Source organism: Gadus morhua, chromosome 19, assembly GCF_902167405.1.
Source record: "Gadus morhua chromosome 19, gadMor3.0, whole genome shotgun sequence".
NCBI classification, from domain to species: domain Eukaryota; kingdom Metazoa; phylum Chordata; class Actinopteri; order Gadiformes; family Gadidae; genus Gadus; species Gadus morhua.
In genome coordinates, this window is record NC_044066.1 from 20999699 (window position 1) to 21288056 (window position 288358).

General features: G+C 43.7%; 14 protein-coding genes and 1 long non-coding RNA gene across 27 annotated transcripts; 4 read left to right on the forward strand and 11 right to left on the reverse strand.

The window, feature by feature from the left end:
* Window positions 1-39548: 39548 nt before the first annotated feature.
* gpr37b (G protein-coupled receptor 37b) lies at window positions 39549-57261 on the forward strand. The gene is made up of 2 exons (XM_030342213.1): window positions 39549-41177; window positions 56397-57261. Exons 1-2 carry the CDS (start codon window positions 40074-40076, stop codon window positions 57249-57251), a joined length of 1959 nt encoding a protein of 652 aa, XP_030198073.1. The 5' UTR covers window positions 39549-40073; the 3' UTR covers window positions 57252-57261.
* A 10046-nt stretch (window positions 57262-67307) lies between these two features.
* On the forward strand, window positions 67308-110278 carry LOC115532536 (uncharacterized). The gene is made up of 3 exons (XR_003974061.1): window positions 67308-67661; window positions 68145-68228; window positions 110124-110278. It is a non-coding gene; the product is annotated as an uncharacterized LOC115532536 (long non-coding RNA).
* LOC115532534 (uncharacterized) lies at window positions 96358-99339 on the reverse strand. The gene is made up of 2 exons (XM_030342375.1): window positions 99235-99339; window positions 96358-98211 (listed from the first exon to the last, which is right to left on the reverse strand). Exon 2 carries the CDS (start codon window positions 98202-98204, stop codon window positions 97302-97304), a length of 903 nt encoding a protein of 300 aa, XP_030198235.1. The 5' UTR covers window positions 98205-98211; window positions 99235-99339; the 3' UTR covers window positions 96358-97301.
* LOC115532531 (uncharacterized) lies at window positions 107357-175560 on the reverse strand. 2 transcript variants are annotated; one of them, XM_030342372.1, is made up of 2 exons: window positions 175498-175560; window positions 107357-109349 (listed from the first exon to the last, which is right to left on the reverse strand). In XM_030342372.1, the coding sequence occupies exon 2, from the start codon at window positions 109340-109342 to the stop codon at window positions 108296-108298; it is 1047 nt and encodes a 348-aa protein (XP_030198232.1). In that variant the 5' UTR covers window positions 109343-109349; window positions 175498-175560; the 3' UTR covers window positions 107357-108295. The 2 variants fall into 2 exon arrangements, with proteins under 2 accessions (XP_030198232.1, XP_030198231.1); XM_030342371.1 differs by lacking the exon at window positions 175498-175560 and adding an exon at window positions 109813-109939.
* LOC115532528 (uncharacterized) lies at window positions 112413-114210 on the reverse strand. The gene is made up of 2 exons (XM_030342366.1): window positions 114085-114210; window positions 112413-113626 (listed from the first exon to the last, which is right to left on the reverse strand). Exon 2 carries the CDS (start codon window positions 113617-113619, stop codon window positions 112471-112473), a length of 1149 nt encoding a protein of 382 aa, XP_030198226.1. The 5' UTR covers window positions 113620-113626; window positions 114085-114210; the 3' UTR covers window positions 112413-112470.
* Window positions 115339-189665, reverse strand: LOC115532530 (uncharacterized). The gene is made up of 2 exons (XM_030342369.1): window positions 189642-189665; window positions 115339-117520 (listed from the first exon to the last, which is right to left on the reverse strand). Exon 2 carries the CDS (start codon window positions 117511-117513, stop codon window positions 116464-116466), a length of 1050 nt encoding a protein of 349 aa, XP_030198229.1. The 5' UTR covers window positions 117514-117520; window positions 189642-189665; the 3' UTR covers window positions 115339-116463.
* LOC115532535 (uncharacterized) lies at window positions 121138-125944 on the reverse strand. Its single transcript, XM_030342376.1, has 2 exons — window positions 125824-125944; window positions 121138-122370 (listed from the first exon to the last, which is right to left on the reverse strand). Exon 2 carries the CDS (start codon window positions 122361-122363, stop codon window positions 121479-121481), a length of 885 nt encoding a protein of 294 aa, XP_030198236.1. The 5' UTR covers window positions 122364-122370; window positions 125824-125944; the 3' UTR covers window positions 121138-121478.
* On the reverse strand, window positions 131772-133970 carry LOC115532532 (uncharacterized). Its single transcript, XM_030342373.1, has 2 exons — window positions 133775-133970; window positions 131772-133348 (listed from the first exon to the last, which is right to left on the reverse strand). Exon 2 carries the CDS (start codon window positions 133339-133341, stop codon window positions 132373-132375), a length of 969 nt encoding a protein of 322 aa, XP_030198233.1. The 5' UTR covers window positions 133342-133348; window positions 133775-133970; the 3' UTR covers window positions 131772-132372.
* LOC115532525 (uncharacterized) lies at window positions 156891-161432 on the reverse strand. 7 transcript variants are annotated; one of them, XM_030342360.1, is made up of 4 exons: window positions 161180-161432; window positions 160578-160652; window positions 160210-160316; window positions 156891-159984 (listed from the first exon to the last, which is right to left on the reverse strand). In XM_030342360.1, exons 3-4 carry the CDS (start codon window positions 160242-160244, stop codon window positions 158856-158858), a joined length of 1164 nt encoding a protein of 387 aa, XP_030198220.1. In that variant the 5' UTR covers window positions 160245-160316; window positions 160578-160652; window positions 161180-161432; the 3' UTR covers window positions 156891-158855. The 7 variants fall into 7 exon arrangements, with proteins under 7 accessions (XP_030198220.1, XP_030198219.1, XP_030198218.1 ...); XM_030342359.1 differs by having other exon boundaries at window positions 160578-160697; XM_030342358.1 differs by having other exon boundaries at window positions 160578-160723.
* Window positions 161854-165362, reverse strand: LOC115532529 (uncharacterized). 2 transcript variants are annotated; one of them, XM_030342368.1, is made up of 3 exons: window positions 165202-165244; window positions 164020-164126; window positions 161854-163918 (listed from the first exon to the last, which is right to left on the reverse strand). In XM_030342368.1, the coding sequence occupies exons 2-3, from the start codon at window positions 164052-164054 to the stop codon at window positions 162982-162984; spliced, it is 972 nt and encodes a 323-aa protein (XP_030198228.1). In that variant the 5' UTR covers window positions 164055-164126; window positions 165202-165244; the 3' UTR covers window positions 161854-162981. The 2 variants fall into 2 exon arrangements, with proteins under 2 accessions (XP_030198228.1, XP_030198227.1); XM_030342367.1 differs by lacking the exon at window positions 164020-164126 and having other exon boundaries at window positions 165202-165362.
* Window positions 168731-171916, reverse strand: LOC115532533 (uncharacterized). Its single transcript, XM_030342374.1, has 3 exons — window positions 171670-171916; window positions 170194-170909; window positions 168731-170109 (listed from the first exon to the last, which is right to left on the reverse strand). The coding sequence occupies exons 2-3, from the start codon at window positions 170900-170902 to the stop codon at window positions 169895-169897; spliced, it is 924 nt and encodes a 307-aa protein (XP_030198234.1). The 5' UTR covers window positions 170903-170909; window positions 171670-171916; the 3' UTR covers window positions 168731-169894.
* Window positions 189666-193638: 3973 nt separating the features above from the next.
* LOC115532526 (uncharacterized) lies at window positions 193639-198038 on the reverse strand. Of its 3 annotated transcripts, XM_030342364.1 has the most exons (3): window positions 197764-198038; window positions 197158-197232; window positions 193639-196696 (listed from the first exon to the last, which is right to left on the reverse strand). In XM_030342364.1, exon 3 carries the CDS (start codon window positions 196687-196689, stop codon window positions 195520-195522), a length of 1170 nt encoding a protein of 389 aa, XP_030198224.1. In that variant the 5' UTR covers window positions 196690-196696; window positions 197158-197232; window positions 197764-198038; the 3' UTR covers window positions 193639-195519. The 3 variants fall into 3 exon arrangements, with proteins under 3 accessions (XP_030198224.1, XP_030198225.1, XP_030198223.1); XM_030342365.1 differs by lacking the exon at window positions 197158-197232; XM_030342363.1 differs by lacking the exons at window positions 197158-197232; window positions 197764-198038 and adding an exon at window positions 196798-196878.
* An 18803-nt stretch (window positions 198039-216841) lies between these two features.
* On the forward strand, window positions 216842-219562 carry tmem229a (transmembrane protein 229A). The gene has a single exon (XM_030341898.1). It carries the CDS (start codon window positions 217147-217149, stop codon window positions 218269-218271), a length of 1125 nt encoding a protein of 374 aa, XP_030197758.1. The 5' UTR covers window positions 216842-217146; the 3' UTR covers window positions 218272-219562.
* A 9810-nt stretch (window positions 219563-229372) lies between these two features.
* On the forward strand, window positions 229373-259013 carry LOC115532085 (neural Wiskott-Aldrich syndrome protein). Of its 3 annotated transcripts, XM_030341581.1 has the most exons (11): window positions 229374-229853; window positions 239675-239809; window positions 241261-241347; window positions 243061-243157; window positions 244594-244617; window positions 249793-249991; window positions 251403-251445; window positions 253437-253590; window positions 254933-255474; window positions 256631-256739; window positions 257339-259013. In XM_030341581.1, exons 1-11 carry the CDS (start codon window positions 229749-229751, stop codon window positions 257398-257400), a joined length of 1557 nt encoding a protein of 518 aa, XP_030197441.1. In that variant the 5' UTR covers window positions 229374-229748; the 3' UTR covers window positions 257401-259013. The 3 variants fall into 3 exon arrangements, with proteins under 3 accessions (XP_030197442.1, XP_030197441.1, XP_030197443.1); XM_030341582.1 differs by lacking the exon at window positions 244594-244617 and having other exon boundaries at window positions 229373-229853; XM_030341583.1 differs by lacking the exons at window positions 229374-229853; window positions 239675-239809; window positions 241261-241347; window positions 243061-243157; window positions 244594-244617 and adding an exon at window positions 244642-248037.
* Window positions 259014-260528: 1515 nt separating this feature from the next.
* Window positions 260529-263165, reverse strand: LOC115532084 (E3 ubiquitin-protein ligase TRIM39-like). The gene is made up of 2 exons (XM_030341580.1): window positions 262535-263165; window positions 260529-262429 (listed from the first exon to the last, which is right to left on the reverse strand). The coding sequence occupies exon 2, from the start codon at window positions 262425-262427 to the stop codon at window positions 260853-260855; it is 1575 nt and encodes a 524-aa protein (XP_030197440.1). The 5' UTR covers window positions 262428-262429; window positions 262535-263165; the 3' UTR covers window positions 260529-260852.
* Between the last annotated feature and the right edge of the window lie 25193 nt (window positions 263166-288358).

The window sequence follows — 288358 nt, forward strand, 5'->3', positions numbered from 1 at the left end:
GACCTTTGCTTGCTCTTAGTGATAGCGGTGCCAGGCGTCCAGCTGAGGTAGTTGAGCGGAGTGCTCCAGCTGGGGTGTGTGTTCTGACTAACGCTTGGAGGTAGGCAGGGCCTTGTCAGCCAGTGCCATTGCCAGCATTTGATGCAAGATACTACAGGGAGCCAGTGGAGGTCACGGAAGTGGGGGGTCTCATTGAAAAATGTTGGTAGGGCAAGGCAAGGCAACTTTATTTATCTCGCACTTTTCACACACGAGGTAGACTCAAAGTGCGCCACATAGAAACATCGTCATGCAATGAAATAATACAATTGATAAGTCAAAGAAAACAAAGGCAAGGTAAAAAAATCTTTGTAGAAAGTGCAATGCATAAAGATTTAGCAGAAAGCTAAAGCAAACATAAGTCTTCAGTCTTGTTTTGAAAGCTGTCAGAGTTGGGGTCTTAAATCCTCAGGAAGTTTATTCCAGCTATTTGTTGCATAGTAACTAAATCCTGCTTTCCCATGTTTCGTGTTTCTCTGGGGATAATCAACAGATCGGTCTCAGCAGAACTTAGTGGTCTAGAAGGCTCATGTAGTGGAAGCATATCAGTTATATACTTTGGCCCTTAACCACCACCAGCGTTCTGGATACACTGCAAAGGTTTCAACACGGAAGCAGGGAGTCCAGCCAGGAGCGAGTAGCCTTAGTCTAGGAAGGACATGACAAGTTCTTGGACCAGGAGCTGAGCGGCTTCCCCGGTGAGGAAGGGCCAGATCCTGCAGGTGTTATTGAGAGCAAATCTCGAGGATCAGGCCAACGCAGTGCAGCATTACTGAGTGTCCAGTTCCACACTGAGGTTACTCACCTCTCTCTCTCTCTCTCTCTCTCTCTCTCTCTCTCTCTCTCTCTCTCTCTCTCTCTCTCTCTCTCTCTCTCTCTCTCTCTCTCTCTCTCTCTCTCTCTCTCTCTCTCTCTCTCTCTCTCTCTCTCTCTCTCTCTCATCCTCCCCCCCCCCGGGTCGCCCTGGCTAATGCTGTGTAATTGTGGCTGAAGATTATGCATGGCGTTCCGCTTCATGCTGAATTATGAATATACCAAGACGTTTCACATCGGGCCTCCAATCAAACGTCCCATCTCTCTCACATATCTCCACTCTGAAAAACCAAAGACGTGTCCAAAGGCAAGCCTCCAAATGCCTCCAAATGTCATCTGGCCAAGAGATGGTAATCAGTGAAATGTGTCAATTGAAGCTTGACGGACACAGATTTAACCGGCGAGATGTGTCTCGGGTCTGAAAGGACGGGGTTTGGTATTGTTATCCCACACAAGGCGATGTGATGGTGGATGTGCATGGTTTTTTACACCACCTAAATATACTGTGTGTGTGTGGATGGGGACTGGTTTAAGCAGCCTCACCTGGCCCGAGTCCGACAGATTGAACTCTGGGCTTGGGGGAGGCTGCACACCTGTTGCTCATTGAGCAATCAGTGAGCACCAGGTTAAAACAGCCATCACCACAGACACACTCACTCAAGAGAGGTCTTCTGCATGGCAACATGGAGCACAAGGCCATGTATCACTATCTGCAACCCTTACAATAAACCACTCTATGTCCTTGTCTGGAGGAGCAGGGTAAAAAAAGTCCCCTAGTGTGGCAGCCACTTCATTGGTGTGAAGCTATTGGACATTGTTACGGATGGGAAGCGCTGATATGTTGTACGTGACATTTCCCACCCACTCTCCTTTTTTTAACCTGTGTGAAAAAGAAGTAGCTAATGTGCCAGCCATTACAGTTTTTCATGTGTGTGGCTGTGTAGGGTTGTACGTGTCTGAATTTGCAAGCGCAGTGATGTGTTTGATGGGCAAAGACAGGATGATTTATGTTCTGGCTTTCTGCATTTTCACACATTACTTACAAGGGCCTACTTTTCTCATATCTTTTAGGTTTTGGAATTATTGATGTTCCTTCACGCACCTACATCACGAATATATGATGTAGCGTCAAACCCAAAGACGATGAAGATAGACAGGGTAGTCTCTGGTATTGGTTCTGGTAGTGGGACTCACGGCTCAAAGGTTCTGGGTTCGATCCCAAATGTCTGCACTAGGCGTCTGTGAGAAAATTGCCCTAATACTGTTTGGATAAAAGTGTCAGTGGTTAAATGTCTTCAGAGTAAACGGAAGGAAAGAGAGGAAAGGCAAGTGTTTTCGTGTAACAGCCTTTGAAACAGAAAGCCGGGGGAAGAGTGCCTTAGTGGCAGGAACCAAATTTAAGGCTTGTTCCACGAGATTGCCTTTGTCCACAGTTCGCTTTCACAACCATTTGATTAAAACAAATCAGGCCATTGTTATTCAAGGGTCGGCAGTGCTGGGTAAAAATCCACACGGGAACCCTCCATTCTTGTGTCCAATTGTCCTCCCAAATTGATATTTGCATTGTTCCTATTGAAAAAAAAAAAAATTAAGGACTTGAAAATGGCATCAGTTTTGATTTTTATTGAAGTCAAATGAAATGCTGCCACACACTATATGACTTACATGATATGTGTTACAACTGTTATTGTGATGGTTCATCACAAGCATTCTAAAGAACTTGACACACAAATGTGGCGCAAGGATGTAAAAAGTTCATTCAACAACGTTGAATTTCAGACATCAAAACGCGTGGCTTTTTTAAGAACAAGAGAGGGACCCCAGAAGTTCAGATGAATGAGCACAATCAGCCAAGCGACAAAACATGCAGGGACTAAAGGTCTCCAATTAGTCAGACCTTTGTTACTGCGCCCAGGCGACCTGAGGCGAACAGGGTTGCTCGAACCCAGCGTGGCGCAAGCCCCGTTGAGCCCCCGTTGACCCTATTTTTCGCTAGATGTAGGCTAATTGTGGACGCCTCACGCCCACTCCCTTGCTCATTACACGTCCCGCAATGTTAAAGGTCTGGTATTATGGAACGGTATGTAGCGTAATTGGGGAATATTTTCCAAGAGAAAAAAGGCGATAATCACTCGCTGAACAATAGGGCAACCAACGAGCTAATTGACCCAGCGGATGTCGGTAAGCTAACTCAAGAGGTGTTGCGCATTTGGGTTTGGTCTTCTTTCTTAATCCTATCAGACCAAACCCGTGCATTATGTTTTAGATCTTCAAGTATCATCAACTCATTGTTATCTATATGCCATTTTTAATTATTTTTATTTTTTTATTTTTTTTAACATTTCAGTATCTGTGGATACAGGCTATTTATGTTGAACCTGACATGATGAGCACACAAACATGACATCACAGACACACAATGGGCAAACACAGGTATGGAACGCACAGACAAAAACGCCCACACATACACTTGATGCGTAGCAACCAGACAAAAAACCATGATCCAGGAAAGGCTTGGCTCCCCCATTATGGATAAAGGTTGGTGAATGTTTCACATTGGAGGGTAGGACACACACACACACACACACACACACACACACACACACACACACACACACACACACACACATATTTATAGACACCAGCCTGTTTATCATTTGATGATGTGGGCAACACACACATCCCCAAACACCCAAGTACTTGAAGACGACAGCTTGTGGAGAACGAGAGCCCTACGCATCACACAAACAACCCCCCACCTCCCCCCCACCCCTCCGCCTACACAGGCAGGCAAGGACATGGCCCCCTGCTGGGCTGGTGGCTCGGCATGGAGAAAATGGCTCAGTTTCACTTTGAGACCTCCATGTGCTGGTGTACAACCTGCTCAGTCCCCCCCTCCCCCAAAACCCCCTTTGGAATTGGCAGGTTGTGTGTGTTCATTGGGGAGAAGTTTAACGAGAGGTGTGTTTGTGGGATTAGAACTGGGATCGTTAGTGCCGTGGATATGTTGGCAGTGTTATCCATACTGTTCAATGCCCACACACACACACACACACACACCCCTTGCGGCGCATCTCTTCCTGGGAGTGGCCCCTAAAGGAGTTCAGTAAGAGGTACACCTCAGTCCCGTGTTCCGCTGAATAGAAAAGGACAGGGGAGTTACTATGTTCCAACCAAATGTCAAGTCAATTCACCTGGACACCTTGAACTGTTCTCCCTCTCTGGCTCTCGCCCGCTTGGAGATAGAGAATCGAAAAGTAAGTCTGAGTGTGCAGACCTCCGCAGGGGAGTGCCTGACAGACAGACAGGGCAGAGTGATGTTTAGTGGGGCTGCTCTGGGTCTGAGGAAGTCTCACAAAATCCGATTTTAGATGAGTGTCTAAAGTTTGACGGCAGTTGGGATCAGATCTGGCTGAAAGGCGTTTTTTCTTGCTTTCGCTTCATATTAGTTTGGACCAATCGTGTCGCTGGAGGCCGGGATCTGTAATCGGGTAATTGGTGAACACAAACTAGATCAGCGGTGGTTTGATGTTAAAACGTTTCTTTAAAAGGTTGCAACTGAGCACCATAAAGACAGGCCACTGCAGAACTTACTTTCCCTTCTGAACGTTTCATCCATTTGCACAGTAGTGGGTTTCCGGCCCAGGCACTTTCCCGCCTCCCCCCAGAAGCTCTGCTGTAACCCCGTAGCACCCATGGATCCCAGAGGCCACAGAGGGGGAGATACGATTAAATCTGCACGGCTGGCTTGCGTTTTCAGATACATTTCCACAAAGCAGTCGCCCATTTTGATATTAACAAATTTAATTGAGTGTGTCTTAGGGAAGATTTAGGAGCTAATGAGCTGGCCTGATCAATGAGATTCCTTCTAAAATGTATAGTCTAGAATTGACAAATGACGTTCATTTATGGTATATGTACAGTTGGTAATTTGACACATTACATGATTCAGCTATGCTTTACACACATAATGATACAGTTGAGTAAATATTTCAGAAGGTTAATTAAGGGAATGTGTCGACTCTGGCAAGTTCCGATCAGAAACTGAGCACACTTCATGCTGATGTTGGGGGAATCTAATTATGCCTAGATGGAAAATGATTGAGTCTCACCAAAATTGGCCTGGTCGTGGATCAGCTATTGGTCGGTGTAATATCCACTGAGGACATCTGTGATGAGTGGACTTGCCCACATCGGTATGAGACCATTTAGATTAAAGACAGCCCCCTGCCTCTTTTCAGAAACAATCAAGGCATCTCTTCCCTGATTGGTTCGGGGAATCCATCATAACCGTCAATCACAGGTACATGAAATGATTCATTGCACATTCACCTCCCAACTTCCCTAAAATTACTCGACCATGTGCTGCCTTCATAGTCATGAGCAGTCGCTCCTGCTGGGAAACAACGCTCAACCTTTTTGACTTTTTTCAGGCAGCATGCAACATTCACCAGGAATTTTGAATGGCTTACCCTTTAGGAGAGGTGGGAGAGGGCGGGGAAAACAAATGGCAGCAACAAAGTCGCATTTGTTATTATAATGACACCATACAGAGAGAGCAAGAGAGGCAAGTTAAGAGGGGCACAGAGAATGATAGTGTGTCAGAGTGCGAGAGGCAAAACCAGAGTGAAGGAAAACAGGAGGGTATGTATGCCCTCGAGGCAAAGGGAAATGTTGCAGATGATTGCTATTTAGTCATTTCGCAGACGCTTTCATCCACAATGACTTCGAAGCCAGAACCTTTCCGCTAAGGAGTCAAGCAGCCCTCTTCCAGTCATTGTTTCAACGCCGTCTCTCCTAAAGAAGGAGAGCTCCAGTCGGGCATCTGCTTGGACGACTGCGATGGGGTCCTCGGCTATGTGGCGTGTCCGTTTCTCTGCCCTAGTCTGAGTCTACGCTAGTGGTCTAGAGAAACATATCAAATCAAACTTTATTTATGAATCGCCTTCCGTGCAAAATTGATTACAAGCTGCTTAAAAATACAGTGAAAAGATTTTTATCTATACTATTTGATTAAGAGAATGCTGAACTAAAGGGGTATCTTTTAAGGTTTATTTTAAAGGTGTTCACAGATTGTGATGTCCTCAGCTCCTCCTGCAGGCTGTTCCAGATGCGAGGACCATGGACACTAAATGCCGCCTCCACATAGGTTTCTATCCTCACTCGCGGAACAACTAGAAGGCCGGAAGACCTGAGTCATCTAGAAGGAGCGTACATCGATTCAGAAGCATGTCTAACATGTATTCAGGCACTAATCCATCCAGTGTTTGAGACCAATAAGAGGATTCTAAGTTATATTCTATAACTGACGGGCAACCGATGAATGGACTTTAGGACAGGTAAGATGTGTGCTATCCTTCAGGTCTTGCTCAGTACACGTGCTGCTGAACGAAGCAGTCTGATGGTCTCACACTCCCTTAGCCCCCCTAGGGTTCCGTGCCAATTCCATACACCAGAAGTGGGAGCACATATAAATGACGGTCACATAAAAAGCTTTATTTAGTGACATGAGCATACGGTGATACGAATACTGCCCTGAAACCTTCAATAAAACTGGACAGATGTTCGTGTTGCTTATTTTAGCTTTGATGAGGGCACAGCTTGAATCCTGTTGATGGGGGATATTCAGTGAATTGCTGACCTTACTTCCTGTGTAGTGTGTGCGTAAATCCCATTAACTCAAGTGTGTGTGTGTGTGTGTGTGTGTGTGTGTGTGTGTGTGTGTGTGTGTGTGTGTGTGTGTGTGTGTGTGTGTGTGTGTGTGTGAGATAAGTTTAGCAATAACAATGAAACTCAGGAGGGGTTCAGGAAAGAGTAACAGACGAAACCTAGATAATAAGAATAAAATAAAAAACATTAGCTCAATCATTTGGGGGGGGGGGGGGGGGGGGGGTAGCAGAGTACCGGGTTATCCCTGACAATGGTGAAAGAAGAAGGCAAAGGTTGTGTTTGAGAGGGGGATAAAGATATATAGAGTAAGTGTACAGAGGAGATGTTTTGGAATGAGGATCAAGAGTAGAGATGAGCGAGAGAGGGAAAAAGAGTTTGAAGTCTGAAGCAAAACTGACCAAGTAGTGAGTTCATCAACAAAAGTGAGAAGTTACAACTTTGTTGTCTGATTTTCCTGTCACACACACACACACACACACACACACACACACACACACACACACACACACACACACACACACACACACACACACACACACACACACACACACAGCGTAGAGAGAGGGGTAGCGAGAGGGACTCATATTGGCAGTGGTGCATCCCAGGGATGTCTCGGTTATGTAATCTGACGTCTCGGTTGCGTAAACCCCGTGGTTTGGAGATCTAAGTGGGCTTTTGTCTGTGAATTCAATCATCCGATCGCAACCGAGATCAGGGTTCCCAGTCTATGCTCCACGGCAGCAAATAAAGTGCCACAGCACCATCTGTCGGCAAAAATGAGTAACAACGCCCTGCTAAGGGGGTTGCAGTCATTGACGCAGTTACATAGGCCTGTAGTAGCCACCTCCTCCCAACTGTTGTTGGGTCCCAAACCCGGGTTTGACACTACAGTAGGAGGTTTTTAAATATTGAATGTATTTCTGTGTTTGTTCATAGGGTTTATTTGCTAAGAATCAATAGTTGTTACAAGAGAGAGAACAGAATCAGCAGAAAATAGCAATATTTTGAAATCGAACAACCCCCCAAAAAAGTTACCTCCCACTCAGCTCCCTCGCTGCGTTTATCCGACATTATGAAGTGCTGCGTGATTTACAAGCGAGATGGAGACATCCTGATTGGTCAGGAGAGAGCGGGAGCTGTCTAAAATGCCAATCGGTTTACACAGAAGCGAGTGCAGTCAACTCGAAGCAGTTACTCTCACAGGGCACTTCACTCAGTGATAGCTGAGGAACGGCGGTGGCATTTATAACCAGTTACACTGAAATTAGCTCGTCATTCTCGCCTATGGCAACTTTTACTTGAATCTGCACTTATGTGAACCAGGCCTTTATTGTCAGTCACTAGGCTACAGGCACAGCGAAATTTGGGAGAGCTCCCCCCGGTACTAAAAAAGAGGACAAGGAAAATATCTAAACAATATACAGTATGATAAAAAACGAATATAAATATAACTAAAACTGATTTAAAGTGCAGTTGAATGACTTGTTAACATGATAACCCAATATTGCACAACTCCTTAAAAATTTAGTGAGGTAGAGAGATAAATAGATGGTTCACAGAATTGCACAGCTCCCTATTGCTGCCACGTGCGTGATTGTCCGATAGGTGCTAGCAACGTTCAGCGCCTGTATGGCCCTGGGGTAGAAGCTACATTTTTGTCTGTTTGTCCGTGCAGCCATAGTCCAAAACGCTTCCCTGAGCGCAGCCGCACAAAGTGGCCGTTACCCGGGTGGGATTGATCCATGCAGATCTTGGTAGCCTTCTTGAGGCAGCGGGTGTTGTACAGTTCCTCAAGAGAGGGGAGAGGGCAGCCGGCATTTGGATTTTTATCAAGTCATTTATTTATAAGTTCTAATTTCAATGCAATATGGCATTGTATTCAAATATATGCTGCTCACCCAATATATGTACCATCCTTTAGGAAGTGTTGTTCATTTCTCTGACATTTGAGCCTCCCGTTCTAATCTTCTAATGGGAAAAATCAACTCATCATAATTAATTTACATTTAAATATATTTTTATTTCACATCTACACAATTCCACTCCAATATGATTAAGGGGCAATGCTGAATCATTAACCACATTTATTGTGGCTAATAACTGGGTTTTGGCTCATTTAACTGGAGTTCCCGCTTTGGTAATAGTTTTGTCCTGAAAGAGAAATGCTTTACATTACCACTGCCTGCTTTGTTAGCTAAGTCCACTGAGAATGTGTATAATGTATTTTATTCACTTATCTTAAGCATTGATTTTATGCAATAAAATAACACGCAAAAACGCCAAGAGGAAAACAGGGGGAACTGTTCTTTCGTCTCTCGCTCTCTCTGTAAGCCTCATTGTCTCTCTACCTTGTTGTTTTTTCTGCTTCACTCTTCCCCATTCAGAAGGCTCGTTACGTTCTTATTTCCATGTCATTAGTTGTTCCCCCGAAGAGGTTGGGGAACATTTTCAGTCTCCTCCACACACACACACACACACACACACACACACACACACACACACACACACACACACACACACACACACACACACACACACACACACTTAAACACGGGGTGATTAGAAAGAGACTCCAAGTCACACATTATGCATCTTACTTACCCATAATGCAACACGGTTCATTATGAATGTCAGCTCCTGAGCACTTTTCCCATTGGCTAATAGGCGAGGCGTAGGGAAGACAGCAGGGAAAACCTATTGGATCTGGAAACCAATTAACTGCTTCCTGCTTTGCTTTAAACACATCCGCTCACACACTGCGGTGTAGACACAGCAATGCCCGGAGCTGGATGCGTGCGCGCACGCGGACACACACACACACACACTCTTTTGCAAACATGGACACAGACAGATGCATCTACAACCACACACACGCATCTTCACCCACACACACACACACACACACACACACACACACACACACACACACACACACACACACACACACACACACACACACACACACACACACGGCGTCAGGGAGAATCCCTCTCAACGCCGCTCATGACGATGATTATCTTAATAACCACACAGCCAGGCTGGTGGAATTTGTGATAAACTAGGTTCAAATCTCCACAGGGATGCTATCGATAATGGGAGGGGAGGCTGTCGCTCAAAGGGACGCTTGGGCGCCGACCCCTCAGGGGAAGATGAATCAATCGCCGACACGATATCTTCACCGATTGGACAAATCTCAGCAGAACAGGCTACTCACAGAGGGGTCATCAGAGGACCAAAACACGTGTTGTTTTTCTTGTTTTCAACCAGGCCTCTTCTTGGTGACTGTAGCAAGGACAATGCTAAACTCCACCTAGGTGACTTTAACTGGGCTCCTACAGACAAGTACACAGGGTGGTGGTGTTAGAGGCTGCGGTTTATTGCAAGGTTGGCAGATAATGATGCATGGACTGGTGCTCCAGGTTGCCATGCAGAAGCTCTCTCCCTGAGTGTGTGTGTGTGTGTGTGTGTGTGTGTGTGTGGTTATGGCTGATTTAACCTGTTGCACACTGATTACTCGACGTGCAACAGGTGTGCAGACATCCTCCACACACACTCCTAACGGGACGGTGTAACAAATGAAGGATGGGCGTAGGACTCAAGAGAACGAACAGTTCACTAGTGGAAGAGTTCAAATGATGAATGGTTGGATTTGTTTTTATCTTTGACCACCAGAGCCTTCTCTTCATCATCTTAAAGGTTGTATAGGTGATTTGCTTTTTTGGCCATTTTTGCAAAATTACTTGAAATCCTTATCATAACCCGCTTACAGCCACTGAGTTAGAAGTACCGACATGAAAATTAAACAAGTCAATCATCTGTGGAACGGGCAGGGCTCGAAAAACTCCAGCCAATCATTTCCATTGCCACCGAGTTGCATTGGACAGTAAGTACGTCAATCAAACGGTCGTACTGCACTCCCCCTCCCCCGCGCCCCGCGCGCGACCACTTCGTGCAGTACTCGTGACCCAGAGCTCGTGACCCAGAGCAAGCTCCTGTTTGTTGTTATCCTGCGGTAGCTACTGGAACTAGTTAATCCACATTTGGACCTAGCAGTAGAAGACAATTTCCATGGCAGACAAGACGCCACCATCCCCACCACCACCACCACCACCACCACCACCAGCAAAGAGAAGGAAAACTCTTTTTCAGAGAGTAATTGATAATAAAAACGCTGAAAGAGAAAAACTGAAATCAAGAATAATCCTAGGCGCTGCTTTCGAACGTTGGCGGCAACTGAAGGACGAGAAGGGTCTAAAAACCGATGCTTGTGTGGCGGTTGACCTAGTTTCAAAGTTTATACCGTTTATACTCGGTAATACCGGTGTGGAGACGAGTGTATTACTCGGTGTGAAAATGTCCACACCGCGGCAACCCTAGTGAAAACCAGGACTTCCAATACAATTATATGAAACAAACATACATTTTCTAAAAATAGTAATGATTTATGTGACCGTTTAATGTTTATAACATCTGGTCCAACCATTGCAGCGAGAACGTATTCTCAGCAGGGGGTGCTGGGAAAAAAAAAAACTCAGCCTGCACTAGACTCGCAACTCGTTACATTGATAAAAAAAGATGTATAGCAGCGCAGCTCAATTACACCAGTGCATGCGCGGACAGTTGAAAATCGATCGTTCACATCCAGCTGCTCACAGAACAAGTTTAGCGCACTACCGCTACCCTCACACTTTTTCATATAACCTTTTTTCAGCACTAGGTCATATGAGCATTAAATAAATGCTGCGTCTCAAAATGCCTTGGACAGCTGCGAGGATGACTCGCTTTGCCACGGGCCGAAACAGTTCGGAGCGACCACAGCCAGAGCGAACACAGCTGGGCAGAGGAGTGTCAGGAATAGTCTTTGGTGTACACATCGGTAGGCCTACGGCCTATTTGCACTACTGTTTAGTGGCAATGCAGTGTTTTATTCGATGCCTTTTTATTTTCGTATATTATTTCAATGAATACAATTTATTTATTCATAAAAAACGGATCTGGTCTTCAAATCTTTTTTCCAAATATAGGTCGTCTTACAATGGGGTTTGTGTTTATATTCGGACCAATACGGTACAGCGGGCGCTCACATGACGTTAAGCATTTCCTGGTGCATAATGTGACGCTTCAGAACCTAAAATCCCGTTTCTCCCCGTTGACACGACAACACATAACCGGCGTTTTCAGAAATCTCCACTTTGGTCGGAGTTTTTAGAAATGATCGTTTTCTGTGATAAGACAGGGCCTCGGACAGGGGGTGTTGCAGCACCCCCAGCACTCCTACTTCCCGCGGTACTGGGTGCAATTTACAGCTGAATGTAGTGCCATGTTGTTAAACGAAAACCTACGCTAGCCTGGCTCGCTCTCGCGCATCTCTGTTCGCGCTCGTGCATGATTGCGCGTCCAGGTACTTGGAATGGGTGGAGTCAGAGTCAGCGTTGAAGGAGAGGGGGTAGGACCATTTGAGTTGTGTATTTTCAAAATCTGCTGGCGTTTCGCAAATCACCTACCCAACCTTTAACATACTTAAACCCATATTAGATTTAGAACGCTCAAAATGCCCACTGCTGCTGTTTCTTCCTAGAGCTTTACACTTTAATCTAGTTTTTGTTTTGAGACTTTAGGTTGGAAAAATAAAAAGTATTCTCTCTTTACTACTCCTGGTTTTAATGGATTTACCTGCCGAATAAAAATGTGACGAGCATTTGCAATTCTCTGTTTTGATGCATTTTCTTTTGTTTCATTCATCACTCTGAATTTTCTTTGGGTTTGGGAAAAAATGCCTGCCTTCTCTTCTCATATTCCTGGTGACTGATTGGTTGGTTCAGGTCAGCCTCCATCGGTTCTGCTTCCTGTTTCTCGTCGTCCCTTGGCTTCTCGGTGCGGCAGGTGCAGTGTTGCTTCTTTCATGCAGTACCGAGACAGGTGCAGTCTACCAGAGTGCAATTTTGATTTTTTTTGATTTTTTTTTTTTACATACACCAGCCTTCGGCTCAAGTGACCTGGCTGACATTCAACCAAACAAGTCAACAATAACCAAGCAAACCATCCACCTCAACACATAACAAGATAAAAAGATAAAATAAGATAAAAAATAACTATAATTTGAGATGTTTCCTTTACTTTTTATAGTAGTTTTATCGTAACATCCATAAGAGGGATGTGAATCTTTGGATTAATTTGACTTTAAAGGAGAAACACTCTAAGGCGCTCACTAACTTTGGCTGTTTATCCGTGTTGACACTGGGCACGTCAAGACGTAGTGGGAACAGTACCAAGTATCTAGCCAAAGCCAACATAAAACATTGGTTTCTTGTCAACGTCTCAGTAGAAAGAACTATAACAAGCGGTATTTTGCCTCTCAAGATGTCCCAGGGATAGTAAATTGCATACAGTAGGCCAACATTGCAGGCAAAAATTCCCTAACTCTCCAGGTATATGCAAATTAGTACATGTTGCAATCCATTATGCATTATATTGCACAACTTGATCATCTGCTGCAATAGCTCAATCCCTGTTTTGTTTTTAAAACGCGTCTCATGCATCTGCTGTTTACATATTCAAACATATAGGAACCAGCAGTGATAGTAATCATCATACATCAAACATCGTATATATTTATTGCCATGGCAACCCACTTTTGCCAGACAGCAGTAGAATAGGTTGCGCACAAGGCTTCTCTGTGTTGCAATCACGGTGGCAATCCATAATGCATCAGGCTTTTCAGTGATGGATGGCGGCTTGGAAACTCTGCCATAAACTTTCCTGTTGTGGTCAAAGTTTGAGTGAACTTCCACCTGCGCTGCATAGCGTTCTCGCCAGAAAAGCCATCGCTTCTCGTTCCAACGCTTGGGACCGTTTCGCCGCAGCCGGTGTTTAAAGAATGAGAAAAGACCTTTCAATATACCGAGGGGGTTTCTGTCACACCACTTATTATGTGGAGAATCTGGGCTGCATTCTGTAACGTTTTTCCTATGGCTTCGGTAACTATACCCAGGGGACATTAGGAGTGTCCGTTAGAGGTCGAGCAAGGGGGAAATAGTGTTGAAATGAGAGAGCTTTGTGGGAGTCAGCGTTGTCAAAGGTCGACGTAAGCTGTTGATGTTATCCAATCACAACCTCCATACCTGCTTCATGGGTGTCTAATGATGTAGTCGTAAGACACCCAGAAACCCGAGCCATGCATTGTTCACTGGGATCAGACTTTCAGTTTCAGAATGGCCCCCATCACCTGCTTTGTGAAAAAGGTGCTAGGCTGCACATGGGCTTGGTTTTCAAATTGCATTGAGTGAACTCAATGCATTGAGTCAACTCAGTGTGTGTGTGTGTGTGTGTGTGTGTGTGTGTGTGTGTGTGTGTGTGTGTGTGTGTGTGTGTGTGTGTGTGTGTGTGTGTGTGTGTGTGTGTGTGTGTGTGTGTGTGTGCGCACACACACGCACACGCACACACCTCCGGGCAAGTTCCCTTATTATGACCAGCGATCTGAATCTGCTAAAAATACACAGAACTCGGAAAAAGACAGTGTTGATTTGTTAAACCATCCTGACGTCTGAAATGACAACCCAGTCTCACGGAAATGCGTGACATTATCACGTCATTTAATCCATTCATTCGTGATCTGGGACGAGTAATTTTAATTTTTTTCGTGCCAAAAAGCACAAATTTCTAACAATATGACAGCTTTTGGCCACCCGTTTCTTCGTTCACCTTTTGATTCTGAGAAATTGTGACAATTCACAAATATATTGCGCTGCTCTTGCTCTGTAGGCAAACCGCGACGGAAAAAAGGTAGCTGCTTCATCTCTTCTTTTAGGATGAGTTTGAAATTTGTGCTTTTGGCACGGAAAAATTTAAATTACTTGTCCCAGATCGCGAATAAACAGATTAAATGACTTAACGTGACAGTGTCACGTATTTCCGTGAGACTGGGTTGGAAATAAAGATAGGACAAACTTGAGTTTAATGGTTTCATCGCTTCGGGATGCCTCGATTTTCTTTTTGTTTGCTTGGTGATTAATGATCTTAATTTGGTCTCACGGAGGAAACAGCTACAGAATCTCTTGGGGTATGGTATGAAAATCAATTTCATCTTTCAAATGACATTGCAGATATCAGCAAAGCATTCAAAGGGACATAATATTCGACTTTGTCTGAACATTTTGACATTTGATGTTGAAATAGGTAAAATGTGACTCTGTGTTCAATAGTTTAACAGTTTTCATCTAGATCTATACGAAAAACATTATTACAGCTGCATACCAAATGATGGAACTAAATCTGAATTTTAAATTAACATTAATGTATTCTGAAAAGACATCAAAAGTGATTAATTCCTTTCAACTCCCAATCACTTTTCAAATCCACATTTGGGCAGAGGGAGAGAGAGAACGGGAGGGAAAGAGAGGAGGGAGAACATCTTTCTCTCCCTCTCTTAATGGCTTTGAAGGTTGATCGCTCTATTTGGAGGTCATCCACATAAACTCTCTCCTCTAAAAATGACACACACACACACACACACACACACACACACACACACACACACACACACACACACACACACACACACACACACACACACACACACACACACACACACACACACACACACACGCAGTGCTACTTCATCTCCATTAACTAGTTTAGCTCTGGTATTGAGTGTGTGTGTGTGTGTGTGGGGGGGGGTGTGTGTGTGTGTCAGGACTTGTAGGCACTGTAGTTCTCTGTCAGCCTTCGAGAATTGGTGTTTACCATTCATCTCCTTTATTGCCAATGTGGCGCGTGTGTGTGTGTTTGTGTGTACAAAAGTATGTGTGTCCTTGAGAGGATGTTGCCTCTCTGAAGTGCCTCTAAGCTCTGTTACAATCCATGTTCCCTCGCAAAGCACACACCCACCTAATGTAGCCTCCTAAAGACACTCAAAAAGACATGCAAATACACACACACACACTGCGTTTTAGGACTCTGAAACCACACAGCCAGCACTGCATCACAAACGACAGAACGATAAGACGTGTATGCTTTCTCTTTATTTTCATCGTGCGACCCGATGGTGGGAGGGTCCGTCTTGGTTCAGTCCGCGTGACCCAGGGGTTCTGGGACGGCGTTCTCGGGGGTCCGCCTCCTCTTGCTGCTCAGCATTGTCTGCTCCAGGGTGACCAGCCACTCCTTCAGGTCCTCATCCCCAGCCTCCAGGGCCTCTGGGTCCCCCTCCTCACTGCCTCCCTCGGACCCCCTTTGGGTCTGGAGGACAAAAGTATAATATGCATTAAGTCTTTTAGCTTGTATCCAAAGCAGATTACAATTAAAAAAAAATAGCTGTGCCATAATTAAAATATACTATTGGATAATTAAGTGGCTCATAATTGATTACTATTTGGCTCATAATTGCATAGCTGTTGGCTCACCGACTGAGCCCACCGACTCATCCACGTGAACCCCTGGCGGACCAGGAAGGCCAGCAGGACCACCAAGCCCAGAACCAGACCCCCATAGGCCAGGGCGTCCAGCAGCCCGGTCCTCGGCCCCTCCAGCCCCTCCTGCAGCTCCTCCCTGGTGAGGTCCATGCCTACGGTGGCCCAGGCCGGCGGTCCGCAGGGGGGGGCTCCGTCGACACACTGCATCCCACGGCCCATCCTCCTCACTGCCTTGGGGCTGTCCATGCCCCCTGTGGCCTAGATCGCTGGTCCTGTTGGAGTCTGAGCTTCCCTTCTGTTGCAGGGTTAGCCGCTTAGCTTGAACCTCTGTAGGCTGGTAAGCAGGCTAGCTTGCTCTCTGTTGCTGGGTTAGCCGCTTAGCTTGAACCTCTGTAGGCTGGTAAGCAGGCTAGCTTGCTCTCTGTTGCTGGGTTAGCCGCTTAGCTTGAACCTCTGTAGGCTGGTAAGCAGGCTAGCTTGCTCTCTGTTGCTGGGTTAGCCACTTAGCTTGAACCTCTTTAGGCTGGTAAGCGGGCTAGCTTGCTCTCTGTTGCTGGGTTAGCCGCTTAGCTTGAACCTCTGTAGGCTGGTAAGCGGGCTAGCTTGCTCTTTGTTGCTGGGTTAGCCGCTTAGCTTGCCTTGTGTAGGTCAGTTAGCCTGTTAGCCTGCTCTTTGACGCTCGGTTAGCTTCCCTTCCTTGGCTCTGGGGGCACGTTGCCTTCCCTTCTATAGCTCTCCTAGCCTGCTAGCTAATTTTAAACTATAACCGTTTCAATTAGCTTTTTCCCTTGAGGCAGCGGTCTGGAGACGTGCGTGTGTGTGGGGGCCTGTGCGTCGCGTGCTCAGATGAACACTGGCTCCCGGGTCCTCTGAGGGTTCTTTTTTATTCCCCCCCTGGGGGAGCCTTGTGATGTCATCGCTTTTTGTTGTCACCGAGGGAAACCCCCTGGCCGTATTCTCGGGAGGGGCCTTGTGATGTCATCGCCCTGTGATGTCGTCCCTCTGTGATGTCTCAAAAAGGAACGCCGGCGGAATCCTCTGGAGGAGCCTCGTGATGTCACCGCTTTGTGATGTCATTGTCTCAAATACCATGTCGTAGCCCCCTGATGGCAAAAAGATTTTTTTAGAAAGAAGTGTTTTTATTGTTTTGACTGAGAGATAATGAAAAGGTATAAATCGGACACATATGTAAAGCAACAGTAGAGAGGTCATGTAGGGGTGCTGGTTCTTAAAAGGCCTTACAACACAGGGCCCTGTGTGTGCGTGCGTGCGTGCGTGCGTGCGTGTGTGCGCGCGCGTGTGTACGTGTGTTTGTGTGCGCGCTCATGTGCATGCGTGTGTGTGTGTGCGTGTGTTTTAGTTTAGTTTTATTTATTTGTCACATACACAATTGTACAGGGCAATGCAGAGTGAAATTCTTATGTACCAGTCCGGATGTAATTCAACTATATAAAGTGCAAGATTATAATAATGATATGATGATTGTTATAATTGTGTGTGTGTGTGTGTGTGTGTGTGTGTGTGTGTGTGTGTGTGTGTGTGTGTGTGTGTGTGTGTGTGTGTGTGTGTGTACACATGAGTGTGTGTACATGTGACTTTGCCGGCGATGACTAATAATGTCCGCTGTACCAAATGTCACACGGTCACAAGCCGGCGACGTGATAGGGCAGCACCTTCCCTCCGTCCTTGTCTTGGGCAAGACACACACACACACACACACACACACACACACACACACACACACACACACACAGGCTCAGGTGTTTTAATTTGTCCCCAGCTAAATGCGCATTGATTATGTAATAATCGTAACAAAAACATTGAATTCGATTTTTTCAGGTGGAGGACTTTATGGGGGGACTTTATGATCGAACACAAATGTAAAAGGGATATGTGATGCAGGCATAGTGAGTCTGGTCTCTTGTTAGGTTTTAATAGGGTCTGAATAAATACATTGTGAATGTCTCTGAAAGGCTGCATGTCACTGCTGACATCTGACCCTTCTCCGTCTCTCTATCAGCCACTTCTCTCTCTTTCTGTCTGTCTCTCTGCCTGCCAGTGTGCTGGTAGACTGACATTCCTGTTCAGTATCCTGTTGTCCTCTTCATTCTTTCCCTCATTCTCACTTTCTCTCTTTCCCCTTACGTTTGGTTCCAACAGTTATACTTCTCTCTCTAGAGAGAGAGAGGTTCAGTGGGTGATTAACTTTTACATGTGGTCGTCTGTAAATAGAAAATAGACTTTAGAATTGAATCAGACCTTCTTGTGGTTCGTTTGCTCTGCTGCCATATTGCATTACAATCTCCTCTTATTTAGCTGCTTGTTCTATCTTATCTGTTGGCGAGGGTGTTCGACCTCCAGACAAAAGGTACTGGGTTCGTCCCCGCTCTACGGAGTGTATCCGGACCCCTTGAGCAAGACCCCGCCAACATGCTCCCTGTGATTCTGAATTCACTGGGATTCACTCTGGGTAACCCTCGGGTCAAGTGAATGAATACTTTTTCTTCCTTGGTTATTTTCATTTTGAAGTTATGAAGGAACGTCAATAATTCCCAAGGTAACATTGGGCGACAATAGCCGAATGACTGGACCATTCAAGGTCCAATAATTCACTGCATCTTGTGTGTTATTCTCTGTACCTTGGACTTGGATCAAGCTATTGACGAGATCATGTTGTTAATCATAGCACGAACAAAACTGTATGTTGCCAAGCTAGTCTGTAACGTCACGGTAAACTCCACAGCCACGTTCTGCTCGGTCAAACAAACGCCACAGAACAAGCACCTTGAAGAAGCCGGTCGCTATAACTTCTTAAAAAAAACGTGTTGTTCTTTCCACTCCACAGATTGAAAAATGTGTTTCGACGTTGTCCTCAGGAGCCCTTCCTCGCTACAGTACGCCTAATGTCTGGAGGGGGTGGGGGGGGGGACAACAAGCATGGCCTTTCACCTACTCCGCACATTGCCTTCGAGAAATAACCTTTTTTGTGCTTGTTTTTTAGGACCCTCTCCCCTCCTCCTCAACCATGTTATTTTGTTCATTCTCTCTCTGTCTCTTTCTCTGTTTCTGTCTCTTTCTCTGATTCTGTCTCTCTCTCTCTCTCTGTCTCTCTCTCCAAGGGGGGGGAAAGTGACCCACGTTTGGGGCTTCGATCAAGCCCCCATGTTGGCAGCGAACATTGTTTGATTGACAGATTGATTTATCAGTGCATGGTGTGTGTGTGTGTGAGTGTGCACTTGTGTTTCCATGTGCTTGCTTTGTTTTGTCTCATGTATCTTCTTGTCGTAAACAGATGGTCTCGAATAGTTTAGTGGCAACAAGGAATTCTGGGAGTGGGCTCACAGGGAGGGGTAAACAAAACACAGATTGCTCCCCCCCCAAAAAAAATACAAAATTCTGCCACACACACACACACACACACACACACACACAATCTGTTTGACAATACATTTATTAGTAGGCTACCACATTATCTTTGCAATGTGTCAAATACTACGAAATCAACAGAAAAACACCCAACTGTTCAATCGTCAATTAGCAGACACTCTATCCTGAATCGACCTCAGCAATCCAGAGTGACCTCAGATTCGGGTCATTAAGGCGCAGGTAGGAGTCAGCAGCTAGCAAGGGCGCGGGCATCTCAGCGGAACCACGGTTTTTCGAAACTTGGCACCGAAGAAAAAAACCAAATTGTTTTTGCGAGCTAGACGGGGACAGAACTAAACAGACCCTGCGGTTCCCGACCGCTGATTCCAGGACTAATTGTGAGCGTCCAACGCACATCTGTGCGCCCTGCTCCACGTTCCACTCTGTAATCGAATCAGCCTGTTCACGTCAGCGCTCTGAGTGCTCGGCTACAGTTTGCTGCGGCGGGGCCTTTAAGCCCCATGATGACAATTTAAAATCCAATTTCTTGCGCATGAATCTAAATCAGCACACTTTTCCGTCGCCTCACTGCTGCCACCAGTTTTATTTTCTCTCTTCTCTCTCTCTCTCTCTCTCTTAGATACTCAATACAAACATGATCATTATCACCCCTTCGTTGTGCAGTCCATGTATCTCATCTATATATTGGAAAAGTGAAACACACTAGGCAGCTGTATGTCGTAATGTTGCAGGTTTACTATTGTGAGAGGGAGTGGAAACATGCCAAGGTATCATTCGTTTGAGGCCTGAGGAGACACACACACACACACACACACACACACACACACACACACACACACACAGTGGCTCAAGGAAGGATGATTTGTGCACGTGCGTGTATATTTGTGTCTCAACAACAACTATGAGTACGAAAGCCTGGCGCCAATATTAGCTCATGCATGTGAGCTATAAATGAACACTCGTTCTCATCTGAGTGCTTACTTCAGTACAAAACGTTCCCTCGTCATTCTCTCTATTCATGAATGGTGTTGATTGGTATGTCGTCGTGATGCTCTGCGTCACACACACACACACACACACACACACACACACACACACACACACACACACACACACACACACACACACACACACACACACACACACACACACACACACACACACACACACACACACACACACACACACACACACACACACACACACACACAGTGATTCCGTCATTTTCCCAGTTCTGCGGCTGGGGATTTTCGTTGAGTCATTGCCGTCAACAACTCCTGAGGCAGTGATTGGTCCCCTGGCAGGGCAGGAAGTGCCTGACGAACTGTCAAATGTCCGACAACCAATCGCGTGACGGTGTCATCATGACTTTTCAAGCCAACAGAAAAATAAAATTCAATTTTTACTCCCGAATGCAATCTATATTCCAGCTCAAATGCCAATCATTCGGTGGCCGCTTTGTTTTATAACGCGGTACTGAGTTGGGTATTGATTTTTTACTTGCCTGTCTGAACAAGCGGTGACATTGTTGAAAAGTTCAGTGATGGTTTTGTAAGAGAATAGTTGGGTATGTATATGGAGGATGACTGGTTTAAGCAGCCTCACCTGGCCCGAGTCAGACTGATTGGACTCTGGGGGTTGGGGCAGGCTGCACACCTGTTGCGCTTTGAGTAATCAGTGAGCACTGGGTTAAACCTGCCATCACCACCGAAACACACACTCACTCAAGCGACGTCTCCTGCATGGCAACATGGAGCACAAGGCCATGCATCATTGTCTGCAAACATTTTTACAGTTTTTCTCAGTCGCTTTGGTACATTTCTCAGATCTGAATTGAAATTCTCAAAACCTGTTCAATCTTCACATCAGTGTCGTTTGTGCACATCAAAAAAGCAGTTTCTCATTTCTTTGAACAAGTTGCAAATGCTTTTGTATATTCATGCAAATGATTACGTTCGATTCTCTGTTCTTTCCTACATTATCAATTGCTTATGTCATGTTGATCAAAATGTATTGTAATGGGTCTCTATTGAATAGTCTCACCCCCACAACATTTAGGCATTTGTTCATTGCATAAGTCTTTACATGCAAAATGGTTGAACAAGTTGTCATATGTCAAGCATATTTCTATACATTTCCATTAGACTTTTTTTCTAAATCTGTCCTGAATTGGTAAATTGCTACCAGGTGAATCTTGACTTTTTCTAAAGAAGGGAAATGTGTAAAGTGTTAGATCAACCCACGATCAACCAGTTTACTGGAATAGCTCAAAGGTGCATCTCCTGAACCATGAACTGGCAGTTATATATATATACAACACAATGTTAATTTGTCTGAGAATTTGTGGCCCAACAGACAGGAACGTCAGGAGTTGTAGGATGACTGCACTGTTATTCCTACAGCAATGCATGTACAGTTTACCCTAAGGAGATTTTCCTATGTTCACATTTCTAGCAATGACAAGGTCTGTTAACAAATTACAGTACAAACAGTCAAAGCGTATATGTGAATCTTGTCCAGTCTCTCGCAATCCATCTCCCACATACACTAAGGTGTAACTTACAATTTACAATAATTGTCTTCAAAACTTTAGCGATGGTTTCCATCAGAACATCCCTCCAGAGTACACTGTTATATTGACAACATGACTAAGCAATTTGACTGTCTTATCCGTACACAATGACACAAGGACTTGTCATTTTGATGGCACTGACATGTTCATTGACACAGATATGAACATGTCTGGGGGGGGTCGGGTTGTGGAGTGTGTGTGTTTTTAAGGGAGGGACAGTAGGAAGATAATTGGAACCCCCCCCCCCCCCATTACAGAGTCGCACTCTCATGCACAATGCATCTCTTTCTCTCTCAGTCTCTCTGGATCTCCCTCCATCTCTCTCGACCCTCACTCCGTATCTCTTTCTACCCTCTCGCCGTCACTCTCTGGACCGTCTCTCCGTCTCCCTATGCATCTCTCCTTGTCCCCTCGGTCTGTGTCCTCATCCCTCGTTCCCTTTCTGACCTTATTCTCTCCACTCAACCTCTTACCCCCCCCCCCCCCCCCCCCTCCCGATCTTTTCTTAACCACAGCCCGTCTATGCTCTTATTTTGGAGTTCTAGATTTTAAAATAATAACATGCACAACTAAAGTGAATAACAGCCCCACACACTGGTTGTTAAGCTAAATATATAGAGAGAGAAACAGAGTACGTAATAAAACTGTCTGGGAGTCAGTGAATAGGCCAATCCATCGAGTCTGGGCTCCAACTGATTGGTATCTGTGAGGCGCCAGAGAAGTATTTCTCTTATACATTAAAGATGTGTTCAAGTTCCTGTAGGATTTGAACACATTTTTAGCAAGTCTAGGAAATCTGGAGGTGATTTTACACACACACACACACACACACACACACACACACACACACACACACACACACACACACACACACACACACACACACACACACACACACACACACACACACTTTCGGCAACTAGGGACTTTAATTTTGTTTGTCGAACCTGAGTTGTATAACTGTATTCAAAGCAACAAACTTTTTGTTGAAAAGTAATTTCATTCATTCTGCATTTTGTTTCCCATTACAGACCCAACTAAATTATGTCCATGAGAAATCCCCCCCTTGATTAAGTCTTGGATGGTTGGGTTTTGAATTCTCTAGACACTCGTAATTCCAAATTATTGGACATGTCTGCAGTGAAAAATAGTTCGGAACCATTTACAAAAAGTTACACAGTGAGAGTTTCCAGGCTTTTCTTGTTAACCCTTAATAGACCCATTTAACCATTCATCATAGGAAAAACATGTCTCATCAAACTATGGCTCTGCTCTAGTAAAAAGCAGACACATGTAACTGTTTAGTGCTGTGTTCCCTTTACCTACCGGAGCTAAGAACAAGGAATGGCTTCTCACCTAAGTTGACCACTTTCCAGTACAAGTCGGCAATATCAGTTCTAGCCAGTTGGTAATTAGTCCCATGTATCTGATAGGCTTTGACATGACCTCGCCAGGCGGGGTCTATGTCGCCCTAAACCAGAAGCAGTCCTGTGTCTGACTATAAACAATAGAATATAGAAATATTCAGTATTAGGCTACGTTTACATGATGAGGGTCTGAAACAGAAGACGCAAATGTGGTGTTGCGTCTTCACTTTTTACTCCGCGTTTAGACAAGCGTTTTTGGGAGGAAATCTGCGTGCATACGATGACGCAAAAGTGTGTGGTTTTCGATTGGGTATGCATGTCAGGCGGCTGGGTGGTGCTGTGATACACTATCACACAACACCACCATGTCTAAGCGCATGCCTAGAATCTTTCTTCTTCTCTTATCTGCGCCGCGAAAACCAAAACATAATTACAAAATTCTGTTCAGTAATACTATCTGTACATGTCCTGTACATTTCGTGGAAAGACTCCTGTACGTTTATTAGAGCTGCCAGAGCAGCTTGAAGGTCCGACGCATGGAAATAATACAACATGTTTGTTTATTTCCCTGTACTGGCGCTGTATGTGACGTAAACACGTGCGCAATGTGAGCAGATCTGAACAGAGTTTTGCGTCTTGGCAGTGTAGACGGAAACGCTACGGCAGAGCGTATTAAACTTTTCCACTCTGGAGGGTGGTCTCAGATATTTGCGTTTTTAAGCCCCAAAAACCATCTAAACGAAAAGCACTTACGATAAAATATTTTGTCGTTTTTACCCGCGAGCGTCCTCGTGTAAACGGGGCCTTAGAGTAGCTACGGATTGTTTTGGGCTGGTTAATCAAGGACGGTTCCTCGTTAACTCCTTAATTGACCTTTTAACTGCAGCTGTGTGCCTAAACACAATGCACCATCACATCACGTCCCTTTTGCTGCTCCCCGTCTCTCGCGTTCTCTACCCAGCTGCACTGCCATCCACTATGTATAATTTCCCACAGGTGTTCTTTGGTTAAAAAGTCGAACCAAACACACAAACCCAGAGGTGCATGGAAGACGCTGATAACAGGTGTGTGTGTGTGTGTGTTGGGGTCTATCCCCTCCGCTCTCTCCGCCGTTCTCTTTATTAGCCCCAAGTGTTAGCCTGTGCACTGTTTATTGCAACGTCATGTTTTCTGGCATGAAAAGAGAGAAAATATTCCCCCAGAGTTGTGCATCGTCACTTGGATAACAAATGAGGCTGAATAAGACCATTTCAGTGGAAGCTTTTGGTGCTTCATCATTTTTTGCGCCATCATAGTTATTGCAGAGCTCCCCCCTTACCATTCCCACTCAATGCATGCTGGCTTAAATTATGTGTGTTTTGTTTGCCAATTTCTTACTACCGCGGCGAAAATATGGAACTGCTCTGTGGTTGAGCGATTTTAAATATGAGAGTTATTTCGTATTGTCGTTCCCACACTCAGCGGTTCAATAAACTGATGAGCACTTTGCGCAATCGCTTTTTTCAGGTTTTCTGGAAGAGCATCGAATGAGTCTGCTTTTGAAGCGGGGTAAGTCTGTAATGAGAATTTCACATTTATGAGGCTCTTCCCCAATTTTTCTCTCCGCAGATTCAATTACACAAGTTGCCATGAATCAACAGCCATCGTCTTTTCATAAAAAAATGCTTTTCCCTATTGAAACGTGCCAAATACGCAGTTACCTTGGAAAGCTATCAAGCTAACAAGTAAACTTGAACTGTAACTTAGCTCAATTTAGCTGTACATTAGCCTAAATTACAAATAGATATATCGTTCACAACTGGCCTCACCTTTAACCTTTATGTAAATCTCCGTTCCATTGTCAAACATAATTTTGACAGATGCATAAAATGTGTTAGCAAACCCCCTGTTTCAGTTTAAATTTGAACTCTATACAAAAAGAATAAAAGACTGGGTTGAAGTTCTGGGAAGGAAGGGAAGATGCTGTTAACACTATGGCCGACGGCATCTTTGTGATACCTTTTTTGTTTAGCCGGTACGCATGGCTGAGTGTGAGCACTATAATGAGCTGTCTAAAATGCGCAGCACACACCATGGCGTTATACTTTAAGCGCCCAGGGAGCCGAACAACCTTAAACGGCGGCCCAGACAGCGCCTTAATCCAGACCTTCTAAAGAGATCCAAACCATCCGGGAAAAAGGAAGAGGGGGACCGGTTTGCAGACAAATGCTACAAAGTTTTAGTTGTACTTCTATTACTCAACATCCGGTGACGTCATCGAGCGGTTACGTTGTCGGGAGCTCGTTCTGAAAGGTTCATCCCCCAATGTGCACACAGACTACCGACGCCCTTGGGTAGATGTCCTGACTCATCTCACTTTAGTGTCTCCTCGGATAAAAGCATCTGCTGAAAGACCGGTATGAACGAAGACGAGCCGTTGGCTGTGAAGGTGGCGAGAGCGTTATTCTTTCCCTCCCAGAATAATTCTGTACACAGGTTGTTTCAAAAGCCAGCCTTGGGGGACTTCCGCTGAAAGTCTGGGACAGGACATTTTGTAATGCTGGCGGTAACTAGAGCGTGTAGTAATTACCAGGAGGATCCACTGGTATGGTCCAGCATGGGTCCATCTTGAGAAAAAAACAGATTTATTATATTCCTCATTGAGGCAATCAATCAAGCTTTATTCGTAGCAGCGCTTTCTGGGCAGAAAGCAGCCAAACAAAGTGCTTGCTAAGAGCAATAACAAAACAAGAACAAGACGTGCGTTTGTTCAAATGAAGTTCGAAAGAAGTGGGAGTCATAGAGATACGTTTAAAGAGTAGATTTGAAAAAACAACGATTATACACGACTTGAGTGCAAGAGTACAATACTAAAGAGGCACATTTTAAAATGCTGAGTATGTTTTGAAGACCGGTTCCAGACGCAAATGCCTCCTACACTAAACGTTTCCTCTGTGTAGGTGGGAATGAGAAGTGTTGAGCAGTAGATACAATATATAAATAGTGAGGAATTTATGGAAAATTTTGTGTGTTTTTGTGGATGGTTTAAGCAGCCTCACCTGGCCCGAGTCAGCCTGATTGGATTCTGGGGCTCGGGGAGGCTGCACATTGAGCAATCAACGTGAACAGGTTAAACCGGTAAACACCACACACACTCAGGCCACGTTTATACGTAGCAGGGTATTTCTGGAAACAAATATTTCCCCCCCTCCGTCTTCAAAAATAACATTGTGCACACAACATCGTTTTCAAAAAACTTGTCTTTTACATCAAAACGCATAAATACACCGTCGAGCGCCATTATAACTATGCCAAACCTATGGGCGGCAGTGTAGGGAGAAGGATAAAGCCATGCAAGCCAATCAGAATCCTCACAATCAACAACAACGAATAACACGAGCGTCTTCCTGTAACAAACAAACTGTAAACATAGGGCGCTCATATGACGTTAAGCATTTCCTGGCACATAATGTGACGCTTCAGAACCTAAAACCCTGTTTCTCCCCGTTGACACGCCAACACATAAACGGCGTTTTCAGAAATCTCCACTTTGGCCGGAGTTTTTAGAAATGATAGTTTTCTGTGATAAAAACTGGGTTTTCGTGTCAATGAAATGAGTAAATGAGCGTGGAAATATCTGCGTTTTCCCTTCGTGTAAACGGGGCCTCAGGGAGAGATCTTCTACAGGTCACAGGGTCACACCAGGTCATGTATAAAGATCAGCATACAATAAACTTCGGCTTAAGCTTTGACATCGCCACCATGCGTCCTTGTCTGGAGGAGCTCAGTAAAAGGCATGTTGCTTGAGGCTTTTGCTGCATTTGTTTAAAAGATGCAACATGCCCGTGCGACCATGCACAAAAAATCCCCCAAAAAAACGGAGCTCAGCCAGACGTCTTTGTATGTTCCATCTCTTTTATCTCCTCTCCACCCCCCGGCTCCACTGTCCTCCACACTCCACACTGCTCCCCAGGTTTGATCGTCCATCATGGGAGACAGAGAGTCATCCACTCCGCTGCTTACTCAAGACAGCCTGGTGGACACATGGCTGGAACACGAATTGGGGCATAAACACACCCTGCTCCCTCTGGCTCACACACAGACAATGCTCTCTCTCTCTCTAACTAACTAACGCACGCACGCACGCACACACGCACGCACGCACGCACACACACAACATTTACTCGCTCACACACGTACGTGCATGCACACACACCCATACAGTGGCTCGCTCGCGTTCACATACACACACACACACACATAACGTGGGCTTGTTCACGCACGTACGTGCATGCGCATCCACACCAGAGCACGGTGCTGCCCCATGCAGAGCACACCACCCGCAGGCCCGATGGATGAAGTAAAAAGTAGCACAAATGAAGTTTGCAGGGTCTCTCCCTCCGTCTCTCCCCCTCGGCCCCTCTGCCCCTGTGTCTCCCCCTCCCTCCGTCTCTCTCCCTCCGTCTCTCTCCCTCCGTCTCTCTCCCTCGGCCCCTCTGCCCCTGTGTCTCCCCCTCCCTCCGTCTCTCTCCCTCCGTCTCTCCCCCTCGGCCCCTCTGCCCCTGTGTCTCCCCCTCCCTCAATCTCTCCTCCTCCTTTTGTCTCTCATCTTTTTTGCTTTGTTTCCTCCATCTCTGCCTTCCCCTCTGCCCTCTCTCCTGTCCACACATACTCGCTGTGTGTGTGTGTGTGTGTGTGTGTGTGTGTGTGTGTGTGTGTGTGTGTGTGTGTGTGTGTGTGGTTGGCTTTCGCTTTTTTCAGGTAATTGTATTTCTCGAAACTGAGTCAGTGTTTGACGCGACATTTGTACCCCTCACCGCTCCCGAGCACGCACGCACGCACACACACTGACACACAGACCGACCGGCTTCCATTCACCCCAAGCACTGAAAAAGTTTTGTTTTCACAAAGTTCCACTCCTTAGTTCAAAGCTGCGAATGCCCCCATACCTTTTCCCTAATAGACGGATAGACCGGCTCTCCCCCCAACATAACCTCCATCGCTAATTGTTGATTCATTATAGTCACAGCTTTCTTTCCTCCTCCTCCCACTCCTCCCCTCAGCGTCTCCCTCCTCCTACCCTCCTCCCTCCCCCTCCCTCTCCCTCTCCCTCTCCCTGCTTGTATTGGAGGAGAGAAGCTGTGATACTTCTGACAGCATCACAGAAAGCCATTGTCTGCGTTTTCCGTTAGATGTCATTGATAAAGGCCTTTTCTATGATGGCATGAAAAAGCTTAACTCGTGTGCCCTCAAAACTCTGCATCCGACTCCATTTTGGATTGTCTGATTAAAAAAGAATTACGTTTGTCTCCCACCTCAGAGGATCCTTTCTTGAAAAGGTAGGAAGAGATTTGGAAGATGAACTTGTCGAAGTACTGGATGAAGATGTCTGGGATGGACCATCCCAGACATCTCCATCCCGGATGGTGCATTAACTAGAGTGAACGACAGTGCCTCGTGTTCCAGGCTAACACTGAAAAGATTTAAGGTTGTCTACCGCATTTATTCCAGTGTCACCGAGACTTGTAATAGATGTCCGATCACACCAGAAAACATGACACGCCATTGTTGGGTCTAGATTTATGGTAACTTATGGTAGCGTGCAGCTATTTCGTATACCTGGCTGAGGCTTTAAACATTGTTCTTTTCTTACCTGTGCAGAAATTGAAAATTCTGGACTGATTCCCAGGCAGCAAACAATTAGAAGGAAATTATGTTGTTAAACCTAGGGAAAATTAAGTATAGCTTGAGGGGATAATCTGGAAAGTGTTTAGGGCCCTTTCCAAATGAAAGACCCTACAGGATGAATGAAGCACTCTCTATTATTGCACACTCTCTCAAGACTTTTACAAATAATTTAGGTAGTAACGTAGTTTTACAAAAATAAAACGTGGATATATAGCCTATATACAAAATAAAGTGCGGGCTCACGCTGTACTGCACTGCCCCCTGCTGATCTCTTTTGAGATCTGCATCCGTTTGCAAATAGTTTTTCTTATATTGTTCTCATTTCATCTCCTTCCCTTATTTATTTGTCCGTGGTTACTGTTGCACAAAACCATTAAAACCAACGCACACACGCACACACACACACACACACACACACACACACACACACACACACACACACACACACACACACACACACACACTCTACGGTGTTGTCATAAACAAACGAAAAAGCAATATCCATATAATCTCTTCCAGGACATGAACTATAAACGCTTTTCCATTTTTTTTCACTGGGTGCTCATGCTTATTCTCAACACCCGAGCAAAAGGAAAATGTCTATTTCCAGAGCGAGAGAAAACACTGTAATCCATCTGCTCATTATTGAATCAACACAGAGCAAACATCATCTCGCCTGTCGCCCACTGTATAGTCAGCGATACGAGAACGAGACAAACGAGCGAATGAATGAAATGGAAGCGATAAGAGGAGGGATGGGCGTGGCCCAGCCTACGTCATGTTGTCATCATCAGGGGGAAGCGATGCCCACGCCGCTGGGTCACCGAGGGATTTAACAACTTCAATAAAAACAGGCAGGCACCCAACATCTATTAAGAAAGAAAAGCTGGTGGCTAGAGTCGGTCATTACATTAATCGGATACAATAAGCTAGTGGCCTATACAAAAACATATTTATTCCGAGGACGTGTGTATTAAAGTACCCTTATATGTACTTTGCATGCATACATTCATGCGTGGAGCCCAGTGGGAATAGCAGAATTGGTTACAACAGATAATTGCGGAAAGCTTTCGCAGTGTAGCCTTCACAGCCTCGTTGCCATCCTCCGATTTTAATGATGAGCGCTAATTGGGTTTGGGGGGGGGGGGGGGGGGCATGATCAAACCCTTTCAATAAGTGTGTCCACTCTGTTACTCGGTCAACAACCTCATGCAACCCTTCCCCGTGACAATACAACTTTTAAAAAAAAAAGTTGACCCAACCAATCACAGTAGAAATGCCCAGAAATGATACTGGAACAGTCCAAATTGAAAGTGTCCCTGCAGGCAGGTGCAGTCGACTCGAAACAGACATTCTCACTGAGCCTTCAACTTGCTCATAGCTCACGGGGGACGATGGCATTTCCAACAAATGACACAGAGTACAGCTCTTAAATCTTGCCTACAGCACCTTTAAAGTTCGGCATTGATTAATTGGCTTTTCAGTGTTTAGTTTGTCGTCGTTATACATACACGCAAGTAGGCCTACTTGTAAGAACAGAAGGTCTCCCCCTGCTGACCCTTGAAAACCCATATTTCTACTATCCCCACTCCCTATCAAGCCTTCACCTTTGTGACTTCTGTTGTGTATCTGTGTTTGCATAGTGTCTTGAGGGTTAGTAAGTACCCTACACAACAATAAAGTGACTTTGATTATCATCAGGGCAACTCGCACTCTCCACAAGGCCTCAACCAACATTCAACCTCAGCCACTCCTATATAAAAGCCTGAGGCGTTACCATGGTTACGGAGGCCGACCGGAACAGAATGGTCAGGAAACAATCGAACCGAACTGGACACGGCGGGCGGCCTCCTCACAGCCGGGGAGTGTCCAGCGAACAGCCCCCCCCCCCCCCCCCCCCCCCCCCCCCCCCCCCCCCCCCCCCCCCGCTGGTTCAGCAGACACGGAGGTGTGAACGCAGGCTAATCTGAAGGAGAAGCAGTCGGTACCACTAGCAGGCTCTCTAAGAGCCGATTCAGTGGTAAGCCTCTTTACAATTCAATTATACTGGAGGGGGCGAGGGGGGAACAGGGTAATGTTATTTCAAGTTTGGCTTCTTGTGCATTTGTGGAAGACTTTTGCCTGGGTTTTATACTTTGGAGTAGACTAGAGTGCATTTCTTGATTGCTGAGTAGTCTTATCTGTCAGCTGGATAGAATCTGACAGTTAATATTGGACCCTTTAAAACAAATGCTTACAAATTCTCTCTCTCTCTCTCTCTCTCTCTCTCTCCCTCCCTCCCTCCCTCCCTCCCCCCCCCCCGCCCGCCCAGACTCTTGAAGGTAATCCGGAAGAGAGAGAGCGCTGTTCTCCATATGGCGGCCATTTGTTCCTCATTATTTACTAAGTTAATTTGCTCCTTCGCCTCCCACCTGCTCCGCTCTTCCGCCGTCCTACTCCTCCCCTAGTTACTGTTGAGTCACTGAGCAGACGGGTTCATCCTCAGAGACCTACGGGGAATCCAGGCACCAGCTCATTATGGGATAGGAGGCTTTTTCCACACAGGTTAGGCTGCGTGCTGACACCAGGGAATCAAACCTGTGGGCTGGGAGACAAAACATAGCCAGCACACACGAGACATACTCTGTGTGTGTGTGTGTGTGTGTGTGTGTGTGTGTGTGTGTGTGTGTGTGTGTGTGTGTGTGTGTGTGTGTGTGTGTGTGTGTGTGTGTGTGTGTGTGTGTTTCTGCAGGGTAATTATATGAAAAACAGGAGACTGTCCAGAGCTAGTTAGCTATTGTAGCTCTAACTAAATTAGCCACTGACACGAAAGGCACCCTCCTGTGTGGGAGGAGACAAAGGCAGATTAGCAGAGCACTATGAATAAATAAGGTGACTCAAAACTGTAACACTCCAAGACAAAGTAAACAGAAACACACACTCATGCCCATAGTAAAAAAAATACAGAAGAAATTGCTTTATGAGTATGCATTGAAAAAACTAATATCTTGGCCATTTTCCGTTCAGAGTTATATATTCGCAGCATGACGCTGTATTTATAATTTGTGGCGAAGAAAAAAATAATCTTACGAGGTAATGCAAAAGTATGCATGAAAAATGAGTATACACACAAACACACACGCACAGGCACACAGACATACGCAAACACACGCACACAGTCAATACATTTGCAATAGGCTGTGTTACCAAAAGGGGGTGCTATGCGCCATGTCACAGGTCAACATGTATATTACTGTTTAATATATTCTGTGCAGTATTACTATACAACACAGTGCAGTGGGACGCAATGAAACTTTTACCTAACACTTTGAAATAAATATAGGTCTTAGTCTTTAATAGACTTTAATAGGCCTACAGAAGTAATCATGAACGTCAACGAGCCTCAGTTTGTACTCATAGGCCTACAGAATATTAACTTGAAAACAGATCCAGATACCTATACAATTCGATTATAAGCTGGCGGCAATCTCATTAAAAGTGAACTACACAATATAGGCTCATCTTTCACCGTCCTATAGGATTGAGGAGGAGGTAATTGCTTGAGAATTGCGTGTGCTTGTGCGCGTGTTTGAACTGACGTGACGTGTGTTGGTAATGGGTAAGTAGCATGTAGTAGTATATAATGTAGCATAATATAACCTAGCATATTTTTTTTCGCCACCAGGTATCGCTGTTGAGGTGCACTTCGTTTGAACGGGAATCCCAAGCACTGCCCGACACACCGAGGGCTTCAGGCTGCAAGACTAAAAAAGATAAAAACATTTACAACGGAGTTGAAGTATAAACGTCGTACAATAATTTCGTGCCATTCTGAATCTTTTATTTGAAATTCCATGCTTTAACCACAGTGCGCCCAGTAGGCTACAATATTGAATGTTAGACAATGGATCCGCTTGGTCATTAAATAAGCCCTCAGAGTTAGTACACGGTTTTATGAAATTAATAATATGTATTATTAGTATCTAGGCGTGCCACTTTGTCAGCAGCTTTAGCTTGGATTGCCATTCCCTATTTTTAACACACATTTCAATTGTGTCATCAATTGCACATTTGTGGAATTGATCTCAAGCTTTTTACTAATGAGTGATTATTGAAATTGCTACAGCCTGTGAAGCTATTATGTGCCATCATTCGATTTCGCCACGCGTTCCCAATGGACCAGAATTCTCCATTTATTCTGAAAGCATTTCCCAGAGAAAAGACTTCGATATTTCCAAGACATTAAATATTATTGTATAGCCATAGGAGAAATTAGTTTTCAGTGATATTTGATACCATTCAATATAGTGACGGTAATGATAAATTACTATTTCTAATTCTAGTCCTTTTGAAATGGAAATATCCCTGCTGCATGAGTGTATAACGTTTAGGGTTCTGACTCCCAGCAGGCGAAAGGGACTGGGTTTGAACCTCACCATCCCTTGAGCAAGATGCCCGGACACCACTCTCTGCTCCTTAAATACTTGAGATTGAATTCACTGCAAGGCGTCTTGGATAAACGAGGATACAAAATGCGTCAATCGTAACATAAAACAATAACAGGAAGTCCTGTGCATTTTGATAAACACGAGAGAGAGAGGCTGGCGATCTAGTGGTAGAGACGGTAAACCGAGTGTTCACCTCGATTCCTGCCGCGTAATAACATGTTATTAGACTGAATGCCTCCATCATTCACTTGAACAGGCTGTTGAGTTTGTGCGTGTGTGTGTGTGTGTGTGTGTGTGTGTGTGTGTGTGTGTGTGTGTGTGTGTGTGTGTGTGTGTGTGTGTGTGTGTGTGTGTGTGTGTGTGTGTGTGTGTGTGTGTGTGTGTGTGCATATCCATATGTGTGTATGCATGAAACTATGTGTCTGTGTTTAACTGCATAAGTGTGTGGGTTATTGTGTGTGTGTGTGTGTGTGTGTGTGTGTGTGTGTGCATTGTTGCGAGTGAAAGTGTGTTTTATGTGTGTGTGTATGCATGTGAGTATGCATGTGTGTGTGTCTGTTAGTCAGTCTGCCTCTGGGCGCATGCGTCTGTGGGCGCATGTGTGTGTGTGCGTGTAGGCATACGTGCATGCGTGTGCGCGCGTGTACGTACGTGTGTGCCCGCATAATGACACGTCCCCCCAGGGCGACTGTGATACTTGCAGCAGCACCATCAGCAGCCCGGGCCCAGTACGTCTCCGCCCTCTGCCTTTCAACTCAGCAGCTCAGCCTGAGACTTCCTTCAGTGCTCCAGAGCCCCTCCATCACCCCGTCCCCCCTGTGGAGCAGTGAGTCTCTCCCAGGCCCCGGGGCTCGCTAGCAGCGGCCCCTCAGAGCACCAGCAGCGACGGGCCCCGGAGATGGAGGCCCTCGGCTGGCCCTCCCTCCTCACACCCCGACCCGCTGTGCCTGGAAACACGAGGTACTGTGGCCCTTGTCTCCATACGGGCACCGAAGCTCTGGAATGACTTGCCTGAGGAAATTAGGTTGACTGAGTCACTGCCCATTTTTAAATCGCTCCTCAAAACCCACTTTTACCGGAGAGCTTTTCGAGATTTCATTTCAGCCTGCCTTTGTTTTTATCCTGTCTTCTTTCTGTACATCACATGTATTTAATGCTCTTTGTTTTAATTTTGCTTTTACTATTCAGCACTTAACAGTGTTTTGAAAAGTGCTATAGAAATAAAGTTTATTATTATTTTTAATATTGTGAAGCAAGTGTAACCGAGAATGATGACGGGAAACGCTCTTAATCACTGTGTCGGCTTGTTTTAAAAAAAGAAGTGAGATGAGGATTTTGACTTTTTGAGACAATGGACCCCCTTCACAATGGTTTGATCGTAGGACAATGGCAGGTGTGGTTCGTACCGCTTATCGTGGGTCTGCTTCTGTTATTGGCCTCCGTGGTGCACACTCTGATTGGGAAGATTGATCGGATGAACGGTCTTCAGGAAGGTTGAAGGTCAGGCTTCTAAAGCAGGAAGTTGAGGTTGACGTGTGTGTGTGTGTGTGTGTGTGTGTGTGGGTGTGGGTGTGTGTGTGTGTGTGTGATTGAGTGAGATGGTGTGTATGTCTAAAGCAGGAAGTTGAGGTTGACGTTTGTGTGTGTGTGTGTGTGAGGGATTGAGTGATAGGTGTGTGTGTGTGTGTGTGTGCGTGCGTGTTTGCCATTCCTCACACGGCCTGCCCCTGACTTAGAGTACAAAAAGACAAGCTAAGTACATGTAAACCGCGGTCGTCCAATTGATTATAATCAAACCCAGAGCTCCAACTGGGTATAATTCAAGGTCAGGCTAACGAGCAGAGCAGCTGGTGGTGGTCACGTGGTCCACACCTGCTGATCCTCTCAGGCACAGGTTCTCAATCTGCGGCTCGCGACCCAAAAGTGGGTCACAGGCCAGGGTCGTGGGATTGACACACATAACTTTCTTATGATTTTTTTTTTTTTAAATGCAAATGTCTGTTTCATTTGATCGTCCGTGTGAAGATGTATGTGTACGTACGTACGTACGTACGCACTTAAAAATACTACTTCAAATTGTGTAGCATCTTATCCTAGTTAGCTTTGTGGTATACGGGGAACGGGTTAACCTAACAATTGTTACTGTTTGGCACTTGGTTCTATTAACATCCTTACTTTACCAACAGCAATATGTTGTTTCTCATTTTCTGACAAATGTACATATTACAAGTCGCTTTGGATTAAAGCGTCTGATAAATGCCCGATATGTAAATGTAAGACTGAAAAGGAGAACTCTGTGTTGAGGAAAAAAATATAGCTCATTATCTCACTTTATCTTGATAAGAATGTAAAAATATAATTGGTGGGTCCTGGAAAGAGTTATACCAACCATAAGCAGGCACAGAAAAGTTAGCATTCCCTGCTCTTTGGCCTCAGCCCTCTGACACGTGATCAGCATCCCAAATGCATTCAAGACGAACACGATTTTAATTCTAAACCCCAAATCCCTGATCTAAACCTTCCGCTAAAGTCAATCATTGAGCCCTGGAACAAAATCCCTGACTGAGCATTTCTTCGATGTTCTTTCCAGCACAGCCCTGACCTATAAACCCACTGAGGTTGATTAGCATGGACGTAAAAGTTCTGGGGACACCATTTTAAAAGAGAAAATGCAGGCGAGGACAGTGGTTGTAGGACTCCCAACCTGGGTTTGAAACCTTCTTGTCAGCACTCTTCCTTGAGCAAGCGCCTTAAGCCTCTGAAACAGAGGCTGCTGACAGCTTCTGCCTAAACACCTCTGTGTGAGGTGTGTAGAAGAACTCTCTTTCTAGCCAGAATAACTATTCTGACTCCGTAACTAATAGGGCTGCCATATCCTCTATTACTGAACTCCATTTCCAAACCGGCGGGTGTGAAAATGTAACCCAATTAACCCAAATGCAAAAGGGCGTTAATTATAATTTAAATAACAGTAATGTGCCCGTAATTTGCACACTGTCGAACAATGAAAATCTTTTGTCTTTTGGATTAAAGTTCCATTAAGGTCGGATTTGGGGGAGATTAGTTAATAAACTAATATCCCACAGTAATGCTTGGCGCTGTATGTTGGCATGCTAAGGCTTCCCTGGAAACACTTGGCTGGGCTCCTCCCATTTGAGTATAAGGTCAATCACTAGAGGTTTGCAGCGTCTGCCAATTCTTTCTCTCGCTCGCTCTCTCTATCAGTCTCTCTTTCGTGCTCTCTCACTGTCTGTGTCTCTCTCTCTCTGTCTCTCTGTCTCTGTCTCTCTCTCTCTCTGTGTGTCTCTGTCTCTCTGTGTCTCTCTCTCTCTCTCTCTCTCTCTCTCTCTCTCTCTCTCTCTCTCTCTCTCTCTCTCTCTCTCTCTCTCTCTCTGTGCATCTCTGCTCCCTCCACGCTCTACATAGAACCTACATGTGGTTACTTTCCGGATACACACCAAGCAAACATCCACACACAGAGACATGCACACTCGTCTTACACATGTGCATACTCCTTACTCATATGCACACACACACACACACACACAGACACACACACACACACACACACACACACACACACACACACACACACACACACACACACACACACACACACACACACAAACAAACCACACAAACGTCCATGACTATATGGTCATAATTGTGCCCAGGTTGACTCTTCGGTTTGTCGGACTCCAACTCCCACAATCCCCTAAGGTTTTCCAAACGATATCAGTGGCACGGGGGTGGAAGTCTTCATTGGTTCAAAGGGTTAATTAGTAAATGGGATGTGTGTGCGGACACCTCTTCGAGGCACCGTCTAACTGACGGCACTAATCTAGACGCCTCATTTGCATACTCACACCTCGTCCTCCAATCCTTCACAGGCTGATGTGATTAACCGATGGCGGAGGCGTCGTCTGACATGGGTTAGGCCCGCTAATACGTCCCCCGAGCGGGGGGCTCGGGGCTCGTTGACAGGCTGTCGATGAGTTCCAACCGTCAATCAAGTGTCATTTACATCGGTCGACATATCGAGGATTTCACGGATCGACACGTTGCCCGGGTGAGATGAAGTGCTCTCAGAATAGATTGTGTGTGTGTGTGTGTGTGTGTGTGTGTGTGTGTGTGTGTGTGTGTGTGTGTGTGTGTGTGTGTGTGTGTGTGTGTGTGTGTGTGTGTGTGTGTGTGTGTGTGTGTGTGTGTGTTTGGTTGGTTGTTGGGCGTACAATTTGGCTTGGTGTGTTTGTGTGTGTGTGTGTGTGTGTGTGTGTGTGTGTGTGTGTGTGTGTGTGTGTGTGTGTGTGTGTGTGTGTATGTGTGATTGCGTGTGTGCGTGTGTGTGTAGTCTCACAAAACAGCGTAGTAGGACTGCTGGATCAGAGATCCAAGTGTGCACGGCAGAGTACATGTGTGCGCATGCATACGCACACGCGTGTATGCGTTTGTGTGTGTGCATCAATGTCTGTGTGCGTATTAGTGCATATAAGGTGAGCAGATGTTAACATACATGTGAGTGCGTGCATCTGTGTGTGCCTACCTGTGGCAATCACGAGTGCAGGCCTGTGTGTGCATGTGTGAGTAACTGTGTGTGTGTGTGTGTGTGTGTGTGTGTGTGTGTGTGTGTGTGTGTGTGTGTGTGTGTGTGTGTGTGTGTGTGCATTCCTATTCTTCGTCTCTCCTTTACTGTGTGTGCAGGCGGCCGTGTGTCCGTCAAGTGTGCGTTGTCCTCTGACTCTACTTAAGGCTTAATGGCCTCATTTAATTTATTCTGGCTTTCTTGAATTATTGATCTCCCTGTAATGTATCTATCTTTCTATTCTCCGCCACAAGCCAGTGTGTGTGTGTGTGTGTGTGTGTGTGTGTGTGTGTGTGTGTGTGTGTGTGTGTGTGTGTGTGTGTGTGTGTGTGTGTGTGTGTGTGTGTGTGCATGCTGGGTGCTGTTGCATCGATCGGCATACCCAGTCAGAATGAAACGGACACAGACAGACAGAAAGGTTGTTAGATAGATAGATACAGGTAGTTAGACAGACACACTGACAGACAGACAGACATGTAGTTAGAGGGATAGATAGATAGATGGATAGATGGATACAGATAGTTAGACAGACAGACAAACAGGAAGTTAGATAGACAGGTTGATGAAATATTTCACAATTACTCCTGCATCTGGCCATCCACTTTGTATTCATCAAATAACCACCGTATTGAAAGCACCTGAACCGGCAGTTCCGTAAAGTATCTTAATAGCTTAATCGATCGCATCGCCGAAACGCGTGCAATTACTACCGTCCACGGTGTCATCGTCCATCGTTAACGCGGCTAGTCGGGCGTGGCTGCCGACGGACGGCGCGTTCAGCCAGCGGCTACAGCGTGTAGTCTGCCTCGGGGTAGGCGTGGGTAGAGGGGGGGTCGGGGGGGGGGGGGGGGCGGGGGGCTGATGCTCCTTGATAGATGAGGAGTGACAGATCGGGGTTAGCCGCCAGGGGAGGTCATTTATTTCTTCTTCTTCTTCTTCTTTTTCTTCCACACATTCTACCCCGATGCCCTACCCACCGTGGAGAGGGAACGAGGAGAGAGGAGAGGAGGGGAGAGAAGAGGAGAGGCTGGACGCAGACCAGGAAGCGACAAGAGTGGCCGAAAGCCGCGCCTCGACTCGATACCCCCCACCCCCTTTGCTCTCTCACAGTCTCTCTCTCTCTCGCGCTCGCTCGCTCGCTCGCTCGCTCGCTCGCTCTCTCTCTCTCTCTCCCACACGTTGCGCTCCCAGTCTGTCGGCAGCACCGCAATGCCGCTGATGCCTCGAGAAGACCAAACCCACACAGAACACATGCGGAACCGAGCGTGACGCGCGGCGGATATTATTCAAGCAACGGAGGGTTTATGCGTGCGTGTGTTTGCGCGTATATGTGCGTGTGTTAGTGTGTGTGCTCTGATTGCACGAGCCACGTTGTGCAAGATGCAACACATCTTTTTGCTCGGCGCGATTGGATTAGTTTGAACGCAATGTGTGTCTCTCTCTCTCTCTCTCTCTCTGTTTCTGTATCGCTCTCTTTCTCTTTCTATCTTTCTTTGCTGTAACTCTCATATCACTATCTGTCTCTCACTCTCCTCTATCTGTGTGTGAGTGTGTGTGTGTGTGTGTGTGTGTGTGTGTGTGTGTGTGTGTGTGTGTGTGTGTGTGTGTGTGTGTGTGTGTGTGTGTGTGTGTGTGTGTGTCTTTCTCTCTCTCCTTCTCTCCCTCTCTCCCTTTTCACAAACACACACACACACACACACATCCATCTGTCGTTGGTCCTCGGCGGTGTTGCTTCGGGACTCTCCATCGGCGTCTCCAGTCTTTCCGGCGGGGGACGCTTTGAGAAGCGGCCGGGAAGGAGGCGAGGTCGACGGGGACGGAGGGGACGAGGAGCCCCGCTGTTGGAGCTCTCTCTTTCTCTGGAGGATACAAACCGAACACAGCTGCTGACAAAATATGATGTCCTGAAGTTTATTGGACGTTTCTGGATCCCCCCCCCCAGCCCTACACGCAAACACACAGACGCACACACGCACACGCACACACACACACACGCACACACACACACCCGAGGCGCTTTGTGCTCCTATCTCAGATCGCCCAGTGATGGGTGTCGACTGATCGACTGGGAGCGTATTTTTGCGGTGTGTTTGTTTTGACGTTTAACCGGGATTACTAACCGGTGTGCCGTCATCGTGGACCATGCACTACCTCCCGTTCTTCCTGTTTCTGGCCAACGTGGAGCTGCTGGAGGCTCTGAGGAGCCAGCACGGGCTCGCGCTCGCACCGGGACCGGGTCGCGGCGGCACCGACGATGACGCCGAGAACGGAACGTTTCACCACAGGACGTTTCACGTTCCCCCGCGGGAGGGTCCCGACCATCGCGACCACCGCGCGCCCCTCAAGGCAGCGCCCTCGTCCTCCGCCACAGGTGTGTCCTCCTCCTCTCTGGAGACGCAGGTGCGCCCCGGAGCACCACCCATCACCTCCGTCAACTCCACTCACTCTCGAAGGAGAGCGGCGGCGGTGGTGGGGACCCCCGCCGAGAGGAGTAAAGGGGGGTACAACTTTAAAGACGTCTCGACGGGGATCGTAAACTCATCCAGGGACGCGTCGCCTCACCACAAGAGGAGAAAGTTGCAGGCGAACGGCGACATTCCCGCGCTGGGAAGCGTTGGGATTAGCGCGCGGAGATCCCTTGATAAGTCCCCCTCCACGGGCCGATGGGGGGGTCGGGAACAACAGAATGAGGAGAGCGACAGGCGCAAGAGGGGCACAAAGGACGAGCAGAAGAAAGGCTCCAAAAGGGGCCGAAACCATGCGAACAAAAGCCCCATGGCTCTCCAGGCGTCGCCATGGGAACCGCTGCCCAGACCCGCGGCGCTCTCCTCCACCGACCCGCCCCCGGACTCCTTCACGCGGCGCCCCGTGGAGTTCATGACGTACGGCGAGGAGGAGAGCAACCCGTGGGACGCCACGCCGATGACGCCGCCGAACCCGCAGGACTTCCCGCAGAGCGAGATCCGGAATCCCTTCTACCCGGTGACCGGCGAGACGTACGGGGCGTACGCCATCGTCTGCGTGGCCGGGGTCATCTTCTTGGTGGGCATCGCGGGCAACATCGCCATCCTGTGCATCGTGTGCCAGAACTACTACATGAAGAGCATCTCCAACTCACTGCTGGCAAACCTGGCCGTGTGGGACTTTGTGCTGATCTTCTTCTGCCTGCCCATGGTGGTGTTCCACGAGCTCACAAAGTCCTGGCTGCTGGGTGACTTCACCTGCAAGGTGGTGCCCTATCTGGAGGTAAGGCCGTCCTATGCTACCGTAGTCTACTCTAGTCTATTCTGTCCCTCTATGCTATGATGTTCTCTACTGAGTGTACCCTGTTCTGATCTACTGTAGCCCATCTCTAACCTGTCCCACTCTAGACTGATCTACGCTTTGTCCACCCTATTGTACTTTAGTATTGTACTCTATTGTACTCTGTTCTACTCTATGCTATTCTATTGCCATCTTCTCTGTTGTACTATATTCTGCATGTTATTATATGTGTAGTGTACTCTACTGGAGTCTACTCTGCATGCTCTATTCTATACTGTAGTCTACTGTAGTCTACTATCCATGCTTCTATCCCATACTGAAGTCTACTGTACACTAGATGCTTGGATCCCATGTTGTAGTCTAGCTCTCTGTAGTGAATGTACATGCTTCTATTCCATACTGAAATCTCCTGTAGTTGACTCTACATGCTTCTATTCTAAATCTACTGTAGACTACACTCCATGCTTCTATTCCGTACTGAAGTCTATCTACTGTAGTCTACTCTACATACTCTACTTCACCTTATGCATCTCAAATCCCTTTAAGGCAGACCCTCTTATTTCAACGTAACATGAGACTCTGAACAACAAACTGAAAGCCAGGATGTTGTGTTATGATGTCACTGGATGTGTCAGAAGAGCTGATTTTGTTTGTGTGTGTGTGTGTTTGGATGGGCGTGTGTGGCCTTGTGTGTGTGTGTGTGTGTGTGTGTGTGTGTGTGTGTGTGTGTGTGTGTGTGTGTGTGTGTGTGTGTGTGTGTGTGTGTGTGTGTGTGTGTGTGTGTGTGTGTGTTTGGATGGGCGTGTGTGGCCTTGTGTTTGTGTGTGTGACCTAATAGCATCTGCATGGCTAATGAGTCGTCAATGGAGCATGATAAATGTCACTTACTTGTTTGGCCTGCGGGAATAGACGTGTCCTGGATAAACGCAGGCGTTTCTAATCTAGGAGGATTCTGGGGGAATGGTAATGGTGGAGATTGATTGGGGGAGAGGGATTTCAGAGTATAGTGGTATTATTTATTCAGACTAGACTGGAAGACTGGTCTGTAAACAAGATGCAGTGAAGGGGGAGAGAGAGAGAGAGAGAGAGAGAGAGAGAGAGAGAGAGAGAGAGAGAGAGAGAGAGAGAGAGAGAGAGAGAGAGAGAGAGAGAGAGAGAGAGAGAGAGAGAGAGAGAGAGAGAGAGAGAGAGAGAGAGAGAGACTCTCCCATCCAAACCCCTAAGACATGAGAGACAAATGAAACGATAGAACGACCACACACATGCAGACCTTGAACACACACACACACACACCCACATACTCAGTCCTAGTTTCGGTAGGGATGAATGCAGCAGGTTGTTTACCGATCTTCTCTTGTTCCCTGCCTTTCTGCATAGGAGTCTCTATTGTTGTGTCCCTGGTGTCACATTCAACATCCACTCCCATACCAGCACCTCTATACTGAACCCAGCCCCACTATACTGAACCCAGCCCCACTATACTGAACCCAGCTTCACTATACTGAACCCAGCCCCACTATACTGAACCCAGCCCCTCTATACTGAACCCAGCTCTATACTGAACCCAGCCCCACTATACTGAACCCAGCTCTATACTGAACCCAGCTTCACTATACTGAACCCAGCCCCACTATACTGAACCCAGCTCTATACTGAACCCAGCTTCACTATACTGAACCCAGCCCCACTATACTGAACCCAGCCCCACTATACTGAACCCAGCCCCACTATACTGAACCCAGCCCCACTATACTGAACCCAGCCCCACTATACTGAACCCAGCTCCACTATACTGAACCCAGCCCCACTATACTGAACCCAGCCCCACTATACTGAACCCAGCTCCACTATACTGAACCCAGCTCTATACTGAACCCAGCCCCACTATACTGAACCCAGCCCCACTATACTGAACCCAGCTCCACTATACTGAACCCAGCCCCACTATACTGAACCCAGCTCCACTATACTGAACCCAGCTCCACTATACTGAACCCAGCCCCACTATACTGAACCCAGCCCCACTATACTGAACCCAGCTCTATACTGAACCCAGCACCTCTATACTGAACCCAGCCCTACTATACTGAACCCAGCTCTATACTGAACCCAGCTTCACTATACTGAACCCAGCCCCACTATACTGAACCCAGCCCCACTATACTGAACCCAGCCCCACTATACTGAACCCAGCTTCACTATACTACCAAGGCCTCTCAGCTTATATGGGAGGGGATGCTAAGGGCTCGTAATGAATATGTCTCGATGTCGGTGTGTGTGTGTATGGTCCATGAGTAGATCACAGTGTTCCTTTCTGATTATCTGCACATGAAAACAAAACTTTTTAAATAGCGTTGTCTTTCATTCGCTTTTAAGGATATTATTCACGGGGAAAATAACTACGCAACTATCGTCTAAAAGTACGCTCTTCTGAAGGAGTAGAATAATAGGAATTGTGGAAGATTACATTACCGAGCATCTCTTTGTAAAGCGACATGCATTGTGGGTCCCTGTCCTCTTATATAAATAGAAGCCAAACATGTTGATGTATTCCTCAGTACTGCTAGTAAAGGTCATGCATGTTGCAAATAGGGTTTGCCAGCATGGGAGACATACAGAATAAATAAGCATGCAATATCTATATAGTACTTCTTTAAACGCTAGCAACTACTACAGGATAACGCTAGCCACAAGCTAGCGAGAAGCAAGCTCAACTGGACTGTAAGCTAGCCTTGAAGACTGCACACATGGAGGGATAAGACTTTATGGTTGAAATGTATTTGAGGGGTGTGTGTGTGTGTGTGTGTGTGTGTGTGTGTGTGTGTGTGTGTGTGTGTGTGTGTGTGTGTGTGTGTGTGTGTGTGTGTGTGTGTGTGTGTGTGTGTGTGTGTGTTTTGAGTTGCAGGGAGGAAGGCTATTAGCCCTCTCGCGTGTGTATACTGTGACATGTGTGCCCGGACTGCATATCTCCCCAGTGTGTAGTTTAAAGTGTCTTGTGTGTGTGTGTGTGTGTGTGTGTGTGTGTGTGTGTGTTCGTATGCAAGTGCGCGTGCACGTGTGTCAGATCAGCCCATGCGTAATGTAGCCTAAGGCTTTGTGGAGTGTTCAACCTAGACCCATTCCACTCACACACACCAAGACAGCCCCTCCCTCGCTTCCATCACACGCACACACGCACGCACTCACACGCACACACGTACACACACACTAATACATCCATGGAATCAGTCTGGAGCACCTTAATTCTTCACTTAACCCAAATTCAACCACTAGATAATTCAACATTTGGCTTGGAATGTGGCCACACACACACACGCACACGCACGCACACTTAAAACTCATTCAGCTGCAGACACACACACAAAGGAAGACGCGTAGGAGCGTGCACGCAAGAGGTGACGAGAGTAGAGCCAACAGGCCGGGGGTTTGTCGCTGTAGACCGGAGGAGCTTCTGTAGGAGGCCGGGTACATCGTTTTATATTTCAGTGCCGAACGCTGGAAGCATCCTGTCCTTGCCCTGATTCAAGGACAGAAAGGTGGAGCGCCTACCACTCTGTGGCACGGAAGGAGAAGCAATGTGACAGCCAAACAAACCGTAATGTTGACAAAAATGTCATGCCTTTCCCTCTTTTTGCTCCCTGCCTTTGACCGTCGAGTGAAGAGAGAAACGGCTTAGAGTTGCTAGTCATTTCGCCTGGCAACTAGATATGGGTTAGGACATTTTCTGTCTCATAAATGGCATACACTACACTCAGTGGCCACTTCATTAGGTTCATCTTTCTAAATCTGTCCGGAACAACATGATTGGCTGATTAGATTTTAAAAAAAGGAAGTAAGTCTCAGACAGCACTTTCTTTACTACATTAAGGATCCAGTCTCTGTGATCTCGTCGTGAGTTGAGCTCAGTGTGTCTTAAATTGTCTTAAAGGGGACATATTATGCCACCAAGTGTGAGTGAGATTTGCCTAACAAGCCGTTTCGAAAATCTGCCCCATATGACATCACTATTGGGCGTGTCTGTGCTGGATAGATGCGCAACGTTTACTTCAGTCCACTGGGTAGGCTGGTAGACTTATCTATCCAGCTCAGATCTAGGTGGACACGCCATAGTAATGTCGGTAATGTCATAAAGGGGCAGATTTTCGAAACGACTTGTAAGGCTAATCACACTCACACCTGGTGGTATAATATGTCCCCTTTAACTGATAAAAAAATTGGCATAAACTCGATAAGCTTGTGAACAGGTGCAGCTTATAAGGCTGCCACTGATTGTATACATCGTTTTCTTTGAAGTCTTTGTGTTGGGAGAAATCAACATTTAAGCCGCTTGGGGAAAATACGCTACAGAGCCAGTTTTGGTTCGTAAAATCGGGATACAAGCTGCGGTATTTAGCGACGTTGTTGCAGTCAAAGCGACATAAACACCGTTCACAATAAACCGTTACCGTCTGTCACCTCTACAAGTCATAAGTCTTCTTTTACCGCCACCAGCAGTTATTTACCGCCCTTTCTGCTTTGCGAACATTCAGTCCCTTTTGAATCTGTCAAGTCCCCTTAAAGCGGATATATCTCCATCATGATGATCCATGCTAAGACACCTCTGTAAACGAGTGGCATCGCAGTGTGCACTTATCGAGGTCATCCGTCTCTCCGTCTTGTGGTATCGCTCACACGACAACATAAACGTAATTTTGTGACGTTAAAGTTGATCCTTAATCCATCCGTGTGACACGGAAACAGCGGGAAACCTTGAGCATTAGGAATAACGCACATGGGAACGTGCATCATTCTTCGTTGAATTTAAGAGTAGAATTAGAATGAGAGTAGCTCTGACTCCCAGAGCTACTCTGCAACCGATCCAATTGTTGTCGTTTTTGTTTTGATGACAAAGAATGTTTCCAGGTTGTAGGTTCGATGACAAAGAAATGTATGCCGTTGTAGGTATACATTTATAGGTCATGCATATTTATGATGCAGGAGGTAACAACCCCATAAGTAGTCTATTCCAGTCCCCACCACAGGGGGTCTTTTGGCGAGGTGTTGTGTCCCAGAGAGAGAGAGAAAGAGAGAGAGAGAGAGAGAGAGAGAGAGAGAGAGAGAGAGAGAGAGAGAGAGAGAGAGAGAGAGAGAGCAAGGCCGAACAAGGGAGGCTGTTTAAGAGAGAGAGGGAGAGAGAGTTTGAAATAGAGAAGGAGAGATTTAAATAGAGAGAGAGCTTGAAAGAGAGAGCGGACAGAGGGAGAGCGAGAGGGAGATTAATGGTGGGGTGCACATGGAGCGAAAAGAGATGAAGAGGGAGAGAGGGGTAGAGACACACATTGGGAGCCACAGGTGTCTCAACGTATTGGGTTGAGATTGGGGGTAAAGGCAAGACATACATCAGCCTGGCAGATGTATGTCTGGCAGATGTGTGTGCATGCACACACATGCACACACAAAGTGGATTTGTGTGTGCATGTGTGTACATGCACAAACAAATCCACTCACTCACTCACACACAAGCAATCACAAATACTCTCTTTCTCTCCTTTCTCTTTATTCTCATGTTGGTAAAATGACACAGACAGATTTGATTTGACAAAAAGTATTATGGACACACACGCACACACAGTCACACACAGACACACACAGTTGGGTGTGCTGTTCCCCTAGATTGGTGCGATAGCCATCCTTCCAATCACAAACCTGATCTCTCGCTCTCTTGTTCGCTTTCTCTTTCCCTCTCCCTGTCTCTCTCTGTTTATCTCTCTATCCCTTCATCTCTCTCTCTCTCTCTCTCTCTCTCTCTCTCTCTCTCTCTCTCTCTCTCTCTCTCTCTCTCTCTCTCTCTCTCTCTCTCTCTCTCTCTCTCTCTCTCTCTCTCTCTCTCTCTCTCTCTCTCTCTCTCTCTCTCTCTCTCTTCCCCCCCCCTCCATCTCCATCTCTCTAATATTCTCTTTGTCTTTGTATCTCTCTCCCGGCTCTCTCTATCTTTATCCATCTCTCCCTCCTGCTCCGTTTCTCTGCATCAGTTCTCTGTGATTAGAAACAAGCCACAGGGGGAGGACACACACACACACACACACACACACACACACACACACACACGCGCGCGCACACAAACACATACACACACACACACGCACACACAATGAACCTGAGTAGGGGTATAGACTACTAGTAAATCAAATCAAATGGAGAAGAATAGATGAATGTACTCGAGACGTATCACACACACACACACACACACACACACACACACACACACACACACACACACACACACACATAGTCACCGGCACATGGTTGCAGGTGTAAATCAAAAAACAAAGAATGCATTTATTCCCGAGATAATGCACTAGCAGCAGCCCCCATATTAGCCCCCCCCCCCCCCCATACACACACACACAGACAACCACACCCACACCCACACACACACACACATTAACCCCTCGCTAAAGTCACCCCTTATTTATTACCTTGCCTGTCTAAAAGGCATGACAAAGACGCCTAATTGGAATATTTATATAAATGATCCCGCCTATATAATTGCCGGTGGTGCAGAATGCTTGTTCGTTAGTCCATGTGCTCAACTCTTTGTCTGGAAGCAAATCATGAGGCATGCTAGGCTCCGGGAGACATAGCTGGTCCGCCCAATTAAGCAGATTGATAATTATGCATGCAAATGGGAACTGATAACACAAACAGATGGCCCCCCTTGCTAGGCCCCCCGTACGATAATGTTAGCGAAACACGATACGATCTATGGTGCAGCGCTACAGGTTTTAGCGCTGAGGCTAGCACAGTGCTACAGATTAAAGTAATATCAAAATGAAAGGGTTGGAATGATGTACAGAACCAGTCAAATAAACTGAATTGAACAACGCCTGAAATGGAAGAGCTTCACATATTTCCGTTTTGAAGGAAATATTTTACAAAGCAAGGTAAAAAATTAACCTGATCCAAAACAGAACTCAAGTCAACATAAGGATATACAAAAACAAAAGAGGTTCCTAACCTTAGTACTTTACATAACGTATTGTATAAAACAACAGCGTTCTGACTGTACATCGGTCCCACCAGTGATAGCAGCAGAACTGGAACCTTCAATCCTTTTCAGTCCTATGTAGAGCACAAGTAGAGCAGAACTGAACGGCACAGACGTGATTACAAGTGCAACCAATACGCAGAATAAGATAGACGGAGTGGGAGAGGGAGAGAGGAAGGGAGAGAGGAAGGAAGAGAGAGAGTTGGGGAGAAATAGAATTGGGATCTAAACATTGCGTAAGATTGAGTTATAAATGATGATATTAATAAAGATAGATGTAGCGTTTGTTAAATATGTGGTTGCATATACAGTATATAGCAATGTATATAGTTAGAACTACAGAAGTGAGAAGTATGCTTGTATATAGTTAAAGCTACAGAGAGAGATATAGTACGAGAGTATGAGAGATGTACAAGCAGTTAGAGAAAGAGTGTAGTTAGCGAAAGATGTACCTCTAGTTTGAGAGTATAATTAGAGAGAGATGTACATTTACTTGGAGAGAGTCTAGTAAGAGAGAGATGTACATTTAGTTGGAGAGAGAGAGTATAGATAGAGAGAGATGTACATTTAGTTTGAGATAAGGGTATAGTTAGAGAGAGAGGTACCTTTAGTTGGAGAGACAGAACGAGAGGGATAGAGAGGACTATTCGGAGAGAGGTGTGCATGGATTTAGATAGAGAAAGGGAAAGGTGTAGGTAGAAGTGTACACGTAGAGGAAGGGGGGAGGTGTGCAGAGAGCCAGAGAGCAGACCGTGTGCCCCAGACATAACACCTAGAGACAGCATGCAGTGACCTAGAAGAGAACGCCTACCAGCTGTTCTCTCTGAGGGTGTAGAGGAGAGAATCCACCATCCAGGCCGCCCAGGGAGCACAGAGCACATGTTAGGACTCAACTCAGTAGAATAACATGAACACACCTACTATAGGTTAGGGTTCAACTCACTTCAGGAGGATAATGTAGCCTTCCACATGTTAGGACTCAACTCAGTAGAATAACATGAACACACCTACTATAGGTTAGGGTTCAACTCACTTCAGAAGGATAATGGGAAGCTTCCACATGTTAACTAAACTCAGTAGAATAACATGAATACATCGACAATGTGTTAGGGTCAAATCACTTCAAGAGGATAATGTGAACGTATTTCCTCATGCTAACAATACTAATGCTAACATTCCACATGTTCGTATTGATCACATGATAATGCACACAACACGCATACATAAGATGCGATTGTGTAATTGATATGTACCGAACAAATTCGAACAAGTGTTCGAATTTAACATGTGAACATGAACATGTTACACAGGGTAACACGGGTTACAATTCAACTCAACATAACACAATGTGTAGCCACAACATGTTGGAATTCAACACAGGATAATGTACGTCTAGTACATTTAACAGTTCAACCAAACATTTAAGTTACAGTGTGTAAAATCGAATGGCATCTGCAATGTTTAATATTAAACCCATCAGCGTGGATAAGGGTTTTCTTAAAAAAAGCTATAGTTTAAGAATTTTAGGGACTATTCGGATAAAAGATACAAATTGTGGAAGTGATAAGAGACATTCTCATAAGGGTACATCTTGCGTTGGTGCAAAATGGAGGGACGTTTTGAAACACAAGTTTCTAGCTGATGGTATGTGTAAAACATGAAGCTTTGGCCCCTCCACAACCATTAATAATCCAACATGGCGTGCTTCTTCCTCCGGCCAGATTTAGAGCGTGTGTGTAATGATACATTGTCTTGACACACCTATGGGCTTGTGTTGCATGTACGCTTGCACACACACACGGAGACACACACATCTGCATGCACACCCATACATATATTAGCGCACATACACGTATTCACACACATACGCACACATTCACACACACACACACGCACATGCACATAAACACACATAGAGTTTACACTCACTCAACTAAGCTACACACAGTTGTTGGTACGGCTGAGATAATAGACACACATACATATACACACGCACACACACACGCACACACACACACACACACATACACACACACACACACACACACACACACACACACACACACACACACACACACACACACACACACACACACACACCTATAGTTCACAATCACTCATACATACTGTGGCAGTTTGTTGGTTGATGGTAGAGCTAAGATAAACACAATCTCACACACAGACACACACACACACGCACAAACACAGTTTACACTTACTCATGTAGACACACACACACACAGACACTCATGTACGGACTGCCGAGCGGTTAATAAGTTAAGGGTATATGTGAGTAATGTCCTGGGTCAGACAGCACTGGGTCAAACCAAGTGCACTCTGGGAAAGACTGCAGCTGGAAGCCTCTTCAGTCCCACAGCTCTGTGTGTGTGTGTGTGTGTGTGTGTGTGTGTGTGTGTGTGTGTGTGTGTGTGTGTGTGTGTGTGTGTGTGTGTGTGTGTGTGTGTGTGTGTGTGTGTGTGTGAGAGAAAGAGAGAGAGAGAGTTAAGAGGGAGAGCGAGAGACTGTTTCACTCGCTTCCTGTATTTGAAGTCATATTTGGGAGACTTATTGTCCTTATTGCTTGTATCTTTTTCCTTGGATGTTGCTTTTTTTCGAATGTGTTTTGCCTATGTGTAACGTAAATGGTGTATATTGTGTGTGTGTGTGTGTGTGTGTGTGTGTGTGTGTGTGTGTGTGTGTGTGTGTGTGTGTGTGTGTGTGTGTGTGTGTGTGTGTGTGTGTGTGTGTGTGTGTGTGTGTGAGAGAAAGAGAGAGAGAGAGTTAAGAGGGAGAGCGAGAGACTGTTTCACTCGCTTCCTGTATTTGAAGTCATATTTGGGAGACTTATTGTCCTTATTGCTTGTATCTTTTTCCTTGGATGTTGCTTTTTTTCGAATGTGTTTTGCCTATGTGTAACGTAAATGGTGTATATTGTGTGTGTGTGTGTGTGTGTGTGTGTGTGTGTGTGTGTGTGTGTGTGTGTGTGTGTGTGTGTGTGTGTGTGTCTGTGTGTCTGTGTGTGTGTTTTGTGAATTGTGCGTCCACCGTTGCCCATCCATCACCTGATAACGGCCATTATGGGTGACAGCGGCTCTGGACCCGATAGAGCCATGGTGGCTCCACCAGTCGCTGCCAGACCCCAATGAAAGGCATGGGGTGGCGCTGCGACTGGCTCACCGCGCCATTAATCAGGAAGTTAATGGGCTGTTGTTTAAAAGCACCGTGGCCGGGGGACATGTCTCTCTCACCTGTGGTGCAGGTCGAAGAATCGGCCATGACAGCTGCAGCTAGCTAGCTTTCGTTTATTTGTTTGGTTTGGTGTATTTGTACTAGATATGTTTCCAACTGCTTTTTAGAGATACTGTGATGGCCTCTGGTCATTCTGTTGTGGGTTGGAGTCATATTGGATGAAAATTGTTGTTGGCAATGATAAAGAGATGCCATCATAGTTTTAATTGCTATTATTGCTACTATACTGGAACTACTACTACCAGTACTACCAGTACTGATATCACTAATATCAGGACTTATACTACTACTTCTATTAGTACTACTACTACTATGTCTACTACTACTACTAGTACCACTTCTATCAGTACTTCTATTACTACTACCACTACCACTATTACTACTACTGCTACTACTATTGCTAGTACTGATAATACTACTCATAATTCAACATTTATTTCTATCGTTTTCAGAGAGTGTTAGTAAGATAGCATGGCAAGAACAAGGCTGTCCTAGAGAAAACGCCAACATACTCGCTCTATTATCGGAAGTTACCACCTACCTCATCTCCCTCATCTCCCTCATGTTTCCTTTCATCCCAGAATGTCTCTCGCCCTCTCTCTCTCTCTCCCGGGCTGACTTGTTTGTGAGTGCGCCATTGTTTCGCCTTCATACTGAATGACTTGTTCGGCCGCTTCCAGCTCTGTTCTGCGTTGTCTCTCCGTTGCAGTTGTTTTTGTGGTCGCTGTACTCTCTTTTGTCTGTCGCTCGCTCCTCTTATCCTTGACTACCGCAAGCTCGGAGACCAACCCTACTTGCTCATGCTTGTATACAAACAATTATAGACCCCATACACATTCATACTTTATGGAGCACATACTTATAATAAGGGTTACGGTTGTTTGTGTGTGGTGTGCATGTGTGTTCTTGTGCCCAACTGCACAGAAGGGACACATATGAATTGTGTGTGTGTGTGGTCGTGTGTGTGTGTGTGTGTGTGTGTGTGTGTGTGTGTGTGTGTGTGTGTGTGTGTGTGTGTTTTGTGTGTGCGTGTGTGTGGGTGTCTGCCATGAGTTTGAAACATGAAAGATACGTAGGATGTTTATTATGCGATACACCTAGCTTGTAGTTTGATTGAGATTAAAACCATATATTTTACAAAAAGGTGTAAAATATATTAGTCAGTCAATCTCAAATTGGCTTATCTAAAATGTTGTCATCGAACTATCATAAAACAAGACTTTATCATGATTTAAAACACTGTTTAAAGACGAGGTAGGTTGGATTTTTTGGTGTGTGTGTGTGTGTGTGTGTGTGTGTGTGTGTGTGTGTGTGTGTGTGTGTGTGTGTGTGTGTGTGTGTGTGTGTGTGTGTGTGTGTGTGTGTGTGTGTGTGTGTGTGTGTGTCTGTGTGTTGGTGTGTGTATTTTGTGCAGTGTTAATATGATCAAGTCATTACGACAGATGTCTGGAGCTCAGAGCCTGCTTCCTGTCCCTCTGACCCACTGACCCCCTCTGCTCTCTGGGTACCACTTCCTCTCATTAGCCACAATTATACCTCCATGCGCAGCTGTTGGGGTGTGTGTGTGTGTGTGTGTGTGTGTGTGTGTGTGTGTGTGTGTGTGTGTGTGTGTGTGTGTGTGTGTGTGTGTGTGTGTGTGTGTGTGTGTGTACATACAGATCCAGTATCTGCAGACATATGATTATGGTTGTGTGTGAGTTATGTGTGTGTGAATCAGTAACAAATCGTGTGTTAGTACACATGTGCAGATCCCGTAACTGCCCTGGATGTGTGTGTGTGTGTGTGTGTGTTTGAATGTGCGTTTGTGTGTGCCTGTGTGTGAATGTGTATCTGTGTGAGACGCATGTTTTTGTAAGTGTGTGTGTGTGCGTGCGTAAAGGCATGTTTTTCGTGTGTGAGTGTGCATTTTTATTTGTGCGTGAGAGAGGCATGTTTTTGTGTGTGCGTGTGTATGTTTGTGTGTGTGTGAGAGGCATGTTTGTGTGTGTGTGAGTGAGTGAGTCATGCTTCACTGGGCCATCTGGACACTGGCTGTCATAATGAAGTTATGGGAGGTAAAGGAAGAGAGGGATGAAGAAACTACAAAGAAATGAGAAAGAGAGAGAGAGAAATAGCAGAACACCAAAAGAGAGAGAGAGAGAGAGAGAGATGATAGAAGAACACCAAAAGACAGAGGGAGAGAGAGAGATGATAGCAGAACACCAAAAGACAGAGGGAGAGAGAGAGAGAGAGAGAGAGAGAGAGAGAGAGAGAGAGAGAGAGAGAGAGAGAGAGAGAGAGAGAGAGAGAGAGAGAGAGAGAGAGAGAGAGAGAGAGAGAGAGAGAGAGAGAGAGAGAGAGAGAGAGAGAGAGAGAGAGAGAGAGAGAGACCTCAGAGGTAATTATGATGAAATAAAAAGATCAGAATGGCAGAGGGAGAGAGGGTGGGGGAGAGAATAGTGTGAGAAAGTGAGAGGAGGAAAAATAGGACCCAAGAGAGAGAGAGAGGCAGAGGGAGATAGAGAGAGAGAGAGGGAGAGACTTAGAGGTGAAGTGAGGATGAATAGATGAGGAGAGACAAAGAGGATAGAGCAGTTTAACTTGTCAGAGAGAGAGAGAGAAAGAGGGAGAGAAAGAAAGAGTGCAGAGGGAACAGGAAATGGGTGGAAGGTAGAGACAGAAGCCGAGATAATGAGGGAGGGAGGGATGGGGGGTGAGAGGTAGTTAAAAGGGAGTAGAACAGTTGTGTGTGTGTGTGTGTGTGTGTGTGTGTGTGTGTGTGTGTGTGTGTGTGTGTGTGTGTGTGTGTGTGTGTGTGTGTGTGTGTGTGTGTGTGTGTGTGTGTGTGTGTGTGTGTGTGTGTGTGTGTAAATTGCGTACACACACAAACACCCCAGCTATACAGGAGAGCTGTCCCCCCTTTACCAAATGTGTGTGTGTGTGTGTGTGTGTGTGTGTGTGTGTGTGTGTGTGTGTGTGTGTGTGTGTGTGTGTGTGACATGTGGGTCCAACAGATGCTAGGGCTAGCGGCTAACCCAGAGAGTGATGCCCTTCCTTGATAATCACTGTTCCTATCAAACACTTCCACATGGAAGCCAGACTGTATCTGGGCGAGAGAGTCCACTGCTGTTATTCTTGTAACATATTATGGAATCACATTTGATTAATAAGCCGTTATGTATGAGGAATTAGCCATAACTTATACAGTAAAAGCTGACTTTGCATCTAACAAATGGCATATTAAAATATACAGGGTGTGTTTGCTTGTGTGTGTGTGTGTGTGTGTGTGTGTGTGTGTGTGTGTGTGTGTGTTTGTTTCTCGCAAAATGCTCGAAAGTCAGCAATTATCCAAGATCACAAAGCAACAAAACCCAAAAACCCAAAAACACACACACACACACACACACACACACACACACACACACACACACACACACACACACACACACACACACACACACACACACACACACACACACACACACACAGGGAAGATGCGGCAGACACATTGTTAGGGGCTTACATCCTCCCCCATTGTGATCCCTTTGTAATTACAGCTGTTTCTCCACCACCTACCCCCGGGGCTCCAACCCATTACGCTTCTCTTTGTGGAGGTGGTGGTGGTGGCACAGGCAGCTAGGTAGAGACACCAACCACGTTCTTGCGCGGTCCGGCTGTTAAAGCCCGGCTTTTGTGACGCATTCAGGAGCATCGAAGGAATCCATTATGAGGGCAGAATGGGCAGAATCTGTCAGCACCAGGGAGGTTTATGGGTGGTACTTGTGGCACGACACTACATTAGTGTGACAATACAAAACGTGGAAACAGAGTTTAACAGTGTTTTTTCGTTATTCTCTCGCTCTTTATTATGTCCCTGGAATCCTGCCGGTTGGCGGAGCAGAAGATATTCTAACTTTTGTTCCTGAGGTGTTCCCGATGTATTGTTGAACCATGTATTTTTTTCGCAGAGGACAAATTGCTTTATCACAATATAACAAAATATATATCTCGTTGCCAAAGGGAAATATATTTCTTTTTACAAACCCTCCTAATGGACCTCATTTTATGAGAGTTGGGAGAGAGTTTCACTATTGCAGTTTTTCAGTTTTGTTCGGTATCTTATTATCCTAAAAATGCAGTTGGCTTGGATGAATATATCATTATAGGGATTGGGCTGGGCCAAACAGGTATCTGGGTATGCAGCTAAATCTGGTTGAAAGTACATTCACGTCGGTCCTATATGCTAATCGTTTCTCTGGCAGCCGTATTTCTTGTTCTGTATGCAGCAATGTGTTTGAATAGTTTTCATGGGCCTTTTGGGAGTGTGCAGAGAAGAGAAAGCGTGTTAAAAGAAAAGGGAATGTAATGAAGTCCTTCCCGGAAGATGGTAATCCAACCTGGGTTTGCTACAAGGCATATTGCCTCCACGGTTAGCACACTGACACGTTGTTCCACCTCTACTATCAGTTTTAAACAAGCTACCAAGACTGTATGACTGACCCCTGAAGATAGCTTCAATATAAAACTCAAACCTGTCTCTTCACCGAAGGGAATTCTGTCGATATGAACTATATATATCTGATGTGTGTGTAACACAGTGTAAACTAATATCTACTGTGTGACCAAAGGGACACGAATTGGATTCAATACAAGCCTAGCTCTATAAATCGACCTTCTCACCAAAATAAGATTTATTTGTTCCAATATAAACCTGACCATGAGTCGGTGTATATTTGTGTGTGTGTGTGTGTCTGTGTGTGAATGTGTGTGTCTGTATGTGTGTTTGCATGTGCATGCGTGTGCGTGCGTGTGTGAGAGAGAGAGCGATAAAGAGGGAGCGCGCGACACTTGTTTCATTCGCTTCCTGTATTTGAAGTCATATTTGGGAGACTTATGGTCCTTTGTGTGTGTGTGTGTGTGTGTGTCTGCGTGTGTGTCCCCACCAGGTGGCCTCGCTGGGCGTCACCACCTTCACTCTGTGCGCGCTGTGCATCGACCGCTTCCGCGCCGCCACCAACGTGCAGATGTACTACGAGATGATCGAGAACTGCACTTCCACCACCGCCAAGCTGGCCGTCATCTGGATCGGCGCCCTGCTCCTGGCCCTGCCCGAGCTCCTGATCCGCCAGCTGGTCGTCGAGGAGACGGGCTCCGCGGACGCGCCGGCCGCGGCCGAGCGCTGTGTCATCCGCATCTCCGCCGACCTCCCCGACACGCTCTACGTCCTGGGCCTGACCTACGAGGGCGCGCGCCTCTGGTGGTGCTTCGGCTGCTACTTCTGCCTGCCCACGCTCTTCACCATCGGCTGCTCGCTGGTCACGGCGCGCAAGATCCGCCGCGCCGAGCGCGCCAGCAGCGTGCGCGGCAACAAGAAGCAGATCCGCCTGGAGTCGCAGATGAACTGCACGGTGGTGGCGCTCGCCATCGTGTACGGCGCCTGCGTGGTGCCCGAGAACATCTGCAACATCGCCGCCGCGTACATGGCGGCCGGCGTGCCGGAGCGCGCCATGGCCGCCCTGCACTTCCTGTCGCAGCTGCTGCTGTTCTGCCGGGCGGCCGTCACGCCGGTGCTGCTGCTGCTGCTGTGCCGCCCGCTGGGCCGCGCCTTCCTGGACTGCTGCTGCTGCTGCTGCTGCGCCGGCCACGCCCCGCCCTCCTCGGCGGCGGGCAGCGACGACAACGAGCACGAGTGCACCACCGAGCTGGAGCTGTCGCCCTTCAGCACCATCCGCAGGGAGCTCAGCAACTACACCCCGCCCGCCACCGCCGCCGTCGCCGCCACCGGGGGCACCAACTGCTGAAGGGGCGGAGTCGGTTGGTCGAGGGGGGGGGGGGGGGGGTGGGGGGGGGGTGGGGGAAGAAGGAGGGCTGTTGGTGGATATGGGAGAGTCGGCGCTGGGGTTTGGGTTTTTCATTTGGTTTGATTTAGTTAGTGGTTCCTGTTGCCTGTAATGTATGCTAGCGTAGCCGGGAGGGCGGAACGAGAGAGGAGCAAACCAACGCTGAGTTTGTAATCGTAAACCAAAAAAAAAAGAAATCACATGGCGGGTACGCCTAAGGATTTTCATCATCAATCAGACTTTCTTTTCCTACGGCGGTAACGCAATATGCCTTTTTTTTCTTTCTTTTTTTTTTTACCTGACACAAACCAGAACTCGAAACCAGTCTTATTTACATGCCCTGAGGTGCTCCAGAAAACAGGGTCAGTGCTTACGGAGTCCAGCTCTGTGGGTTGGCTCCAGTATTTGGCAATCCTGTCCGAAACACTTACAAACCGACAAACCTCCCTTCCCATGGCCTTGTGCGTCTGAAACTCTTTCTCATTCTATGCCTTTCCCCCCCCCCCCCCCTTTGAATCAGTGAATGAGAGTCTCACTTTGTTGCCGAGATTTTGGTGTCTTAATGTCCTTGAAGACCCCTGGCTTCAGGATTACGGTTCACTTTAATCTGGAATCAGGTCTTTTACTCACACTTTGGGCCAGACCTGTATCTGGGTTTGGCGCTAAATTTGGTAGAAAATACGTTAGCACCGACCGCTTTCTATGCTAATAGTGTGCTGTGAGATGTATTAATCGTTATGTATGCATCTGAGTTTTTAAAAAAACGACAGCACCCCGTTCTTTATGCGAAGCCCCAAACACAGTTCTGAATGCACGCCACCCTTTCTCATGTTAGATTATGCACTATAAAAATAACAAGTCATCATGTTTTTTTTGGTAATGCAGTTTAAAAACTCCCAAAAAATCTTTACTCGTCCACTAAATGTACACAGAGTGTGTTAGGCTGCACACACACACACAAACACAAATACATGAGCCACGATGGCTTTTGTAGTCTATGCTTCTGTTGAATAAACCATAAGAAGGGGGTCCGCGATCGAAAGACAACCAACAAACACTCTCCCCTTTTGATAGAGGACTATAGATGTTGGAGGACTGAGAACAATGATCCAATCATCGCACTGAATGTCTGGGCTGGTCTCGGAATTTAAACTGAAGTAATGGGGAAACAAAGAGGGGAATCGCAGAGAACCCAGAAGGATTGCGGTCGAGTGAGATCAATGGAAAGCAATAGTACCGGACCGACTAGATGTTGGACAAAGTTTGAGTCGTATGAGGATGAATCACAACCCGTTCAGTCGGTTGAGAAACAATCGGAATGGAAGGAGGCGAGAACGATGTAAACACAAGGGTTGCACCTACACTGAATACCGGTTGAAACCGGCTCTGAAAAAAATACTTGGTACTGCAAAGAGTACCTGCACTACACTGTCACATTGTGTCATGATGCCTTACAGTTTGGGCTGTATATATATACATATATATATATAAATATATGTATACTGTGCACTGTATACTGTACATCTTCTATGGTGCTCCTATGAAGAATGCAATGTAAAGGAAAACCGAAACAATTCAGCGGTTCGACTTAAAATCACATCATGGAGGGCAGTCGATATTTAATAAATATAATTTTTGGGAGAGAGTATTTGTAGAGTGAACCATCCACCACCACAGTTAAATAAATAAAGAGAGATGTGGGCGAGTCTCACAGGATTTGGTTCTTTGAGGGTAAAAACAGTAGGAAGTCTATTTTTATCACAGTGACTACCAAGATGTCTCTAGATGCACAGATAGCTGTTAGTCAGCTCTAAAACCGGAATAAAAGTAGTGATTTGATGTCTGAAAGGACATTTTTCTATACACAAGGTTGTTGCACTCCTAGCTGAATTGTCATTTTAGGTCGAACCAATGAATTGTTTTGGATTCCTTTTTAAGTTTCACTGATTTTACAATTGTACTGTACTGTATATTTCTTTTGTTTGGTTATTTTTAAATGAGGTCATCAGACCTGGGTCAAACAAGACGGCTTGAACCACTTACCTTACCGTTGCCCTTGCTCAACACCTATTGCAGTGTATCCATCAAAGTATATACTAAACCCTAATCTTAGTTGTTTATTTTTTCCTGCAAGTCTCAGGCTTAAATCTCTGGTTTTCCCTATTATAGTTTGTTATCAAGATAATCATAATGACTCTAAAATGTTATGCAAAAATGAAATTAATTGAATATTTCAGAATATCTAAAAGTCTCAACAAAATATTTCAAACCTCTTAGGTTTTAATAAATCAGTTGAATCTGAGATAATAAATGTGTGGTCATTGAGTGTCAAATTTCTCCCAATATGAGAAATGCATGCCTCAAGATGATGGGACACCAACAAAGGACAATGACCATCAATGATCATCATTCTGGGAACAGTTAATCCCCACCCATGCCCTCAATGCTATGACCCAGGTGTGATGTAATGGGTACTGTACACGTTAATCCGATATCACATTTGCTCTCTCTCGCTCTCTCGCTCTCTCGCTCTCTCTCTCTCTCTCGCTGTTTACACTTCTGCACTGCCAAACAAAAAAACGTTTTTCTCTGTCCGTCTTGTGTGGTAGTATCCCACTATTTCCAGGTCTCTCTCTCACTCTCCGTCTCTCTCTCACTCTCTGTCTCTCTCACGCTCTCTAGGGTCAGGGATTTGATTCGCTCGCACTTCATTCAGAAGCTGATTTCAATACAGTTTCTCAATCCCCTTTGACACTCAAAATGTATGTTATAACTGTGTTGTTAATTAAAGTTAACGGTGGTTAAAGCTCATTCGATGATGAGGAGATCGAACACACCCTGGTGTGTTTACATCATCTACTCCTATTTAATCAAGTACGGCCTAGGTTAGGCTATGGACATTGGGGATCGAACGCTGAACCTTTTCCGGTTTCAACACCCAATATCCTCTAATACATTCTTGCCCCTACTACCTAAAGTGTGTTGTGATCTCTTCATTGATATAAGCGATTAACATGCCCGAATATTTTACCTTATTTTGATGGAAGTTGATGCCGACTGAACCCAACTCTGACCGCCTCCTTATGAATGAAACTTCTCGTAATATTTCCCGGGAGTATAGCTAAGCATTTTTAACTGGCTCAGTGTGTAGTGACGTGGTTCAAACTATTTGATCAAGTGGTTCTTGTGAAGCAGTCATTGAAATGTTTGTTTTAAAAAAAATGAAAAAAACTGAAACTAAAAATATCCTCCACTTCACTCGGAGCATAATGTGTCTTGTATTTGATACTTGGAAAATGTAAGCACACGACCAAATAGGGCTTGTACATCAGCGTGCATCATGGGATATTTTGTTGCCGATACGCCATATTGAGTGCTATTGACTTCATATCGACGGCCATTTTGAGAGGACTCAAGAGAGTTGTAGTTCTATAAAATCCTAAATCATCGTAAATATACCGTTAACCAGGCTAATGAAAACTTAGTTTTTCCACGCAACGGCGGTTAAAAACATAACGATGTCCCCCCCACTAATGACAAATCATTTCCTGATTAATTACTAAGCATTGATCAAAAAATACTACTCCTAACATATTAACATTCCATTGTCCTTTGCTTCCAAAATGGAGGTGGACTTTGGGATCTGACGTTGTGATGTACAGGCCCTATTGTCTGCAAGTCTAGTCACTGGTTTCTAAAATAGCTTTTTATATAACCAAAAAAATCAACCTGTCCTCTTGTTTATCAAAGATCTTTATCTTGAAAACTGTATATTAAAAATCCTAAATGTACATTTTCTCTCCATTTTTTTTCTCTGGTAACTCTGCTGTTGCTAATGGATATGAAGTGCTGTTGCCATGGACACCTTTTCCCTTTACAAGTGCACTCTAAACTCATAATGCTAAATTGTGCAATCACGTTGTTTCCGAGTACATTCTGCAAATGACCCCCCCCCCACAGTTTAAGGCATAAAATAGCAGCATTTGTCAGTCATACTAAATTGATGTAAAACTGTTAAAAATACACTTTGTGGGGGTCTTTATACATGATGGGGGGCTTATATTGACAGTTTCCATGAAACGTCTATTAAACTTTGTATTGTTCCAGATTCCCATGAGGCCTTCAATGAACGATAACATCAAATCAAATCATTATGCAGATGCTTTCCTCCAAAGAGTCTTGAAGTGAATAGTAAAAACACATGGATCATAAAAGAGCAGGTATGGGTTAAACCTTGCGGATAGAAACCATTACCTTTCAGCAGGTAATCTTTTTTTAACCCCCTTACTGCCCACCCCCCTCCCCCCCCCCCCCCCACCACACACCTCGGACCGCAAGTTTGTTGAGACTGATTGAAGAATTTTACACGGACTGCATTCACAAAGGGTTCTTCTGACCTGTAGCCACTCAAAATCATTCCAAAAATGAGCCCCTGACATTCACCCTTTTTAGTCCCATTTATACCCCAACCACTGTGCCCCGACCACCATCGAAAGCCACACCCAGCTCGGTGGAGCAATTAGTGTCGGGTGTCTTCTCGAAGATGTTCCCCAGCCCACACAACACGACCAGTAACTTCCAGTGAATGTGTACCGCACACCCCGAACCCTGCAGACATCGAACAACAGCAGCTGTTTAAACGGCTGATGCTGTCGCGGACCACGTGTCCAGACTACCACAGCTCCCTTCCGAGTCGTTCATCATTACTATAGTCTCTGCAATGCCGTGCTCTAAATAGGAGCGAGCACGTAGGATGGCAACGCTCTCTCCTCCATCCACTCTTGAAGGGGCTCTCTCTAGAGGAGAGAGAGACGGATCTTCCCAGTTTTGTACCCGTCCGAACAGAGCTAACTGTGGTGTCAAAACATTTAGATGCCAGGTTTGATTCCCCCGTTGGCGTTCACTTTGTTTTTTGTTGTGTGTACTTTGTCACTCTGTCTGTCTGTAGCTGTATGTGTGTATCCAGTCATAGCTCTCAGTTCGTCTGTCTATTTATAGCCGTCCGTCTGGATTTCCATATTCAGCTGTCTGTCTCCATCTCTCCGTATCTTGACGCATAGTACGTCGTCTTTTTGCCTGGCCGTCAGCCTGCACGTATCTATCTGTCTGACTGTCGGTCAGTCAGTCATTCAGTCTACCCAGCTGTCTGTCTGTCGGTCGGTCTGTGTACCTGTGTTCTCCGTCTCACGATGTGTCTGTGTCTCCAGCGAGAGGGAGAGACAGGGAGGGGAGTGTGACGGCGATGCGTTGCTGAGTGGGCAGCAGTGTGAAGGAGTCACAGGGGGGGGGGGGATTAGCAACGTCTTACATCGTCTATTTACGTCTGGCGGGGGCTCGAGAGTCGACGCGGCGGGAAAAAACAAGACAACAACTCCGGCGGGCGCCTTAATAGGAGCGCACGCCACTCACACTTCCTGCGCCGCCGGCGGTTGCCTTGACGATGGAAGAAGGCGGAGGACTCGGTAACAATGGGACGAAGCCGACATAGGTTGAGGGAATCTTGCGTGGTGGTCGGGGGTGCAGCTTGAGTCATCCTCCCTCTCCGACAGCTCCCCCTATTTGGGATCAGTGGAAAGCCGCCTCAAAGTGACACAGTCTACTTTGGACGAGGTTGGCATAAACAAAATTGGGGAGGATTTTCTAGCGTATATATATGTTAAGTCGCAGCGTCAAGCGCGAGAGGGAACTCTTGTGTGACGGGGTTTTATGTATATGCTTCATATATATCCAGACTGTGTCTAAGACCCAGTGTGCCGAGCCCTGAGCTCCTTTTGTATTCCACATGGATATCCACACACGTCTTGCAGATAGCAGATGAATGAGAGGAGCGGCGAGTCCAGTAATGAAAAGACAGATGACGGAGGCGGCAGGCGTTGTTCCTCATTGTCATTGTGCTCGGGCTTTGATCAGCTGTGTCGTCTGCTGTCCCTGGATTGATTGAACGGGGGCGTTGCTGTGTGTGTGTGTGTGTGTGTGTGTGTGTGTGTGTGTGTGTGTGTGTGTGTGTGTGTGTGTGTGTGTGTGTGTGTGTGTGTGTGTGTGTGTGTGTGTGTGTGTGTGTGTGCGTGCGTGCGTGCGTGCGTGTCGAGGTGTGTGGTTGTGTTTCAAGGTGTGTGGTTGTGTTTCAAGGTGTGCGTGGGTGTATGCCTTGGTGAAATTGTTTGGTTTAGTCTCTGTGTGTATGTGGTACATATATATATATATATACATATATATATGTGTGTGTGTGTGTGTTTGTTTTGTGTGCGTGGTTGTGTGTTTTGGTGTGTGTGTGTGTTTGGGTTTTGGTTTGTGTGTGTGGTGGGTGTGTGTTTGTATAAATGTGTGTGTGGTTTTGTGTGTTGTGTCTAGTTGTGCGTGTAGCTGACAGCAGATGTGTCAGTCATCTCAGGGATTCCTCCAAAATAACTGTAATCATCTTCAGTCTGCCTCAATCACACATGCACTCGCTATTTCTCCTGTGGCTTTTGTGTGTGTGTACGGGCATGTGTTTGCGTGTATGTGTGTAAGTATGTGTAGGTGTGAACTTTTATTTGATTGTGTGTATGTTTGCGTGTGTAGGTGTGTGTGTGTGTGTGTGTGTGTGTGTGTGTGTGTGTGTGTGTGTGTGTGTGTGTGTGTGTGTGTGTGTGTGTGTGTGTGTGTGTGTCTGTTGAGGGATGTGCGAGGGTACAGGTTAACACTCACAACACAAAAATATGTTGTCCATCTTTTTAAAAATCGCCTTATTTTCTGTTCTTTCTCCATATTTTGTTTTTCAGAGTTGAGCTTCTGTTTTGACAGTGGAGGTCTTTAATTATCCACCTGCTGAAAGTCCATCTAACGTTGTCTTTGTTTCATCCTCCCAAACCGTCCCAGTTTCCTGGGCACAAAGTACCCAGCGTTTGTTTGCACGAGTCTGCCGCCCTGTTATCAGGTTGACATGAGCTTGCAGAAACACAATGTATCCGGCTTTCTAGGAGCAGTGCAGAATAATGCCTGCTTTCCTCAACGTGTCAAACGCTTTATTTTTAGCTCTGCTCTTCGAGTCTTTTACTAGCAAAGTTAAAGTAGAGCAAAAAGACAAAATACAAAACAAAAAGACTTGATTTAGTGGAGTCAAATCGGAATACATCTTAAATCATCTTTCATGGGATGACTCATTCTGTGTTATACTGTCAAACATTGTTTAATCTGGGATGTGCTGGTATGAATCCTAGCCGTACTTAAAGATATTCCTGGCTCTGTATGGAATTAAAATGTATTCAATGTAGCATTTCATCATGCACTGTTGTTGTATTTCCACGCACATGCACACACACACACACACACACACACACACACACATGCACATCATATGCACACACTCACACACACACACATTTACTTACAAATGCAACATACCCATACACAAACACAATGTATTGTTTGGGGCAATACTAAGCCACAGAATTTCCAAAAAACATTCAATAGTAGTGTTCTAAAGAGGTTTAAAGAGGTGATCTTAGTGGATATACTGTAAAACGTTAAGCTCTCCGAGCATCATCCTCTTCCCTGTTTATGCCTTCAGTGCCACACTCTCTTCTTCTATGTTTTTATTTATTCCTCTCTCTCTCTCTCTCTCTCTCTCTCTCTCTCTCTCTCTCTCTCTCTCTCTCTCTCTCTCTCTACTCCTCTCCCTGTGGTGCTCTCATACATTTTAATGGCTGCCGTTTAAAACATTCAAATGTGTCCAGTCGCGCGGTCGGCATAATGCATAATTCAGACAAACCGTTGTAAGTAAACTGCCAGTCGGAGAGACGGTAGAAGAGGGGAGTTTTCACTCTGGATTAGTCGACTTTAAGTACCAGCGCCCCAATCGATCGTCATTCAGGACTCCTTGAAACAGTAACTGAAATCCTTCCTTTGACTATGTACGTCATTCTGCACAAAACTAATTGAAGGGAGGAATTAAGTATTTCAACGAGGACCTCACAATGGAGGACTTTTGAAACAGTGCAGTGATGGACTAATCTTACTTCAGATTTTTGTTTTTAGTTTTTCGCATTGATTGAACATATTCTTTGAATAGACAGTCTAGACAGTGCTTTCTCTTGAATGCATCCGTGGCGTGGAACACTTTAAGCAAGAGAAGTTCGTCTGACCTTGAAACAAGGTTCGTCTGTAAAGCCTCTCTCACTTCTCCCGCCTTGTTTCGTATTCATCTCCTCACCCTCCGCCGACGCTCTCGTTTTATTCTGATTCTTAGAAAGAGGCACAAAGAGCAGACACAAACAGTACACACACACACTGACATGGGCACAAGTTCATAGCCCCCACACACGCACACACACACAAAGAGACACAAACACACACACACTCTCACAAAGGGACAAATGCAGCCACACACACACAAACAGTACAGACACACTGACACTTCCACAAGGCGATCAAACACACACACACACGCACACGCACACACACTCAGACAAATGCACAAATGCAGCCACACAAACCCCAACACGTACACCCCAGCATCCATCAAATCCACGCCACATCACTGCCTTATGTTTATGTATAAGATGGCGCCTGTCAAAATGTGGCGCTTTGGGTCGGAACGTCAACCGCATGTCCATTAGCCATCTTGCGGCCCCTCTCAATCATGCGGACACGATTTACCACGGGTGAGCGGCCGGCCGACGCCCCGATCACTCTGCTCATCCAATCAGTGGGATTGTCTCTTTGCGCTCGGCCAATCACAGTCTATAAATTTTTCTTTTCCACTGTTGAAATGAACCGGAAAATACACTTGAATGAACATCGATGCTCTGCCTCTTTAAGGTGTGCTTTTTGGCATTTGAATACACTGGTGGTGTGTTGGACGAGTGTGTGTCTGTTGTGTTTCAGTTTGCTAACCCCTCTTGGGAGGCCTTTGTCTTCACAAACCACTTAATGCCAAGCTGGACACCTTTCACCGAGTATGTCCGCAGATTCTTCAGACATCGGCATCTGAGAGCAGGTTGAAATGAGGAAGGAGATAAAAAAAAGACTTGTATGTGTTTCTCTCTGCCACCCTTATCGATTGATTGATTGATTGATTGATTGATTGATTGATTGATTGATTGATTGATTGATTGATTGATTTTATTTGACCATTTTGATAGAAAATATGAAAAGCCCTCTGTGTCATACAATAAAATACATAAATAGTCAGGGATTACAGAATAAAGCCTGAAGGCTTATTTCCATTGTGGTCCCTAGTCAAGGGCTGGTGAAAAAGCATCCATTGTGTTTGTGTTTGACTTTCATCATGCATTCGGGTGTGCGTTGTGTATTGAATGCAGAATCTCGAACCTTGGGGGGGTAGTGCTGAGGAGAGAATGGAGCGATGGGGGGGGGTGTAATATTTGATGGTTTGTCTCTCAAGCTTTTGTCTGTGCTGTCATTCATTTAGGTCATCGGGGAGCGGAACGCAGAACGCTCGACTGAGCCACACGACGTCGTGTCTGCTCACTGAAGAGAGTGCACTTACACTCCTGTATGTGTGTCTGTGTGTGTGTGTGTGGGGGGGGGGGGGGGTGGGGGATGTGTGGGTGGGCGGATGGGTATGCGTGCACGTGTGTGACCGCGCGTGTGTGACCGCATCACAAACAGCACACAAATGCAGTCAGACTGGGCAGGATAGTCTGCCTGCTGGTTGATGTTAGACTGCCAGTTTGAAAGGTTTCAGTTTGGATCCCTCTGGCTGCGTTCTACCTTTAGCTACCTTTGAATGAATAAATGTTTCTTCTTAATACCTATATGTTAATGAACAGACTGAATTAAACTATCTTGTTTTCATAAAGGCCTTGAGGGTGATTCTGTTTAACGCTGTGTTTAAAGAAATCAACCTGATTATGTTCAAGTGAAAAGTAGCAAGCCTGGTAGTAGCAAGTTATAGGATCACAAAGAGTAACATATTCCAGGATCACAGGAATCACATGACTTCAACATTGTGGGAGTGTGTGTGGATGATGGTTGGGTAAGCAGCCTATTGGCCAAGTCTGATTGGACTCTGGGCCTCGGTGAGGCTGCACACCTGTTGTGCATTGAGCAATCAATCTGCACAGGTTGGACCAGCCATCTCCGAACATACTCACAAAATGGATAATAATAATTATGCCACACAGAGGTTATAATTCAGTATTTTATTTGTTTTCATGGCCGCATTCTGGAAAGATCTGTAAATGTTGGATATTAGATAAATAGAGTGAAGTTCAGTCAACTGGATGGTCGCCCTCTTAGGTCGAGAGTGAGTTCTTCACCTCATCTCTATAACCAACATGTCCTCTGTGGATGTATGTCGAATGACCTCCTGGTGTCACATGACGTGTACAGCAATGCCTTCTTGGAAATATTCTGGGGAACATCTGGGTAAGTGTTTGCTTTTTGTAAAATGTTAACAGTGACTGTTGTGTATGTGTGCGCGCTCGCGTGGGCGCAAGTTTCTTATTTGTCAATGACAAATGGTGCATGACAAATTGTCATTTGTGTGTGTTTCACACACATACACAGACACCTGGTTCATAACGCTGCAGGACGCTTTACTCCTGTGCCTCTGTGTCTCTCAAAAGTGATTGCTTCTGCTCGCCTCCAACTCAATATAAACAAATATCCCCTATTGGCTTTCCTGAAGCCTATTCACCGGCTTTTATTGGCAATACCGCCTGTCATTATACCCTGTGTATATATAAATCCTTTTCAACGCTACATTTTCATATTGAAAGTGGGCCACTAAGGGACACCCTCGGTGTGCATTAAAAGTGACAAAATAAATGACTTGACAAAAGGCAAAGGATGACTAAGGATTGTCTTGTCGCGCTTTTATTTTGAATTCCTCTACTTGTTATACCTCAGAACACCTGCACCTGCCCTGGACCAGGCAGCTGGGCACTACATCAGACAACACCGCAGGGGCCTGTTCCACTTTGAAAGCATGCGGTAAGTACTCGCAATCGCCAAATTAAATCCTAAAACATCACGAGCCCCCCCCCCCCCCACACACACACACACACCAAACATGTTGGCTCCCTCCTAATATCCAGATATATTTTTTTAAAGAAATGTCCTATTAGGAAGGCAAGGCGTGTTGTCTTTGAAATAAAATGGGAGCAGGTTTGATTCCCCCTCTGTCCGCTGCCTAACCTGTAGGCATCCTTGAGCAAGGAGCTCTGACAACCTGCTCCTTGATTACACGTCTTAGGGTTCACTGTGACGCCTGTCACTTTGGAGGAAGGCTTCTGATAAATGACACGCAGTGAAATGTCAAACAAGTGAGGGACAAAGCTTGGGTTGACCTTCCGTCAAACCAATAACATGAGTCATTGACAGCAGCTGACACACCAGACGCACGGAGATGCCTAAGTAGTGTGTTGGTGTCAACTGAGTCACTGTTTTCGCATCAATCTTTCCCCCTCAGTAATCTGCCTGAACACAAGACTTTTTGCTATTTTTTTCGCATCAAATTTATGCGTGTGCAGAGAGAGAGAGAGAGAGAGAGAGAGAGAGAGAGAGAGAGAGAGAGAGAGAGAGAGAGAGAGAGAGAGAGAGAGAGAGAGAGAGAGAGAGAGAGAGAGAGAGAGAGAGAGAGAGAGAGAGAGAGAGAGAGAGAGAGAGAGAGAGAGAGAGAGAGAGAGACTTCAATTTATCCGTTCGTTCCTCTCGGGGCTTGAAGCGGCCCTCTACTTTAATCTGTTGCTCTCCTCATCCCTCTCTCTCTCTCTCCCTCCCTTCATCCCCTCCCTGATCTATCCATCTCTCAGCCCGGCTTTCAATGCTGCTCATCCCTCATCCTCCATCCGTTTCCTCTCCTCCCGCTCACTCCTTCCCTCGTCTCTGTTAATTATCCTATGCCGAGGTTTTAATTACAGCAAGAGGCGGAGCCGTACATCGGGCCCCACCCTCCTCCTCCTCCTCCTCCCTCTTCCGGCTTAATTGAAAATCCAATTAGTTTGCCCTGGATGTGGGCGCGTCCCAGTGGGACAGCCTGGTAGATCTGCTGACTATCAAATCTGATTTTCATCAAGAGGCTCCGATGTGTTGCGTCAGTGTTGTCTTGCGCTGATGGACTATCAAGGCTTTTTTTAAATCTCAAGTCAATGAAATTTAGAAAGCGTAAATACCCACAAAGCGGGCTCATTGCTATTCTGTCTAATTTCCCCCCAGTAATCCATCCGTGGGCTGCGTCGTGGGTGCAGACGTAAACAAACACGGGCACACTTGCAGAATCTCGATGGCATCGCGCTCAGCCGTTTCCGTGGAGATTACTATAGCAATACTGTGTCAGCCAATAGAGAAGCTTTTGGGGGTTTTTGAAGGAAGAACGGAATTGGGAAATTCAATCGTGCAAAATTGAATTTATAATTAGTAGGCACAGTAGAAATAGACCCGTACACATTGTACACACACACGCACACACTCTACAGGCAGATGGACGTGCACAATATTAATTTGTGAAGCTCGCATGGATGAATATAGGCAGGGACATATCCAGCCTGTAGCTGCAGATTGGGTTCAGCATGTCAAACCTGAGACTGTCCAACCCCTAGATGGAAGCCTTATATCCACCTCTATCTATCTAGACTCTGGTCTAGATAGTCCGTATTTGGCATGTTCAGGATATACAAGCTTTATCTAGAGCCTTTATTTAGCATGTCCAGGCTCTATCTAGACTAGTCTCTATTCAGAATGTCCATGCTCTATTTGGACCCTTTATTCAGCATAAATAGGCTCTATCTAGAGTCTGAATTCAGCAGGTCCAGCCTCTATTTACAGTCTGTGTTCAGCATGTCCAGCCTCTATGGCTGGACATGCCATAGAGGCAGATAATAGGACAGCACCATATCCCGATAAGCCCACATTGATTGGTTTCAGAGCTGCTGAAAGACATATTGATGCCTTGTGCACACACACACACACACACACACACACACACACACACACACACACACACACACACACACACACACACACACACACACACACACACACACACACACACACACACACACACACACACACACACACACACACACACACACACACACACACACACACACACACACACACACACACACCCCCCCCCCCCCCCCCCCCCCCCCCCCCCCCCCAAGGTGGAGAGACGGGCTGATGGAGGAAGTAAAGGTCAAGAGTGGATAAGGTGTGTGTGTAAGAGTCAGATAGGACCCCGCTACAAAGATAGGCTTTCCGGCTCAGCCAAATTATTCCATGGATACTGACAACCAACAAATATTACTAATGCACGACATTATTGCTTCCATCATGACATTTAACTACACGGCTACAGGTGTTGCTGACGCTCATTCTTTTCTGTCATTTTTTAAGTGTTCAGTCAATTTTACTTTGTTGTCCATTTTTTTCAATTAAAAATCTGAATGGGATTTTTAATTAAGTTACCCTTAAGGTCTACAATGAATTTGTCTTGATACAACTGGAGAGATATGCAACAAAATACACAAAGACAATGTTTTTCTATGTATTCCTAAATATTGATTACACTGCCCTGACGAATACTGCATTCTGATTGGTAATTGATGGCATTCAGTGGTCGATAGCAACAGAATGTTGCTATGGAAGCTATATCCAACTGGCGGCATTCATCAAACCATTTTAGTGGAGGCAATGAAATCATAAAACACAAACTGTTGTTCTTTTGTTGTGGTTATATTTTGCCTCATATTGTGTATATCTTTCAGTAAGTAGCTGGGCAATAATCAGGGGGGGGTAATCTATCATGAATCGCTGCTCCAGGGTGACTCCAGCCCGGTCATGCATCACCCTGTGGGGGGGTTTATTGCCCCTTAACGACCGGCTCGCTGCACATTACCCCCCCCCCCCCCCCCCACCCCTTCATACATAACAGATATGTGTAAAATACAGAGAACATTGAAGCAGATGATGAAAGCATCATGGCAGAAAGAAAAAAACAAGGTCACACAATCCTGTGGATAACCCTCATTATTCCTCCACACTCTCCGGCATCACACCCGTACCGGCCTCGGAGATGTGTCAAGATTTGCAGTGTACACACGGGCCCGTCCAGGTGGTGATTGAGGCGGGGGGATAATCGTTATAGAGCGAGGTAACACTCGTGGTGCGGTCGGAGGGAGCCAGGGTTATTAATCGTATCGACCTCCGCCAGAGCCAGGATGTAATTCGGTTCCGTCCCGTCCGCCCCCTTCCGACGCGTTATTCTTTGGGACGCGGAGCTGTCTCGTGGATTCAAATAAGATTCACGTCTGATTTTCAGAAATGGTTTATTTTCGAGAAATTTAACCTTGACATCGGAAGGGGGGGGGGGGGGGGGGGATGTTTTCTGTATAAGCCTACTGTGCCAACATGAAGAGGAGGGGGGGAGAGAGATGCAGACACCGGAAGAAAACGAGGGGAAGTGAGACCGAGAGAGAGAATGGAAGTGAGAGAGAGAGAGAGAGAGAGACCCGGAGAGCGAGCGAGAGGGAGAGCCAGGGTCCCCATCTGTTGCTATAGCACAGCCGCATGATTGTTCTCTTCACCGCAAGCTGTGACAGACACGGCCCTCCTGTGGCGGGGGGGGGGGCTGTGAGGGTGAGGGGTGTGAAGGTGGGGGGGGGGGGGGGGAGAAAGGTAGCAGCTGATGTGGAAGCAAACTGTGTTGACGTGCCGGGGGAGGGGGATTGTGTGTGTGTGTGTGTGGGGGGGGGGGGCGTGTGATGACTGGGGGGGGGGGGGAGGGGAGGAGGGGGAGTCGGGGAGTTACAGTGGTAGCGGCGGCCAAAGAAATGTGGGTTGCTATGATAACTGGTTTCCACATTTTGCCTTTCTGCTGTGTCCGTGTACGACTGCAGTGTCCCCCAGTACAATGCACCTCCTAGTCATGCTGTATCGTACGGTAAATAGCCGTGTTCTTATCTTGCATCTTATTTTACATGAATGCTGAAGTACTTAAAGTGAGCATGGTTTAATATAGTAGATGGTAAATGGACCGCATTTTTACAGCGCTTTTCTAACCAGCGGCCACTCAAAGCGCTTCACATTATTGCCTTGCATTCGCCCGTTCATACACACATTCACACACCGACAACGGCGACAGCCAGCTCGTCAGGTGCAGTTGGGGGTTAGGTGTCTTGTTCAGGGACACCTCGACACTCGAACTAGCAACCTTTCGGTTCCCAGTCAGAATATAGTATAATACAGTATATAGCATACAGTATATTAGCATAGTTACATGCATAGCATCCAGCAAAGATTAGGATAGAATTTAGTGTTGTTGAAAATATAAGGTCATAGCATACGTATTTAGCATACAGCATATTGGCATACAGTTGTGTAGCCTTCAAAATGGCAGCGAGCTAGTGTGAGTCTGTAATTCTCACAGATCTTAAGTCAAATGGGTCTTAAAGGGGACATATTATTCCACCAGGTGTGAGTGTGATTAGCCTTACAAGCCGTTTCGAAAGTCTGCCCCATATTACATCACTAGTGGGCGTGTCCACCTAGATCTTTGCTGGATAGATGAGCAAAGTTTACTACAGTCCACTGGGTAGGCTGGTAGACTGATCTATCCAGCACACATCTAGGTAGACATGCCCACTAGTGATGTCATATGGGGCAGATTTTCGAAACAGCTTGTAAGGCTAATCACGCTCACACCTGGTGGTATAATATGTCCCCTTTAATTTTGAGGTTAAGGGGTTCCAGCTGCATGAAAGGAGCTGAACTGAGGACAGAGTTGGTAGATCCGCGATGCTTATCTGTCCTGGCCTCATGCTGTGAATCGTATTCAAATATTCAGCCACATGCGGCCATCCATTAATTCAGGTACACTTTAGTGTATAGGGAAACGGTGTGTGTGTGTAAATAGAACACCAGTACATGAAGAAATGCCACATTGAAGTGTGTGTGTGTGTGTGTGTGTGTGTGTGTGTGTGTGTGTGTGTGTGTGTGTGTGTGTGTGTGTGTGTGTGTGTGTGTGTGTGTGTGTGTGTGTGTGTGTGTGTGTGTGTGTGTGTGTGTGTGTGTGTGTTCGCACGGGCGGGCGTGTATGAGTGAGTGCGTGAGCGTGTAAAAACTCATTTTCTTGGGGACATATCCCAGGGTTCTTAGCGGCGCCTTTGCTGTCGGTGCTGTATTGTCTAATGTGTAAGGCGATACAGACCGCAACATGCATCCCCAACACGGGCCTTCGATTCAATTTGTAAAAGTGCTTTTCAATCCACTTAAATACACACGGACGCTTCATGAAACTGCTCTTGGAGCGATTTCCACGGGCACTTGGGCCTGGCTTTTCTGCCAGCAGGTTGCCATCCACAAGCAATATCTTTAAGAGGGTGATGGAGAGGCCTGCTGCTGCTCTCGAGTTAAAGGCTTGACTTTACTTTTTATAATAAAAAGTGTGGCTGTGTGTTTTCTTGTACCCTCGTTTGATCCTCCCTGCTCTGCTATTGATTTAGAGGGTCTGGCACCAAACGATGGAATCCATATAGGAGAGCTGGGAAGGTTGGCTGCCAGGCTAATTATTCACCCTTTATTGAGCTTGAATCAAAGAGAAACCTTCTGCTGCCTCTCATCCTGGTTATACGGCCTTCCTGATTACAACTTTTTTGAAATATGTCAAATAGTTTTGGGTCAATTATAGTAATATATGCATAGAAATGTATGAAAAAGATTGTATAATAGACTAATTACTTTTTGTTTTAAATGTGCGCCCTATGTGTAAACCTAGTAAATAAAAAAAACCTGTGTGTATGACATGTAACAAACAAAGGGAGATCAAAATAAAGCAGAATTATCCTGTTATGGCCTTCCTTTTTAAAAATATTGACCATATTATTGTAAGTGCTCCATAAAACCGAGATAGCTTTGCTCTGTAAACAACAAAAGTTTATTTTTGCACTTATGTTTATAGACATACAATATGTCTGTTGCTGTTGTTGTTGATGTGTTTTCATTCGGTTCCTTCGCAAAACCATTCGTTGCGTTCAAAGGAGAATCTAGTGGGAGAAATTTCCACTGTTATTAACATGCTGCCCGGGCATGGCCATTAAGGCCTGCATACGGCAGAAGGTTTTACTCCACAAAGAGGAAGTCCCTTTGTATAGATGTGCGGCAGACAGGCAAGCGCTGTCTAGCACATGCTTCTTCCTGCACCATTTTAATTCACGATTAATGAACCATTCACTCTTTAAATATTGTTGGCATAACCGATATTGTATATTTTTGTGCCATTACATTCTGTCTTTTAATTATTATGTTATTTGATTTGTATGTTTCAATATCATGAAATGTATAGAATATATATGGATTAAGATAATAAATACAACATTTGTTATCAAATTGAACATTTTATCTATGCAACACAAACAAAAAATGTTACAGCAATTTAAACGCTGGCTGTTTGCAGGCTAGAAGCAAATGCACAATGTGTGCTGCTTGAATAGGCTTCCAATAAACACCAGCCTCCATTAGGATTGTATGTTATAGGAGAGAGTTAAGGAGAGGAATGAAGGTGTGATGAGAGAAGGACACTGGAAGTAATTACTTCTCTTTCTCACTTCCTTCTTCTCGTCTGACTAACGCACGCACGCACGCGCGCACGCATGTACACACACACAGACACGCACTGAACCAGAAACACACGGGCATGCCTCATGTCGTTAAACCAAAACAAAACACGCACATTCAGTCTTTCCCTTGGCACAAATGTCAGCTAGTTTTCACATACTCTCCTCTCTCCTAAAATGTCAGTGACTTGAACAAAGGCTGCAACCATGACACCTGCATGTGTGTGTGTGTGTGTGTCCCAGCTAAACACGCTGTTTTGTAGCAATGTCACATCAAACTTGCTTGTCAAGGATAACAACAAATGTCTCAGGAGAAACTATTTTCAGAATAAAGTCGTCCATTATATAGCATTGACACGTTATGGCTGATGCATTTGGGTATATTGTGAATAAAACGGTATAAAAGTAGATGGGTATGGTTGGAAAAATGTCTTGTAACATTTATGCCATCTTAGCTAGAGCGATGAGGCTATTGTTCACACCATATCTCTTTAGTTAGCTCTGGATTTTTGCTAAGGCTATGTCTGTTTTCTATGACATGTTATAAATAGAAATAGTAGGATGTGATCGTGGTAAGGGCGATGGAATCAAAGCCCAAAGGTTCTCGGTTCCAACCCCAACGTCACAGTCTTAGCTATAGGCCTCCTTGAGTAAGATATCCTGACCCCATATCTGCTGCTGAATGACCTATACCTTTTGGACAGATTTGTCTGCTAAATTAGCACACGGTACTGGAAATTGCATCTGGACCTATGACGCAAAATATAAGAGCAACGTATGAGCGCAATGTAAATGTGCATTGAAGTCCTCCTCTTCGATTCAACCTCCATTTAATGAGGTCTCGACGAAAACATAAAACTCGTGCTCTCCCTTTGTCCTCGACGGTCACCGACTGAAACGTGCCGTTTATCTCACCCTCTGTGCTGTGATTGATGGTTTCCATGGTTACTCTGACGAATGGTTATTTTTACTCTGAGCACTCTTTTATGCCATGGATCTGGTTGATTGAAAATGTGCTGTGACACGATGAGATCACTCCTCTCGGATATTTAATATTTGGCTACCCCTGCTCTCGCACTAAATCCTCCGATATGTTGTGTCCTGCATTTGTGTCTCCGTTGGTATTCTATAATATTTCTCCTTCCGCGGAAGTGACTCAGCCTATTAGCGAGTTGTCAATGTTAAATGTACTGCATTTACATTTTGTGACCAGTGTCCTCTCAAAACGCTTTACAGCGCGTACCTCCCATTCATCCACACATTCACCCACCGACGGCGGAGCCCACCACGCATGGCTACAGCCAGCAGGCCGGGAGCAGTTAGGGTGAGGCGTCTGGCTCAGGGGCACCGCGACACTGTGCTAGGAGGTGCCAGCGATCAAACTGACAACCCCTTCTACCGGCTGAGCCCCTCCCACCTGGCTAGTGCCCTCACCGCACAGACAACCCCCATGTCACACCCCAGGGTTTAAGTCCTATCCCACGTCATTCCTGCTCTGCTGGACCTCATCTTCCTGCCCGTCTTCTGTCCTGTCCTTGCGTTTGTCCTTCGGCATGCGTGTCAGTTTCGAAAGTCCTGGTGTTCACACCTGTGACTTGAATCAAATTGGTTTACGTTGCTAGGACTGCAGATCCTGTCACTGGATGACACAACCAATAGAATGAGGGGGTTCCTCGGGGCCACTGAATTGGTTTGGTTGTCAGGGCTATTTTGGATGGCTTTTGGCCAATGAAGTGCTTCTAAGCGTTTATACACTCAACACAGTCAGCGGATCTGATACTAGGATGGGCTTTTTGGTGTCTTTTTAAGGAGCAATGAAGGGAAATGCAAAAACACACACACAGCGAATCAGAACGGCTGCAGATCGGATCTAACCCTTCTGCAAGCGGTTCACAAGAGAGCGTGAGCTAGAGGGAAATTGGCTGGAGAGCACTCCTTCGGGACTTCAGAAGTCAGAAGCCAAGCGTTCATACACACAGACTCCCTCAGTTATAATTTATCAGAGCAAAGCTCTGGTTTTTGAATAACAAAGTGAGTTGTCTTAAGCTATCTTAAAAGGGAGTTCAATTATAGTACATTTTTATTCCAACTGCATCTTCCTCCATTGCGCCCCTTGGAATTCATAATTGCTGGCCTTTTTCTGTCTGGCAGTAGGGAGGTTTATTCTGCCCGGTTTATGAGTCGATATGCCCATGTTTGAGACCATTTCAAACCGATGAGCTCCATGTTGGGTTAGGGTCTGTGTCGTTTTATTTTGTTCTAGATGGAGCCAGGTTCCTTTTACGCCTTCTGGTGTTTCCCTTGGCCTTTTGAATGGATGACTCACACGCACGCACGTACGCACACGCTCGCTCACACAATCACGCTCACAAACACTTTTTTCCCAAATCATCTGAAAACATTCTCTAATCTCCCTAAGCACCCCATCTCCCATCACATGCGCACACACACACACACACACTCTTAGTCTCTGTCACTCATTCATTCAACAGTCATTCGTCACAATAACTCTCAGTAAAACAATCTCGTGTGCATTCCCAATGCTAACACACAGAAACACACATGGCACACACACAAGGGACACGCACACGGCACACACACATGGCACACACACACGGCACACAAGGCAAAAGCATAATTATTTTAATGAGTTATGACATGTTGCCCTGCAGATTGCAGTATTGGCCCTACTGTGTCTGCCTTGTCACTTTCCACTCTTTTCATTCACCTGCCTGCCCTGCCTGACCATTCCTCCCTCCCCCTCCCTCCCCCTCTCTCCCCCTCTCCTCCCCTTCTGCCGATCTCTCTCTGACCCTCGGGGAACTCCCTAAGCTGCTCTTCCGCCTCAACCCCAGCTGCTGCCGCAACTAATGAATAAGAAGACCACCACCTCACCTTCACCCCCTCCCCCGGCCTCCATCACCGCCTCCCCCTCCACACCTCAACCACCACCTCACCTTCACCCCCTCACCTGGCCTCCATCCCCGCCTCCCCCTCCACACCTCAACCACCACCTCACCTTCACCCCCTCACCTGGCCTCCATCCCCGCCTCCCCCTCTTTACCTCAACCACCCCCTGCATCACATCCCCCTAACTCCCCCTCCATCCCCACCTCCCCCTCTACACCTTCACCTCCATCACCGCCACATCCATCCACCACCCTCACCCCACCTCCATCACCGCCACATCCATCCACCACCCTCACCCCACCTCCCCCGTCACCTCCATCCCCGCCTCCCCCTAAATGACTTCACCTCCATCACCTCCACCCCCATCACCCCACCTCCATGCCTTCACCACCACCTCCATCACCTCCATCCCCGCCTCCCCCTCAATGACTTCACCTCCACCTCCATCACCTCCACCTCCATGCTTTCGCCACCACCTCCATCACCCCACCTCCATGCCTTCACCTCCATCACCTCCACCCCCATCACCCCACCTCCATGCCTTCACCACCACCTCCATCACCTCCATCCCCGCCTCCCCCTAAATGACTTCACCTCCATCACCCCACCTCCATCACCCCACCTCCATCACCCCCACCCCCATCGCCTCCACATCCATCCACCCTCCACCACTGTAATCCATAAACCTGCGCATCGTTCACATCCCCATCCCCATGATGGAGTCACTCGACCCCCAGCCCGCCTCGTAGACAGAGGATGAAGCGGACGTTCTGGACTAATGAGCGGCGGCGGCGGCTATATGAATTACATCGGCGCTCCGGGCCGAGCCGCTATGGATCGAACCGACCGAGCCCCCACCACGCAATCGGGTTACAGCCCGGGGAGCGCTGATATGGACCGCTAACGCCTTTCACCGGCCACGCCGCCGAGTGAACGCAGACGCTGGGTGTGCGAAGACGAAGCTAAGACACGATCAGCTAAAGCGTCTCTCGCTTTCATCGTTTGTTTCCAGTTTATAAGTCAGGTGAACAACAGATGAACGCATTGAAAGGGAATTAAATGCTTGTTTTCCAGGCATCCTTAACTCTGCAACATAACGATTGCAATATGTGTATGAAGATAAGCTAGCAAAAGCCAAGTAATGAAGGAGTATTAAGAGAATTAAATCAGAATTTGGGCATTACAAACAGAAAAAGGTCCCTCTAGTGTGCAATGTAGCAGTAGTTCCGACTTTTCGATACAGAATGACAATATCTATATGTTGCTCCATTCACACATCGCAATGCAAGTGGCTGCCACTTAAAGCGTGCATGAAAGGAAATCTGTTGCTTTGAAACACTGAGCGCAAGGTCACCTGGTGGCCCTCATACAATGTGAATTTAAGGCTGGGATTTCCACAAGGACGTGTGTGTGTGTGTGTGTGTGTGTGTGTGTGTGTGTGTGTGTGTGTGTGTGTGTGTGTGTGTGTGTGTGTGTGTGTGTGTGTGTGTGTGTGTGTGTGTGTGTGTGTGTGTGTGTGTGTGTGTGTGTGGGAGATAGAGAGGGTTATGTCCCTGTAGGCCTTGCTTAAAAAATGTGAGTCTGTATTGTCAAGGGAAGAGCAGTAAGTAGAGACAGTGAACCATGAAGCTACACACATGAGCACACACAAAATGGATATGAACTATGCAACGCACACACACTTTTACTCTGGCACACTTTCACATACACTTTAACCCTGACACACACACACACACACACACACACACACACACACACACACACACACACACACACACACACACACACACACACACACACACACACACACACACACACACACACACAAACTTACTTTCAAACAAAAACTTGCGCAGACAAACACTTTCACATTGCCACACATACACACACAAATTCATAATGAGTGGCAGGGGATGCAGCTGAATGCTGATACAACAACTTGGAAGAATAGTGAGTAGCCACATTTACATAATTTGCATGTATGCAAACACTGAAATCACTTTCTATCTGCCTCTCTCTCTCATTCTCAGCGTGAGAGGGAAAAGTTAAGACCTGAGTGACTTTAACTAACATTGGGCTCTGTGAAAACCCAATAATCGACCGCAATAGCGTCTTAAAATACTGCATTTATCCATCTCTGCCTCCAACCAAAATGTAATAATTTCCTACTGGGGATACCCTCAGAAATAATTGACAATTCTCCATGCTACTCCGACGGAAATGACATGGAAAAGTGTTACTTAAAAAACAAAACAAATTGGCACCCTGAGGTTCACCGTTTATTCAGACGTAATACAAACCCGACACGAAGCGGTCTTATTAACTCAAAACGGTGTTCACCGGCGCCTTATTCTCCGGGACTCCAGGTGCCTCTCCTCTCTCGGTTCAGCGACGGCCATGTTTCAACAGAATACAGGTGATCAGCAACACCTGCTGCTCACTCTTACCTGTCCTCTGGTCACATGCCTGGTGCCACGCCCCTTCCCTTCGCTCTGATAGACGCAGCTGAAGCGCTGTCTCGAAGACTAAACTGAGGTCGGTCTCAGAGCGACAGTCAGTTTGGATCGACACTCCAATCAAAGGGTTGTCGAGCTCGACTACTGAATGGAGTGTGAATGAATATAATCTTTGACATGTTTACACGATGGTAAGAGAGAGAGGCAGAGAGAGGGAGAGAGGCAGAGAGAGAGAGAGAGGCAGAGAGAGAGAGAGAGGCAGAGAGAGAGATAGAGGGAGGCAGAGAGAGAGAGAGAGGGAGGCAGAGAGAGAGATAGAGGGAGGCAGAGAGAGAGAGGCAGAGTGAGGGAGAGAGAGGCAGAGTGAGGGAGAGAGAGAGAGGATTGCAGTCAGGTATTTTGGGTGTAGGAGTAAGAAGAATGAGGAGGAGAAAGTGTGAGCGATCGCTGTGAACCACTTCGATGGCGTCAGCGCTAAAAATGACGCAGTGTTCGGTTGCCTGACCTTTTCTCAGGTTTACGTCGTAGATATCTTTGCCGTGGGCCTCTGCTTAGCAGCAATGCAGCACAGATCTCAGCTTAAACCTTCACAGGCCTTACAGCGCTGTGCAAGAGCAGGGCGCGGGTCTCCCTCATGATGTTAATTATGGGCCCTGGCAGGAAGGGACCCACGATTACATGCTACACCTGTTTTTGTCCCTGCGATTACACCGCTGTGATTAAGGCCTATTGGTGCTGTCGGGCACAATTAAAGAGCCTTCACCAAACGGCTGTTGTTCATCCATTAGTCCTCGGTTGGCTCCATCAACACGAGCACCTCTTGGATGTTGACGACGTTCAGCCATGCGTTGATGTTTCCATGGATTTGTTGGATAAGAAGAATCTGCTTAATGGCACTTGTTTAGTCATTGGGTTAGTAAACCATACCTGATCATTGGGATACTGTTTGTTTTTTACATCGATGGTGGTGGGGGGGGGGGGGGGGTGCGAGGGGTGCTGGGGGTGATGGTGGGGGTGGCGGTGGTGGTTGTGTTTGGGTTGGTGGTTGAGGGTGGTGGGGACACCGTAGCGTCGGGTTGCTGAGGACAGCCAGCTGCCTTAGCGTGGGAATGAAGCGGCTCTGTGCCACCGTGGGTGGAGGGAAGGAGAGAGAGACAAAGAGAGAGGGAGACAGAGGAGAGAGAGGGAAGGAGGGAGTGAGAGAGAGGGAAGGAGGGAGTGAGAGAGACAAAGAGAGACAGAGGAGAGAGAGGGAGGGAGAGAGAGAGAGAGAGAGAGAGAGAGAGAGAGAGAGAGAGAGAGAGAGAGAGAGAGAGAGAGAGAGAGAGAGAGAGAGAGAGAGAGAGAGAGAGAGAGAGAGGAGGTGGAGGGGTAGAGACTGAGAGGGAGAGGGAAGGAGAGAGGAGGGGAGAGACAAAGAGAGGGAGAGAGAGGGAAGGAGGGAGCGGGAGAGAGAGAGGGAGACAAAGAGACAGAGGGAGAGAGACAGGGGGGAGAGAGAGAGAGAGAGAGATAGGGAAGGAGGGAGAAGGAGATAGAGAGGGCGAAATGGAGGGAGTGAGAGAGAGGGGGAGAGAGAAAGGAGAGGGACACAGAGGGACAGATATTGGGAGAGAGAGACTGAGGAAGAGAGACAGAGGGAGAAAGAGCAAGACACAAGACTCTGCGGTACAATGCAAAGGCAGGCTTTCCGACCTGAACACAGAGGGCCATTGTAATGACTGGGTAGATTCGGAGAGGTTTGTGCTTGAACTGAGGATGCAACTTAAGGACACGAGAATGAGCAAAAAGAGTGAGACCCAATGGGTTGAATTCATACATTCGAAGATGAAGAATCAATTAATACATTTTAAAAAGGCAGAGTTGCACTTATTCGCCGTTTTGGCGAATAAGCTATAAACTGTGATTAACTGTCAACACGGTCTTGAAATATAACTATCCTGCAGGCATTGTAGATTGGTTGTGTGATTTTAGCCCAAAACGTGTTCTAACCATGATGCTATTTTGAAGCTATGCTATTAATACACCAAAGTTCACATAATTATCCACATGCATAGAGTGATTCTGACAGCAATACAAGAAGACTCACTTCACACAGTCGTTTAAAAGAGAAGAAAATAACAAGAGTAGCACAGAAGAAAAAATAACAAAGAATTGTAATCGACAGATTGTATTTTACGTTTTTTAATTAATGATATAAGTATAATAAATATACCGGCTGCTTTTGCGGTATCTTCTTTCTATGGACTGAAAGAAAGAAATCGAATAATCAAAAGTACAAACTAATACAATAACCTTTTTTTAATATACTTTTCAGAAGAAAACCAATTAATTGCCACAAAAAAACACACAAAATCTATATTAGAAAAAAATCCTTCCTAGAATCCCATTGGCCACTCGCAACATGTGATCAATCCCACTCCAAGCAATCGCAGTTGTTCTTCAGAGAGTTCTCTTCTATAGCGGTCACTACGTGGTGGCGGGACAAAGGCATTCACGCACGTCATTGGCCAACTCACATACAGGTCGGAACAATAGTTACTGTGTGTGTCTGTGTGTGTCTGTGTGTGTGTGTGTGTGGGAGTGATCCGTTTGGACGTGTTCCGACAGTCACATGGACACTTGGCCAACATGCCCACACAGAGTGTGTGTGTGTGTGTGTGTGTGTGTGTGTGTGTGTGTGTGTGTGTGTGTGTGTGTGTGTGTGTGTGTGTGTGTGTGTGTGTGTGTGTGTGTGTGTGTGTGTGTGTGTGTGTGTGTGTGTGTGTGTGTGTGTGTGTGGAGGTAAGGGCATATTAGTAAGTCACAGAGCAGCACTATCCCCCTCTCTCCATCTCAACTTTCTTTAACTCTTTCTCTCAATTCTACTTAATTCTCTTTTTTTATTCTCTCTTCCGTTCCGTTTGCTTTCCTCGGGACTGTGCCCTTTGCTCTTGTCTTTCTTCTCGGTCTCTCTTCCATTCGCCCTTTTCTTTCCTTCTTTCTATGCGTCTCTCTTTCTTTCATCCTGGTGGCCACACAGCCCATGCCAGATTGTGATCCCTGCCAATGGCTGAGGTCTTATTCCACCCGCTCTCACAGCGAATCACAATCGAGACACTCGCCTGGCACGCAGCAAGGCCCACAATAGCGCCGCCTGTGACTCCGTTTCGTTGTCACTTGGTTACAAAACTCAGTACGGGCACAAATAACCTCTCTCGAATTCTCCCTCCTTCTCTGCTTTACCATTACACACACACGCGCGCACGCGCACGCGCGCGCACGTTCGCTCCTCTTTGAAAGAAACCAAGGAGACGAAACTTCACTTGTTCCACAGTGGAAGGAGCCTTGGAGAGGGCGACCGAGACCTCTGGTTGGCTGGGCACACCAGTGGTTCTTATCCCTATGGAATAAAAGCCATCTTGACTCCCTTATCAATCTTATGCTCCCTTATGTATTCTTCTTTCTCTGTTCAAAGTAGAGGTTTGTGGTTATCAAATGTGTGGTTCAGCCGGTGGTCATTCTTTACGGGGAAACGCGTACAAAGTAGGAATGAGGTATAACACAGGTTAGTAAATAAGATCAAATAAAGTAGCAATTTACATTTAGGGCATTTAGCAGATACTTTCATCCAAAGCGACTTACAATAAGTGCATTTGTCAGAAGGAGGAGAAACAATATATTGCTGTCTCCTGTACAGTAAAGATGTTCAAAGAACCAAGTGCCAAGCACCTACACTTGTCTAGGTTAACCCATTCCCTGTTTACAATCAAGATAGCTAGATTAAGAGGGTACACAATGCTAAGTACTATTTTTAAATGCAAGGACATACACCGTGTCTAGGTTTGTTGTATGTCTAGGTATAAAATGTATAGCTATAAAAACTAATTTGTGTAAACGCTGTGCTTGGCTGCTCGAAGGACATTGAAGCAATACATTTAGCATCACAAAGAGAACGATTCCTGAAGACAAAAGGATTAAATAAGGGATGAAAGCATGTAATTATTTGCTTAAGCGGTGAGCATGAAAGAAAAGCGGTTTGATAAATAGGTTGGCTGTTGATCCCGCAAAGTACATTTTCCTGTTCCGCAACAAGAAGCAGAGTATTTATTATTTAAATGGAGACATCATTACACTGCCACCCCGCTGATTTGGGATCTGTTCCAGACGGCTGCTTTCCAGAATTAGCCAGAAATGTTTTTTTATTAAAAAAATTGCAAATCGAGGTTAGCTAGCATGCAGGTTTAATCGAGGCTAACCTGGGACCCAGCGTGGTATTTTTCATTGTCAGCAATAACGTACATCTCATTATTAGGCTGTCATCACAGGAGCTTTCAGCATCGGCTTAGCCAATGTTTTCAGATGGAGTTTTTATTGAAACCAATTTTTTAAGAGCTAAATGGAAAGATATGAGTGCCAAATGCCAGCGGATTTCTTAATTTTTAAACCTGAATATATTTTTGAAAACTGTTTTTATAAGCTTAAAGCAGAGCTGCCCTCAGTTGATTGGCTTTGTTCCCAATACCAATCAAACTCGCATAGCAGCCCTGGAACATTTCCTACATAACCAAACCATCTCAAAATGTGAGTCATTTTCACTTTACCTTAGTGATAAAATAGTATGCAAACATTTTCCTCGTAACTGCTCTCTAGGCCTTGAACATTGTGACATTACATCTCAATGATCCCCTGCATTTGGTAGATTATGGCAGTTTAGGAATATTATTGGTAGTATTGATGTTTTGGTCATGTTGCAATTAATCATGAAATTATTAGTCAATATGGGGAGGTGTTCTCATGCGAGACATGGCAAAACAAAGTTTTGATTAGCCTACAGGTTTATGTATTTTTATGTTCACTGAGTATTTTGCATTACTACAACTCTCCCTTGAGGCATCCAAGATTCCCATGATGCATTTGGATGGACAAGCCCTACATTTTCTACATTCGGAGTGTAAAGAGAACGAGAAGAGAGTCCAAAATGGCAGCTGGGTTCAGTGGCAGGTGAGCAGTGCTTGACTGGAATGACCTGGACACAGATAAGACACACCTGTTCCTCAACGACCGATGTAATTATGCCTGTGTTGTCGCGATGAAAGCAGGGCACAAATCCAAAAGTCACCATCTGTCCCCAAATACTCTCTTGTTGGCCCTGGTGGATTTTCACATTTTGATACATGCTTAGATGTTCCTGGACAAGAATAGAATAATAAATGCTGTTTGTCTTTTGATCAATTTTTCAACATAATAATTATATTTTGTCGGTAACACGATAGGACGATAGGAATATGAATAATCTTTTAACTATTTGATAAATATGTAATAGTTTGTATCCTATTTTGAATACTATTGAATATTGATCTTATTTGCATAATTATTACTGGTAGTAGTAGTCATAGTAGTAGTGGTAGTAGTATTGCATTTGAATAGTTGAATAGTAGTAATAGTAACTTACTTTCAATACCCCTTTTACACAAAATTCCTGTTACATTTACATTCATAGCGGGCCCTTTATCCAAAGTGACTGGGGTACATTAATAATGTGTGTCATATATAAAATGAATAATGCAAATCTAGCCTCTCTGCGAACTGTTCAGTACCCTCCACGCCCGGTAACACAATCACAATATCCTTACCATCCAAACGATCAACTCCCATCCATGCATACAAACACACCTTTATTCACCTAACTCACCGGCCTCCACATCAAAACTAAACGCAAGGAACTTCAACTATCAACTGTCGGTTCATATGACCGAGTGAGCAAACACTTTCACTCTCACTTCCTGATCTTCATTAATCTACTACTACTACTACTCTCTCTCGCTCTCTCTCTCAATCATCCCTTCTCTTTCTCATTAGGCTCAAGGTAGTGTGACCACATATGGTGAGCTCCAGATGGCTAGCCAGCCTAGCGTCTCAAGGTGAAAGACGTGCGCGCTTGACTCCGTCTCTGCCCGGGTTCGTTAGTGCTAGCGTAGCATTGCAGCGCTAATGAACATGCTAAGCTGGCTGCAGGGAGCTGATGCACGCGGTTGTTCTCTTATTATGTCTGGGCGGGTGCACTTTGTGTGCGTGCAGGTGTGTGTGGGCTTGTGTGTCTATGCCGGTTGTGGCTGTGTGCATGGGCGTGAGAATGTGCACGCTTGCGATTTTATTTTATTGGGGGGGGGGGATGTGTGGGTGTTTGAATGCTTGCATGTGTGTGAGTCTGACTCAGTATTTTTTGTATGTGCAGGTGTTTGAATGTGGGTTTGTGCATGTGCATGTTTGCGTTTGTGTGTGTGTGTGTGTGTGTGTGTGTGTGTGTGTGTGTGTGTGTGTGTGTGTGTGTGTGTGTGTGTGTGTGTGTGTGTGTGTGTGTGTGTGTGTGTGTGTGTGTGTGTGTATGCTTGGGCACATGCACTGTGCAGCGTCGGACAGTGTGTGGAGGAACAGAGAGCCTACAGTGTCACTATGACGTGGGTCTGGACCCAGCTGGCCGCAAAACATGGGCCGGAGTGGAGAGTGAGAGAGAGAGAGAGAGAGATCTCTCTCTCCCCAACAAAAAGAGAGAATGAATGAAGGAGAGAGAGGGGTAGGGGACGAGCAAGCTTTGGCAGAGTGGGAGTGAATGGGAGACGGAGAGGGAGAGAGAGAGGTGCCAAACAGTGGTTGAGATATTATAGGTGTGTTTGAAGTGATCTGTGTAATTATGTGGAGATGTGCTCAAACTGGGCTGCGTTCACGAGGGAGCCGTCACATTCATATCTCCACCATCGCCATAGTAACCGAAAGGTCTTTTTTTGAATATCATTTGAGAGATGCATTTGCACAGGGCTCAATGTTCAACGCCCTTGGATATTTTTGAAGAGTGCCGTGTGTGTGTGTGTGTGTGTGTGTGTGTGTGTGTGTGTGTGTGTGTGTGTGTGTGTGTGTGTGTGTGTGTGTGTGTGTGTGTGTGTGTGTGTGTGTGTGTGTGTGTGTGTGTGTGTGCACTCGTGTGCCAGTGCACCTTCATCTGTGTGCGTCTAAATGTGCTTCCAATCGGGATTTTTTTTTCCCGTTCACAGCAGGACGGGAAGAGAGAGGAATAGAGAGTATTATAATAAGATGGGCGAGAGTGCAAGAGAGAGGGAGAGAGAGCCGAGCACAGGCAGTTGCTAGGTGGAGTCGTGGTGAGAGTCTTTGAAGCAGGAAAGTTAAAGTTAATTCTCACTCTCGATCACTCACACTCTCACTCACTTGCACAAAATAACTAACACAAATTTCTTCTTCTTCTCTATTTTACATTTTTTGTATTTTAACACTTTAATAATCCCCCAGTGGTGAAATGCTCTATTATAATAGTAGATGTAGTGTTGTATAGATTGCATATGTCAAGTCGATTTGTAAACAAGGGCATCTGTGCATATTTTTTGGTTTGTTGTGATTTTGTTTATTTTACCGATCGTTTTTCGGTTTGGAAGAAAGAAAAATCGATGCAAACAATCTGACTCGAGCTGCTGTGATGAGGGAGAGTGATACAGGGCGGGGCAGGAACATAACGGACGGAGTGAAGCGCAGAGAAACAAGCTAGTATCGAAGATTAACACCAATGGAAACAAGTGTCGGAGAAAACACGCTCTTCAATTCAACTATACGCTCTCGGTGGTGAGGTGCAGTTGGACTCGTGGCTTCGATTTTCTTCGCACTGCAGTAAATAACACATCCAGATGGGGCGGTAATTAGATTTTGCTTTTGGAAAAATATATAAATAAACTGTTCATGAGGGTGAGACACTGGGTATGTTTGCTTGTCCAAACGCTGTGTGTTCAAGAGAGAATACAAGGGTGTGACAATTGTGGCAATAGCCGAGAGGGAATGGAGGATGGATGGTTTGGCAAGGGAGGTACAAAGGGAGAGAGAAGGCAGTGTTACAGAGAGGAAGAGAGAGGTAGAGGGAGAGGGCGAGAGACAATGTGAAGTATTGGCCCAGAAGAAGAGAGAGAGAGGTGGATGGAAGGTGAGGGAGGAAGAGATGAGAAGGAGAGTATCAAGATGAAGTGGTGGGAGAGCGTGTTAAACAGACTGTGTGTGTGTGTGTGTGTGTGTGTGTGTGTGTGTGTGTCCGTCCAACTCCCCGTGCAACAAAAGATGGATAATGCTTTCATGGCTGAACATGTGGCACACCTAGATAGACAGACACACCATCACGCACGCACACACACACACACACCTGCTGTAGGCTAGCAGGAGTTTGTCATGGCAACAGGAGGAGGGAGGGCCGCATGATGGAGTCTCTCTCAGCCTCATACAGGTGTGGACACACACACACACACACACACACACACACACACACACACACACACACACACACACACACACACACACACACACACACACACACACACACACACACACACACACACACAGAGACAGAGACACACACACACAGAGACACACACACAGAGACACACACACAGAGACACACACACAGAGACACACACACAGAGACACACCTGGATCTGGGTCGTTTTCTTGAAGACCTTGACGAAGGCCACCGGTTGTCTTCTCTCTTGGACTCGTGTCGACGCTGTGAACTCTGAACTCTGGCGCCTTTTTAAATTATTTTATTAACCATTCACGGGGCAGCGTCTAGCAGCACAGGATTAATGGCGTAGGCAGCCGACGTCTGTCGCGGTTGGCGCCGCTCCAAGTGGTATGTTGCTCCACGGCGACCGAGGAAAGCCTTCTGTCTTTGTTTAAGACACGCCGGTGTTCGCAAATATCGATCGGGCTGTCCTCGGTGAGGGGAAAAAATAGAAATGAATGGCGCTTGTGAATTAAATTGAGCTGTTTAATACGGAGGCTGAGATTGGATATGATGATGGAGTGAATCCATTAGGACGGCAGGACGACTCCACCACGGAGACGGAGAATTGGGTCACGGTTTAATTGGACAGAATCACATCAGCCCCGGACAGGGCAGCGTGACACACGCGCACGGACGTGCACGGATGAATGGACACACACGCGCAAGCCCACACACACACACACAGCCACACACACACACACAGGCATGCATGCAGACGCATGGAAAGATGCACACATACATGAATGCATACACACAGACACACACATGCACATATGCATACATACACACATGCATGCCTGCGTTCACGCATTAAATGAACATATACAAACACATAATTCCATTTGAGCAACCGTCCAACCACATGTATCGTACACACCTGTGCACACAGGCATAGAGCAGCGTGCACACGCATAAGCACACACAACTTATGACACGGGACACCCACGTGCACAGGCACACACACAGCGGCTGTAACACTGCTGTAGCTATTCATAGAGCCAGGGAGGGAGGGAGGAGAGAGAGAGAGAGAGAGAGGGGGGAAGGGAGGTTGAGAGGGGGAGGGATGATGGGAGAGAGAGAGAGGGAGGGGAGGATGGATGGAGATAGAGGGAGGGATGGATGGAGAGAGAGGGAGCAAGGGAGGGAGGGAGGGAGGAAGGAGAGGCAAGTGAGAGAGATGTGATGCTGGTTCTAAATGAGCTGCACAGAGCTCAACCACCGTCACCAAATCCCTGAGTCGCAGGGAAAGAGAGAGAGAGAGAGAACGAGAGGGAGAGAGATGGAGGGAGGTGAAGAAGGAGGTAGAGAAGGGGTCGCACAAGGTTAGAAGAATGAGTAGGGGAGATCAAAGGTTAACAGAGAGTAAGGGGAGGGGAGCGCAGGGAGGGAGGAGAGACGGAGAAGTGACGGGAGGAGGGCAGTATGAGGGAGGATAATTGGGCGGAATTGAGCACGCGCATGTGAGGCCGTGCACAACGGAGGAGAGTCATGTGAGGAGAGGGGCGATACACACACCTACACCTACACCTACACACACACACACACACACACACACACACACACACACACACACACACACACACACACACACACACACACACACACACACACACACACACACACACTCCCCCCCCATGTTAAAGCCTTGATATATATTTAATCTCTGAGTGCAAAGCTTTGAAAGAAGGGCTTTGATCCACGCTATTCTCCAGATTGTAAGAGTAGGGAGATTGTTATCTAGATCTGCTCTGAAATATTACTCTATTCTCCTCTGTGTGTGGGTGTGGGATTGTGTGGGTGGCTTGGTGTGTGTGTGTTTGTGTAAGAGAGAGAACTCCCTTTCTCCCCATCAATCTGTTTTTCCCTTGTCATATCATCCACACACACACACACACACACACACACACACACACACACACACACACACACACACACACACACCCCTTCCTTTGACAATTATTCAAAAGATGCAGGGAATGGAAAGGATGCATCTGACCAAACGGATTTCTAATATTGATTCTTCTGATCTGTCCAAGGAAAATATCCAAATACACCCCTACCATCTTGCAGCATTGATACCGGCCTAACCATTCAAACTGCAGACAAGGCGAAGGGGATCACCAAGCGATACGCAAGGCTTGTTCACCAGCGGCTGGTTTTGTATAATTCATAGTGCAGGATGATGAGGCGAGGCAGAGAAGCAGAGAGGGTCCGTGGTGCCAGAGATGTCAGACACTCCTGCACTGACGGAAGGGTTCTGCAGCAGAGCAGACACCTGGTGCTATCTTAAGATGCAGTGGACTAGGGGATACATGCTATCACGTTCGTTATAATATAATAACTTCTTAGTAATGGAGTGACACCAGAACACGGGTTGAGACGTTGATATCCTCTTTAACTCTGATTTAGTAGCACCAGAACAATGTTACAAGTTAGACTGAACAGGTGCCGTAGAGCGCCCCCTACGGCATTGGAATAACATATATATATATATATATATATATATAACATAATGCATACTGTTGACTATCCATTGCATACATAAAATATACTAATAATATGTACGATAGTGTTGAATGCTGTGGAAGTTGTTGTTATGGAGTTCAACTATTACGTATTGTATTTTAGGATTGTGTATGCAGGGCTTAAGTTGTGTCACAACATGAACCTCCCAGATTGTGATAAGCAAATCCTGTGTCACTATTAAAAACAGTTAAATATTTTGACATTTAGTGTCAATTCAATGTTATCTGCTCTCTCGTTCTACTCATAAATGGCTTGTTTGTCTATGATATTATTATTGTTGTGGATGCATTTGAAATGATGAAAAGAAAAAGAGAGAGACATTTGTCGAGTAGTGATGCCTGAAGTGTGCTAGTTTTGTTATGAGCACATGAGCTAACCTGAAGTTTTTTTAGAGTGGTCCATTTTGGACAATGAGTTGTCCATTTTGATTCAGATCATTGTAGGCACACACTGTTCACTATTGTCCACTTTCTGTCCTAGAACTTGGATTACTTTCCCCATTTTTGAGACCCCCAGAGGTAGCATCTCCAGCTCGGAGGCAGAACCATGGGGACTGTCAGAGGAGTTTAAACACGGGAGGGAGGGAGAGGGGGAGGGGGAGAGAGAGGGAGGGAGGGAGAGGGGATTTTGATAGAAAGTCTGTCATTGCAATTACGAGAGAAAGAAGTGTAAGAGAGAGGGAAAAAACAGGACAATAGAAATGGAGAAATGAGGATCAGCCGAGAAATGGAGAACGGTTTTGAAATGTTCAATGTAACAGCAGGGGTTGAAGAGACTCCTGTGTGTGTGTGTGTGTGTGTGTGTGTGTGTGTGTGTGTGTGTGTGTGTGTGTGTGTGTGTGTGTGTGTGTGTGTGTGTGTGTGTGTGTGTGTGTGTGTGTGTGTGTGTGTGTGTGTGTGTGTGTGTGTGTGCGAGAACGCACGAGTGCAAGACTAAATTATTCAGTGAGCAATAAGTTGACATAAAGATGCGGCCTCATGCACACACACGCACACGTGCGTACACGCTACACTGACCCCTGTGGGCTGTGCGTTTGAAGTGACTGGCCTCCTCTGGGTCGGGCAGACAGATGGAGGAGGAAGTGTGCCACTGGGTCAAACAGAAGCGGCAGCCATCTTGTTACCAGTGAACCAACTGTCAATCGCTGGAAAGGAAAAATACGCTAGCACGTTAACCTTGTAGCGGGTTAGCACTTTGCCGTTCTACCGCAGGACGGAGTTAGGATGTTCGCATTTTAGCAGGTAAACCTAATACTACCTGTGCACAAATTAGCCTGCTAGAATGCTAGCATTTAAGCGTGAGAGCAAGCTAACGTGCTAGCGTGTGGGTAAGTTAGCAGGCATTTTATTATTTGAACATGCTACTTTCTTAAATTATCTTGAATATATGCGCATAAATTAATTAGTGTTACAGAACTCGTAGAATCGTCCTGCTGTGCAACTAGGAATTATTTAGTTTCAGAGCAAACCAGCTTAACATATTTCTAACAGATTTTATGTAAAATTATTACCGTTAGCCAACTTATCCTCCCTTCTCTTCTTCCATCATTCCAAAAAGAATACAGAATACAGTTTGGTTGTTCTCTCTATATGAATATGATATAAATTTGTGTTATGATTACTGGTATAGTCCATGTGAGTTTAGTCTACTGGATAGCAAGATGGCTGGTGTTGGTTGAAACAGCTGGGGATTTGACTGTTGACTCTGTCGTGGCCTGTGGTGCCAAGGGTCGTAGGTCAAGAGGTGTGAAGCTGAGAGCTGGATCAGAACACGTATGTGAACGTATGTGTGTGTTTGTTGTGCAAACTTCTGACTCCATAGAATCCCAGCCTTTTTCTACATCCCATCTTTTCATTGTATTTGACTGGTTCTGTTTGTTTATTTGTGTTGTGAGTCAAGAACTGTTTTTAGTTTCACTTTCCCTAATCAAACCGTTCCTGGCTCATTTCCAGAAAGTGCCCTGCGTATGTTTACCTGAAAGAACAAGATGGCGTCTCCTTATCCGGGGTCACCGGTATTTATCTCCCTCCCCCGTTTAATCGTCATCCTATTCTTCTTCCTCCCACTCCCCCTCATCATCTTCATCCTCATCATCCTCTCCTACCTCTCCCTGTTCCCTTCGCCTGCTGCTCTATTGTCGGAGCAGTGCATCATGGGACATGAGTCCCCTGTGTCACCTGTAGAGATTGGTTGCTTGAACGCGCCCAATGGAAATTAGCGGGGGGATTATGCAAATCCAAATTGAACCGAGGAGAGGGTGGGGTCGGCCAGGGGACCGTGTGTGTGTGTGTGTGTGTGTGTGTGTGTGTGTGTGTGTGTGTGTGTGTGGGGATACACACAGGCATCAGGCCCGCACATCCAACCCATGCACACATGTAGGAGCCAAGGGTGCGGACACGCACTCACGCACACACAGAGATTAGACACACATTACATTAATCCGTCTGCACACATGTGCAAACATTCAGAGAAATTAACAATTCACTGCTTTTGTTTGAATGCCAAGGTGTGTGTGTGTGTGTGTGTGTGTGTGTGTGTGTGTGTGTGTGTGTGTGTGTGTGTGTGTGTGTGTGTGTGTGTGTGTGTGTGTGTGTGTGTGTGTGTGTGTGTGTGTGTGTGTGTGTGTTTCAGGATTTTGTGTCCATGTGCCTGTTCCACCCTGAGTGCATGCGTGAGCTGATTTCTAATGTGATCATTAGAGCAGTGACACACACAGAGACACACTAGGCTTTTGGTATATACACTTGAAAACACTTGTATTGCAGTCAACAGAAGCCATTTTACCATTCGGCCTTCAAAACAATGTGCTATGTTTTTCAATTAACTGTTCCTCCTCAATAACAAGCATTCATCAATGCTGCCCAAAAATACAAAGCTTGCCAGCTTTTGTAGTGTTATTGCATTTTATATTATTAGCAGTAGTATTCGAGTTGAAAAGATGATATGAAGAACAGATGTATAAAGATTATACAGAGGAGACGGATATAGGAATAGAAAAATGAAGTAAATATTTACTTACCGTAGTGTGACGACGTGTGTTAACCAGAACAATATATCATTAAGAAAATGCATCAAGAGATACACAGACAAAAAGGGAAAATTTTGAAAAATATGACAGTTTTTGGAAAATCTTTGATTAGTGCTGATGATATTTTCTCATAATTAAACTCGTCATCCAGTGGTATTGGATACAAAACATGTTCGATAATTAAAGGTATTAATCAGTCCTGATACCTAGCTTTTATTGGCTTAACAAAGTATGATAAGAGGCAGTTTGTAAAGAGAAGAGTTGGAGGTTTGAACTAAACCGTTTGATACCAACCCTCAAATGACTGTTCTCCGAATAGTATTTTGAATCCCTAAGCACAGTGTGATGCACATAGTTTGACCATTCTGTCTGGGGCGAAGCTGCAGACAGAGTCCTGTCCAACCCATGTCTGTGCGGTGGGATATATATAGCGTGTATAATAGTGTAGTCAGACTAGAAAGCTTTATAATTGCTACAAGTTAATACAAGTTATTCACGTTATATTTCTGTTTATCTATGGCTCAGTGCCATGTGTTATTATAAGTGCAAACATACTGACACACAAACACGCACACTGTTAGACACACTCGTGTGCCAGTACACTTACAGATGTACACACCCTCAAACACATTTATTGCCTCTACACTTGAGGGTGCAGACGCATGCATTAGTGCATGCATGCACACACAGTTATAGTGTGAATGCGCGTGCACCCCCACACATCCATACACTGCCTCATACGCCCCCTCACTCTGCCATGCTTTGTATCAGACTAGACTCTAATGGTGAGTATTAATGACTTCTCCTGACACTTCACTATAGGGCTCTTGCTGCTGCCCGTCAATGGGAGAGAGAGAGGGAGGGAGAGAGGGAGGGAGAGAGAGGGGGAGAGGGAGGGGGAGAGAGGGAGAGGGAGGGGGAGGGAGAGAGAGGGAGAGAGAGGTGTTAGTAGATGATTAATGAAGATCAGGAAGTGAGAGTATTTGGTCACTCGGTCGGAACAGACAGTTGATAGTTGAAGTTCCTTATGTTTAGTTTTGAGGTGCATGCCAGTGGGTTAGATGAATAAAGGTGTGATTGTATGCATCGATTTACTGATCTCTCAGATGCTCATGGTGAGACTCTTTTAATGTTCCTGCTGCAAGGAATCGTGGGACGTCGTTATCATATGGAATGCAGTCTTGCCTGTTGACCGCTGCCCAGGTCAAACAGACGTGAAGAGACCAGATGCCAAATCCCTGATTTGGAACGATTGTGCAATCATTTGTCCTCTCATTAGATGACGCATAGATTATAGGCCTATCCAGAACAGCTCCATCTTAAAGCGATGGGACACTGTGGCTTCTCATCCTCGTCCCTTCGCTCCATCCGTCATCCTCCCGGGTTCGGCTCATCTCTCGGGGGACTGTGGGTAACTTGATGCAGGCCCCTGATGCACAGAGAAAACCCCTACAAAACTCCCTGTGAGTCACTCACACACTGGTGCGTGTGTGTGTGTGTGTCCGTGTGCATGTGTGTGTGTGTGTGTCCGTGTGTGTGCGTGCGCGTGAATGCGTTTGCGTGCTTGTGCCTTGATGGCTCTGCGGATATACCCACCGCCCACTCCCAAAAACAATATTCGCGAACACTTCCTGTTTCACTGTAAATGAAACTCTTGATGCAGTAGTGAGAAGTCCTTTGATCTCTTGTCGGGGGGAGGGGGGGGGGGGGGGGGGGAGTGTTACATAATTGTGGTTACAGAGGAACTACTGCTCGTGTTAGAACATGTTTAACGTTGCAACGTTGGTTGATTTGGACGCTGCTGTCACTGAAAACCAAACTTGGTTATTGGTTCGGCGGGGGGGGGGGGGGGGGGGATTTAAGTGTTGCATCCTTGCGGAACTACTGCATGTTTATTTAATTTAAACATACAGTAAAGGACAGGCAGTGGAGGGGAATCATATTGGAACCAGCAATACGATTTAATGTTTTTTTTCATTGTGGCTACAAAAATTTGCATGATTGGAGTTCTTATCTCTGCCTGGATCAATGTCTTTCCTCAAAGCCCGCCCACATTCTCATGGGGACCAATGGCTGTCATACAATGTTCTTCCTCAAAACACCTCGTCACTAACACTGAATAGAAAAGCTTACACCAAGTGTGTCCTTGCTGGAGGTTGATGAAATCGATGTCGTCATGAAGTCATCCAATGTCATTCAGGTCTTTATTTTACTTGGTAGCACTGGTGTTCTGAACTTCAAAAAGTTAGGGGCACTAGCAAAAATGTAAGAAAAACAAATCATAACAAATGTTTTTATTGATTTTGTTTTTTGATGCCACAATAGTAAGCGTGCCTATTTTGAAGAACAAGTTGGATGTAAATACAGGGAAAGCAAACCTAGTCAGAAAAAAACTATCATAGAAATCCTTAAATGCTTAACTAAAGAGCATAAAACATAAATGTATGAGAAATTATGCTTCTATTATATTTAAGATCAGAGCCCTCACTGTAATTCTGCATATTGTATATATTCACCAATAATTCCCTCACAGAATGGTATCATTCCCCCTCTGAAGTGAACACCCCTAATAACATGTAATTGATTAATTAATATGCAGATTAAGATAAATGTATCCATATACATAATGAGTGTACTTCCTAGCAAATGTACAGAGAAAATGAAAAACACCTATTCATAAGCCACACACACACACACACACACACACACACACACACACACACACACACACACACACACACACACACACACACACACACACACACACACACACACACACACACACACACAGTACTACTTGAAGACATTTACCAAAACATTTACCCTGTCTCTCTGAATCATTCTCATTTAAAGATTGATTGACCACATCTGGATCAACATATTACCGGATATAACGATATGTTTTTTGTGTGCTTCCCTGGAATTTCCCTGAGTTTTTGGTTTCCCTACGTTTAAATTGTTTCGATATTGTTCACATATTGTCTGCCACCCTGGTAAAGCAAAGGCAAAAACGTGTATCTTCATGGAGCCTGAACCAATGGCGTTCCCCAGGGTGGCCCAGTACTCTAGTGAAGGATCCCACTGGCGTCCCGGTGGTTCTTGTAGAGCACTGACATCACTCCTCCCTGTATTATTTATCATTTATTCTGTACTTTATTCTGGTTTTGTTCTATTCTGTCGAGCAATTTGTATTCTGCTTTTGAAAGGTGCTTCACAAATTCATTTCAGAATAAGAAAAAAAAATAGAAATGCTAGGAATGCCAGGAACAGGAACACTGGAAGGCATTGCTCCTCCGCCTGGTTCTGAGGAGGCGGCCTGTAGTTGTTGTCGCTTTGTGGTTTGTACACAAATGGAGTTGCGCTTGCTCGATCGTTACGTTTCTGAAGACGTTTCTGTTCTCGCGATCTGCTGGCACTGCAAGGCGTATTCCTCTCGTTGATCACGATGAACAACAGCAGTCCGACACACGCCAGCTGGCCCCACGTGTTTCTTATGAAGCAAATGTTGTTGTAGTCGATGCCGCTCTCGAAGTCGCCTCCGATCTCTGACAGCTCGGAGTGTGGACTTCGGTCCAAGGAGAAGACTCTGAGCTCCCTCAAGAGGTCGATGGTGATCTGGTAGGTGTGCTCTGGGTCATACACAGTCCCCAGACCCTGACTGGCATGGTAGTGCTGTGTGATGTACACCTGGCCGATGGTGTTCCGGTAGGAGAGTGTGAATATGATGCGAGCCCTGTTCAGTTCCTCATGCCCAAACAGATCGTTATTGGTGAAATAAGAGGGCAAAGAGATTATCTGATTGTTGATATTGGGGTTGATGTTGCCGAGGGTGAAGTACCGGTGGCGATAGGGCACTGGATCCAGGAATCCCTCAAAGTTTCCATAGTGATGAGTGCCATAGTCTCCATCGTCCGGTTCAAAGGTCAGCTCTATCGCGTCGTTGTTGTCTATTTCTATGGTGTTGGCAAACCAGTGGAGCAGCGCAAGGCTGTGCTTGGGCACCGATTGGTCGAATGGGATGTCCTTCAGGTCGTTGATTGAGTTGAGAATTCCAAAAGTTGATGCAGTACGAAGGATTGATAGAAAAAGGACTAAAAAGCCCATTAGATGACTTTCCGACATGGTCGACCTTGAAAAAACACAACACAAAACACATTTACTACAAAGTTTGTTCAATACGGACTATCACGTACAAGTCCATAACTTTTAGGATTGATGAGTTTTTGATCGTCAGGAAACCTAGTTTTACGCACGAGTGAGTGTTTAAAATAATAAATGAATTTGGGTGATGCTCAGCGCGCGTGTGTCTGTTTAAACACACGCAAACTAAACGCGTAACGCAGAACACAGTCCATAGCAATGCATATTAACGGGGGACACATGCATATTATGAACACAAGTTGATAATGTAGCCTATACAAAACTGAAAAGAAACGATGTTTGTTAATGTTTTGCCACATATTATTAAATAGACACAGTTGCGGCCCCAGGACCGCATATCATATAGGCCAATGTGTTAAGTAATCTCTTTGCCGAAATGTATATGACGACTCAGACTCAGTTTCTGAAGTTGTAGAAGGAAACGCCATTCCATGTGTGAATTAGGCCATATTATTTGAACATAAACTTAGCCATTTGAAGTTTGAAATTCATGTGGTCATGCATCTCTCTCAGGGGAGACAGCAAATGCGCTGTTAAAATATCAACTCGTCAGTTTCTTTTCGATCTCATAGGTCCCATGGGCTCTACCGGAATTGGCGTGATTTCGCCATAGCAACAGCTTCAGAGACCCGCCCACAAAGCTACTTCCGTTTTTTGCTTCTCATTTGCGTTTCAGACCCTTAAAATAGGGCCCTCTGTCTTTTAACAGTTCCAATCAATGATTTACAAATCCAGCGTCAGCAATAGTCAAATAGAGCCATCACTATCAACTGATACACCCACACAAACCCCTGTGCTGCTATGAGTAATAAAATTGGTTGTGGTTATAACTTACTTAATTTGATATAAAAAAATATATATCATAACAAAACACACATTGTGACCCTAATACATAGTTGATTATAAATATAAAATCTGTCCATATTTCTTAATTTGCAAACCATTCAAATAAAATATATATGTCATTAGTTTTGAGGTTTGAGCTGCTTACCTGTTAGGCTACGGTTCAGTATTGGTGTGGTGTGGAATCCTTCTGCCGTCGTCTGAGCTTGCAGACCTGATCTGCTGTGGTTTTAAATACAATCTTGTTCAACTTCCTGTTTCACAGAACAGGAAAAAAAAATGTTTGGGGGGGGGTTAACTCATCTTAGAACAGAACATGTTTTAAAGCGGTACAATTTATTTGTTCTGTTGTGTAGCAACAAAGGTGGCAGGATTGGGATTTTGCCAACATTCTCTTTGGGACCAATGGTTGTCGTACAATGTCTGTTGCCGACACACCCAGAAATGTGTTCTGACTGGTTTGGTTCATTAGTGTTCGTTAGTGTGCGAAATGTAAGAAGCTCCAACAATAAATTCCTTGTTTTTTATTGCGGTTTTTTTGTGACCACAATGCTAAAGCGCCTTTCACACATGCAGTCTTACCGTGCAAAGTTCCAGAAGATTTCCTGTATTGGGTCATGTGTGAATGGGAACAGGGATCGATATTCCGGAAAATGTGCAAGGGCCCTGCCTGTCTTTCTGTGTTGTGACAACCCAGTCTCACACCTAAATGTATTGTAGCTGCGTTGGTCGACAGTGCAAAACGTAGTCACTTTGCAACAACTGCTCTGAAATTCTGAAATGGCTACGTTTTTTGGCCAGTTCTTTTCTATTGGCCAGTTCTTTTCTATCTATTTATAATCTTCTCAGTAAAAAATGCAATATTTTCATATTGATTCAGCATTAAATGGGTTTTAATAACATTTGTAGCAAAAAAATTTGCATTTAATTGTCATTACCCTCGTTCAGTGATTGTATATGGCGTTTAGTTTGTTAGTCATATCCAATATTCTCATCAGAAAATTGTTAGAATACAATCTATCGTTGAACTCTTAAACCATAAGACCCCCCAGCCCCCACACAAACACAAAATATTTTTGCAGACACTATGCTACAGTGGCAAGAACTTGAACATGAACTTGTTACAGTTGTTCATTTGGTCACTGCTGTCACCGAAAACCAAACATTGCTATTGATTCGACAAGGGGGGATTTAAGAGTTGCATCATTGCGGCTATAAAGGAACTACTGTATATTAATGTTTATTTCCTTTAAACATACCGTAAAGGAAAAGCGGTGGGGGGGGGAAATCATATTGGAACCAGCGATATGATTGAAGGTTCTTTTCATTGTGGCTATAAAATTGGCGGGCTGGGAGTAGTTTTCTCCGCCTGGATCGTTGGATTTCTTTCCTCAAAGCCTGCCCACATTCTCTAGGGGACCATTGGCTGATGTGCAATGTTCTTCAAAACACCTCGATACTCTAGCACTGAATAGAAAAGCTTGCACCAAGTGGGTCCTTGCAGGAGGTTGGTGAACTCATTGACATCCAATGTCAGTCAGGTCTTGACATTTACTTTTTCATTTGGTAGAATTGGTATTACGAACTTCTAAAAGTTAGGAGCATCAGCGAAAATGTAGGGAACACATATTAAGACAACATTTTTCTATTGATTACATTTTTTTTGTTACCATAATAGTAAGAGTGCTTCTTTTTAAAAACAAGTGGGATGTAAATACAGGGAAAGTAAGCCTACAGACTGAAAAAAAACTATTACAGAAATCCTTCAATACCTCGCTAAAGAGCATTAAACAAATGTATGAGAATTATGCTTTTATTATGTATTCAAGATCACTGTAATTCTGAATATTTTCATTAGTCACCAATAAACCCCCATGGAAATGTAACATTCCCCCTCGGAACACCCCTACTAACATGTAATGGTAGTGCCCATCCTCACTCGCAGTGTGGAATAATAATAATAATAATAATAATAATAATAATAATTAAGTACGCTTAACTCGCTATCTCAAACAGTGTTTTTGTATTTAATTCCAACATGCTCATTTAATGCAGAGAGCATTTAACCTACCAACGACGATATACAGATTAAGATGAATGCATCCATGCACATAATGAGTAGTCTGGCTAGTCCAAGCTCAATCGTAGATTGCCTTTTGGTCTTGGGAAGCTGCTGTAATTCTCGATCAACGGGCGTAGGTCCACCGACCTCTACGGGATTGGCTGCTTGGTGATTGGCAGAAAGAAATGTATCGCTTTTCTCCAGACACTTGTGCAGGGCGAACTCAAATCGATGGCAGAATGGGCGGGGCTACCCAGTCTACATAATGAGTGTACTTCCTAGCAAATGTAAAGACAATATAAAAACATCTATTCATAAGCATCAAACACACACACGCACGCGCGCACACACACACACACACGCAAACAGTCCTTGAAGACATTTACCTAAACATTTACCCTGTCTCTCTGAATCATTCTCATTTAAAGATTGATTTTCCACATCTGGATCAACATATTACCCGTTGTAACGATGTGTTTTTTGTGTGCTTCCCTGCAATTTCATTTGGAGCTTTTGTTTACCATACATTTACATTGTTTAGATATTGTTAACAGATTTTCTGCCTGCCTGGTAAAGCAAAGGCAAAATCTAGTGTAGTGCAGTGTAATGTAAACCCGGACGATGGTGTTTTGGGACGAGAGTGTGAATATGATGCGAGCCCTGTTCAGTTCCTCATGCCCAAACAGGTCGTCATTGGTGAAATAAGAGGGCAAAGACCTTCTCTGATTGTTGAACATGGGGTTGATGTTGCCGAGGGTGAAGTACCGTTGACCGTAGGGCAGTGGATTCAGGAATCCCTCAAAGTTTCCATAGCGACGAATGCCATAGTCTCCATGGTTTGGTTCAAAGGTCAGCTCTATCGCGTGCTTGTTGTCTATTTCTATGGCGTTGGCAAACCAGTGGAGCAGCACAAGGCTTTGCTTGGGCACCGATTGGCCGAATGGGATTTTCTTCAGGTCGTTGATTGAATTGAGAATTCCAATAGTTGATTCAGTACGAAGGATTGAGAGAAAGAGGACTACAAATCCCATAAGATGACTTTCTGCCATGGTCAACCTTGAAAAAACACAACACATTGTTAAAATTAAAGTTTGTTCAACACAGATTATTGCCTTTTTTTAAATCATAATCTTATCAATTATATTTTCATTTTAGTTTATTATGCAATGTTAAATACTAGATTCTGATAAGTCATAAGGTTCCAAGGGTGTACATTATTTTTCAATAACAGGAAACCTCTGTCTTTTAACAGTTCTGAATCAATGAATCAAATTTATTCAACCCTGCTTAACTTTCTCTGTCAGAGGGCTCGTAGATTCCACCAGAAGTGGACGGATAAAAACAGCTTTACCACACTGCTCAAGGTAGCTAATGAGAGCAATAAAGTCACTTTGAGCTCTGAGTGACAACAGGCAGAGTCATTTGACCCGACATTGACAATAATCCTCAAAATTGTAGATGGGAGTGTAGACAGCATCTCCCGGCGCTTAACCAGGACATCAGTTACCAAGGCGCCTGGCATACAACGAGTGGTAGCGCACTTTGTGCTTGGCCCCCTAATAAGGAAGTAGGCGTCTAAAGCTGTAGAAAGTTTCATAAAAAGTGGGTGAGCGTTTTAGGCTGTGTAAATCAAACGAAAGAGGGGGGGGGGTAGTATAATGATAATAAAACTAACGAGTACAATAGGTTGCCTTTCGGTTTGTGCTTGGCTCCCTAATAAGGAAGTACGCGTAACTCGCTATCGCAAACAAACATTTTTTGTAATTTAATTCAAACATTTCTCATTTAATCATCTAATTTAATAGAGAGAGCATTAAACCTACCAACGGAGAAATACAGATTAAGATGCATTTATTCAGGCACATAATGATTGTACTTCCTAATTGTACAGAGAAAATGAAAAAACCCTTATTCATTAAAATAAAAAATAAAACACACACACACACACACACACACACACACACACACACACACACACACACACACACACACACACACACACACACACACACACACACACACACACACACAGCAGTACTTGATTTGTCAAGTGCAAAACATTTACCCTGTCCGTCTGAATCATTCTCATTTAAAGATTGATTAAACACATCTGGATCAATACATTACCAGACATAACGATTTACAAGGTGTCATGTCAAGGTCATTTCCCTGGAGTTAACATGCGTTTAAAATTGTTAGGATATTGTTCACATATTGTCTGCCACCCAAAAACGTATGTCTTTGTGGAGCCTGAGCCGATAGCGTTTTAGTTGAAGTGATATTTCAAAGGTTCCCCACAGGTGTCCCGTTGGTTCTTGTAGAGCACTATCATCACTCCTCCCTGTATTATCCATAATTTATTCTGTACTTTATTCTGGTTTCATTCTATTCTGTCAACCACTTTGTAATCTGCTTTCGAAAGGTGCAGTATAAATTAAGTTTTGGACTTATGTTATTATTATATTTATTGTTATTATGGTTATTGCTATCATTATTCCTAATATTACTCCGCATATCTTGCCCTTTGTAGGGCAACACTGATCATCATCCGAGTCCTGGAATATTCACTGACATGTACGGCTTTGCGCTTGCTTGAACGTTACCTTTCGGAGGACTCTCCGGTACTCGAACGTTACGTTTTGGAGAACGCTTCGGTTCTCGAGCTCTGTTGGTCATTGATGCCGCTTCTGATGTTGCATAATAAGACCTTATTATATGCGTCTAAACATTCATTTTAAGACTATCAATTTGTTAAAAATAACAAACGTGTTTATTGTGAGATTATAAGACCTTCATAAGCACTTATAAGAAACCGGTGGCGACTGGCAAATTTTATTTTAGGGGGGGCTGAAAGCTTGTAAACCAAACCCCTGTAGGGGGGTCTGGGGGCATCCTCCCCCGGAAGATCTTTATGTGATTTTCATATAAAAACTAAGCATTCTGGTGCATTCTGATAAAATAATAGACAAAATCACTCATAAATCTGTCTACAGTTAAGTATGCATTTAGACAAATACGATAAAATATCAAGATAATATGTGCAACCTTTTTTGTGTGGTTGTTCAAGACACACTGAAGGCATGATGCCACCATAGGTTTGCGGAGAACTATATACAATAAACACACTGAAGGCATGTTGCCACCCTAGAAGAAAAAACTATATACACTTGAAAGGGGTGGTTTGGGGTTGAGAGAGAGAGAGAGAGAGAGAGAGAGAGAGAGAGAGAGAGAGAGAGAGAGAGAGAGAGAGAGAGAGAGAGAGAGAGAGAGAGAGAGAGAGAGAGAGAGAGAGAGAGAGAGAGAGAGAGAGAGAGAGAGAGAGAGAGAGAGAGAGAGAGAGAGAGAATTCAAATATTAAACAAACAAGCACATTTTCAGTGTAGACATAAAACATTCTTCTCGTACCTTTATCTTATGTTATATTTCCATACGCGTCACCTGCGCAACACAAACGCCAGCTTCAAGAAGTTATTTGCATGTTTGCTGTGCTGCTGGCTTCATGTTGATATTAAAGTAGGCAGGGCCTAGCCAGTAGTTACATCTCTCTATCTGTCTCTGTCTGTGTGTCCATCCATCTGTGTCCATTGAAGAGACTCCTGTGTGTGTGTTTGCGTTTAACATTACTTGTACGGAAACTTTGCTCGTCTCTCTTTCAGTGCAGCAAAGCGGTCAACGACTTTCTCATTGAAATCACGCTTGGACGAGGACTAGTTCCCTCTCCATGGAGCGCATGGCCAGTGCATTCAGACGTTCCTGGCCCATTGAATTTCCCAGGAATGTCTTAATTATTTTGAAAGTTGAGAATCAGCTTCAGCTGTTGTCATAGGAGTAGTTATGAGAATGTTCAACAAACTCAGTCTCAGAGAATGTTTCCTGGAGGTTGTAGCTCATGATAACCTGGTACAGTGCCAGTGCCCCACAGCAGACCTTGAATTCAGGATTCTCATAGATCAGAGACAATTCCGTCTTGAGCTTTGCCTTGTTCAGCGTTGGATATGCCTTCACAGTGGCATTCAAAGCATCAGCAGGAAATGAATGGCAGTACCTTTCAAACATATTTCCTTGTACTAAGGTAGCAATCACAAGGTTGCCAGTGAAAGAGAACCTCGCATTGTTCTCACTTTAGATCCCGTACCTGCAAAATGCATAATGCAAATAAATTATTAAATAGCTTTGCTGTTATTCAGGGATCAAAGTGCATTGACATTTAATCTATAACAATTACTATTGGTTAGTTGAAAATCATAAAAAACGGCTACAAAGAAAAAAAAACGACCTAGTGAATAAAAACATAGCTTGTGTGGGGGAGAGGGATGAGGGGGGTGTGAGGTCAAGATTTTGGATTGTACATTGGCTACCTGACGTGAGAGTTTAGATGTTTATTTTATTATTTTTTTACCAGAATAATACTTCATTGAGATTAAACATCTCTTCAAGTGTCCTGTCCACGACAGGCAGCAGAAGCATACAGTCAGATACACACAAAACATTAGAAAAATAAAACAACTAAAAGGTAGAGGGGAGAGAGCTTGGGAGGAAGTTTTGGTTCTCGAACGTTACATTTTGGAGTAAGCTTCGGCTCTCGAGCTCTGTTCGGTCTGCAAGGCGAATTCCTCTGGTTGATCACGATGAACAACAGCAGTCCGACACACGCCAGCTGGCCCCACGTGTTTCTTACAGACGAAAGTTTGTAGTTGTTGATGCTGCTCCCGAAGTCACCTCCGGTCACCTCCGACACCTGGTCGATGGTGTTCTGGTCCAAGAGTGAGAATATGATGCGGGTCCTGTTCAGTTCTTCACTCCCCAACTGATGGCTTCAGTAGGAAGGATTGATAGAAAAAGGACTAAAAAGCCCATCAGATGACTTTCCAGCATGGTCGACCATGAAAAAATGCAACACAAAATACATTTATTAATTTAAAGAAAAGTTGGTAAATTATGATTATCATTTAATGATATCAATTGTATATTCAATCTTATTTTACCATACATTGTTCAGTACTTGATCCTGCTTTTTCCTAATGTTCCTCTAACAGTCTTTGAACTGTTCCAAATTAATGTGCTCGAATCCAGCAACAACAATAGTCAAATTGATCCGTCACTGTTGACTGATACCCACACAAACAACCGAAACAGTACATTTCCAGACCTGAATGACATTGGATGACAATGAGTTCACCAACCTCCAGCAAGGACACACCTTGTCCAAGCTGTGCTATTCAGTGTTATCGAGTATCGAGGTATTTTGAAGAACATTATGTATGCACAGTGTAGGGGAGTAACGGAATACATATGCCGGCGTTACGTATTCAGAATACAAATTATAGCTAACTGTATTCCGTTACAGTTACAATTTAAATAGTTGGTATTTAGAATAGTTAAATTGATGAAATCAATGGATTACATGACGATACTTCTGTTTCAGTAGTTTATTCGTGCTTTCACACCAACAGCATTTAGTGCGCACTAAATGAGTTTGCTCCCTTGGTTTGGTACGTTTGCGTTGGTGTGAATGCAACCGACTCACTTCGATGTGAACCAAATCAGCCGACCGAGACCTCCCTGAACAGCTGGTCTCAGTTCGCCTCCAAACGAACCCTGGTACGGTTCGCTTGAGATGTGAAAACGAACGCACCTCGGTCCGATCTAGTTCTACAAAGCATACGCCTCTTTGGACGTAACAGGCCCCCGCTCAGCCGCGCGCATTATGGGAATTATTGTCTGATATTGTTTGTTCCACTACAGCAAAATATATAAAATAGTGCACTTTCAGGGAGACTTGGGCCTAACACATTCAGCAAGTTTGAACGGAAGAACACACCTGAATAGGCCTGTTTAGTAAGCAGGATTAGATGCCGCATTCCTACACTTATAAAATGAAATTCAATGTTGAAGTAATCCAAGTATTCAGAATACAATACTCAGATTGAGTGATGAAATGGAATACGTTACATATTACATTTTTGGGCATGTATTCTGTGACTGGATACATTTTAAAAGTATCCCTCTCAACACTGATTATACACCGGCCATTTGTCCCCAAGAGAATGTGGGGAAAGAAATCCAACAATCCAGGGAAGAAAACTACTTCAATAAAAACAATTTTTATACCACAATGATAAAAAACCTTCAATCATATCGTGGCTAGCATTGGTGTTCCGAACTTGTAAAAAGTTAGGAGCATCAGCAAAAATGTAAGGAACACAAATTAAGACAAAAATGTTTTTATTGATTTCGTTTTTTTGTTACCACAGTAGTAAGGGTGCTTATTTTAAGGACAAGTGGGATGCAAATACAGGGAAAGTAAGCCTACAGACTGAAAAAAGAGTTACAGAAATCTTTAAATGCTTAACTAGAGATCATTAAAAATAAATGTATGAGAATTATGCTTCCATTATATTCAAGATCAGAGCCCTGACTGTAATTCTGCATATTTTAAGTATTCACCAGTAATCCCGCCACGGGAATGTAACATTCCCCCTCGGGACACCCCAACATGTAATGGTAGCGCCCGCCCTGACTCAGTGTTGAATAATAATAATAATGAGGAAGTACTGGATTGTCAAGTGCAAAACATTTACCCTGTCCGTCTGAACCGTTCTCATTTAAAGACTGATTAAACACATCTGGATCAACACATTACCGGATATAACGATTTACAGTGTTTGCTGAAAACATTTGTTTTAAATTCTTTAGATATCGTTTACATATTGTCTGACACCCGAAAAGAGGCAACGACGTATGCCTTTATGGAGCCTGACCCGATGGCGTTTGTTTAGTGGAACCGTTGTTTCAAAGGTTCCCCAGTGTGGCCCAGTACTCTAGTGAAGGATCCCACTGGTGTCCCGGTGGTTCTTGTAGAGCACTGACTTCACTCCTCCCTGTAGGGTATGGCGTGGAACTCCACTCCAGTGAACCTTGGCCTTCCCATGGGGGCCAGCTCTCACCTCTACTGTCATCACCTTTAAAGCTAGGCTTGGTCTAGCACTGCCCTACATCTCCAAACGTTTATATTTAGTTCTATGATTGTATGTATTTGGTGTCTTATTTATTCTGCACTTAGGGTTAGGGTTTCACCCATTCTATGCTGGTTTCATTCTATTCTGTCAAGCACTTTGTGATCTGCTTTCGAAAGGTGCTCTATAAATTAAGTTAGGGACACGTATATTATTATTATTATGTTTATTGCTATAATTATTCCTACTATTAGTCTGCATAACTTGAATGCACACCAACATTTGTGACAACATTGAACAATGTCCCAGCCCTGGTTTAGTCGTCTGAGGTTGAAGTTGTTCTCTGGGATATTCACAGATATGTGCGGAGTTGCGCTTGCTTGAACGTTATGTTTCGGAGGACTCTCTGGTACTCGAACGTTAGGTTTAAGAGGAAGATCCGGTTCTCCAACGTTTTGTTTGGGAGGAAGCTTTGGTTCTCCAACGTTACGTTTTGGAGTAAGCTTCGGATCTCGAGCTCTGTTGGGACTGCAAGGAGAATTCCTCTCGTTGATCACGATGAACAACAGCAGTCCGACACACGCCAGCTGGCCCCACATGTTTCTTACAGACGAAAGTTCATGGTCATTGATGCCGCTTCCGATGTTGCTGCCGATCTCTGACAGATCAGACTGTTCTCTTCGGTCCAAGGAGAAGACTCTGAGCTCCCTCAAGAGGTTGATGCTGATCTGGTAGGTGTGCTCTGGGTCATACACAGTCCCCTGACCCTGATTGGCCTCGTAGTGCTGTGTGATGAACACCTGACTGATGGTGTTCTGGTCCAAGAGCGAGAATATGATGCGGGCCCTGTTCAGTTCCTCACCCCCCAACAGATCGTCTAGTCGACCAGTGAAATAAGAGGGCAAAGAGTTTCCATCATTGTTGACCATGGGGTTGATGTTGCCAAGGGTGTAGTACTGCTGGCCGAAGGGCAGTGGATTCAGGACTGTCTCATAGTTTCTATAGTGATGAGTGCCATAGTCTCCATGGTCTGGTTCAAAGGTCAGCACTATCGTATCGTTGTTTATTTCTATGGTGTTAGCAAACCAGTGGAGCAGCACAAGGCTGTGCTGGGGCACCGATTGGCCAAATGGGATTTTCTTCAGGTCGTTGATTGAATTGAGAATTCCTATAGTTGATTCAGTCCGAAGGATTGATAGAAAAAGGACTAAAAAGCCCATTAGATGACTTTCCGACATGGTCGACCTTGAAAAAACACAACAGAGAATACATTTACTCAATTAAAAAAAAGTAAAAATGAAATATGGACTTTCTTTTTTTAAAATCATAATGATAAGAATTGTATATTCAATCTTATTATACCATGCAATGTTAAATACTTGATCCTGTTTGGTCATAATGTTCCTTAAACAGTCTTTTAACAGTTCCAAATCAAGGCGCTGCAAATCCAGCAACAACAAATAGTCAAATAGAGCCATCACTGTCACCTGCCAACCCGTACACAAACCACACTCCTGCTATTGCTAATAAACTCTGTTGTGATGTTTTTTACTTAGTTTGATCATTAAAAAAAAGAAGCAAAAGAAAACACACATTTTGACCCTAGTACATAGTTGTTTATAAATACAAAATCTGTCAATATTTCTTAGTTTGCAAAACATTAAATTAAAATCAATGTCTCGTTAGTTTTGAGGTGTGAGCTGCTTACCTGTTAGTCTAAGGTCAGTATTGGTGTGGAATCCCTTCTGCCGTCGTCTGAGCTCGTAGTCCTGATCTGTTGTGGCTTTAAATACAACCCTGCTTAACTTTCTGTTTCACAGAACGGGAACAACTTTTCTGGTTTTGGAATCGATATTACGGATATCTGCAGTGGCCCTGCCTCTCCGTCTGTGTTGCATTAACCCAGTCTCACACCAACATGTAGCATAATTGGTCCACAGTGGAAAACGTAGTTGTTTCACAATAATGGCACTAAAATTGTGAAATGCCAAAGTTTTTTTGCCTGTTCTTTTCTTTCAGCCTGCATCCATGTCACGTGTTTCTGTCTGCAAAAACAACAAGGTGGCTGAAATGTATATTTGTTTGCATTGTTAAGACACAAAATTTTCATTGCCATCTATGACTGCTTTGCCTGCTACGTTGTGTATTTGACAAATAAAATAACTTGAACTTGCTACGGTGGTTGATATGGACGTTGGTGTCACTGAAAACCAAACATGACTATTGATTCGGCAGGGGGGGGGGGGGGGGGGGGTTAAGTGTTGCTTCATTGCGGCGACAAAGGAACTACTGTATATTTATGATAATTTCCTTTAAACATACAGTAAAGGAAAGGCGGTGGGGGGGGGGGTAATCATATTGGAACCAGCGATATGATTAAAGGTTTTTTTTCATTGTAGGTACAAAAATTGGCGTGATTGGACTAGTTTTCTCCCCCTGGATTTTTTGATTTCTTTCCTCAAAGCCCGCCCACATTTTCTTGGGGACAAATGGCTGTCGTACAATGTTCTGCCTCAAAACAACTCGATACTCTAACACTGAATAAGAAAAGCTTGCACAAAGTGTGTCCTTCCTGGAGGTTGATGAACTCATTGTCATCCAATATCATTCAGGTCTTGGAATTTACTATTTTACTTCAGAAAGTTAGGAGCACTAGCAAAAAAAACACAAATTACAAAAATAAATAAATATTGATTGTGTTTTTTATTACCACAATAGTAAGAGTGCTTATTAGAAGAAGTCGGATGTAAAATCATAGGTTAAGTATGCCAAATAAATTGAATCCAGCAATCAAACACTTGCCAAATGCTTGCACATTAATAAATTAAGCCTACAGACTGAAAAACACAAATGAATACATTTTTAAATACTTAAGATCATTAAACATCAATTTATGAGAATCATTCTTCCATAATAATCAAGTTCAAAGCCCTCACTGTAATTCTGTATATTGAAAGTATTCACCAATAACCCCCCCACCAAAATGTAACATTCCCCATGTGAACACCATTACGAACATGGAATGGTAGCGCCCGCCATCACTTGCATTGCAGATTAATAATAATAATAATAATGTACGCGTAATTCACTATCGTAAAGTGTTTTTGTATTTAATTTGACAATTCTTATTTAATTGTCTCAATTAATGCAGAGAGCATTAAGCCTACCAAAGAAGAAATACAGATTAAAATACATTTATTCAGGCACATACTGAGTGTAGTTTTGAGTAAATTTTTTTTTTTAAAGCACCCATTTATAAGCATAAAAAACACACACACACACACACACACACACACACACACACACACACACACACACACACACTATATCTATAAAATCGTGAAAAGAACTAATTTGTGCATAAATTAACATTCCTGAAAGTTTTGACTGCCAATTCCGCATCTCCTTATATATGAACTTAAACCAGCCATTTCAAGAGATAAATGACGGCTTTGTTTTATCCACTTGTTATTGAAGACATAATGCATAATAATAATACATTAATAATATGTATTAACCCTTTTCTTTCTTTATCTTTTTTTATCTGAGCCATGCCTTTTGTAATACTTGTTTGAGTACTTCTTTTTGCCAATGTCCGTACTCGAATGTTGGGTTTCAGAGGAAGCTTCGGTTGCCTAACGTTTCTTTTGGGAGGAAGCTTCGGTTCTCGAACGTTACATTTTGGAGGACGCTTCGGTTCTCGAGCTCTGTTTGGTCTGCAAGGGGAATTCCTCTGGTTGATCACGATGAAGCATAATACATTAAATACTCTGCCTTAAATGAGACCAAATAAATGCATTTAGGCGGCGTTCATGTCTCCTTCTTTTGGCTATCTCATTGTTGTTATTTCCTCTCACAATGTACATAAGCCTTTCAACTAGATTCAATGTCTTAAGTACAATTATTAGAATAACACAAACATTCAGTACTATCAAACACATACTTCTTGTTGGAAGTTATTTAAATGGTGATGCGTAAAAAAAAGAGAATATATATATATTTTCTTAGTTCAATTTATTTGGCGACCCAATTCAAATCTCCCGCGACCCCCACGTGGGTCATGACCCAGTCATTGGGACAGACTGTGTAGAGCACTGACATCACTCCCTCTTGAAGGGTATGGCATTGGTCCCAGCTCTCACCTCTACTGTCATCACCTTTAAAGCTACACATTGTCTAGCACCCCTTTACACCTCCAAACGTTTATATTTAGCTTATCTATGATTGTATGTATTTGGTGTCTTATTTATTCTGTACTTAGGGGTAAGGGTTTCACCTATTCTATTCTTCTATTCTGGTTTCATTCTATTCTGTCAAGCACTTTGTAATCTGCTTTCGAAAGGTGCCCTATAAATTAAGTTAGGGACTAGTATATTATTATTATTATTAGAGTTGTGATTATCGCTATTATTAATCCAGCTATTACTACGCATATCTTGAACGCACACCAACATTTGCAGCAACATTGATCATCGTCCCAGTCCTGATTAGGTCGCCTGAGGTTGAAGTCGTTTTCTGGAATATTCACAGATATGTGCGGAGTGGCGCAGGCTTGAACGTTACGTTTTGGAGGACTCTCCAGTACTCGAACGTTAGGATTCAGAGGAAGCTGCTCTTCTCCAACGTTTTGTTTGGGAGGAAGCTTCGGTTCTCCAACGTTTACTTTGGGAGGAAGCTTCGGTTCTGCAACGTTTTGTTTGGGAGGAAGCTTCGGTTCTCCAACGTTTTGTTTGGGAGGAAGCTTTGGTTCTCCAACGTTACGTTTTGGAGGACGCTTCGGTTCTCGAGCTCTGTTGGGTCTGCAAGGCAAATTCCTCTCGTTGATCACGATGAACAACAGCAGTCCGACACACGCCAGCTGGCCAAACTTGTTTCTTATAGACGAAAGTTCGTTGCTGTCGATGGCGCTACCGAAGTTGCCTCCGATCTCTGACAGCTCGGACTGTTCTCTTCTGTCCGAGGATAGGACTCTGAGCTCCCTCAAGAGGTCGATGGTGATCTGGTAGGTGTGACCTGGGTCGTACCCAGACCCCCGGTTCTGATTGACCTCGTAGTGCTGTGTGATGAACACCTGGTGAGTGGTGTGTGCGAGAATATGATGCGAGAATATGATGCGGGCCCTGTTCAGTTCCTCCCTCCCCAACAGATGGTTTAGGTCACCCACGACATAAGAGGGCAAAGAGTTTCTGTTATTGTTGATCATGGGGTTGATGTTGCCGAGGGTGTAGTACTGGTTGCCGGAGGGCACTCGATCCAGGACTCTCTCATAGTTTCCATAGTGATGAGTGCCATAGTCTCCATTGTTTGGTTCAAAGGTCAGCTCTATTGCGTCGTTGTTGTCTATTTCTATGGTGTTAGCAAACCAGTGGAGCAGCACAAGGCTGTGCTGGGGCACCGATTGGCCGAATGGGATTTTCTTCAGGTCGTTGATTGAATTGAGAATTCCATTAGTTGATTCAGTACGAAGGATTAAAAGAAGGAGGACTAAAGAGCCCATAAGATGACTTTCTAACATGGTCGACCTTGAAAAAACACAACACAAAACACATTTAGTCATTGAAAGAAAAGTTGGTGAAATATGGTCTATTGCCTTTTTAAAAATCATAATGATATAAATTGTGTATTCAATCTTATTTGACCATGCATTATTAAAGACTTGATGCAGCTTGGTCATAATGTTCCTTTAAGAGTCTTTTAACAGTTCCAAATCAATGCGCTGAAAATCCAGCAACAACAATAGTCAAATAGAGCCATCACTGTCACCTGCCAACACCCACACAAACCCCTCTCCTGCTATTGGTAATAAACTCTGCTGTGATTGTTACAGCAGATCATTTAAAAAAAATAAAGCAAAACAAAACACACATTTTGAGCCTAAAACATAGTTGATTATAAATACAAAATATGTACATTTTTCTTAGTTTGCAAAACATTAAATTTAAATCCATGTCTCGTTAGTTTTGAGGTGTGAGCTGCTTACCTGTTATTAGGCTACAGTTCAGTATTGGTGTGGAATCCTTTCTGCCGTCTTCTGAGCTTGCAGTCCTGATATGCTTTGGTTTAAAATACAACCCTGCTTAACTTTCTGTTTCACAGAACAGGAACAACTTTGTTGTTTGATTCATTGTTTGGGGCGGGAAGGAGGGGTACTCATGTTAGAGCATGTTTTAAAATGGTGCAATTTATTTGTTACGTTGTGTGGCAGGATTGGGATTTTGCCCACATTCTCTTTGGGACCAACGGTTGTCATACAATGTTTGTTGCCGACACACCCAGAAGTGCGTTCTGACTAGTTTGGTTAGTTGGTGTTTGAAACGATTGATATCCAATGTCATTCAGGACTTGACAATCACTATTTTACTTGTTAGCATTTGTGATCCAAACCTCAAAAGCTTAACAATAAATTATTATGTTTTTATTGCGTTTATTTTTGTGACCATGTTCCAGAAGAGTTCCTGTATTGGGTCATGAGTGAATGGGAACAGGGATCGGTATTCCGTGAAATCTGCAATGGCCCTGCCTGTCTGTCTGTGTTGTGATAACCCAGTCTCACACCTAAATGTAGTGTAGATGCGTTGGTCAGACCATGGAAAACGTAGTCACTTTGCAACAACTGTTCTATGTTTTTTGGCCTGTTCTTTTCTATAGGCCTGCGTCCATGTCATATGTTTCTGTGAAAACGAACAAGATAGCTGACACTTTTTTTATTCTCAGTGGATATTCACTATTTTTATGCATGTTCAGCATTAAATTGGTTTTGTTTGTGTGTATATATATATATATATATATATATATATATATATATATATATTACGGTACATACAAATACATAAACAATGTTCATATTCTAGGTTATTTCAAAAAAGAAAAACTGAATTTCACTGTACCTTGTCCTTGTTACTCTTTTTACTCTTTTATCTTCCTTTACTATTATTTATTTTTTTGCATTGTTGAGAGCAGCTTTGGGTACCAAAATGTCTTGCAATGTCTCCACATGGGCTCCATCTGAGCCCATGTGGCCTCACATACTCGCTCACTAAGAACCTGAGATCAATTAAGTCTGTGAGTCCTTAGTCCTAAATCCTCAGGGCTCACTTTGGATTGGGTCTTGAGAATTACTTTTTTATTTGGTAGCGCACTACCAGCAAAAATGTAAGGTACACGGATTATAATAAAATTGTTTTAATTGATTTCATTTTTTTTCGTTTATTTCACATACAAGTTTATAAAAAAAAAACATGTGCTGATAAAAACTACATGTGTGGTTGTGGCAGAAACCCTTACAGGCTTATATGGAAACCACACCCAAAATACATTTTCATATTAGAATGCAAAACACACACAGATAAGCACATAAGCACAAACCAACCAACGCACACATAAGCACAAACACACACACAATATATATATATATGTATTGTTTAAATCAGTTGCAACAAATCAAAATGTAGGCATGAATATATATGGGTTGAGACTTAAAAAGTCATGTTTAAATATATGAACCAAATTATTATTTTAAGAACAAGTGGGATGTGAATACAGGGAAAGTAAGCCTACAGACTGAAAAAAACTATTACAGAAATGTAGAAATTAAATACTTAGCGCATTAGCACAAGAGCATTAGACTTAAATGTTTGGGAATTATGCTATTCACCAATAATCCCCCCACGGAAATGTAATGGTAGTGCACATCCTCATTCGCAGTGTTGAATAATAATAATAAGACGGTAATAATAATAATAAGGAAGTAACTTTAACTCGTTATCGCAAACTGTGTTTTTGTATTTAATTGTTTTTGTACTTGACCCGTTCTTTTCTATATGCGTGCGTCCATGTCGCATGTTTCTGTCGGTCTGAGAAAACAACAAGATGGCTGATTTTTTTTATTTTCTTCTCTTTTCTTCTTTTGTTCATATATTGCCTGGGAAAGCAAAGGCAAAAACGTCTGTCTTTGTGGAGCCTGACCCCATGGCCTTTGTTTAGTGGAACCGATGTTTCAAAGGTTCCCCAAGATGGCCCAGTACTTTAGTGAAGGATCCCGCTGGTGTCCCGGTGGTTCTTGTAGAGCACTGACATCACTCCACCGTGAAGGGTATGGCGTGGAACTCCACTCCAGTGAACCTTGGCCTTCCCAAGGGTGCCAGCTCCCACCTCTACTGTCATCACCTCTAAAGCTAGGCTTGGTCTAGCACTCCCCTACATCTCCAAATGTTTATATTTAGCTCTATGATTGTATGTATTTGGTGTCTTATTTATTCTGTACTTAGGGTTAGGGTTTCAGCTATTCTATTCTCCAATTCTGGTTTCATTCTATTCTGTCAAGCACTTTGTAATCTGCTTTCGAAAGGTGCTCTATAAATTAAGGTAGGTACTTGCATATTATTATTATTATGCTTATTACTATTGCTACTCCTACTATTAGTCCGCATATCTTGAACACAAACCAACATTTATAGCAACATTGAAAAATGTCCCAGTCCTGGTTTGAGGGTCTGAGGTTGATGTCGTTCTCTGGAATATTCACAGATATGTGCGGAGTAACGCTTGCTCGAACGTTACGTTTCGGAGGACTCGCCAGTACTCGAATGTTGGGTTTCAGAGGAAGCTTCGGTTGTCTAACGTTTCTTTTGGGAGGAAGCTTCGGTTCTCGAACGTTACATTTTGGAGGACGCTTCGGTTCTCGAGCTCTGTTTGGTCTGCAAGGGGAATTCCTCTCGTTGATCACGATGAACAACAGCAGTCCGACACACGCCAGCTGGCCCCACGTGTTTCTTACAGACGAAAGTTCGTGGTCAGTGATGCCGCTTCCGATGTTGCCTCCGATCTCTGACAGCTCAGAGTGTTGTCTTCGGTCCAAGGAGAAGACTCTGAGCACCCTCAAGAGGTTGAAGGTGATCTGGTAGGTGTGCACTGGGTCATACCCAGTCCCCAGATCCTGATTGGCCTCGTAGTGCTGTGTGATGAACACCTGGTCGATGGTGTCCTGGTCCAAGAGCGAGAATATGATGCGGGCCCTGTTGAGTTCCTCACCCCCCAACAGATGGTTTACGTGACCCGCGACATAAGAGGGCAAAGAGATTCCGTTATTGTTGATCATGGGGTTGATGTTGCCGAGGGTGTAGTACTGCTGGCCGGCTGGCAGTCGATCCAGGACTCCCTCATAGTTTCCATAGTGATGAGTGCCATAGTCTCCATTGCTTGGTTCAAAGGTCAGCTCTATCAAGTCGTTGTTGTCAAATCCTATGGTGTTGGCAAACCAGTGGAGCAGCGGAAGGCTTTGCTTGGGCACCGATTGGCCGAAGGGGATTTTCTTCAGGTCGTTGATTGAGTTGAGAATTCCAATAGTTGATTCAGTAGGAAGGATTGAGAGAAAGAGGACTAAAAAGCCCATCAGATGACTTTCCGGCATGGTCGACCTTGAAAAAACACAACACAAATCACATTGTAAAAAGGAAAGTTAAAAATAATTGAAAAGTTTGTTCAACACCGTTATGTTCTTGAAGAAAGTAGTCCAATCCGGATTGCTTTTAACTCACTTTATTTGTTAAAGTGTTTCGGTGTGGTAACTATGAATCAAAATGAGGGGAATTTTATTGAACACGCGTTGAGAGAAATACCGCAGAGCTATCTTCTAAACTATCAACGGGGCTGCCCTATGTCTCTGACCTCAAATCTCACTCCCGCTCTGGTTTGTATCAAGTAGGCGTGGCCTATGTGACGTATTGTCTCCGCCTTCCTCACCTGTCTAAAGGTGCTGCCATCTGTGGCTGGAGTAGTTATTGCAGCTTGTATGTCGGGTTCTGCCTCCCTTGTGGCTATGAATAGTAATTACAGTTTATGTGTTCAATCTTCCTCCAATGTGGCTATGTGGGGGGTAATGCAGCTTGTGTGTTCGATCTTGGTTCCTTGTGGCTATGTGGGGCACCTGATGTGCTTAAAATACGTAACAACACAGACTATTACCTTTTTAAAAATCATAATCCTTTAAATTGTATATTCATCTTAGTATACCATGCATTGTTTAATTCTAGATTCTGATTGGTCATTTTGTTCCAAGGATGTATATTTTTTTTCCATAACAGGAAACCTCTGTCTTAACAGTTCCAAATCAATGATTTACAAATCCAGCAACAACAATAGTCAAATAGAGCTTTCACTGTCAACTGATACACCCACACAAACCCCTGTCCTGCTATTAGTGATAAAACCTGTTGTGGTGATAACTTACTTAATTTGAGAATGAAAATACATACAATAGCAAAACAAACATTGTGACCTGATACATAATAATTACAAAATCTGCCCATATAGTTCTGAATTTAAAAAACAATACATTAATATCAATGTCTTGTTAGTTTTGAGGTGTGAGCTGCTTACCTGTTAGACTACAGTTCAGTATTGGTGTGGAATCCTTTCTCCCGTTGTCTGAGCTCGCAGTCCTGATCTGCTGTGGTTTTAAATACAACCTTGCTTAACTTTCTGTTTCACAGAACAGGAACAACTTTTTGGGTTTTGCAATCGATATTCCGGGAAATCTGCAAGAGCAGTCAGAAGGATGGCCTCCTTTTGAATGACGGCCCTGCCTGTCCGTGTGTGTTGTGATAACCCAGTATCACAACAACATGTAGCATGGTTGGTCCACAGTGGAAAACATAGTAGTTTCACAATAATGGCTCTAAAATGTTGAAATGTGTGAAAATAATTTTCTATCAGCCTGCATCCACATCACATGTTTCTGTCTGCGAAAACAACAAGATGGCTGGAATGTATATCTGTTTGCATTGTTAACATACAAAAATGTCATTGCAAGCTATGACTGCTTTGCCTGTTACGTTGTGTATTTGACAAATGAAGGAACTTGAACTTGGTACGGTGGTTGATATGGACGCTGCTGTCACTGAAAACCAAACATGGCTATTGATTTGGCACATGGCTATTGATTTGGCAGGGTGGGGGGAGGGATTTAGGTGTTGCGTCATTGCAGCTACCAAGGAACTACTTTATATTTAGGGATCCGAGCAGCGAAGCTACTTGGTCCCCAATTGTTTCTGTAACGTTTTTTTTTTTTCTCAAATTCTGTAAAAGTCACACTGCAGCCTATACCGTAAGTTGACAACTCTTGAAATTGTCAGGTATGGTTACCAATAAGCCCCACTACCCATCAACCCAAATTTGTGGTACTGCACCCAAAGGGGCGCTCTTGTAAAAAATCATGAATTCGGCTTATTTCTCCTTACTAGATTGACCTGGACTCAATATTCTTTCATCATATTAAACTTTAAAATCTATTAAAAAAAAAAGAAGCCAAACATGATAAGATTCAAAGGCTACAAAAATAATGAAAAAATCCACCAAAATTGCCAAAGAAAATCTTTAGACCAAGACTCATAATCAAACAGAATTTTTTTATTTAGTTCCCTTTAAGAAATATTGGCCAATAAAGTTGGAGCAGTTTGCCCATTTTTCTTATTTGACCATTTTGTTATTGTATAAATAAACATACAACTATTATTAGGTGGATACCAATACCCCCCACTAAAAATAGACCCAAATTGTGGTATTGCACCCAAAGGTGGCACTATTTAAAAAAATATATGAACTAGCCTTATTTCACCTTACTAGATTGACCTGGACTCAATATTCTTTCATCATGTTAATTTCTAAAATCAGATGCATCTTTTTCACCCTGATCTTCTGCTCTAAAAATGTTTCCTTTTCCAACAATTTCATAGAAAATCTAAACGTCCACAGTCTCAACCCATTTTGCCTATATGACCATTTTGTTATTGTATGACTACCATACGGCTATCATTAGGTGGATACCATTAACAGTGCAAATTTTCAGATCTGTTCTATTTTAGGAAAGCCCTTAATTCTCTTGTGAAATGTGTGCTAGGAGTTTTCTTGATGATGCGTGCTTATCAATCAACATTTTCCCCATGTGAATGAGGCTGCATGCAGTTCAGGAATGTCAGTGGCTCAACGGGATAATGAATTGTACTGGTGTTCCTTAGGTGGAGAGTTCAAATCCTGATTAGAACATTATGAACAAGTTGAACATGACATTCTGTCATTGCCACTCATTTAAGAAACACAACATTGTACAGCACCTGAAATTCATCAGGCAATCAACATTCCGGCTCATTAGTTTCAACGAATCTGACGGCCAAGACAGAGTATGGTATTAAGGGGAACTTCTTCGTTAACCATTTTTCCTTCATAATTAACTCTGTCATATTTATGTTTCTTCCGTTAGTGTTCTTGACTACAAAGCTTTTAATTTCCCCAGAATTTCAAAGATGTTTCAGTTATATGCTTTTAGGAAAGCCCTTAATTCACTTGAGAAATGTGTGCTTGGAGTTTTCTGGATGTTGTATGCTTATCAATAGACATTTTGACCATGTGAATGGTCAGAACCTGAACTGCAGTGAATGAGGCTGCAGTTCAGGTTTATCAGTGGCTCAATGGGCTCCTTGTACAGGTGATCCTTAGGTTGACAGTTCGAATCACGATTATAGCATTATTAACAAGCTGAACATGACATTCGGCCATTGCTTTGCAGCTCACCTGAAAGCCGAGGCACAGTATTGCAATAAGTGAATCTTCATCAACATCTTTCCTTCATAATTATGTCATATTTATATAGCTTCTATTAGTGTGTCCTTGACTTTTCATTTTGCTCGGACCCCGTTAATCACCGCTTGTGGGTATATTTATGTTTATTTCCTTTAAAAATACAGTAAAGGAAAGGTGGTGGGTGGGAAATCATATTGGAACCAGCGATATGATTGAAGTTTTTTTTGTCTACAAAAATTCGCAAGATTGGAGTAGTTTTCTACCCTGAATCGTTGGATTTCTTTCGTCAAAGCCCGCCCACATTCTCTTAGGGACCAATGGTTGTCGTACAATGTTCTTCAAAACACCTCGATACTTCTACACTGAATAGAAAAGAGATTTACGTTTTCACTTGGTGGCACTGGTGTTCCGAACGTCAAAAAGTTAGGAGCATCAGCACAAATGTAAGGAACACAAATTAAGACAAAAAAGTTTTTATTGATTTTGTTATCACAATAGAAAGAGTGCTTCTTTTTATGAACAAGTGGGATGTGAATACAGCGAAAGTAGGACTACAGACTGAAAAAAACGAGCAAGGCACCTAACCCTGACTGTTAGCTCCCGACGAGTTGGCTGTCGCCTTGCATGGTTGACTCCGTCGTCGGTGTGTGAATGTGTGCGTGAATGGTGAATGTGAGTGAATATTGTAAAGTGCTTTGAGTGGCCAATGGTTAGAAAAGCGCTATATAAATGCAGTCCATTTACATTTAATTTATTCTGGTCTTGTTCTGTTACGTCAAGCACTTTAGCATCACAAATTCATTTCTGGAACATGTATACAATTATCACGACCATTATTACTGCTAGTAGGCCTAATCTCTTTAACAGTAACGATTCATCAACAATGTCCTTAAGAGTTTGTAGGTAGTCGAATTGTGGATAAATCCTAAGTGACTGCAGAATTATCCTTCGTCGAATCTTAGGAACTCTGTTGGGTCTGCAAGGCGAATTCCTCTCGTTGATCACGATGAACAACAGCAGTCCGACACATGCGAGCCTGCCCCTTAATGAGGAAAGTTCATGGTCTGAGATGCGGCTCCCAAAGTCGCCTCCGAGCTCTGACAGCGCGGAATGACTAGTAATATGATCCAAGTCAAATTCTCTGAGCTCCCTCAAGAGGTTGATGGTGATCCGGTAGGTGTGCACTGGGTCATACACAGTCCCCCGTTGCTGATTGGCCTGGTAGTGCTGTGTGATGAACACCTGGCCGATGGTGTTTGTGTGGTACGAGTGAGAGAAAATGATGCGAGCCCTGTTCCGTTCCTCCCTCCCCAACAGATGTTTTGGGTGACCCATGACATAAGAGGGCAAAGACTTTCTGTTATTGTTGATATTGGGGTTGATGTTGCCGAGGGTGAAGTACCGGTGGCCGAAGGGCACTCGATCCAGGACTCCCTCAAAGTTTCCATAGTGATGAGTACCATAGTGTCCATCGTTTGGGTTAAAGGGAAGCTCTAAATTGGGAATGTACTCCATTTGGAGGATGTTGGCAAACCAGTTGAGCAGCACAAGGCTGTGCTTGGGCACCGATTGGCCGAAGGGGATTTTCTTCAGGTCGTTCATTGAATTGAGAATTCCAATCGTTGATTCAGTAGGAAGGATTGATAGGAGGACTAAAAAGACCATTAGATGACTTTCCGACATGGTCGACCTTGAAAAAAAACAACACAAAACACATTTACTCATTTAAAGAAAAGTTGGTCAATTATGGACTATTGCCTTTAAAAAATGTCATAATGTTATGTTGTATATTCAATCTTATTTTACCATGCATTGTTAAATACTTGATCATTCTTGGTCATAATTTTTCTTTAACAGTCTTTTAACAGTTCCAAATAAATGCGCTGCAAATCCAGCAACAACAATCGAGCAGTAGCTGCGTTGCAGCTTTAATGCGAATTTTGAAGTATTGAATCAGTAAACGGTGATGGAAACACCTAATTCGCAATAAAAAGATCTGCTCGCTTGGGGTGGCTTTTGACTTATGCGAAAGAGAGTAAATGTGCAGAATGGGAGATGGAAACACATCTTTCAAAACGGCTGTGACGTAGCGAACATTGAACACAGAGGACTGACAACGTCTTTAAGATTTCCGCATAACGACCAGCCATAGCAACCCTGCCGACATCAACTTGTAATGTATATATTTTTTTTTTATCGATTGTATACATAGACATCCTATATTATAAATATGATATAGGATGTCTATGTTTGTATATCTTTTAATTATACCGTGTCCATTAATCCCTGAAATATGGACACCTATTAAGTAGGCCTAGTTCAAGTCAAATTGTCTGTTCAGCCTTCAAAACGAGAGCTAGTAAATTGAGAAAAATGCATTAAACTGTAATCAGAAAACACGGTAATATGCTATAGACCCTAGAGTATCTGTGGTATAAAGGCTGGGACGATTTCGAATTATAAATCTGTACAATGTATCCTTTAAATACGTCCATGGAACAGATTGTCAATGTCAATAGAAGAAAACAGCGACGCAATTCCACTATATATCAGGACCTAAGAGAGAGCATGTTATCAAAAGGATACGCCAAGCCCTGGAATGTGTGTAGTTTTTCGCTCCAACCACTTGATGGAATTGGAAACGCATCTAATTAGAATTGCTTTTTTGCGAACTTTCTAAAGATTCGCTTCACCTTTAGATGGAAACATGACTAGTGTCAACTGATACACCCACACAAACCCCTGTTCTGCCATTGGTAACAATGTCTGTTGTGGTTATAACATAGGACTACTTAATTTGATCATTCAAACAAAACAACAAAACACACATTGTGAACCTTATACTACGGAACCCGTAAAGGGACATGGGATAAGAAAAAAAAATACGTTTCTCGTGAGCACGAGAAAGTATCTGGTGCTCATGAGAAAGTATCTGGTGCTCACGCGAAAGTATCTGCTGCGCACGAGAAAGTATCTGGTGAGCACGAGAAAGTACCTGGTGAGCACGAGAAAGTATCTCGTGAGCATGAGAAAGTATCGTACGCATATCACTGGCTGTGTGTGCGTGTGTGTGCGTATACTTTAAATGTGTGCACATATGTGCACATGTAAATCTAGATTTTATTTTAATAAAGTATCTATTGTTCAGCATGATGCAGTCTAGTGATTTGGGGTTACGTCTGTGAAGTGTCCCTAAGCTGAGTCCAAACTTACGCCCATTGAATTAAGTACCCAGCCTTTCAAAAATCGGTGGCCGCTTCATTCCGACCACATTCCGACCTAGGCACACTAACCATCTCCTAGTTGGAGCAGGCCCGGTTCTACGGGGGTGCATAAGCATGCATTGCACCCCCCAAAAAAATGTTTGCACCCTCAATAAAAAAAAAAAAAAAAAAAAAGATTTTTTTTTATATAAATATGATAAAAATAATAAAATTCTTGCTCACAAAACAAATTGTAATGAAACTTTTGACAATTTCCATTAAATACCGTTGAGATATGAGCATCCAACATCACTCTGACCGCTCAGTGGTGATCTATTTTTGTTGCCGGAAGCAATTTCATTCGTTTATATGATTAAAAAGACAAACAAATCACAATCTATTGTCAATTATTATTATTAACAGTACATTTTACTAGCATAACCGTTGTATAAAGCAATATCACACTCGAGGTCGCAATGTTGTCTGTTTGTCGCTCTATATCAGCGCTGCTGTGATTGGCCGCCGGCTGGCATCGTGTGTCATGCCGGCGTCGTGTGCAAAATGCACGCACCCATATAGTATATCTATGGTGCGCACGGTAGTGACGTTGAAATTCTTCGGCAGCAACAGTTATATATCTGTTGGATATCCAATACATGTATTAAATGTATTATGTTCATAAGAACCCATATTTATTTTTATTGTATTTATTTACAATCGTGTTAACTTTAAGAGTATTATACTGATTACTTTTGTTCAAAGTTCAAAGTCTGAAAGTGTTCTTTCCTTGTTCAGCTAAAATCTGTTTTATTTTTAAGTGGCAATGTACAATTATTTGTTATATCCTGCCACAATTTATAAAAAATAAACGTTATTTTTGAATTGCAGTCACATGTTTTTTTTTTAGTGTAGAATTCTGTTCTTTTTTACACCTCACACATCACACATATCAAAAACCTATCTCATATTCAAAGCTATCTAAGATATCAATAAGCTAATGTTGCAGCTGAAATGTTCCAACATGTCAGTAGAACTAAGCAGAAGTGCTTGTCTATGGTAGGAAAGGCCTGTGTGTAAAAAAGCGAAGTCTGAACTGAAGCTGGGTAGCTGGTTTTAGTAGGCCTATAGTACTGGTGCACCCCCTGTAATCTCAGATGCACCCCAAGGCATTCTGTTCTGGAACCGGGCCTGAGTTGGAGGCAAGAGAGTATACGCTCTCCAATAGTGCGAGATAAAAATATAGCACATTAATTTGAATGATTTTAGCATGTGTGTGGCCGCGCACGCGATAAATCATATACAAGCTAAAATCATTAAAATGATGTGCTTTTATGCTTTATTTCAAATTATTGGATCACGTATAGGCCTACTCTCTTGCGCTCCGCCAGACCGAGGAGCACAGGGGAGACGTTCCCTCCAGGGCCGCTGCTCTCGGTATGGTTGGAATGAAGCGGCCACCGATTCTTGACAGGCTGGGAACTTTATTCTTACACACAACCGGACTCGTTCATTACTTCACTAAACTGACACGCACGCTATCGCTCGCTCTCCTCTCTCGTCCACCCACTCACTGACGTCACGCACGCAAACACTGCCATTGAAATCTTATTATGTCCATGATTGAAATGCGCACGATATTTCCCCCTGCTCATTAGATACTTTCTCGTGCGCATGACATATTTTCTCTTGGGCACGAGATACTTTCTCGTGCACACAAGTTACTTTCTCGTGCGCACCACATTCTTTCTCCGGAGCACCAGAAACTTTCTCGTGTTCACGAGAAACTTTTAATTTTTATTTATTTTCCACGGTGTCCCTTTACGGGTTCCGTATTATACAAATTTGATCATAAATACAAAATCGGTCCATATTTCCTAATTTTCAAAACTTTCAAATAAAATAAATAGGCCTATGTCATTAGTTTTGAGGCGTCTGGTTACCTGTTAGGCTTCCGCTCAGTATTGGTGTGGAATCGTTTCCGTCGTTGTCTGAGCTCGCAGGCCTGATCTGTTATGTTGTAAAATATAACCCTGTTTCACTTTCTGTTTCACCGTAAATGAAACTCTTGAGTAGTGAGGTGGGGGCGGCATCTCATGACGGAAGCCAGAGCTTCTTTATTTCTGTTTATTACACGGCTCTTCTCAATGCTGTTGAATGCTCCGTTGACTTGCTTGGGTCGGTGAATTATTTTTCGACAATTGGCCGTTGCTAAACTACGAAATTAACTACTAAATTTAAACGTTTCTCGTGCTCACGAGAAATTGTCTCGTAAGCACAAGAAGGTAGGCCTATCTCGTGTGTGTGTGTGTGTGTGTGTGTGTGTGTGTGTGTGTGTGTGTGTGTGTGTGTGTGTGTGTGTGTGTGTGTGTGTGTGTGTGTGTGTGTGTGTGTGTGTGTGTGTGTGTGTGTGTGTGTGTGTGTGTGTGTGCGTGTGTGTGTTTTATGCTAATAAATAAGTGTTTTTTCATTTTCTGTGTGTGTGTGTTTTATGCTAATAAATAAGTGTTTTTTTCATTTTGTGTGTGTGTGTGTGTGTGTGTGTGTGTGTGTGTGTGTGTGTGTGTGTGTGTGTGTGTGTGTGTGTGTGTGTGTGTGTGTGTGTGTGTGTGTGTGTGTGTGTGTGTGTGTGTGTGTGTGTGTGTGTGTCGAGACACGATTCAATCGATTACTTTTCGTGAGCATGAGCAAGAAATGTTTTTGAGGAGGTCTGCTGGAGATCAGAGTCTACCTAATGCACTACAGGCCCGTCGCTATGGGCGGGCCATAGGGGGCCGCCCCCCCCCCCCCCCACAATGCTTGTGCCCCCCCACTTGAGGCACAGATCTCAAAAAAAGAAAAAAATATGTATATATGTTATATTATTATTTATATTGTTAACGCTCCGTTCACTTGCATGGGCCCTTCACAACTTCTGGCGGTGAATTAATTCACCATTGCCAAGTATAATTGACCGCTGTCAAGGCAAACAAAGGCTTTTTTGCCTCTAATGGCGAGACCTTTTTTCTTTTTGGCCTTTTTTGGGTGGGCTCAAGCTCACCCAAAACTTGCCTTAGCCCACCCTATCATTTTGTCCTCAAATCTAATATTCTACCATTTTTTTTTACACAAGCAATGAGAGAATAGATGCTGTACACTAATGAACAGGCACAAATGGGCTAGTGAAATCGAGCGCAACCTTCCTGCAGGAATCTCTAACGTCTGATTGGTGGGTGGGCGTCTCCTGTTTGACAAAACCAAAAAGGCAGCACGGGCACACTTACGCTAGTTTCTGCTGTTTTGTCTGTCAAAAAGGCTTGCTAGTCTTTATCAGAAAATCCACGATTACCAGCTGTGTTATAACATGACCAGCTAATAATAATCATTTTAAAACCTTGACATAATCTGTCTGATGACTATTAAATGACAGTTGACCACAAGGCGATTCTAACTATGCCGCCTCTTGAATCGTTTCATTTTTTAGTCGGCAGGGGCTAGTAATTCTGCGTAACATGATAAGCATGATAAGGTGCAAGGAGCAGAAAAAGTTGACATGGGTGTTAATTTTCAGTCGAAAAGAGACGCTGGCATTATTTTATCAGCTGAGGGCGTATTCATTGCCATAACAACTGAGCTAATCAACAAGTACCACATGTTCTAATACTATGAGGCTCATGAAAACGCCCTCAGCTTATAAAATTGATTTATTTTAATAAGTTACTTATTTTAATTTAAATAAACATAATACCAAGGGTCAGAAGTTTGACAAGAATTTTGATCGTACAAAGTCATGACAGAGGGACTTGGTGTCTTTATTCATGCTTGAAAGAAGAACATATATTATTTTTTTTGAAAGGGAATAAGCTGATGAAGCTGACAAATTCAGCAAATTCAACTGTGCACTCCAGGCTATGCCGACTGTTCTCACAGCCTACACCCTTGCCCTAACTTTAGGAGCTTCCACAGCAATGTGTGAAAACTCATTTTCCACGTTGAAAAACGTCTCCTCAGAGCATCGGCGCGGTATGCTGCACAGACGCAAGGCCCAGCTGATTCAGCTTGCTTTTGAAAAGGACCTAACTCCCAAGTTTACGTCTGAGTGGAAGGATATGTTGATGAGGAGGTTCTAATGCAATGCTCAGCACTTTACATATTTGTACTACTATTTTAAGGCATACTATTTTTTTACTATTTTTTTTTTTTAGGCATACAATGGCACTAAGTTAACGGTATAGTGTATGACGACATGAATGTAGTGAGTGAAAGAAATGTTGAATGTATTTTCTTTATTTATTTATTATTTATTATGTTACCTTTTTAAATGAGACCAGTACGTGAGTGCACTGAATTTCGTTGTACTTCTGTCCAATGACAAATAAATATATCCTATCCTAATGGCAATGCATATCTCTCTGTTAACTGCTTTTACACCTAATATGTTGTATAGTCCAGTGTTTTATGGATATATATTCATAGCATTGCTTCTATGTAATGTATTGCTTTAAATGATGAGGAATGATGTGATGTTGTAGGCTATAGGCTATAGGGTCATATTGCTGTTGGTTATGTTTAACGTGATGATTATGTGCTGCGCGAATAGAGGAAATATATGTACTGTAGGCTAATAATAATTGTGCCCCCCTATGCATTTGATATGCCCCCCTTAAGACTCAGGTCTGGCGACGGGTCTGATGCACTACATTTACCCTTTGATGCATTTGTTGTTTTGAGTGATACAATACATAACGAGAGGATGCACTGTACTGTCTGCGCAGTGCGCACACCCCTTCTGAAGCCTCTCTCTCTCCCTCTCTCTCTTTCTCTCGTTTTGTTCGGTGGAGCACGATGATTGTCTTAGAAATGCTCCCATTCAAAATGCATTGGCTTACATTTCCTTCTGTGGAGCACGAAACATTTGTTTCAGTTTTTGAGGAAGTCTGCTTCAAATATCGGATATCTTGACACATATATAACTAGAGGGTGCACTAAACTGTCTGTGCACTACCCTTCTCTCTCTCTCTCTCTCCCTCTCCCTCTCTCTCTCTCTCTCTCTTTCTCTCGTGTCTGAGAAACTCTCCCTTTCAAAATGCATTGGTTTACATTTCGTTCTGTGTAGCACGAAAGCGTGATACCGGGTTGATTCCGGAGCACCCACCAAAATGTAAGAAACACCCACAATAAATATACAGTAGTTTTTTTTATTGTTTCTTTTGGGACAACAATGCTAAAGCGTCGTGCGCACATTCAGTCTTAGCCTGCAAAGTTCCAGAAGATTTCCTGTATTGGGTCATGTGTGAATGGGAACATGGATCGACAATAAAGTGTTGTGATAACCAAGTCTCACACTAAGTGTGAAGTTTTACAATAACTGCTCTGCATGCTAACATGCGTTCGTTTTTTGGCCCGTTCTTTTCTAGGCCTGCGTCCACATCACATGTTTCTGTCTGGCTGTGAAAATAAACTGTGAAAAATGCAATATTTTGACATTGATTCAGCATTAAATGGGGTTTAATACCATTTGTAGCGAGAAACATGCATTTAATTGCAATAACCTTAGATCAGTGATTGTATGCCATTTATTTTGTTGGCTATAAACAATATTCTTTCCTGTCGTTAAACTCGAACCCTAAAAAACGAACCCTAAGATCCCACACACGCACAAAATATTTTTGCACACACAAGTATGCTACAGTGGCAAGAACTTGGACATGCTACGGTGGCTAATTTGGATGCTGCTGTCGCTGAAAACCAAACATGGTCTATTGATTCGGCAGGGGGGGATTTTAGTTTTGCTTTATTGCGGCTACAAAGGAACTACTGTATATTAATGTTAATTTCCTTTAAACATACAGTAAAGGAAAGGCGGTAGGGGGGAAATTATATTGGAACCAGCGATATGATTGAAGGTTTTTTTTATTGTGGTTACATAAATTGGCGTTATTGGAGTTGTTTTCTCCCCCTGGATTGTTGGATTTCTTTCCTCAAAGCCCGCCCACATTCTCTTGGGGACCAATGGTTGTCGTATAATGTTCTTCAAAACACGTCGATACTCTAGAAAAGTTTTAACAAGGTGTGTCCTTGCTGGAGGTTGGGGAACTCATTGTCATCCAATGTCATTCAGGCCTTGAAATGTACTGTTTCACTTGGTAGCATTGGTGTTCCAAACTTGTTAAAAGTAAGGAGCATCAGCAAAAATGTAAGGAACACAAATTAAGACAATTCTTTTTTTATTGATATCGTTTTTTTTGTTATCACAATAATAAGAGTGCTTCTTTTTAAGAACAAGTGGGATGCAAATAAAGGGAAAGTAAGCCTACAGACTGAAAAAAGAGTTACAGAAATCTTTAAATACTTAACTAAAGATCATTAAACATAAATGTATGAGAATTATGCTTCCATTATATTCAAGATCAGAGCCCTCACTGTAATTCTGCATTTTTAAGTATTCACCAATAATCCCGCCACGGCAATGTAACATTCCCCCTCGGGACACCCTAACATGTAATGGTAGCGCCCGCCCTGACTCAGTGTTGAATAATAATAATAATGAGGAAGTACCGGTAACTAACATCCTCATCGTCATCCGCTTATCCGGGGTCGGGTCGCGGGGGGAGCAGCTCAAGCAGGGGGCCCCAGACTTCCCTTTCCCGGGCCACATTGACCAGCTCTGACGGGGGGATCCCGAGGCGTTCCCAGGCCAGTGTTGAGATATAATCTCTCCACCTAGTCCTGGGTCTTCCCCGAGGTCTCCTCCCCACTGGACGTGCCTGAAACACCTCCCAAGGAAGGCGCCCAGTGGGCATCCTTACCAGATGCCCGAACCACCTCAACTGACTCCTTTCTAAGTAAAGGAGCAGCGGCTCTAATCCGAGTTCCTCACGGATGGCTGAGCTTCTCACCCTATCCCTAAGGGAGACGCCAGCCACCCTTCTGAGAAAACTCATCTCGGCCGCTTGTACCCGCGATCTCGTCCTTTCGGTCATCACCCAGCCCTCATGACCATAGGTGAGGATAGGAACGAAGATCGACCGGTAGATCGAGAGCTTTGCCTTGCGGCTCAGCTCTCTTTTCGTTACAACGGTGCGGTAAAGCGAACGCAATACCGCCCCCGCTGCTCCGATTCTCCGGCCAATCTCACGCTCCATAGTACCCTCACTCGCAAACAAGACCCCGAGGTACTTGAACTCCTTCACTTGGGCTAAGGACTCATTTCCTACCCGGAGTAAGCAATCCACCGGTTTCCTGCTAAGAGTCATGGCCTCAGATTTAGCGGTGCTGATCCTCATCCCAGCCGCTTCACACTCGGCCGCCAGCCGATCCAGTGAGTGCTGAAGGTCACAGGCCGATGATCCAATGAGGACCACATCATCTGCAAAAAGCAGTGACGAGATCCTCAGACCACCGAACTGCAACCCCTCCCCACCACGACTACGCCTCGATATCCTGTCCATGTATATCACAAACAGGATTGGTGACAAGGCGCAGCCCTGGCGGAGACCAGCACCCACTGAGAACGAAACTGACTGGCTGCCGAGAACACGAACACAGCTCTCGCTTTGGGAGTACAAAGATTGGATGGCCCTTAGGATAGACCCCCTTACCCCATACTCCCGCAGCACCTCCCACAGTTTCTCCCGGGGGACCCGGTCATACGCCTAAATTAAGATACATTCATCCAGGCCGTACCGAGTGTCCTTCCTAGCAAATGTAGAGAAATTGAAATATACTGTATATATATATTATCTTTGTATTATTTGTCATTATTGTAAGGACCCTCTCGAAAATGAGATGGTACATCTCAAGAGGCTATCCTTGAAAAAAAGAATAAAGAATAAGCATCAGACACACACAGACACACACACACACACACACACACACACACACACACACACACACACACACACACACACACACACACACAAATAAACACCCAGGAACTTGGATTGTCAAGTGCAAAACATTTACCCTGATTAAACACATCTGAATCAACGTTTATATTGACCTGATATAACGATTTACAGTGTTTGCTGAAAACATTTGTTTTAAATGCTTTAGATATTGTTCACAGATTGTCTGACACCCGAAAAGAGGCAACGACGTATGCCTTTGTGGAGCCCGACCCGATGGCGTTTGTTCAGTGGAACCGATGTTTCAAAGGTTCCCCAGTGTGGCCCAGTACTCTAGTGAAGGATCCCACTGGTGTCCCGGTGGTTCTTGTAGAGCACTGACTTCACTCCTATCTGTAGGGTATGGCGTGGAACTCCACTCCAGTGAACCTTGGCCTTCCCAGGGGGCCAGCTCTCACCTCTACTATACTCTTCACCTTTAAAGCTAGGCATGGTCTAGCACCCCACTACATCTTCAAATGTTTATCTTTATTGTGTCTATGATTGTATGTATTCTGTATCTTATTTATTCTGTACTTAGTGTTTCAGCTATTCTATTCTCCTAGTCTGGTTTCATTCTATTCTGTCATCCACTTTGTAATCTACTTTGGAAAGGTGCCCTATGCTTTAAATTCTGGACTTGTATTCTATTATTGTTATTATGGTTATTGCTATTATTATTATTGTTATTATTATTCCTACACATATCTTGCAGGCTGTAGGGCAACATTGATCATTGTCCCTGACCTGATCGAGTTGCCTATGGTTGTAGTCGTTTTCGGGAATATTCAAAGATATGTACGGCGTTGCGCTTGTTCCATTGTTACGTTTCGGAGGACGCCTCGGTTCTCCAACGTTTTGTTTGGGAGGACGCTTCGTTTCTCGAGCTCTGTTGGGTCTGCAAGGCAAATTCCTCTCAGTGATCACGATGAACAACAGCAGTCCGACACACGCCAGCTGGCCAAACTTGTTTCTTATAGACGAAAGTTCATTGCTGTCGATGGCGCTACCGAAGTTGGTTCCGATCTCTGACAGCTCGGACTGTTGGTTTTGGTCCAAGGAGAATTCTCTGAGCTCCCTCAAGAGGTTGATGCTGATCTCGTAGGTGTGCACTGGGTCATACACAGTCCCCTGACCCTGACTGGCCTGGTAGTGCTGTGTGATGAACACCTGGTCGATGGTTTCCTGGCCCAAGAGCGAGAATATGATGCGAGCCCTGTTGAGTTCCTCACTCCCCAACAGATTGTTTCGCTGACCGGTGACATAAGAGGGCAAAGAGTTTCCGTTATTGTTGGGGTTGATGTTGCCGAGGGTGTAGTACCGCTGGCCGGGTGGCAGGACTCCATCAAAGTTTCCATAGTGATGAGTGCCATAGTCTCCATTGTTTGGTACAAAGGGCAGCTCTATGAAGTCGTTGTTGTCTATTTCTATTGTGTTGGCAAACCAGTGGAGCAGCGCAAGGCTGTGCTTGGGCACTGATCGGCCGTATGGGATTTTCTTCAGGTCGTTGATTGATTTGAGAAGTCCATTAGTTGATTCAGTAGGAAGGATTGAGAGAAAGAGGACTAAAAAGCCCATTAGATGACTTTCCAACATGGTCGACCTGGAAAAAACAAAACACATATTTCTATGAATTGTATATTCATTTTAGTAATCCATGAATTTAATTCTGGATTCTGATTGGTCATAATTTTTCAAGGATGTGCATTATTGTTCCATAACAGGAAACCTCTGTCTTTTAACAGTTCCAAATCAATGATTTACAAATCCAGCAACAACAATAGTCAAATAGAGCTATCACTATAAACTGATACACCCACACAAACCCTTGTCCTGCTGTTAGTAATAAAACCTGTTGTGGTTCCAACTTACTTAATTTGAGGATAAAAATATATACAATAACAAAACAAACAATGTGACCGTGATACGTAGTGGATTATAAATACAAAATCTGCCCATATAGTTCAGAATTTAAAAAGCATTAAATTAAAATCAATGTCTTGTTAGTTTTGAGGTGTGAGCTGCTTACCTGTTGGACTACAGTTCAGTAATGGTGTGGAATCCTTTCTGCCGTCGTCTGAGCTCGCAGTCCTGATCGGTTGTGGTTTTAAATACGTCCCTGCTTAACTTTCTATTTCCCCATAAATGAAACTCTTGATTTGTGAATAGTCATTCATTCTCTTGTTTGGGGCGGGCAACTCATGTTGGAACCTGTTTCAATGCGGTAAAATTTAAGTTGTATGTCGTGTGGCATAAAAGGTGGCATGATTGGAATTTTGGAAGTCTGCCCACATTCTCTTTGGAAGAAGTGGTGTTCTGACTGGTTTGGTTGGTGTGTGAAAATTGGTATCCAATGTCATTCAGGTCTTAACACTTCACGGAATAAGTAGTAGTTTTACAATAACTGCTCTTAAAATGCAATGCCTACTTTTTTTGACCTGTTCTTTTCTATATGCGTGCGTCCACGTCATGTTTCTGTCCATCTGCGAAAACAACAAAATGGCTGACATTTATTTTCTTCTCCGTGAAAAATGCAATATTTTCATATTGATTCAGAATTAAATGGGTTTTAGGAACATTTGCAGCAAGAAATGTGCATTTTATCACCATAACCTTCGTTCAGTGATTATATATTCAGTTTAGGTTGGTAGTTATAACCAAGATTCATTCTGAATGGTTGAATTTAGAAAATTGTTAGAATACAACGTTTCCTATCGATGACCACTTAAACTCTAAGATCCTAAGATCCAAAAATGCTTACACATTTGTCAAGTAAGCCTACAGACTTAAAAAAAAAACTTTAGAGATCTTTAAACTTAACTGTAAAGAATTGAACGTAAATGTATGAGAGTCATGCTTCCATATTAATCAAGTTCAGAGCCCTCACTGTAATTCTGCATATATAAAGTATTCACAAATGTAACATTCCCTATGAGAACACCCATAAAAACATGTAATGGTAGCGCCCACCCTCACTTGCAGTGCAGAATAATAATAACAATAATAATAAGGAAGTACCATAACTCGCTATTGATAACAGTGTTTTTGTATTTAATTCAAACATGTCTCATATAATCGTCTTATTTACACACACACACGCACACGCACGCACACACACAGAACTACTTAAATTCTCAAGCGCAAAACATTTACCCTGTCCGTCTGAATCATTGTCATTTAAAGATTGATAACCAATCTTGATCAACATATTACCAGATACAACAATGTGTTTTCTGTGTGCTGCCCTGTCATTTTCCTTGGAGTTTTTGGTTTGTCTATGATTGTATGTATTTGCAGTCTTATTTATCCTCTACTTTATTCTGGTTTTATTCTATTCTGTCAAGCACTTCATAATGGATGGCGGCGCGTGTGTATATGCTGCGGCTTTTGTTCTCGCCAGTTTCGGCAAATTAGTTTTTGTTTACATGCTCAGTCTGTTCACTCAATACACTCGTACCCACCCAGTGTACACCAGACAAGAGCTTCTGGACATCGGATTCCATGTCGGATCGCTTGACATTACCGCCACTAGTCGCGACATCGTCAGAGTACCGGGCTTTCCGGGTTTGTTTACCTCGCCTCCCCGGACAAGGAGGCCCCGTAGGCGGCGGAGAGAACACCGGCAAAAGAGAGGCTGCAGAGGAGGCGCCAGAGATCCAGGCTCCTCACCGCGCCCCACTCCCCAGCCTTCTCCTTGCTAATGTGGGGTCTGGAGCACAAAATGGACGAACTACTCTAGTGGATTTCAACCAGCAATAGGATTACGGACATGAACATTATGATCTTCACTGAAACATGGTTGCACGACGGCGTTCCAGACTGCGCTGTCGGACTACAAGGACGTCATTGCATCGGCTCGGACAGAACAGCTGACTGCGGTAAATCACTTGGAGGGGGTCTGTGCATCTATATAAACAAACCCTGGTGTACTGACAACCTTACCATCGCTAAGCACTGTTCTGTCAACATTGAATTTCTCATGCTCAAAAATAGGCCCTTCTACCTTCCGAGAGAATTAATCTCCCTTATAACAATCGGAGCTTACATACCACCTGATGGTAATGCCAAGCTAGTTATGAAAGAACTACATGCAGCCAACATTACCAATCAACAGACACGACACCCGGAGACTGCTTTCATCATTGCTGGAGATCCACTCCAACCTAAAAACTGTTCTACCCAAATTCTATCAACACGTTTCCTGCCCCACAAGAGGTGATAAGACCTTAGACCATGTCTACCATAACATCAAAGAAGCGTACAAGGCCCTATCTCTCCCCCACCTGGGTCAGTCAGACCACATCTCCCTGTTTCTTCTACCTAAATATCACCCCCTCATCAGGCGAGTAAAGCCCTCAGTCAAGTCAGTGAAGGTTTGGCCCGAGGGAGCAGATCTCAAACACCGGCTTCAGCACTCCAACTGGACTGACTTTGCTGTCACAGACACAGTACACCTAAACACAGACATCGACTCCTACACCTCCTCTGTTTTGGACTATATCAAGAATAACAAACAACGTCCACCATAAAACGGATTACAATCTTCCCCAACCAGAAGCCGTGGATGGACACACAAGCCTATAGTACAGCTAGGGCCGACCTGTAAAACGGCATTAAGAGGGCTAAGCATAGCCACAAACTAAAGGTTGAGGAGCACTTCAGCATATCTAACCCCCGGCGCATGTGGCAGGGCTTGCAAGCAATTGCAGATTTCAGACCCTCTCATGCCTCCACCCTGTCCACCGACCACTCCTTTCCAGATGAGCTAAATAAGTTCTATGCTCGTTTTGACTGCAACAACAATGAGGTGGCCACCAAGGCCACTCTGCCTGCAAACCACTTGCCCCTCACCCTCTCCCCTACAGAGGTGAAGGCAGCACTGAGCAGAACCAACAAACGAAAGGCTGCTGGCCTCGATTGCATCCCCGGAAGTGTGCTCAACACCTGTGCAGAGCAGCTGCCCAAGCAAAAGTCCCTGCGTGCTTCAAATCCACCTCAATTGTGCCTGTCTCTAAACACAGCTCCCCAAAGAGCCTGAATGATTACCGACCAGTGGCACTCACCTCCACCATCATGAAATGCTTCAAGAGGCTGGTCTTAGACCACCTGAAAACCAAACTCCCACCCACACCAGACCCCTATCAGTTTGCCTACTGTTGCATATTCTCGAAGAAAGTTGTCCAATCCCGGGTTGCTTTAACTCACTTCATTTATTATAAAGTCGTCGGCGTGTTTCGGCATGGTAAGTGAAGCTATACGGAGGGAATTGTTTCTAACGCGAGTGAGAGGAAAATACCGTGATCTACTTCAAGCCCCCCGGGCTAAGGCCCGGGTGGCTTGCTGCGCCGTCTACCTATTGATCTCTGGCCTGTTCACTCGACGTCCTCCGTACAGGACGTCAAGTGGGTGTGGCCTATGAAGTGGGCGTTGCCTAGTGGGCGTGGCCGGGGTGACGTTATGGCTTCGGCTTGTTCACTTAATTAAAGGTGAAGAGGGAGCAGCCTTCAATAACATCATGCTCCCCTTGTGGCTATGTGAGGGTAACGCAGCTTATATGTTTGGTCCTGCATCATTGGGTCTATGTGTGGGTGGCTTAGATTCTTAAAATACGTAACAGTCCCTCCTTGGTCATCTTAGATGACCATACAATAATATTTTAAATCATAAACACCATTTACCACACCGAAAACATAGTCAAAGTAGGATCAATCATCAACACCATCAACCGTCGCGGAAAGACCTCTTGAAGAGAGGGGAAAAACCACTACGCGTCCCCATAATACTGAGACGGCATTCACGTTGTGGGTCTTATTGGAAATACAGGTCATTTTTAACAATACAACAATGAACACAAATCTTCTTAACATACAATCACATGGCCAAACAGCACACAAACAAAACTATCCATAGAAATCCTGAGCTAATACTTTTTGGTCATGTGCTACAAGGTCATACAATTTTCATCATGTGCAAAAGTAAAGTAAAAATTGGTAGTCATAATACAATTTTAAAAAATTCAAGATTATTGATAGCCTAGCATGGATTCGGGTGGTTCAGGTGATCTTCGTGCATTGGTTCGCTGTTACATGTGGGTGGTTTGGGCATGGATTCTGTCGCCGTCGGGCCTGTAGTTCATGAACCCAAGACTCGTCCCTCCTTGTCAAGGGCTCAACTCAGAGAGGTTACTCCTACATCATGGGAGCCTCCAAACAGGTTCTCCGTCGTCGTCGTGTCAGCAACAGGTGGCCTGTAAACAACCGTCTCAAAGATCAACAGTACCATTATCAATGCAGCGATTCAGAAATAACGGGTTGCACTCGCAACCAAGCAATACTACCAAATAATAAACATAGTCTGGTATGGTTGTTTTAAAATGTGTTATTCAAGTAAATCCGGGATATTGATTATCTTAAATACAGTCGATTCTACTAGAATAGTATAGGTGTTGACTATTCTACATATTGCAGCTGGATAGGGTCGGGCCCCTCAGGTAATGTAAGCCTGAATGGCACTTGGCCCTTCTGTAGCGCCCACTGCTGTGGTGATCAGCAGATGCAGTAGCCCTCGTGCGCAGGGAATACAACGGCAGCCGGTGACAATTAACACGGTCTCTGCATTTATTCCCGCGACGGGCACTTACTGGATTCTGCCTTTCCACCTCCCAGACATATTCTCCATCCATCCTGTGAAAGGGTCATTAATGCCGGAGTTCTCTGCCAATTCTAACCTGAGGGATTGTAATCATACCAGTGCCCTGGCCACCAACCCATCCGGTGCGATTCAAATCCTGCTGTTATTTGATCTCCTCATGTGACTGTTAGTCCTTGCTCGGCGGTGGTAGTTTGTAGGTTCCGGGTGTGTCTGCATCTGGTTCTGGAACTTTTTGCTTCTATTGCAGAAATACAAACTCATGTACAGCAGTTAGTTGTTCAAAAACATATTTCCATGAATTCTAACCTTAATTGTCTTACAGCATCCACCTTGGTTTAATTTCACACTACATCCCTCCTTGCGCATTGCTTCAGCCATGTGCATTGAATGACAACCAAAGATAACAACACCGTAGTTCAACCAAGTTGCTATAACCAAAAAGATGTAAAAGGGAATTAACAATGTTAAAATTTGCATGTTCAATATCACTTCTGTGTTAACCGTATTTCATAATAACAGTTACCTTCATCATACTACCCGATTGTCCTACACTAACTATGCATATTGGATGACCTAATCTTCATTTATTCTACCTATTGCTCGCATTTGATGTTGTCCACACTTTGATTCACTCCTATGTACATCGCATACCACATCAAACGTGAATACGCCTTATTCTCTGCACAATATCCTATGGCGCCACTTTCTGCATACCACATCAAACGTGAATATGTCTTAGCAAAGTGAAGTAAAGTAAAACTCAGTTTTATCTTTACTTATTTTATAGCTACACATGTCCCGGACACGTTCATTACTATTTCCAAAACAGTTTTTTTAGCTACGCAGGTCCCAGACCTAACTATACCATTACATGAACAGTATTTATTATTATAATTATCTAGTTTTTTGTTGGTCAACATCAAATCGATACATTAATTCAACCTTCTGACTTACTGACCCACCCGATTTCTCCCCGTATGAGCCCGCGAATGACAACTCTCCCGGGGCCTCCCCATGAGCCCCACCGCCACCACTCCCCGTGTGAGCCCGCGATTGTACTCTCCCGGAGCCTCCCATTGAGCTCCACCGTTACCACCTCAGAACTCTGCAGGAACGATTAGTCGATTAACGCGTGGCTCGGAGGCTCGGAGTGCAACAATCCTACGTCTTGACACCTGGTGCAGTCGACGTGTGGCTCGGGGGCTCCCAGGAAGTGTCACAATCCTACGTCTGACACCTGGTGAATCTTGAGCTAGGTCAATCAAAACCGTCTAAACTAGGTAGAATAAAGAGTCATCCAAACTTACAACAATTATGCACATCTTGGTATTAAATATATGGGGATATTCTATAAACAAAACAAAAACTGAACCTAAAAGAAAAATTCAGAAGTTATCGGTTGAAACAAATGTTATTGTAATTGAACTACAGCAGTTGAGCTAACTCCCGCCTTGTGCACCGGTTAAAACAATGTGCATCATTTATTAATTAAACATATTATTTTAGCAGTTGAACCCTGTGTCTATTTGAACCATCCTGGTTCTCTAATATCATTGTGCATGACACAACCCGTGTCTATTGCACTCCTGTTTTGATACACAAAATGCATGAAAACAGACAGAAGGGCCCAGCAACCTTGAAAAACATAATGTCTGAGTGTTAGGCATTCGTTACTGCATATACTGCTATTTCCTGAAGAGAGAGAGAGAGAATATTAAGATCAATGCACACAAACACAGGTTGCAAAGGCTAAATTTACATCCTGGTTCCAACACATGGCTAGGTGTGAGGGTGGGAGGCCTCTCTATTGTTAGTTAAATCGAAGCCCCCGTCCCACCGTTCCCGATCTTCTTTAAGCAATATGAATAAGGAAGGGTAGGGGAAGAGAATGTTTGCAGGGACAAAGGGTGGGGAGGGGGGGATCCGACGACTGGACCTGTGGACAGGGGGATGGGGGGTCTGACTACTGGACCTGTGAAGACTGGGACAAAGGGAGTGGGGGGGTTTCACGATAGGATCTTCTAGAGGGAAGGGGGGGGGGGGGGGGGTGGAGGGGAGAGAGGGGGGGGGGGGGAGAAGAGAGAGAGAGGGGGGAAGGAGAGAGGGAGAGAGAGAGAGGGTGGGGGGGGAAGAGGAGGGAGAGAGAGGGGGGGGGGGGGGGGGGCTCCCCGCTGCTCTTGGTCTCTGCAAGACCCAAGATGGCGGACGTCTGGACAAAGGAAACCCACGTCACGAAGACGCGCTGTCTCTTTAACACCCCGTGGTTACACTCTACGGCTGCGTTGTATACTAATCAAAATTGCACATTAGATTTGAAATGAACCGGGAGGAATCAATCCAATTTGAACTCCTTGGCCAAGCCTCCGTTTTAATATGCAACTAAGCTAGATTAACGTTAAAAACCTGACCTTTCCTCACCCCACCGTAAAGAGTTTGGAAGTTTGTGGCCGGTAATAAATAAACCTTATAGTGGCCCGGCTTAACTTCGGCGCTTTCACTATTTACCTTAGATGGTCTCGGCCTAACTTCGAGACATTCATCAATTACCTTATGATTACCTTATCTCGGCTTAACTTTCATCATATAAATCAAAAAAACACAGGTACTACGTCTCCCACGTGGTACAGACAGACACAGAGACAGAGACAGACAGACATAACACACCGGGGGTCCCTTTGTGCAGGCTACCATTGCCTTATCAAACAGCCAGGAGCGCCCAGGTAAACAAAGGGATGGGGGGATGGGGGGATGGGGGGGTCTTCACAGTTCCTTGCAACCGTTGATCTACACGTGTTGTTATGCTAGGCCTCTGCAGCAGCACAATCGGACGGTGGCTAAAACAAGCTTACACCTAAGTGTTCTTATAACCAATCCTATTTCAGATTTAATCTTTAAAACAATGATTTATACTTACCTCAGACGTGTGTGGCCTGTTGAAGTTGTTTTAGCGTCGCGCCCCCCGGGATTTTCGGGACTTTCTTCCAAACGTCGCGGGTCACCAAATTGTTGCATATTCTCGAAGAAAGTTGTCCAATCCCGGGTTGCTTTAACTCACTTCATTTATTATAAAGTCGTCGGCGTGTTTCGGCATGGTAAGTGAAGCTATACGGAGGGAATTGTTTCTAACGCGAGTGAGAGGAAAATACCGTGATCTACTTCAAGCCCCCCGGGCTAAGGCCCGGGTGGCTTGCTGCGCCGTCTACCTATTGATCTCTGGCCTGTTCACTCGACGTCCTCCGTACAGGACGTCAAGTGGGTGTGGCCTATGAAGTGGGCGTTGCCTAGTGGGCGTGGCCGGGGTGACGTTATGGCTTCGGCTTGTTCACTTAATTAAAGGTGAAGAGGGAGCAGCCTTCAATAACATCATGCTCCCCTTGTGGCTATGTGAGGGTAACGCAGCTTATATGTTTGGTCCTGCATCATTGGGTCTATGTGTGGGTGGCTTAGATTCTTAAAATACGTAACACTACCGTCAGAACAGGAGCACGGACGACGCAATCACCACAGTCCTACACCCATCCCTTTACTACCTGGACCTCTGTAACACCTAAGTAACTGTACGTCCACACCAGGAGCGACCAAAGCGTCAAAGACGCTTTGGTCGCTCACGAAGTTTCGCTGCGAATTTTTCTGTTCGCTTTGGTCGCTCAAGTCGCTCATGACGTACAATTCAATTATGCAGACGCATTTAAAGGAGCCGTATGCGTTTAGTAGGCCCTACAGACAGCCATATCAAATAGTGAACCCTCCCATACACCTTGGCCATATTGCCGAGACGGTTTTGCTTGTTCGATAAAGTGCTTCGACAACAAGTAGGACAGTGATTCCCCCCAATACAAAAAAAATCCTAAAATGTAGGCTAATTACAACCGAGAACAAAAAACCCTGCGTGCTGTAGTAGTTAAAATATGTTTCACTGATCTGGATCTGCAAATCATGATCTGCACTCATTCGTCGCATTCAAAACAAATAGACATTCACGCACATGGCTAATTTGCATACGCGCACAGGACTGGTTGGCTCCGCAAGGCAAATAATGGAACATATCGATCTATCTAGGCTTTTCTGTCTATCTATCTATCAACGCGTGTCTAGTTTTAATGTGATGTATTGTGTGTATGTCCAGTCAGACTTGTTCTGTGTGGTGTTGTAGGCTACTGTCCTGTGTGGGCCGAACCACCTAAATGGATTCCCGACGATTTGTGTCGTTTGGTATTAATAAAGACTTGACTAGGCTTTCTATCTATCTAGACTAGATATATCCCTTGTCATTTATCCCTCGTCTTGTCGATTAGTTTGTTTATGTGACGATTTCAAAAACTTTTTTGGTTTTGTTTAAAGCATGCTACACGCGATTGGTTGGTTAGATTGGTGGCATGGAGAGCAAATTAAAATGATTCCCGCTTAAATACGAACGTTCTAGATGTAGCCTATAAATACTCCCGCTTATCATCACTTGATATCCAAACCACTACGGCGTTTCGATCTCTGAACTGAAAAGGGGTGGGTTCGTACAACACCGGGTGCCCAGTTACAGCCGCGATTAATACTTCAGCCGACATTTTGTTCAGTGAGTGAATAAAGGTAGGTAGGAACCAAAGTGCCTGCCAATGTTCCCTGGGATCCACGCAAGCGAAGAGCGTCTACATTCCGATTGGCTGTCAGTGTTTGGCCGCTGAAGCGAATAATAGTCATTTGCATAAAGTTAAAAAGTTTTCAACTTCTTTTTGACGCTCTGGTCGCTCAACTTTGGCCGCTGGTAGCGTTGGTCGCTTTGGTCGCTTTGGTCGCTCTTGCCCATAGAAAGTGAATGACTTCCGGCGATTTGGTCGCTCAATTCGCTTCTGGTGTGGACGGACAGTAAGGCTGCTGTTTATTGATTTCAGCTCGGCATTCAATTCAATCATCCCTTCCAAACTAATCAATAAGCTCAGGGTCCTTTGCATCAATCCCCTCCTACGCAATTGGATACTGGACTTTCTGACCAACAGACCCCAGCATGTCAGACTGGATAAGCTCACCTCCCAAACACTCATCCTGAACACTGGTCTTCCTCAGGGATGTGTGCTGAGTCACCTCCTCTACTCCCTCTTCACACATGACTGCAGTCCTGTTCATGCTTCAAACACAATCGTCAAGTTTGCAGACGATACAACCACTCTCCCTACCATAACCTCAATATACGAGAAGATGTGCCTTCGAAAAGCACGCAACATAATAAAGGACACCTCTCGCCCCAACCATGGACTGTTTACCCTTGAACGTGGCACCCGCTCTGGGGCACGCTACCGCAGCCTCCCAGGCACAACTAACAGGACTTTAAACAGCTTCTTCTCCTCAGCTGTCAGACAGCTAAAATACCCATCCATATCTCATTCTGCCTAGTCCCTAATGCTAAATCGCACTTTTCTGCCCTGCATGCACTTTACTGTATAACTGTTGTAATTAACGTTTGCTGCACAGATATTATACTGTAACTATATTTATACATGTTGCTCAAACTGTAAGAGTGCTTGCACTCTGGTTAGACACTCTTAAATTCCGTTGCATTGTAACCAGTTACTGTGCAATGACAATAAAGTGAATCTAATCTAATAATCTGTTTTCGAAAGGTGCTGTAGAGATTAGGGTCTCTACTTATTAAACATGTATATTATTATTATGGATTTTGTAAATATTGTGGCCGGTGGCCAGACCTACCACTCCCCTCACTTCTCCCTGGCGTCTGCCACAATGCAGTAAAGGAAAGGCGATGGGGGGGGAATTATTGGAACCAGCGATATGATTGAAGGGATTTTTCATTGTGGCCACAAAAATTGGTGTGATTGGAGTTGTTTTCTCAGACTGGATCGTTGGATTTCTTTCCTCAAAGCCCGCCCACATTCTCTTGGGGACCAATGGCTGTCGTGCAATGTTGTTCATAACACCTCGATACTCTTACACTGAATAGAAAAGCTTGAACAAGGTGTGTCCTTGCTAGAAGTTGGTCAATTCATTGTCATCCAATGTCATTCAGGTCTTGAGATTTACTTTTTCACTTGGTAGCACTGGTATTATGAACTTCAAAAAGTTAGGAGCATCAGCAAAAATTTAAGAAACACAAATTAAGATAAAAATATTTTTATTTTTTTGTTTAGAGTAACAGTGCTTCTTCTTTTTAAGAACAAGTGGGATGTAAATGCAGGGAAAGTTAGCCTACAGACTGAAAAAAATTACAGAAATCCTTAAATTCTTAACTAAAGAGCATTAAACATAAATGTATGAGAATTATGCTTCCATTATATTCAAGATCAGAGCCCTTAAAGTAATTCTGCATATTTTAAGTATTCACCAATAATTCCACCACGGAAATGTAACATTGCCCCTCGGAACTACTAACATGTAATGGTAGTGCCCATCCTCACTCGCAGTGTGGAATAAAAATATTAAGAATAAGCAAGTACCCTTAACTTGCTATCGCAAACAGTGTTTTTGTATTTAATTCTAACACACACACACACACACACACACACACACACACACACACACACACACACACACACACACACACACACACACACACACACACACACACACACACACACACATTTCTACTTGAAGACATTTACCAAAAAATGTACCCTGTCTCTCTGAATCATTCTCATTTAAAGATAGATTAACCACATCTGGATCAACATATTACCAGATATAGCAATGTGTTGTTTTTTTTGCTTCCATGCAATTTCCCTTGAAGTTTTTGGTTTCCCCACGTTTGCATTGTTTAGATATTGTTAACATATTTTCTGCCTGCCTGGTAAAGTAAAGGCAAAATCTTGTGTCTTTGCGGAGCCTGACCTGATGGCGTTTGTTCAGTGGAACCGTTGTTTCCAAGGTTCCCCAGTGTGGCCCAGTACTCTAGTGAAGGATCCCACTGGTGTCCCGGTGGTTCTTGTAGAGCACTACCATCTCTCCTCTTGTTATTAATTATCATTTATTCTGTACTTTATTCTGGTTTTGTTCTATTATGTCAAGCACTTTGTAATCTGCTACACAATTTCATATCTGAAGATGTTTGCATACTTATGTTTGCATAATTATCATTGCTCCTATGAATGCCAGTGTCAGGGATGCTATAGTAATGCAAAGCTTATTGGCCCTGTTCTGACGAGCAGCCTGCCCGTAGATGGGATGGTATGGTGGATAATACATCATTGACTGAGGAGTGCTGCTTGATCGAACCCTACGTTTCGGAGGACGGTTCCGATCTCGATCTCTGTTGGGTCTGCAAGGCAAATGCCTCTGGTTGATCACGATGAAAAACAGCAGTCCGAAACACGCAAGCTGGCACCACGTGTTTTCTAGCAAGGAAAGTTCGTTATTGCCGATGCTGCTCCCGAAGTAAATTCCGATCTCTGAGAGCTCGGACTGTTCTCTTCGGTCCAAGGAGAACACTCTGAGCTCCCTCAAGAGGTTGATGCTGATCCGGTAGGTGTGCTCTGGGTCATACACAGTCCCCTGACCCTGATCGGCCTGGTAGTGCTGTGTGATGTACACCTGGCCGATGGTGTTCTGAGACGAGAGTGCGAATATGATGCGGGCCCTGTTGAGTTCCTCACCCACCAACAGATAGTGTAGGTCATTTGTGTAATAATTAGGCAAAGACCTACTCTCATTGTTGATAATGAAGTGGATGTTCCCGAGGGTGATGTACCGGTGGCCAATGGGAAGCGGATCCAGGAATCCCTGAAAGTTTCCATATTGATGAGTGCCATAGTCTCCATTGTTTAGGTCAAAGTTCAACTCTAGCCTGTTGTTGTTCCTAAATTCTATTGCGTTGGCAAACCAGTGGAGCAGCACAAGGCTGTGCTTGGGCACCGATTGGCCGAAGGGGATTTTCTTCAGGTCGTTGATTGAATTGAGAATTCCAATAGTTGATTCAGTAGGAAGGATTGATAGATAGAGGACTAAAAAGCCCATTAGATGACTTTCTGCCATGGTCAACCTTGAAAAAACACAACACAAAACACATTCAAACAAACAAAGGGACTTGATTTATATTTGCAATCTGCACATCTTCAAGAACGCAGTAGGTATTTTGGCTTCTTCTGGACATTTTCTTGCAAGTGAATTTCCATTTCCAATTTCCAGTTGCCATCAGGGCGTTCTTATGCTTTACCTGATTGTAGAACTAACCGCCATTCCAAGTCGTTCAATTTGACTACTAAATGCTCCGTAGTTGTGTATGTGTATTTGTTGTTTGTATGTTACTGTATGTACAACAAGCTGCTCAAACAAATTGCCCCTAGTGGGATTAATAAAGTTGTATTGTATTTACTCATTTAAAGAAAATTGAATTTTTTTATATAAATCTTCTCTGAAGATTAAACATTGTTTGTTACATTTTCGTATACCATGCATTGTTAAATACTTTATCCTGATTGTTATAATGTTCCAATGGTGTGTATTATTCTCCAATAACTGGACACGTCTTTCTTTTAACAGTTCCAAATCAATGATCTACAAATCCAGCAGCAACAATAGTCAAAAAGAGCTATCTCTATCAACTGATACACCCACACAAACCCCTCTGCTGCTATGAGTAATAAAACCTGTTGTGGTTATAACTTACTTAATTTGATAATAAAGAATGAATAAATATATAATAACAAACCACACATTGTAACATAGTGGATTCGAAATTGAAATGTAGTTCTTAATTTGAAAAACATTAAATCAAAGTAAGTGCTCATCATTAGTTTTGAGGTGTGAGCTGCTTACCTGTTAGTCTACGGTTCAGCATTGGTGTGGAATCCTTTCTGCCGTCGTCTGAGCTCACAGTCTTGATCTGTTTTGCTTTTAAATACAACCCTGTAATAAAACTCTTGATTGGAAGTCCTTGGATCTCTTGTTTGGGGCTGGGAACCTGTCTCAAAGCGGTACAGCAAAAGCGGTTTGTTGCCAACACACCCAGAAGTTTGTTCTGACTGGTTTGGTTGGTTGGCGTGTGAGACAATTGATATCCAAAGTCATTCAGGTCTTGACAATCACTATTTGTCTTGGTAGCCTTTACGATCCAAACTTCAAAAGCTTAGGAGCACCAGCCTATATTCCGGAGCACCCACCAACATGTAAGAAGTTAGTTTGCTGTTGCTGGCCTGCTATTGTTCCTCCAGTCAGTTTGACGTACTAATGTGTAGCGGTTCCCCTACTCCCCTATAGACGTAACCAGCTTACATCTTTGACTCGTAACCAGAACAAACAATAAATTTAGTTTTTCATTGTGTTTCTTTTGTGTCCACAATGCTAAAGTGCCTTTCAAACATGCAGTCTTACCCTGCAAAGTTCAAGAAGATTTCCTGTATTGGATTATGTGTTAATTGGAACAAAGATCGATATTCCAGGGAAATCTGCAACGGCCCTGCCTGTCTGTCTGTTTTGTGATAACCCAGTCTCACACCAACATGTAGTATAGCTGCGTTGGTCCACACTGGAAAACGACAAAGTTTTACAATAACTGCTCTGAAATTATGATTCGTCTACATTTTTTGGCCGCTTCTTTTCTATAGGCCTGTGTTGACGTCACATGTTTCTGTCTGTCTGTCTGTGAAAGCAAACAAGATAGCTGGCATTTATTTTGTTCTCAGTGGAAAATGCAATATTTTGATATTGATTAAGCAAATACGTAGCAAGAAGTTTGCATTTTATTGTACTTAACCTTTGCTCAGTGATTGTATCTGCGGTTTTGTTTGTTAGTTATAACCAATATTCTTTTGGGTCTCACCAGAAAATTGTTAGAATATAAATATTTTCTATCGATGAACTCTTTAACCCTAATATCCTGCCGCACACACACACACACACACACACACACACACACACACACACACACACACACACACACACACACACACACACACACACACACACACACACACACACACACACACACACACACAATATCTCTTTTTACTCTTATCTTCTTATACTATATATTTTATTTGTTTGCATTGCTGAGGAGTGCCTGGGATACAAAAATGTAATTGCATGCTATGACTGTTGTGTATTTGACAAACAATGGAACTTGAATTTGAATGCTACAATGGTTGATAAGGACGCTGCTGTCACTGAAAACCAAACATGGCTATTGATTCGGCAGGGGGGGGATTTAAGTGTTTTGTCATTGGTGCAATGAAATAACTATTGTATGTTTATTGCCTTTAAACATACAGTAAGGGCAAGGCGGTGGGGGGGAATCATATTGGAACCAGCGATATGATTGAAGGTTTTTTTCATTGTGGTTACAAAAATTGGCATGATTGGACTAGTTTTCTACCCCTGGACAGTTGTATTTCTTTCCTCAAAGCCCGCCCACATTCCCTTGGGTATAAATGGCTGATCAAAATACCTTGATACTCTAACACCGAATAGAAAACCATAGACAAGGTGTGTTCTGGCTGGAGGCTGGTGAACTCATTGTCATCCAATGTCAGTCAGGTCTTTAGATTTACTTTTTGACTTGGTAGCACTGGTGTTCCGAACTTCAAAAAGTTAGGAGCATCAGCAAAAATGTAAGGAACACAAATTACGAAGAACATTTTTTTATTGATTTGTTTTTTTTGTTACCACAATAAGTGCTTCTTTTTAAGGAGGGAACAGGTGGGATGTAAATACAGGGAAAGTAAGCCAACAGACTGAAAAAAACAATTTCAGAAATCTTTAAACTTAACTAAAGATCATTAAACATAAATGTAGGGTTAGAGAATTATGCTTCTATTATATTCAAGTTCAGAGCCCTCACTGTAATTCTGCATATTTATACAGAGAAAATACGGAAATAAAATATCAACATAAAACACACACACAGACAGAGTGTTATTTGAATTGTCAAATGCAAAATATTTACCCTGTCTGTCTGAATAATTCTCATTTAAAGATTGACAAAACACATCTGGATCAACACATCACCAGGTATAACTATTTTTTCAGCATGTGCTTCCCTGTCATTTCCCTTGGAGTTTTTGGTTTCCCAAATTTTTAATTGTTGAGATATGTCTTCACATATTGTCAGCCACCCTGGTAAAGCAAAGGCTAAATCTCGTGGAGGTTGAACCGATAGCGTTTGCTAAGTGGAGCCGATGTTTCAAAGGTTCCCCAGTGTGGCCCAGTACTCCCACTGGCGTCCCACTGGTTCTCGGAGAGCACCAACATCACTCCTCCCTGCAGGGCGTGGAACTCCACTCCAGTGAATGGGGGCCAGCTCTCACCTCTACTGTCATCGCCTTTAAAGCGAGGCTTGGTCTGGCACGCCCCTGCATCTCAAAACGTTTATATTTATGTATCTGTGTATTTATGATCGTATGTATTTACTGTCTTTTTTATACTGTTCCTTATTCTGGTTTTATCCTATTCTGTCGATAACATTGTATATTATATTATATTAAATTATACATAATAATAACAATAATTATTATTATTGTTAACATCATCATGCAGGCTGTGAAACAACATTGATAATTGTCCCTGACCTGATCGAGTGGCTTATTGTTGTAGTCGTTTTCGGGAATATTCAAAGATGTGTACGGCGTTGCGCTTGTTCGATTGTTACGTTTCGGAGGACGCCTCGATTCTCCAGCTCTGTTGGGTCTGCAAGGCGTATTCCTCTCGTTGATCACGATGAACAACAGCAGTCCGACACACGCCAGCTGGCCCCACGTGTTTCTTATGAGGCAAAGTTCGTCGTAGTCGATGCCGCTCCCAAAGTTGGTTCCGATATCTGACAGCTCGGACTGTTGATTTTGGTCCAAGGAGAATTCTCTGAGCTCCCTCAAGAGGTTGATGGTGATCTGGTAGGTGTGCACTGGGTCATACACAGTCCCCTGACCCTGACTGGCATGGTAGTGCTGTGTGATGAACACCTGGTCGATGATGTCCTGGCCCAAGAGCGAGAATACAATGCGAGCCCTGTTCATTACCTCACCCCCCAACAGATGGTTTAGGTCACCGGTGACATAAGAGGGCAAAGAGATTCTGTGATTGTTGATCATGGAGTTGCCGAGGGTGTAGTACTGCTGGCCGAAGGGCAGTCGATCCAGGACTCCCTCATAGTTTCCATAGTGATGAGTGCCATAGTCTCCATGGTTTGGTTCAAAGGTCAGCTCTATCGCGTCGTTGTTGTCTATTTCTATGGTGTTGGCAAACCAGTGGAGCAGCACAAGGCTGTGCTTGGGCACCGATTGGCCAAAGGGGATTTTCTTCAGGTCATTGATTGAGTTGAGAATTCCAATAGTTGATGCAGTAGGAAGGATTGATAGAAGGACTAAAAAGCCCATCAGATGACTTTCCGACATGGTCGACCTTGAAAAAACACACAACATATTTAGGTACTTATTAAAAGTAAATTGTGTTTTTTTATATAAATCGTATCTCTCGTTGCTATGGCGCCGTCGAGGGAGGCTGCCTGTTGCAGTAGCTCTTTCAGTTCCTGGTTTTTTCTTGTAGCCTACTTGCTACTATTATTTCAACTTTCCATCTTTCTGGTATTCGCTGGAAGGTGCCTTTAATCTTTTAAACCTATTGATCATTAGTTTAAGTTAGTGTTAGTGAAGTTTTTAGCGTAGTTTGTGATACTCGTGGACCAAACAATGATTACCCATACGAGGGAAGGGCTGATGATGTACCGGGCCGTTGGAGCCCCACCCGCGGGCGGCGGGCCTACCTGTGGAGCTGAGGAGACACAGGAGGGGAACGAGAGCCGGAACGAAGGCAAGGTTGAGACGGGAGACGCACAGGAGATTTAAACCTTGCCTTCCATCTATCGTGATGGGGAACGTGAGATCGTTGGCCAACACAACGGACGAACTAACAGCCTTGGCGAGCGGTCAGTGTGTGTACCGTGAGTGTAGTTTGTTGTGCTTCACGGAGACATGGCTACATAGGAATATACCGGACTGTGCTATCGAGTTGGCTGGCTTCACGCTAGCGAGAGCGGACAGGGGACGACTGAGCGGTAAGAAAGGAGGGGGGCTAGCCGTCTTTGTGCACAAAAATGGTGTAACCCTGGACATGTTACCGTGAAGGAGAGCATCTGTACTCAAGATATCGAACTGTTAGCTGTGGGATTGAGGCCATACTATCTGCCTCGGGAGTTCTCTCACGTCGTTGTTGTGTATATACCTCCGTCCGCAGTGGCAGCGCGCGCTTGTGACGTCATCCACTCTACCGTCGCGAGACTACAGACTCGGCACCCCACAGCTCATGATAATGAACGGAGACTTCAATCATGTCTCTCTCTCCAAAACTCTGACCAGCTTCACACAGTATGTGAAATGTAAAACCAGAGGAAATAAAATCCTGGACTTGCTTTAAGCCAATGTGAGGGAGGCATACAGCTCCTCTCCCCTCCCACCCCTCGGCCAGTCTGACCACAACCTGATACACCTTACACCTGTTTACAAGCCTGTAGTAAACAAGCAGCCGGCTACCACCAGCACTGTGAAGGTGTGGTCTAGAGAGGCTGAGGAGGGCCCTGCAGAACTGCTTCCAGAGAACAGACTGGGATCTGTTCCAGGAAGACCATGCAGAGGACATTGAGGGACTCTCCCATTGCATTACGGATTACATCAGGTTCTGTGAGGACAGCGTTGTACCCATCAAGAAGGTCCGCTGTTTTCTTAACAACAAACCCTGGATTAATAAGAACATTAAAATCCTACTCAACAGGAAGAAGAGGGCAGGAGACAGAGAGGGGGTAAAATCAGTTCAGAAGGAGCTGAGAAGGGAACTAAGGGCGGCCAAAAACCGCTATAAGGAGAGGCTGGAGGGCAAGCTGGAAATGAACAGTGCCAAGGAGGTGTGGGATGGGATGAAGCAGATTACGGGACACAGACTGCCAGGTCCAGCTGTGGGGGGCGGGCACGAACGTGCTAATGAGCTGAACCTATTCTTCAACAGGTTCGACTCAACCCCTGCCCCAGTGAGCGAGTTTGTGCCCCCCCTCCTCCACCACCCCTACCCCCAACCCAGTCACCCCTCCTCCCTCCCCCCCTCCCTTTCCCCCTCCACTCCCCCTTGCTACCAGTCTTTTCATCACATCAGGCCAGGTGAGGCGGGAGCTATCTAAGCTCCGGAGGAATAAGGCAATGGGTCCGGACAACATCAATCCCAAGCAGTGGAGGCTTCTCCATTGAGGAGAGGGAGGAAGATCCTCCCTAACATTGTTGAGAATAAAAAGAGACTATTGTAATGAATTAATGCCCTTAAATATGACTACTTTATTGCCTTTGAATATATAATGTTCGTTTCCCTGGGTAAAGGGACATTAGCACCCCCTATCGCCTATTGACAATTACTTCAGGGAGGAACGTCCTCCCTCCGCCGCCGTTCACTCCCATTAATTTTCCCGAAAGTACTGGCGGCCGGTGGATAACATGGGTTTCAATGGGAGAGAGGAGGGAAATCCTCCTCTGAGTGGGTGGGACCTTAAGGGGTCTGATTCGCGCAAAAATCTATCCGTCTGCGCTATGAACCAATAAGCAGGATCCCTGGATGTTGAGCAGTGTTGCCAGATTGGTCCAATTTCCCACCCAATTGGGCTACTTTTAACCATGTTAGGCTGGAATAATTATCATTGGGCGGGAAATCTGCCCAATCTGGCAACGCTGTCGATAACAAACCCGGTCTGCATTGCCGCGGTGCTCAGTCTGAGAGACGCAGTGTTGCCAGATTGGGCGGGTTCCCGCCCAATTGGGCTACTTTAGATTTCATCTCGCGGGGAAAAAATGCATTGGGCGGGTATATACATTTTGGGCTGCTTTTGCCAATATCTGGCGGTTTTTTAATAATGTGAAAACAGCACACCAAACTGTTATTTTATGGTTTAAAAACAGTACAAATACAAAACTCAGTAGGCCTATACTTCAATATACTTCACGTCGTGATGTCACATCAACAAACCGTTGTGCGCCGACGCAGAAGTCTGAGGCAAAAGCCCGCTCTCTCTCAACTCTGTTAGCGAAATAAGCATCATGCCGAAGTGGGGGAAATATAAAAAACTTTATAGAAAGGAATGGGAGACCGACACTGAATTAAAATCGTGGATCGCGCCTGCCCCAGCAGATGACAGCAAAGCTCGTTGCAGGTATTGTAACGTTGAATTAAGAGCCCACCTCACCGGCAGTGTGTCTGCTTATAGGTCGGAATGAAGCGGCCACCGATTATTGACAGGATGGATACTTTATTCTACCGGACTCGTTCGCTTCTTCACTAGACACACACGCTACCGCTCACTCCTCGCTCGTCCACTCACTCGCTGACGACACACACACACACACACACACACACACACACACACACACACACACACACACACACACACACACACACACACACACACACACACACACACACACACACACACACACACACACACACACACACACACACACACACACACACACACGCGCGCGCACACACACGTACACTGCCTTTCTCGCGCACACACATACGCTATTAGGACTAGCGCAAAGGCAGGTGGTTGATGTTACTGCTGTTAATTCTTGGGCCTGGCACTGGGATACAGGAAGTGCATTTTTTCACATTTTCTGTGACATGCACGGTCTGTGATAATAAAATACAACTTGCCATTTGGGCTTAATTGTTTAATACCGTAGCGTTACCGCGTAATCAGAAGGACGAGTCGATATGGTAAAATCCCCAGGGATGTTTATTATTACTCCTCAACCGGACGGAGCCTAAAACATTGCAGCCATTAGAAGTAACTCTTGGCGCATATAACACTAGAACCACAACATGCGTTTAATATTTATTCAAAAAATATTTTTTTCCTGTGAAAAACGTCATTGGGCGGTTTTTTGCTGAAGTGGGCGGGTTTTGGAACGTGATTGGGCGGATTTAGCTCAACCAAATCTGGCAACACTGGAGAGACGCCGAGCAAGTGAATTCTGCGATAGCGAGATCCTAAATGCACAATGGAAACATTGGAAACGGAGGACATTGTTAACGTCTTATTACAAAAACCATTCCATTCATTCAGAAAGAGGTGGACTACTTCCCAAAATCAAGGTCATCAGAAGTAATGGCAACGTCAGTGTTGTGAGTGCTACATGGTTTGCTAGGTACGCATGACTTACTGGTAGCATTACAATAAATTGTAACTGAAAATAAACATAGCTCAATAACTTCAGTCAGTGAGGGCAAAAATAGGCCCAATAATAGGCCCAGATTTTTTTATTTACTTTTACAAATCAATAGTAGGCCTGATTTGACTAATATGCTTTGCATCCTTTCCTTCTCAAATTACAGTGATGCCGCTGGTGGCTTTGTATACATTTTGTTCACATAACTCCCTCCCTGCTATTTTGTAGTTCACCAAAACACCCTGAAACAACTTGAGTCTCACATTCTTATGCCACCATACACCAACAGTGCAAGCAGGCCAATGGCAACCAAGCGCGCAGTCCTTCCTCCCTCACTTTAAAAACCACCAGACGCCACTGATCCCAAGGTGCTTAAAGCGTGTGCCGGACAGCTTGCTGGAGTGTTCCAACACCTCTTCAACCTCTCCCTGAGGCTAAAGAAGGTGCCCCAGTTGTGGAAGACCTCCTGCATTGTTCCTGTGCCTAAGATAGCTCGTCCTAGTTCTCCCAACGACTACAGGCCAGCGGTGCTGATCTTGCACATCATGAAGACCTTCGAAAGACTGGTTCTACAGCACCTCAGGCCCCAGGTGTGTGACTCCATGGACCCACTGCAGTTCGCGTACCAGGCCCAACTCAGCGTGGACGACGCCATCAACACCCCGACATGGTGGCCTGGATTGGTGACTACCTTTTCAGCAGGCCACAGTACGTGCGACTGCAGAGCAGCCAGTCAGATGTGTTGCGAGCAACACTGGCGCACCCCAAGGAACAGTACTTTCACCCTTCCTCTTTACCATCTACACCTCTGACTTCAGCTTCAACTCTGGAACCTGCAATCTCCAGAAATTCTCAGATGACTCCTCCATCGTGGGCTGCCTCTACTTAACCACTCCCCCTACACACTTCCACCAATGCAAAGCGAACAGAACTGAGTAGGGGAGGGCATAGCCTAACTAGTTTGTGACCGACCCAGAGGAACGCAACGCAACGCAAATTAAATGTGAACATGTATGAGGCTTTAATAAAATCCCGGACGATTTTGAAATCCTTTTTTTTTTTTTATGTGTCTCAAAAAGAGGGCATGTCTGGGCAAAAGAGGATGTCTGGTCACCCTACGTACGGGGAACCCATTTGATTCCTACCCTTCCACTGTTAAATAGCAGCGCAAGTTGGTGCATGGGCGCTACCCTGGTAATTTCTCTGCGTGAGAAATACGAAGTGTGGATGGGTTGAATTACGTGTGTCTCACGCCGAATGCGTGAGACTTGAGAGCCCTGTGGATTATAAATACAAAATCTGCCCATATAGGTCCTATTTTAAAAAACATTCAATGTATTGTTTGTTTGGAGGTGTGAGCTGCTTACCTGTTAGACTACAGTTCAGTAATGGTGTGGAATCCTTTCTGCCGTCGTCTGAGCTCACAGTCCTGATTGGTTGCGGTTTTAAATGCAACCCTGCTGAACTTTCTATTTACCCGTAAATTAAACTCTTGATTTGTTGACTTCAATCTCTTGTTTGGGGCGGGCAACTCATGCTATAGAACATGTTTCAAAGCGGTAAAATTTAAGTGGCATGTCGTTTGGCGTGATTGGAATTACAATGTTTGTTGTCAACACACCCAGAAGTGTGTTCTGACTGGTTTGGTTGGTTGGTTGGTTGGTGTGTGACAATTGGTATCCAATGTCATTCAGGTCTTAACACTTTGCGGAATACGTAGTACTTTTACAATAAATGTTCTTAAAATGCGATGCCTATGTTTTTTGACCCGTTCTTTTCTATATGCGTGCGTCCACGTCATGTTTCTGTCCGTATATGAAAACAACAAGATGGCTGACATTTATTTTCTTCTCTGTGAAAAATGCAATATTTTCATATTGATTCAGAATTAAATGGGTTTTAGGAACATTTGCAGCAAGAAATGTGCATTTTATCACCATAACCTTCGTTCAGTGATTATATATTCAGTTTAGGTTGGTAGTTATAACCAAGATTCATTCTGAATGGTTGAATTTAGAAAATTGTTAGAATACAACGTTTCCTATCGATGACCACTTAAACTCTAAGATCCTAAGATCCAAAAATGCTTACACATTTGTCAAGTAAGCCTACAGACTTAAAAAAAAACATTACAGAGATCTTTAAACTTAACTGTAAAGAATTGAACATAAATGTATGAGAATCATGCTTCCATAATAATCAAGTTCAGAGCCCTCACTGTATTTCTGCATATATAAAGTATTCACAAATGTAACATTCCCTGTGAGAACACCCATACAAGCATGTAATGGTAGCGCCCACCCTCACTTGCAGTGCAGAATAATAATAACAATAATAATAAGGAAGTAACATAACTCGCTATTGAAAACAGTGTTTTTGTATTTAATTCAAACATGTCTCATATAATCGTCTTATTTACCCCGACACACACACATTTCAATGTCTTGTTTTGTGTCCGCATTTATAAAATACATTGCAAGGGCACAAATATTTTCAGTTGCTTTTGATGCCCTACATCCTCGAAACAACATGTTGCAGTACTTGAGTCCAACATACACAGAATAGACAATACGTACACATGAGCTTATTCAATCAACGTTGGTTGCACAGAGTCTGTTAACAGACAGAGAAAATCGATGGGTACAGAAAACACCTCCTCCAAATAGCTCGGCTGCCTATAATGGAGGAGATTGAGCAATATGTTGCAAGCTGCTTTGCTTTACATTTGGACAACCTCATAATTCTCAAGCCTCTGACCACCAGCCTGTGGACATGACCCAGGCTGCCGAAAATAAAAACGATGACCTGGCATTTATAGCCTAAACGTATAATAGCTTGCACTAATGGTTGGAACTTAACTTGTTTAGTGAGGAAAGCTTCCTCTAAACTTGAGTCGAAAGTGTAACCAACTTCCCATAGGAAAACCTCTCTGCTATTCTCATCAATCGCAATGACATCTGGTGTATTTGCTGTTATACCTTGAAATACATGGGGGTCATTGCATTGAAACATTTTCTGGTTTCACACATGAATGTTTGTAGAACAAAACAGAGGAATCAAACATGGGTGACACATCTTTGGTGATAATGTCAACAATTCTGTCATGCCTGGCTATGTATAGTCCTTGGTAAACATTACAGCCGTTTAAAATGTGGGACATAGACTCTGTGGTCTGACGCTGTCCATGGTGTTGACAGGGAGAGTCATGATTATTGGGATACCAGATGGACAGATTCAGTTTAGTTGGCAGCACCTGGAGGCGTGCCTTTACTGTAAAAATGAGGATATCCTCATCGATAGCTGCATTTTTTTTAGAATCGAGTGGGACACAGAGTGATCAGCTGACTGGAGGCAGGCAAGCTTCCCTTGCAGCCTCAGTCCTGTCCAGCGTTCCGTTCTCCCTTACACACACACACACACACACACACACACACACACACACACACACACACACACACACACACACACACACACAGTAGTACTTGAATTGTGAAGTGCAAAAAAAAACCAACGAAGAAATATAGATTAAGATACATTCATCCGGGCACATAATGAGTGCACATCCTAGCAAGTGTACAGAGAAAATAAAAGTTTAAAGCACCCATTTGTAAGCATAAAAAACACATACGAGTGCGCACACACACACACACATGACACACCGACACACACACACACACACACACACACACACACACACACACACACACACACACACACACACACACACACACACAGTAGTACTTGAAATGTGAAGTGCAAAAAAATGTACCCTGTCTGTCTTAATCGTTCTAATTTAAAGATTGATTAAACACATCTGGATCAATACATTACCAGAGATAACGATTTACAGTGTGTGCTTAAAACATAAGTTTCAAATTGTTTGACATTGTTCATATATCGCCTGGTAAAGCATAGGCAAAAACGTGAAAAAAAAACAACTAACCCCATGGCTTTTGTTTAGTGGAACCGATGTTTCAAAGGTTCCCCAAGATGGCCCAGTACTTTAGTGAAGGATCCCACTGGTGTCCCGGTGGTTCTTGTAGAGCACCGACATCACCGTGAAGGGTATGGCGTGGAACTCCACTCCAGTGAACCTTTGCCTTCCCAAGGGGGCCAGCTCTGACCTCTACTGTCATCACCTCTAAAGCTAGGCTTGGTCTAGCACTGCCCTACATCTCCAAACGTTTATATTTAGTTCTATGATTTTAAGTATACTTATTTATTCTGCACTTAGGGTCAGGGTTTCACCTATTCTATTCTCCTATTCTGGTTTCATTCTATTCTGTCAAGCACTTTGTGATCTGCTTTCGAAAGGTGCTCTATAAATTAAGGTAGGTACAGGCATATTTTTATTGTGATGCTTATTGCTATTACTATTCCTACTATTAGTCCGCATATCTTGAACGCACACCAACATTTATTGCAACATTGAACAATGTCCCAGTCCTGGTTTGGTGGTCTGAGGTTGATGTCGTTCTCTGGGATATTCACAGATATGTGCGGAGTAACGCTTGCTCGAACGTTAAGTTCCTCGAAGTTGATGTCCCTCTCGGGGATATTCACAGATATGTGTGAAGTAACGCTTGCTCGAACGTTACGTTTCGGAGGACTCGCCAGTACTCGAATGTTAGGTATCGGAGGAGGCTTCGGTTGCCGAACGTTTTGTTTGGGAGGAAGCTTTGGTTCTCGAACGTTACATTTTGGAGGACGCTTCGGTTCTCGAGCTCTGTTGGGTCTGCAAGGCGTATTCCTCTCGTTGATCACGATGAATAACAGCAGTCCGACACACGCCAGCTGGCCCCAGGTGTTTCCTATAGACGAAAGTTCGTGGTCATTGATACCGCTTCCGATGTTGCCTCCGATCTCTGACATATCGGAGTGTTGTCTTCGGTCCAAGGAGAAGACTCTGAGCACCCTCAAGAGGTTGAAGGTGATCTGGTAGGTGTGCACTGGGTCATACCCAGTCCCCAGACCCTGATTGGCCTCGTAGTGCTGTGTGATGAACACCTGACAGATGGTGTCCTGGTCCAATAGCGAGAATATGATGCGTGCCCTGTTGAGTTCCTCACCCCCCAACAGATGGTTTACGTGACCCGCGACATAAGAGGGCAAAGAGATTCCGTTATTGTTGATCATGGGGTTGATGTTGCCGAGGGTGTAGTACTGCTGGCCGGGTGTTAGTGGATCCAGGACTCCCTCATAGTTTCCATAATGATGAGTGCCATAGTCTCCATTGCTTGGTTCAAAGGTCAGCTCTATCAAGTCGTTGTTGTCAAATTCTATTGTGTTGGCAAACCAGTGGAGCAGCACAAGGCTGTGCTGGGGCACCGATTGGCCGAATGGGATTTTCTTCAGGTCATTGATTGAGTTGAGAATTCCAATAGTTGATTCAGTAGGAAAGATTGAGAGAAAGAGGACTAAAAAGCCCATTAGATGACTTTCCGACATGTTCGACCTTGAAAAAACACAAAACATATTTACTTTAATTTTCACAATGTCTTGTTTTTTTTTGTATGTATGATGACTATATGCTCTGTAAGGTGACCTTGGGTGTCTTGAAAGGCGCCTCTAAATTAAATGTATTATTATTATTATTATTATTACTTATTTAAAGAAAAATGCATTTTTTTATATAAATCTTATCTGAAGATTAAACATTGTTTTTTCAATTTGAGTATACCATGCATTGTTAAATACTTGATCCTGATTGGTCATAACGTTCCAAGGATGTCCATTATTTTCCAATAACTGGACACCTCTGTCTTTTAGTAATTCCAAATCAATGCGCTGCAAAAAACAACGGTCAAATAGAGCTATCACTGTCAACTGATACACCCACACAAACCCCTGTTCTGCTATTGGTCATAATGCCTGTTGTGTTTATAGCATACAAAATTTGATCATTCAAAAAAATGTAGCATAACAAAACAAACATTGTGAACCAAATACAAAGTTGATAATAAATACAAAATCAGTCCATATTTCTTAATATGCAAAACATTCAAATAAAATAAACATGTCATTAGTTTTGATTTGTGAGCCGCTTACCCGTTAGGCGTCTGCTCCGTATTGGTGTGGAATCGTTTCTGCCGTTGCCTGACCTCGCGGTCCTGATCTGTTATGCTGTAAATTTTAAGTTTCACTTTCTGTTTCACCGTAAAGGAAACTCTTGAGTAGTGAGGGGGGGGCGGTATCTCATGAGAAGCCAGGAAGAACATAACACAAAACACATAATTCTATAAATTGTCTATTCATTTTAGGATACCATGCATTGTTCAATTCTAGATTATGATTGGTCATAGCCTAATGTTCCAAGGATTTGCATTATTTTTTCCATAAAAGGAAACCTCTGCCTTTTAACAGTTCCAAATCAATGACTTACAAATCCAGCAACAACAGTCAAATAGAGCTATCACTATCAACTGATGCACCCACACAAACCCCTGTCCTGCTATTAGTAATGAAACCTGTTGTGGTTACAACTCACTTAATTTGAGAATAAAAATATATACAATAACAAAACAAACAATGTGACCCTGATAGTGGATTACCTATAAATACAAAATATGCCCATATAGGCCTAGATCTGAATTTAAAAAGCATTAAATAAAAATCAATGTCTTGTTAGTTTTGAGGTGTGAGCTGCTTACCTGTTAGACTACAGTTCAGTATTGGTGTGGATTCCTTTCTGCCGTCGTCTGAGCTCGCAGTCCTGATAGGTTGTGGTTTTAAATACAACCCTGCTTAACTTTGGGGGGTGGGTTGTAAGTGTTGCGTCATTGTGGTGACAGAGGAACTACTGCTCGTGTTAGAACCTGTTTTTAAAGTGAGTTTTCTATCATTGCTACGCTGGTTGATATGGACGATGTTGTCGCAGAAAACCAAACTTGGCCATTGTTTCGGCAGGGGGGGCACTTAAGTGTTGCGTCATTGCGGCTACAAAGGAACTACTCTATGTTTATTTCCTGTAACCATACAGTAAAGGAAAGGGCGGGGGGAGACTTTGTTTGAAGCGATATGATTTGAGGGGTTTGTAAAAATTGCCATGATTGGCGTTGTTTTCTCAGACTGGATCGTTGGATTTCTTTCCTCAAAGCCCGCATTCTCTTGGGGACCAATGGCTGTCGTACAATGTTCTTCAAAACACCTCGTTACTCTAACACTGAATAGAACAGCTTGCACCAAGTGTGTCCTTGCTGGAGGTTGGGGAACTCATTGTCATCCAACGTGATTCAGGTCTTGAGATTATTGTTTTACAATGGTAGCACTGGTGTTCCAAACTTCTGAAGGTTAGGGGCACTAGCAAAAATGTAAGAAACACAAATAAACAAATATGTTTTTATTGATTTTGTTCTAGGTTACTACAAAAGTGAGGGTGCTGATTTTGAAGAACAAGTGGGATGTAAATACATGCATTATATGCCACATAAATTGAATCCAACAATCCAAACATAACACTTGCCAAATGCTTGCACATTTATCAAGTAAGCCTACAGACTGAAAAAATCAATTACAGAAATCTTTAAATGTTTAATTTAAGATTATGAAACATAAATGTATGAGAATCAAGCTTCCATAATGATCAAGTTCAGAGCCCTCACTGTAATTTTGCATATTTAAAGTATTCACCAATATTCCCCCCACCAAAATGTTACATTCCCTGTTGGAACAAACCTACTAACATGTAATGGTAGTGCCCGCCCTCACTCGCATTGCGGATTAATAATAATAAGAATAATAATAAGGAAGTAGCCTACGCGTAATTAGCTATCGTAAAGTGTTTTTGCATTTAATTTGAACATTCTCATTTAATTGTCTCAATTAATGCAGAGAGCATTAAGCCTACCAACGAAGAAATACAGATAAAAATATATTTTTCAGGCACATACTGAGTGTACTTTCGAGGAAATGTGCACAGAAAAGAAAATCGTTTAAAGCACCCACTTATAAGCATAAAAAACACACATGCGCAAACACACACACACACACACACACACACACACACACACACACACACACACACACACACACACACACACACACCGACACACACACATGCAAAAAATGTACCCTGTCCGTCTGAATCGTTCTAATTTAAAGATTAATGAAACACATCTGGATCAACACATTACCGGATCTACAGTGTGTGCTTAAAAAATACGTTTTAAAATGTTTAGCTAGTGTTCGCATATTGTCTGACACCCTGAAAGAGGCAACAACGTAAGTCTTTGTGGAGCCTGACCCGATGACGTTTCTTTAGTGGAACCGATGTTTCAAAGGCTCCCCAGTGTGGCCCAGTACTCTAGTGAAGGATCCCACTGGTGTCCCGGTGGTTCTTCTAGAGCACTGACATCACTCCTCCCTGTATTATTTATCATTTATTCTGTACTTTATTCTGGTTTGGTCCTATCCTGTCAAGCACTTTGTAATCTGCTTTCGAAATATGCACAAATTAATATCTGAATTTGTGTACATCTACATATACAGCTACAGCTATTATTAATATTACTGCTAGGAATCCCAGTGCCAGGCACACTGTAAGGCATTGATCCTCCCCCCGGGGCTGAGGGGGCGGCCTGTAGTTGTTGTAGCTTTGTAGATTTTTCATTTGCGGAGTTGATCTTCCTTGATAGTTATGTTCCGGAAGACGCTTCGGTTCTCGAGCTCTGTTGGGTCTGCAATGCACATTCCTCTGGTTGATCACGATGAATAACAGCAGTCCGACACAGGCCAGCTGGCCCCACGTGTTTCTTAACGAAGAAAGTTCGTAATAGTCGATGCTGCTCCCGAAGTCTCTTCCGATCTCTGACAGCTCGGAGTGTTGGTCCAAGGAGAAGACTCTGAGCTCCCTCAAGAGGTTGATGCTGATCCGGTAGGTGTGCTCTGGGTCATACACAGTCCCCTGACCCTGACTGGCCTGGTAGTGCTGTGTGATGAACACCTGACCGACGGTGTCCTGGGACGAGTACGAGAATATGATGCGGGCCCTGTTCAGTACCTCACCCCGTAACAGACGGTTTAGGTCATTGGTGAAATAAGAGGGCATAGACCTTCTCTGATTGTTGATCAAGGGGTTGATGTTGCCGAGGGTGAAGTACCGGTGGCGAAAGGGAAGCGGATCCAGGAATCCCTGAACGTTTACATAGTGATGAGCGCCATAGTCTCCTTGGTCTGGGTCAAAGTTCAACTCTAGCCTGTTGTTGTTGGTCAATTCTATGGTGTTGGCAAACCAGTGGAGCAGCACAAGGCTGTGCTTGGGCACCGATCGGCCGAATGGGATGTCCTTCAGGTCATTGATTGAATTGAGAATTCCAATAGTTGATGCAGTAGGAAGGAATAATAGAAAGAGGACTAAAAAACAGATTTGATGACTTTCCAACATGGTCGACCTTGAAAAAACACAAAACATATTTACTTATTAAAAGTTTATATATAAATTTATATAAATCTTATCTGAAGATTAAACATTGTTTATTCAATTTGAGTATACCATGCATTGTTAAATACTTGATCCTGATTGGTCATAACGTTCCAAGGGTGTCCATTATTTTCCAATAACTGGACACCTCTGTCTTTTAGTAATTCCAAATCAATGCGCTGCAAAAAACAACGGTCAAATAGAGCTATCACTGTCAACTGATACACCCACACAAACCGCTGGCCTGCTATTGGTCATAATGCCTGTTGTGTTTATAACGTACAAAATTTGATCATTAAAAAAAATGTAGCATAAAAAAAAACACATTGTGAACCAAATACAAAGTTGATAATAAATACAAAATCAGTCCATATTTCTTAAAGGCACCCAGTGCAACTTTCGAGGCAAAAATGAACATTCGATTTCTAGTCTTTTTTACACGTAGTATATTTCAATAACTCCCTACCATTACATATCGACATTCAAGGAGCGAAGATGAGACGTCGTTGTGTGGTGAGAACTGAGAGAAAATCGTAAACAAAAACAATGGGCGCCAGCTTCTTTATTTATTGCGAGTCCCGAACGCTTCCGGAGATTCTAAAATGTTATCCTGTCACTGGTTCTGTTTGCCAATGCGAGAATTGTTTTCTAAGTGTGTACATACTTTACGATACGCACCCACATTCAAATGTTGTACCATTTTGTACCGTTTTGTGCCGTTTTGTACCGTTTTGTGCTGCTTTTTCTGCGCCCGTGGTTTTCTCTTTTCTGTAAGGATGGCACATCGTCCTCCCCGAGCAACAAAGCAGAAAGCCCTGGAGGGTTTTCACCTGATGGAGGAAGATTCCAGCAACGAGGTATGTAGAAAAGTTTTGTATTCTAACTTTTGCGTGGACCGTAACGTTATGTGTTGTCATCGATCACCGGTCTCAACGGTCTCGACGTCACGTGTTCGGAAAACTCAGAGGCTTGCCGACTGGAATCCTGGGTTATTTTTTGTAGGTTACAATAAATAAAGAAGCTGGCGCCCATTGTTTTTGTTTACGATCAGTTCTCACCACACAACGACGTCTCATCTTCGCTCCTTGAATGTCGATATGTAATGGTAGGGAGTTATTGAAATATACTACGTGTAAAAAAGACTAGAAATTGAATGTTCATTTTTGCCTCGAAAGTTGCACTGGGTGCCTTTTTAATATGCAAAACATTCAAATAAAATAAACAGTCAGTAGTTTTGATTTGTGAGCCGCTTACCTGTTAGGCGTCTGCTCCGTAATGGTGTGGAATCGTTTCTGCCGTTGCCTGACCTCGCGGTCCTGATCTGTTATGCTGTAAATTTTAAGTTTCACTTTCTGTTTCACCGTAAACGAAACTCTTGAGTAGTGAGGGGGGGGAGGCATCTCATGAGAAGCCAGGAAGAACACAACACAAAACACATAATTCTATAAATTGTATATTCATTTTAGGATACCATGCATTGTTCAATTCAAGATTATGATTGGTCATAGCCAGGGCCGGATCTACCATTAGGGCCCACGGCACTGTGCCCAGGGGCCCCAACCATTCCCAGCCAGCACCACACGAAATATTTTTTTTTTGTATTATTTTTTTTTATGAATGTTTGTACTAGTTATACATGGTATTATTAAATAGGGTATTCATTTAAAATTCATTATTAAAACGAATGTCATAAGAACAGCAATATAATGATTCTGAACAATATAGTGGCCTAATGTGACAGTTAACCCCCCTCCCATAACCTGTCAATTGAGCCAGTCCACCTATGGTGAAAAGTAGTCAGCGGAGTAAGACCAAGCCGGCCACACTTTATGTGTCATTATGTGTGTGTTAAAATAATAATAATAAAAAAAATATATAGAATTTTTTTTTCCTGATTTTTTTCGGGGAGGGGGGGGGGCCTTCAGACATTTGTGCCCAGGGGCCTATGATTTGTTAATCCGGCCCTGGTCATAGCCTAATGTTCCAAGGATTTGCATTATTTTTTCCATAAAAGGAAACCTCTGTCTTTTAACAGTTCCAAATCAATGACTTACAAATCCAGCAACAACAGTCAAATAGAGCTATCACTATCAACTGATACACCCACACAAACCCCTGTCCTGCTATTAGTAATAAAACCAGTTGTGGTTACAACTTACTTAATTTGAGAACAAAAATATATGCAACAACAAAACAACATTTTGACCCAGATACGTAGTGGACTATATATACAAAATCTACCCATATTGGTCCTAATTTAAAAACATTAAATTAAAATCAATGTCTTGTTAGTTTTGAGGCGTGAGCTGCTTACCTGTTAGGCTACAGTTCAGTATTGGTGAGCAATCGTTTCTGCCGTCGTCTGAGCTCACAGTCCTGATCTGTTGTGGTTTTAAATACAACCCTGCTTAACTTTCTGTTTGATGGCTCTGCGAATATACCCACCGCCGACTCCCAAAAGCATTATTCAAGAACACTGGATCGCCCTGGCAGGAACATGCGGACCCTCCTCTCCCGCAGTGGTGCTAACGGGGTCGCCATGACCTTAACAAGGTTCCTGACCTCGCTGCGCGCTCCGTGGTAAACTACGCCACAGGCGGAGGACGACTGGGCCGAGAGGGTTAACGCCCCGTGCCCACTACCTCCGTCCGTTGACTGATCCCCATTGTCTTTGAATGGGGACGGACGCGCAATGCATTGTGGATCCGTCCGTTCCGTTGGAGCCTTCGGCTCCTTCAAGAAGTTGAAAAATGTTCAACTTTTTCGGCAGCGACGGATCCGTCATCCAATCAGATCACGTATGCAAATTTAAGCACTGTGACGCGACTCGGGCTCTGACGATACTGGAAAGCGGGAAATCGGGTAATCTTGCCTCGCAACAAGCAGGAAGAAGCGGGAAGAACCCGGCGAAGTGATTTGAATGGCTGACGGATGCCTCTGCAAAGACTACTCCCCCATCAGTCAGCCACGCCTTCCCACGTCCGTTGACTGACGGTGCAGTGGGCATGTAGCGTAAGGCCAAAGTAAACTACTCCGTATCCGTAATTCGAATCCGGTCTCCGTAACTATGGAGACCCCTCGAGCATTCAAAGCTCTCCGTCGGGATGTCAGATACGCAATGCAATACGCCGCCCGATTGATCTTATATGTTGACTAAAAAACACGTAAATAGTTTTGTAAATAAACTTCCAAAGTTTTACAAATCCTATTTGGTGTTTTATTGGTCCTTAATGTGAAAGGTAAACAATGTAGAAAGTAACCAAAGTGCAAAATCAAACCAGAGAAGTGATTCCGGAAATGATTTTGTTGGAGGACCAATCACAGCCCTTAATGTCTCTGTTGCGTCGACGGGTAGTTAAAAATATTGGATGCGTACCTAAGCTACGGAGATGTTCTCCGACAGGCTCTCCCGCTATGGAGAGGGCTCTCCGTGTCTACGTCAAGCCCCCAGGAGCAGTGCATGCTTCCGCAATCCACAAGTGCTCAGCGGCCAAGCCTGGTATTGCAGCTGTTTAAGCGGACGGTGGACGGGTACCTCGAATCAAGGGGCCCAGACGTAGATATCTCCGTTCACTCCAATACAACTGGGGAACAGGAATGTGTCTCCGAAAAAAATGTCTGGATATCAATCAAAGGTTCAGAATTATCTTTATACCATGAATTAATAAAATGTAAGTTTTCTCTTTTCAAAATGCCTCCTCAAGCGTTTTATTAGTCGTTGTTTGCAGGAGAAGGAGGGGTGGGCAGCTGAAAGGATTCGTAGTGAAACAATTGTTATTTCGGCCCGGCATCTGAGAGGGCTCAGTGCCCTCCGTTAACTTCTCTTGTCCGAGGTTCTTCCTTTTAGTTGACATAAATGACGTTGATGGTTCTTAGGAACTTTTTTGAGTATTTATCACTTAAAGTCGTCATGTACGTCATGAACTAAGGCGTGGTTGGCTCCCATGATGCAGAAGCAAATCTCTCCTTGATGTTGCCCTGCGCCATTGAGCAGTTTTCATAGGAATGAGAGGGTGCCATTTTTTTTATCCGCTGTCCTTTCTTTAATAGGTCCACGGTCTACGTGCAGCACTTCATGGAGGGCTATAAACCGGCCTTTAGTCATGCCGATGAAGACAGAATGCAGAACATTGCTTCACTTCCCGTTTCACTGAATGAAACTCTCGATGCAGGAGTGATGAATCCTTGGATCTCTTGTCGGGTGGGGGGTGGGTTGTAAGTGTTGCGTCATTGTGGTGACAGAGGAACTACTGCTCGTGTTAGAACCTGTTTTTTCAAGTGAGTTCTCTATCATTGCTACGCTGGTTGATATGGACGATGTTGTTGCAGAAAACCAAACTTGGCCATTGTTTCGGCAGGGGGGGCACTTAAGTGTTGCGTCATTGCGGCTACAAAGGAACTACTCTATGTTTATTTCCTGTAACCATACAGTAAAGGTAAGGGCGGGGGGAGTCTTTATTTGAAGCGATATGATTTGAGGGTTTTGTAAAAATTGCCATGATTGGCGTTGTTTTCTCAGACTGGATCGTTGGATTTCTTTCCTCAAAGCCCGCATTCTCTTGGGGACCAAACGACCAATGGCTGTCGTACAAAGTTCTTCAAAACACCTCGTTACTCTAACACTGAATAGAACAGCTTGCACCAAGTGTGTCCTTGCTGGAGGTTGGGGAACTCATTGTCATCCAATGTGATTCAGGTCTTGAGATTGTTTTTTTACGTGGTAGCACTGGTGTTCCAAACTTCAGAAGGTTAGGAGCACTAGCAAAAATGTAAGAAACACAAATAAACAAAAATGTTTTTATTGATTTTGTTCTAGGTTACTACAAAAGTGAGGGTGCTGATTTTGAAGAACAAGTGGGATGTAAATACATGCATTATATGCCAAATAAATTGAATCCAGCAATCAAAACATAACACTTGCCAAATGCTTGCACATTTATCAAGTAAGCCTACAGACTGAAAAAAACAATTACAGACATCTTTAAATGTTTAATTTAAGATTATGAAACATAAATGTATGAGAATCATGCTTCCATCATAATCAAGTTCAGAGCCCTCACTGTAATTCTGCATATTTAAAGTATTCACCAATAATCCCGCCACCAAAATGTAACATTCCCCGTTGGAACAAACCTACTAACATGTAATGGTAGTGCCCGCCCTCACTCGCATTGCGGATTAATAATAATAAGAATAATAATAAGGAAGTAGCCTACGCGTAATTAGCTATCGTAAAGTGTTTTTGCATTTAATTTGAACATTCTCATTTAATTGTCCCAATTAATGCAGAGAGCATTAAGCCTACCAACTAAGAAATACAGATAAAAATACATTTTTTCAGGCACATACTGAGTGTACTTTCGAGCAAATGAACAGAGAAAAGAAAATCGTTTAGAGCACCCACTTATAAGCATAAAACACACACACGCACACACACCGACATACACACACACACACACACACACACACACACACACACACACACACACACACACACACACACACACACACACACACACACACACACAATAGTAATTGTCAAATGCAAAACATTTACCCTGTCTGTCTGAATCGTTCTAATTTAAAGATTAATGAAACACATCTGGATCAACACATTACCGGATGTAACGATCTACAGTGTTTGCTTAAAACGTACGTTTTAAAATGTTTAGCTATTGTTCGCGTATTGTCTGACACCCTGAAAGAGGCAACAACGTATGTCTTTGTTGAGCCTGACCCGATGCCGTTTGTTTAGTGGAACCGATGTTTCAAAGGTTCCCCAGTGTGGCCCAGTACTCTAGTGAAGGATCCCACTGGTGTCCCGGCGGTTCTTGTAGAGCACTGCCATCACTCCTCCCTGTATTATTTATCATTTATTCTGTACTTTATTCTGGTTTGGTCCTATCCTGTCAAGCACTTTGTAATCTGCTATCGAAATATGCACAAATTAATCTCTGAATTTGTGTACATATACAGCTACAGCTATTATTAATATTACTGCTAGGAATCCCAGTGCCAGGCACACTGTAAGGCATTGATCCTCCCCCCGGGGCTGAGGGGGCGGCCTGTAGTTGTTGTAGCTTTGTAGATTGTACATTTGCGGAGTTGATCTTCCTTGATAGTTATGTTCCGGAAGACGCTTCGGTTCTCGAGCTCTGTTGGGTCTGCATAGATTGTACATTTGCAGAGTTGCTCTTCCTTGATAGTTATGTTCCGGAAGACGCTTCGGTTCTCGAGCTCTGTTGGGTCTGCAAGGCACATTCCTCTGGTCGATCACGATGAATAACAGCAGTCCGACACAGGCCAGCTGGCCCCACGTGTTTCTTAACGAAGAAAGTTTGTCATAGTCGATGCTGCTCCCGAAGTCGCCTCCGATCTCTGACAGCTCGGAGTGTTGTCTTCGGTCCAAGGAGAAGACTCTGAGCTCCCTCAAGAGGTTGATGCTGATCCGGTAGGTGTGCACTGGGTCGTACCCCCGCAGACACTGACTGGCATGGTAGTGCTGTCTGATGAACACCTGACCGACGGTGTCCTGGGACGAGTACGAGAATATGATGCGAGCCCTGTTCAGTACCTCACCCCCTAACAGACGGTTTAGGTCATTGGTGAAATAAGAGGGCATAGACCTTCTCTGATTGTTGATCAAGGGGTTGATGTTGCCGAGTGTGAAGTACTGGTGGCCAAAGGGAAGCGGATCCAGGAATTCCGGAGAGTTTACATAGTGATGAGCGCCATAGTCTCGATGGTTTGGGTCAAAGTTCAACTCTATCGCATCGTTGTTGTCTATTTCTATGGTGTTGGCAAACCAGTGGAGCAGCACAAGGCTGTGCTTGGGCACCGATTGGCCGAATGGGATGTCCTTCAGGTCGTTGATTGAGTTGAGAATTCCAATAGTAGATGCAGTAGGAAGGAATGATAGAAGGACTAAAAAGCCCATTTGATGACTTTCCAACATGGTCGACCTTGAAAAAACACAGTACAGAACACATTTAAACAACAAAGGGACTTGAGATATTTTTTTACAATCGGCAAAATCTTCCAGAAAGCAGTAGTAGTTTTGGCTTCTTGTGTTCTTGCAAGTGAATTTCCTCTGTTGCCATCAGGGCGTTGTTATGCTTAACCTGCTTGTAGAACTAACCGCCATTCCAAGTCGTTCAATTTGACTACTAAACGCCCCGTAGTTGTGTATGTGTATTTGTTGTTTGTATGTTACTGTATGCACAACAATCTGCTCAAACAAATTGCCCCATAGTGGGATTAATAAAGCCGTATTGTATTTACTAATTTAAAGAAAATTGCATTTTTTTATATTTATCATCTGTGAAACATTGTTTATTACATTTTAGTATACCATGCAATGTTAAATACTTTATCCTGATTGGTCATAATGTTCCAAGGGTATGCATTATTTTCCAATAACTGGACACCTCTGTCTTTTAACAGTTCCAAATCAATGATTTACAAATCCAGCAACAATAGTCAGATAGAGCTATCTATCAACTGATAAACCCACACAAACCCCTGTCCTGCTATTAGTAATAAAACCTGTTGTGGTTATAACTTACTTAATTTGAGAATAAAAATATATACAATAACAAAGCAAACAATGTGACCCTGATACGTAGTGGATTATAAACACAAAATCTGCCCATATAGTTCTGAATTTAAAAAACATTCGATTAAAATCAATGTCTTGTTAGTTTTGAGGTGTGAGCTGCTTACCTGTTAGACTACAGTTCAGTAATGGTGTGGAATCCTTTCTGCCGTCGTCTGATCTGGCAGACCTGATCGTTTGTGGTTTTAAATACAACCCTGCTTAACTTCCTATTTCCCCGTAAATTAAACTCTTGATTTTTGAATAGTCCTTCCTTCTCTTGTTTGGGGCGGGCAACTCATGTTGGAACCTGTTTCAAAGTGGTACAATTTAAGTTGTATGTCACTTGGCATAGATGGTGGCATGATTGGAATTTTGGAAGTCTGCCCACATTCTCTGTGGAACCAATTGTAGTCGTACAATGTTTGTTGTCAACACACCCAGAAGTGTGTTCTGACTGGTTTGGTTTCTTGGTGTGTGACAATTGGTGTCCAATGTCATTGAGGTCTTAACACTTTGCGGAATACGTAGTAGTTTTACAATAAATGCTACGTTTTTTGACCTGTTCTTTCCTATATGCGTGCGTCCACGTCACATTTTTCTCTCCGTCTGTGAATACAACAAGACGACTGACATTAATTTTCTTCTCCAGGAAAAATGCAATGTTTTCATGTTGATTCAGCATTAAATGGGTTTTAATAACATTTGTAGCAAGAAATGTGAATTTTTTCACCATAACTTTCGTTCAGTGATTAAATATTCGGTTTTGTTTGGAAGATATAACCAAGATTCTTTCTGAATTGTTGAATTTAGAAGATTGTTAGAATACAACGTTTCCCATCGATGACCTCTCAAACTCTTAGATCCTAAGATCCAAAAATGCTTACACATTTGTCAAGTAAGCCTACAAACTTAAAAAAAAACATTACAGAGATCTTTCAACTTAACTCTAAAGTATTGACCATACATGTATGACAATCATTCTTCCATAATAATCAAGTTCAGAGCCCTGACTGTATTTCTGCATTTTTAAGTATTCACAAATGTAACATTCCCTATGGGAACACCCATACAAACATATAATGGTAGCGCCCACCCTCACTTGCAGAGCAGAATAATAATAATAATTACAATAATAATAACAATAATAATAATAAGGAAGTACCATAACTCGCTATTGAAAACAGTGTTTTTGTATTTAATTCCATGTGTCCTTGCTGGAGGTGGGTGAACTCACTGTCATCCAATGTCATTCAGGTCTTGAAATTTACCTTATTTTTATTTTTACCTAGTAGCACAGCCAAATGCTGGAAAAAATGTATCATCCCACACAGGAACACCCCTACTAACTTGTAGTGGTACCGCCCGCCCTCACTCGCAGTGCAGAATAATAATAATAATAATAATGAAGGAAGTCCCTTTAACTCGTTATCGCAAACAGTGTTTTTGTATTTAATTCAAACTAGAGCTGTCAAGCGATTAAAATATTTAATCGTGATTAATCGCATTAATGTCATAGTTAACTATAATTAATCGCGATTAATCACAAATTATTTTTCTATGCTAAATATCCATTGATTTTTTTTGTCCCATAATTCTTCTCATTTTAATTCTCTTATCAACATGGTGAAGTGCATCGGCTTGCCTTGTGCAAATGATTTTTTATTGATAACAACATTGGCATATACACTGATCAAAACAGGACAATACAAAAAATGAGCCGATAGTGCAATTAAACGACTGCTTTGAACAAATGTCATTTGAACATAGCAGTCAGGCTACTGCTTCTTTGTTTTGAGCCAAAGAAAAAAAAAAAACTTTTTTTTTTTTTTTTTTTTTATAAAAGAATTGCGTTAATCGCGCGATAAAAAAATTAACGCCGTTAAATTTGGTTTGCGTTCACGCCGTTAATAACGCGTTTAACTGACAGCTCTAATTCAAACATCTCTAATTTAATTGTCTCATTTATTGAGCATTAAACCTATTAACAAAGATATACAGATTAAGATACATCTATTCAGGCACTTACTGATTGTACTTCCTAAAAAATGTACAGAGAAGATGAAAGAGCACCTATTTATAAGCATAAAACACACACCCACACTCAACAGTACTTGTAATTGTCAAGTGCAAAACATTTAACCTGTCTGTCTGGATCGTTCTCATTTAAAGATTGACAACACATCTGGATCAACATATAACCGGATATGTCTCTTCATATTAAGTGTGTTTATTCGGTGCTGGATGAAATGTATTGTATGGTGTGTTTTGGATTTTCTATGTACTGCAAACTTTGTGCAGTTATATCGGTGTCCTGTAATCCTATATGGGATGGGCCACTTGTTTGGCATTTCACAGAAATAAAAAAACATAATTCATTCAATGTATATAATTATTATTATTATTATTATGGTTATTGCTATTATTATTCCTACTATTACTCCGCATATCTTGAACACAGAAGGACATGTATAGCAAGGTTGATCATCATCCGAGTCCTGATTAAGTTGCATGTAGTTGAAGTTGTTTTCTGGAATATTCACAGATGTGTACCAAATTGCGCTTGCTCGAACGTTACGTTTTGGAGTAAGCTTCGGTTCTCGAGCTCTGTCGCAAGGCGTATTCCTCTCGTTGATCACGATAAACAACAGCAGTCCGACACACGCCAGCTGGCCCCATGTATTTCTTACAGACGAAAGTTCGTGGTCATTGATGCCGCTTCCGATGTTGCCTCCGATCTCTGACAGCTCGGAGCGTTGTCTTCGGTCCAAGGAGAAGACTCTGAGCTCCCTCAAGAGGTTGATGCTGATCCGGTAGGTGTGCTCTGGGTCATACACAGTCCCCTGACCCTGATTGGCCTCGTAGTGCTGTGTGATATACACCTTGCCGATGGTGTTCCGGTAGGAGAGTGTGAATATGATGCGGGCCCTGTTCAGTTCCTCACCCCCCAACAGATGGTTTATTTGACCGGTGAAGTAAGAGGGCAAAGAGTTTCCGTTATTGTTGATCATGGGGTTGATGTTGCCGAGGGTGTAGTACCGTTGGCCGAAGGGCAGTCGATCCAGGACTCCCTCATAGTTTCCATAGTGATGAGTGCCATAGTCTCCATGGTTTGGTTCAAAGGTCAGCACTATCGCGTCGTTGTTGTCTATTTCTATGGTGTTGGCAAACCAGTGGAGCAGCACAAGGCTGTGCTTGGGCACCGATTGGCCGAAGGGGATTTTCTTCAGGTCGTTGATTGAGTTGAGAATTCCAATAGCTGATTCAGTATGAAGAATTGATAGAAAGAGGACTAATAAGCCCATTAGATGACTTTCCGACATGGTCAACCTTGAAGAAACGCAAGAAAAAACATTCAAGGAAAAGTTTTTTCAATACGGATAATTGATTTTTAAAAATCATAATCCTATTAATTGTATATTCATCTTAGGATACCATGCATTGTTAAATAAACACACACGCGCGCGCGCGCACACACACACACACACACACACACACACACACACACACACACACACACACACACACGGCATGGCAACTTTATTCATATAGCACTTTTCATACACAAGGCAGACTCAAAGTGTTTCACATATAAACATTGTCATCCAATAAAATAAGATAATAGATAAGTAAAAGAAAACATATGCAAAAAAATAGTAAGATAGATAGAAAATAAAGGTAGAGTTAAAAAAGCTTTTACAATAATAGTCAAATAAAGCTATCACTATTAACTGATACACCCACACAAACCCCTGTCCTGCTATTAGTTATAAAACCTGTTGTGGTTATAACTTACTTAGTTTGATAAAAAAATATATATAGATAATAACAAATCACACATTGTGACCCTGACACATAGTGGATTATGAAATCAAATCCGTACATATAGTTCTTAATTTAGAAAATATTAAATTAAAAATCAATGTCTCGTTAGTTTTGAGGTGTGAGCTGCTTACCTGTTAGGCTACGGTTCAGTATTGGTGTGGAATCCTGTCTGCCGTCGTCTGAGCTCGTAGTCCTGATCTGTTGTGGCTTTAAATACAACCCTGTTTAACTTTCTCTGTCAGAGGGCTCGTAGATTCAACCGGAAGTGGACAGATGGCTGAGAGAGGCAGTCATTCTCGAGGACGGACACAGCAAAGGCTGCATGTCGCTGTGTAGTGAAGGTTAGCTGCTAGCACGCGTGAGCCTTTCACGTTTGGATGTAATCCATCCCTCGAGTAGAGCGACTCTCTGTTCCACAACACACCGACATTTTCAATAAAGCCCACGTTCATTTCCCCGGAATTGGCCCGAAGACAAGTTTTAAGGCTTAATAGTCTACTAAAACACTCGCTCCCGCGCCCTAACGTAGGAATTGGACCCGAGATAAAAACGGCTTTACCACACTGCTCACACTATCTTAATCTTACAGATTAAGATACATTAATTCAGGCACATAATGATTGTACTTCCTAATTGTACAGAGAAAATGAAAAAACACTTATTTATAAGCATAAAACATACAAACATACACACACACACACACACACACACACACACACACACACACACACACACACACACAATTGTGTGTGGCTTTTTGGATTCTGGAAATGGAACACTACAGAGAGTATCAGAGAGACTTTAAGGTTGGCCAAAAATTGCAGAGTCGGCCTGACCCAAAGCAATCGTTATCTTCATTCGGCTCCCCCACTTCGGCCTTGGAAGGCTGATATCTCTCCTCTCCCTGGTTGTTATGCAGACGGATGCCCTGCCACCCTTCCCCCCACCCTCCACCTCCTGTGAACTTTGTCTCTGGTCGGTACTCTTCGAGGTCGTCTCCTCCACGGCGACGGCCGTGTCCTCGTCACCAAGACGGGAGAGACACTGTTGGGTCCATTGGAGATGGAGTCCTTGAGCTCACACACACACGCACACAAGACAGATTACACACACACCCCCTGGACTCACCGCCTACTGGCCTCCCTCCCCCTCCCCTTCCCTCGTTGCAGCACAGTATGCCGTGAGTGCTGTGATGCGCCTGTTGGCTGCGTCCGCCTCCCGGTGTCTGAGTTGTGACACCTCCCCTCCCCAACTCCCTTACCCCCTCCCATATGCGTTTGTGATGTTTTTGATGTGATGCTTATGTGTTGAGGTGTTTTTGTTTGCTAATCCCTACACTGTGCCCCCTTAAAGGAGCATAGTTTGGGGTATTGACAAAAAATTTTTTTCCCTCGTCACCCTCTTGTTTAGCTTTTTGAATTTTCTTATCTAACGCGGGCCGCATGGTTCTTGTTGAACAAGCGCCTGACAGTCTCTCCGTCCTGTCTCCCCACACTGTCTTTTATGTTTCTTGGACGGAATGTAACTGGTTCATTTCACTGCAATGTATTGTGTATGTGACAAATAAAATCTGAATCTGACACACACACACACACACACACCCACACACACCCAGCAGTACTTGATTTGTCATGTGCAAAACATTTACCCTGTCTGAATCATTCTCATTTAAAGATTGATTAAACACATCTGGATCAATACATTACCTGATATAACCGTGTTTCCCTGGAGTCAACATAGGCTTACAATTGTTAAGATATTGTTCACATATTGTCTGCTACCCTGGTAAAGCAAATGCAAAAACGTATGTCTTTGTGGAGCCTGTCCCGATAGCGTTTTAGTTGAACTGATATTTCAAGGGTTCCCCACTGGTGTCCCGCTGGTTCTTGTAGAGCACTATCATCACTCCTTCCTGTATTATCCATAATTTATTCTGTACTTTCTTCTTGTATCATTCTATTCTGTCAAGCACTTTGTAAGCTGCTTTTGAAAAGTGCTGTATCAATTAAATTCTGGACTAATGTTATTATTATTATATTTCTTATAGGCTATACATCATTATTGTTATTATGGTTAGGGTTAGGGTTCCTATCATTATTCCTAATATTACTTCGCGTATCTTGTATTTTGTAGGTCAACATTTATCATTGTCCCAGTCCTGATTAGGTTGGATGTAGTTGTAGTCGTTTAATGCTTGAACGTTATGTTCCGGAGGACTCTCCGGTACTCGAACGTTAGGTTTCAGAGGAAGCTTCGGTTCTCCAACGTTACGTTTTGGAGAACGCTTCGGTTCTCGAGCTCTGTTGGGTCTGCAAGGCAAATTCCTCTCGTTGATCACGATGAACAACAGCAGTCCGACACACGCCAGCTGGCCCCACGTTTTTCTTACAGACGAAAGTTCAAGGTCATTGATGCCGCTTCCGATGTTGCCTCGGATCTCTGACAGCTCGGAGTGTGGTCTTGGGCCCAAGGAGAAGACTCTGAGCTCCCTCAAGAGGTTGATGCTGATCCATAACGTTCGCTTGCTCGAACGTTATGTTTCGGAAGACGTTTCTGTTCTCGCGCTCTGTTGGGTCTGCAAGGCAAATTCCTCTGGTTGATCACGATGAACAACAGTAGTCCGACACACGCCAGCTGGCCCCACGTGTTTCGTATAAAGTGAGGTTCGGAATTGCCGATGCTGCTCCCGAAGTCTCCTCCGATCTCTGACAGCTCGGAGTGTTGTCTTCGGTCCAAGGAGAAGACTCTGAGCTCCCTCAAGAGGTTTATGGTGATCTGGTAGGTGTGCACATACACAGTCCCCTGACCCTGACTGGCCTGGTAGTGCTGTGTGATGAACACCTGGCCGATGGTGTTCTGAGACGAGACTGTGAATATGATGCGAGCCCTGTTCATTACCTCACCCCCTAACAGATGGTTTAGGTCATTGGTGAAATAAGAGGGCAAAGACCTTCTCTGATTGTTGATCATGGGGTTGATGTTGCCGAGGGTGTAGTACCGGTGGCCGAAGGGCACTGGATCCAGGAATCTCTCAAAGTTCCATAGTGATGAGTGCCATAGTCTTCATGGTTTGGTTCAAAGGTCAGCTCTATCAAGTCGTTGTCTATTTCTATGGTGTTGGCAAACCAGTGGAGCAGCACAAGGCTGTGCTTGGGCACCGATTGGCCGAAGGGGATTTTCTTCAGGTCGTCGATTGAATCGAGAATTCCAAAAGTTGATTCAGTAGGAAGGACTGAGAGAAAGAGGACTAAAAAGCCCATTAGACGACTTTCCGACATGGTCATCCTTAAAAACAACACAACACATTGTAAAAAGAAGTTGAAAATATTGAAGGTTTGTTCTTTCTTTCTTGTTCTTTCTTTCTTGTTTATTTCGAATATGTAGACAAAACAATAACAACAAATTTTGCCAATTGCAACAATAAAGCCATTCAAGAATGAATAACAAAAATAATAATAGTAATAGTAAAACTAAAAAGCAAAAAGAAACAATAAAAATAAACATTAATGTAAATCTATCCGAAAAGGAGTGAGAATAAGTAAAAACGTATGTAGTCCCACCCCTCTTATTACTTACTCTGTATGTTTAATAATAATAATAATAATAATAAATTAATATAAAAATGTTATGTTATATAAATAAATATACATATGCAAGTATGTACATATATATATATATATATATATATATATATATATATATATATCTACAACATACATTTAACAAGTAACAGTATGAATGTGACACAACAGCGTGTATACACAGTATACCTATACATAGATACACAAACCTACTGACTCTTAGTGCAGTTCACTATATCCTCTGAACACTACATTTTTGTACATTCTTTTAAAAACATTGATGCTTGGACATTGCTTATGTACTTCGCTCAGATTGTTCCACAACTTGACACCTGTGATGGAAATGCGAAAACATTTCATGGTGGAATTTCTCATCTGAATTTTGAAATTGAGTTCTCTCCTGAAACTATGCCCCCCCCTCACGTTCACTGAACAAGTTTTGAATGTTCAATGGTAACAAATGGTTCCTAGCCCTGTACATAGTTATTGCTTTTTGATATGAGACGATGTTTGTGAATTTTAATAATTTAGACTGTAGAAATAGTGGATTGGTATGTTCCAGATAGCCGACCCCGTGAATGATCCTTGCCGCTCTTTTTTGTAAAATGATTAGTGACTGTAATGAACTTTTGTAATCGTTACCCCAGACTTCAGTACAGTAGTTTAAATATGGCAAGACTAAAGAACAGTAGAGAGTGTAAAGTGACTAATGATCCAAAACCTGCTTTGCTTTATTTATGACTGCTATACTTCTTGCACTTCTTGCTACTTTGTATTTTACATGTGTAATATGTGGTTTCTAGCTGAGCTTGTCGTCAATTGTTACACCAAGAAATTTGATTTTGTGCACTTGTTCAATAGCCACCCCATCAATTTCTATCTTTAACTGTTTGTTTAACCTGAACCTGAACATTTTGTTTAATACGGACTGCCTTTTTAAAAATCATAATCGTATAAATGATATATATAAATACTAGATTCTGACTGATGATAATGTTCCAAGGGTGTGCATTATTTTTCAATAACAGGAAACCTCAACAGTTCCATATCAATGATTTACAAATACAGCAACAACAATAGTCAAATAGAGCTGTCAACTGATACACCCAGACAAATACCGGCCTGCTATTAGTAATGATGCCTGTTTTGGTTATAACTTACTTAGTTTGATCATTAAAACAAATGTAGCACAACAAAACAAACTTTGTGACCCTAATACATAGATGATTATAAATATAAAGTCTGCCTATATTTCTTAGTTTGCAAAAGATTCAAATAAAATGTGTGATTAGATTTGAGCTGTGAGCTGCTGACCTGAGGCTTCTGCTCAGTATTGGTGTGGAATCGTTTCTGCCGTTCTCTGAGCTCGCAGTCCTGATCTGTAATACTGTCAAATATAACCCTGTTTCACTTTCTGTTTCATTGTAAATGAAACTTAAGTAGCGAGGGGGGGGGGCGGGATCTAGTCCTGATCTGCTGTGGTTTTAAATACAACCCTGCTAAACTTTCTGTTTAATGGCTCTGTGAATATACCCACTGCCTACCCCCCAAAACATCATTCACGAACACTGGATCGTCCCGCTAACGGGGTCGCCATGACCTTAACGAGGTTCCTGACCTCGCCATACGCTCCGTGTTAAACTACGCCACAGGCGGAGGACGTCTGGGCCGAAAGGGTTGGTCGTGGTGATGAACAGAATGCGGAAACGTTGCTTCACTTCCTGTTTCACTGTAAATTAAACGGGAAGTTTCATTTAAGTGTTGTGTCATTGTGGTTACAGAGGATCTACTGCTCGTGTTAGAACCTGTTTTGAAAGCGAGTTTTCTATCGTTGCTGCTGTGGTTGATATGGACGCTGCTGTCGCTGTTAACCAAACGTGGCTGTTGATTCGGCAGGGGGGACATTTAAGTGTTGTGACTTTGCGGCTACAAATAAACTACTGTGTGTATATTTCCTTTAAACATTCAGTAAAGGAGAGGGCGGGGGCAGACTTTGTTTAAAGCATGGTTTCTCAAATGGGGGGGCGTTCGCACAACCTAGGGGGGCGCTGGGAACGTGATTATTTTTTTATTTATTTTTTGGGGGGGGATTTTTAACTTTTTTTTGTGAAAAATAGGCTACTTAGAGGGCTCATGTCCACCGAAGACTTACAAAGACTTGTACATGCCTTTATCACTAGTAAGCTTGATTACTGCAATGGTCTCCTTACAGGTCTCCCAAAACAAACTCTAAGGAAGCTTCAGCTTGTTCAGAATGCTGCTGCTAGAGTTTTAACAAAGACCAAAAAATTTGAACATATTGCACCAATTCTTAAATCGTTACATTGGCTTCCTGTAGGTCAGAGAATTGATTTTAAAATCATGTTGCTAACCTATAAATCCCTACATGGTTTAGGCCCAAAATATTTAACTGATATGCTTCCACTACATAAGCCTTCTAGAACACTAAGATCTTCTGAGACCAATCTGTTAATTATCCCCAGAGTAAACACGAAACATGGGAAAGCAGGATTTAGTTACTATGCAACAAATAGCTGGAATAAACTCCCTGAGGATTTAAGACTTGCCCCAACTCTGAGCACCTTCAAAACAAGATTGAAGACTTTTATGTTTGCTTTAGCTTTCTGCTAAATCTTAAATACTTTACCCTTATTTTACTAAAATGCCTTTTTAACTTTCCCTTTATTTTCTATTTTTACCAGAAAAATACATGACATTTGCTGAGTAATGAAGTTGTGTCATTTGAATTTGTTTGTTGTTTGTTGTTTGCCTTTGGTTCTGGGCTAGAGTCCTAGAATAATCACTGAATATTTGTTTGTTGTTTGTTGTTTGCCTTTGGTTCTGGGCTAGAGTCCTAGAATATTGTAATAGATTGTCCTTTAGGTCGGGTTGTAGTCCCGACTTGGGTTCCAGAGAGTCTGTTGATCTGATCTTAAATAGCTTTCAATTTAATTTTCTCACTTTCTTAAATACATTGCACTTTCAATTTTACTTACTAAAAAGCCTTTTTAATTTCTATTTTACTCATTTCTTTGCATATGTTTTCTTTTACTTATCTATTATTTTATTTTATAACAATGTTTATATGTGAAGCACTTGAGTCTGCCTTGTGTATGAAAAGTGCTATATAAATAAAGTTGCCATGCCTTGCCTTGCCTACCTGAAATAAAAAGCCTATCTTCATTTATTGGTTATAAACCCTCTACCGTCTCAGCTACTTTTTACTGTCTACGCGCAGTGGAACAGTGGTCATACAGCGTGGTTCATCCTGAACATGCCCGGCCTCCCGTGACATCAGCTATCGTCATGATCTCTATAGTAACGCTGATAAACATAACCCAAGTTTGCGGGTTAACAGTTCAATAACCAACACAACACAATCAAACATGGCCGATAGCAAGAAAAAAATAACAAATTTTGTTTCATAGCTCGTTTTCCTCCTTCCTCTTGCTTTTGTTCAGTTCCAGCTGCTCTGGGTGTAGTCTCCACGAAAAGACTGTTGCATTTCAAATACAAAATATATAGGCCTAATTAGGCCTCTGCATGCGATCTGTTTTCGCGGTGCCCGCATTGCCCGGGCCACGGTGCCCGTGGTTCCCGAGCTGCGGTGTCGCGTTGCCTGGGCCGCTGCTGTCACGGTCAGTGTTGGAAAAGTCCACTTTCTACGTGAACTAGTTCAAAGTTCATTAACTAAGTTCACAGTTCCAAAAATGAACTAGTTCATAGCTCTTTTTTTCAATATGTTGCTGTGAGCTGTTATTTTTTTCTGGTATTTTGAACATTGAGCCCGCTTTCTGGTTAGTCTAGGATGAAATAGAGTGGTTGAATCAAGTATCGTAGCGAAATAAAGTTTCCATCGTGTTTTATTGCACATTTAGGGCATTTTGTAAATCCCATTGATTTATTTTGGAAGACTCATTGCTCGTTGGCCGGAAACGGAAAGGGGGGGTGTTCACGTTTGGTTGTAGTCTTTTCACTCGGTTCTAGCCCTACTGTTGAGACGGAGAACCGAGCAAAAAGACTACAACCCAACATAAACAGCCCTCCTTTCCGTTTCCAGCCAACAAGTAATGATTCTAGGAGGCATTCTAGTCCGCTGATCGAGCCAGAGAGCTAACGTTATGGATTGTACATATCTATAATTCGAAATACGTCCAAGCCTTGATAGATACTCTAGTCTAGGGTATATAGCTGCAGCATATAACCGCTTTGTCTGATTACAGTTTAATTCATTTTTCACAATTTACCAGCACTCGTTTTGAAGAATAATCACAGCGCCACTCGTTTCCATGGGAATCGCGACGGTCTATACTTTCAACATAAAGTGTACATATTTATAATTTGAAAATCGTTCCAGCCTTTATACCACAGATAATATAGGGTTGATTGATTTTATTTTGACCATTCTTGACACAAAAATAGGAAACAGCAACATGTGGCATACATTATATCAATAAAGATAGTCAGGGATGACACAATAAAGCCCTAAGGCTTAGTTCCATTGTTGTCCTTATAGGACAGGAGACAGGGGCAAGTAGCAGCATATCATACATACATCAAACATGTATTATTCATACATGCGTATACGTCATTCATAAGACACGTAAAAACATAAATTACAGTTTCAAATATAAATTACACATACAAATTGCCAACAGTCTAAGATTGGTGTCTAAACCATTTTTTTCAAGTTTTGTTTAAAACTGCTTATGCTTCTGACTGATTTGAGTGGGCCAGGTAACTTGTTCCAAAGAATAGTTCCAACGCTTCCCCTAGTGGAATAGCGGTGAACTTCATTTACTCTATTCAAATAATTTTTAAAATAATTGGGTACCTCCCCATAAACACTCCTATTATAGTAGTAGTAATTAGTAGTAAGATTGTAGTAAGATTGTTATTATGGTTATTGTTATTATTAATCCTACTATTCCTACGCATATCTTGCAGGCTGTAGAACAACTTTGATCATTTTCCCTGTCCTCATCGAGTCGCCTATAGCTGTAGTCGCTTTCTGGAATATTCACAGATATGTGCGGAGTTGCGCTTGCGTGAACGTTACGTTTCGGAGGACTCTGCGGTACTCGAAGGTCAGGTTTCAGGGGATGCTTCGATCTTTCAACGTTTTGTTTGGGAGGAAGCTTTGGTTCTCGAACATTAGGTTTCAGAGGAAGCTTCAGTTCTCGAATGTTGGGTTTCAGAGGAAGCTTCAGTTCTCGAACGTTAGGTTTTAGAGGAAGCTTCGGTTCTTCAATGTTCCATTTTGGAGTAAGCTTCGGTTCTTGAGCTCTGTTGGGTCTGCAAAGCGTATTCCTCTCGTTGATCACGATGAAAAACAGCAGTCCGACACACGCCAGATGGCCCCACGTGTTTCTTACAGACGAAAGTTCATGGTCGTAGATGCCGCTCCCGAAGTTGCCTACAATCCATGACAGCTCGGAGTGACTTCTACGATCCAAGAAGAATTCTCTGAGCTCCCTCAAGAGGTTGATGCTGATCTGGTAGGTGTGCACTGGGTCATACACAGTCCCCAGACCCTGACTTGCATGGTAGTGCTGTGTGATGAACACCTGGTCGATGGTGTCCTGGTCCAAGAGCGAGAATATGATGCGGGCCCTGTTGAGTTCCTCACTCCCCAACAGATGGTTTAGGTCACCGGTGACATAAGAGGGCAAAGAGATTCCGTTGATGTTGATCATGGGGTTGATGTTGCCGAGGGTGTAGTACTGCTGGCCGGGTGGCAGTCGATCCAGGACTCCCTCATAGTTTCCATAGTGATGAGTGCCATAGTCTCCATGTCTTGGTTCAAAGGTCAGCTCCATCAAGTCGTTGTTGTCAAATCCTATGGTGTTGGCAAACCAGTGGAGCAGCACAAGGCTGTGCTTGGGCACCGATTGGCCGAAGGGGATTTTCTTCAGGTCGTTGATTGAGTTGAGAATTCTGATAGTTGATTCAGTAGAAAGGACTGAGAGAAAGAGGACTAAAAAGCCCATCAGATGACTTTCCGACATGGTGGACCTTGAAAAAACACAAGACAAATTTACTTATTAAAAGTAAATTGTATTTTTTATATAAATCTTATCTGAAGATTAAACATTGTTTATTCAATTTTAGTAGGCCTATATCGTGCAATGTTAAATACTTCATCCTGATTGGTCATAATGTTCCAATGGTGTGCATTATTTTCCAATAACTGGACACCTGTCTTTTAACAATTCCAAATCAATGATTTAAAAATCCAGCAACAACAACAGTCAAATAGAGCTATCACTATCAACTGATGCACCCACACAAACCCCTGTCCTGCTATTAGTAATAAAACCTGTTGTGGTTACAACTTACTTAATTTGATAATAAAGAATAAATAAATCTATGATAACAAACCACACATTGTAACACTGATCCATAGTGGATTCTATATTTAAATTTAGTTCTTAATTTGAAAAACATTAAATCAAAATAAGTGCTCCTCATTAGTTTTGAGGTGTGAGCTGCTCACCTGTTAGCTTACAGTTCAGTATTGGTGTGCAATCCTTTCTGCCGTCGTCTGAGCTCACAGTACCGATCAATTTTGGTTTTAAATACAACCCTGTAATAAAACTCTTGATTTGAAGTCCTTGGATCTCTTGTTTTGGGCGGGGAACCTGTCTCAAAGCGGTACAACAAAAGCGGTTTGTTGTCAATACACCCAGAAGTTTGTTCTGACTGGTTTGGTTGGTTGGTGTGTGAAACAATTGATATCCAACGTCATTCAGGTCTTGACAATCACTATTTGTCTTGGTAGCCTTTACCATCCAAACTTCAAAAGCTTAGGAGCACCAGCCTATATTCCGGAGCACCCACCAACATGTATGAAGCACTGTTACATGTGTGGTTGCTGTCCTTGTGTTTTGCTCCGTCTCCCCTCTCGTTCTCTGTTTCGTGTCAGTCTGCCTTTGGCGGTTCCTCCACCGTCGGCCAACCCCATGTCCAATCAGGGAGCTGTCCGTTGGCCAATTAGAGCAATCGGCGCCTTGATAAATTGCACCTATTTCACTATTGTGAAGGTGATACTTATAATCTAATAAATACACCTGTGTATTAGTTTGCTGTTGCTGGCGTGCTATTGTTCCTCCAGTCAGATCGACGTACTAATGTGTTGCGGTTCCCCCACTCCCCTATAGACGTAGCCAGCTTACATCTTTGACTCGTAACAAGAACACAAATAAATTTAGTTTTTCATTGTGTTTCTTTTGTGTCCACAATGCTAAAGCGCCTTTCACACATGCAGTCTTACCCTGCTAAGTTCAAGAAGATTTCCTGTATTGGGTCATGTGTTAATTGGACCAAAGATCGACATTCCAGGGAAATCTGCAACGGCTCTGGCTGTCTGTCTGTTTTGTGATAACCCAGTCTCACACCAACATGTAGTATAGCTGCGTTGGTCCACACTGGAAATTATGATTCGTCTCCATTTTTTGGCCTCTTCTTTTCTATAGGCCTGTGTTGACGTCACATGTTTCTGTCTGTCTGTGAAAACAAACAAGATAGCTGACATTTATTTGGTTCTCAGTGGAAAATGCAATATTTTGATATTGATTAAGCAAATATGTAGAAAGAAGTTTGTATTTTATTGTACTTAACCTTCGCTCAGTGATTGTATCTGCGGTTTTGTTTGTTAGTTATAACCAATATTATTTTGGGTCTCACCAGAAAATAGTTAGAATACACATATTTTCTATCGATGAACTCTTTAACCCTAATATCCTGACACACACACACACACACACACACACACACACACACACACACACACACACACACACACACACACACACACACACACACACACACACAAAATCTCTTTTTACTCTTTTATCTTCTTATACTATATATTTTATTTGTTTGCATTGCTGAGGAGTGCCTGGGATACAAGGCACTTGCAAGCTATGACTGTTGTGTATTTGACAAACAATGAACTTGAATTTGAATGCTACAAAGGTTGATAAGGACGCTGCTGTCACTGAAAACCAAACATGGCTATTGATTCGGCAGGGGGGGGATTTAAGTGTTTTGTCATTGGTGCAATGAAATAACTATTGTATGTTTATTGCCTTTAAACATACAGTAAGGGCAAGGCGGTGGGGGGGAATCATATTGGACCCAGCGATATGATTGAAGGTTTTTTTCATTGTGGTTACAAAAATTGGCATGATTGGACTAGTTTTCTACCCCTGGATAGTTGGATTTCTTTCCTCAAAGCCCGCCCACATTCCCTTGGGTATAAATGGCTGATCAAAATACCATGATACTCCAACACTGAATAGAAAAGCATAGACAAGGTGTGTTCTGGCTAGAGGTTTGTGAACTCATTGTCATCCAATGTCAGTCAGGTCTTTAGATTTACTTTTTGACTTGGTAGCACTGGTGTTCCGAACTTCAAAAAGTTAGGAGCATCAGCAAAAATGTAAGGAACACAAATTAAGAAGAACATTTTTTTATTGATTTGGTTTTTTTGTTACCACAATAGTAAGAGTTCTTCTTTTTAAGAACAGGTGGGATGAAAATACAGGGAAAGTAAGCCAACAGACTGAAAAAAACAATTACAGAAATCTTTAAACTTAACTAAAGATCATTAAACATAAATGTGGGGTTAGAGAATTATGCTTCCATTATATTCATGATCAGAGCCCTCACTGTAATTCAGCATATTTATACAGAGAAAATAAGAAAAAAAAATATCAACATAAAACACACAGACGGAGTATTACTTGAATTGTCAAATGCAAAATATTTACCCTGTCTGTCTGAATAATTCTCATTTAAAGATTGACGAAACACATCTGGATCAACACATTACCAGGTATAATGATGTACAGCATGTGCTTCCCTGTAATTTCCCTTGGAGTTTTTGGTTTCCCTTATTTTAAATTGTTGAGATATGTCTTCACATATTGTCAGCCACCCTGGTAAAGCAAAGGCTAAATCTTGTGGAGCCTGAACCGATAGCGTTTGCTAAGTGGAACCGATGTTTCAAAGGTTCCCCAGTGTGGCCCAGTACTCCCACTGGTGTCCCGCTGGTTCTCGGAGAGCACCAACATCACTCCTCCCTATAGGGCGTGGAACTCCACTCCAGTGAATGGGGGCCAGCTCTCACCTCTACGGTCATCACCTTTAAAGCGAGGCTTGGTCTGGCACGCCCATGCGTCTCAAAACGTTCATATTTAATGTATCTATCATCGTATGTATTTACTGTCTTTTTTATACTGTTCCTTATTCTGGTTTTATCCTATTCTGTCGAGCACTTTGTATATTATATTATATTATACATAATAATAATAATTATTATTATTATTGTTAACATTATCATGCAGGCTGTAAAACAACATTGATAATTGTCCCTGACCTGATCGAGTGGCTTATTGTTGTAGTCGTTTTCGGGAATATTCAAAGATATGTACGGCGTTGCGCTTGTTCGATTGTTACGTTTCGGAGGACGCCTCGATTCTCGAGCTCTGTTGGGTCTGCAAGGCGTATTCCTCTCGTTGATCACGATGAACAACAGCAGTCCGACACACGCCAGCTGGCCCCACGTGTTTCTTATGAGGCAAAGTTTGTCGTAGTCGATGCCGCTCCCGAAGTTGGTTCCGATATCTGACAGCTCGGACTGTTGATTTTGGTCCAAAGAGAAGACTCTGAGCTCCCTCAAGAGGTTGATGGAGATCCGGTAGGTGTGCACTGGGTCATACACAGTCCCCTGACCCTGATTGGCATGGTAGTGCTGTGTGATGAACACCTGGTCGATGGTGTCCTGGTCCAAGAGCGAGAATATGATGCGGGCCCTGTTGAGTTCCTCACTCCCCAACAGATGGTTTAGGTCACCGGTGACATAAGAGGGCAAAGAGATTCCGTTATTGTTGATCATGGGGTTGATGTTGCCGAGGGTGTAGTACTGCTGGCCGGCTGGCAGTCGATCCAGGACTCCCTCATAGTTTCCATAGTGATGAGTGCCATAGTCTCCATGTCTTGGTTCAAAGGTCAGCTCTATCAAGTCGTTGTTGTCTATTTTTATGGTGTTGGCAAAAAAGTGGAGCATTACAAGGCTTTGCTTGGGCACCGATTGACCGAATGGGATTTTCTTCAGGTCGTTGATTGAGTTGAGAATTCTGATAGTTGATTCAGTACGAAGGATTGAGAGAAAGAGGACTAAAAAGCCCATTAGATGACTTTCCGACATGGTCGACCTTGAAAAAACACAAAACATATTTACTTATTAAAAGTAAATTGTATTTTTTTATGTAAATCTTATCGGAAGATTAAACATTGTTTATTCAATTTTAGTAGGCCTATATCGTGCATTGTTAAATACTTGATCCTGATTGGTCATAATGTTCCAAGGGTGTGCATTATTTTCCAATAACTGGACACCTGTGTCTTTTAACAGTTCCAAATCAATGCGCTGCAAAACAACAGTCAAATAGAGCTATCTCTGTCAACTGATACACCCACACAAACCCCTGTTCTGCTATTGGTTATAATGCCTGTTGTGGTTATAACATACAAAATTTGATCATTCAAAAAAATGTAGCATAACAAAACACACATTGTGAACCAAACACAAAGTTGATAATAAATACAAAATCGGTCCATATTTCGTAATTTGCAAAACATTCAAATAATATAAACATGTCATTCGTTTTGAGGTGTAAGCCGCTTACCTGTTAGGCGTCTGCTCCGTATTGGTGTGGAATCGTTTCTGCCTTTGCCTGACCTTGCGGTCCTGATCTGCTGTAAAATATAAGTTTCACTTTCTGTTTCACCGTAAAGGAAACTCTTGAGTAGTGAGGGGGGGGGGGGGGGGGGGGGGGGGGGTGGCGGCGGCGGCGGCGGCGGCATCTCATGAGAAGCCTGGAAGAACACAACGCAAAACACATACTTCTATAAATTGTATATTCATCTTAGTTCATGCATTGTTCAATTCTAGATTCTGATTGGTCATAATGTTCCAAGGATTTGCATTATTTTACCATAACAGGAAACCTCTGTCTTTTATGAGTTCCAAATCAATGACTTACAAATCCAGCAACAATAGTCAAATAGAGCTATCACTATCAACTGATACACCCACACAAACCCCTGTCCTGCTATTAGTAATAAAACCTGTTGTGGTTACAACTTAAGGCCTATTTAATTTGAGCAATTTGAACAAAACAAACATTTTGACCCTGATACGTAGTGGATTATAAATACAAAATCTGCCCATATAGCTCCTATTTAAAAAACATTCAATTAAAATCAATGTATTGTTGGTTTTGAGGTGTGAGCTGCTTAACTGCTTACCTCTCTCGTTTCGTTTCGTGGAGCACGTTAATCGTCTGAGAACGCTCCCATTCAGAATGCATTGGTTTACATTTTGTTCTGTGTAGCACGGTTTAGGTTGGTAGTTATAACCAAGATTCATTCTGAATGGTTGAATTTAGAAAATTGTTAGAATACAACGTTTCCTATCGATGACCACTTAAACTCTAAGATCCTAAGATCCAAATATGCTTACACATTTGTCAAGTAAGCCTACAGACTTAAAAAAAAACATTACAGAGATCTTTAAACTTAACTGTAAAGAATTTAACATAAATGTATGAGAATCATGTTTCCATAATAATCAAGTTCAGAGCCCTCACTGTATAATAATAATAATAATAATAATGCATTTTATTTATAAAAGCGCCTTTCAGGTCACTCAAGGACACTGTACATCACACACAATAAAACACACAATGAAATATACAAAAAACGTGATAAAATAGACATAGAAAGGACAACATAATAAGTTAAAATACATAGGGGCAGAATGGCAGGAAGCATGGAGGTTAGAGAGAGTAGGCAGTCCGAAACAGGTGGGTTTTTAGTTGTGCTTTGAAAATGGGGAGAGAGTCACAGTTTCGGAGGTCGGGTGGTAGAGAGTTCCAGAGCTGGGGAGCAGAGCGACTGAAGGCTCTGCCCCCCATAGTGCTGAGGCGGGCAGGGGGCACAGAGAGGTGGATGGAGGAGGAGGATCGAAGGGAACGGGTGGGGATGTTAATGTGCAGGAGATCAGAGAGGTAGGGAGGGGCGAGGTTGTGGATGGCCATGAATGTAAACACTAGGAGTTTGTAGTTAATGCGGTGGGTTACGGGGAGCCAGTGGAGCTGCTGGAGGACAGGGGTGATGTGATGGTATGAGGGGGTCTTTGTGATGATGCGGGCGGCAGAGTTATGGACCACTTGTAGTTTGCGGAGGGACTTGTGGGGGAGGCCGAAGAGGAGAGAATTGCAGTAGTCCAGACGGGAGGTGACGAGGCTGTGAACAAGGATGGCGGTGGTGTGGGGGGTGAGGGAGGGGCGGAGTCTGTTGATGTTGCGGAGATGGAAACATGCAGTGCGGGTAATGGTGTTGATATCGAGGATGACACCCAAGCTCTTAACCTGAGGGGAGGGGGAAACTGAGGAGCTGTCGATGGTGAGAGAGAAGGTATTGACTTTCGCTAGTGTGGATTTAGTGCCGAGGAGGAGCATTTCAGTTTTATTGCAGTTTAGTTTAAGGAAGTTTGAGGTGAACCAGGTTTTTATTTCGGAGAGACTGTCGGTGAGGGAGGAGGGTGGGAGTGAGGAATTGGGTTTGCAGGAAAGGTAGAGCTGGGTGTCATCCGCGAAGCAGTGGAACTGGATATTGTATTTGCGGAGGATGTGGCCGAGGGGGAGGAGATAGATGATGAATAGAAGAGGCCCCAGGACAGATCCCTGGGGCACACCAGTAGTGACTGGGGAGGGATTGGAGGTGAAGGATTTAAGCTGGATGAACTGGGTGCGGCCTGTGAGGTAGGAGTGGAACCAACTGAGGGGGGTGTGGGAGAGGCCAATCGAGGAGAGTCTACTGAGAAGGATGGGGTGTGAGATGGTGTCGAACGCTGCACTCAGATCGAGGAGGATGAGGATGGAGAAGGAACCAGAGTCAGCTGCAATGAGGAGATCGTTAGTGATTTTGATGAGGGCGGTCTCTGTGCTGTGGCGGGGGCGGAAACCGGACTGGAAAGGCTCGTAGAGTGAGTGGAGGGATAAGTGGGAGTGAAGTTGGGAGGCGACAATCTATTCTAGGGTTTTGGAAATGAATGGTAGGTTAGAGATGGGGCAGAGGTTACTGAAGTTGTTGGGGTCTGAACCGGGTTTCTTTAATGTGGGGGTGACAGCGGCAGTTTTGAAAAGTGAGGGGACTATTCCAGATGAGAGTGAGGAGTGAATGATGGCGGTGATGAGAGGGAGGAGGGAGGGGAGGCAGGATTTGACTAGGGTTGTGGGGAGGGGATCAAGCTGGCAGGTGGTGGGCTTAGATTTGAGAATGAGAACGGAGAGGTCGGAGGCAGTGGGGAGAAGAAAACTGGCGAAGAGATGGCAAGTAGGGGGAAGTGCAGGTGGGGAGAGAGGGGGGGAATTGGGATGTAGGTGCTGATGAATGGTGTGGATTTTCAGATTGAAATAGTCCAAGATGGAATTGCAGGATTCAGTGGAGTACAAGTGGGGGGGGAGAGAATTGGGTGGGTGGAGGATTTTTTTGAGAACCGAGAAAAGGGTTTTTGAGTTACCTTCATTGGTTAAAATGAGGCCGGAGTAGTAGGTGGATTTGGTCAGGGATATATGAGGTCCTTATATTGTGCAATGTGGGAGGTGTACATGTCATTGTGGATGGTGAGACCGGTTCGTTTATAAAGTCGCTCAAGTTGACGGTTTTTAGCTTTCATGGACCTGAGCTCGGGGGTAAACCAGGGGGCAGATGTGGAAAAGGAAACAGACCGGGTTTTTAGGGGGGCGATAGAGGTGAGAGTGTTTGTGAGGCAGGTGTTGTAAAGAGTGACGAGTTCATCAGGGTTTGAGGTAGAGTCGGTGGTCGGAAAACTGTCAATGAGGGAGCAGAGGGTGGCAATGTTAATGTTCTTGATATCGCGAAATGAAATGAGGCGGGGCAACTTGATTGTGGAGAGACGGAGTACAGCTTTGAAAGTGAGGAGGGAGTGATCTGTGGCGGGGAAAACATCAGCAGTGGGCTTGAAGGGAGTGAGAGCAGCAGACTAGGTCAAGAGAGTGGCCTTTGATATGGGTGGGGAAATCAATCAGATTATGTAGTCCAAAGCTGTCAAGACAGGATGCAAAGTCTCTGGTGAGAGGCAGGTTGATATTGTCCATGTGAATATTGAAGTCCCCCAGCAGAATTACGTTGGGTGAGAGAGTGGATATATGAGTGAGCAGAGTAGAGAATTCACTGATAAAATCACTGTGTGGCTTGGGGGGGCGGTAAAATGTAGCAATGATGGTAGGTGAGGGGCCAGGAAGCTTAAAAACAAGGCATTCAAAAGAGCTGAATGCAGGCACAGAGACGGGCAGGACTTTCCACTTCTCACGGTGAATTACCGCGAGACCTCCCCCACGGCCGTTGCCACGGGGACGGCAGATGTAAACAAAACCGGGAGGAGTGGAGTCGTTGAGTGTGGCAAAGTCATTGGGCTGTTGCCTAGTTTCAGTTAAAAAGAAAAAGTCAAGCATGTATTTCTGCATATATAAAGTATTCACAAATGTAACATTCCCTGTGAGAACACCCATACAAGCATGTAATGGTAACGCCCACCCTCAGTTGCAGTGCAGAATAATAATAACAATAATAATAAGGAAGTAACATAACTCGCTATTGAAAACAGTGTTTTTGTATTTAATTCAAACATGTCTCATATAATCGTCTTATTTACCCCGACACACACACATTTCAATGTCTTTATTTGTGTCCGCATTTATAAAATACATTGCAAGGGCACAAATATTTTCAGTTGCTTTTGATGCCCTACATCCTTGAAACAACATGTTGCAGTACTTGAGTCAAACATGCACAGAATAGGCAATACGTACACATGAGCTTATTCAATCAACGTTGGTTGCACACAGTCTGTTAACAGACAGAGAAAATCTATGGGAACAGAAAACACCTCCTCCAAATAGCTCGGCTGCCTATAATGGAGGAGATTGAGCAATATGTTGCAAGCTGCTTTGCTTTACATTTGGACAACCTCATAATTCTCAAGCCTCTGACCACCAGCCTGTGGACATGACCTGGGCTGCCGAAAATAAAAACGATGAGCTGGCATTTATAGCCTAAACGTATAATAGCTTGCACTAATGGTTGGATCTTAACTTGTTTAGTGAGGAAAGCCTCCTCTAAACTTGAGTCGAAAGTGCAACCAACTTCCCATAGGAAAACCTCTCATCAATCACAATGACATCTGGTGTATTTGCTGTTATACCTTGAAATACATGGGGGTCATTGCATTGAAACATTTCTGGTTTCACACATGAATGTTTGTAGAACAAAACAGAGGAATCAAACATGGGTGACACATCTTTGGTGATAATGTCAACAATTCTGTCATGCCTGGCTATGTATAGTCCTTGGTAAACATTACAGCCGTTTAAAATGTGGGATATAGACTCTGTGGTCTGACGCTTTCCATGGTGTAGACAGTGAGAGTCATGATTATTGGGATACCAGATGGACAGATTCACACCTGGAGGCGTGCCTTTACTGTAAAAATTAGGATATCCTCATCGATAGCTGCATTTTTTAGAATCGAGTTGGACACAGTGATCAGCTGACTGGAGGCAGGCAAGCTTCCCTTGCAGCCTCAGTCCTGTCAAGCGCTCCGTGCTCTCTGAGCGTTACACACACACACACACACACACACACACACACACACACTCACACACACACACACACACACACACACACACACACACACACACACACACAGTAGTACTTGAATTGGGAAGTGCAAAAAAATACCAACGAAGAAATATAGATTAAGATACATTTATCCAGGCACATAATGAGTGCACATCCTAGCAAATGTACAGAGAAAATAAAAGTTTAAAGCACCCATTTGTAAGCATAAAAAACACATACGAGGGCGCACACACACACACACACACACACACACACACACACACACCCGACACACCGACACACACACACACACAGTAGTACTTGAATTGTGAAGTGCAAAAAAATGTACCCTGTCTGTCTTAATCGTTCTAATTTAAAGATAGATTAAAAACATCTGGATCAATACATTACCTGAGATAACCATTTACAGTGTGTGCTTAAAACATACGTTTCAAATTGTTTGAGATTGTTCATATATCGCCTGGTAAAACATAGGCAAAAACGTATGTCTTTATGGAGCCTAACCCCATGGCCTTTGTTTAGTGGAACCGATGTTTCAAAGGTTCCCCAAGATGGCCCAGTACTCCAGTGAAGGATCCCACTGGTGTCCCGGTGGTTCTTGTAGAGCACTGACATCACTCCCCCGTGAAGGGTATGGCGTGGAACTCCACTCCAGTGAACCTTTGCCTTCCCAAGGGGGCCAGCTCTGCCCTCTACTGTCATCACCTTAAAGCTAGGCTTGGTCTAGCACTGACCTACATCTCCAAACGTTTATATTTAGTTATATGATTTTATGTATCCTTATTTATTCTGCACTTAGGGTCAGGGTTTCACCTATTCTATTCTCCTATTCTGGTTTCATTCTATTCTGTCAAGCACTTTGTAATCTGCTTTCGAAAGGTGCTCAATAAATTGATGTAGGTACAGGCATATTTTTATTGTGATGCTTATTGCTATTACTATTCCTACTATTAGTCCGCATATCTTGAACGTACACCAACATTTATTGCAACATTGAACAATGTCCCAGTCCTGGTTTGGTGGTCTGAGGTTGATGTCGTTCTCGGGGATATTCACAGATGTGTGCGGAGTAACGCTTGCTCGAACGCTAAGTTCCTCGAAGTTGATGTCCCTCTCGGGGATATTCACAGATATGTGTGAAGTAACGCTTGCTCGAACGTTACGTTTCGGAGGACTCGCCAGTACTCGAATGTTAGGTATCGGAGGAGGCTTCGGTTGTCGAACGTTTTGTTTGGGAGGAAGCTTCGTTTCTCGAACGTTACATTTTGGAGGACGCTTCGGTTCTCGAGCTCTGTTGGGTCTGCAAGGCGTATTCCTCTCGTTGATCACGATGAACAACAGCAGTCCGACACACCCCAGCTGGCCCCACCTGTTTCTTAACGAAGAAAGTTCGTCATAGTCGATGCTGCTCCCGAAGTCTCCTCCGATCTCTGACAGCTCGGAGTGTTGTCTTCGGTCCAAGGAGAAGACTCTGAGCACCCTCAAGAGGTTGAAGGTGATCTGGTAGGTGTGCACTGGGTCGTACCCAGTCCCCAGACCCTGATTGGCCTCGTAGTGCTGTGTGATGAACACCTGGTCGATGGTGTCCTGGTCCAAGAGCGAGAATATGATGCGGGCCCTGTTGAGTTCCTCACTCCCCAACAGATGGTTTCGCTGACCGGTGACATAAGAGGGCAAAGAGTTTCCGTTATTGTTGGGGTTGATGTTGCCGAGGGTGTAGTACCGCTGGCCGGGTGGCAGTCGATCCAGGACTCCCTCATAGTTTCCATAGTGATGAGTGCCATAGTCTCCATTGCTTGGTTCAAAGGTCAGCTCTATCAAGTCGTTGTTGTCAAATTCTATTGTGTTGGCAAACCAGTGGAGCAGCACAAGGCTGTGCTGCGGCACCGATTGGCCGAATGGGATTTTCTTCAGGTCATTGATTGAGTTGAGAATTCCAATAGTTGATTCAGTACGAAGGATTGAGAGAAAGAGGACTAAAAAGCCCATTAGATGACTTTCCGACATGTTCGACCTTGAAAAAACACAAAACATATTTACTTATTTAAAGAAAAATGCATTTTTTATATAAATCTTATCTGAAGATTAAACATTGTTTTTTCAATTTGAGTATACCATGCATTGTTAAATACTTGATCCTGATTGGTCATAACGTTCCAAAGATGTCCATTATTTTCCAATAACTGGACACCTCTGTCTTTTAGTAATTCCAAATCAATGCGCTGCAAAAAACAACGGTCAAATAGAGCTATCACTGTCAACTGATACACCCACACGAACCCCTGTTCTGCTATTGGTCATAATGCCTGTTGTGTTTATAGCATACAAAATTCAAAAAAATGTAGCATAACAAAACACACATTGTGAACCAAATACAAAGTTGATAATAAATACAAAATCAGTCCATATTTCTTAATATGCAAAACATTCAAATAAAATAAACATGTCATTAGTTTTGATTTGTGAGCCGCTTACCTGTGAGGCGTCTGCTCCGTATTGGTGTGGAATCGTTTCTGCCGTTGCCTGACCTCGCCGTCCTGATCTGTTATGCTGTAAATTTTAAGTTTCATTTTCTATTTCACCGTAAAGGAAACTCTTGAGTAGTGAGGGGGGGGCGTTATCTCATGTGAAGCCAGGAAGAACATAACACAAAACACATAATTCTATAAATTGTATATTCATTTTAGGATACCATGCATTGTTCAATTCTAGATTATGATTGGTCATAGCCTAATGTTCCAAGGATTTGCATTATTTTTTCCATAAAAGGAAACCTCTGCCTTTTAACAGTTCCAAATCAATGACTTACAAATCCAGCAACAACAGTCAAATAGAGCTATCACTATCAACTGATACACCCACACAAACCCCTGTCCTGCTATTAGTAATAAAACCTGTTGTGGATACAATTTGCTTAATTTGAGAATAAAAATATATACAATAACAAAACAAACAATGTGACCCTGATACGTAGTGGATTACATATAAATACAAAATCTGCCCATATAGGCCTAGATCTGAATTTAAAAAGCATTAAATAAAAATCAATGTCTTGTTAGTTTTGAGGTGTGAGCTGCTTACCTGTTAGACTACAGTTCAGTATTGGTGTGGATTCCTTTCTGCCGTCGTCTGAGCTCGCAGTCCTGATAGGTTGTGGTTTTAAATACAACCCTGCTTAACTTTGGGGGGTGGGTTGTAAGTGTTGCATCATTGTGGTTACAGAGGAACTACTGCTCGTGTTAGAACCTGTTTTTAAAGTGAGTTCTCTATCATTGCTACGCTGGTTGATATGGACGATGTTGTCGCAGAAAACCAAACTTGGCCATTGTTTCGGCAGGGGGGGCACTTAAGTGTTGCGTCATTGCGGCTACAAAGGAACTACTCTGTTTATTTCCTGTAACCATACAGTAAAGGTAAGGGCGGGGGGAGACTTTGTTTGAAGCGATATGATTTGAGGGTTTTGTAAAAATTGCCATGATTGGCGTTGTTTTCTCAGACTGGATCGTTGGATTTCTTTCCTCAAAGCCCGCATTCTCTTGGGGACCAATGGCTGTCGTACAATGTTCTTCAAAACACCTCGTTACTCTGACACGGAATAGAACAGCTTGCACCAAGTGTGTCCTTGCTGGAGGTTGGGGAACTCATTGTCATCCAACGTGATTCAGGTCTTGAGATTATTGTTTTACTTGGTAGCACTGGTGTTCCAAACTTCTGAAGGTTAGGGGCACTAGCAAAAATGTAAGAAACACAAATAAACAAATGTTTTTATTGATTTTGTTCTAGGTTACTACAAAAGTGAGGGTGCTGATTTTGAAGAACAAGTGGGATGTAAATACATGCATTATATGCCACATAAATTGAATCCAACAATCCAAACATAACACTTGCCAAATGCTTGCACATTTATCAAGTAAGCCTACAGACAGAAAAAAACAATTACAGAAATCTTTAAATGTTTAATTTAAGATTATGAAACATAAATGTATGATAATCATGCTTCCATAATAATCAAGTTCAGAGCCCTCACTGTAATTCTGCAGATTTAAAGTATTCACCAATAATCCCCCCACCAAAATGTAACAATCCCCGTTGGAACAAACCTACTCACATGTAATGGTAGTGCCCGCCCTCACTCGCATTGCGGATTAATAATAATAATAATAATAATAAGGAAGTAGCCTACGCGCAATTAGCTATCGTAAAGTGTTTTTGCATTTAATTTGAACATTCTCATTTAATTGTCTCAATTAATGTAGAGAGCATTAAGCCTACCAACGAAGAAATACAGATAAAGATATTTTTTTTCAGTCACATACTGAGTGTACTTTCGAGCAAATGTACAGAGAAAAGAAAATCGTTTAAAGCACCCACTTATAAGCATAAAAAACACACATGCGCAAACACACACCGACACACACACCGACACACACCGACACACACCGACACACACCGACACACACACACACACACACACACACACACACACACACACACACACACACACACACACACACACACACACACACACAATAGTAATTGTCAAATGCAAAACATTTACCCTGTCTGTATGAATTATTCTAATTTAAAGATTAATGAAACACATCTGGATCAACACATTACCGGATGTAACGATTTACAGTGTGTGCTTAAAACATACATTTTAAATTGTTTAGCTATTGTTCGCATATTGTCTGACACCCTGAAAGAGGCAACAACGTATGCCTTTGTAGAGCCTGACCCGATGGTGTTTCTTTAGTGGAACCGATGTTTCAAAGGTTCCCCAGTGTGGCCCAGTACTCTAGTGAAGGATCCCACTGGTGTCCCGGCGGTTCTTCTAGAGCACTGCCATCACTCCTCCCTGTATTATCTATCATTTATTCTGTACTTTATTCTGGTTTGGTCCTATCCTGTCAAGCACTTTGTAATCTGCTTTCGAAATCTGCTGCACAAATTATTATCTCAATTTGTGTACATATACAGCTACAGCTATTATTAATATTACTGCTAGGAATCCCAGTGTCAGGCACACTGTAAGGCATTGATCCTCCCCCCGGGGCTGAGGAGGCGGCCTGTAGTTGTTGTAGCTTTGTAGATTGTACATTGGCGGAGTTGCGCCTCCTCGAAGGTTATGTTCCGGACGACGCTTCGGTTCTCGAGCTCTGTTGGGTCTGCAAGGCATATTCCTCTGGTTGATCACGATGAACAACAGCAGTCCGACACACGCCAGCTGGCCCCACGTGTTTCTTATAAAGTGAGGTTCGGAATTGCCGATGCTGCTCCCGAAGTCTCCTCCGATCTCTGACAGCTCGGAGTGTCCTCTTCGGTCCAAGGAGAAGACTCTGAGCTCCCTCAAGAGGTTGATGGTGATCCGGTAGGTGTGCACTGGGTCATACACAGTCCCCTGACCCTGACTGGCCTGGTAGTGCTGTGTGATGTACACCTGGCCGATGGTGTTCTGAGACGAGAGTGTGAATATGATGCGGGCCCTGTTCAGTACTTCACGCCATAACAGATGGTTTAGGTCATTGGTGAAATAAGAGGGCAAAGACCTTCTCTGATTGTTGATCATGGGGTTGATGTTGCCGAGGGTGTAGTACCGGTGGCCGAAGGGCACTGGATCCAGGAATCTCTCAAAGTTCCATAGTGATGAGTGCCATAGTCTCCATGGTTTGGTTCAAAGGTCAGCTCTATCGCGTCGTCTTTGTCTAATTTCTATGGTGTTGGCAAACCAGTGGAGCAGCACAAGGCTGTGCTGGGGCACCGATTGGCCGAAGGGGATTTTCTTCAGGTCGTCGATTGAATCGAGAATTCCAAAAGTTTATTCAGTAGGAAGGACTGAGAGAAAGAGGACTAAAAGCCCATTAGATGACTTTCCGACATGGACATCCTTGAAAAACAACACAACACATTGTAAAAAGAAGTTGAAAAAATTGAAAAGTTTGTTCTTTCTTTCTTGTTCTTTCTTTCTTGTTTATTTCGAATATGCAGACAAAACAAAAACAACAAATTTTGTCAATTACAACCATAAAGCCATTCAAGAATGAATAACAAAAACAAAAATAATAATAGTAATAGTAAAAATAAAAAGCAAAAAGAAACAAGAAATAAAAATAAACATTAATGTAAACATATCCGAAAAGGAGTGAGAAGAAGTAAAAACGTATGTAGTCCCACCCCTCTTATTACTTACTCTGTATGTTTAATAATAATAATAATGATAATAACAATAATAATAATGAATGAATATAAAAATGTTATGTTATATAAATAAATATACATATGCAAGTATGTACATATATATATATATATATATATATATATATATATATATATACAAAATACATTTAACAAGTAACAGTATGAATGTGACACAACAGCGTGTATACACAGTATACCTATACATACATACACAAACCTACTGACTCTTAGTGCAGTTCACTATATCCTGTGAACACTAAATTTTTGTACATTCTTTTAAAAACATTGATGCTTGGACATTGCTTATGTACTTCGCTTATGTACTTCGCTCAGATTGTTCCACAGCTTGACACCTGTGATGAAAATGCGAAAACTTTTCATGGTGGAATTTCTCATCTGAATTCTGAAATTGAGTTCTCTCCTCAAAAAAAATCCCCCCCCTCACGTTCACTAAACAAGTTTTGAATGTTCAATGGTAACAAATGGTTCCTAGCCCTGTACATAGTTATTGCTGTTTGATATGAGCCGATGTCTGTGAATTTTAATAATTTAGACTGTAGAAATAGTGGATTGGCATGTTCCAGATAGCCGACCCTGTGAATGATCCTTACCACTCTTTTTTGTAAAATGATTAGTGACTGTATTGAACTTTTGTAATTGTTACCCCAGACTTCAGTACAGTAGTTTAAATATGGCAAGACTAAAGAACAGTAGAGAGTGTAAAGTGACTTATGATCCAAAACCTGCTTTGCTTTATTTATGACTGCTATACTTCTTGCTACTTTGTATTTTACATGTGTAATATGTGGTTTCCAGCTGAGCTTGTCGTCAATTGTTACACCAAGAAATTTGATTTTGTGCACTTGTTCAATAGCCACCCCATCAATTTCTATCTTTAACTGTTTGTTTAACCTGAACCTGAACATTTTGTTCAATACGGACTGCCTTTTTAAAAATCATAATCGTATAAATGATATATATAATACTAGATTCTGACTGGTGATAATGTTCCAAGTGTGTGCATTATTTTTCAATAACAGGAAACCTCAACAGTTCCATATCAATGATTTACAAATACAGCAACAACAATAGTCAAATAGAGCTGTCAACTGATACACCCAGACAAATACCGGCCTGCTATTAGTAATGATGCCTGTTTTGGTTTTAACTTACTTAGTTTGATCATTAAAACAAATGTAGCACAACAAAACAAACTTTGTGACCCTAATACATAGATGATTATAAATATAAAGTCTGTCTTTATTTCTTAGTTTGCAAAACATTCAAATAAAATAATGTGTGATTAGATTTGAGCTGTGAACTGCTGACCTGAGGCTTCTGCTCAGTATTGGTGTGGAATCGTTTCTGCCATTTTCTGAGCTCGCAGTCCTGATCTGTTATACTGTCAAATATAACCCTGTTTCACTTTCTGTTTCATTGTAAATTAAACTTTTAAGTAGCGAGGGGGGAGGCGGGATCTAGTCCTGATCTGCTGTGGTTTTAAATACAACCCTGCTAAACTTTCTGTTTAATGGCTCTGTGAATATACCCACTGCCTACCCCCCAAAACATTATTCACGAACACTGGATCGTCCCGCTAACGGGGTCGCCATGACCTTAACGAGGTTCCTGACCTCGCCATACGCTCCGAGTTAAACTACGCCACAGGCGGAGGACAACTGGGCCGAAAGGGTTGGTCGTGGCGATGAACAGAATGCGGAAACGTTGCTTCCCTTCCTGTTTCACTGTAAATTAAACAGGAAGCTTCATTTAAGTGTTGTGTCATTGTGGTTACAGAGGATCTACTGCTCGTGTTAGAACCTGTTTTGAAAGCGAGTTTTCAATCGTTGCTACTGTGGTTGATATGGATGCTGCTTTCGCTGTTAACCAAACATGGCTATTGATTCGGCAGGGGGGACATTAAAGTGTTGTGACATTGTGGCTGCAAATAAACTACTGTGTGTATTTCCTTTAAACATTCAGTAAAGGAGAGGACGGGGGCAGACTTTGTTTAAAGCATGGTGTCTCACCTGGGGGGGCGTTCGCACAACGTGATTTTTTATTTATTTTTTTTGGGGGGGATTTTAAGCTTTTTTTTGTGAAATAAATAGGCTACCTGAAATAAAAAGCCTATTTTCATTTATTGGTTATAACCCCTCTACCGTCTCAGCTACTTTTTACTGAATACGCGCAGTGGAACAGTGGTCATACAGCGTGGTTCATCCTGAACATGCCCGGACTCCCGTGACATCAGCTATCGTCATGATCTCTATAGTAACGCTGATAAACATAACCCAAGTTTGCGGGTTAACAGTTCAATAACCAACACAACACAATCAAACATGGCCGATAGCAAGGAAAAAATAACAAATTTTGTTTCATAGCCCGTTTTCCTCCTTCCTCTTGCTTTTTTAACTAAGTTCACAGTTCCAAAAATGAACTAGTTCATAGCTCTTTTTTTCAATATGTTGCTGTGAGCTGTTATTTTTTTCCGGTATTTTGAACATTGAGCCCCCTTTCTGGTTAGTCTAGGATGAAATAGAGTGGTTGAATCAAGTATCGTAGCGAAATAAAGTTTCCATCGTGTTTTATTGCACATTTAGGGCATTTTGTAAATCCCATTGATTTATTTTGGAAGACTCATTGCTCGTTGGCCGGAAACGGAAAGGGGGGGTGTTCACGTTTGGTTGTAGTCTTTTCACTCGGTTCTAGCCCTACTGTTGAGACGGAGAACCGAGCAAAAAGACTACAACCCAACATAAACAGCCCTCCTTTCCGTTTCCGGCCAACAAGTAATGATTCTAGGAGGCATTCTAGTCCGCTGATCGAGCCAGAGAGCTAACGTTATGGATTGTACATATTTATAATTCGAAATTCGTCCAAGCCTTGATAGATACTCTAGTCTAGGGTATATAGCTGCAGCATATAACCGCTTTGTCTGATTACAGTTTAATTCATTTTTCACAATTTACCAGCCCCTGTTTTGAAGAATAATCACAGCGCCACTCGTTTCCATGGGAATCGCGACGGTCTATATTTTCAACATAAAGTGTACATATTTATAATTTGAAAATCGTCCCAGCCTTTATACCACAGATAATATAGGGTTGATTGATTGATTTTATTTTGACCATTCTTGACACAAAAATAGGAAACTGCAACATGTGCCATACATTATATCAATAAAGATAGTCAGGGATGACACAATAAAGCCCTAAGGCTTATTTCCATTGTTGTCCTTATAGGACAGGAGACAGGTGCAAGTAGCAGCATATCATACATACATCAAACATGTATCATTCATACATGCGTATACATCATTCATAAGACACGTAAAAACATAAATTACAGTTTCAAATATAAATGACTAACACAAATTGCCAACAGTCTAAGATTGGTGTCTAAACCATTACCATCAACTGCTTATGCTTCTGACTGATTTGAGTGGGCCAGGTAACTTGTTCCAAAGAATAGTTCCAACATAAAAAAAGGACTCTTTACCCATGTTCGTCTTAACTCTAGGTGGTACAAAATCTGTTACGCTTCCCCTAGTGGAATAGCGGTGAACTTAATTACTCTATTCAAATACTTTTTAAAATAATTGGGTACCTCCCCATAAACACTCCTATTATAGTAGTAGTAATTAGTAGTAAGATTGTAGTAAGATTGTTATTATGGTTATTGTTATTATTAATCCTACTATTCCTACGCATATCTTGCAGGCTGTAGAACAACTTTGATCATTTTCCCTGTCCTCATCGAGTCGCCTATAGCTGTAGTCGCTTTCTGGAATATTCACAGATATGTGCGGAGTTGCGCTTGCGTGAACGTTACGTTTCGGAGGACTCTGCGGTACTCGAAGGTCAGGTTTCAGGGGATGCTTCGATCTTTCAAAGTTTTGTTTGGGAGGAAGCTTTGGTTCTCGAACATCAGGTTTCAGAGGAAGCTTCAGTTCTCGAATGTTAGGTTTCAGAGAAAGCTTCAGTTCTCGAACATTAGGTTTTAGAGGAAGCTTCGGTTCTTCAATGTTCCATTTTGGAGCAAGCTTCGGTTCTTGAGCTCTGTTGGGTCTGCAAAGCGTATTCCTCTCGTTGATCACGATGAAAAACAGCAGTCCGACACACGCCAGATGGCCCCAAGTGTTTCTTACAGACGAAAGTTCATGGTCGTAGATGCCGCTCCCGAAGTTGCCTACAATCCATGACAGCTCGGAGTGACTTCTACGATCCAAGAAGAATTCTCTGAGCTCCCTCAAAAGATTGATGCTGATCCAGTAGGTGTGCACTGGGTCATACACAGTCCCCTGACCCTGATTGGCCTCGTAGTGCTGTGTGATGAACACCTGGTCGATGGTGTCCTGGTCCAAGAGCGAGAATATGATGCGGGCCCTGTTGAGTTCCTCACTCCCCAACAGATGGTTTAGGTCACCGGTGACATAAGAGGGCAAAGAGATTCCGTTATTGTTGATCATGGGGTTGATGTTGCCGAGGGTGTAGTACTGCTGGCCGGCTGGCAGTCGATCCAGGACTCCCTCATAGTTTCCATAGTGATGAGTGCCATAGTCTCCATTGCTTGGTTCAAAGGTCAGCTCTATCAAGTCGTTGTTGTCAAATCCTATGGTGTTGGCAAACCAGTGGAGCAGCACAAGGCTGTGCTTGGGCACCGATTGGCCGAAGGGGATTTTCTTCAGGTCGTTGATTGAGTTGACAATTCTGATAGTTGATTCAGTAGGAAAGATTGAGAGAAAGAGGACTAAAAAGCCCATCAGATGACTTTCCGACATGGTTGACCTTGATAAAACACAACACAAAACACATTTACTAATTTAAAGATAATTTTTTTAATATAAATATTCGCTGAATATTAAAACATTTTCAACATTATCAATGCGTTGCAAATCAACAGTCATATAGAGTTATCACTGTAAACGGATACACCCACACAAGCCCCTGTCCTGCAATTGGTTATAATGCCTGTTGTGGTTATGGCATACTCCCTTAGATCAATCGAAAAAAATGTAGCATAACAAAACACACATTGTATCCCGAATACTAGTTGATCTTAAATACAAAATCTGTCCAAATTTCTTAATTTGCAAAACATTCAAATAAAATATATGTCATGCATTTGGAGGTGTGACCTGCTTACCTGTTGAACCTGCTGAATCCGTTCTCTGAGCTCGCAGTCCTGATCTGTTATGCTGTAAAATATAACCCTGTTTCACTTTCTGTTTCACTGTAAGTGTAACTCTTGAGTGGTGGGGGGGGGGGTCTCATGGTGGAACTTGTACATGTTTTAAAGCGATAAATTGTAATGGTTATGTGGTGGGGCTTCAAAGGTAGCAGGATTGGAATTTTGCAGCCTGTATCGTTGGATATATTTTTTCGAAGCCTGCATTGTCTCTGTAATTGACCTGGAACTACGTGTGAAAGGGGCTTTAGAGCGCTGATTTTGAACAAGAAACTGGATAGCTTGGTAAATGTTGTATTATAGCCTTATTTATGCCATAGTAGAAGGTTTACTAGCAATACACGTCTCAGTTTTTTCTAAGACAAACAGTTCCAACACGTTTTTCATGATGATAAAATGCAATTAGAAAAATCATTTAATATTCAACCAAAGAACATTGACATAAAATGATGGGAATTATATTTTCCATAATAAACAAGTCCAGAGCTTCTTCATTTCTGCATATGCACAACTGTGTAGCTCACGGTCTTTATGGATTTAAAATATTTTTTGCTCAGAATATTACAGCTAGATTGCTCAGCCTAGTGCTGTTACAGTTAGCTGTTTCATTAGTTAGCATTCCCTTAGCAAGCTCTGGGTTCGCCGAGGTGCGTACTTAGAGCTAAATATAAAATTAGAAACTAAAAAAAGTGTAAAAAAATTTGCGTTGGAAGACTTCTCCGAGATGAGTCCACTCTTAATTCAGTTTAGACTTGTTGCTTTGTGTCCGCTAAGGGCCATTTGGTGAACCCCCACAAGTGAAGCGGCATCGGCTGCCCCTAAGGGCCTGGTTAGTTAGCTGGGTTATTATGCTTAGCAGAATTGTTTTGTTAGCTATGTAATGGCAGTTACCCAGTTACATTGAGAAAAGTAATAACAGTTGGCGAGGTCTCTGTAGCTTACTAAGTTATTGCATTTGGCTGGGCTATTACATGTAGCTAGTTTGGAACATTGCATTAGGTTGCTTCAGTTAGCTAGTATGTTGTACTTTGCAGGGTTGTTAAACTGCGAACAAACTGAATCTGCAAAAATGCAGCAACAGCATTAAGATAAAGAATATTAAGTTTAACGGTATAAAAATGTTTTTAATTGACTTAAGAATAGGCTACTGGTAATTGTCGAGGGACATTAAAAAAGGTAGGGTGTAATTTTCAGAACAAGTCCTGACTGATTGAGCGCCCAACTCGGCAGGTGACCTGTAAGTGACCACTACAGAGCTCCACTCACTTAGCACGTCTTCATCGTAAATCAATCTCTTCACAGGCGATCTCTCCACTCGCGTAAGGCTCTGCAACGATTGCCCTCGGGCCTTCAATGTAAGAGAAGTCGAAAAAGGTGATAAGCGCGTTCCGAATGATGTCCTGTCATGTCAGTCAAGCATGTCTCGAGGTAGTGGCAGGCAGAAATTATGTTTCACTCAACAAGAGAGTTCAAGCGAAGGAATGGAGGACAAAGGAAATCAAGCTTTGCTTATTATCATTCACAGAGAATAAGAGGCGGCACATGTAGCTACAGAATAGGACATAGACAATCTGGCAGGATTTCTATGTATAAAACCTATATGCATACAAACCCATGTTGTTTTGTTATGTTACTCGTTTTGAGTGTGCCCCCATTCAAAGAACATTGGAAATCATTGGAAAGTGATTTGTAATCTATTTCCCTTCCCATCAACCAGAGCTGTAACTCTGAAAGTCAATGGAAGTGGCTAACAGAAAGTAATTGCTAACCCTGCAATCTCCCCTTCTGGATGCAAAATTACGCATTTTGAATTTGAAAAAAAATCGGAATCTTGATAAAACAAACAAGAATGCCAATTATTGATATCTCTGCATATCCCTTTAATGACATGTATCTTGAAGAAGTCGGTTTGGATAAAAACGTCTGCTTATGTTACAAAATATGAGAATACGGTATTTATTATTTATACAATCAAGAAAAACAAATCTGAGAGAAACCTTGATATCGTATTAAGCTTGTTACACCACAGGTGGACACATAGTTCAAATCAAGGGCTAGGGTTAGCATCTAGGTTCCCCGCTTACACTTCCATCAAAAGCCAATCAAATGTTCACCGAGGCAAAGCGCCAGAGAGGAAACCAACCAATCGGCTGCGACACGGAACCCCGACCGCCCAGGGACCTCGTTAGCTAAGATAGGCTATCAGTTCATCCCATGTGGGTGTTGTTGATGATGAGGATGTTGTTGTTGCTGTTCTTTCCTACATTGCGCTGAGAGCCTGAATCTCAATATTCACAACGCCAAGTTGAGTTTCTAAACGTATTAGGAAGGTGAGAAGCGAGGAACGTAAAGAGATTTGAGGTGTACTAATGCTGTTGAAATTAGAAAGCACTAGAAAGGTTTTGTTGGTAATGTAACTATTTGCACTACCGCTTATAATTGTCAATAAATGCTAAACCCTGCTAGCTTCTCTGCATCCTTTCCACTTGTTTGAAACAACAGGTCGGAAAAAAATTGGTAGCTTCTTACAACTTAGGATTACTTAAAATAAATTCAGCCTCATTTGTAAGTGGCTTTCGTAAAAATGTATTCTAAGTGTTATTGTAAGTAAATGTAATAGCATCTGCTCTCTACATCCAGGCTGTGGAGCAGAAGTAGGCCAAATTTCACAATGACAAGTGATGCACGATAATGATGATGTGTGGAGCCTGATGGGTTCATGATATCATTAGAGAGATGAGTAAGACTGTTTGTCTACACTGATGGATAGCGCACACGAATACACGTCATATTTTTCCGGGTGGCAATAATTCCTTTTTTTCAGATGATGCCAGATTAATGTATGTATTAATGAGAATGTACGGATATGAATTACTTTTATTCTCCATAGACTGATCTATACAGATCACTGTTTGATACGCAACACAACAAGTCTGAGACTTACCGATCAAAGAGCTCTCTGAGTTTTCCGCAATGATGAGGTCCAACCGTCCAAGCCTTCAGTTTAGAAAACAGAGAATGGAGGAGGAGTGAAGGAAAGCCCAATATGTTTTTGTATTTGTAGTATAGCTAGATACTCCGCAGTAGCAGTGACACGTTTTTGCTTGTGATGGGCAAACTTTATCATCTAGATACACTCAAGAATTATCTGCTCATACGCAACGACTGCTAAAAAACTATCACAAAGATGGTGTGGGTCGTAACCATGGGGATACCACGCCCCATTCTCCAACCTAGAACTCTCAGCCCTCACATCTCACTATCTCTCCTACACACTCAACATCAATCCCTCTCTACTCCTCACTCTCTCTAGTCTCTCTCTCTCTCTCTCTCTCTCTCTCTCTCTCTCTCTCTCTCTCTCTCTCTCTCTCTCTCTCTCTCTCTCACCTTTCCAATACATGTTGAAGCAAAGAATATTTGCTTTGACTAGGACTGTCGGACTTTGGTGATAAGTGCGCATAATTCTTTCATGGAAAAATATTGCTTTGTCTATTCTTAACTTCTTTGTAAGTTCTTAATGTTCTCTGCAAACAGGAATATTTTGGATGAAGAACAGTGCAAAGTTTTCTTGCTTGAGGATTTATTTTCTTAACGTTTCCTCTTATCCTTCCTGTTTATCACAAGTTATGATGTTCAGCTTTTTTGATTTGTTTACATATTTGTTAATTTGTTAATTGTTTGCTTGAGAAGTAATCTTAATTTATAAAAGAGATAAATTCCTATCTCGCCTAGGGAATTGAAATGAGAGCCGGCCCGGATTTAGCTTTATGACCCAAGTGGCTCATAATCAGACATTTGGAAAATAATTGATCTAAATCTGAAAGCTAAAACAGAAGTGCATCTCCGAATGGCCTATTTTGTGTGTAGCAATCACAAAACGAGTCAGTAATCACAGCTACGGTGGAGACGAATCCGAAAGAGTCGCAATGAATAATAACGAGCTGCACCTGCTGTGTGTAGGCCTCTACACCACCTCTATCCGAAATGTGGGTCACGATGTGTGTGTGTGTGTGTGTGTGTGTGTGTGTGTGTGTGTGTGTGTGTGTGTGTGTGTGCGTGTGTGTGTGTGTGTGTGTGTGTGTGTGTGTGTGTGTGTGTGTGTGAGGTTGGTGTTAGGTTATTATCTGTTCCCGGTCAATTGTGGACGTTCTTCAACTGGCTGGGGTATATGAGCACGATGGGTGATGGCTTCCAGTCCAGATCGAATTCCTCAGGATTTCTCTATCAAGTGTGAAAAAAAGTGCCTAGAATATGGGTCTTTAAATGTGTACAACCAGCGTTAATACAATTCCATGCTTCAGCTTAATTGTGCATAACTGCTATTACTTGTTTCTATTGTTAAGGCTTTTCACTTGATTCTATGAAGATCCTTTCTATTCCGACAGCGATATATTGTTGTTTCTCTTTCTTCTGAAAAATTTACTAACTTCAAACGTCTGCTAAATGCCCTCAATGTAAATGTTTCAATGCAATCTCCGTTAATAATAGTTATGATAGTAGGAATACATTTCAGGCTCCTAGCTTTTCTCCTACTTTAGCAGTTGCTTTTATCCATCGATTCCAGTCGTTCAGGACAGGGTCAAGTGATTAGGCGTCTTGCTCAAGGATTCTTACGGGTCAACTGGGGACATACGAGACTGAAACCCTACCTTTTGGCTGGGAGTCAACCCCCCCCCCCCACCCCCCCCCCCCCTAAAGCCAATACACAATCCCGCCAACATCTGTTGAGCTCCGCTCCAGTCTACATCACACAGCACGGACAGGATTTCATTTTGACATCTGGCATATACAGCGACACGGAACGCTTCCATTCCAGATGACATGTGAGTGGGGGAAACCAGGCCAATGTCATACATCCTCTTTGCTGATTGCAATTTTCCGCCTGCGCAAATTCTGCTGCATCCTTCTCCTGCCTGGCCAGCATTCATCCACCGTGGTTTGTGAACTCGTTTTTTGAGGAGAAGTGCACAGAGGTGCATTATGTCATCCTTAACGAGGGTATGGGATAGACGCATCGCGGCTTTAAATATAACACAACGCGATGAGTCCGCCTTAAGCCTGGGTACGCAAAGTCTCCGCTCTGCTAATAAGACATTCAGGTCAAAGGTCGGGCAGAGTCTGTAACCCCTGGAGCGGTGTGTGTGTCTGTGTCTGTGTCTGTGTGTGTGTGAGTGTGGGTGTTGGTGTGAATGAGAGAGATGATGTTTGTGTGAGGGATAGAGAGATAGTGTGTGTGTTTCTGTGAGAGATAGTGTGTGTGTAGTTGTGTTTGTTTGTGTGAGAGATAGCGTGTGTGTGTGTGTTTGTGTGAGAGATAGACATGGAGTGTGTGTGAGTGAATGAGTTTGTTTGTGTGTGTGAGAGAGATTGTGTTTGTGTGTGAGTGATAGAGATGGTGTGTGTGTGTTTGTGTGTGTGAGTGAGAGTTTGTGTGTGTGTGTGTGCGTGTGCGTGTGTGCGTGCGAGCGTGAGGATCCAGAGCTGTTTATTTTAACCGGACCCCTTCAGGCGTAAATGTACCATTAAGTTGCATTAGTGGCTGTCGGACAGACTGTTCTGTGATATTTATACAAAGGCGCACAGACCCGAATGCACTTACACACACACTCACACACACACACTATCTCTCGCACACACACACACACACACACACACACACACACTGAATCTGGCCTTCCATTTCCCTTTATTGGACTGGACGCGGGCTGCTGTGCGTCTGCTGCCCCTGATTCGTCCCAGACAAACACCCACTGCTGCGCTGCACCGCTAAACCAACCCGACGGCGACGGAAACGCTACTTGGTTTCCTGCTACGTCTGCGCTGTGTCTACACGTCGTCAGCGATTGTGTCCCCGCCGCCCCCCCGCCGAGGTGATAATTTGCTGAAAACAGGAGCCGAGATCAGTCGCTAAGATGGAGCTCTCGCTGTGAAATCCCCTTTTGTGCTTCCTCCTCCGTCTCCGTCCCCCCCTCCCTCCCTCCCCCCTCCTCCCCCCCTCCTCCAACGCGCGACGGGAGACAGGATCTGAGTGCGCTGCGGAGACACAATGTGGGAGTGTGTGTGATGGATGGATGGATAGTAAACAAGAGAGAGGGGGGGGGGAGGTGATGGAGGGAGAGATGGATCGAATGAAAACATACAAAAAGGGTGAGGGAGAGTGAGCCGACAGAAAGGGAGACAGATAGAGGGAAAGTGAGATGAAGGGTGAAGGGGAGGGGAGGGAGAGAGAGAGGGGGAGAGAGAGGGGGGGAGAGAGAGAGAGAGAGAGAGAGAGAGAGAGCCGCCCAGATTAAATTGTTTTCAGGGGGCAGATAAAAAGCAAAGGAACAAAAAGAAAGAAAGAAAATGAAAGGAGTATCCTCAATGATCCATAACCATATTACCAGAAGGCCATGCTACACGCTGGCCAGGGGCAGGCTCAGCCAATCAGAGCAGAGCACACGGTTCTATGGATTCTGTATCCCATGGCGACAGGACCCCTATAGGATGTGCACCACATGAAACACAATACAGTACCTCTCTCCATCTGTCCTTCTATCTATCTCTCTCTATGTGTCTGTCTAGTTAGATTTATGTCCTAAATATTGTAATGAGGCTGCAGTCTGTTATTCCGTCTACACTGTGTATCTGTGTATTTATTTATTTATACTACGTTTAATTCTGTTGTGTATTCTCATCTCTCACCCTCACTTAATTATTCATCTAGTTCTGAAACTGTTGTGCACTGGAGGAGGAAGTGATTCAAGGAAACAAGGTCAAAAGGTTCAGAGGAAGGTCACAGAGTTCACTGGGGAGGGGGGAGGGATGCGGGGCAGGGGGGTGAGAGTGGTGGGGGGGGGGGGGGGGGTGAGATAAAGCAGGAAGAATGAAGCTGCAAGGTGGAGCGGACAGAGATAACCCCGGTCAATACAGATAATATCCATCAAAAACATGTCTGCATCAAGGCGAGAAACGGGCAGAACATTTGGACATTAAAACATAAACATATCATGAATGGATATGTCGATGTGGAGATAAATAGAATAGAGTGGTACAGTCAGATGTGGGCGTTTACATCTGGTTCACTGGGAGAGGAGTGGAGATATTAGCATGAATACGGAGAGGAGAGGCTGGTAGGTGACGCAAGGTGAGGAGAATAGATGATGAGAGATGGGTAGAGGAGGGGCAAGGCAAGCAAAAGAGGAGAAGGGAGGGGGAGCAGGGGAGAAACGTAGAGAGGAGGAGGAGATGGATAGGGGAGGAGAAGAGAACAAGAGAGGAGAGGGAATAGACGATGCAAGGAGAGGAAAAATAACAAGGGAGAGTAGGATAGGGGAGGAGAACAGAAGAGGAGAGGCGAGGCGAGGCAAGCAAAAGTGGAGAAGGGCGGGGGAGAAACGTAGAGAGGAGGAGGAGGATGGGGGAGGAGAAGAGAGAGAAGGAGAGGAGAGGGAATAGATGATGCAAGGAGAGAGAAAAATAAGAAGAGGAGGAGTATAGGGGGAGGTGAAGAGAGGAGGAGACGATGCTTGGAAAGAGGAAAAATAACAAGAGAGAGTAGGGCAATGGAGATCGGAGAGGAGGATAGAGGAGAGGAGCGGAGGAGAGAGGGAAGGGGATGAGAGGAGAGGAGGTGAGGGAGCGGAACGGGGAGATGCGTCTCCTGTCAACATGTTTACCAAAGTCGAGCAGATCAACAAACCCAGCGACTGGAAGTTGTTAACGTGACGCGAGGATTTGATGATTTAACACTGGTGGAGGGGATACTGGGAGGAGAGACTGGGAGGAGGAGGGGAGACTGGGAGGGGAGCAGAGGGGCATGTAAGAGGGTAAGAAGAAACAGTAAAAGTTGAGGACAAATGGTGGGGGGGGGGGGGGGGGGGGAGAGAGAGAGAGAGAGAGAGAGAGAGAGAGAGAGAGAGAGAGAGAGAGAGAGAGAGAGAGAGAGAGAGAGAGAGAGAGAGAGAGAGAGAGAGAGAGAGAGAGAGAGAGAGAGAGAGAGAGAGAGAGAGAGGCCCAGATTAAATGGTTTTCAGGGGGCAGATAAAAAGCAAAGGAACAAAAAGAAAGAAAGAAAATGAAAGGAGTATCCTCAATGATCCATAACCATATTACCAGAAGGCCATGGTACAGAGAGAGAGAGGCTGAGTTGTGTTGCTGGGTGTGGCCCTTTCTGTTCAAGAAGTGAACGGAATTCCTAATGAGAAAGGGAAGGCACACACACACACACACACACACACACACACACACACACACACACACACACACACACACACAGCTCTGGGAATAGTGCAACACACATTTTCTGTGTATCTGGAGGACTGATATCTCGCGGACTGCATAACCTTCAACTCTTGGATGCACACAAACACACACACACACACACAAACCAACAAACATGCGCACACACACAGGCGCACGCATTTCCCTCTCACACGTGACGTGCACCAGGACACAACGTCACATGCGTGCGGGGATTTGCATCCGCTCTGACACTGATGGATGCACTCTGTTTCTCACAGGTGAGAAAGAAGGAAACAAACAGCCTGTGCACACAGGGCGTCTGACGAGACAAAGGCGCGTTTATAAAGTCAAGCAGGGTCAGGAAACGCAAAGAACCACACAATCGGAAACAGTGGCACCAGCCACCCCCCCACCTCCCTCTTCCATTCAATAACGGGTCAAACTGGAGGAAATGGCTTCTGAAATTACATTTCCAGAGCGATTTTAAGAGCCCAGAGACTAGAGTCGTGTTCAATCCCTTCTCGAGGGAGGGTCAGAGGACTGTCGGATCAATCAGCCAATCGCGGTGGACGTTCTGTTTTTTTTTTTTTTTTTTCTTAAAACAAACAGTATAACGAGCTTAAGAACACAAGTCTGATGAGGAAATCTGTCGAGGAACGTCTGTGGAACCTCTGCCAAGCGCCTTCTGTAAGGGTTGAGGGACTTCCTGTTCTATTTGGAGCCCCACAGGGGATAAACCGGCTATGTTTGGCTCAGATGTTTGGATCGATCCACACTGAAATGTGAGCCTTTGGGCTGACTACTTCAGGCCATTCGAGTGGTTGAGGTGATTTTCTTCGTTATTAGGGAAGCATGTGACTCAGGAGGTAGAGCGGATTGGCTGGTAACAGGAAGATTGCTAGTTCGATCCCCGCCTCTTCCTAGCTGAGTTTTGAGGGGTCCCTTAGCAAGGCACCTCACCCTGACTGCTCCTGACGAACTTGCTGTCGCCTTGCATTGTTGATACCGCCGTCAGTGTGTGAATGTGTGTTTGAATGGGTGAATGTTATAGGCAATATTGTAAAGCGCTTTAGGTGGCCAATGAAGTCCATTTACCATTTACCATTATCGAAATTTCAACCAGAGGGATTTGGTTGTCAACTGGGTTGTTGCAGGAGTCATTCACACCATTTTGTGGTTTAGCAGATGCTTCATTCCTAACCGATTGATGGGGAATCCCCTTGGATAAATGACATGAATGATCAGGTAGAGGTTAGGACATCTCCCTCGGGGATGCCTGCAGGGTAGTCTGCCGCCCCTTGGGCTCAAAGTCTAACCCAACAAATTTGGCTGCCAGTCAACGCAACATAACCACTAGACCAATCTTATCATTGAATCATAAAAGACGAAAACTCAAAACAATACAGTGTAATTAGATTAGCTCAGAGATAGCTAAGTGTGAAAATTGTTATCGTAATTCGGTGATTGCAGCAAGAGTTGATCATCATGCATGCATCTGTAAAGAGGTTGGGCCCACCCATGGCGATTTGAAAACGTGTGACGATGGTGTCATCTAGTGTTTAGTGTAGGAAATGCATCTACGAAAGGTATTTTTGAAGATGAGCTGCCAGTTTTTCTCATGAATTCTGATAATGACACGCATGTTGTCTGTTACATTTGATCAATTCTCGTCCGATATAAGCTTCTCAAAACAACATTCTCTCCATAATAAATATGATTGGAATGATTTCCGCAGCCTATGCAGTAAGGGAAAGTATTTTTATCATTTTATGACTACCCTGCTTACACTGGAAATGTATTGCGCCATTTACAGTGTAGCTAGTCAGTGAATATTTTGTGAAATATACCACTTGATTGCACCATTTATTGCAAGATTAAATTGTCCCCATCTATCTACATATCTCAGTCTTTCTCCCATCAGTTCATTGCCTGTACTTTGGCTCCCCCCTGTGGTAGAACCGTCTTACTGCAGGTCTATAGTGTCGTGCAGACGGCGTGATTAAACTGCAGTCCTACAGGATATAACCCAGTAGGAGTAGGCCAACATGAGCTCCAGGCACGTTGTGTAATAATGCCGTGTCCTATCGTGGACAATGTGGGCTGAATAAACATGTTTTTGTACTATCTTTTCCACGTAACAAACATCTCTTGGTTGTGTGGTTATTTTTGGGTCTCATAAATAATTGTCTCTGAATGAGACCATGCAACAGCACAGAAAGAGGCCACTTTAACTGGTTCAAGCGGATGTTTCCAGAAATAGACAGTGTGGTGGTGCCTCGTCGTCATGGTGAAACTCCCCATATAACCGCAGATCAGCGGGTCTGTCGTAAAGTAGCCTACCAACGGGTTTAATCGATGTCGAAATGAACGCGCTTGCATTGTCGTCGTCCGTCATTAACAGCTCCGAAGTCTGAGGCTGCAATCCTGATTCTCTCTCTCTCTCTCTCTCTCTCTCTCTCTCTCTCTCTCTCTCTCTCTCTCTCTCTCTCTCTCTCTCTCTCTCTCTCTCTCTCTCTCTCTCTCTCTCTCTCTCTCTCTCTCTCTCTCTCTCTCTCTCTCTCTCTCTCTCTCTCACGTGAGTCTCTCACAAGAGTTATCAGACGGCCAGCCTCCTGGCAGCAGAGACTATTCCACACAACACCTCGACGAACAAACACACAGACATAGACACACACGCACAAACGCGCGCGCACACACACACACACACACACACACACACACACACACACACACACACACACACACACACACACACACACACACACACACACACACAAAACAACATGCGTCAAAGAAAGACCCGCAGCGGCGAGCTTTCGCAGTAACCCTCCTCAACCTCCTCATCCTCGGGAGATGATGGCCAGCCGGTGCGGAGACGCAAACACCGGACTAAACACGACCACCAACCGACGAGGCGCCTCCGGTGCGACCGGTGATGATGATGCGACGAAGACCACGAAGAACACCACGGCTCTCCCTCGCTGGATGCGGCTTTATTTCTATGGCATGCACGGGGTGGCCGTGGACGTCCTGCTGTCTTCATTCTGTGGGATCGTTTTCGAGCGGGACCCCAAATTGGTAGGCTACTCCTCGCCGTACCTGTGCCTCGCTCACTGCCTCACCCACTGGGCGCTGGAGCGGCTCCACGCGCGGAGGAAGCTGTTCCCCGGTGGTCCCGCGGTGTTCTCGCTCGTGCTCTACCCTTGCGTGTACATTGGCCTGCACATCCTCCTCCTCGAGAGTGTAAACATAGGCTCGCGGGCGGGACCGGGGCTCGCGCTGGCTGGGGTGACCCCCTTGCAGATCGCGGTGCAGTACCTCGTGGCGCTATACTTCTCCCGCGTCTTCCACCCGTGGCTGTCCCGCCTACGGTACCACCACCCCCGCCCCCACCCCGGCTTCACGGAGCACAAAAACGGGGTTCAGGTGGCCGAGCATGGGGGCCTCAAGGGTATCCCGGAACACGGACTCAACGGTCTCCCGGACATGGCCCACTTGGTGTTCTACGGCATGCACGGCTTCCTGGACGAGGTGGTGTTCACCGCCGCCTTCAACCTGATGGAGCGGCGCGCGCTCGGCGGCCACACGTCCCTGTGGTCCTTCCTGATGTACGGCACGTGCAGCTTCGTGGTTGAGAAGCTGTACGTGCGCCTGCGCTACGCGTGGGGCTGGGGCACGTGGCGGCGGCTGCCCCTCTACGTGGCCTTTATCTACGCCTGGGAGCTCACGTCGGGACTCGCGCTGAGGCAGGTGGGCGCGTGCTCGTGGGATTACTCTCACTACCCGGGTAACTTCATGGGGCTGGTGACCATCGTGTACCTGCCCGGCTGGATGGGACTGAGTCTGTACCAGGATGTCCTGTCCAACGTGCTGTTCCGTGTCCAGTGGGTGGGGGGGTCGGGGGAGGTTGAGGATGGGGGGGAAGAGGAGGAGGACGGGGAGAGTGGGAAGATGGATCTAAGTAAAAAGTTGTTGTAAGTTGTGTAAAGAGTCGTTTTATGAACGATGAATAAGGCACCCCCAGGCATAGAATAAAAAAAAATTCCAGTGAAAGCAAAGCCCTTTCATTATTGTGGATCAAGTTGATTGACGTTTTCATTGATTTATTTACATTCCTGACAGAGTCGAGTGTGATTGTTTTTTTGGCGTTTGGGTCTCGGCCTACCCTTGCTTAGACCTGTTATTGTCGACTGTGTGGCTCCCGGCCGGGGCCTTGTGTCAGGGACCTTTCCTTAGTGAGCATGTGGGTGTTCCATTACAGAGTGGAAACCGGCCTGACCTGTTCTCGGTGCCAAACACGAATAGCAACTTCCTGGTGAAGGTGTGACGGAAATCTCTTGTTGTTAAGAATTGAAAGTTGGGAGGATATTTATGCGTCGGGATTTGGGAGGATATTTGTTGTTATCTTGTCTGGGTATGAGTATGTTCTTTAGGTTTGACTCATTGATCGGTCCTACACTGCCATTTCTAATGATTGTGATTTCACCGTTGGGAATGTTATTCACATTGGGTCCTATAGGCCTCCTTCAGACAAACAGTATCACCATTTTTTGTAATTTGTAAGTAAACTCAACACCCCTCTTTGGTGTTGGAAGTGCGTTAAAACCATTCACTAGCATGCCTTTACAATTTGTTTTTATTGCATGTTGTGCAAAATGGAACATAGCCTCCAGGAAGACCAAGGCCAGAAGACCGATACGTCAATATTTGCTGTTAAGCATAAAATAACGAAAATATAAGAAGACAAATATTTTAAAGACGCCTTAAATTCAATCCCAAATTGTTCCTTGTTTATTGTGTCAGTAACAAATATATAGACTAGGCCTACTTGTTTTCTTTCTCTCTAAAGGACATACCACTTTCTTACCACCGTTGTTCGCGTTTGTGTTCACATCAGCCACGTCCTTGAATGAAACCTATTGACACATGAAAGAGTTGAACGGATAACCCTCGCAGTCACATGGAGCCAGAGGAAGCGAAGTGTAACCGATTGGATTTGACCTGCAGCGATGGGGCTGAATATACTGTGAATCATTCAATGGATCCAATGAATCTCCCCCTGTCCCCTATGCTGGAGTGCCTTACCTCGATATCCAATAAGGCAGCTGGACTGGAGAGACAATAGCCCTGTGTTTACTATGGGGCATCTGTCTCGCTAGCGAAACCGGAAACACACTTTTATGGCGGCCCGCTGGCAGCCATTGTTATCGCCTGACATATGGTTTATTTTCATGTGAGGAGATTGTTTGATTAAATTGCTAAATAATTGCGTGTCTTTGTCAGGCAATCATTATTGTTTACAATGTTCTTTTCTTTATTTTCCAACAAGCCACGATTTAAATAATGCCTTTCCAGAATATGTTTGTTCTAGGCTACTTTGTTGTTGTTAAAAGGCAGTTAAATGCGCCCATTAGTGCATAATTGATTTCTATTTGGCAAGAGCTGTCAAGTATGTTTTATGCACCGTCTTTTATGAATGCTCACACGTGACGGCCTGTGGCTTGCTGCATGGCCATTATTGTTTGCTGATGGAAAACACATCAGTTTGAAAAACAACTGAAGGGCTCCAGGGAAAACCGGAGACATGCATCAAGTTGCTGAACAGCAAACTGCTGTCACGCTCCACTTCTCCTTTCGTACATCTAGAAGGTGCTGGTATTGTGTACAAAAAAACACAAACAACAAGACATTGCTGATTCAATGCTGAGTCAGCATTGATGACAGTCTTGTTTTATTATTTACGTAATATATAACTCTGTTTTGGAATAGTTGAAAACATCACAAAAATGATTCAGGGGACAGTCTAAATTGAAGAGCAACCCATGGCCAGAGCACTAGTTAAAAAGTGACCCAGAAGGAACACACAGAACAGCACACCCTCTGGTGAAACACGGACATTGCTTGTGCTCTTGTTTTTCTTTATCGGCCGACCCTTTGCCGGTTTAATGAATTCTCGGTTGAATGAAGGTGCTATTCTCTTTGATTAACGATGTCCCTGCTGTGTGATTAATCATTGAATCCTCTTCATGAATTTATATGAAATATTCTTTTTCTAGGATACGGTTAATGTTAAATACAAAATTAAATATTCTAGTTTACTAGTTCCGGTGCTGCATGTGAATGCAGAATACCAGGATTCAGGTTGAAATCACATTATGGAAGAGGATTTATTATTAACAGTTGTCGTACAACTTGACCTTTAGGACTATGTGCCTTGGAACTGTTTGTGGATCACACCAACAGCAACATGGATTGCATAACACAGTGTAAATCTTTGTAATAATCCCAAACGCACAAGGTACGTTATACACTATATCTTTTTTTCAATTGTGAAACAAAACTTTTCTATTTCACAGTTGCCAATACAATGCATCTGGGTATGTCTGTGTTTGCAGTCTACAACCCTGGCAACACACACACACACACACACACACACACACACACACACACACACACACACACACACACACACACACACACACACACAGGGGCGCCGCTAGGGATTTTGGGCCCCATGAAAAGAATAGTATAATAATTTCTGTATTATAATTTCATCATCATTAGGGGCCTCTCTGGGCCCCCCTCCATCATGGGCCCCTAGAATCCGTCTCCTTTACCCCCCCCTTTTCGGCGCCCCTGCGACACACACACACACACACACACACACACACACACACACACACACACACACACACACACACACACACACACACACACACACACACAAACAGGGGACATACACACAATCAAAGGGGAATCACAAACACACACACGCACACATGGGTCACGCACATACAGAGGACACACACATGCACACACATACGCACACACACGCACACAGGGGACACAGAACTGAAGGACCTGAAGTGGCAACGCACCAAGGGGAATCCCTGAATCTGTGCGATCGAACAGCCTCCATAAGGCTCATTACCATGAGGCAACAGGAGCATACCTTATAGGAAGACCTTCTGTTGTGTCAACTGTGATAACAGCCAGTATATAATTGTAGAAATAATAGAATATAAATAATCCCATGTATGTAAACATGTTTTGATTGTATAGTGACTAATATTCAGCAGGATTTGTACATGATGACAATAACAATAAATAATGATAATGGTTATTATAACACTTATTTACATACTGATATTTTAGTGAATAAGCAAAAGTCAAGTCAAGTCAATTGCATTTTTCATCTAAAAGGGCTTATATATAAACATATACATGTATATAAAGACATATGGCCAGTGAGAAGGCTGGGAGCAGTCAGGGGGTGTCCAGGCGTCCAGTCACGATCACAGCAACACACTTAAACAGAGAGGATTATGGGTAGACAGGTAGGGTGGACCTGACACATGTAGAGAACCTCTTATCTAGCACCTATCAACAGCAGGGACAGGCAAGTGCCGGCTAACAGGAACGAACGGACAGTCTTAGGAGACCAATTAGAGAGTTAAGGGAGAGGTTTTAAGTTTGGGTTGAATTTCTCAGCAGCTTCCCTGATTGCAGGGGCTGACTATTCCACAGATAGTCGATGATAGCACGAATGTATTTTGTGTGCTTAACAGGGCGAAAGAAATTCCACACAGTAACACCCAACGCAATACAATGGATATAGTAAGGACAGAAAGTAAATAAAGATATTGAAATGAAAGTAGGACGAATAATACGTGTAGAAGGACAGTAGCTATGGATTTCAACCGTCATTGACAAACTACAGCCAACAGAAGGAGGGAACTAACGTGCCCCACCATGTCTACAACCGACGCGATTCAAGTATTTTAATCCACTTTACAACTGACTTCTGTTCAGCCACACTTTGAATAAGGGTTCGACCAAACGCCCTCTGGGTGTGATCTCAGTTTGCTTTGGATAACAGTTTTCACAGCAAGTCTACAACCACCACGCAATGTTCAATCTAGGCTCGACCAACAGTTTTATTCCTTACATGCTGCGATAAAGCAGGCATAAGGGCTGTATTTTCACTCTGATGGGGCCTTTGGGAGCACAGCCCAATGCTGTTTGTTTAGAAATTGGATTCATACTAACTACCACCACCTGTGTGTGTGTGTGTGTGTGTGTGTGTGTGTGTGTGTGTGTGTGTGTGTGTGTGTGTGTGTGTGTGTGTGTGTGTGTGTGTGTGTGTGTGTGTGTGTGTGTCCGTGGGCATGTTGTTTCTTATAATAAAGGTAACACCTTAAATTGCCGCCCTAGCCCCACCCAGAGACTTTCCGATGCACACGTAATCCAGGAGGTTATCTCTGCCAAACCCTTTCCATTGTGGTTTCAAACTTCAAACTTCCTCCTCCCATTCAATATTCACCTCATGAGACGCCAATAGGAGCAGAACAAACAAGTTCTTGCCTGTCAACCCTGTCTCATGCCAAAATGTTGGATAGCTCCGTTGGTCCACGGCACAAACCGTATTCTTTTCACAATAATGACTCTAAAATTATAATCTGTGTATGATTTATTGGCCAATTATTTTCTATTGGTCGACATCCACTATTTTTCTATTCTATTTTTTCTTCCAATGCGTAGGCACTTGTTTACGACTGATGGACATAATTACATTTTCACATTTTCTGTGAGATGCATGCATGCTTGAACATGTTAGAGTATATGAACACATTATTCTGAACAACCGAAATGATTGAGGTTCTTTGTTCCTTTGATAAGAAGAGGAAGCTGTGATGAGGAACAGAAAGTAATCAAGTTGCTTACCACTTCCTATGTGAGTGTGTGACTGGACAGAAGTGTCTACTAGCCTTAAATTAGGCTACGTTCTCAAAGTAGGCTTCCTAGAAAATGAACACTGTATTAACACTGAAAAATGTGCATTACTGCCTAGCAAAACTAGGTCGTAAAAAACGTTTTCATCTCCATCCAATGTTATTGATAGGTTGCTAATGGAGAGCAGCACTCTGTCAAATTCATCTGTCCGTGTGTGTGTGTGTGTGTGTGTGTGTGTGTGTGTGTGTGTGTGTGTGTGCGCGCGTGTTTGCGTGTGCGCGCGCGTGTGTGTGTGTGTGTCTGTGTGGGTGTGGGTGTTCCCTTAGGCCTTGTTACCGTGGCACCTGGGGAAAACATGCAGGATCCCCATGGTCGGAAATTGTAGGCGGGGGGCCGATATTCCCCTCGTGAGCCCCATAAGGGCATTGAGGTATACCAAACATATCACTTTAGGGGCCGAAGCCCTGAAGGAAGTGGTGCAGTTAGTGGGTTACCTAGCGGTCAAGTACACTTAGCAGCGAGCTAGAGGGCTAGGGTCTCTTTTATATCAAAGACGGCCTCCAGGGCATACATGATCATCAATGATGGGGCTCTAGCCCTACAGGAAGTGATCATGAAGCAACATGAAATGCTCCATCGAAACGCATTGGAAAGAAAAGTTTTGTTTGGAATGCAAATTCCAAAGAATGCGATAGGAATTTGGCCAGTAGATCTTTCTAATAAGGTGATTATTTGGGTCGCCTTGTGGACACCAAAGGGGCTCTTTACAATGTGTGATAATGTGTTAGAGGTAGGGTTAGGGTTATGGTCACAGCATCCCATTACAGCAGCCAAAAAGCAATCATTTCAGGGGTGGTTCAGGATATTGCCCTCATCTAACATGTTCATGTATAAAATACGGAAAACAATATGTCACAGAAAATGGTAATAGGCCATAGACCGTAAACAAGCACATACATGCATGTATACGAGAACTGTAAACACCCCCCCCCCCCCTCTGAACACCAAACAAACAGATAAACACACGTTGATACACGTCTAGAAACATTGATATAAAATGTATTGTTAAGTTAAGGGAAAACCTATAAAATATAAAAAATTTACAAAACATTCAGCCAACTTGACAGACAGAAAATTGTCAGTCACCGGACGCAGGCTAACATTCCAGAATAGGCCAATATAACGTAGGCATCACACAATTTGAGAGCCATTATTGAACCTGCAACAAGTACAGGTTCAGTCTCAAACACAGGAGTTGCACCGAAAAGGATTCAGGATGTGGAAGAAAAGAGGGAATGAAACGAAGTGAATACAGGAGAGACTAAAGGCAAACATATAGACACTGTGGGGGGAAGGGGGAGGTTGATAGCCGAACGTGTGTGGTTGTATAGGTAGGCAGAGAACCGATCGTTGCGATAAACTCAACACACAAAGACCAGGCATATCAAATGCATTGCGCAAACCATCTATTCCCTTCCCCACGGATGGTCAACAATGCACTGAGCCATCACAGAAACCGGGACAGGTGGACTCAGACCGGAGGAGACAAGGCAAGCCACACAGCCCCTTTGGTTCGCTCCGTCTGTCACTAAAGTCATTGTCCGGCCGTCAAACCCGGCCTACAGAGAGAGAGACCAATCCCCGAGGACTTCTTTGATAAACCCCCTTTTGTCCGGCCAGAAGGCTGTGTCTGTCGGCGGGCCTTTTCGGAGGTCTGTGGTGTGGGGTTACCTTCCCAGTACCACACCTAGGCAAAGGAGAGGGAGTCTGCACGGCCAGGGCAGCAAAAGAGTCATCTGGAGAGTGGCAATGCTTCACGTGGCTGAGACGACAACGGACACAACCAAATCCAATCTGCATTCAATTGTGGTTTTTACAAATCATGCATTAACATTTATGTATACATTTAGGGCATTTAGCAGACGCTTTTACCCAAAGAGACTTATGATAAGTATATTTGTCTGAAGAAAGATAAACAATAAAGTAAGAATGTTCATATAACCAATTTGCCAAGCACTCGGTTCATACATTAACCCAAGTGGGAATTGAACCACCAACCCTTGCTCTAGCCATTGAGCTTGGAATGTGCATACACATACAGACGTATACCTAGAGGCAAATGTATTTGTTTGCAAATTGATCATCATCCTCTTCAGATGAGAGCGATTAAGTTTATGGAATGTGACACATTTGAGCAAACTATGATTTATTGAGCAGGGAGAGCAAGAAGCTCTCATAACACCACAATGACGTGGCCGAATATTTGAAGCAAATCCAAACAGCGATTCAGTGGTTGGGCGTGGGGCTTCAGCACTTGCAAAACCGGTCATATCACGTTTATTCACAATAACTTGTGGATTGTTGTAATGTCTGTACGGTCGGCGGAGATCCACATTTAATGTAATTAACCTCAATCGACCCCCCATGCATTCTACACTGTCAAGCCCCCTCCCTCGACACACACACGCACGCACTCACACACACACACACACACACACACACACACACACACACACACACACACACACACACACACACACACACACACACACACATGACAGAAGGTGATGTAAGGGGATCCCTGTTGGGGATTCTTACACTTAGAAACCAAACTCTACTTAGTTTCCCGAAAACCTCTCCCTGCTGGGTCAGAGTAACCCAAGCTCACCCTGATGTATTCAACCAAATTGTTTCCAGTTTGTTCGTGGTTTCGAAGGAACAAACATTACTTTAGGGTAGTGGAGGTTGACTTTTTAAAGAGGTTAAAGCACCAGCTAAGGAACATCCATCGATTACTACAAATGGGACTACTACAAGTAACACTTTTACCTAACAACATCGCCAAGTGTGTCAAACAGTATCACGCACAAAGGAACATATTTAGGCAGTCAGACGCTATACCTGCGCACCAACGTGAGATGACGTCTCACCTTGTACATGCCTGTTTCTGTATGATAGTCTGTTCGGGTTGATGAGGACGTTAGCGATTTGCATGGATCTAAAACGGGCACCACACTGGCTCATCGGGACAACACCAGAGCCATGATTCTGATATTCAAAGTGGGAGCTGATGGTGGCGCCTTGTAGTCTGTTCTATTGAAAATACAAATGTATGTAAATGTAATCCCGATCCCGATTTGATTCACTGTCAGCTGGGACATCTCGTGAGGCACCTTGAAAATGGGACATTGAAACATTAAGGACGATTGTCAGTGGATAAAAAAATCAACAATACGTTGCATAAGCAGCATAAATAAGTTGAGGCAACGGAAATGCAGATTTATTTATGTGGCACCCTTCAAACACAAAGTCCATTCAGGGTGCCTTACAAAGTGAGAACCGGCCAACCAATGAAAGTTAATCATTTACCAGTATTTAAGGGGTGCATGTTGTTCCTGCTTTCAGATATATTGCGTGGTTTTTTTTGTTTTGAATGGAACCGTTGAGGTTACTCCAAGTCATTGCAAGTGTCAAGAAGTCCACTCAAACGTGCAAGAAGTATAAAATAGAGGAAGCCAGAGGAAGGAGCAGAGGAACATTGTGTTCCCGTCCTGTCCTAGAATTGAAGTCCGAAGAGTGCGGTGCAGAGTTGTTGATGCGGAGTCTTGCTTCAGCAGAACACGGTGTCCTAACGAAGCTCTCTGCTGCCATCAAGTGGTGGCCTGCCAGGAAGGTTTTTTTTCCCTTTACTCTGAATGACTGCAACTTATTGTCAGTATGAGGATTTATTGTTTTCTGTCATCTAAACCTTACCATATTTTCGAGTTAAATTTGTAGGGCGACTCAAATTTTATGTGTTAAAATGTAGTGCGTTCTTACATTACATCTTACCAGGACAAAAAATGTGGCCTATACGTCCATACTAAACAACACAATGTTTATGTATATTTGCGTAATGATTGTCTTTGGGCTGAAATGCATGAATTGGGGCAGTGAAATAATATTTGTTTAGAATTGTTAAAGTTCACTGGAATGACTAAATATACTAAATAATAATCATCCCTGTATATTTTTTCGTCTCACCTCTGTAGGCTACAGTTTTACTTATACTTTTAAAATATGTAGCCTGCCGTTCTGTTGGCCTATATACTTCAATTTGATATTTATTGAACATTATATCGACCATTAATGGCCAATATAGAACTAAATGGTACAATGCCGCCACCTAGTGGCGAACAAACATATTTCTCTCCAACGTCACAGCTTCAATTCAATGCGAAGGGACAAACTTTGAGCGATCTGAGCGTCTTGTTCAGGTCTGACCGGTTGAGAATTTCCCCTTAAGGCTTTTCTGGAGAAGAATGTCTGCGGGTCTGTTCTCTACACATTAGAATAACATTCAAATGAATCATGATAAGGGTACTATAGGTGATATGGAGATTCTATAGGTCTCTAACGATTTTTTAAGCTGTTGTTGTTGTCCATGAGGCACTGAACCTTCAAAAGACTACAACTACAAACACAGAATATGAGTTATTAATGTATTAATCCAGTCTCTGTCCCTCACTGTCAAACCCCACCTGCTCCTTAAATGATCTGTCTCTCACTGCCAACCTACCTGCTCCTTAATGATCTGTCTCTGTATTCACTGTCAAACCCCACCTGCTCCTCAATGATCTGTCTCTTTATTCACTGTCTAACCCGCTACCTGCTCCTCAATGATCTGTCTCTGTATTCACTGTCAAACCCCACCTGCTCCTCAATGATCTGTCTCTCACTGTCAAACCCCACCTGGTCCTTAATGATCTGTCTCTGTATTCACTGTCAAACCCCACCTGCTCCTCAATGATCTGTCTCTCACTGTCAACCCCTACCTGCTCCTCAATGATCTGTCTCTGTATTCACTGTCAAACCCGCTACCTGCTCCTCAATGATCTGTCTCTCACTGTCAACCCCCATCTGCACCTCAATGATCTGTCTCTGTATTCACTGTCAACCCCTACCTGCTCCTTAATGATCTGTCCCTCACTGTCAACCCCCATCTGCACCTCAATGATCTGTCTCTCTGTATTCACTTTAAAACCCTTCATCATCTGTCTATGTATTCACCGTCTAACCCCCTACCTGCTCCTTAATGATCTGTCTCTGTATTCACAGTCTAACCCTCCATCATCTGTCTATGTATTCAGCGTCTAACCCGCTACCTGCTCCTTAATGATCTGTCTGTCAACCCCCACCTGCTCCTCAAGGATCTGTCTCTCTGTATTCACTTTTAAATCCTTCATCTGTCTATGTATTCACCGTCTAACCCCCTACCTGCTCCTTAATGATCTGTCTCTGTATTCACAGTCTAATCCTCCATCATCTGTCTATGTATTCACCGTCTAACCCGCTACCTGCTCCTTAATGATCTGTCTCTGTATTCACAGTCTAATCCTTCATCATCTGTCTCTGCGTTCACTGGATAAAAGCCTAAAATGAATAAATAATTAATGTGACCACTATGCTGCAATGTTTTTGTTGCTATGATGTAATGTCTGACTTTCTCAGGTTGGGGAAGCTTGAACTCTGAAACCAGAGCCTATTTGGATCACAGGCTGCATTCAAATGGTCTTAGATTGTAATTTCCAATGGAAATATGTTACACATACTTGTACACACAATGGTGTGCGCTAAACTACCAAGTTAAAACATTCTGCTACATAGGCTTACGCTAATTGCAGGTGTATTTGCAATCTTGTTGGCCTGAGTTGAAATGTCATAAGTGGAGCAGAGAGGGAACCTTACATCATCTCCTATATGTGGGCTGCCAAGGAACCAACCTGATGGACAACCCTACATGGAATGAAAACCATGTAAATAATGCCACTGAAAGTTATAAGTAGGGATAGATTTGACTTTTAGGGGCTACTGGTGACATCGCCTTAAAGCGTCTTGAGAGGCTTCCAGTTGCAAGACACTTAACATAATTTTCTCCCACGACCAAAAAAATCTGTTATATCCCCCCCCCCCCCCCCCCCCCCCCTTATCTTTCCACTCTGTGCGCGTACACAAACACGCACGCACACACACACACACACACACACACACACACACACACACACACACACACACACACACACACACACACACACACACACACACACACACACACACATTCCAGTCATGGACAAAACTACGGGCCGTTTAAGAACGTACCATCCATCCCATACTTGGGGTATGTGGAAAAAAAACTCGACATAACCCACTTCATTATTTTCCACCACAAACGGTTATACATTAATTTTCAGAATATCTCATTACATGATTAAATGCTTTTATTTATTCAAAGGGTCTCAGGAAACAGGATTTCTGATCATCTAGGACAGCACCGAGGACCGACCCCCCCTATCCTTCCCAGACACAGTGGTATCGTCCATGCACTGCCATGTTGAATGGAAGTAGCTCGGCTCTGAGGCGGCCGGACTCCCAAGGAAAAGTTACCTGTTTTCCGTCTTCAGGAGACTGACACCGCAGTTTTCCACAGCATTTCAGAGACAAACGGGACATAGTACTGCTTTCACCTAACCGCACGTTCATTTCGACACCGAGGATCCTGCAGAACCGCGGCGGGGGGGGGGGGGGAAATCACGAACCCGACCCGAGTCCCGTCAGTGCGAGGAGTCCTGTCGGAAGGCCCGAATGACCGGAACAGGAGGCTTGTTTATTTATCTTTTATCTGGGGGTTTGGTCTATTGACTTCCACGTCGGATTGAAAACTTGCATTAATCACCCCATCCACCATGAGCGGACACCCGTCGCAACGGCGGCAACCCAGCGCGGGGTCCATTCTCCTGACACCACAGGAGAACGAATGTCTCTTCAACCACCTCGGCAGGAAATGCATGGTAAGTGATCCCGAATGGACCGTACCGCACCGCCACCAATTCTGGCCCGGTAGAGGCTCCCGTCCCCGGGTCTTTATGCACCACATCGCCGCCTGCTCCGGCCCAGTCCTGGGTGGTCCGGTCCTGTAGAGTCTCCAGTCCCCTGGTGCTCCGGCCCAGTAGAGGCTCCTGTCCCCCTGTTGTCCGGCCCAGTTAGAGGCTCCCGTCCCCCAGTTATCCGGCCCAGTAGAGAGAGGCTCCCCAGTCCCCAGGTGCGGTAGTCGCCGTACGTGAGGTGAAGCTTTGATTCGTCCTGGGGTGTATTTTTGAGGTATATGAAGTCTGATCATTTAATAGCACTGGGTCAGGGTTACTCAGGAAGAGCGAGAAAGTGGGTTCGAATCCCCGCTCGGACATTGACTATGCGTGGAGGTAAGGAATGCATGTTTGTATGTCTGGGAAGCTGGACATACCTGAAACAAGTCAGGAATTCCCTGTTCTGGGCTCTCACCAACACTTGAGACTTAGGATTAAAGACCTAAACCCCATAAACAGTGTAGCTTTATTTTTGCATGTTTGCATGTTGAAAACAACATAGGACAACCATTGGCGGGTTGTGTGTACATGCAGAATGTCTTGTGTTTTGGACATTCCATGTCAACTAGGAATCCTGGAACTCCACCAGGACCAGCTTCTCTGTCACGATTGAACACCATGCCTTGGATAATATAGCCGACACTCTGTAAGGTGTTTAGAATTGCTTGTTGAAGTTTTATTTTGTGCATAACGACATGCCTCTTGGGGGGAATCGATCTAACTAGTCGTCTATAAACGCTGCAGTTGCGTAACAGCTTTTGCTGATGCATACCACGCTGATCAATCAAGCTATTACTATCCCTACAGACATGAAGACTTCGATTCATAATGTTGTCATTATGACTGCCATTAGCCAATGAGTTTAAAGATTCTAGGGCTAATTTTGTGCCTTTTTATGTACTGGACAATGAAGAGAGACCGGAATCCTGGTTGAAGTGGAGGCTGTAGCATAGGTCCACTGGTGGGAATCAAACCTGTGCTGCTACATGGCGCTATGGCTACGTGTTAAGCGCACCTAGCTGGTTGAGCTATCAAAGTCCCAAGGTGTATGTTTTCTCTTGGTTTCATGTTTGCTTGCCATCTTCATTAAAAAAGATGCATCAGTCCTCTTGCTCGCTGCCTCTTTTCCCCCTTCAGCTTCTGAAGGTGGGCTATAGTACCTTGGGTAGTGTCTAGTACGGTAGTCTCCTTGCTCGATTAGTTCCTCCTTGTTCGCAGTGTAAAGTGGAGGAATCCCTCAGCAAGACGTCTAACTATATTCTGTACATGCTTTGGATAAACGTTTCTATAGTATACTACACTTTATCAAGTTCTGTTATGCTGCTGACAAAATCAATCTCAACATTGTAATGCTAATGGCCGACAGTGTGGAGTGCTTCTGTTTTGGTTGGGAATAAATCGGTCACAAATTCTATAAATGGTATCACGTTATGTATGGGCGCGATACACACACCACTTGTTACGAGGTACCGGGAGGGTGATGACTCATTTGTTTCTACCTGTGTTCACAGTACACAATGATGCACAGTGCAAGACTTTCCCTTTTACTGCTTCTTGTCCCACTTCCTCTTCGTGATCATGATGGTGGACTCTGAAAAGCAGATATGCATCAAGGATGTGCGATAGCCCCTTCCTCATGGACCACATCGGCCTCACTTTGTTCAATCACATGAAGTCATGGAGGGAAATGCAAAGTCCATAATCTTTGAATTTCTATAACCTTTCTCCTGCTTCGTAGGTGAATAAAACCAGCCACTGTTGTGTGTCCTAGCAGCTGCGGCTGAGCAAACTTGTTGTCACATCTGTTGATTCACGACTGGCGAGAGGTTTAGTAAGCAAAAACGTGGTGTGCTGTACTGACATTTCAGTTGACATGGAGGCTGAAGTTAAATAGATGCCATTTTGTGAATGCTTTTCTCCAATTTGTCCTGCAATGCCGTGAGTGTGTTCGTTCTTGGCATGGTCGGCCAAAGAAGAAATCAAACCCCTTACCCTGTTACTTTCATGTACTAGTTTAGCAGGATAGGATCAAGAAGAAAGAGAAGCAGACAACACAGTCAAATGAATCAAGTGTCTTGACTTAATCATATCGTCTAGCGTTGGGCTGCAGCACGTAATGAATACATGACTTAACCTAATTGTTTAACGTCAATGTAAGCGTCTTAACTAGCTATGCTGCAAGGCCATTGCATAGACTTTCCCTGTGCCCCCAAAGGCAGGAAGGTGTGTCTGTGTTACACTTCCTGGTGACGTTATCACTCAGGTACTCGGCTGACAAGTCGTACACCATGTGACCCAGGCCGGCTATAGCCAGAAAATTCCTGACAATCCTTGACTTGGCTGTGTAACTGCACGCATGAATGCATGTGTGTGATTGTGTGCATGTGTGTGAGAGTTAGGAGAGGACCATTTGTGAGAGTCAACGGGGTACATTTGCAGGATGCACTGCACCAACTGTGTTTGGTTGGTGCTGCAGTGCATATTTACTTTAGAAGGGGTTATTATTGCAATACAGTTGATGATAGGCCTGTTTTATCACCAGGCATCCTATTAAACAAAGAACAAGACCTAAAGTAGAACCTTCTAATGCGTTCGCTCTACCCTCTCTATTTGCATGTACATGTAGAGCATTAAGCAGACTAGTTTATCCAAAGAGACTTACAATAAATACATTTGTCAGAAGAAAGAGAAACAATATATCGCTGTCGGTACGGTGAAGATATTCATAGAAACAAGTGCTAAGCATTTACAATTGCTAGGTTAACCCATTCCCTGCGTACAACAAGATAGCTTTGATAAGATGCCACACAATGCTAAGTACTATCTTCTACTATGTGGTCTGGCACTAGTCTGGTGTGCGACCCCGCTTCACGCTGCAGCTCTGCCCTGAATGTAAAGCGCTTTCAGATCCACCAAAAGTGGATGCGAAAGCCTTTGAGTTCCTTCAGTCGGCACTTATTTGTGGTACTATAGACTACACCTTTTAAAGCCTTATTCAAATAAAACATGTGTTTGCACCATTGAACCGGGAATGTAAATGGGATAAAAAAAACGTCAACTAATGTCTGCGTGGTGTCACACCCCTTTGGAAATGTCACCACAATAGATTTTAATTTCTTATTTATATTTTAGCTGGCACCGATGCAACCTAGGAAAAAGTTCCCTTGTCCTTCATGTGGATGCACTGTAATATTTTCCTAGGTTTACCTTAAGGGCTCCTGCTTACCTAAAGATACCCAGAGGGTTTTGTGAGTTGTTGTCTGCCTTTGTTGTCACAGGATCGATGACCGTCTATTGCCCACAGGGCAGCCTGCTAATGATCGTGTTGATAGTCAATTCTGCTGGTGATTATAGCCTAGCGTGGCAGCCCCACAGCGGACGCCTGCTTGGTCGCCAAGTCAGGCTGCTTTGAATTACATTGTCGTTGCAATACACCATTTTTCTCTCTCGACATAAATCTGATGCCAAAACCTTTTGAGCATTTTGATTGTTGATTTTAAAAGTATTCATTTTCCTCAACACATAAATGCAGCTTTTGGACTTTAGGTATCAAACCAATCATGATTGGGTATAAAAATCAACAAATCTGATAAATGTTAAATACTCTGACATGGGCATAGGCGTGCCCTCTAAGTTAACCTAGAGTAGAAGTCTAGGTTCTGTAGCAAATGGATTCAACTTCACAGAGACAGTGGGGTTTGGTTTTTATGTGATTTTTGTAGCCAAAAGGGAGCGGGCGATTGAGGGATTCTCATTGCTATTCCTTGTGCTGTTTTAGCCATCAGCAAACGCTCACTGACTGGGCACAATTTGGAAGCGAGTGTGTGTGTGTGTGTGTGTGTGTGTGTGTGTGTGTGTGTGTGTGTGTGTGTGTGTGTGTGTGTGTGTGTGTGTGTGTGTGTGTGTGTGTGTGTGTGTGTGTGTGTGTGTGTGTGTGTGTGTGTGTGTACTGCCTGATCAGCAGTCCCCTCATACAGGAAGTTCCCTGGCCGACCTCCTTGGGTGAATTCTGCTGGAGTGGTGGAACATGACTCTTCTTTCCCTCCTATTTTCACCTTCCAGATACCCTTTTTTCTTTTTCTTGCTTGCCCGGCTGTTCTTCTTTGCTCCCGTTTCTACTGTGGCCTACAATTTAGCCGTTTAGCAGCTGCGTTTTTCCAAAGTGACTTTCAGGAACATTTAGATTTAGAAGCCGTTAGGGAGCAGGTTAGTAGAGGTTAGGGCATCAAGCGTTACCCATTAACACTATCCTGCCCCTCATTATTCTCCCAAGTTCGGCCCTTAAATATAACCAGCCCGACTATTTATTGCCTGATTCGTCAAAGATGTAATCCCCCCATGGAGTTGTGGGAGGGGAACAGATTGCTTCTGTTGAGGATCTTGCCAAGTCACTGACGTAATCACTCCTGAGCTTTTTTCTATCCTTCTCTTGCCTTTTTTTTCTCTCCTCACCTTCTGTTTACAGTACATATGCTCATATACTCATGCTCAAGGTTGCCTTTTTGGCAAATATAAAGGGGAAACAAGGAGTCGTTTATTCTGGGCTGAACACACTGTGGAGTTGGTTAGTTTAATAATTGAACAGGCAACGTTGTCTGCGAGGGGTATTGTCTTTGTCGAGCTGGACTGGGTATTAAGAGGTTTTGGGATGTACATGTCTGGGGGGAAAAACAAGTGGGTTATTGTATGAGGGATCAGCGATGTCCACAGACAGGGATTAAGGTGTATGGACAGAGATTCATCAAGAGGGAGTGGTCGTAACGAGGACTGGATCGCTAGGACTAGTCGGGTCAGGGCCGGCACGCCACGTGTCGGGCTTTGATGACCTCATAAGCAGGCGCTCTTCACCCCGCGGCCTTTGGTCCTGTCGGGAGCAATCAGAGCTCATAGGGTAGATGGGGCGGCCCCAGGCAGCAGAAACAGGGGGCCGTCTCTTAAAGGGGAAACGCACAGCTCTTAAGAGCCGCATCATCATCGCAAGAAATGTAGCCGGGCCGACTTGAATGGTTATGGGGCAACATGAATATGCTCAATTCTCAGCCTTTTGTGATTCATACAGTGTCTACCAAATTGGCTAAGGATTTTTTTTGTCTATATTCTAAAACTTTATTTAATGTCATTTAGATTACAGATCTTGGTGTCATTCTATTAGACTTGACATATTCCAGGCCTTTTCTTTTCATAGCTACTTATAAACATAGACTGGGCTTGTTTTCCATAGAAGTGTCCTCTAGAGAATCCCAGCATGATGTCCTAAAAGCATCTGGCCAATCAAAAGAGCAAACCCCTTGGGGTACGGATGCGGACCGAATACTTCCCAGTCTCTGCAGCCTTGTGACTAGTAGTGTTGTGCGCTCACTCTGCCTTTCATCTGGGGTTAACGAGTTACTAATTGAGAGTTAAAAGGCGTTGGAAGTAAGACCCTCAGTATGAGTCTTATAAACCAGCGCGACTCAGATCTTTTGGCCTCTCATCACTGTACTTTTGCCTGTGAACCGCGTTGGACCGTATCATAGAGGAGGTTGTAAAAAGGTTCCCTGCCATTCTCCAGGAAGTCATTCGAGATGCAAGTGAAAGAGGGTTTAGCATTCATAGCTAGTTTACGGTGATTTAAATGACCTTTTCTAAACATTTTGAAATGTTCCTAGGAATTATTTAGCATGTTTAGTTGCGTTCCTCTTTGAGACTGTATTTCAAAGATCGTGATTGAAACCGTAGCAATTCTAAATACTTTGTATTGCACCTGTAAAACAGAGTGTGCTTCACAGAACGATGATTCACTCCTCCGTGAGGGGTGAGAAAGCGACGCCCAAACTGCTCCCACTACTCATCAGCATACACTGCAGCACTAGTAGATTCCAAAGACATTCTTCACACATCCTAGCTGTTTGGCTAACCTAGCTCCTCTCCACCTCCCATAAGGTGTGGTGCCTTGAGGTTTCATGGAGAACGCTGAGTCATCGGCTAATGCTAGGAAAATTATTGTCAGTTGACGGTTGACTGGTTAAGAGTAGGGTGATGAAAGGCAATTGGCGTGGACATCTTGGCGTAGTGAAAGTGTCTGTCATAGGGATGCCGATTTTTGAGATGCTCACATCAAGAGCAGCAAAATTGGCTTCACACATGATGTGGTGTCCTTACAAGCGCTATATAAATTTCATTTATTATTATTATTATTATTATTATTACAATGTGGAATGCACTGATATATTGGCGCACTAGTGTTGTTGTACAATAGAGGTATGCTAAAAATTTGTGTTATTGTACTCCATAGGCCAGTCGGGAAGGGCAAATTTGTTTTACATTTTTTTCTTTGCTCGGGACATTACTCTAATATTTATAGGCAAGTATATCATGCATTCATACTGAGTTTATTCGACTTTTCCATTCAATGGTCACCATAATCAAATGACTTAATATTAATAATTACTTCTGCTTTCTACAACTTATATTTTGGTTGAGTGAAGCATTCATGCTCCAAACTGATATATTGCAGAAAGGCTCTAGTCATGCCAACGAACACAAATGTAATGAATGGTGCACTCTACAGGCTACACCCCCGAAGAGATGATGTCATTGTCATGACATTCCTGGCCTTCCTTCCTCCCGTCAGTCAACTAAGTGACTGTCGGAGCAGGACTCAATGGCGTCTCACTCATCCGCTTGGAAGGCCCATAGATTACGTGAGGGGTTTGCTAAAAGTGTGACTCAAAGGGAGAGAGTCAACAAAGTGGGGGTCGATCCATTTAGATGTGGATATTTTTAAAGCTATAGGGTTGTTCTACTAAGCTGAGATGTGCCATCTAAATGTCAATGCTATTGAACCACAAATAGCCCAGGCAAAAAGTCCAACTCATCTTCTATGTTTTTTTATTTCTTGACTATTCCCCCCAGTGACATAGTAGACCCCATCACACCAGTTCCCTTTCCAGTTAGACCCTGTGGGAGCCAAATACATTAGTTTCCTGTACTCCTTTTGTTATACTCTCTGTTGACCGCACTCGCGCACGGCAATTTAAGATTCGGGTCACTGGTACCAGTTTGTATCTTTACGTGTTTATGAAGTGAAATAATAATTGATCATGGAATTGGAATGCATTCCAAGAAGTGGATCTGGAATATTTAAACTATGCGCGTCATAGTGTCTTCTCCCTTATTATTTCCTTGTGACTAATTTGGACGGCCTCGCCTCTACCACATTTTTCAGCTTTTTGGTGGTGTGAACTCTTTCCATTTAGACATTAAGGACGGACAGGTCTCATTTTCTTCACCGTCAGCCACCGTTTTGCAATGTCATAGGGGGTGATGTTTCTCTCACTTCAGCACACTCGGGCAATCACCACTCCTCTGAATGCAGGCGACTTCATTGACGATTATATTCAGCTCCGTGCCAGGACTGAAGCTTCATTCTTGGCATGTGCGACCATAGTAACATGGCAGGTGTGGATTTTGTCAGCTGATAGCGCATTGACTGAACGCTGTCCCTGAGAAGGAGTACCACTTCTGCATTGGACACGGCGGCAGACAAAAGGGTTGTAACTGATGTACCGACGTACAGGCTTGTGCACAGACCTCCTGCTCTCCTCGCTTGTTAGTATCCATGAAATGACATGTTGCCTCATCAATGATTCACAACCGCCTGTGGCCAGAGACAGATGGACAGGGGGTGGGGGAGGTCGACCATTATCTGGAGCAACGGGAATCCTGTGCGTTTCTACAACTCTTGGTCGAGACACGAGTCAATGTGTTCTGTAAAGTAGTATTAATTATACCTTGATTAGTGGGCAGGAGATTGGAGTGGCTACCTGGCATGATGCCGAACCCGAACGTGCTCCTTAAATGACCCGTATCTGAGTCCACTGTATGCGGCTCTCAGGGAAGCATCGGCTGAATCACTGAATGGTAATGGGGTGTCTTGGTGCTGGCACAAGAGGCAAGAAGTCGGCAAGGGCGGCTTGCATATGATAAATGGACTTTATTTATATCACGCTTTCCTAACCAGTGACCACTCAAAGCGCTTTTACAACATTGCCTAACATTCAACCATTCATTGCACACACACGTTCACACACCGACTGCGGTGTCCGTCATGCAAGGCGACAGGCCGCTCGTCGAGAGCATTTAGGGTGAGGCGTCTTGCTCAGGGACACCTCGACACTCACTCGACACTAGGAGGAGCCCGGAATCAAACTAGCAACCTTCCGGTTACCAGCCAACCAGCTCTCCCTTCTGAGCCACATGCCGCCATATAAAACTATCAGGATTGGTTCAATGTCCAGGGCTTGCCTTTCATTGATCTTAACAGTCGGTTAGTTATTTTTCACCAGCTGACTGACTGTGGTCACTTGCTGAAGCAGGTATTTTCTCAGACATGTGACTCACCTGTGCTGTGATGAGGACGGAACACCCTTTGTACTTTAAACGAGTGCCTCATCAGGTTCAGCTGCAGTTGTCAACACATTTGTTCTAGTTTTAACGTGCATTTGGCGGCACCCATGAATACTTCGTAACCGCAAATATTTGTTTCATTGAAATGTAATTGTATTGTCAACTCCACCGTGTCTAAACAGCTAGCCGTTGTATGTGGCTCAAACAAAGCTACCAATGGTGTTACTGTTTGCATATTGGAAGCACAACCAGTGTTTCCTACAGCCAGGTTATTATTATGCCTCACAGAACACATCCACATTGGCTGCATGTTTGTTTGCTAATGCGACCCATTGTGACCCCAACCACTGCTAAATGCTATGGTAACAACTTTAATACCATTGGTTGATTTATATCCTATGAAGTATATTAGAGAATAAATCCAAAAATAGTACAATTTTTTTCTGATACTCATGTTTACTAGGGGTGGGAATCTCCTGGCACCTCACGATTCAATTCCGATTATGAGGTCAACGATTCGATTCTAAAACATTTATCGATGCAACAAATTTTTTTATGTACATTTCCATGCGGGATTTTCAAAAAAATATGCATACATCTGAGTTTGCTACTCAGGGTTTGCTAATCACTTCCTACTTTTGTGATGATCACTAAAGACATCAACAGATTAATTAAGTTATCTAATATTTTATTAGAGAAAAAGCTTTGTCACAAATATGACTTTCTATGAACAATGCAATAATCAATGCAGCTTTCATTACAACACAATACGGAAGTATGTAAAAAATAGGTTTCAGTTTTCTTTTCTTTCTAATCTTTCTTTTCTATGTCATTAAAGAAAAAAATGCTCTTGAATTAGGAGTTCTTGTGTCTTGCTGTGAGTTTGAGGGGATGCTATGTGTAAACTGAATCGCAATCGTGTCAAGACAAATCAGATTGGCCAATATACACTGAAGATAAATTAAATAATTAAAAAAATATCCATCTGACGAACAGAATGTTGTAGCAGGCGAACGAATAAAAAAATAAAAGATAAAAACTTCAGATTATTAAGAGACGGAATCGTTCTAGGGAGAATCGCGATGCATCGAAAAATTTAACATTTTTCCCACCCCTAATGTTTACTGTCCTTAAGTGGCCATTGCATAATGTAATAAAGGCGCTTAGTCATGAATGAGCAGGTGTGATTTGGGGCTTCTTGCCCAAGGACGCCTCCAGGTGTGAGTGCAGACGTTGGGTTCATGTCCAGGCCGGGAGCCCATCGTCACTAACCAGTGGTGTACCAGCCTGCTCTTTCATTGATGGTTCTGTAGACGTTGACCTTTGAACCTCCATGTGTTCCTCCAATGTTTCTCCAGGCGCTGGCCTCTGCGGTGGTCCAGGTCTACACCGCGGAACGGGGCTCCAACTGGACCAAGAGGAGTTGTGGCGTGGCCTGTCTGGTGAAGGACAACCCCATGAGGTCCTACTTCATCAGGGTCTTTGACCTCAAGGTGGGTCCTTCTCCTGGTGAACCTCCAGGAGGCTGAGACCACCGTCACCTTTAGCGGTTTGGGACGAACCGAATGTTTATGACTATAGTTGCATGCTTTAAAGGTCCCATGACATGCCACCAGGTGTGAGTGTGATTAGCCTTACAAGCCGTTTTGAAAATGGGCCCCTTATGACTAGGGATCGACCGATATATCGGTCGGCCGATATTCGCGCTTTTTACGTGTATCGGCCGATACGCGGCTGATTTTCGCCGATTTTTTTATTTTATTTTTTTACTTGTTCTACCTCACCTGTTATTAATATTGGTTAAATATTGTTCATCTACTTGTTCTTACTTGTTCTACTTCACCTGTTTTTACTATTTGTTAAACATTGTTTTTTATATTGAAGTTAAATAAATGTTCATTAAAAAAAAAAAAAAAAATCAGCTCAAGAAAATCGGTATCGGCGTATCGGCTAAGGCTGATGAAAAAAATATCGGTATCTTATCGGCCCTAAAACATCGGTATCGGTCGATCCCTACTTATGACATCATAAGTGGGCGTGTCCACCTAGATGTGTGCCGGATAGATCAGTCTACCAGCCTACCCAGTGGACTGTAGTAAACGTTGCTATTCTATCCGTCACACATCTAGGTGGACACATGGAATCTTTGTCACGTAACCATGACAACAACTGTTTATCAAAACCATTTCAGTATGGAACGTTTCTAGAGCATCGCACTCTCGAATCTTGTAGTGTGGCCAGTCTTCCGACGAGACAAGGCCCAATTTCCTGGCTCTGTGATCGCTTAGTGTGACATGTTAAATCGTGTATTCTGTAGCAGCCATAAGACAGTGGTTCTCTAACTTTTTCTACTAGTGTACGTCTAAGAAGTTTTCTTCCTTTTTTTCCTTTTCTTCCTATTCTGGATTCACTTTCTTTTTCACGGATTCTCCTTTCCCCTTGGTTTAATTTCTCCTTGTTTTACGTTTCAACCATTTTTCCTTGTTCTTGGTTTTCTATTGTCTAGCTTTCAGAATTGAAACTTGCTCAGGGTGTCTTTTTGGCAGGATGCCAAAGTACCCCTAGGTGTACCCCAATTTGAGAACCACTGCTTTAAGTCATATCGCCGGTTTACTTTCTATGTAGAGTGTCGTATAACATGCGTCTAGCAGTGATGGTGCTAAAGTACTATTCCTGGTTAGCCACTACACTAGCATAGGGATGCTCTACCAATGGCAGTGACAATTCCACCCTGTACCAGTTGAGCTAGGCAGGACCAGTTCATGGGTCAAAGAATAAAATCTCTCAGATGCCAATGTAATTCTTAAATTTCGCAATTTAAATTCTTGTTCGACAACCATATGAACGTTCGAAATAAAACGTGAATGAACAAATTTTTGTTGTTAGGGGAGAGCACGTTTTGTCGGTCGATTGGCCATTCATCGTGTCATTCTTCCGTCCACAGGAGGCCAAGATGACCTTCGAACAGGAGCTGTACAACAATTTCACCTTCAACACATCCAAGTCCTACTTTATCACGTTTCCCGGGGACGTAAGTGGCGTGTTTTCTCGTTTATCTCCAACTCTCCTGCAGGCCATTCACACACAATCTCCGGATTAACTCGGATGATATGGGGTCGCCCTTTCACACATGACACACAGCAGGAGATAAGCCGCATCAGACATGTTCACACATATCGGAGATACTCTGTGTACGTTCGGTGCGGGGTGGCGCCTGGGTAGAGCGTGTATGAAGCAGGACGTGACGCAAAATGTATGCAGCTGTAGTAGCAGAATTTTGGTCACAACTCATCAAAGATGGCAGCTGAACACCCTAAAGCTGACTCTTTTTGTGGTGATGTCAATATACTGCCTTTTATGTAGATGTATCCTCAATATCAACAAAAGAGTAGGAAGTAGAAAGAAGTTGGGGCGCAAAATACAGTGAAAAGAAAAATACGAAGCAGCTCAACTCCATGGTCCTGATTTCACACGATGGGAACAACATGCCCACTCGCTCGTTGGGAAATTTCTCATGTTTAGTTCAGATTGACCTTCAGTAATGATTGATTGTTTCACAGTAATGATGTAGTGTTTTTCATTAATGAGGTCATGCTTTACAAGTTTACAGTATTGATTTAGTGTTTCACAGTATTGATGTCGTTTTTTATATTAATAAGGTCATGCTATATTAGGGCTGTCATGTTGTGGTCGATTGAAGGGTCGATATGCACTTGTTCGAACACGTTCTCATTGGTTATTGGTTTTCATGTCGTCTGCGATTCTCCGCCAACCTTCATGTTTAACACTCAATAGGCTTTGAGGATGATCATACCAGAATTGCCACCTTGGCACAGATCGCAGCCCCATCGTATTAATTTGTCTTTCCGCTACGTGACGCTGTCCTAGGCAGCGCGAAATGGCTGGTCTGGGATGCGACCTGCTTTACATTGAAGCTTTAAAGTAACCAGACTCCGAGTCAGACTGGGACTAAGAGTGGATCTGAAACCCACTGACTTCCTCTAAACCGGCAGTTACGTGATCTTTGGGCTAGCAGGTGGAGCAGATTGCCCTGTGTCCGTTTAGGTTTATCTAGAGATGACTTGCGCCGAGCAATCGACTGCTCGTCGTAGAGTTGGTTGAATTTGCATCGTCCAAGATTTATTTGAGTGACTCCAGCCCTGTACTTTACATTTGTAATTTTGTGCTTCACATTAATGATGTGTTTAAGAGTAGTGAGGCCGTGGTGTACATTTTTTTTTTTAATTTTAAATCTTTTTTTTTTGCTCCTGACTGTTCCAATGGCCTCTTGGTAAGGCTGCTTGTTTAGGAGAGAAAGGAGAACCAAGAAGACTTTATATTTGAAACAGCCACGCCGTGTGTGTGTGTGTGTGTGTGTGTGTGTGTGTGTGTGTGTGTGTGTGTGTGTGTGTTGCAGTGCTCAGTCATTACAGTAGTGGTCATTCAGTACAGTCAAGTACATGATGTCCTCTACATTTAGACATTTATTTATTTCATGAGGGCGGTTGATAACGCACTACTTACTGTCTGTAGGGGAAATAAAATATAATAATTATAAAAATAATAAAGTGTGTGTGTTTGTGGCAACTGCATTTAGAATATTTTTTTCCAAAGAGACAGAAAAGTGTGTGACAAACAAATCAAAGCAATAACCTTGTTTGAATACCGTCGTGCAAAGCAGCCCTTGGAATCAGAGACCCAAGGTGATTCGTGTGTGTCTTTGTGTGTTTGTGTGTCTCCCTAGACCTGTCAGGTGGGCCTGAACTTTGCCAGCGAAGAGGAGGCCAAGCGGTTCCGGGCCGGGGTGACAGACCTGGTGGGGAGGAGACAGAGGAAGTCTGGTGAGTGCTGAGAACATTATCCTTCACGTCCGCTAGCTAACGCTTGCCCTTCGCCTGATCACGAGTCTAAACCTCACACTGTACTCAGACACCCATCAAATAACGCCCAAAACTCACACTTTATGTTTTAGTTTATATTATGAGATTATGAAATGTCATTGGTTTTAACCTGACTCATTCAATGTAAATGAGGCACTACACTCATTTACAATAATTACTGCTAATTACTAGCTGTGATATGATTTTTTATTTTTTTTTTACTTGATCAAACTAGTAAATTGTAAGTGACAGCGTTACACACAAGCTATGTCCCTGTATATCAGCGATAATCATTTTGAGTCCACAGTTGTTATTAATAACATTATTTATTGCCCGGCTCCATTGCTTATGCCAACAACAACAACCTTTTCCAGCCGACCGTAAACCTTCCAAAATCTGCCTCGGTTTACTAATCTAACGTCTCCAAAAACATTCCTGCCTAATCACATTTCTGAATCTAATCTTTCTTATTTGCGGTTCATACTTGTCATTACGCCAAACCCTGAAGTTGAAAACGGGAAGCCCTCTATTGGTTCTAGTTTAATATCTCTGAATAATCTTGGACCATTTAATATTTTGATTAAATTAAATTTGAATTGTGTAGCATTTTTCTAAGGACAAACAGCTTAAAACTGCCTGGATATATCCGTAGTCGATTCTGATCGATAGATCTTTATTTTAATATAGTACTGTGTGTGTGCGGTCAGCTCTCTAGGCTCCATGTGATATCAAAGTGCACGTTGTGCAAAAAAGGTGTCTCCACAAATCTCAGTTCTTCGTGCCTGATTCAAAACGATGCTGCCATCTCTTCCACTTCTGTTACTCACTTCCTCAACGGCTGATCGCATCGTTGTCCCTCCTCCTACACATCTGCTCCGCCACCAGGGTACGACGCACAGCTGCACTAAAACGATGTGTGTGCTTGTGTCGCCCCCGTCTGCCATAGAGGACAAACCCCGGTTATTTACTCTCTGTCTGACTGTCTGCCCTCTCAGATCGACCAACCTTTTGCTTACTATGTGACCTGCATCGTCGACATGAATTGTTACTTACTGGGTTAGAAATGAGTCGGCGGCCTGACCTCTCGTCCGACTGTGGGGTAGAAACCTTTTAACGATGCTCGTCAGTTTCCGTATACTCTCATTAATCCTCCTTCTGCTTGCTCGCCTCTCCACGCAAACCGTCTCGATGCGTGTCTTTCACAAACCGACAACGCATCAATGATGAACCAATCTACTTCCTCCTTTTAACATAACCAAATGTCCTCCTATGATGCTCATGTAATACTAAAGCTTCAAGCTAATACCCCCCCGCTCACCTCCTCTCCATTAACACCACTCCTCTGTCCTGTAACCACGCCGGTGATGCAATAAAATTATTTTGTCCTGTGTTCACAGAGAAAAGACGCGACCCTCCAAATGGTACGTTGTTCAAAATCTATCACCTTCACTACCTGGGGTTCCTTCACTGGCTCACTGTAAAGTTCTCGTACTCAGAGTCTACGGTGTTTTTTCTGGGGCTGCAGGGCGTTCGTATGCATTTAATGGTACAAGATTGGGGGATAAGTGAAACGACGTCAGGTGCAGTTTCTTACACGAAATGTTTATTCTACGCCTTATCTTTACATATATTTTATCTGGGTTAATGATTTGAATGATTGATGATTAAATAGATTCAATACTATGCATAGTTAGATTTGAATTCGGGCCAATGATTGGAATGAATCATTATTATTATTATTACAATTTCTGCTCACCGAAATGAGGAGTGTTAAAGGAAAGTTAAGCTTCTCAATCGCACAAGTTTCTTTTCAGGCAACACAATCAGCAATGTGACATGTTGGACCAGCGTGAATCTCCTTTTGTGTTACTTTTTTTTAATCACCTGTTAAACTTAATTTAAATTAATGGCAGTGTTGATGGAGTAGATTGAACATCGATTCAATATTTCAATAGGCTGTTCAAGGTCAAAGTCAGTAATTTTTTTCAATTAGACAATCCTTGTTTAACAGTCATCAGGCATCCACCTATAATCTCAACATCGTACCTTTTCAAAATCCGCAGAATGTTGTGATTTCGGACAGTGTCACATCGCATCAGGTAGCATGTCCCTGGTGTCAACTGCCTGTATGTCAGCCAAATGCTCATAATCCTGTTTGCTGCCTGGTGTGGATTTAGCATTTAAGTGTGGTATAGTGAGTTTAACGGTAACCGGTTTTACTTAACCTACCCCAAGCTTTCGGTGTCTTCCTGAATCTCTCTCTGTCTATGTCTCTGTCTCAGTCTCTGTCTCTCTCTCTGTCTCTCTCCCATATATGGGTGGCTATAATTTGGGATTATTGGAGTTGATGATATAATTGTCACACATGGTGGTTTAATAAGCTCATACTTTTCTCTGCATGAAAGAGGTGTTATGTAAAGTAGCCTTATTAAAAATGGTCGGGAATTAGGAAAAGCAGAGCTAAAGAGGTGTGAAGGCGAAATGGTAAGTATAGAGAATGATAAAAATACTTAACCGACTATGAATAGTAATGCCATTGCTATATAGATAGATAGATAGATATATATCTCTCAGCACTCATTAAACAACATCTACCGACTGCATTCAAATAGTCTCTTGGCGTGTTTTCAAATGGCGCCAAACAACTCTGCGTCGTTACAATGCGTCAGTGTATTTGGTATCTTGCTGGTTGGTCGCAGAGGGTAATTCCCTGTTGAATTATATCACCGTCGCCCGACTATTTTTTATCATGGCATTAAACTTTGTTTGGGTTGAATAAGGGTTGGCATTTGCATTCCGGTATTCCCCTTACCACACACTGTGGTTCTGCCTTCAGCAAACTTGCTTTCCCACCTCCGATGTCTCTGTGCACAAATCCTCCTATGCAGGATCCTTGGCTTCTCTTAAAGGGACAGTCGACCCAAACTCGTATTTTTTGGTCTTTTTTTTTGTAACTGTTTATATCTCTTGTATGAACATCAACATGGGAAACCATTATTCATTATTATAAGTCAAAAACTGCAGCAAGTCCTATGTGTTTGCCAGTCTCTGCCCTCTAGTTATAAACCTTCCTTTCGGCGTTCGTTTTGTGACTTACTTAAGTATATACTCCTACGTCACGACGAAGGGACACCGGCGGTGAGCTTTACGTGCATCTCCGTCTGGGAAAGGCTTCGTTTGATATCCGTGTTCAAAGAGGGTTAAACCTCTTGGATACGGTGTGTGTGACTCAGCTCATATGCATCATCGCTCACAATATCAATACTCAACGACAGCGTTAAGTATCTCAAAGTAGGCGTGGGTCGTAACCATGGTATTAACACCCCCCCACCCTCCTTTTTTATTTGTTCGAATTTGTGCTGAAAAGGGGAGTTTACCCTTTCCTGTTAGCCCTAACTATTATTGTGTTTTCAGTGTTCTCTTTTGTCCCTTTCGTATTCTCTTCCCCTAATCTCATCTATTCTCGATCTCGCTCTCCTATATCCATATAAAGGAGAGATAGATACTTGATGATTTAGAAACCTCACAGATTAACATGGGATTACACGCGGACCGGTTTAAATGGTTACGTAAACTCCAGCCACAGAATAATTTGCTTGGATTAGATTTATCTTCTGTATGTGTGTATGTGTGTGAAGAGAGGGAGAAAAAGGGGGAGTTTGTGTGAGAGAAAGCATGTTTTGGAGATAAGGGTATGACATATTGTGGGCGGGGAATCGAAGGGTTGGGACCCAATCACGTTAATCTGGACGAGCTCTCCGCTGAAATACACCAGACACCTAAACCAAACGGAGATACCCGAACAGAGTAGGAGATCGCGGGGAGAAGATGCAGTTCATCAATCAGAAGTAAGAAGATTAAGTCACATGGAGAACCACACGCCAACGGAAGGAACCAAAGGAGGTCAGGAGACCTAGTCGGTACCGAGATGGCCGAAACATCTCCCAGCAACGCTTTCTTGTTTTAGATGGGGTCAGGATCGTCACACTTCCCGCGAGGTCAAGGATAACCGAGACACCTCACCGAGTCACCATGTGAGAAGATGCCTTTGGGTGTGTTGCCCCATCAGAGATCAGTCTCCTGACTTGTGTCTCGCGGTGTTTCCATAACAAGTTTGGAGTCGTACCATAGGGCTTTTTTTTTTTGTTTATCTGCTTCTGCTGGCATATCACAGCCGAGGACAAAGTAGGATTTCTCCACCTGCACAGACCAGCTGTCTACAACATCAAACTGGACACAACCTCAACCAAATCTAAAGGATATCTTGCATGTGGACTCCTGTTCTTACTCCTACATTAGAACCAGCAGCCAACATCCTCACCCTGCATTCAAACCAGGAGAACAGGAGCCAGAATCGACGCCTTCTCTCGTTCTCACTCCGGACGGATTAGAGTATTTATCCCTTTTGGCTGATGCCCGATCTCCATCAGCGACCATGATGTTCTGCACCACCTTCCTCTCCACGCCGGCAGACGAGCTGGTGTGCGAGGGTGGAGTCGAGAGGGCTAAGGGTGGGGGGAGGTCGTCCCCGACGGGGATGGTACCCGGGCAGGCCCTGGGGCCGGGGGGCTGCCTCTCCACCTTGCGTTGCCTTGTCCTCCCCCAAGAGGAGCTCTGCCAGTCTCTCGCCTATTGCCACGGCGACGGTCCCCGTGGCAACAGCGTGTTAGGGAAGAGGATGCTGCTGGAGGTCAACAGGGCCACTTCCTTCGGCGGGGGGGACGACAGAGGGGGGGGCGGATGTGGCGCCAGGAAACAACGGAGTCGCTCGGTCTCGCCGGCGATGGGTCGACGGCCGGTGAGCCCCGCGAGAGATTGGTTTAAAGGGATGGTGGCCAGAGGTAGGTGGACGCTACACCCTACCTTCTGCATGGCCCCCCCTGGGTCGTAGAGGCGGACCTGTAGGACTGTCGGCACTCTGTGAGTGAGTGAGTCCAACACCCGGCTCTTGCACCGTGGCCAGTAAAGAGAAAGGGGAGTCTGGAAGAATTATTGAACTGGATTTTACGATGAGACATTCATTGAGTTGCGACGATCAGTGGCATGCGCGGGGTAGTGAGTGGAGGTGGTGAGGTTCTTTTTGTTGTGAGGTTGTTGGTAGATCCAGAAAAGGGTAGAGTGCCAGGCTAACTTGAAACCATCAGCGGGTACTGTTGTCTGATTCATTAATTGAAGTTCCGTTTATGTTGTAGAAAGTGTGTTGGTGCACCTTGGTTCACGACTTTTGTGTTTTGTATGGCTGCGTTTAGTAGTTTGACCAAACCTCAAAGGTAGAAAAACCTTGAATATTTCCTTTATTGACGTTCTTTGTTTGTGATGGGATTCACCCTTTTTGGGTTCCTTGTTTCAATTGACAGTTTTGGGTGTTGGACCATTTTTAAATATACAATTGGTCTTAAAATCGTCTATTTGAGGGCGAGATTCTTTGTCTTTTTCTTTCAGGTGGACAACATTGAAATAACACATTATACAGTATACACAAAGGGTCTTCATAATAGAATAATCCAATTCTATCTTGACGTTTTTTCATCGTCTTTGTTTAGCTTTGTGGTAAACGTAAATGGGTCAATTTGTTAACAAATACTAAGCAGAAAAATTGGAAGATTTCACATTAATGGCACCTACATTTTGCCGACATTAAATATCGATGGTAGGTGATTGTTTTGTGATTTATCAATTAGTTCAGGGGTTAAATCTTGGACAGATCTTCTGGTAAATTCTCCATTAAAACCGGCTCAAAATCTCTTATCTTCTAATAATCTTAAACGTATCATCAAATTTTCTGTGACATAATTTAAGTCGCTATGACTATGACCTAATGCTAACCTAACGTAACGTTATTCATCCTCTTAAAAAGTAATATAGGTCAGCGGCCTGTTCTTCAAACAACAACATTTGTATAACCATTATGCAAAGGTTTACATAACAGAATATCCGTTGACCTGAAGTTCCTGCAATCTCTTTGTTCCTCGGCTATTGATTAATCAGTCTAGCTCCTACAGGATTTGAGATGATTAATCAGACCCGTCTGTTTTTGAATCCATTTCCTGTACAGCAAACTTAAGTCAGGTTCAAGACTCTTTGATCTTCTATTCCTTTCCGCAGAGGTGACACTTTAGGACCATCACAGGTGTCGCTCGTAACACTAATTAAGGGTCCGCTAATTGTAATGCACCTGGGGTACATCGTTAGACAAACCAACAACCATTCTTACCAAAGGGTTCTATTTGGGTAGATGACAAATAAATAAAATTAAAGGTGACATATTATACCGACGTTAGGAAAATCGTCCTCTTCTGACATCACAAGTAGGCATGTCCAGTCCACCTAGATGTGCGCTGGATAGATCGGTCTACCAGCCTATCCAGTTGGCTGAAGCAAACGTCGCTCATCTATCCGTCATACATCTAGGTGGACATGCCCGCTTGTGATGTCAGAAGAGGCAGATTTTCCAAACGGCCTGTCACGGCTCATCACTCTCACACCTGGTGGTGTAATATGTCACCTTGTACAGCTGTACTTCTACTCTCCCCCACCTCATCCTAACAACCTCGTCCTCCTTCCCTCCGTCTGTCCGTCTTGTCTGAATACTAAAGGTCCGGCGTTGCCGATGGCGACCGTGGACATCAAGAACCCCGAGATCCACAACGCCCCAGGGGGCGGGCACCGTTACCATAACAACTCCCAGGTGAACAACATCGTGCTCTCCTCCTTCCCCAAGAAGGAGAAGAAGGTGAAGGGCGGGAAGAAGAAGAGGCTGACCAAGGCGGACATCGGCACGCCCAGCAACTTCCAGTGAGCATCCATACTCACTCCGTACAATCGGGATATGTAGGCTAGATCAAAATAAATAGGATAAAATTGACCGGCTTCCGATCTAGCCTGGATATCGTTAGCTAGTAGTCACCAAAGTCTCCAATAAAAGTCATTATAGTGACTGAAAGATCCCTCCCATGGAAAAATAGACCGTCCATGGACGCCATGTTCTGTTTGGATGCCGGTCTGTTTTATCGGAATCTTTGATTTTATCTACTGCTGCTGCTATGGGGGGGATTTTTCAGTCACTACACAGAATTGTATCTGAATCGTAGGGTTATTGTTTGTCAGCGCATACTTTCTAATATAGTTTAAAACTTCCGATAAATGACGCTAATGTATTACATGTACAAGAAGGTTTTAGATGTGCATGCAAACATGACTATTTTTTTTGTATCTTTTACATTTTCGAATACATCAATGCCTGTGTATGTCGTCTATGGGCTTCAATACGTCGGTGCACAACAGGGTCGTTTATAGTTATAGAAATGGACATTAGAGGCGAGTAGGGTGGGGGAGTACACTGTGCAAATAACTATAGAGTCGGGGATCAGACTTCCACATAATTGTATTTCTAAGCCCGACTCGATGGTCTGATTTGTGTCTGCATGTCAGTGCCTGCCGGGTCGACCACAGACGTTCATACAGCATTTGACTGGTCCACTAGTCTGAGGCAGGCCTATCCCCGTCCCATCCTTCCGTCACGCACTTTAATGCGTACTGGTTTTGATTAAGCATTATTAATCCACATAATCTAAGATGATGCACAGCCTAGCATAGAATGGTCGGTATGATATGTGGATGGTGGAACGGGGTCAATGGCGTTAATATCAACTGGATTTAGATGAACACAGTCCAAGATGTCGTTGTAGGCTCCTTGGAAGACAGCTGTCCATCACCGTTTTGTCAGTGTAGACTGGAGTCGAGATTTTTCTTTAAAAAGAAGCGGCTCAATTAACCATGTTTCCCTGGATCGAACACCATCACACTGTTTGTTGCTCCGCACATATTTCACTTCTATCGACCCGAAGGTCTGTTTTTGTAACTCGTTCAATATTAATGTGGCATTTGATCAAAGTGTCTCCCTTTGATGCCCTCCCTCCCTCTGTATGTATTGTCTTACAAACTTGCTCATGCTCTCTCTCCCCTCTCTCTCTCCCCCTCCCTCATTTTCTCGCTCTCTTTTCCCCTCCCTCCCTCTCTTCTCTGTCTCTTCTCTCTCTGTATTGTCTTACACCCTCTCTCTCTCCCTCACTTGCTCTCATTCTTGCTCTCTCGCGCTCTTGCTCTTCCTCTCTCCCTCTCCTCTCTCTCTCTCTCTCTCTCTGTATTGTCTTACAACTTCTCTCTACCTGTATTGACTTACACTCTCCCTCTCCCTCCCTTTTAGGCACATTGGACACGTGGGCTGGGATCCCAACACAGGCTTTGATGTAAGTCAACTCTTGCACATTTGCATACAAATCGACTCACAAAATGGGCAGCGACGCTACACTGCGAAGCTAAACTCACAGCCGTGTTTAAGCAAGAACATATTCTGGGGTGAAACTGTGAATCGGAATAATCCAGACTCTACGCCCCGTAAAAAAGGTTGAAAGTAATTATGACGGATTAGAGAAATGTGGCGTCAGGTTGGCAGATTATGAGGATTAAATAAAATTCACGGTTTAATAAAGTCATGGTTTTAAATACTGGTCTGAAATCCCCTAAGGGATATTTTTGTCACGGCTCTTGATCACCTTTTTGAGATAAGGCTGAAGGGTGGTTGGATGGATGAAATGTCAAATAATAGGACGAAAGAATGGGTGGTTTTATGCATGATCCGTTGACTCAATCGCTGGCTGTATGGATGGTTGAATGAACCAATGGGTAGATGGATGAACAAATAACTGAATGGATGGATGAATTAACAAATGGGTAGATTGATGCTACGGAAAGATTTGAGAATGAAATATTATATGAAAGCATAAATGGCTGAATGAACGACTGAGCCGGTGGATCTCTTAATGCACGGGGGAACAAATTAACCCACCCTTATCAAATGGATATAAACGCAAACAAACTCATTAATGAACACATGAATGACTGAGCCCGATCCTTGTGTAAGTCGTGCCTCACCCTGTGTCACGGCCTTGAGAGGAGTCACACACAAGGAGGCTTGTGAAAGCCGCCATGCTGCGCTCCACAGAGGGACGGGTGACAGTGGAAGCATGTACTGTACACACTGTATTGTGCTGTATGAAGTCAGGCTAGTGTTATTAGAGGGAGGATTATCAACACGGCCTGGGTGGGTGGATATGTGAACGCATGTTCTGGGGTGTGGGTGGCGGGGGATGTGAATGCATTCTATCCAGGCATCTGGGTTATTCATACTAGTTGTATTAATGGGAATAGTAATGCAAATACGTGTTTGTTTGGGTGCCGTTTGAGTAGATGAGTGCATATGCTGAATTTTGCTTATTAATCATTAGGAATCCCAAAAAAATATTTAACCCTTTTTTCAAATTTATTTGGAGGTATTTGAACTGCACGTTTAATAACTTGAGGTCAAAAAATATTGGATTGCTTAGCTTTTTTTGCTAGCCCTTCTTGATATCTGTAGTTAGAGTGCATTTAGTTAGGTGTTCATGTAGTCCTAAGGAGTAAACTTATGAACCTATAGCAACTGCGACATAATGCAGGGCAGTTCTGCTTAAGTACCGCTAGAGGGCAGTACACTGTTGTTTACCTCCCCGTGCAGATGGGTGTAGGACATGGACCTATTTAAGAAGGTGTAGGCAGGGGCTACAGCCACCTGAGCACTGGGCCATTTTGCCTGTCGTGGCCCTTCTGCACCACATGAAAAAGCTATAAGAAGATTATTTAGTGACATATTATTTCAAACCTTAGGAAAGTGTATATTAACGGAAATCCAACTACTAAAACCCCTTGCTTTAGATGAAAATTGATGTTGTCCGCTACATAGTAGTTCTGGTAGGGATCCTAGTTTATATTCTCGACCTAAACGCACACATTTATAAAAGTGTGCAATATAATGTACATATCATTGGCCTCATGGCAAAATAGTCATATTCTAAGGTTCAACTTCTATTTAGCATCAGAAAAGTAAAATAGATGACTTGGGAAGATGGTTATTATGGAATGTAAAAAGCGCTCTGTTTGGCTTAGGATATAGCCAATGAAACACACTGAATCAGCAGAGAGTAGAGTTGTGTTAGCTATCACAATTTGGCAAAATACGACATGGGCATTTATGCTACGAGGCCAACGCGGTATGGACTTGCACTGCCCCCTTTAGGTCAAACGCTAGTATTGCATGCAAGGTCTGTTGCTGGCTGTTTTTGGGTCACTGGGTAACTTCAACCAAACTTTCTTAACTGACAAACACCCAGAACCTCATCAAACGCATGATTTCCCCCCCCAGCTGAACAACCTGGACCCCGAGCTCAAGCACCTGTTCGACATGTGCGGTATCTCGGAGGCCCAGCTGAAGGACAAAGAGACGTCCAAGGTCATCTACGAGTTCATCGAGAAGAAGGGCGGCGTGGAGGCGGTGAAGAACGAGCTCAGGAGACAAGGTGAGCGGGCCGCTTGGTGAGGAAGGATCTACCGAAAGGGTCTCCCCTCTGGTCCATGTGAGGATGGAAGACTTCGCTTTGTCTAACAGCATTGAATCTTGACCAGATTGTATTGGTTATTTTCCAAAAAAAAAAATGATGTTAACGTTAATGTTATTCTTCATTTGAAGGGGATCTATTATTCGACCAGGTGTGATTGCGGTCAGACATTTTTGCCTTTCCCTGTGTTTTAGTGACATCACAAGTAGGCGTGTCCACCTAGATGGGTGCTGGATAGATCAGTCCAACAGCCTACCCAGTGGACTGCAGCAAACGTTGCCCAGCTATCCATCGTGCATCTAGGTGGACACGCCTCCTTGAGATGTCACTAAAACACAGGGAAAGGCAGATTTCCAAGCGTCTTTTGAGGGCTGATCACACCCACCCCTGGTGGCATAATATCACCCATTTTTAGGTTCAAATGTTGAAACTGGCGGTTGTTGGATACAGTGGCCTTTCCTTAGTGTTTTTCTGTTTAGATCATGCAGGTACCTTCCATGGGTTTGGATCAATTCAATGTAATGTTCCTTATGACCCTACTGCACTCATAGGCCTAATCCCATTTCTACCCCTTACCCCTTCCCCTTACCCCTTCCCCTTACCCCTTTAAAACAAGGGGTAGGAGTAAGGGGAAAGGGTAAGGGGTAGAAATGGGAGTGGGCGTTACTGTGTATTGATCAGGCTGTAATCATTCATAATGTTGTGATGTAAGGGGTTTTGTATGGCCGGTCTATCAGACGTGGTTTGACCGGTGTGGTTGTGCCCGCAGGTCCTCCTCGCTGGAACGGTAGGTGTCAATGCATGGGACTCTGTGTCTTTTAGTCTCTTGCTGTCATTTCACAGGCCGCCCTGACCTTGAACATGACCTCACAACTTACGTAGTCGTATCTTGTGGGTGTGTGGTTATTTTTTGCCCTCCGATTTATTTTTCAAGAAACGTGTGAAGCTCGTTTTTGTCCGCTTCATTTCTCCTAACTTTTCGGATACAGATCTGCTCCCCCTTTGCCCAGCTGTGTTTGGCTGTTGTTAAAGTTCTGTTAGATTCTGTTATAGTTGAAGAGTTGAAGTGGTGACTTGCATGGTGTGGAACCAGCAACCCGACTAAACGCAGAGGCTTGCCTGTGGTCGCATCTCCTCTGACCACCCAGATCTCACAAGCCACCGTCTGACTCTGTCATTTGAAACGAGAGCCTCCTGACTTCTGAATGGTCTTCCGCAAGCGCAAACTAGCTTCCGACATTATCACGCCTTTATCATTTTTTCCGAATGACTTATCGTTTTTTCTTTTGTGTTCATTCTCCAGCCCCCCCTCCCCCTCCCTCGAGAGGCGGCCCCCCTCCACCCCCGCCCCCCCACCACGGCTCGGCCCCTCCCCCTCCCCCCCCGGCCCGCGGACGCGGCGCTCCCCCACCCCCTCCCCCGTCCCGGGCGCCCACCTCGGCTCCGCCTCCCCCGCCCCCCTCCCGCGGCGGGCCCCCTCCCCCACCTCCCCCACCCAGCCGCGTGTCCCTCCCGCCTCCCCCGCCACCCTCCCACGCCTGCATGCCGCCGGCTCCCCCCCCTCCCCCTCCCATCTCCTCCTCCGCCGGCGGTGGGGGCGGAGCCCCGGCCCCTCCTCCCCCGCCGCCGCCTCCGCCCGGCCCCCCTCCCCCGGCTCCTCCCCCCATGTCGGAGAGCGTGGATAGCGTGGACGGCGAGGGCGGGGGTAAGTCGGCCCTGCTCAACCAGATCCGCGAGGGCCGGCAGCTCAAGAAGGTGGACAGCCAGAAGGAGCGGCCGGTGTCGTCCAACACGGGGCGCGACTCGCTGCTGGAACAGATCCGCCAGGGCATCCAGCTCAAGGCCGTAAGCGTTTACACTCAGCGTTTACACTCAGCGTTTACACTCAGCGTTTACACTCTGCGTTTACACTCTGCGTCTACACTCAGCGTTTACACTCTGCGTCTACACTCAGCGTTTACACTCAGCGTTTACACTCAGCGTTTACACTCTGCGTCTACACTCTGCGTCTACACTCTGCGTCTACACTCTGCGTCTACACTCTGCGTCTACACTCTGCGTCTACACTCTGCGTCTACACTCTGCGTCTACACTCTGCGTGGTTACACTCTGCGTGGTAACACTCTGCGTGGTTACACTCTGCGTGGTTACATTCTGCGTGGTTACACTCTGCGTTTACGCTTAGCATCTTCACTCAGCATTTAAACTCTTAACCCTCGCGTTTACATTTAGGGCACTTAGCAGACGCTTTTATCCACTTTAAAGCGACTAGCAATAAGTACATTTCTCAGAGGCATGGTGTTTATTTGTTAAGGTGTTTCTAGGGTCAGCTGTAGTATAGCTGCAACCCCTACTATTTTTTTTTCTGGTTCTTATTTTACGTAATTGGCACATGTATTGGCCTTTTCAAGAACTTCACTGTCCTGTACTGTGCATTCGGTAAATACGACATTTGATTCCCCCTCATGTGAGACTCTAACTAAAGGCTGACTTCTGCCTCCGTGTGAATAGCCGTCCTAGATATTCAGTACGGTGAATCTATAAGTCACTGGCGTCACTCGACGGCACCACTTCAAAACCGTTGCGACCCGTTGGTCCGGTGTTCCGGCTCATCTTTCTAGTTATTTGATTTAGCGTTCTCTTTATTTTAACCCTAATTTCGGTATCGAGATGTTAACTGTTCGATATCAAAGCAACAACTTCCTGTCACGCGTCTGTCGCTTGCTGTTACTCCCAAGTCACGTGACATGGTTCCCTCGCTCTCCTCCGTGGTTCACTCGTTCACCTCCGTGGTTCACTCGTTCAGCGCTCTGGTTCACTCGTTCACCTCCGTGGTTCACTCGTTCACCTCCGTGGTTCACTCGTTCACCTGCGTGGTTCACTCGTTCACCTCCGTGGTTCCCTCGCTCTCCTCCGTGGTTCACTCGTTCACCTCCGTGGTTCACTCGTTCAGCGCTCTGGTTCACTCGTTCACCTCTGTGCTTGTGTTGTGTCGGTGCAGAAGGTGGAGGGCGAAGGGCCAGCCCCCAACGCCGCCGCCCCCTCTGCGGGCATCGTAGGGGCCTTGATGGAGGTGATGCAGAAGAGAAGCAAGGCCATCCACTCCTCAGGTACGCTCACTCACTCACTCACTCACCCTCTCTCTCTATCTTACTCACTCGCTCACCCACCCACCATCTCTTACTCACTCAACCACCCTCTTTCACTCACCCTCTCTCACTTTCTTACTCACCCTCTCTCACTTTCTCACTCACTCACTCAGCCTCTCACTCACCCTCTCTCACTTTCTCACTCACTCACTCAGCCTCTCACTCACCCTCTCTCACTTTCTTACTCACCCTCTCTCACTTTCTCACTCACTCACTCACTCAGCCTCTCACTCACCCTCTCTCACTTTCTCACTCACTCACTCTCACTCAAGCCAAGAGTTTCATATATGTATGTATGTATATGGAAACAAGAAACAAGAAAACAAGACGAATAGATATATATTTACCCTAGATATTATAAAAATATATATTTATTTATTTTCAGTTAACAGATTGCCCTTTCTAACACTTTTTCTTACATACACAATATATAATTCCTTACACTAAGTCCTAATGCCTTTCACGTTGAGTCTCGATGTCTAAATACAGTACATGTAGCGACGTTAACCAGCATGTGAAGAAGGTTTCACCATCTTGCTGTTTTGCTCCGTCTGATCTAGATGAGGACGATGATGATGACGAAGATGAGGACTTTGAGGACGATGACGAATGGGAAGACTAGTGCTCCTTATCCCCCCCACCCCTTCCCAGATGATTATTACAACACTAATAACAGGAAAAGAAAAATCTTTCACATTCGGATTATAAATGTAAATGTTCCAATGATTTGCTGTATATTTTTGTTGCCTTTAAGCTTTTTTTTTTTATTATTAATCCGTGCAATATGCTGTTTAATCTGTAAATATGTCTATCTGGTATCCTAATGTAACAACCTTTTTTCTTCTTTTTCTATTCTCGTCTTTTCTTACTCTCTTTCCTGATTTATTTTGTTGCCTTCCTCTTCCTGGTGATGGATACTGACGGGTATTGTCCTCTGCCCCCACCCTTACTCTATCATGCTTTTGCTAAATCCTCCCTTCATTCCCCCGATTGACGCGTGCAATCATGACATCATAGGGTCTCTCGAGCTAGAGTTTATTTTTCTTGTTTAGATAAGCAATTTAATGGTGGGGTTAGTAAAGAATCAATTGTTGTTAATCAGGGGGGGGGGGAAATGATATTCAACAAGGCTATTTTCATATCCAATTGCTCTGTAGTTTATTTTTACTTATTCGAAAAATGATCCTAGTTTAGCGCTCTTATTTTCTTAAAACACAGGAAGAAGGAAAAAAAAATGTCTCTTCTTCACCTAAATATTTAGCTTTATCCGTTTATCAATTGTAAATTTTGCTCCAGAGTTCTGAGTCTTGTTATATTTTTGCACAAATGGAAAGAGGAAGACTCTGCATGACTATGGGATAGTTCCTTGTCCATATCTCAGCGGATCGTACCTACACTTTACTATCAAGGTAAACCACACCTCATCAAGCATTTAACCAATACACATCCAACTATGCATTAACACGTATACACAAGGTGTGCCGCAACATAACCGGTGGCTGTCTGTGAATTTTATGGGATTGTACTTTTTCTTTTGTCACACACTACAGATACACTTTTCTTTTCTAAACTAGTTTTTTCTTTTCCCCTTCAGTTTAAAGTATTTTTTGGTTTTAATCTAGAGGTTCAGTACATTGTGAAAAACTAAAAGAAATAAATACATTTTAATTTAAGAGATACGATATTTTTGCTTAAGAATTGAGCTACATGCTAACGGTTTATGACTAGAAACGAAAGTATCAGTGATCTTGTTGAACGCTTGTACTTAAACCATAGTAAGTATACAAACATCGTAAAGATACCTAGCTTACATGCATACTTTCTGGGGTTTCAAGTGTATCATGCAAAGTGGACAGAATACGACAAAAAAAAACTAGAGACTGCTTCAAATCCCTAAAACTTTTTTGAAGGAACTATTACAGCTCCTTTATTTTTCTATGATTCCGCTGTCGAGACTTTATCAGGGTTTGTTATGAACTGTCTTGATAAAACTTAATGTAACCATACTGTGTCATAATTCAACATTTTATATCATCATGGCTACGGTGTTCAGCGATGAACGCACAGTTTCTCACTGTCATTATTTTCTTTATTTTTTTTGACGTTTCTTTGTTTTCGGCCCAACGACTAGCTCTGTAATTAGTCCCAAGTGATTTATTGATTTTCCATTCTTCCATTTTCTGCGCTGTTGGCACCAATATATTTTCAAAAAATTAAAATATACAAAAAAATTAACTTATAGTCGTTCTGTTGTAGTCAATTTGTAGTTCCATTTTGTTTTAGTACATTTGTAATGGTACACCTTTCATGGCATTGATATGGATAACGAAACCGGTTTGAACAGCATTTGTGTTGGTTTAGATACGAACTTCAGGAACTATAGAAACGGTACTGAGCAGGTCTAGTACTGAGCAAACAAACCAGCTCACGGCAGTCTAAACCCAGCTCACCTTCCATAATTGGCAATAATAACTGATCATTTGGAATAATAGTTATTGGAGCTGTTAAGACTCATGATTATTTGAGTCATTGAGTTTTATTGTGGAAATTGTATGGATCACTGAGCAAGATGTCCAACCTGACCTGCCCTAAAATATTATCAGAAAAGTATGTGCTTTATTTTTTAATTGTGACAAACTCCATGTATTGTAAGTATTTAACAGGTGTGACGGTAGTCTATCCAGATAAAAACGTTTATGCGATACTTCAGAGAGCCTGGCACAAGCAGTGATGGTCGAAAGTCAATTTCTTTCGTACAACCTTTCAGTGAGGCAATATAACACTATGGTTAAGTAGTGGATCAAAGTTGCTTCTACTTCCAGGAGAACTGCTATTGAAGTCCGACCAGGGCTTAATTCAATTAGATTAAAACCACTTTAACTACCAGTTCATTTTTTTTGTTCTTTATTTTTTTTTTTAAAGGGATGTCGAAACTATCGTTGAAGATGAAGGGGTCAACGAAATAAAAAGGTGGGTTGAGTGAGTTCAACACACAGTGGTCCTCCTGTCTAACTTGTTCGGTGGAGTACAGTGTTTGCATCGGCCCATGCTAAGGTCAGAGTTCAGGGTCTTGACGCTTTGGATAAAAGCATCTCCCAGATGGCATGTATTTGTTTACTGCTTTATTTAAGGCAAGCATATAACCACAGTGAATTGTCGCAGACATGAAAGATGGACGTCGGATGACGTAAGTAAATATACATATATATATACACACACACACACACACACACACACGTCTGTGTTTGTATGTATGTACTACCCTTCTGTTGTCGAACCCTCCCCTGTCCAACTACCCTCCAGCCTTCAAGTCCCGCCTTTACCTATTTGTTGATCCTCAGTAAAGACCCTTCAATTTACTGTCTGGGTTGAGCATTTGGGTCCTGAGTTCACTCGCTCTACTACCCCATAACAAAAGGTAAGAGAGGAAGAGGAGAAGAGACAGGAAGGAGAGAGGAGAGGAGGGCTGAAGAGACAAAGTCACGGTACTTGGTAAGAATCTTAACATGTAGTCACTTTGAGCTTTGTGTAAGTGTGTAAAACATGAAAGGTTGTATGATGGGGATCGAGTTATTTACCGGTTCATCAAATACTAACTTTTTCTTCAGTGATCTAAAACGTTCCATCGATCTCGAAATGATCAAAATAAGGGTTTTAGGAAACAAACAAATGGAAAAAAACCATTGGACTGGAATGTATCTATTCCACAGAATTGATCCATTACAATGATAATGTAGGCGCACACATTAAATTTTTTGACTTTTCCTTTTATTAAAATCACAAAGGTAAGAACAATGGATTGTTGTGTTATTCACTAGTCAGAAGTTAAAACCAATAGAAATTTAAAAAACTGAGGTTATTTATAAAAATTTATCCTCTAAACATGTTCTACGTAACTGCAACAATCGTATAGCTTTAAACGTGAAAGCAAAAACAGACACATATCTACTTTAGTTTATTCTTATCCTTATAATGGGTGCTATTCTTCAAGATCTTCTAATGCAGATATGTCAGATCTTGCATAGATTCTAAATTCAGGAATTCTGGTGTTTTGGTCGTTTTAATATTTTATTATCAAAAGACTGTTTTATTGACAGGTGAGATTATCAGGGGGGCAGAGTTTGTACCTCCATAACCTGAACAGGGACGGAGGTATGGATAGAGAGGCTCACTGAAGGTGCAACCAGTAGCAGAATATATAAGAACCCTGGCTTTCACATCATAGAAGGAGACCAGACCCTCATCATAATCAACAAACACCCCCACCTTCTGGAGCGCAGCTCTCAGAGGGAGACGGACATTAGGGTCGTCTCTAAATACCAACCCATCCTTGTCGTAGAAGAGAGTCCAACAACCCGTCTCAGGGGTCAATATGATCCAACCACTTCTGCTGAGCGAAGCTCTGACCACTCCTAAACACCATGCAGTCTTGTCTTTAACCTGGACCTCAAAGTAAAATCTCCCTGAGGAGAAGCGCTGCCTTGTGACAACACATAAACAATTTACAAATCTCTTTAAGCTGTGTCGGAGTGTCTTCTTTAAACCTCCATCATGTACTCCTTTCCCATCCAGGATGAGCTCGGGATGAGCTGTATCAGGATCCAGAGTCAAATCTACTGCATACTGCTGGACCCTCTTCAGTTCAGCATCATGAGGCAGCTTCTTCCTCTCCATGTTCAGTGTCTCCTCCAGCTGATCCAGGGAACTCCTTATGGTACGTATGTATGACTGAGTACGGACCTCCACCGTCGTCCAGTCCCTGGTGGGTGGAGGACCCTTCAGGGATCTGAAGGCCTGGAGGAAGTGAAGGTGGTCTTTGGTGTGTGAGAGCTGCTTCACTTCTGAGCTTCTATTAGTCAGATCTTCTATCTCCGGCTCCAGCTCTTTGACGAGGTCCTCAGTTTGTTTCTTTGTGGATTTCCGTTTCTCTTTAATTGTTTTGTTGAAATCATCCCGCCACTTTTCAACACGGCTTATCAGAGCATTGATCTGTCTGTCTGCCTCTTTGATCTCCTGAATCTTTAGTTTTCTCTCCTGGATCATCCGTGGAACTTCAGCCTCAATCTTCCCAAGCTGGGCAGTCTTCACTTCATATTCCTCCTTTAGCGGTACAATAGGATGGGACTTGTGGTCATCCTCTGTGCAGAACTGGCACACAGACACCTGTTCAGTCCTGCAGAAGAGCTCCAGTAGTTGATTGTGTTTCTTACACATCCTGTCTTCCAGACGGTCCATAGGCTCGACCAGCCGATGTTTCTTCAGGCCTGCGACTCTATGATGTGGCTCCAGGTGGGTTTGACAGTAAGAGATAAGACACATCAGGCAGGACTTCGCGGCCTTCAGCTGGGTCCCAGTGCAGAAGTCACAGGGAACTTCTCCTGGTTTGACACAATGCTGCTTGTTTACTCGTTCAGACGTTCTAAACTGAGTAGCCAACTCTGATAAGAAGGTATTGATCCGTAAATCAGGTCTTGTGCGGAAAAGCTCATTGCAAAGAGGACATTTGTGCTGGACTTGTTCATCCCAGACCTTAGTTATACAGGTTCTGCAGAAGTTGTGTCCACATGCGGTGGTAACTGGGCTGTCGAATACATCCAGACAGATGGAACATGAAAAGTTCTCTTCGGACCAGGAAGTAGCAGAGGCCATTCCTAGACACAGACGACAAAGTTTATGTCTTGAGCAATTATATATTTCTAATTTCATAACGGCAAGAAAGGTTTTAACTTCTCTCAAAGTTGTGCTGTTTTACTCACCTTGTTGTGGTTTATGCCTGTCAGACTATTCTTCCAAATATTGATAATTCTTTCTCCTGAAATAGAGAACTGCTTCCACGGCGGGTGGCTTTAGTTTCTAATTATGACCCTTAAGTTTCGTTTTATGAACAGGACGTTCTCTCCTCTCCTCCCCTAACTACTGCCTCCTTCCACACCCTGAATTTTGGCGCATTCATGTGTCGTCTATCATATTCGCTGTGTGTTCTCTTCATTGCGTCATTCAAATATGTCAACCTTTAAAAGACAGAGAGCCCGGGAAAACGTTACATGCAACGAGTTCTCCATCGGTGAGAGACAACAAGGTTTACCTAGAATATTAACAATTTATAAGACGGCAGTTTACTGAATTGTTCATAACTGTATGTGGGGATCGCCATTTCTTTCAGAACTCATGGAATGCTTCTTGTCCAGTCTGAACTTTGTCAGAATTAACTCCTGTATAATGTTGTTTAGAATATAGCACACAATAGTGAAATGACTCGACTAGCAGTTCCAGGTCCAAACTGAAGATGGCGCCCTAGCAACACCAGCGAGTGTCTAATCTCCTCCAGCGCTCCGCGAGGATACTGAAGGTAATCTATCCAAATGATTCATCAACCAAACTTCTTATGTATTTTTGGTAATAAATACAATGTTTATCTGATAAAATCTCCAACGAAATTAAAAAGGAGGACTGAGTGAGTTCAACAGACAGTTGTCCTTTCTAGCTCGTTTGGTGGAGCACGGTGTTGGCATCGGCCCATGCTAAGGTCAGGTGTGTGTGTGTGTGTGTGTGTGTGTGTGTGTGTGTGTGTGTGTGTGTGTGTGTGTGTGTGTGTGTGTGTGTGTGTGTGTGTGTGTGTGTGTGTGTGTGTGTGTGTGTGTGTGTGTGTGTGTGTGTGTGTGTGTGTGTGTGTGTGTGTGTGTGTGTGTGTGTGCGCGCGCGCGCGCGGCTCTCAAAGTTTTGAACTGAGTTCAGAGTGAGATTTTGTCGGGGGCCGGTATATTAACATGTGACTGCATACAAATGTGAATAAAGACATGGTGACTAATGTATGATAAGCATCATTGGTTATATTCAGAAACAACACTGCCTCAAAATGCTATTGGCCTAAGCAACAGCAGTAGAGGCATATACTTTTCCCTGACATTTTAAACGTTGTAAACACATTTATATATACATGGCATTCAGTCCAATGCTTAAAATATATCTGTCGCATTCAGTAGGCCAATGTTGTGGTAAAGTGTGTAAAGTATGACCGGGTGTTTCTTTCTGTTCAATAGCTGGAGCTTTATCAATCCCCTGTAGGAGAAATGTGTTAATGTCTGTCCCCATCAAACAATAATGGTAAAAAAATTAAAAATACAAAACACGATGGTAACTGAGTAAGTCAAACCGTCCAATCTGAAGGCTCTTCTTAACCACTCCCCCTACTCACTTCCACCAATGCAAAGCGAACAGAACTGAGTAGGGGAGGGCGCAACCTAACAAGTTTGTGAACGACCCAGAGAAACGCAACGCAAATTCAATGTGAACATGTATGACGCTTTGTAATAAAATCCAGGACGATTTTGAAATTCCGCCCCTAAACACTTTTTTAAAAGTGTCTCAAAAAGTGTGTATGTCCGGGCTAGAGAGGACGTCTGGTTACCCTACGTACGGGGAACCCATTTTATTCCTACCTGTTCCACTGTAAAATAGCGACGCAAATTTGTGGGCGCTATACAGAGAAATACGAAGTGTGGCGTGTGAGCGAGTGCATGGGTTGAATTGCGTGTGTCTCACGTCGAATGCGTGAGACTTATGTATGTAGGCCTACTAGTACCCTCCTGTTGGCGAACCCTCCCCTGTCCAACTACCCTCCAGCCTTCTAGCACCAAGTCCCGCCTTGACTTATTTGTTGATCCTCAGCAAAAACCCTTCCATTTAATGTCTGTGTTGAGCATTTGTGTCCACTCGCTCTATTACCCCATAACAAAAGGTAAGAGTGAGGAGGAGAAGGGACAGGAAGGAGACAAAGTCGGTGAAAATCTTTACATGAAGTTACTGTAAGCTTTGTGTTGGTGTGTACATAAAGGGATGTCTGATGGAGATCAAGTTATTTACCGGTCCATCAAGTAATAGCTTTTGCAATTCTTCAGTGATATAAAACGTTCCATCGATCTCAAAATTATCAAAATAGGGGTTTTAGGAAACAATCAAATAAAGTTTTTGTCTTCCACTGGGATAGTATTTCTACTGAATACAATTGGACTGGAATGTTTAAATTCCACTGAAATTATCTATTACAATGATAATGTAGGCCCACACGTAAAACAAATTGCCTTTTCCTTTTATTAAAATCACAAGTGTAAGAACATTGGATTGTTTAGTAATTCAATAGTCAGAAGTTAAATAAAACCAATAGAAATTAAAAAAAAAGATTATTTATAAAAATAATCCTCTAAGCATGTTCTACATAACTGCAACAATTGTATAGCTTTAAACTTATCAGAGAAAACAGACACATATGTAGTGTAATGTAGTGTATCCTTCCAGAACTCACATATTCTAGTTCAGGAATTCAGGTGTTATGGTCATTTGAATATTTAATAATCAAACAAAAGTCCTAGACAATTTTATTGACAGGTGAAATGATCAGGGGGGTAGAGTTTGTACGTCCATTATGTGAATAGGGACAGAGGAGTGGATAGAGAGGCTCACTGAAGGTGCAGCCAGTAGCCGAGTAGAGATGAACCCTGGCTTCCACATCATAGAAGGAGACCAGACCCTCATCATAATCAACAAACACCCCCACCTTCTGGAGCTCAGCTCTCAGAGGGAGACGGACATTAGGGTCGTCTCTAAATAACAACCCATCCTTGTCGTGGTAGAGAGTCCAACCACCAGTCTCAGGGGTCAATATGATACATGTTCTGCTGATGGACGCTCTGGCCACTCCTAAACACCATGCAGTCTTGTCTTTAACCTGGACCTCAAAGTAAAATCTCCCTGAGGAGAAGCTCTGCCTTGTGACAACACAGAAACTATGTTTAAATCCCTTGAAGCTGTTTCGGAGTTTCTTTGCACCTCCATCATGTACTTGTTTCCCATCCCTAGACAGGATCAGATTGGGATGAGCTGTATCAGGATCCAGAGTCAAATCAACTGCATACTGTTGGACCCTCTTCAGTTCAGCATCATCACGCAGCTTCTTCATCTCCATGTCCATTGTCTCCACCAGTTGATTCAGGGATATCCTCAAGGTCCCTACGGATGACAGAGAATGGACTTCCACCGTGGTCCAGTCCCTGGTGGGTGGAGGATCCTTCAGGGATCTGAAGGCCTGGAGGAAGTGAAGGTGGTCTTTGGTGTGTGAGAGCCGCTTCACCTCTGAGCTTCTATTGGTCAGATCTTCTATTTCCTGCTCCAGCTCTTTGACGAGGTCTTCAGTTTGTATCTCACAGGATTTCCGTTTCTCTTTATTCATTTGGTTGAAATCATCCCGCCACTTTTCAACATAGCTTATTAGAGCAGTGAGCAGGTGCCCAACATCAGCTATCTGTCTGTCTGCCTCTATGATCCCCTGAATCTTTAGTTTTCTCTCCTGGATCATCTGTGGAACTTCAGACTCTATCTTCCCAAGCTGGGCAGTCTTCACTTCATATTCCTCCTTTAGAGGAACAATAGGATGGGACTTGTGGTCTGTCTCTGTGCAGAACTGACATACAGACACCTGTTCAGTCCTGCAGAAGAGCTCCAGTAGTTGATTGTGTTTCTTACACATCCTGTCTTCCAGACGGTCCATAGGCTCGACCAGCCGATGTTTCTTCAGGCCTGCGACTCTATGATGTGGCTCCAGGTGGGTTTGACAGTAAGAGATAAGACACATCAGGCAGGACTTCACTGCCTTCAGCTGGGTCCCAGCACAGAAGTCACAGGGAACTTCTCCTGGTTCAACACAAGGCTGCTCTTTTACTCGTACAGACGTTCCAAACCGATCAACCATCTCTGATAAGAGGGTATTGATCTGTAGATCAGGTCTTGTGTCAAAAAGCTTGTTGCAAAGAGGACATTTGTACTTGACTTGTTCATCCCAGAGCTTTGTAATACAGGTTCTGCAGAAGTTGTGTCCACATGCGGTGGTCACGGGGCTGTTGAACACATCCAGACAGATGGAACATGAAAAGTTCTCCTCCAAACAGGAAGTGTTGGCAGAGGCCATTCCTAGACACAGACGACAAGGTTTATGCCTAAATCCGTAACGGGGAGAAAGATTTTAACTTCAATCAAAGTTGTGCTGTTTTACTCACCTTGTTGTGGTTTTTGTCTGTCGGACTATTCTTCAAAATATTGATACATTTTTCTCCTGAAAGACAGAACTGCTTCCACGTCGGGTGGCTTTAGTTTCCTTGAACCTTAAGTTTTGTTTCATGAACAGGACGTTCTCTCCGCTCCTCCCCTAACTCCTGCCTCCTTCCACACCTTGAATGTTGGCACATTCATGTACTGCGTCGCTTACGTCATATGCGCTGTGCGTTCTCTTCCTCTTTGGATTTAGAGGTGTTTTTTGACTAATTTAAGATTAAGATTAAGAACAACCTTCTCCCTGTGTGCTCAGGTTATGTGTGCTTTTATGGTATTTATTTAACATTGATTAACATTGGATGTTAGATAAGGCTTACCTCCCAGATGTAATATCCTCATAAAACAGCTAAGTCATGTGGGTAGGGCAGACGAACCAGACCAACGAGTTGACCATCATTCAGAGACAACAAACACTTGCCACCATGTGGCAGTTAATTCCACTGAATTAAAAGTAGGTTTACCAAGAAAATTCACAATTTAAGACGGCATATTTAGTGAATTGTTTACAACTATATGGTTAGGATTGCCATTGCTTTTAGAACTCACGCTTGCGGGTAAAAACGGCAAAATATTTTATCGGAAGTGCCTTTAGTTTAGACGGTGACAGCATTTTCTGGGCTTAAAACGCAAAAATATGAAACCACCCTCCAGGGTGGAAAACTTGAATACGCTCCGCCTTAGCGTTTCCATCTACACTGCCAAGACGCAAAACTCTGTTCAGATCTGCTCCCGTCGCGTACGCGTTTACGTCACATGCATGCGCCAGTACAGGGAAATAATCAAACATGTTGTATTATTGACATTTACATTTAGGGCATTTCAATTCAAAGTGTTTATTGTCATATGCACAAATGAGACGTTCTCAGTTGTGCAATGAAATTCTTCCTTTGTTTCCACAGACTGAATGACATTTAGCAGACGCTTTTATCCAAAGCGACTTACAATAAGTACATTTGTCATAAGAAGTGCATCTGTCATAAGAAGTGCAAGAACGGCAGGGAGCTCGTTCCACCACTGAGGTCCCAAAACCGAGAAAAGTTGTGTCTTCGCTGAACGGCCTTTGCTAGCTCTTAGCGATGGCGGTACCAGACGTCCAGCTGAGGTAGTTGAGCGGAGGGATCGAGCTGGGGTGTGTGGCTTTAGCAATGCTTGGAGGTAGGCAGGGGCAGTTCCATCGACTGCCTTGTATGCCAGTACCATCGTCTTAAATTCGATGAGAGCTACTACAGGGAGCCAATGGAGGTCCCGGAAGAGGGGGGTCACATTGGAGAACTTCGGTAGGTTGAACACGAGGCGCGCTGCCACATTCTGGATGCGCTGCAAAGGTTTAATCGCAGAGGCAGAAAGTCCAGCCAGGAGTGAGTTGCAGTAGTCGAGGCACGAGATGACCAGTGATTGGACTAGAAGCTGAGCTGGCACCTTAAGCTTCAAGCTGCTCTGGGAGCTCTAACCCTGCGTTCACACCAAAAGATGCATTTGCTGCCCGAACGCGTTGACGCCGAAGTTTTGCGGCGCAGCAAAACAAGTTTGGCGGTGCAGCAAAGGTTTTGCGGCGCAGCAAAGGTTTTGCGGCGCAGCAAAGGTATTGCGGCGCAGCAAAGGTTTTGCGGCGCAGCAAAGGTTTCGCGACCATTCGGAGCCTGGAAGGCTGGTGCTGCCTGGCCCCCAACTGGGTTTTGTTTGGGGTTGTTATTCTAGCCCTTAAGCATACTCATAGTTTAGTTTAACTGTAAACACAACTACACTACAGAATGCTGATTTGTGGGTTTTTTCGAGTTACTAAATAAATGTAACGGTAGTGAACTCTAGGTCACTCCAAGGGAGTAACACTGATTGGCTGTTACGGCATGTCACTCAGTGGCAACGCCTCAGTGGCAACGCTGTTGAACGCTGATTGGCTGTCATCACTATGGAGGTAGATTTGTGTCTTTATTATGCAATCAAAAATAATAGGTTTGAGAGCAAAACTTTCCACACTGCAATCAAAAAATAGATTTGAGAGCAAAACTATCGACACTGCAATCAAAAAATGTTTTATTGCTAAATAAATTAATGTGATAAAAAAAATATTAATGGGAATCCAAAAGTTTTGTTTGCAAACCCAAAAGTTTTGTTTGCAAATCCAAAAGTTTTATTTGCGAATCCAAAAGTTTTTGTTTGCGAATCAAAAAGCTTTGTTTGCGAATCCTAAAGTTTTGCTTGCGAATCCAAAAGCTTTGCTTGCTGTTGAGCTGAATCTCGTGGGCGGGACCTACGCCGAAAGATGTAAGACACGTCTCTATTGCCCAGTCTCGATCGGAGTGACAGCATTTGTCGCGGCGCAAAATACGTGAACGCGCCCGCCGCAGCTGGCACGGGCGTGCTGCGCCGCAAATCAAATTTTGTTGCCGGTTTTCTCGGCAGAAAGTGCTCCGGCAGCAAACCCGCAAAGCGTCTCTACATTCACTTTGAATGGGATCGTGCGGCGCGGCAACTTTTTGCATCTTTTGGTGGGAACGCAGGGTAATAAACGTATAACTTCTTATAACCGGCGATAGCCATGTTTTGGTTTTCGCGGCCCAAATAAGAGAAGAAGGAAGATTCTATGCATGCGCTCAGACATGGCGGTGTTGTGTGATAGTTTATCACAGCACCACCTAGGCATGCATACCCAATCGAATTCCGCACAGTTTTCCGTCACCGTATGCACGCAGATTTCCTCCCGAAAGCGCTAATCTAAACGGGGAATAAAAACTGAAGACGCGACGCCACTTTTGCGTCACTCTTCAGACCGTCATCATGTAAACGTAGCCTAACTTCTGTATAATTGTGTTTAGTATATAGCACACAATAGTGAGATGACTCGACTAGCAGTTCCAGGTCCACCTGAAGATGGCGCCCTAGTAACACCAGCAAGTGTCTCTAGTCTCCTCCAGCGCTCCGCGAGGATACTGAAGGTAATCTAACCAAATGATTCATCAACCAAACTTGTTATGTATTTTTGGTAATAAATACAATGTTCATGGTTATTTGTCTGGTAAAATGTCCAACGGAATTAAAAGGACGACTGGGTGAGTTCTAGCTCATTTGGTGGAGCACTGTGTTAGCCCATGCTAAGGTCAGAGTTCAGGGTCTCGACACTTCGGATGAAAGCATCTCTCAGATGGCATGCATTTATTTACTGCTTTATTTAATGTACTTATGTAACCACAGTGAATTGTCGCAGACATGAAAGATGGACGTCAGATGACCGAAGTATATATATTTATTTAGAAGCCTGTGTGTTGGTATGTAGGCTATGTACTACCCTCCTGTTGCCGAACCCTCGCCTGTCCAACTACCCTCTAGCCTTCAAGCCCCAAGTCCCGCCTTTACCTATTTGTTGGTCCTCAGTAAAGACCCTTCAATTTACTGTTGTGTCGAGCATTTGGGTCCAGTCGCTTTACTTCCCCATAACAAAAGGTGGAGGAGAAGAGACAGGAAGGAGAGAGGAGGGCTGAAGAGACAAAGTCATGGTACTTGGTAAGAATCTTAACATGTAGTCACTTTGAGCTTTGTGTCAGTGTGTAACACATAAAGGGTCTGATGGAGATCAAGTTATTGACCGGTTCATACGTACTAACTTTTGCAATTCTTCAGTGATATAAAACGTTCCATCAATCTCGAAATTATCAAAATAAGGGTTTTAGGCAACAAACAAATATTTTTTTTCCACAGTCTTCCACTGGGACAGTATGTCCACTGAATACTATTGGTACATATCTATTCCACTGAAATTATCTATTACAATGATGATGTAGGCCCACAGTTACATTTTTTTCCTTCTTCCTTTTATTAAAATCACTCATTTAAGAACATTAGATTGTTTTGTAATTCACTAGTCAGAAGATAATAACTGATAGAAATTTAAAGGGGACTTATTATACCACCAGGTGTGAGTGTGATTAGCCTTACAAGCCGTTTCGAAAATCTGCCTAATATGACATCACTAGTGGGTGTGTCCACCTAGATCTGTGCTGGATAGATCTATCTACCAGCCTACCCAGTGGACTGAAGTAAACATTGCTCATCTATCCAGCACAGATCTAGGTGGACACACCCACTAGTGATGTCATATTAGGCCGATTTTCGAAAAGGCTTGTAAGGCTAATCACACTCACACCTGGTGGTATAATAAGTCCCCTTTAAAAAAACAAATGAGTCTTTATGAAAATGTATCTTCTAAACATGTTTTACATAACTGTAACAACGGTATAGCCTTAAACGTGTTACAGAAATCAAATATGTAGTGTAATCTTATTAGGCTTTAATTTCTATGAACCCTAAGTGTTCTCTCCAGTCCTCCCTTAACTGATCTCCATTGTCAGTGTCTTCTCCAGCGGATGCAGGGATCTCCTTAAGGTCCATCCAGGTACACCTAAGTGTATGATGGATAGATAAGCAACATTTGCTGCAGTCCACTGGGTAGGCTGTTAGACTGATCTATCCAGCACACATCTAGGTGGACATGCCTACTTGTGATGTCACTAAAACACAGGAAAAGGCTTGTAATGGTTAATCACACTCACTCATAATATCACCCCTTTAAGGTTCAAATATCACCCCTTTAAATGACGAATATAACATAAGGTTAACATAAAATACATTTGTTATAAACTAACAAATACATGTAGTCAAGATTCAATGCGTTTACGAAAAGCAATCTCTTCAAGCCTCACATGGCCCAGAGTGGAGATCCTTTCGGTAGATCCCTCAGCACCAAGCCGCCCGTTCACCTTGTCTCCTAAGCTCTTTCTTCACCGCCTGAGCTCCGGAACTCCGCCTCCACCGCCGATGGAGGGAATGAGGGAGATGGGGCGGGGGGGGAGGGGGCCCGCCCATGCCGCGCTAGGGGGGCGGGAGAGGCGGAGCTGAGCTTGGCCCCCGGGATGGGGCAGCGGGAGGGGGGGCGCTGTGGGGTGGAGGGGGAGGGGCCGAGCCGGGGTGGGATGGCGGGGGTTGAGGGGGGCCGCCCCTCGAGGGATGGGGTGGGGGGGCTGGAAAATGAAGACAAAAAAAACCGATAAGTAATTCGGAAAAAAAGGGTATAGTGTCGGAAGCTAGTTTGCGCTTGTGGAAGACCATTCAGAAGTCAGGAGGCTCTCGTTTTCAAATGACAGAGTTAGACGGTGGCTTGTGAGATCTGGGTGGTCGGAGGAGATGCAAACACGCTCAAGCCTCTGCGTTTAGTCGGGTTGCTGGTTCCACACCATGCAAGTCACCACTTCAACTCTTCAACTATAACAGAATCTAACAGAACTTTAACAACAGCCAAACACAGCTGGGCAAAGGGGGAGCAGATCTATATTCGAAAAGTTAGGAGAAATGAAGCGGACAAAACGAGCTTCACACGTTTCTTGAAAAATAAATCAGAGGGCAAAAAATAACCACACACTCACAAGATACGACTACGTAAGTTGTGAGGTCATGTTCAAGGTCAGGGCGGCCTGTGAAATGACAGCAAGAGACTAAAAGACACAAAGAGTCCCATGCATTGACACCTACCGTTCCAGCGAGGAGGACCTGCGGGCACAACCACACCGGTCAAACCACGTCTGATAGACCGGCCATACAAAACCCCTTACATCCCTACATTATGAATACAGCCTGAATCAATACACACTATGAGTGCAGTAGGGTCAAAAGGAACATGACATCGAATTGATCCAAACCCAAGGAGAGCACCTGCATGATCTAAACAGAAAAACCTTTGAACCTTAAAATAGGTGATATTATGCCACCAGGTGTGGGTGTGGTCAGCCCTTAAAAGACATTGGAAAATCTGCCTTTCCCTGTGTTTTAGTGACATCACAAGTAGGCGTGTTCACCAAGACGCATGATGGATAGAAAAAGCAACATTTGCTGCAGTCCACTGGGTAGGCTGTTAGACTGATCTATCCAGCACACATCTAGGTGGACACGCCTACTTGTGATGTCACTAAAACACAGGGAAAGGCAAAAATGTCTGACCACAATCGCACCTGCTGGCATAATGGATCCCCTTCAAATGACGAATAACATTAACGTTAACATTTTTTTTTTTTTGGAAAAATAACCAATACAATCTGGTCAAGATTCAATGCTGTTACACAAAGCGAAGTGTTCCAGCCTCACATGACCCAGAGGGTCATGTGAGGCTGGATTCGGTAGATCCTTCCTCACCAAGCGGCCCGCTCACCTTGTCTCCTGAACTCCTTCTTCACCGCCTCCAGGCCGCCCTTCTTCTCGATGAACTTGTAGATGACCTTGGACGTCTTCTTGTCCTTCAGCTGGGCCTCCGAGATGTCGCACATGTCGAACAGTTGCTTGAGCTCGGGGTCCAGGTTGTTCAGCTGGGGGGGGGGAGATATCATTCGTTGTTAGAGGTTCTGGGTGTTTGTCAGTTAAGAAATTTTGGTTGAGGTGACCTGCTGACCCCAAACGGCCAGCGACAGACCTTGCGAGCAATACATGCGTTTGACCTACAGAGCAGTATAAGTCCATACCGTTGGCCTCATAGCATAGTTTCACAAGTCATACTTATGCCAAATTGTGATTTCTAACATTACTCTCCTCTCTGCTGATTCACTGTGTCTCAGTTATATCCCAAGCCAATCCGAGTGCTTTTTAAATTCCATAACCACTATCTTACCAAGTCATCTACATGCAGGGGTGCACATAACTTCTTTATAGAGTTACTCAGTTGAGTACCAGGAGATGGTGTTTGGTACGCACCCAAGACATTGCTCCCCACGTAACATCGGATCTTATGAAACTTACCCAGTTTCACAGAGGTTTTTTGCGTCCTTTTTTTTTATCAAACTGCAGCAGCTCGACCACGGAGTGTTTGATTGTCTGACAAAAGGAACGTTGCGATCAGCTGATTTTGCGCAGTTCTCCAGTGTGTGTGCGGTGCACAGCGCACATGAGCGCACATTTCATTGCGCTTATCATTCGTTTTGAGCCACGGCACATCTTGGTGCCACTATTTCGAAAAAAAACATTTTCTTCTGCTCCGGCTCCATTTGCCTTTTCTTTGCAGGTGGCGAACGTACAAGTAGCTGCTCAATGTATTTTGTTATTTCGTTTTTTTTTTCGATCTCCCGTAAGTTACGCAAAAGCGCTGTAGTAACACAAGTGACGTTACGCATCTCCGGTTATGGCCGCGCATGCGTACTTACCAGTTATGTGCACCCCTGTCTATATGACTTTTCTGATGAAGATGAACCTTAAAATATGTAAATTGTATTGCACCCTTTCTCTAACTTTCTGTGTTTATGTCTAGTATCCCTACCATAACTACTATGTAGCTCACTACATCAATTTGCATCTAAGGTAAGGTGTTTTAGTAGTTCGATTTCCTTTACTATACAGGGACGCGGGAAGTGGGGGTGCTTAGGGTGCTGCAGACCCCCCCCCCCCTGGCGGCCTCTGGCTGTAATTGCAAGTGAGAAGGTTTTCTGAAAAAATCTATACTTTTTTTTTTTGGTATAATTTTATCATACAACATGATTTTTCTTTAAATTATTGACATCCACCCTTTTTATGATATTTATCATATTATCATTTAATTTTATTCAGAACATTGTCTGAGTAGGCTGACGTAGGTATGACGCACAACGCAGAACTGTCGATAGCTGAATATCGTACTATGCTGATTTTACATAAGCATGTTGGTGTTCAACATCTGTTGTAGTGAACATTCTAAAACTGGTGTAAAATGTTGCTGCCATATTAATAGACACGTTGAATGTTATCGTTATGATTTTGGAATCCCGCACGTAAACTGGTTGGCAAAAAAAGAGCAAAGACGGACGGTTCACTTGACGGAGAAACCGTCACTTTCCTCATATCTGACAGCTCGTAACTCTGGATGAAAATGAAGGCTTTCTATTATTGTCACTTTCCTTTGTAAACCTTTAGAAATAACCTCCTGAATCCTTACGCTGTGTATAATCCCGGACCGCAACAGCTTGTCGGCATGTTGTTAGTGTGTGAAATTCAGAACAGTATCAGCCGAGTTGACTCTAATTTCCACATTGTTTACTTGCTGACGTTTGTGAATAACAGAGGCTAGTTGGCAGAACTCTTTTTACACACCAGTAGAGTGTTTATCAGAGCGGAGCCCTGAATGTGACGTCACCCGTCATCTCGTCTCGGTAAACAATGGATGTTGCGCAGCATTTATTATGACGTCATTATATAGATTCTCTCTCAGCACCCCCCCCTCGGACTGACTTCCCGCGTCCCGGCTATACATCCCTAAAGTACCTCCACCGATCTGCACGGGGAGGTAAACACTGTACTACCTCTAGCGGTGGCTGAGCAGAACTGCACTGCATTATGTTGCAGTTGCTACAGGATACGTTTACTACTTTGGGACTACATAAACATTAAACTAATTTCACTCAAACTAGGAACATCAAGAGGGCTAAGCAAAAAAACTAAGCAAACCAATTATTTTTCCATTTGTTGATATACTAATACCTTCAAATAACTTTTGGAAAATGTCAATGATTCTAAATTTAAAAAAACATCTGATTTCCTAATGATTAATAAACGAAAGTCGGCATATGCACTATTCTACTCCAACGGCACCCAGACATTAATACAGCTGGTATGAATAACCCAGATGCCTGGATGTATTGCAATCACATCCCCTGCCAGTCTGATTTCATAGAGCACAATACAGTGCTGTATGAACGGTACGCTAGCTAAGTTGTGGATGATTTGTTTTATGTGTAGGGACCCTAGTCATGCTACTGCAGAGCCTTGGTGCTATTTTGAGCAATATTAGTGGTTAAAAAAATGCAGATTAGGAAGCTTTCGCAGTGCCCCTAGCCAATAACATGGAAGCCATTTGGGCTGTTACATTGCTCCGGGCATTCGCGGGCAAGCTCTATACTAGATTATCAACGAAATAAAGTGTCTGGAGGGCTTATTTTATGGAGCTTTATGCCGAAAAAGACCCTGGGTCAATTTTCGCTGGAATAACACTTTAAGGGATTACAGACTAGTACTTAAAACCATGACTTTATTAAACAATGCATTTTATTAGTCCTCGTAATCTGTCAACCTGACGCCACATTTCACTTATCCAAGTTTGTGGATTATTCAGATTCAGGGATTCACCCCAGACTATGTTCTTGTTTAAACATGGCTGTGATCTTAGCTTCGCAGCATAGCGCCGCTGCCCGTTTGGTGAGTCATCTTGGATGCAAATGTTCAGGAGAACGTCGTTGACTTACATCAAAGCCCAGGTTGGGATCCCAGCCAGCATGTCCAATGTGCCTAAAAGGGAGGGAGAGGGAGAGTGTAAATCAATACAGGTAGAGAGAGAGGGTGTAAGAAAATACAGAGAGAGAGAGAGGGGGAGAGAGGGAGCGTGAGCAAGTTTGTAAGACTATACAGAGAAAGGGAAAGAGGGCATCAAAGGGAGACACTTCAAAACTGATCAAATGCCATGTTAGTTGCCACGAGTTACAAAAACAGACCACCGGGGCCATTGAGGTGAAATATGTGCTGAGCAACAAATAGTGTGATGGCGTCGAATCGGAAGCCTATTTTATCGGAATCTTATACGTTTTTCTATCCATTTTATCGGAAATATTAGTTTTTTTTATCGACCACCTTGCAATCTTTATTTCATGGGGAAAGTATCAAGTATGTAATGTAATGTAAAATGTAATGTACATTTATTTGTAAAGCACATTTAAAAACAACAGTTGACCAAAGTGCTCAAAAAACAAAAAACAAAGATAAAACAAACAACAATAAAACAGTAACAATCATACATTGGAGACGACGAAAATAATAGTAACAATAGTAATTATAATAATGACAGTAATAACAATGATAATGTTGACTAGACATTGCCACAATGCAATAAATTAATGTACAATCAGGATCAAAAGACACATTTTTTTGATAAAGATGAGGTAAAAGAAAGGTTATCCTGAATTAAAGGCAGTAAAGTAGAGATTAGTTTTAAGATTTGATTTAAAAATAGCTACAGAGGGGGACAACTTAATATGCAGTGGCAAGCTGTTCCATAGTTTAGGGGCAACAGTGCTGTTGCACTAGCCTGGCGTCGCCCACCTACCTACTTCCGCTCAATTTTCATCATTTCACTTCAGGTCTGGGTCTGCTTAATGTAAATGCATGTAAATTCCATGTCAACCAGATTACTGGCGGTCCAATCAGTGAACAGAGGGAGTGGCTGAGAACGATGACGTCTAGGTCTCGCGCCAGTTTCAGTTGTAGTCAGAGGAGGACAATGGAGAAGGATACGAGAGAAGCTATTCGGTCTGTTGTGGGGTCGCTGCCGAAAATCGTTCAATTAAAGCCGGAGCAAGAACAAGCTTTGCTGAGTTTTGTTGGTGGCCATGATGTTGTGGCGCTTCTCCCCTCCGGGTTCGGGAAAAGTTTGATTTTCCAGCTTGCTCCGGTAGTGGTGAAGGAGCCGGTCCCGTCGCATGACATACGTCACGACCAAACGCTATGCGATTGGTTAGATCCAGAGTGGCACTGGGCAGATCCAATCATTTTAAAACTTCTACAGACACCCACTTCCAAGTGAGTGAACGTTTGAGCAGTTCCAGACCTTCTGTACAAATGATATGAAGTACGATGGTCTGGTAGGACCAGGCTACTGTTGCATCTCCTCTACACAAATGTACATTTGTGTTTAGTCAGAGGATCTGAGACTTCTTATAGGAGTGTATTTGACTAGTAAGTCAGATAGGCACATGGGGGCTTTTCCATTTAAGCATTTAAATGTTAGTAGCAAGATCTTAAAATGTATTCTTTGGTGGACAGGGATCCAGTGGAGGGTGGCTAAGATGGGGTAAATATGTTCACCCTTACGGGTGACTAAGGCTAAGATGGGGTAAATATGTTCACCCTTACGGGTGACCGTTGGTAGGCGAGCTTCAGCATTTTGTACTGTAAGCGAGAAAGGGTGGCTTTGTTGAGACCAACATATAGGGAATTACAGTAGTCCAGCCTGGTAGTTACAAATGCATGGATTACTTTTTCAAAGTCAGGGACAGTCAGAAATGGCTTTACTTTAGAAATATTTCTCAACTGAAAGAAACTTGATTTTACAACAGACTTAACCTGTTTGTCAAAAGTAAGATCAGTCTCCTGTGTTTCACCCAAGCTTCTTATATGGGACTTGACATATGGGTTGAGGGTGCTTAAGTCGTTACGATTGGTGTTACAGGCAGTGGCGTCACTAGGCTGTTTTATTCGGGGCTAAAGCCCCGGATCTAATTTGATTAGCCCCGAATCTTTTTTGTTAAAAAAAGAAATATATATATATATTATAATTTATTTATTTATTTTTTATATTTTGCTGCATGCAGAGTCTGTGCCATATCCGCACGTCGCACATGCTCCCATTTGTTAGGACTCTTGCATAGCTTGCTGCTAGGAATTTCTGTTCTACTGCTCAAGATTTTAAGACATGAATTGATGAACTTGCATTGAAGAAAATATGTCCGTTTTCTGTGGGCTGTAAATAGGCCAATCTATGAGGGTAAATAGCATGCCAATATTGATGACTGATTGTGTTAAGTGTCTAAGGATGAATTCTAACATGATTTGTTTCCAACTTTTGCCTTAAGTTACAATTTAGCTAACTAGCTAGCTGCCCACCCTTTTCAATTCCAATGGTGGCTGTCATTTCATTACCAATGTTTAGTGTCATAACTAGTTAACACTGGTGCTGAGTCATGATTCCTAAAAAAGAAATACCCAAAACATGTGATATGTTTTCAATTGCAGACAATTTTGAAAAATCCAAGATGCCTGAGCGCCTTACTGCATTATATTCCATAATAGTTGTTTCTTTTGGAACCTGAATGCTGTCTTTTCCTCACAGAAAAAAAAATATTTGCACTATAAAATGATGCAGAAAAGGCACAAATAGATGAATAAAAATCCACGAGAATGCAGGAAATTAAGTTTTTGACGCTCAAAATTTTCTGGGGGAGCATCCCCATACCAAAACCTAGCCTATATGACCCTGTAAGCAGGTTGTATACAATATAATCATAGATATGTTGTTTTTACTTTTTGGATTAAAAAGAAGGCATGTCAGTAAACTCCATGTTGGCCCTTAGTGTGATTATCATTTCATCATGGTGGCCCTTTGTGAAAATGAGTTTGACACCACTGATATAGGTAACGTAAGGTCTGTCTCACTTGTATTCATTTTACTCTGAAAAAACTTGAATGGAACTTTAGATGTCTGGAGATAAGCAGCAGTCAGGTAGCTATTCAAAGCTATAATTACCTGCCTATTTTGTTTATTTAGGTAAAGCATTATGAAGACAAATGTGCATGCGCAATACAGTACAACAAAATTTGCCGTCTGCCACTGTCCTATTCCCCCTTGGGCTAAGCCCCGGATGTTTCAGAAGCCTAGAAACGCCCCTGGTTACAGGTAATACCTGGATCTAATAATAGGACCTCCGTTTTGCTGTCATTGAAGCTCATAAAATGTAATGCCATCCAAGCTTTGACATCTTCCAGAAAGTTTAAGAGACATTTAATAGTGTTGAATCTTATCCTTTCAGAGGTATGTAAATGTGTGTGTCGTCAGCATAGCAATGGAATGAGATGCCATATTTTCTGAAAATGGATCCTAGAGGCAGCATGTATGGGGCAAATAGGATGGGTGCAAGATTAGAGCCCTGGGGAACACCATATGATAGAGGTGATGAGGTGGATTTAAAGTGCAGGCTGACAGAAAAGGTTCTATCAGATAGGTAGGATCTGAACGATTTCATAGCAGTACCCTTAATACCGACACATTGCTCAAGGCGTGAGAGGAGGATAGTGTGGTCTACAGCCTCGGTTCTCAAAGTGGGGTCCCCGGACCCCCGGGGGTCCGCGGCGCGTTGCCAGGGGGTCCGTGAAGAGCTTGTTGTTACAACATAAACATACCGGTATTTATGGAAAAATTTTGGGCCTGTCGTCATTGCTCCCGTCGGCGTAACGTTAAACCAATGAACACTCGGCTTTTACATTACGTCATACTCCCTCAGGCTTTACCTTCACATCTCGCACCTAAAAAACTAAATAAAAGCCAAAAGCCACAGGCGCATTGTGTTCAGCCCTCCCCCTGCTTTAATTTTCGGCCAATAGTAACTCTGTTAACATTGCGTCAACCTGTCAACGCATGCTCGAGTCTGCCCTGCGTTCACACCAAAAGATGCAAAAAGATGCCGCGCAGCACGATCCCATTCAAAGTGAATATAGAGACGCGTTGCGGGTTTGCTGCCGGGCCACTTGCTGCTGAGAAAACCGGCAGCAAAATTTGATTTGCGGCGCGGCAAGATATGATTTGCTGCGCTGCAGGCGCATTCACGTATTTTGCGGCGCGTCAAATGCTGCTCGCAGGGACGTCGTTAGGCCTATTTTGGGGGGGCTAAGCCCCCCCAAGATGTTCAAAAGCCCCCCTCTACAAAAAAAATTATATATAATTTTTTTTTACAAAAAAATATATATTATTTTTTTTGTCAAGGAAATCGCAACATGCCTACACTTAAAGGTTGGGTAGGTGATTTGCGAAACGCCAGCAGATTTTGAAAATACACAACTCAAATGGTCCTACCCCCTCTCCTTCAACGCTGACTCTGACTCCACCCATTCCAAGTACCTGGACGCGCAATCATGCACGAGCGCGAACAGAGATGCGCGAGAGCGAGCCAGGCTAGCGTAGGCCCTGTCTTATCACAGAAAACGATCATTTCTAAAAACTCCGGCCAAAGTGGAGATTTCTGAAAACGCCGGTTATGTGTTGTCGTGTCAACGGGGAGAAACGGGATTTTAGGTTCTGAAGCGTCACATTATGCACCAGGAAATGCTTAACGTCATGTGAGCGCCCGCTGTACCGTATTGGTCCGAATATAAACACAAACCCCATTGTAAGACGACCTATATTTGGAAAAAAGATTTGAAGACCAGATCCGTTTTTTATGAATAAATAAATTGTATTCATTGAAATAATATACGAAAATAAAAAGGCATCGAATAAAACACTGCATTGCCACTAAACAGTAGTGCAAATAGGCCGTACTGATGTGTACACCAAAGACTATTCCTGACACTCCTCTGCCCCGCTGTGTTCGCTCTGGCTGTGGTCGCTCCGAACTGTTTCGGCCCGTGGCAAAGCGAGTCATCCTCGCTGCTGTCCAAGGCATTTTGAGACGCAGCATTTATTTAATGCTCATATGACCTAGTGCTGAAAAAAGGTTATATGAAAAAGTGTGAGGGTAGCGGTGCTGCGCTAAACTTGTTCTGTGAGCAGCTGGATGTGAACGATCGATTTTCAACTGTACGCGCATGCACTGGTGTAATTGAGCTGCGCTGCTATACATCTTTTTTTATCAATGTAACGAGTTGCGAGTCTAGTGCAGGCTGAGTTTTTTTTTTTCCCAGCACCCCCTGCTGAGAATACGTTCTCGCTGCAATGGTTGGACCAGATGTTATAAACATTAAACGGTCACATAAATCATTACTATTTTTAGAAAATGTATGTTTGTTTCATATAATTGTATTGGAAGTCCTGGTTTTCACTAGGGTTGCCGCGGTGTGGACATTTTCACACCGAGTAATACACTCGTCTCCACACCGGTATTACCGAGTATAAACGGTATAAACTTTGAAACTAGGTCAACCGCCACACAAGCATCGGTTTTTAGACCCTTCTCGTCCTTCAGTTGCCGCCAACGTTCGAAAGCAGCGCCTAGGATTATTCTTGATTTCAGTTTTTCTCTTTCAGCGTTTTTATTATCAATTACTCTCTGAAAAAGAGTTTTCCTTCTCTTTGCTGGTGGTGGTGGTGGTGGTGGGGATGGTGGCGTCTTGTCTGCCATGGAAATTGTCTTCTACTGCTAGGTCCAAATGTGGATTAACTAGTTCCAGTAGCTACCGCAGGATAACAACAAACAGGAGCTTGCTCTGGGTCACGAGCTCTGGGTCACGAGTACTGCACGAAGGGGTCGCGCGCGGGGCGCGGGGGAGGGGGAGTGCAGTACGACCGTTTGATTGACGTACTTACTGTCCAATGCAACTCGGTGGCAATGGAAATGAGTGGCTGGAGCTTTTCGAGCCCTGCCCGTTCCACAGATGATTGACTTGTTTAATTTTCATGTCAGTACTTCTAACTCAGTGGCTGTAAGCGGGTTATGATAAGGATTTCAAGTAATTTTGCATAAATTGCCAAAAAAGCAAATCACCTATACAACCTTTAACATAATAAGCCAGAGTATGAGTTGAAATAAATAGTAATACAATTAGAAGTTGTCTTTTGGATTAAAATAGTTTCCGAGAGCACTGGCGGGAGGGTGAGGGGTCATTTAACGTGGCAGAATTAGTTTATCGAGTCCCGGTCGTCATGTAGCCGATTACTTCCGTCCGATTACCGATACGGTCGTCATATAGCTACCTAGCCGATTACGTCCGTTCGGCAGAATTAGTTTATCGAGTCCCGTCGTCATGTAGCCACCTAGCCGATTACGTCCGTCCGGCAGAATTAGTTTATCGAGTCCCATTATGCTTGACACCCACATAACTGCTTACAGCTATCTATATTTTTTATTTTTTGTTCCTACTTTTTTCACATACCGTATTATTTGGCAGAATAAATATTTCAGAAACATTCAGACTTCAATTGTTCTGTGTTGTCAAATTTCATTAGTGACTAAACTAATTCAGGGATGCACCACACCATTATGTTAACCTCTGTTCAATGTATAGACCAGGGGTTTTCAAAGTGTGAGAGAGTGAGCCCCCCCTCAGAGAAGAAATTACAGCTGAGCCCCCCCCCCCTGGATTACTTTCTTCTGTGACCGCAGTTCGTTTGGCTTCCTATCAAAAAACTCCCGGGGCTTGGTCACCAGACTTGGGTGCTTGGTCTCAATATGACGCCGGAGTCGACATGGTCTCATACCGTCATTAGCTAGCACCTCTTTGCAAACCACACACTGTGGCAGTCGAGCATCTTCAGATCCAGTCCATGAAAATCCCAAGTTTAAATATTCATGGTCATACTTTCTTCTTTTTTTGCTTGCCCCAGACTCTGTCTCCTTACTCACTGTAGCTTTAGATACTAAAAACCGATCAATTTTGCCAAAGTTAGCCAGCAATATTATTTTCTAGGGCTGTCCCCGACTCTGAATTTTCTGAGTCGAATCAGATCTGCCTTTTCGGTCCAGAGATTCGACTATTCGGCTGGGTTTGTTTACCGGCGTTGCTATGGTGACCTAAATTATTATAAGCAACTGAAAACGATGCCGGTTTTAAACTAAAACTGTGATTCTGAAAAAAGTATAAATGCTATCAAAATTCAGTTTTGATAGTATTGAAGATACAAGTGTGTAGATTTTTTGAATGGTTTGAACGATGGTAAACGGTTGAAAAAGGAATGAGTTACGACGATGTCTAGAAGTAGGTGTATCAGAATGGCCAGACGTCTTCAATGAAAACAGCTGAAAACGACTATATATACTATATATAAAACGACTAGAGATTCGACTATTCGGCTGGGTTTGTTTACCGGCGTTGCTATGGTGACCTAAATTATTATAAGCAACTGAAAACGATGCCGGTATGAAACTAAAATTGTGATTCTGAAGAAATTCTAAACGATATCGAAATTCTGTTTAGATATTATTGAAGATACAAGTGTGTAGATTTGTTAAATGGTTTGCACGAAGATAAACGGTTGAAAATTGATTTAGTTACTTCTACAGTTGAAGTACGACTGATGATTTGAATCATCGACTATCAGGGGTTTTTCCGGGTTTATTTTTTTCTCACGTCGCGCCCCCCCTGAAGAACTCTGGCGCCCCCAAGGGGAGGCGCGCCCCACAGTTTGAAAACCACTGGTATAGACTATTTTCAGACACAATAGAGAAATATCAGTGGCAGGCAGAAATAGGCCTAAACTTTATTTGGAAAGAGTGAGTTTATGAAATTAGCCTATATATTCTTTCATTTGCATTGTTGGATTTATTTCTAAACTATTTTCCTTGAACTCACCCCAATATGTAGACTTGAATCATACCAACTCGTACATTTTTTTAGCTTATTTATATATTTTTTAAAGAGGACATCCTGAAGACTCAGGAGAGGGAAGCAGGAGGTCTTAAGGCAAGTAAAGAAAAGAGAGTGAGCCAGAAAACAGGCCCTGATACATGCTCTGCTGTACTCTCTACTGTAATATGAATTAAAGAACCACTTTAAAGATGTGATGAAAAATTATCGCTTGCATTTCGGGCACTGCTAGGGGCTAAGCCCCCCCAGCCTCTAAATCCTAGTGACGTCCCTGGCTGCTCGAGTTGAAATATATCAACTTTTCGCTAGCAAACGCGTGATGACAGCCAATCAGCGTTCAACACCGTTGCCAAAGCTGTGTTTTGCGTCCCCTTCAAAGCTGCATCCATATATGCATGGCATGCCGAGCAGGCGATTTTTGGTAACAGTAGGTAACGTGTTTACATGGGTGAATAATTTAACTGTTTTGCACCACTTTACTATCTCTCTTGTAAACCAATCTTTGCAGACATTTGGAAATAAACATGTCCTCTGCCGTTGTCCCATTTTCATTGTGACAACATTGGGCAATGTTGCCGTGTCATGTTTTTGCTGGTTTTGTTTGGGTTGGGTATTGTGTGTGTGTGTGTGTGTGTGTGTGTGTGTGGGCGGAATTTGTATACACACATTTATAAAAAAGTAAAATCTATTTACATATTGTAAAGTTATGCTAAAATACAATAAAATGCTTATTTAACACTATTGTGGTATTAGCACTGAATGATTGAAGCATAAAAGAGTTCAAAAGCATCTAACAGAAAAAATAGACATGAGCCTATATGATTACATTTGTGTTGTGGTTATGAGGGGGCAGGGCCGTTGCACCAAATCCTGGGCCACTGTACAAGAGGTACTGATGGGAGTACTAGGGAGCAATTGTTGAGGGGGGGGAGGGGGGGGGGGGGGAGACGTGGCCGTGTGCGACTCCTATTGGCTGGTAGATATTTTATTTATTTTTTTTTTTATTGCCATGGGCCCCCCCTCTGCCTTGGGCCCCCCCACAACTGTCTCACTTTCCCCCGCAGTCCGTCGGCCCTGTGAGGGGGTCCTTGAAATAATTTCTGCCCTATGGGGGGTCCCCGGCCCCATATAGTTTGAGAACCCCTGGTCTACAGTGTCAAATGCAGCTGAGTGATCTAGCATAATAGGGATGACATAATCACCAGCATCAGTAGCTAATAGGATATCATTAAAAACCCTTAGCAATGCTGTTTCTGTGCTGTGAAGAGTTTTGAAGCCTGATTGGAATAGAGTCTGTGCAACTTCGCAAACAGTACGAAACGAATCAAATTAAACTAAATAAAACGCAATTAAATAGTGAAAATGAGAGAGCTACCTATAACTGTACAGCTAATCTAACGATTCCACAAGATTAGTGGAAAAATGATCTGGGTTAAAATAGCATATATACAAACATCTAACAAAAACAGGTCAGACGGAGCGGCTTGAGCAGGCAGCCAGCGTCCCCATGCATGGATGCTTACTGGAAGTTCCTGGGCGTGCCGATGTCCGCCTTGGTCAGTGTCTTCCTCTTCCTGCCCTTCTCCCTCTTGGGCGAGTGCACAATGTTGTTCATCTGGGAGTTGTTATGGTAACGGTGCTCCCCCGGGTCGTTGTGGATCTCGGGGTACTCGATGTCCGTGGTCGCCATCGGCAAAGCCGGGCCTTTAATATTCAAACAGACGGACAGATGGACGGAGGATGTGGTAGTTAGGTTGAGGTGGGCGAGAATATAAGTACAACTTAATTTTTTAATTTGTAATCTACTCAAATGGAGCCCTTTGGGAAGAATAATTGATTTTGTCTAACGACGTAGCCCGGGTGCATTTCAATAAGCAGAACCTTAATTAGTTTAACGAGGGATGACTGTGTTGGTCCTACAGAGACACCTATGTGGAAAGGAATAGATGATTAAAGAGTCTTGAACTTGACTTATGATTGCTGTACGGGAAAAAGATAAAAAAATAATAATTTTTAAGAGGATGAATTGCGTTATGTTAGGTTAGGTCATAGTCATAGCAAATTAAGGTATGTTACAGAATATTTTCTGATACAATGTTTAAGGTTATTAGAAGATAGAGATTGAGCCTTTTTTAAATTTGCATTGAGAATTTACCAGAAGATCTGACCAAGATCAAACCCGTGAACTAATTGATATAGAACAAAACAATCAATGTCTTCAAAATATAGGAACCATCAATGTGAAATCTTCAGATTTGTCTTCTATTTGTCTGCTTAGTATTTGTTCACAAAATGACCAATTTATGTTTACCACAAAGCTTAACAAAGACAATGAAAAAAGTCAAGATAGAATTGAATTATTCTATTAGGAAGACCCTGCTGTGTATACTATATAATGTGTTATTTCAATGTTGTCCACCTGAAAGAAAAAGACAAAGATAGAATCTTTTGCCTTCATATAGACAATGTTGAGACCATTTGAAAGTGGTTTATCCACAGGATAAATATTCCTCTCCAAAATCAAAGAAAGCTCACAAAATAAGTAAACCTTACTGGAATAAAGAGTTACATGATCTTTGGTATTACATGCAAACTTCTGAGCAACTATTTTTAAAATGTAAGGGGAATAGAGCAGATAAACAGCACCTATTAAATAACTTTAGGATGAGTCAACATGGATGAGAAAACATTCTTGATTACATGCTCATCAAAACCGGTCATGCAACTGAGTCATGTGAGAGGGTTTATGCATTCCTTACAAACTGTTTTTTCACTTCCTCAGGTGTCAAGCAGGGAGATGCTTTATCGCCTATACTCTCTTCGCTGTATATAAAAATGATCTAGCGAGAACAATTAAATCATTAGGATGTGGGGTACAGTTTGGAGAGGCAAACATTAGTATACTTTTATATGTCGATGAAATTATTTTGATGGCTGACTCAGAAGAAGATCTGCAAAGAAGGCTCTCATGTGCAGAAGCTTGGTGCATTAAATGGAGAATTAGTATACATTAAAACAGAAATAATGCATTTTAGAAATTCTTGTTCAGCTACTAGCAAATTAAAATTTCAGTTGGAGAGAAAAAGCTGAACTACACAAAATGTTACAAATACCTAGGATTATATCTGGATGAATATATGCATTTCATAAAGGGTAGTACACTTCTCTCTGAGTCAGCCAATCTAGCTCTTGGTGGAGTTGTAGGCAAAACGAAGATGCTGAGGGGTTTTTCAACATACAACTTTCCCAGACTTGTGTATGTCCTGTGTTTGACTATGTGGCGGGGGACTGGGGTTATAAAAACTATCCCGGGAGTGAAAAAATCCAAAAGAGGGCCATCAGATATTTTATGGGTGTTCCTAAATTCTCTGCGATACCACTGGACACATGTGTTGGGACTCCTGTAGGGAGTGCTGGAGTGTCTGTATGGTGAGGTTGTGTAACAGGCTCTTGAGGATGGATGACAATAGATTGTCCAAAAAGGTGTTTGATTGTGACATGCATACAATTGGAGCACGGGCAAGTGAGGTGCATGATCTATGTGTGGGACGTGGTTGTGAGAACGTTTTTAGTTTTTACTGACAAAGTTTAAATGGATCTTACAATGTCTAAAGAACTAGTGTCCTTTAAAAAGAGAGAGTTGGTTTTCTAAATTAAACATGTTTGGTATAGAAAACAACATTCTTTACAACTGAGAAGAGAAAGGGGTCTCTATGTGCTCAGATTCGGTCAGGAATACTCCCTCTACACATTGAATAAGGCCAGTGGGTGGGCACTAGCGAGGAGAATAGACTGTGTAACTTTTGTGAGCTTAATGGAATTGAAAATGAAATTCATTTTATTTTGTATTGTCTGTTTTATCATGATTTGCGACTTAGGTTATTCAAAAAAGTCCATCTAAAAGAAATTCATTATATGCGTGACACAGATATGTTAGCTTGGCTATTCACATATACAACATTTGTGATTGCTGACTTTATTGAAAAGGCATGGGCTAGAAGGAATGTGTAGATTTATATTTAGTGTGTTCATCCGGTGCCGGAAGTATTGCATTGTCTTGTATAGTGTATTGTGATTGTGTATGTACTACAGTCTTTGTGCAGTTATATCGGTATATGTCTTGTAATCCTCTGGGATGGGCCACTTGTGTGACATTACACAAAATAAACATCATCAATCAATCAATCAATCATAGATTATGTGTAAATCTCTTAGAGTTGTTTCAGAGTTTCATACCTATTCCATGATGTTCTTGTTTCCCATCCTCAGACGGGATGAGCTCGGGATGAGCTGTATAAGGATCCAGAGTCACATGTTCAGTGTCCATGTTCAGTGTCACCTTCAGCTGATCCAGGGATCTCCAAAAGGTCCCTATGGATGACGGAGGACGGACATCCACCGTCGTCCAGTCC

Bases quoted from the DNA above. Each gene is read 5' to 3' on its own strand.
- LOC115532085 (XM_030341581.1), top strand. From the start codon at position 229,749: ATGAGCGGACACCCGTCGCAACGGCGGCAACCCAGCGCGGGGTCCATT. The intron at 229,854-239,674 runs GTAAGTGATCCC...ATGTTTCTCCAG, and splicing joins ACCTCGGCAGGAAATGCATG to GCGCTGGCCTCTGCGGTGGT. The intron at 244,618-249,792 runs GTACGTTGTTCA...TGAATACTAAAG, and splicing joins AAGACGCGACCCTCCAAATG to GTCCGGCGTTGCCGATGGCG.
- LOC115532084 (XM_030341580.1), bottom strand. From the start codon at position 262,427: ATGGCCTCTGCTACTTCCTGGTCCGAAGAGAACTTTTCATGTTCCATC.
- LOC115532535 (XM_030342376.1), bottom strand. From the start codon at position 122,363: ATGTCGGAAAGTCATCTAATGGTCTTTTTAGTCCTCCTATCAATCCTT.
- tmem229a (XM_030341898.1), top strand. From the start codon at position 217,147: ATGATGGCCAGCCGGTGCGGAGACGCAAACACCGGACTAAACACGACC.
- LOC115532533 (XM_030342374.1), bottom strand. From the start codon at position 170,902: ATGTTGGAAAGTCATCAAATGGGCTTTTTAGTCCTTCTATCATTCCTT. The intron at 170,110-170,193 runs CCAACAGAGCTC...ATCTATGCAGAC, and splicing joins GAGGAATGTGCCTTGCAGAC to CCAACAGAGCTCGAGAACCG.
- LOC115532526 (XM_030342363.1), bottom strand. From the start codon at position 196,832: ATGACCAATCAGGATCAAGTATTTAACAATGCATG. The intron at 196,697-196,797 runs GTATACTCAAAT...TGTTTTTTCAAG, and splicing joins CAAGTATTTAACAATGCATG to GTCGAACATGTCGGAAAGTC.
- gpr37b (XM_030342213.1), top strand. From the start codon at position 40,074: ATGCACTACCTCCCGTTCTTCCTGTTTCTGGCCAACGTGGAGCTGCTG. The intron at 41,178-56,396 runs GTAAGGCCGTCC...TGTCCCCACCAG, and splicing joins AGGTGGTGCCCTATCTGGAG to GTGGCCTCGCTGGGCGTCAC.
- LOC115532530 (XM_030342369.1), bottom strand. From the start codon at position 117,513: ATGCCGGAAAGTCATCTGATGGGCTTTTTAGTCCTCTTTCTCTCAATC.
- LOC115532532 (XM_030342373.1), bottom strand. From the start codon at position 133,341: ATGTTGGAAAGTCATCTAATGGGCTTTTTAGTCCTCTTTCTCTCAATC.
- LOC115532534 (XM_030342375.1), bottom strand. From the start codon at position 98,204: ATGTCGGAAAGTCATCTAATGGGCTTTTTAGTCCTTTTTCTATCAATC.
- LOC115532531 (XM_030342372.1), bottom strand. From the start codon at position 109,342: ATGTCGGAAAGTCATCTAATGGGCTTTTTAGTCCTTTTTCTATCAATC.
- LOC115532525 (XM_030342355.1), bottom strand. From the start codon at position 160,747: ATGTTCTTCCTGGCTTCTCATGAGATACCGCCCCCCCCTCACTACTCA. The intron at 159,985-160,577 runs GTAAGCGGCTCA...TGTTTTTTCAAG, and splicing joins ACGGAGCAGACGCCTAACGG to GTCGAACATGTCGGAAAGTC.
- LOC115532529 (XM_030342367.1), bottom strand. From the start codon at position 165,347: ATGCCTCCCCCCCCTCACTACTCAAGAGTTTCGTTTACGGTGAAACAG. The intron at 163,919-165,201 runs GTAAGCGGCTCA...TGTTTTTTCAAG, and splicing joins ACGGAGCAGACGCCTAACAG to GTCGACCATGTTGGAAAGTC.
- LOC115532528 (XM_030342366.1), bottom strand. From the start codon at position 113,619: ATGTTAGAAAGTCATCTTATGGGCTCTTTAGTCCTCCTTCTTTTAATC.